Here is a 282,502-nt window from a genome sequence, read left to right as displayed (position 1 = left end):
GGTTCCTCTTGATATCTGCATCTGAATCACAAACAGACAAGGTGGAACAGATGGGACAGGGCTGGGGAGGCACTCATTTCAAACCAAAGCTTCGAAGTAAAACTCATCAAGCTGTTCAAAAGCACGTGAACTACAGCATCAGCTTCTACCAGTGGCACTGAGCAGCAAGGAGGGGTGCAGGCTAATCAGCCAGCTGTCAGAACTACCAGGGAAAGGCATGGTCGGGTGCTGTGAACAGCCAGCCTGGAGTTTCGGGCAGACAAGTGGCTGCTGGTACAGATCACACACCAAGTCCTAGCAGTAACATGGCCTAAAACAGAACACACACAGGAGCCTGGAGAGCAGGACTACAGGGTTAGCAAGAAGGTTTAGTAGCTCTCTACACACAGTATAGATGCTGGAAGGGATTAGCAATGGAATGCAGAGCCCTTCTCTCTACTTGACTGTAACCTGTAAGATCAGACATTGGCCCTGCCACAGCTTGTCAGTGACTGCACAGCCAGGGCTGGCAGCACTGCCCACACACCCCAGCACCCCTGCAGAGACAGGGCCAGCAGCCATGAGGCCAGCCCTCTGCAGAGGTCACACTCATCCCCTGAGGAGAGAGGGGTCCAAGATAAGGTGCAGGACACTGCAGTCCTGCTCTCTACAGCCCTCAATCAACTCCCAAAGAGCCCTGGGCTGCCCCACAGCTCAGGTACCAGGCAGTACCCAGTGGTGCCTTCACCACTCATCATTCTTTCACTCCAGCAGGTTAAACCTAACAGGGAATCCATCTCAACAGTAGAAAACCCCTATGTCAGGACAATTCCAGTCATACAATGCAGACAAAAGCAGGCAGAAACCTGCTTCAGGGAAGATAAGGCTCCCAGAAAAGGGAAGAAGGTATGCAAGGGGAAAGTACTACAGGGTCAGAACAGACCAAGAGTAGCCAAAGCCATAACCTTCATCCCAGTAGGTGTGCTGTTTTGTACCTCTGGGGAGCTAATGGTCTGCAGTGACCACACCACCCTCAAACAAAAGCCTGTAGCTTCCCCTGCCCCAGTGCCTGGCATGGGGAGGCACAGCTTAGGGTGCCTGCTCCTGTACCCCAAGCAGGCTGACTAACACAAATCTGGAGAGAGCCCACAGGATCCCAGCCAGGCCCCAAATGCACACTGAGACCTAGGGAATCAGAGCCTGAGGGAATCACAGGCTGAGCAAAGAGTGTCTCCCTGCCCCAAGCTTTTCTACAGAGAGCAGGACTGCCCTAGCAACAAAGTGAGCAAGTCCTGCTAATTTACAGACTCACACTACTGGAATTCAGCTTGGACATTTGACCTTCATTGTTTGACATCCATTACTAAAGCAGGCAAAGAAAAGCATCCTAATGTTAAGGAATCCACATATCCACGTCATGCAAACTGAATTCTAGCTGCAGGAAACAGGAAATTCAGGCAAACAGCCTCACGACCTTGTAGGGCACCAGCCAGACACACCCACCATGCTCTGGTGCCTTGTGCTCTGTGCAGGAAGGTGCTGCATGGTCCTAGACTACGATGAACACAAGCAAATGGGGGCACACACAGCACAGAGTGGGCCAGGTGCTATGGGGAGGCAGAGCCAGCACACTCAGGCATTGACATGGTCTCAGAGATGGCAGAGGGAGCCAGATCTGACCCCAGGCTTCCACGGGAGCTAACACTGGGATCCTGACACCGCTCACTTCCCAACATTAACTGCAAACACTCCCCAGATCCTCATTAGCTACCCAAAACACCTCTGCTGCCAATGCTATCAGGTGGGAAAGTACCCAGGAAGTTTGTGAACAGCCCCCAAATCTAAGGACATCACCCCACACCCCATGTGCCAGCTTCAACCAGGATCACAGCCTGGTCTGTGAACACAATAGGACTGACAGGAAAGATCTGAGCACCAGCAAACCCAGCAGGAGCAATGTGCTGGTGCTGAACACCTGACAGGAGAGATCAGCAGCAGCCCAGCTGACTGTTCCCTTGCTAAAGCAAACAGGGAGCACATGAAGGTTATTTAAACACGGCCAGCAGACCAGACCTAGTACTACTGTAAACAATAAAAACACTAAGCTGCGTGTGATCCCAGTGACCAAGACCTCCAACTTGAACAAACTGCCTGTGCCCTGTCTGATCTCACTACTTCTCCCTCCAGAACTTCTTTCTAGAAGGATTCCACTCCAAGTCAAGTCTGAGCAGACCAGGACAGCTGTGCTTCAGATCAAAGCTATGGCATGCCAGCTCTGCCAAGTCAAGCAGGATAATGCTCTCCAAGGCACTTGGGATGGAGACCTGGTCCCACATTGAAGAGGACTCTGCTCTCATTCAGCCCATGCTCAGCCTTCCACATCTACAGAGCTTCACTGTCCTGCGAAGTCCTACCCCAGGCAAGACAGGTCTTCACACAGCAGGCATTTTGATATATCCAAAACGCTGCACAGCAAAATGCCCTGGGGGATGGAGCCCACAGCAGAACTCAGAGGAGTTCACTCTACTCAATCCTGCCACATCATCCTGTCACAGCTCTTCTTTCTGACATCTGGATGATACTGGAACTAAATCCCAGTTCTGAAACCAGGCAGATTTCTAAGAAGTGTGCCCGTGCACACACACACACACCTTGCACACACGCGCGCGTGCCCAGGGAGCACTGCAGGGTACCTGAGAACAAGGAAGCCATTGACACTGAGAGGCCGTTCTTGGACATTTGAATCAGGTTAGATCCATCGTTACCATCTGTATGACACGGTGATGACAAAACAGTTGACTTCAGTGCTTCAGCCAGGCCAGAGAGAAAGGGCATAAAACAAGACAGCACTCACACGAGGAGAGCCCAGAACTGAATTCACACACTCCTCCATGAGCTACAAAACTGAGCTCAAAACCTCACCCTCATGGACTGAAAGGAGAGGTTGCTGTCAATAGTCAGGAGACAAGAAGTTTAAAGCTGAAGACTGGACAACTCCATCTTCTTTTTAAAGTACGAGATGGAGGCACGGCTGTGAAGTAAGTCATCCACTTCAGAGGATGAACAAGGCTCTGAAGGCCAGGGACTTGGGCTGGCCTCCTGTGGGTGATAAGCTCAGCCACCCAAGCTGCCAGGAGCAGAGATTACAGGTATTGCAGGTCGGGATGTGACCAGTACCCACCATCCAAGAGGTAAGTGGTCAGAGCTATGGCTCCTTCTGCCTGGGGAGGAGAAGAGAGGATGGCAGCTCTCCCACCTCTCTAGCTGAGACCACAGCTATGTGTACCAGGCAATGAAATGGAAACCACCTACCAGCCAGAGGCACAGAATGTGACAGGGTTACAGAAGATTTTGAAGCAAAGTCATGCCACCACATGAGGGAAACTGAGTGCTCTGCTTATACTCAGAATTCAGCCATTTGTTTGGGAAAAGCCATCCTGAAGGCCAGAGGGACAGGGCCTTCTTCAGCAGGACTGACCCCAACACAACCACACCAGGAAGTCTGTTTCTGTGAAAGCAGCCAAGACAGCCATTCTCTCCTACCTCGGATCTCATACTCTTCCACATCCTCCGCAGAGCCAGAGTCAGAGAGCCGCATGGAGCCGTGGGAGCTGAACTGGGACCCACTGTCTGTTGCCAGGAGACCTGGGAGAAAGGCACCACAGCCAGGTCACCAGTGGAAGTGCTCCAAAGGGTCACTGACAGCTAGGGGAGATAGGGATAGCCAGGTATGGCCAGGGAAAGGAAGGAGGGAGCTCAAGGATGGAAAACACTACGGGTTCAGAATGAAATGACATTCCATCATTCAGTGCCAGCAGTGTTATCAATGGATGGTAGCTGTCACATTATGGTCTCCAATAGCAGCAGTTTCACAAATCTTGGCACCACCTTGGTAGCAATTTAACTGTTTCCAAGGAACTGGCAGGAAGGCAGGCAGCTATAGGATAGGCAATGGACAGAAAACCCACATCCCACTAGCTGATGAGCCCAAAACCACATCACCCACTGTCTGAGCCCAGCTCCTGGCCTGCAGGGAACAGGTGCCTGGTGCGGATCTGCTGGCGCCGAATGCGAATCTTTTGTTTCAGTTCCTGGATCTCCTTGTCACTGTCTTCTTCCTCCTCCTCCAGCTGCCGGCTCATCATGTTGCATTTCATCAGCTCAATGGCAGCAATCAGCGACTCTGAGATGCTGAAGTGGGCGTTCTCCTGCAAGACCAAAAGCGTTCAAGGCTATGCCTTGGACAAACTAGGAAGACTTGGTAAAATTTTGTTCCCCACCTATGCCAGGAAAGAGCTTAAGGATGATGGCAGAAAGATGTGAATTTCTGTCAAAATATGACTCTTCTATGAGTACCTAGAAAACAAAGCCTTCTTGGGCATCAGAATACTCATGAAATATAAGAGGCATCCTACAAAGAGATGCACTCTGAGGGGTCGGCACACAGCCCTGAGGGGCCCTAACATGTTGCAAAGCTGTCATGTATATGACAGATGGACAGATCCCAACTACCAGACACCACCGAGGAGCTCAGCTCAGCTCAGTTCTGTGCACAGCTCTACAACAGGCAATACCATGGCATTATCCTCCCCATGGCAGGAAGTATCCCTGGACCTGCAGTAAGATGCATTCTCCAATGCACATAGGCTGCTGCTGCTTCCCTCACCTTCTCCAGGTCTGCACAGCTGCCAAAGTCCTGCTCAGAGAGGTAGCTGATGAGGGACTGCCCTTCTGAAGGTCTCCTGAACATCCCTTCCCCCGAGCTCAGGTACTGTCCAGAGTCTAAAAATACAAGAGACACAGGTATGAGGGAAGGATCTGCTATCTCCATGCCACCAAGTCCTGTCAGCACCCTGACAGCATCCCACAAGCAGGTGCCAGCACTTGAGGACACTGCAGCGCATGGAGGAACCTGACCAGGATTGAGTGTCCCCACTGAGGCTGGCTGTACTCACCATACTCCATGTAGAGGGAGCTGGGTGTGCTCAGTTCACTGCTCTGCGTGGAAGCAGAGACTGGCCCTCTCCCTCCACCTGGATCACCATGGGACTCTGGAAGGGAAGATGACACCAGGCACACGTCAGTACGTTAGAGGCGCCCTGCCGCTGCACAGGGTGAAATGAAAGGGGTTTGGCACCACACACACAGGCACAAATGGATGGAAATAAAGAGAGACATCTTCCTGCTCCATGCCACAGCTGAGGGCAAGCCCAGGAGGGGACAAAACTAGAAAGGCATTTCAGGCAGGAGAAGGGGAATGAAGGAGAGAAGATCATGAGTGACATGGAACAGTTACATCCTGAGCCTTCAGCTGTTTACCCCAGAGTAGAGTTGGGGGACACAACAGGCTCCAGCAAGTACCTCTTGCCAGCCCTTTCTTCCTGAGGGCAGAGTTATCCCCCAGAAGAGAGAACAGGATAAACAGGGAAACATGAGCTGCCAAAGGATCTGTGGGGGTCCCTGCCCTGCAAAGCAGCCTGGACACCAGTGCAAGGAGGCATCTGAAGGACGTGCTCCTGCTCCACTGTAAGGCAGACTCCCCACACAGAGCATGGAGCCTGGGTGCAGTGCTCAAGGTGACCTACGGGCTGTGGGCAGGGCTCTGCCCCTCACACGCACTGTGGTGCAACTCCTTGCCAGACTGAGCCAGTGGAGACTGCCAGGAGCTGGCCTGACCGCAGAACAAGAACAGGTGGTGCTCTGCAGAGAGCCATGGCCCCAGGGAGCACCTGGATGGAGTGCCTGGGTGACAGAGGACTGCTGAAGGAGACTGAAAACACCCTGCCTGAGCAGCACAGGAGCATACAGCTCTGGATACAGGGCAGGTGCCAGCTGACAATCCTGAGCATAACAAAAGGGCAACCATGTCCTTTCAACCTTCCACTCACTTTTGTTCTCAGCTTTGTGCCCTAACTCTCATGTGATTGGAGGCTCCTGAGCCAACCAATACCAGTCTCTCCCTGTCAAGGCCATGAAGCAGCAGCCACCAGGATGGAGCCTGGGATCAACCCACCCCACAGGCTGGGAGACAAGAGACTTGTTAGGGTAGGAGACTCTCACAGCTACTCACTGCAGCCTGCCAGGGTGTCCTGCAGCCTGCCAGGGTGTCCTGCAGCCACCTCAATATAGAAACCACCTCATGGGGTTGATGCCTGGGGGTGCCACATACAACAGAGCCTACTGCTGAAAGGTAAAGCAAGGCAGTGCTCAGCAACATCTGTTGGAGCAGGACACAGGGTTGGACAAATCTCTCTGAACACCCATCAGCCCCAGGGAGGAGCCTTTCCAGACACAGAACCCTCAGCACCCAGATGTGAGCTTGACAAACCCAGTGCCACTGTTCATTGAAAACAGCCCATTTTGTTGAGCTGCTGACTTTTTCTGCACGTGGGGCAAAGGGATGGCAGCACTCCAGCATTTCTGCTTGGGGTAAAACCTGCCCTGAGCCCAAAAGAGCATCCAGGAGTCTCAGCTGTGGGTACATACACTGGAAATCAGTCAACATCCAATCTCCCTGTGCCACAGATCCATGAAATAAAAGGAAAAATTAGATGTCCAAGCCCATGCCTGGTTAGCTGCCAGCCCTTATTCACTAGGTAAGAGAGGAAACCTCTCCTGGCTTCCAAGGCAGTGGGTGGAGGGAAGGGCAGGGGATGCAGCTCAGAGACTTGGTGGCCAGCGCTCCCTAACGCCATGCAGGGGAGCTGGAAACACTTGTGGGTCTGGGCCACTGCTTCCACAAACCAAGCTGGGATCTTCAGTCTGGCCACATGCATAAACCAGATCACGCCTCAAAGCATCAGCTGGGACACAGCAAAGATTCTCCTTTTTTTTTTTTTTTTGTTTTCTAAATGAACACTAATGGATTGATGGCAATCCTGAACTTGATGCAATGATCACTAATGAAGGGCTGTTATACTGGCTCCCAAACCTGCCACTGGATCTTCTATTATAATGGTGATATCCCTGAGGCCTCCTGGGCAGACAGAGGAGGAGAAGGGCAGCGTTAAGGGAGAGAAAGGGAGAGAAAACAGAGACAGACTGGTTACTACTCAGCAAGGACCTCAACTCCTTCAATGAAGGTGTAGCATCAGGGCAAACTCTCTCAAACTGGTTGTCCCCTCACACCCCACTCTCTCCATCCCCATGTACTCACTCAAGACCACAGGAGAACCCAGCAGGTTACCAGTGGGCTCACATCCTACCAGTTGGGTGAGCCCAGGCCCCAGTCCCATATCCCAGCCAAGCAAGCCCAGTGGAGAAGAACAGCTGATACCACAGCATTGCTGCCATTTTCTAAGATTTTAGTAAAAGCTGGCAATACCAGTAACAGTCCAGCCCAGGGCATTCTGGGAAGCAAGATGTCATCCCATCATTCCAGTGTAGAGCTGAAAAGCTAAGGGAAAAGACCAACCACTTGCCCACTGTCCCTCTCTCCAACGCGATCCATGGAATCAAGGGGGAGGCCAGCATCAGCCTTCTGGTACCCAGGACTCCCACGCCCAGAAGCCATCCCAGAAAAGCTGTCCCATTACCATGCAACTTCCCAGAAGTCACGTTGGTGTCAGAGTGTGAGCGCACGTGGCTCTTCTTGAGGATGCCCTGTGGAGCTGAGGACTGTCCCTCCGAGAAGCTGGACCGGCGCAACAGACTCAGGCCCCTGCTGCCACCTCCGCTTGCCCCCTGCTCCCCCAGGGATGATACTGAGTCCAGCTTCTGGGAGCTGCTGGAGGAGAAGAGTTTAGAGCTACTGCTCTTGGTGCTGCTGGTGCTGCTGCTGCTGCATGCCCGGCCCCGGCGTCCCAAGTTCCCAATGGCCAGGTACTCCGGTCCATCATTAACGTCACTCTGTGGATCATCCTGACTCCCTGTCCAAGTATCCTCGCTCTGGCTGGTGGTGCTGGAGCTCATCTCGCTGGCAGGAGAGAAGGGGTCTTTGGGTGAGGGGACGTGGAGGTGGGTGGCAGAGCTGGGCTGCTCCAGAGGGGATCTGCTCTCGCTGAAGGAGGAGGACCGGGTGGACGGGCAGTGCTCCTGGGGCTGGCTGGAGTTGGAGCTGCCACAGGAACTCACTGGTCTCCTGTCTGGACAGAGGCAGGAGCATGATTTCACACACTGGCACAAGGATGTCTCCTGTATCCCATGGCTATAAGCTCGTGGCTTATAGCCACGCCAACACGTCCACCCACCACAGGCAAATCCCTCCCTCCCATCATGGGCAGAAATCTTCCACGCCCATCCACACCAACAGACACATAGGCAGATAGAAAAGTTAAGTCTTTTCTGGGCCTACACTAAGCTCCCCAGCCTACTCTTGATACCTGAGAGGCCAGAGGAGGCTGGATGCTGGAGGCTGGAGAAGGACCCAAAGCAGCGCTGCTGAGTACAGGGGGCAGCAGGGACGCACGGGGATGCAGGGAGGGCAGTCAGGCTCTGACTCTTGGTCACTGGAGAAGGATTGTCACTCTTCCTGGTAAGCTGAAGAGAGGTGGCATCATCAATAAATCAGCATCTACGGGGCTACATGTCAAAAGAGCAGCAACAGAAAGGGATCAACCTCCAACTGGTGACCAACCACAAATGATGCGGCAGCCCTGGGAACACAAGGGTGGGGAGGGAAAAGCACTGCAGCACAGAAGGGAAGCAGCTGTTTGCTCACAGCTGCAGGACAGATTCTCATGCCCATTACCAGGCTCTCAGTGAAATGATCCAGGCAGCCCAGCGCTCCTGGCACACGGCTCTTGTGTCCCTCAGCACTGTGATCACACATGTCTCTTGTCCCAGCAGCAGGGTCTGACGCGCACAGGGATGGCAGTGACGTGCCGGCCAGCTGAAAGAACACAGCCCCCATTTAACAAAGCCTCGCTAATTGCTCTCTTTTGGGGACTCTGTGCAAAGAAGGCAGCTGCTGTTTCTGTCCTCTGGAGACAGGGCAGCTGGTGCAGGGCTGCACAGGGGGTCACTGGCATGAGCAGGAGCTGGCACCCAGGTGTCCTGGGGCATTGCCCATCCCCTCGAGAGTGTGACTGTTCCTCATGAATAGGCAGCTCTGTGTGCTGGCTCTGAAGCCTGGGACTATTGGAGAGGGCTTTAAAGGTGCCTCTTACATGGAACTGGTCCTCAGGTCCTTTACTCAAATCCTTGGTGCAAGCCTGAACCAAGGTGCTCCACTACAGGCTCCACACAGCCATTTCCCCCACCCTGACCCCTTACAGGTCACAAAGGCAGGACAAGGACCAGTTCCCCACTCTCCTCCCCTCTTGGAGCAACTTTTACTAGTTCCAAGTTCAGTTGCTTGTCCAAGGGTTCCACATACCCTGAATGTGACCTTGAGGGAGCAGCCACAGCCAGTTGGCATCTGGGGAGAGCCAGATGTAAAATCTGGGACCTCAACTCACCATGGAGGTGTCGATCTGAGCCAGAAGCCTGGGGTTGTTCTGCTCAACAGCTTCCAGGCACTGCAGCATGGCCGTGACGTGGGCGTCACTGAGCAGGAAGGCAGTATCTGGGCAGAAAAAGATGCTGCTCAGGGGAGCCCCTCTCACCCACACAGTTTGACACACCAGCTGCTCACATGCAAACCAATTTTTCTGCTGTCCTCCCTCACTCCCACACAGCTTGGAAATGCCACCAGCTAGATATTTTCCTAGTAAGAAGGAAAAGGCCCATGGCTCCTTACCTGTGTAGAACTTCCTAATGTACTGCCGGTTCCCCAGGAGCGGCCTCAGCTGTGCTGACAGGCAGTGGCACTGCAGGCTGTGCTGCAGCCACAGCTGGGCAATGGCCTGGTCCCCTGGGCCCTCGGGGTCACGCTGGCCGCTCTCCTGCAGGCTGATGAACTGGAAAGGGACAGCAGGCACAGGTTAAGGCAGGCAGAGGCAAGAAGGGGAAAGGGCTTGTTCTACCGTGTGGCTTTGGTCCCCTTGATAACAGCAGCTTTCACATGCCAGTCACTGTCAGCAGGAAAGAGGGCATGTCCCAGCAGCTCCTCAGCCACCAGGGAGACAAAAGCACCAGGCAGGAACAATGCTTCAAAGGTCAGCCAGTGACCAAAGTCCTCTGACAGCCACCAGTACAATGAATTTCTCTTGCACACTCTCCCACCCATGAGCCTTGTCCCTGACCTGGAGCAACCCCACGCTCCCAAATCCAATCTGACCCCAGCGGTGACGGTCATTTTCCTGCTGACACATTAACTGGAAAAGGCTGTGGCAATGCCTCAGCTGCTGCAGATTGCAGAGCTGGACTGGAGTTACACTCCTGTTCCCCCAGCAGCAGGCTGGACACTGGTGTTCCCTTGTCCAAAAGGGGCTGGCACAAATGGCCAGCCCTTTGTGCCCATCCATGGCAGGAACCATGGATGTCAGCACAGGGCAGCTGAGGACCAGGAGTCATATGGCAGTGGCCGGCACAAGTCAGGAATAGGAGAATAAATGCATGATGGAGATAAAACCCAGAAACAGGACAGCCCAGACCCTTAGAGATCTGCACAGACAAATGAATTGCCCCAGTGCACACACAAGCACTGCTTGTGCCGGTTCTCTTGGTGATGCCTGCTGCACCCAGCCCAGCAGCACTGGAAACTGGCCTAGGAGAAATAAGTAGCCAATTGTCTCAGCCCAAGCCACACTGAGTTCCCAGGACACAGCTTGTACCCAAAACCACGGCTGTGTGAGCCTCCACAAGCCATGGAGCTTTACTCACAGCAGCCCAGGCAGCACTGTCCCACGGGTGAGATTCCAGCCCAGCTGCCCTCTCCCCTCCCAGTGGGCACACAAGGCCACCCCAGCAGAACCCACCTTCTCCAGGTGATGAGCAGAGCCCGGACTCAGCCAGCGAATGTCCTTCACAAACTGCCAGTAATCCTTCTGTCTGCAGCACACCTGCCCAGGACAGGACAGTCAGGTGTCACCTCCCAAGTGCCAGTTAAATCAGCACATTCCTGTTAGTCCCTTGCTGACACAGGCCATGCTGTTTGCCTCAGCTTTATTCAGACAGTAAAGGGTTTTCTTAGTTATTCTTCCCCTTAGAGAGGAACTGCAACAGAGTTTCTGTTTTCCTCTCCACCCTATTGGTTGTAAGCACAGACCCAAAAAGTGTCTCTTCACCAAAAAGCTAATTATTTTTACTTCCATCCCTATTTCCTCTTTCACAAGTGACAGGGGAATGGCTTCTGTTTTGGTGGTTTATTTGGTTTGGTGGGGGAGTAGTTTGTTTTATAAGACTAGAAAACTAACATGGCAATTTTAGTTTTCTAGACTGAATTTTATTTTCTGGACAAACAAAATTAATTCAGAAGTTTAAAAACCTCTTACCCTAGTTTTCTTAATGTGTACATATGGATTTTTTCACCTTTTTTTTTTTTTTTTTTAATTCCCAACTGCAGGCAAAAAAGTTGCCAAGAAAATAAAAAGTAAATGGAAATGTTTTGCTGGAGCAGCTATGAGCCAACTGCTGTTAGGAAGCTGTATTTTTATGGGCCTCCTTTTGCAACTCCTATAGCTTGACTGGTGTCACACATGCCTGATCAGAGGAGACATTCCTGAGTAGAAGAGCTGTCTTTGCCTACAGTAAAAGCACTGAGGAAGGTAACACACCATCCTGCTTTGCAGGTCTGGCATGAACTGCTACCAACAGACAGACTAGTGTAAATCATTTAAACCTCACTTCCTGAAGCCTGTGAATAGCAGGTCTGTCAGAAGGGAGCACTGCACTCCTCACATGGACAAGGTAGCTCCTCTCTCTGTCCATCTCCCAGGGCAGGTCCCTGGTCCATGCAGATGGGACTAACAGGAACAGAGCAGCACCTCAGCTAATGCTGTCTGCAAACTTAATAAACCCAGGGAGCAAAGCTCCCTGTTCAGACAACCTGCCACTCTGGCTCTTCCTGGAAGTTTTTCAGCTTGGGTGCAGCACTGCATAGGTGCAGTTTTCCTGATCTGGGACCCAGCTGGCCCATGCAAGCTGCCTGGGGCTCCTCTGTGCTGTTCCCTTCTCTCTGGGTGGCAGAGCCACTGATGGGAAGTCCCCAGGGAAGCCCTACAGCCTTGTTCAGCTTTTCACTGTAAATAAATTGTTCTGGTAATTGCAAGCTGAAGGGGAGATCTTTAAGCCTCTGCACACAAGTGGGAAAGAGAAATTCTTCCAGGCAGCCATGCAAGGGGGGAAGGCTGGGTGAGCAACTGCAGGCACAACAAGAGCCTGGAAAGAGTGATCCCATTCACGCAGAGCGCGGGTTTGGCTGCCAGCTCCTGTTACTAACACAGCTAAGCAGAAACAGTGAAGATGCAAGGTTTCTCTTGCCAGCCCTCGCTGGGGACTTGTCCAAGTGCAGATGATACGGGGCTGACTCACTGCAAATGCAATTTAATCACTTGGCTGCAGCAGAAAGAAAAGAGAGAGGGGGTGGCCTTAGCACAGGGGCCACAAGTACTTAGAAAAACCATACTGAAAGCAGATGAGATAGAAAGAACGTGCACCCAGGTCCCTCTGACAACCACAGCATTCACCAGGCAAGCTCAGCCCCTGCTTGGATCACTGCCCAGCCTGTTACAAGCACTGAGCCCACTCTGCTATGAGCACAGAAGTGAGCTGCAGCACCTGCCTGCTCACAGGCATTGAGGCTGTGACAGACAGACAGACAGTCGTGCTGGCAGGACAGAGTCATACCTTGTCATGGATGAGCCCATGGTAGAGGATGCTATGCATGTCTCTACAGAGCCGCTCCAAGCCTCCATACTTGGACCAGACATTTGGGTTGCTGATGGACACCAAACCTTCCACTGTGGTCTTCAAGTTGCCAAGGAGCTTCCAGTGTTCTTTCCTGCACAGGAACACAGCAAGATATATCAGAGATACAGCAAGAGGAACTTCACAGTAGGAACATGGTATTGCACTCTCTCGAAGGAAACTCTGATCAGGCTGAAACCTTTGGTGGTCCAGAAACTTGCAAAGGTGAGCTGAAGTACTTAGTGCATCCCTGTGGCCTCCCATACGTGGTTTGTGGACAACAGGCCATATTGCAATGATTCTCCTGATGAGTGGTAGCCACGGCCAGGAGACAGACAGAACAGACTGATGGCTCCTGCAATGCACCACGTGCCCAGTCTGGGCCAAAAATACTGGAGATTGACTTTCTAGCAGGCTCTTGCTTCACTGATGTGTTCTCTCTAAGAGAGCAGCAGCCCCCCAGGAGCACAGCAGCTGTATGGAAGGGTGTGAGGGCCACCACACTGAGCAAACCCTGTGTTTACAGGGCAGCACTTCCTGAGCAATGCACATCACAGAGAGCTCCAGTCCTGTCAGGATGCAGAGGTGCTCCTCTCCCAGGGAGGTGACACTTCATCTGCATCTCCAGCTGTGCAGCCGCTCTCTTGGCCCTGACCTGCTGTAGGCACAACCTGCAAAAACATTATCATTTATGGGCAGAGATTAGCAAACTTCTGGTGAGCTCTAGAGTATGCACAACACTTCATCAGTATCATCCCCCTTGGCTGCCCTGCATACAGCAAGAAATCACCATCATCTACCACAAAGCAGGAGCAATGGTGTACAGAGGCAACATCATTTGACTATGGAAAAGCAGCTGTGGGGAAGGAAGCTTTGGGTGACTGAGGTTCTCACTCAAGCTGCTTGACAATGTTGCCAGATGAACAGCAGCTGTCAAAAACACATATTCAAATAGGAGCCACTCTCTCAGAAGAACAGGAATGTTTCAAGGTACAGTTAGGAGTGTAAATACCAAAAAAAAAAAAAAAAAAAACCCACAAAAAAAAACACACACACAAAAAAAAAGTTGGTGCAAGGTTTGTAACTAAAGCACCCTGACACCTTAGCATGAAGGTTCAAGTTTTCAACTGGCAAGAAACAAGATGGTGCTTCAGAAGTTAGTCCCTCCCACAGCCAAAACCAAACTGAATTTCCAAAACACAAGGGGAAAAAGAAGGAAAACAAATAAATAACATTATTTAAAACTGCTCTAATTTTCATCCCTTGGGGATCAAAGTGTGGGCTGCATACTCCTGGTAATTAAAACAAAGCTTTTCTCACCAATATTCTCTTTTTGAGACTTGTTCACTACTGCCAAACTGATTAGTTGTACAAGCAGATTAATTAATCATTAATTATTGGCTCTACCTCATGCTGCCCATTCACTTCACTTCCTCATGAGGGAAACATCATCACTTCCAGTGCCCACCTAAGCTTAAACCAGACAGAAGCCAGCCCATCCCACCAGCAAAGCCTGTCACCCTGACAGCACCAGAGCTCTAAACCAGCCCTGCAGCACACGTGGCAGCATGTGTACGTTCATGTTGTACTTAAACTAATAGGCATGGGGCTTTATCTCAGAAGAGACTGAAGAAAAATGCACAGATGTAAATCAAAGGCAGCTTCCTGAAGGAGATACAGCTTGGGAAGACACAAAAAAATGATCCAGCTCTACTGAATTTGTGGGCTTTTCCCATCCCTGCCCTGGGCAATGCAGATGTTCTTTGGCTGTGGATGCCCAGAGAGGAACCAGCAGTCCCTGGTCAAAGAGCACCTGCAGCCACTGAGCTCAGAACATCAGCAGCTCCTCCCTAAGGTATTTCTAACACTCAGAGTTAGGAAATGCAAGTGAAAGCTCAGCCACGCCACTGATATTCCAGTCAGTGAGTCAGGGGAACTCCCTCCCATGTTATTTCATGCTATAAAAAGGAGGTGATGCACACAAGGATGTGAGGATAGCACATGCAGGGATGTGCCTTTCCAAATGAATGGTCAATCTCATTAAAGGACTTGTGCATCTCAAGAGGCAGAAACCAGGATCCATGGCTCTTTCCTAGCATGGGGAAACTAAGGGCAAGCAATCCTTGAACAAAATAATCTTAGAATGTTAAAACATTGAACACAGCACACAGAGAATAAGCCACATAATTAAAGCACCTTTGCAGAAGTGATCTTGAACCCACCAAAAGTGAATTAAATCCTGGTAGGACAGTAAGTATCCTATGGGACTTGTTGGCCCAAAGCAGTTCACAAGCTGGACACACAAGACCTTTCTGATACCCAAACCCCAGCTGTTTCTGGGCTGGAACATGCTGAAAAGCACACAGAGATACCAAGGCTGGAGACATGAGGACCCATATAGCTGGCTGCAGGTGGCAGGGAAATTGAGAGAGCACAGCTAACCACATTTCAGCTTTGACTGGACTCTGGGGCAACCCTGAATTAGCAGCAGGGTTTGCTCCCCTCCCACTGAGAGAGCCTTGGCTTCAGATGCCAGGAGGGATGGAGAAAGCCCAAGTTCCCTTTTCTTCTGGTGTTCAGAGCATTACCAGGAAATCTGCTTTTTTTTCTGAGTAAGGAGAGTTCTCCTTTGCTAGTGCTATAGAAAGCCTGGCATGGGGTAAGGCCAATTCATACTACATCATGAGAACACCCCAACTTACAACAAGGGCAAAGTCAGTAATATCCCAGAGGGCACAGAACAAGACCAGAGCTTCCCCTGCAAGAACCACATATTCTGCTCTCGTGATCCAGCAGAGCTTGGTCCCCCCAGCCAGAAGGGCCAAGGGTACTTGCAGGGCCCATGGAGCAGCAGTGAGATCTCAGCTACATCCCTCTCCTCCCTCAGAGACAACCTCTGATCCAGCCTCCAATTTTAACCACCAGCTCCACAAACACGGCACTGGGTCTCCTGTCTTCACCACAACAAACTCCATCTTCAAGTACAGCAACATCAACCTGCCATTGGGAACTGTCCCAAACATAACTGAGCCCTTTGCACTGGAGGGATAAAACACAGAATACAGCCTTGTAGCAAAAAATGGCTTAATGCTGCCACTGCTGACACCAGGGAGTGCTGCTTGCTCTTCCAAGGCTTCCTCAGCCCCTCCATGCCAGCAAGGGTAGGAATTTCTCTTGGTCCAAGTCAGCAAGCGTGACTCACAGCAGAGGCAGGGAGCCATGCTGCTGACTTCTTAGTTTAAAATAAAACCAAACCTTGGTTACTTTCCAAAACAGAATCACACAGGTAGCCAGTGTTCACAAATGAAAAATAAAAACGAAGCTCGTCTTTCTTGCAAACATCATCTGCTGTGTACCTCCTGTGCTCTGCAGGAGGCACCCAGCAATGGCTGCTTGAATCCTGACCTCCACCTGGAAGCCTCTCTTGATCCTCCTTAGCACAATAAAGAGGTTGGGCTGAGGATGCTGAGGTTATAGAGGGACTTCTGACAAATCTCCAAGGACACTCATTGCTGTGCTGGCTGTCAGTTCCTCCTGCAGACTCCCTGGAAGCTGCCCTGCGCAGAGCCCGCTCCCGCCTCGCTGTCCCCACATCTCCCAGACAACCGGCAGCCCCTTCCCTGGACTCCCCCGCCTGCTCCTCCGCAGGCTCGGCACTGCTGGGAAAAGGGATTAAAGAAAGCAGGCTTCGTGCAATTCATCTGCAGTCGCGGGGAGTGGCTGACAGGCGGAGGAAGGCAGAAGAAAGAGCTCTGCCAGCCCAGCAGGGACGGGCAGGAATAGCTGAGCGGGCTGGCTGGACAAGGGACACGCAGGGTAACTCGCATCCGTGCTAAAAGCTGGCACTGATAGAAAATGGGGGCACAACCACAAAAGGTGCCCCCAGTAAACAGCCCAAAGGAGCCGCTGCTGACGCATTCTTGCTCTGCACTGGCAAAGGATGAGGGACGAAATTAGGGATTAAAGGTGTTTTTAAACGTTCCCATGGCAGACAGCTCACCTGCTCATCCGGCTAAGTCTCTCATAAGCAGATGACCACAACCTGTGGACCCAGGGTACTGTCCACTGGCATTCAATCTGCACAGGACCTGCCTGTGACAAGCATGCAGGCAGCCAGAGGCAGTGACAGGCAGAGCAGATCCTCACAGCAGCCCACTCCCCTGAGAGCAGCTGCTCACATCCCTCCACTGCTCACAGCACACGTTCCCTTTAGGAACCCTCTCCTCTGGCCCTGCTGTCCCTGAGGGTCTTCCTGGTGCCAGAGACAAAGGTGGCAGCTCTTTGGTAACCTGCCCAGCTGACCACTGGCCCATCTGCTCCCCCTAGGAGTGCTGTGTCCCCTCACCACCCCCAGAGCCCTGCTCTCTGCCCAGCAGGACCGCACTAACCCTCCTGCCTCCAAGGACAATGTCCTCCCTGGACAGCGGCATGACAGCCCTGCCACTTGATGCATTCAGACCTGCTGCTAGGAGGAAAAATCCAGCACAAGATCCTCATTTTCCTCTCCTGTGCTGGCTCAAGGATGGACTTCAGCAAAATAACTTTTGCTTCTGCATTTTCTGTAATCCACAGGAAGATGGATCCAGTGATCTCTGTCTATTCCCTATTGGTAACTGCCACAATCCAGTGTGAAATGGCACCTCATGGGAATAAAAATGCTAACCATATCACACAAAGGACAAGGCAGTGTAAGATCCATGCTGGATCCTCCCCAAGGCATCAGTGCCAGCCAGGAGAACAAGCAGGCTCCTGCGTGTGCCAGCACCAGTGGGGGATGATGCCCTCCTTGTCCCTGGGGGAATGCTGGGGGTGGCACCACCCCAGCCCTATTAGTCACACGATGGCAGAGTCTGGTAGTGCAGGACTTGTGCTTGCAAAGGCAAGAAAATGCACAAAGATGAGCCTGGAAAGACAACACAGCGAATGCAGTCAATTCCTTTTACCTTTTGGAACCTGCTGAGTTTGGAACATTAGTAAAGAGGGAGAACAGCTCGAACTGTGCAGCTCAGAAGGCACCCCAAACCTGTGCTATAGCTTTAAAAGCACCAGTAGCATTTTCCCAGCTGATATGGCAAGCAGGAATAGAGTGACTGGCTGAGCCCCTTAGATAAGGAATGCTTCTCTCCCGTATCAAGTTTCAGCTGCTCCTTCTTCCCCAGCCAACACCGCCAATTTCCATCCAACATTCACCCTGTGCTGTGAGTGCCAGGGCAAAACCAATGCACCTGTAAAAACCTGAAGTAAATAGGACTCTCCATCAAAACACCTCCAGTAAACAGCCTCTGCTGCTCATAAATACCAACAAAAAAAAACAGGCCTGAAGCACACATGAAGACCAGACAGCCGAGGTCACCATGCTCACCACCAGCCATGTGCAGGTGCAGGGCCTCGCCTTCAGGAATAAAGAGATAAATAAAGAAATTTCTGTTCAGCGCCGAAGAGGGGATGCAGACGACTGCCAGGAAGGAAGGACAGGAGGTAGGATGCCGGAGCAGCAAGCTGCAGAGCCACCTGAAGGGCGGCAGCTCGGCGTTAGGGCGGGGTGTTTCACCCTTCAGCTCAAGGCGTGTGAAGCACAGAGCTGGCAGCTGCCGTGCTGGCCATGGCTGATGGGGGACAGAGTGGGGACAGAGCACCAGGTACTGAGGTGCCACATCCGTGGCCGTCACTGCCCCTGCAGTGGCCAAGACTCCTTCCCACGGCAGCGAGCAGCGCGATGTGTGGCCTCGGGTGGGTGACGGCTCTGACAGCCCGGCGCACTGTGCTCCCTCCCGCGAGGGACCGAGCCGGGGGCAGTGTCACGCTCCGCTCTGCAAGCAGCGATCCCACTCACGAGGAGTCCGTTCATTCCCTGCTCGCCCCCAGGTACCCCACGCAGGACGGGAGCTCTCCGGGAGCATCCCCTGCGCATCCCGACTGCTGCCACGCGCCTGCCGCCACTGCCGCCGCCCGCCCTCCCGCACGCACATCCCACACACACTTACACACACACACACACGGGTGCGGCCCCCCACGCGTGCACGCACAGCACCGGGCCGCCCCCGGGCGCACCCCCGCTGCCACACCCGGGTCCGTGTCCGTGTCCCGCCTCCAACGGGCGCCCCCGCGGGCCGTGCCCCCGGGCCCCCCGCACCCACCCGGCCCTCCCGCGCGTGTCCCGCCGCGCGCGGCCCCACCTGCTCTCCGCGTGCCCCGCGTGGGGCCCGATCTCCATCCCGGGCGCGCGCGGCCCCGCCGCCGCCGCCACCGCGACACCGTCACGCGGGAGGGGCGAGCGCCCGCCACGCCCCGCCGCACCCACGGACTACAGCTCCCGGCGCGCACCGCGGTCCCCCGGAGCAGCCGGCTACGCGGCGGACTACAGCTCCCAGCGTGCACCGCGGCGCTCGGGCGCCATGACGGGCTGTCCGCTGCAGTTTTTTCCCCAGCCCCGAGTTCAAAGCGCTGGGAAAAAGCACAATGATTGCTGAAATAACCCTCGCCAAATCCTGCCTTGGACGGGATGAGGGAGACGCGATGGCAAGGGAAAAAAAACCAAGCAAACAACGTGTCCCAGAGGGACAGCTCACGCACTGATCACGCCTGCAGAGACAAACGGAGAGAGGGCCCTGCTCTACCGCCCACTGTGAGGAGGGTGTGAAAAATACAGCAGAGCAAGATGTGCCTTCCGCCAAAGGCCGTCAAATGAAACTTCAAATGGGAAAAAGTGATGCTGCTTTCGACTGAGAACAGTCAATGACAAATTATTGTCAGAAATAAAACCTAGATACGTCTCTGGAGTTGTGTGATGCCTCTGAAACCAAAGCCAGGCATTTGTAAAATGGAAATTCTCTATAACTGTTACTTGAAATGATAACTGTATGCTGCATACATGAGAAAGCACCCCTTGACGTTACATTTTCTCTGTGGTTTATTTTATCAGTACAGTATTTCTGCAGCACAGGGGAGTCCAAGGTTCTGTGCTGCTGTTCTTGATAATAATAATAATGTATTTTTCAGAACGTGCTTAATGAAGAGACCAGGACTCCTCATGCATCATAATTGTATACAAGTGTGGAACAACAACTTGTGTCCAGTCATCAGGCAGAAATTCCTCTCGTAGAGCCCTGCACTGATTGAAACCACTGCCTGTGCATGGCACGTGAGGTCTCAGGCTGTGCTGACTCTCACAGTGAACATATTGGAGGAAATCAAGTCATCCGGACTATTGTGATTGTTAGACGATCATGCCTGGTGAAATGGAGCAAGCAGATAAAACTAACAGATCTAATTTAGTTCTTTGTAGCTCTCAGTGCCACGTGGAAGCTTTGTCCCTTGGCTGGACGCTGACACACTCCCAACAGCCACACAGCAAACCAAGAGCTGATGTTTGCATGGTTGCCTTTGTGATCCCCAGCCATTTTGAACAGAGAAAATACTCTTCAGGATCACAGCTTGTGCCTGGTTTTCTGTTGTGCTGAGCAGCAGACAGCTGGCATCCTGTTTGTATAATAAACACAACTCATGGATATTGTAAAATCTGGATTTTGTCCTATTTCCACTTATCATGAGCACAGGTAGCATCTGCCACCTTTGCAGTTCATGTGTTTGTTTGGGATAAACAGAGCATTTGTTTATTGGTGTGACACAGTCCCCAGATGGAGCTGGACCCTACAGCCTCATGGGAATTTGACTTAATGCTTTTTCAAAAATACATCTTTTGGCACCTCTATTTTTAGTAGTTCGTGCTAATCTGTCAATAGCATATTTGCTTTAGAAATGTAGCCTGATTATAAGAACCTCCTACTCGTCATCAATCACTTGTCATCCAATCTCACCTGAAGGAAAATGTTATCAAAAGTTTTTTTAATATGTGGGTCCAAAACTCCGTGTCTGAACTTCTGCTGCCGATGGAGAACACAGAGGAGAAATCAGGGTGGAACTGTCAGCCTCCAGCTGTGGTCACGAGTTTCTCCTGCCTGAAGGGAAAATCTCTCACTAGCTGGAGGTGTCCTGTGACAGTAACTGAGCCATTCTCTTCTACACAATAGGAAGCAGCAAGAGGAACATTCAGAAACACATTTTTTGCCTTATTTAAAAAGAGATGGATAAAGAGTGTAAATGGAGAGAGCAAGGCCTGGTCAACAGTCTGTAGTACAGGACACAGCTGAGGACAGAAAGCCTAAACCCACTGCTCTTATTCTTGCCTTACACTCCTAGAAAGCTCTGCCATTCTTAAACCCTGCACAGTATTTCAGTGCAGGCAGCTCCCAGCACAGCAGCACAGAGCTGTGACAGGGATCACAGGCACCAGAGCTCGATTGAGGTCAGGTTCTCGGGATTTTGCCCTCGCCACAGAGTGTTTACTTTAGCAAATGCACATATGGATTATGTGGGCAAGGAAAGAAATGTGGGAGTGTTCCTGCTGGGAGAAGGCGTGTGCAAGGTCATGTGTGGAAATAATTATCCCTACCCCAGGGCATTTGCAATACGGTCCCTGCAGGGTCGGTGTGGAGCTCCCCCTCTGGAGGCAGGCAGGCAGACCCTAAAACAAGCTGTCCTTTGGTCATGTCACCTTTAGGGCGGCAGCCTCAGCACAGCTCCCAGAGAAAACTTGGTAATGCAAGGTGACCCTTGTGAGCAGGAGAAATAGATGTGGGTTTTCCTTTCAGCATTTACTGCCCAGCTTCTGCAGAAAGTTCGTCCTCTGAGATCACCTTGTCAGTCCATCTGCTCCTTCCTTTTCTGTCTCTGGAACTCAGTGACCAATTTCGACCAACCACGAGCAAGATGTGGAGATTCCAGAGATAATTACTATCCCTTAATTGTAATAGAGTGTCAAGTGAATAAAGTGCCAAAGTATAAAAAAGCCCTTTTACATGTAACTTGTTTAGCACAGCCAGCTGCCCACTAGGCACACATGTAGGTACTGCTGACCCACCAATACCACACTCCAAAGAATGCAAATATACAGGGAGCAGGGAAAGGCTTTGCTAGATTCCTTGTTAATAAAAACAATTTCTCTTCTGAATTTCTCAATCACATGATTCTGACCAAAAACTAGCAAAGATAACAACTCTGAAAAGAACCCAAAGAGAAAAAATATGGACACGTTGTTCTGGGTTTAAGTAGTAATTTTAAGCTTTGCATGGTATTTTGAAATAAGAACCTAGTTTGAACTCTGCTGTTTGACATTTGGAAACATAATTGTGCTCAAAACCACCGTGCATTGGTTTTGTTGTTCACAGAACAGATTATTTCAATGGCATGAGGGTCACAGGCAAAGGCACCTCATAATCAACTTCTCAGCTGAACACCCTTCCCTGTTCTGGAACACAGACTGGCTGGATTGGAGGGGACATTTAGAGGTCATGTGGACTGACCTTTCCTGACGTGAGCAGGGACATTTTCAACTAGATCAGGCTGCTCAGAGCCCCATCCACCCTGACCTTGAGTGTTTGCAGAGATAGGGCACCCTCCACCTCCCTGGGCAATCTCATTATAAAAAAAAATTCCTCCTTATATCCAGCCTAAATTGACCCTCTTTCGGGTTAAAGCCATCACCCCTTGTCCTATTGCAACAAACCCTGCTGAAAAATCTATCCCCATCTTTCCGAGAGGCCCCTTCAAGTACTGGAAGTCTGTAATAAGATCTCCCGGAGCCTTCTCTTCTCCAGGCTGAAAACCCCCAAATCTTCCAGCCTCTAGGAGAGCTGCTCCATGCTTCCAACCACCGCTGTGACCCCTCTCAGCACCCAGCAGGTCTGCAGCCAGCCCGGGACTCTGTCCCTACAGCACAGCTGCCGTGTCCCCCGGCCCCTGCACCCTGCCGCCAGCTCTGCTTCCCAGCGCCCCCCGCCACTGCCCGGGCCCAGGATGCGCCCCTCACTCCTCCCAAGGACACTGTCCCCGAGAAGCCGCTTCTGGAAGCGGCCGCCAGCACCCAACGGGACCCGCGCCCCCGGCATCGCCCCCCGACATCGCTCCCCGGGCCATCATCGCCCCCCAGGCATCGCTCCCGGGCCATCATCGCCCCCCGGGCATCGCTCCACGGGCATCGCTCCCCGGCATCATCGCCCCCCGGGCATCATCGCCCCCCCGGCATCATCGCCCCCCGGCATCGCCCCCCGCCCGCTGTACCTGCTCCTCCCGGCCGCCAGGAGGCGCCGTGCCAGAGGGGCGCTGCGCCGCTCCCCGGCGCGGGCGGCTGTGCGCTGGGCTGGGCGGAGCTGTTGCGCATGCGCGGGCCCGACTGGGGGCGGTTCGGTCTGAGGGAGGCGGCCATGAACGCGTTCGGGGCTGCGGCACCGTTCCCGGGCTCCTCGGCCGCGGCGGGGGCCCGGCACGGCGGCGGCGAGAGCGTGGAGAAGATCGACATGTCCCTGGGTGAGAAGCGGGACCGGGGCGGCCGCTGTAGCCGACAGGGCGAGGGGCTCGGGATAAACCAAGTGCCGGGGACGGGGAGGGGCGGAACGAACCAACCGGGCTGTGCCGGGCACCGGCGCGGGCGGAACCAACGAGGGCGGGGGGGTGGGGAGGGGAAAGGACGGGACCCTCCCACGGCGAGAGCGCAGGAGGGGCTCGGGTGGCGCCCGGGGCTGGGCACGGGGGCGAGTCCCGGCCGTGCCACCGGGACCAGCGGCGCCCGGGGTCGCGGTCCTTGGCGGGGAAGAGCCGGGACCCCTTTGTGTCGCTTGGTGGTGTGAGCAGGCCGCAGAGCGGGGCACTTTTGGCCCAGTGAGGGCCTCAGTGCTCGGGCCTTGGGCTGGGCGGCCTCGGGGAGCGTCCCAGGGCCTCGCCTGGCGCTCGCAGCTACAGGGATGGGTGAGGTTTGGTGGTCTCTCAGCTGGCCTGGCCTTTTTATTCTTCCCAGGTTTGGAAGTCGGCAGTGGCAAGTTTCCCGTGTCTCTTTGCTGTATCAGACCGGCCACGCCGAGCGTGACGTCACCTCTACCACGCAGTTTGCTGTGACAATGTGCCCGTGTCCCCTGCCCGCCTGTGCGGGGGGTGTGTGTGTGTGTGTGTGTGTGTTAGGAAGTTCACAGGCTCATTACAAACCTGCAGAGCTGTGTCTCTCCAGCGTGTGAGAAACAGACATCCACGCTGTAGCTACTTCAGGGAGGTATCTCAGAGAAGTTCTGTTCTGGTACTGTGTACTGAGCTGTTCGTGGGCTGCATCTTCCAGTTTACTTTTATTAGGATAAAAAAAAAAATTAATTGTTTTGTACATTCCAATACTGCTTTGTGATACTACCAGAGCATGATAGATTGGTGCTATCAGGAGACTTTCTTCAAAAAGCAAAAGATTCATAGTGTGAACTGAAATTGTTAATAGTGGACTTGGTCTCTTTGTGGGCCATCATAAAATAAGAGGATATGTACAATTTTCCCCTCTGTAAATAATTCAGTGGAGTTCTTTGGGCAGTGGAGATAACTTGTGAGATGATGTCTAGAGTTTGAATGTAGAGTGGTGCTACAGCATTCATAGAAGGCTAAATCTGTTTTTACCCATTGCACACAATCTTTGTTTTTTGCCAATTGAGTTATTGCTCCTGACTTGTTGTGTTTTCATATATTCTAATGTTTCCTGGCTGAGTTAACCTTTCAGCCAGTCATTGCTGCATGTCCTGGCCATGAACTAACAGCAGACTGCAAAGGACTGTTGCAGTGTCATGAGGATGTTGTTTTAAAGTGGTGTTGTGAAGCGGGTGCTTCTTTGGGTGCATGAGAACCTTGTCACCCCAGCTGCTGTCCCCAGGTGAAAGCTCTGTGTCAGGTGTGACCAAAGAGAAGACGCAGTCCCACCTCTCGTGTGATATCAAAGAAACTGACATGAGCCTAATCTAGGAAGTCTTAAGACTGAGATCATGATGTTGAGTAAATTCTCATATAGTAATAAAGATTAAACATGTTTTGGTTGTGTTATGTGCAGCTGAGCTTCCAGTTGGATACTGCTCCCAGATAACTCTGCTGTTCTAGCTGTACTTGTGGTCTCTGATGTCATGCAAGATAGAAAACTGCTTCAGTGTGGCTCCTCTAACAAATGCATGAAGTCCCAAATGTCCTTCATTTACCCAAATGAGAGAATAGCTGAAATTTAAGTTCTTTTGTTTAAAAAGTTGTAGCCTTGTGTGCAGCAACTTGAAAAAAATTGATTTAAGATGAAGCAGATGAACTGTGAAGCATGAATCCATGTTTGAAGTGGCTTTGGTTTTCTTTGTGTATAAAAGGATAGTTTGGAATCCTTGTTCCAGGGACAACCCCTTTGGTAAAGAAGATTGTGTAGATATCAGACCCTGAGTGACCTGTGTCAGTATTCTTGTCCTCGTAGATTTTTGCAGCAAAGTGAATCAATTTTCTCTTAGCTTCCTTTTGACAGGATGCAAACCATTGGGTAATAGTGTTGTGATTTTTGTTGTTTATGCTTTTACACTGTTTTCTCTGTTCTACCCCTTATGAGTCCATTTGAACTCAGCCACAAACACAGTAACCCCATTTCCATCTTTCCTTGACTGAAAAAAGTGTCCACCTATTTGGGGAGGCTCCCTATTAAAACATGACATTTTTTATGAGTTGTGTTCTCAAGATAAAGATGCAGTAAACACAGTTTGACAGTTTCCTTTGAGGTGTTCTTGTAAACAAGCTGGCAGTCAGATAAAAGCTGCCACACCTCTTGCTTTACTCTTCTCTCCTGAGCTGGCTCCCAGGTCAGTGAAGGAAATCAAGCTGGTGTAGCATAATCTGCACTGGACAGATCTGCTGTTTGCTTTTCATCAGCTTGTTTCTTACACATATTTTTGAAATGATTAATAACTTGTCTGGGATTGTTTCCCTGGACAATAGATAAGGTGATTGCTTTGGATTGTAGATTCCTGGGGAGAGATGTCTTCCTTGCCTTTTTCCCCATCATTGCAGTCCTGGTGAACATCTGAAGATAACTGATGGCTTGAGTTGTGTCTGTGTGATCTTTCTTAAGTAGCTTAGGATGAAAGAACTAAGGCTGGAATTGACATTTTATCTGGTCTCTGAAAAGTCTGGGCATGAGATTGGACTTTCATTTCTTTAACAGTGCACAAAAACTAGTGGAGTAATTCAGATTAAAATTTAATGCCGGGCTGAATGCCATGATCTTACACGTGTCTCACATTTTCTGGATGTATGAAACTGCTTCCCTTTGCTGGGGGATTGTATTATAAAGTAACTTCTGTAAGACATAACAGGGACTGGATGTTTATAGTGATAATGTTCCTGGAACCTTAACTTGTATGTGCTGCCTTTGCAGGATTGACTGGTCTGTCTCCTGTGACTCCAGGCTGTATTCAGTATGACAAATTTAATACAGTATGCCAATTTTTCTTTTTTCTTTTTGTAGATGATATAATCAAACTGAACAAGAAAGAAGAGAGAAAGCAATATTCTCCCAAAATAAAAAGAGGGCTTCAGCAGAATCGAGCTCAACAGTTCAGTTCACAAGGCTCCAAGTGGGGAATGCAACAGCAGAAAGGTGTGTGTGCCAAACATAATACAGATTCCACATTATCTTTCTTGAGCTGAAAGGTGGAATAATGAAATGTGTGGAATGACGTGGTCAGTTCACTTGTCTTTCAAATAGTGTCTTTTGATTATAATTCGGGGGTATTTTTAATCTATTTGTACTTGGTTTTGTTTCTGATTCAGTGTGAGAAAGTAATTGACATATTTGGCCACCAGGAAGCTTAGATTCTTGAAGGACTGTCTTTGACTCAAGGAAGAATTGGCTTGCTTTCTGATTCTTCACATTAATTTTAATTTTGGAAATTGTGATGATACCTTGCCCCTTCTCAGAGATGGACAGGACAAGTGCTTATGCCAAAGCCTTTGTAATTGGAGATGTGGAGGCCTTGCAGAGCTCAGAGCTTTGTGCAAAAGAAAAGCATATTCATATTTGCTGGGTGGAATTCTCTTTACAGGCCTCCCCAAAGTATCTGTTACTATAGACTGTGGTCCTGGCTCAGGAATATTTAAATGGACAATGCACAGTGTGAGTTGGCTTTTCTTGTAAGAGCTTGAGATGCAGAGGAAGTACTGTGTCAGCCTTCTTAAACCAGTGTTCTTACAGTGGAATACAAAAAGGGGAAAGAGTCATATAGGCAGGGAGTGAGGAGAGGAAAAGTGCACAATAACAGCTTTGCTGTAGGTTCCCCTGAGTAACTCATGGTTTTTTTGATAAACAGGAAAAGTTTTTAAATTATTCCCAGGCTTTAGTTCAGTACATAGATAGCTCTATGTACTCGTGCTTGAAGTGCAGACTGGTTTTGCTTGCAGTTAGTTTTGAAAAGTATCTATTTAGTACAGGATGATCAAAATGTGGAAGAACACTGTCTGATAAGAAAGCTTACCACCATGAGCTAATTAGGTGTTTAGGTTAAAACATGTAATTTCTTATTTAGTAGCATTCCTTTAAAACAAAGACACTTCTGTCTGGTGTACTCACGATGATCCCTGTGTTATCTTTGTCTTGCTTAGTGTTTGCTGCAGCAGCAGCTCCTCCTTTGTGTCTTAGACACAAATGTCTTTAAGGATCAGTGGAATGTTGTGTTACTCAGGGCTCAGAGGAGTTTTGGTTTCTGTGTAGACCCATGCAACTGTGTTACTTGTACATCTCTAATAAATTGGTGACAGGGCTGGAGAAAAATTTACATCTCTCAGCCCAAGTGTGAGGATTTGTGTGGGTGAAGAGTAAGTGAATTTAAGTTGTAGATTATCAAACATGTAGGCTCTGTTTATAACTGCAGTTGTCAAGTGCAATTGTTTATCATCAAAAGACCAGAAAAGAAACAAGTATTAGCTTTTAGAATTTTAGGAGAAGCTTGATCTGTAAACTTGAAGCTCTAAATACTGCTGTCTTAGGCAGTTACTTTTCTCTGCTGGAACCTCTCCGGCTTCTCTGCCCATGTTCTGGGAAAAAGCAAACAGTTTCTTTGCAAAATTGCCAGATTCATGACATCTTGAAACATTGAATAGTTTCAGCTGCTTCTCCCTATATAGCTTGGCACGTTTTCTCACAGTGAAAACAAATCTCTTCTATTGTTTTTAAGCAGGTGTCATTAAATAGTTCTTGTGAGCATTCTAGTTATTACTAGCTTAGCAGTAGATTTATTGCTACTCTGTTGCTATTGAAGTTATTCTGATAAGTAGCAAAGCCACTGTGGACAAGTGCAGAAACCACAAATGATCAGCAGTGTTCAGTTCCTTGTGGTTTTAGAAGTGGCTACCAAACTTTCTGGAAAGAAGCGAGGAGCCTGAGCTGGATTCTATTCAGCTTTTGGGGTTAAAAGCAGAGAGATGAGCATTGTTCATTTGAATAAAAGTTGTCCTTGGTGATACACAGAATGCAACTGCACAAAGCCCTGTGCAGCCTGAGCTAACTAGGAGGTTTTCAATTATTTGAGCAGGGGTTGGTTTATAGAGCTTGTGAGGTCCCTTTCAGCCTGAGCAACCCTGTTTCTCTGCTGTTCTCTTGGAAAAGGAGAGCATTTGCTAATCAGCCACAAAATGTGTGTACACAGCAGTTCTCCATGGCAAATTGATCTGAGCTGGATTCTGACCAGTGGCTTACCTCATGTCATGGCTCCTGTCTCATGAGAAAGCACAGATTTATTGTCAATGCTGTTAAGTCAGATTGTTAAAACTGAATGTGTCTGTTGCTGGAGAGCTGACTCCTCAGTCTGAAATCTGTTTTGCAGTGTGAGGTTCTAGAGGCAAGGGTGCTTGGGGACAAAACTGGAGCATGGTTGTATTCACAGCATGAAGCTAAATGACTCCAGACTAGGTTAATCAATCCCTGGTAACTGGAGATACTGCAGACCTCAGACTTACTAAAAGCCTTTTATATTCAAAAGCTGCTTTCAGTCCTCAGTTTGGCTGCACTGCCATGCAGACTTCTAATTGAAAACACTTCAAATGTTTTATAATTCATGTGCTGTTTAATATGCTTTTGAGGGCCAATTGCTATGTTCTTTCCTTCTAAGTCATGTCTTGGGAACCACTGATTTAAATAAATAATCTTTGAAGCTGTTTTGGGTTTTTTTCCTTTTAAATTAAACTAGTAATTTGAAATTTGCTGAATGGATAGGAAGCTGAGGGAGTGTGGTTTGGTTTTATATTGTTCAGTACTTGATGAAGTTCCATTTCAGAGTATTTTGGTAGTTTTCTGTGCTAGAAGACTCTTAAGTTCTCCCTGCAGACATTTCAAATAAGAAATTTTCAGCAAAAATTAGTGCAATGAATTACAGTAAAACTGTGCTCTGTACGAGAAGCAGATCATTGCTCTGCTGGGGCTTGGGCCAGACCTGCTAAACTGAGTGACCAAATTGCCTTCAAGTGTAGTGGTGGCCTCTGCTCTAAGGCTTGAAGTGTGCAGCCAAATAACTTGTGCTGCCTGCAAGGCATCCTAAAGCATTAATCTTTTCCTTTCAGGAAGAATTGTTGAGCTTTCTGTGCTCCTTGCAGGTTATGGTAAGAACCGTTTGGCACGCAGAAAGAAGATAGCAGGGAAGAAGCGTTCTTATGGAGTCATAACTGGCCTGGCAGCCAGGAAAGCTGTGGGTTCACACAAAGGAGTCAGTCCTCTGAACAGGCAGCCCCTGAGTGAGAAGGTAATTAATCAGTGCAACCCTGGTGATTCGTGTCAGAACAGGTTAAAAAAATGACACATGAGTGCTTCAGAGCGGTGCTGCTGAAATACAAAATGGAGACAAATGGTAAAAGCTTGTATCAAATTGGGAATGTGTTGCCCGAGTTCTTGTTTGTTTTGAGTGGGCTGGATAATGACTAGGTGTGAAAATAGTTTCTAACGCTTAATTGGGTTACAAGTCATGAGAGTTGAAGTACAGAAGTATATTCTGTGTGAGTATGGAGGGAGTTACTGTATTTTTACAAGGAAAATTGGTTTTCTTGCAGACAAATGGTTCAGCCAACCTGCAGGTGCTAAGCATGTGCTGTTAGAAAATTGGAAGTTTTTGCAGAATACTAAACTCCATCAATAGGCTCCCTTCTCTGCACTACTCCAGTGCCTTGTTGCCTGCTTCATCTCATTCAGTATTGTAAAATAGGATTTGCCTTTGGATTTCTGAAGAAGACTAATTTTAAGACATGTGCAGCATGGATTTTTGTCAGTTGAGGGAGATATGTTAATGAAAAAATAACTGCTACGGTATATTGCTTTTTGTTTTCTCCTGAGGATGTGGAGAATATAGAATTCATGAAATTGTAGAAGGTGTTTTCAAATTACAGTAGATTGTGAAAGGTAGGCAAAGCCAAGTGTATTCTAATCACAGTTTGTAAATGGAAACTGAAATAAAAATGTTGGTGTGTGTACAGCATACATTATGCTGAATATGTTTATTGTTTTTTAAGAATGCACAGCGGAATTATCCGGTCTTGAAAAGGAAGACAAACCTGCAGAGACAATCTGAAATGCAGAGAAAACAAGCTCCTGCCCTCAGGAGGCCTGCCCTGCTAAACAGGAGGTAAATTACCAAGCCTGCTTTCTGAACACTACTTGGCAACTTGCCACAGTGAATCTTGTTTGACAGGACTGAGGCTAAGAGAGACAGTAGGTACTGGCAGTAGCAATATGGTCAAAACCACCTTGTGTGTGAAGTTGTACAAATCTGGAATCCAATAATTGACAAACATGGTCTCAAGACAAAGCCATATGTTTGTTATGATGTAGAGCACTCAGGAGTGCCTCTATTTTTGAGCATCTGGTATTTTGCCTTCAGTTAAATCACAGGCAGCCTACATTTGAGCAGCCTGATCTTGTGGAAGGTGCCCCTGCCCATGACAGGGGGGTTGAATCTCGGGTTCTTTGAGGTTCCTTCCAGCCCAAAGCATTCTGTGGTTTATGATTCTGTATGGAAATGACCGCTGTGGATTTTGATGGCTCAGAAGTGTTTTAGCCATGGTTTAGTGAACTTTCTAAATGCCTTTGTGGAAGCTGGTGCCATCTGCAGCTTCAGGAAAGCCATTGCATGTTTTATTTGTGCTGGAATTAACATGTGTTATAAACTGCAACCAAAATGGTCTCCATGATAAAAGGTTTCACTCTGTGACTATACCATGAAAACTGTAAACAAACTTTCTTTATACATACTGATTTTAATTTTTTTTTCCATCTAACCAACTTTTAACGTGCTGGAGGATACTGATCAAAGTGAAAAGCAGAATTAATGACCATATTGTCCTGTGATGTATGAACATTTGGTTTCTATGTACCAACAGTGATTTCCCCATTTATGAATAATGTGTTTCATTCCTAGTCAGTGGGGAGCTTATCCCAGCTGAAGCATTCAGCCACAAAGAGAGGCAGCACTACAGATGTTTTGGACACTTATGGATGTTTTGGACACTTTTTTGACTCTCATAGTAGTGTCTCTAAGATGTTCCTTGTGGAGCCTCTTATAACTATATTTTTAATAAATCTTACAGGAATAACATGCCATCTACGTTTGTCAGAATTGGAAACAAACTAAATCAGCAGAAAGATACTCGTCAAGCAACTTTCCTGTTTAGAAGGGGCCTGAAGGTAAATACAAATTTTGAAAAGAACAAGGCAGTTGGGCTATAGATTCTAAGCTAACCTGAAACACTGATATTATTGAATCAACTTCAAATGTCAGATCTGAGTAGAAACCTCAGGTTTCCAGAAACTGTGAATTAGCCACAGGTTCTTTTAGGGAAGTGCACTTGTTCTCTTCAGTTACTGTAATCCATTGAGTCTTGCTTCACATTCCAATGTAATGAAGCAGTTCTGAGGGGCATGGAACTTGTCAGTGTTTGAGGGTAGTTGCAAGGTATTAATTTTTCCTTTCAAAAGTTAATGTTAGAAAGCTTTGTCCAGCTTTTAGAAGTTGCTTTCAGGTGAATAATAGAGCAGAAACACATTTTATAATCTGATTATGGTTTGGTTTGCTTTTTTAGTTATTTTGGGGTTATTTATTTCAGTTATTTTAGTTACTTAAGGATTTTTTAGTTATTTTTAGTAGGATGGAGAGATTAGAGAGTGCACAGTGAATGAAAAGTGGTGGGTTTGGTTTTTATTTGTGCCCTCATTCTACATCTGCCATCATTGTGGCTGTAAGTAGCTGTTGACTTCCTTCCAGATGGTTTGCAAAATTACAGACAGGATCAGGAACTAGACAGACTTTTCTTGCTAGTGTAGTAACATTTTGACGTGTCTTACGCTGACATAGTCCTCCAAAATGTTGCCACTACTCTATTGGCAGTTTTATTTAACTCATTTTGTGTTCTTAAAGTAATTTCTTTGCAATGTCTTATGAAATTAATAGGACTCTTATCTTTGAAGTCTCTCTGAAACTACAAATCTGTTTGTGCAGAGTGTACAAACAACTTTAAACTTCTGTTTTTGAACTTCTGTATTTCCAGCTGCTACAATAGGAATTGAAACAATATTCAAATCTGGTGTCTGTACTGGTGTGTTTTCAGGTGCAGGCCCAAGTGCAGTCAACAGATGATCTTGATAATCAGACAGGAAAGAGAACTCGCCAGTAAGTATCTAATTTGGAAATCTTCAGCTTTGTAGCATGTAGGATTCTCATTTTAGCTCAGACTTCCTGGATATGATAATAGAAGGGGGGTGGTTTTTTTTCCCCTCTAGGCATATCAACTACAGTGACAGTGATCCTCCCCCTATTCTCAGTTATTTCCTAAATTATCTTCTAATTTAACCAGGAGGAGTTGGTTTGCATAAGACATTTGCAGGAATGAGGGGGAAGATGGTAAGAGGATCAGGCTAATCTCTAGTCCTCTTGAATACTGCATAGACTAGCAGAAACATTCAAATGTCAGTGTTATCTTGAGCTCTTGTTGTAATTTTCCTTTTATTTAATATGCATATTAAATAAAGCAGTTTAGAAATGAAAAAGGCAGAGCCCAAGGAGGCCACTGGGCTCTTCCCCCATATACTCTTCCCATACCATTCTGTGCCTGCTGGGATCTTTGCAGGGTGTTTCTTGGGAACACAAAAGGCTGAGGAAAGCAGCAGGTGCCACAATGCAGTCTATCAGCTCTTGAATTTGCTGTGTGGGCCAGTTTGGCCCCATGTGTGGCAAGAAAACTGAATGTTTTAAAGAAGTGAGCTCTTGAGTCAGTGCTGTAGTTCTGGTGCACCTCAACAGCATGTGATTCAGTGCTCTCCTGAATAGGTGTAGGTCATGTAAAAGGTGCAAGAATGGATAGCCAAGTGTCAATAGCATGTGATCTGTGTACTGGCCAACGTTCCAAAAGCTTGCACGTTCTTTGGTGGCCAGTATCTTGAACATACCTTTAAAGATACCCTGACTGAAATCTCTGCACAATTTTTGTGATTTTGTGTTTTCAAACTAGATGGCGAACTTCTACCACAAGTGGAGGGATCCTAACCGTGTCCATTGACAACCCAGGAGCAATCACAAGCCCAGTGTGAGTTTTCAATTAAGTTCTGAAATGTTCTGAACATAAATGAAATTGCTGCTTTGAACCATATAATGCATTCCTTGCAGGTAATGTTTTGGGTGATCTCAAAGTCATAGCTTCTTGTGAAGGCTTTTAAGTCTGGCCCCTTTCTGAGTGTTTCTGAGCAGTGTTTGAATGATATCACAGCTGGATCTCACAATGTCAGCTCCCAGTTAGGAGCTTGATGTGATGTATAGAGTGGGTGAGTGATGGGCTGGTAGATTTTCACTTTGTCCTTCCAAATCAGGCCATGTCACAGCTGTTCTTCACCTCTGAGTGGAAATGAATGAGCACCTACTTGATGAGTGATGGTAACAGTTACTCCCTGATTCATAAAAATACTGCTGGACTTGTCCTTAAAGAGAGCATTGCTGTATTTGTGTTTGGGAAGTTGGTGGTACTGTTGTTTATAGGTGGTATATTTTAAAAATGTCTTGGTTAGCATTTTCTTGGTAGCGTTTTATCAATAAGGAAGACTGTACCAATTTTTATTTTTTGTACTTATATGATAAATTAACCACAAATTACAAGTCTGTTAATAAAATTGCAGATGAAAAATAAGTTGGTTTCCTGCTGGGACTCTTTGTGTCTGATAACCATAACAAATGGTCCCTTTTTTAGTTTTGCCTGACTTGCCTTCTTGAATTTTTGCCCTCCAGCTTTTCAGCCAGCCTGGTCAAATGATTTGATGAAAAATTCATACCTCTATCAGCATTAAGGCTTTCTTGCATAAAACACATGTTCATCATGTCCTTTTTAACATTCTTCTTTCACAGTTCCCAGAAATTACGATTAACTCGTAGTCCTGTGCCACCGTTTCTGATGAAGAGGGACCAGTCTGAAGAGAAGAAGATTCCAAAAGGGGTTCCATTGCAGTTTGATATAAATAGTGTTGGAAAACAGGTAAATGCAATTTTCCTCTCATAACTGTGGAAGTAGTTTCGAGACCAATAAAAGCCAGTGAGACACTTTGCTCCTAGACTCCCAAGTGACAGAAAGGGAGAACTAGTGACTACTTCTTGTTTCCACTTCCAGTCTTTCCGCTAACTCGCCATGAAACTTCAAGCAAGTAGCTAAACTCACTGTTCCTGTTCTTCTAGTTCGTGCCTTGCATGCCCACATGATTTAAATAGATTTAAAATGTTGAATATTTCTAAAAGGCTTCTGGTGCTCCTGCTGTGCTTGCATCACCAACTGTGAATAATTCAGGGATGAGCTGCTTCAGCTGTGTGACCTGCCTGGAACCCTGGCAGCCAAATTTATAAGGCAACTTTTGCTGTCCGTCTAGGAAAAAAAAAATTAAACGTGAGCATGTAAAGGCTTGAAAGATGAGCAATTTTTCACAAGTTTCATGAAGACAGGTGATTTGGTGCAGCAGTCCTAATGCTGTCACTGAAGGAATTCTTACAGGGTGACAGAGTTAGACGCTGTTCTTGTAATCAGCTCCTTAGTGCCAGTTGTAGAAATCGGCATGGAGTCAAGGCACTGATCTGCATTTGTTCCATCCAGGAATAAGAACTATGTCAGAAAGTCTACTACTGTAGTGTAAAATCAATTGAACTTCTGGATTAGGCTCCAGGTTGCTGCCTTAGCTGAGTGAACTGGAAAGCAACCTGCATTAAAATGGTGAAAATGTTGCATTTGTTGAAGTTGCAGAGAATCTATGTGGGGAAATGTGTACTGGAAATTCTGGTTGTCAGTCTGTTTGTCCTCAGTTTAACTTAGAATATTTTGGGTAGACTTTGAGTATTGACATTATATACCATGTGTTCTTAATGAATTCTGAAAATGCAAGCTCTTGATGTGTAATCCAATCTGACTTCTAAACGGTGTGGGAAGTGACAAAAAATCCAAGTGAGGCAGCTAAGGAGTCAAGTGATGATACAGACTGAAGAAAAAACTGTTCTGTCTCCATTACTTTGAATTAATCCAACACCTTTAAAGTTTTGGTTAAATTACTTTCTTTTTCAGACAGGGATGACGTTGAACGAGCGCTTTGGGATCCTGAAGGAGCAGAGGACAGCACTGTCTCAGAACAAAGGAAGCCGTTTTGTAACAGTGGGCTAACCTCGCAGATGAACTTGGGCACTGAGCCCACCTATCTAAGCCCCTGAAATGAAAGTGGGCAGAAGAATACAGCATATGTCACTAGAATTCTCCAGACATCTTGCTAAGATGGTGGCAGAGCTATCTCTCTTTATTACTTTTACTTGGAATGGTAAAAGACTTCATGCCCTGAGGGAGAAAAAGCGGAAATTGATCTGATGTAGCGGCACCATCACCTGGTTGAAAAAGATTCTGTTGCCCAGCTGAGTTCTTTGACCCCTCTGTTATGGTAAAGATTGTTTAAGTGTTTAATTACAAACCCCATTTTAGGGTTTTTTTAGGGACTGCCTTTGAGCTCTCTTTCAGAGACCAGTTTAGCACAGAGCCTCAGTCCGTGGATACTTTGGTAGCGATGTAGCGGCATTTTTCATGGGAGCATTGGTTCTGTACTTCTTTGTGCTTTTAAAAAGTTCCATTTTTTTTCTTTTCTTGAAAACTGTTTTGCATCCTCACATTCACAAATAAAGCTGTTAGCTGAGACCCAAAACTTGTAACTGGGATGGAGACTATTCTACTCTTATCCTTAAAAGTGGTCCAGATCATATACCATATTGGAGGAATACTGCACAGGCAGTGTGAGAGTCCTTTATATTCCAAATAGCTCAGCTTCATCATCCTCCTCTGTAAATGGAGTTGATCAGTCTCTTTTTCTTCTGAAACTTTTTATTTCTTTTTTGAAAGGTTTTTCAGAAACTTAATGCAATAACTTCATGTTTTGGAATAATATGATAGGAAAAAATACAGCCTTCCTTCAGAAGGAAGTCAGCAGTATGGTAGAGTTTCTTGCCCTCCCAGATACAGGATTCTCATCCTGCATGCCTTGCCCCTAGAGGGTTTTCTCTAACTCTTAAAAATAGCTGGAGGCAAGCAATCTTGTGGCACTTGTTTTTTTTATACCAAAGAGAGGCAAGATGTGAAGCTGATCCAAAGTGGTCAGACATCTGGAAATTGTTTGAAACTGAGGAACACTTCTGGAGGAAAACCCTCACTTTGCCAGCATGTGTAAGGCATTAGGCAGGAACATGTAGCCACCTGCTACATCAGAATCTGCAGGACAGTAACAACTGGGGCATCCTCAATCTATATTTATGTAATCCCTGAAACTGAGGCACCTCTTCAGAATTGCTTCCAGACCAGGCATTGATGATCTTGGCACTGCTCTTTGGTGAGGAGGGTTAGGTACAGTCAGGTGCAAGAGTGGCTGGCTTGCTGCATCCAGGAATGTTTATGGTGTTTGAAGCAGGTTTAACTCATTTTCATATTCTTGAAGAATTTATATTTGACAGAGTTGGTTTCCTTGCATTTTTATTTCAAATTCCGAGTTAACTAGCATATACTGGCAACTTAACCTTGAAGAGCACTTGACAGCAGAAGGGCTTTTTTGGTTTTTTGGTATTGTTTTGAAGTCAGAGTGCACTCTGATGCTAAATAGGACTTAAACCCTTATTTTTAATGTTGAAAAATATACACCTTAGCAGAGGCAAACTAAATGTAATGGTGTTAAGGTTTCTTTCTCAATTACTAGTAGGATTTTTTTTTTTAAATAAATGTCCCACTGTTAGAATTTGAGTAGGTAAAGAGTAGTCAGTCATCCTGTTTCAGTGTATACGTTTTCCATGTGCCAGGATGCAACAAAAAAATTCTTTTGCATCAGCCTAGATGCAAAACATTGATGCAGTGCATCAAAAGTGCTAGTTTGTATTTAATGAGAAGATGCTTTACACTGTACTTTTTGGTATTTTTTGGAGAAGTTATTACATTTGATCTATTCTGAAGCTGTTAATTTTTTTTTAATAAAAAGTTACAGGTTTCATATTGTCTTGGTCCTGTTATAACCACCTGGGCAATATACTGGTGATGTGAATTTTCTGATGGCCTGCAAGGGGTTCTTATTGATCAAATTCTTATTAAACATTTTGAAAAACACGGCAGAAAGCAACCTAACTTAAAAGAGAGGGTTCACACTCCTTGCCCAGCTTAATACTCTGACAAGAGAGCACTTCTTGGAGTGGCACTGTGGAGGCTCACTTGCATTTGAATGTGTCAGCTGCTAATTAATATTTCAGTAGCACTTCCTAATTCAGTGACTCGGTGTGGTGAGAGCAGCAGACGTGTCAGCGCAGGCACCGATTGTTGCTGTGACATATCTTGATAGCGAGAATCGCTGTCATCAACACCTTGTGCTGCTTCCTGCCCGTGTGGGAGTGCTGTGCCAGCAGGAGGCACAAAGCGCTGGAAATGCTCTTAATGGTCAGTGTAAATGTATTTGACAAGGTGTTAAATATTGTGGTTGTCTTGCTACTTGATTATTGACAGTATTCGTTCTTCATTATCAGCTCACGTGTGCTGGCTGCAGCATCCATCAGGTGGGTTCAGTGGAAGCATCAGGGCAAGATGGCATTTACTAAGATGTAGCAAAGGGTGTGGCCTTCTAATGTAATCAATCCTTAAGTTAAAAAGCGTGAAGCAGTTGTTGGATTTCCCCCTTAGCGGAGATCTGTGCGCTCTGCCCTGTTTGCTGCTGGAACGGGCCCGACACCCAGCAGCTGTGAGCGATGCTCACCCAGAAACCATCCTGTGACATACCACCGTTGGCGGGAAAACTGTAACTTTTAACAGTTCCAGCAGGTGTCCAGGCGTGTCCGGGGCGGGGATCCCCTTGCGCGCCGGCCGAGCCGAGCCGAGGCGGGCGGGAAGATCCGGCCCCGCGGCGAGGCTGGCCCGGCCCGGACGGACGGACGGACGCGGTGTCCGCGCGGTCCCGGGGCCGCCGGGCGGCGGCCGCGCATGCGCCCCTGCCGCGCGCTCTGGCATGCGCCGTCCGGCCGGGCTGTGGCGGGGAAATGGCGGCGCCGGAGGGCGGCTCTGCCGCGATGCCCGCGGCTTGTCCCGCTCCGCCTGGTCCCTCGGCTCCCGGCTCCTGGAGCCGCTCCTTGGACCGAGCCCTGGAAGAAGCGGCGGTCAGCGGGACCCTCAGTTTGAGCGGCAGGAAGCTCCGGGACTATCCGCGGGCCAGCGCCGCCAACCACGATCTCAGCGACACCACCCAGGCTGGTGAGGGACCGGGCGTGAGGGGGGCGAGGCAGCGGGGAATGGGAGCGGGGGCTCTCGGGGGGTCTGGGCATCCTGGCTGCCCTAGCAGCCCCTCGCTCAGCACTGAGTCTGAGGTGATCAATTTGCTGTCTCTTCGTTAAATTGAAGCTGGTTTCGCCTCCTCCCTTCGCTCTCCGCTCTTCCTCTCCTCGGCTCTCGAGGCAGGATGGAGGAGCTGTGGCAGGGTTCTTCCTTTGCCTGTCTGATGAGATCTCTCCCATTTGTAGGGGTTTTTTTCTTTATCATCTCTGCTGTAAAACGTTTCCCTTATGGGGAACTGTTTTAAAGGGCGTTGTGAGGTTTTCCTCAGTATTGCTGCTCGCTGCTGTAGTTTTAGCTAGTGTTCTTCTTACTCTGATACATCTGTACGTGAATGTGTGTATATACACATACGTGTGCACCCTCACAATCTCTCATCTTGTCCTGCTGACACGGGAAACCAACTTTCCAAGAAGGGCTGTCAGGTGTGTGTATGCTAAAGAAACTGGTTTTTATAAGCTCTGTAAGCTCTCATGTTTCTTTTATTGTAACTTTAAACAGCCATAAGAAGATATGAAAGATACCATTAATATATTCACAGCCTTTTCTTTTTTTCTCCTGTATAACATGGATTTAAGGATATTAAAGATTGTTAGTTACTTTACAAGGTACAGTAAGCCTTAGGGCTTTTGTCCTCTCTATTCCTTAAATGTATTCATGAGAATAGACTTAAAAATGTATGCTTTGACTGTAAGTACCGTGATCACAAGTGGAAACACATCTGTGTTTGCATATTACTGTACTAACTAGAGAGGTGAGACTTGGGAAATGAGAGTTTGTGCAGATGTAGAAATCTTCTTAATGCATGATGTAGATCAGATTTAGTTTATTTTGATTGTGCAGTTGTATAAGTGAAGTCAAAGTAACTTTAAAAGGTGTCAGCATGCCATCTGAAGCTTTGAAATCTTCTTTAGTGTTATTGTAGCTTAAAAGCTTAGAAGTAAGCTTCCAATATCACTTTTTTTCAAGTTGTCATGTTTGTTTGTAAGTGTGCTGGTTGCACTGTCGTTAAGTAATTCAAAATGGAAGATTCTTTAAAATTGTCTTGCCTTCATACTCTGTCCTGTCACATCCTACTTATGCAAAAATCTGTCACTGACAAAAGGAACTCTCATGAAAAGTCAAGCAGACCTTGAGGCGACACTGGTTTGCTTGTCTTGAACACATCTACACATAGAAAACACTTCTTGTTGGAACATAAAATTTTGGGGTGTTTTTTGTTTCTTTTGTACAAGTGCAGTTGCACAATGACTGTGTAGTGGATTAGTCTGTAAGCAAAGGCAGCATACACGTTTGTGAGGGGTTTGGGCTTTTTGTTTATAACACTATTCATTTACTGTACTCTTAAACAATTTGTGGGAATTCTTGTTCCCACCAAGGTTCCCATCTATTGTGATGAATATTTGCATTGTGGTTGTTCAAGAAGCATTAAATGCTAATAAGCAGCAGTGCATGGCATACACTTTTGTGCATTTATCATCACAATGAACCTCAGAAAAAAGCTAGAACCGTTCTTAAGTTGTAAAAAACAAAGTTTATTGAGTGTGTGTGGGGACACGTTCTGTTTAAATTCTCTGTTTTGAAGGCTGCTGTGAATAACTTCATTTTGTGCTTTTTTTTTTAGCATGGTCTGTTCTGTGACTTGTTTTTGTTTTTAGTAACTCTGAGCAGAATTCTGTTAATGGGAGGAGACTTAAAATTCTTTTGTATGGGACTAGTGGCAAATAATGTTACAATGTATTTGTGTGTTAGGTGTTATAAACACTGAAAGTCAACACTTTAAACAACACCCCACACTTGGAAGACTCCCAAGAGCCTTCCTACATGCTGTGCCACAGACTCCAAGCACATGAGGTGCTGCGTCTCTGTGTTTCATAAAAATGACTGGAATTGCTCCCAAAGTACAAATTAGTAACAAAACTGAAGGTGAAACAACGATGTGCAAACCTTCCTCCTCATGTGGCTGAGTAGACACCTCTGGTGTGAGTCACGGACTGATGCAGCTCATTCCCATTGTTGTAGCAATGAAAGTAACTGCATGTCAGTGGAACCGCATGGATGCTTACGAGGTGGGAGTGAATCACATCCGTCATTAAGGTAACTACCCTGCCGAGAAAGCAGGATCTCGGTGCCCCCAGCCCCGACAGAGCCCCTGGCCTTGCCTGGAAGCTGCTCTGAACGCAGGGGTCAGCAGCAACAGGGTGTCAGAGATCAGAGGTTTGATCAAGTTCAGCTGGGTGCTCTGTGCGGATTTTGAGGTTGATGGTGGGTGATGTCAGCCATAAGGTGCATTTCCAGATGTTAAATCAATGGGAAGATCACATTTTTTTTGGACCATGTGTGGGTTCAGATTTGACTAATACTAACCCTGATGCTCAAGCTGTAATAGCTTCTAGGTACCATTCTTAACCACTCCCTAAACTGTCACCAGAGCAGCAAAACCAGGTCATGTTTGCTGCACTTTATTTTTTAACTTTATAATACAGTATTTCTTGTAGGTGGAAAAATTAAGTTCCTCATTAATAATTTTCTTCAGTCCATAAACTTGTCACTGAAAAGTGGATTTTCTAGTCCTGTGAGAGCCTTGGCTGCTTCTGGGCACTGCTGTCCTCCAGATGATGGAAACCCACGTGTGACTTTTTAAACCAAGATCAATGCTCAAGGTTACTCTCAGAACTGAGCATATAACTTCAGCAGGCAGTAAAGCAGTAGTGAGTTTCTAGTTGTTTTGTACTTTGACTGGAGTTAAGATCACCTTTAAAATCCAGCTGAAGATGGAATAGTCTGGACAGCTTTGGCATGGATTAGCAGGAAGGCAGCTCTGCAGTGTGTGATGCAGTCACCCGTCTCATGTTCTCATATGTGAGGGATGTGCAAGAAATGCAGAGTAGTAATAACTATAATAACTTAGGTACTGAAAGAGTATCTCATTCCTTTGTGTTCCTCCCTTACATCTTAATTGGACTTTTAGGAAGTGAGCAGGTTTACAAAGCTCATTGATGATGAAGAATGAGCAAGCTTCTTCATTACCAAATGAAGGATATGCTTTCATACTTTTTATTTTTGTTTTCTTTCATACTTTCATTTGATGTTCATTATCTCTCCCCATTTTATCTGAGTTACAGCACATTTGTTCATTCCACTCATGTTCTTGACCACGGAATAGGGAAAAGAGGGGCTATAAACCACCTGAGTTAAATGTGAAAAGAAGCACAGTTGCATTTTGCCAGCATTAATGTAGATTCTGATGTCATTATTTGACAGCTTTCCCAGTGGCCTAAAGCATACATTGAGCAGAAAAGTTATTTGTCAAACCCTCCATGACAGCTGTAATTACTTAAACCACTCACTGTCTCAATTTTTAAAGGAGAAGATGGGAATATGTGGGTTTATGCAATAAAAGAAATGTCTGTTGTATGGAAATTGAGTAAGATAATTACATGCAGCTCACTATGTCTCGTTTCTGGAATATATTAGTAGTAAAAAAGGATAGAAGGACTCTGAACAGGAAGAATAAAATGGTCTGCTGTGCCTTTTCAATGGCTTTGCCAGTAAGGCATCTCTGGAGTTTTATTCTTACTAATTCTCAATAGAAATGGTAAAATCTGGCCATAGTGTCAGTAAATTTTCTATATGCCAAGTGCTTGCATGCATCTAGAAGGGCTGCAGTGAGTATGTGAGTGTTCTGCACTAAAGGGTCTCACTGGTGTTTTTCATTCCTGCTAGAAGTTCAGTTGATACTGCCTAATGAAATGTAAAATGGCTTGAGAAGCACAGCATGGCTCAGACAGCACTGGCCCTGTCAGCCAAACATTTGTTCTTAAAGCCACAATGGCACAGTCAAAACCAGCCTAAAAGTATTTTTTTTAAATCTTTTTGGGTTACTGTATTTTGAATGTAAATTCATTGTTATCTTTAAGGTAACTTGGAAGGAATTTGGGATTATTGTTTGTTCAAATCTCAGACTATTTGCCACTGGAGTTTAGAGTTTTAATACTTAGATCATCTACAATTTTAATATTAAAACCCAAAACCTAATATGTCAGTAGGGTCATTCAGATTCTTGTGATTGTATTTGTGTCCTTGTCTCTACCCTTACCAAAACCCAAAGAGAAATGCCCTGTCCAGAAGTTCTAGTAGCTGCAGGAGTGGGAAGGAGAGAGGATCACAACCCTTCCCCTGACTTTGGACAGTAATCCAGCTTGTTCCATTCAGCTGCATTTTTTGATCTTAGCTCCTACTTGTGTCAGTCCTTGTTTAATTTGATTATTGCTCCCTTTTGGTTTTGTTCTTGTCATGTTTCTGTTATTTCTCATGTGGTCTGTGTATAAATACTGGCAATTCTTGACCTAATGGAGTTGTGTGAGAGTGGTGCTTTGGTAAATTGCTAAATTGAGTCAGTTCTCTGGCTTTTTTTTTTGGATGTGATGGGTTTGGATGGAGACCTGAGGACTGCGGTAATGCTCAACTGCTCTTTGCACACAGGAAGTCTTTTTGCCTCACGTTTTATGGCAACTGGGAAAATGCAATCTGAGCTTGTAGCTTCTAATCCTTGTGGCAATAAAAGTAATATGTGATATTCAGAATGCCTTTGTTCAGTGAGTTTATCTCTTAAAACAAACAATTAAGTCCTACCATTAAATTTTACTACCAGTGAGTTCTTGTAAGTGGTGTTCAGTGCTATTGCATGTGTTTCTAGTTACTTCCCTAGTCTTCCCCTTCCTTGACTCCATCATGATCAGATTTAATTTTTTTAATACTGTCCTGACTGCATATGCCCTTGTGGTTATATTTTTGGAGGTAACTGTAGCTACATAAAATTAAAGAGGGTAGGGATTCATAGTTGACTATATTGAGCCCTCTAGTCACATGAAGTACAAATTAGAATGTAGGGAAAAAAGAATTTGTCTGTGTTTCTTTCACAATGTTTCCAGCTGTGTTCTCCTGTGGTTGTACCTGTGTTTGGAGGTAGAAAATTTATCCTGGCTAAATACTCCCAGAAGGCCATCATAAATACACAGCCTAAGGTGATCCAAGTTCTGTGCTGATGCCAAAATGGGAAGAAGTTACGTCTTCATCTCCTGCTACACAGTCAACACCAGCAATCCCAGTGCCTTCATCTGACTGAAAATCCAGCCAACAGCTACGTGTATCACATCCTGGGACAGCTCACAGGGTTTCACGTGCATCTGAATGGCAGCAAAAGGAAAGGATGGAAGCACTGCATGGATCACGGGAGTGAGGATCTGTTTTGCACATGTGTAAGCTTAAATTGACTCGCACCAGTTATGAAACCACACCTTAGCTCTGTTTTGTAACCTTTTACCACTGACCTCCTGTAAATTTGCTAATCATTTTCTGTCAAACACTCTGCTGCCCTTTGACTCAATGAGCGTAATAATTTTTTATTCTACAATATGGCTTATAGAGTTGAATTTCATTGAGTGGAACTTTACTGCTGATAGGTTTGGCTCTTGTGCATCAGCTTGGCAAAATACATTGTTTTATACTGATGGTTCAAGTTTAGAATGCAGAAGATGTAATTAGTTTGTTCAGCAGAAGAACCAGCAGTAAAGAATTAGTTACAACAAACACTGCAAATTATGTAGCATGTGTTAAAAATAAAATTACATGGTAGCTAACAGAAAGGCTATAACTCAATTCAAGGATTCTTCTCTCTGTAATAACTAATCAGGCTTGGATCTCATGGTTTCTGATGTTGGCCAAACAGCTTGAATGAATTGCAGTTGTGTATTCCTCTGAAGCCATGGGCTGTGCAGGGTGCTTCTTCATCTGCTGTGGCCCCCTCTCCGAAGTGGAGGGGTGGAAATCCATTCATGTTAGAAATGTCATGTGGTTTGATTTATCAGTGCATCAGAGTTAAGAGTATTGCTTTAATTCCCTGAATTACAGATACTTACCTTAGAGAAGGGGTACAACATTGTGGGCTTTTCTTTACAGGACTGTTGTGCCTAAGTTAGTGCTTCTGTATATGTGCAGGAAGAGGGTTTAATGTTCCAGCTTCAAGTCCCCAAAACTGTCCCAACAGTCCTTGGCTTCAGCCTCACTTACAATTCCACACTACAGACTGCTGCTTCCACTGACAGCCCACGTGTCTGTCTGGAGTGAGGAGTCTTTGTTCTCTTCTAGCTGATAATGTTACTGATTTGAAAGTTAAAGTATTTACACTCTTAGCCTTCTCCCAGTGAGCTTCAGGCACTCCAAAAGGAGAATATACTGAAACCCCCCAACTTGCTGTGCAGCCCAGGTGTTGGCTGCTGGAACATATGGTTTGTAACCATGATGTGCTCTGTGCAGAGGGCAGGAGGATTAGGGAGCATCTATTCAGTTCCACCCACCACCCCCACATTGTTCAGTGACCCATGTGAATTTTAGTCTCTTTATTCAGCTTACTGTTGAAACTTAGCTTTGAATACAGAAACGTGTTATTGTTGCCTTGGGCTTTTGGGTAGTGCTCCAGACTATTGAAAAGTTTTCAAACACTATTTTTCATGTAATCTCTGTGCAGTGAAGCATGGTAATGTTACTGCATTTTATTACATGTATGAAGCTTGGAATGGTACAAAGTTTGAAAGCATCTGTTGATTTGGAGTACCAAAATTTTAAATACTTAGTGACTGAACTTACAGGCATTATTTTTAAGTGTAGCTTTTAATAAGTTCAGAAACCTTGGTGACTCCTTAGAAATACTGGGAATCAAGCCCAACAACTAGAAAAAATGTGATTAATTATTTTTGAAAGATTAGTTTAGAAAATTTGCTTAGTAGTATGAAGGAAATATATGGCACTGACAGTATGCAATCTATTTTTCCAAAGCAGTGTTCACTGCTTTCAGGTTAACCATCCCTTTTTCTTTGTGTAATTCCATGGGTTTTTTCCCCTCATGGTTTTTCAACAACACTCTTTTATAAGACTTTGACTGTGATCAGTCCTGATTCTTACAGTAATTTCATCTTGTCTGAAAAAGTCGATTTGAACAGAAAAAAATTGGAAGAAGAATGAAAAGTGGTATGTGGTTTTTAAGTAAAGACATGGGGATAGTAGATATGCACAGGAAATGAGCAATTAAAGTTCTGTGGGCACCTCTGATGATAGACTTCATCATCCTTGTGCTTGATTGAGCCATGTTATCTAAGTTTTTAACAGAGTTTTCTCTTTCCAAAATGTCAGTATGTTTTCCAGGTTGCTTTCCTGATGCTGAATTCTAAATTGCATCAGAGATGCAGTCTGAATTCTCTAGGATGGTCAAGTGGAATAAAGCTGGCATCTGTGTGACTCCTCAGGACAGTTCAAACCTTTACGTTCCTCTTAGGTGAGCCAGCAAGATAGCAGGAGGTTGTCATTGCCTGGAGCCTGTTTGTAGGGGGGGATGCTGTACTTCCAGGTTGTACAGATGTTTGAGGGCAGAGCTGATGGTTTCATCAGATCGTAGGTTCTGTGTTTGGGTGTTCTGGAGGTGATTATGCTCACCAGGTGATTATGTTCTACTCAGGTTCCTCCCTGTGTTCATGCCGTGTGTCTTGTTCCCAGCAATGTTTGTCATCTCAGTTCTGTCCCTTCTGCCCACATTTTTTTCATCTCCTTTATCCTAACTTCCATGTCTTAACACTTTCTTCTTTTCTAGTTAATCTTGCCTGTCTCAAACACCTCTTGTCACCAGCTCCAGTCTTCTCATTTGATAGGAAATACCTTTTAAATCAAATCAGAAGATTAATTTTAGGATGCTGATGAGACAAGTAATAATTTGAACATGCTTAACTCATGATTGCTATTACTTATGTCACATATATTACCCTTTAGTTCAGTCATAGACCAAGGCTTCTACTGGTCTTCGAGCTGGTGTCAGTCGCACTGTTCTCAGGGACTGAGAGTCATTGAGCACAATAATAGCAGGACAATCAGGATAATTAGGAGCTTGTCATTACACTGGTCCCAAGCTCAGCTATGGAATAAATGTTTTTGTAGAGGGCCACGACTGAATGTGGTTGTGAGCCATAAAATATCTGCTATTTCCTTTCATTCTGCTGGCTTGCAAAGGACTGGAGAGATTTGTGCTTAGCAAGGTAGAAAATTATCTTTGTAACCCATCTATGCTAAAACAGCAGTCATCCAATGGAGCTGTAAACTTACTGCAAATACTCAGATGTTAAATATTCATGGCTCTGTCCTGCTGGGTGCAAATTGTGTCACATCATTCAGGGATGGCTGTATGTCAGAAGATTGTTATAATTGCCATTAAAAGTTAGTGTGGAAATCCCAGGAGCTTCACTGTTGGTAAGAGTTCTCAAACTTTCACTGGTGATTAGCTCAGAACTGGTGTTGTCCTTCTGAGCATGATGAAGGAAATCACACACACACATTTCTAGTGCTCGTGATTTGGCTGTGAATTATGTAACTGAGTAATACAGATGTGATATTTTAAACATCTGTCATCTCTGTTTTCACAAATACAGTAAAGTGAGAAATGCATCTGTTAGGTTCTTTTATCAGCATCATTGCACTGCAGTTTCTGTTCACAGCCCTTGTATTGCCCTGTAGTGGTTAAGAAATAAGTGTGGAAATTCCATTTGAAAAACATGTTATCAGTTTGAAACCAGACTGCTTAAGTAGCTTTCCACATATAGATAAAATTAAATACTATTCAGTTCATATTCCTTTCACTTAAAACACATTTTTCTTCTTTGGATGCATAAAACAAAAGGTAAAACTACAGATTTTCATTAATAATGCAGTTGTTCCAGTGCTGCCAGATTTGCAGTGTATAAATAGAAGAAAAACTTTTTAACAGTTTTAATAATGACTGTAATTGTTTCTGTCTAATTTGATTTTCAGACTGAAATGTGATTTTTTTTTTTAACTAACTTTGGCTGTATTCTTGCCATATGATACAGTTCTTTTCATTTCTTAACCATGCTGAAAATGATATAAATAGAAGGGTTTTTAGAAGCATGCATTGCAAGCTGTATGAGGGGATTCTGGGATAACTCAAATGAGGTGCAGTTCCTTCTGTTTTGGGGATGGGGTTTCCTCTCCTGGTGAATGTCTGCAGCACATGTCCCTAGGGCTCTCTCAGTATAGGAAGGAGAAATGTGTCTGGTACCTGACAATTGTTAGGGATAGCAAAAGCAAACAAACAAACACAAAGACCTGAGCAGAGCCCTGAGATTTCTGTTCTCCAGGCTGTGGGCTGCCTGCCACTTCACCCTTGGAGAAGCACTTTGTACTTCTGTTTTCCTCAGCTGGAGGTGTCTCAGTCTGCTGAGCACTAGTGTCTGGTTTTTAATCATATCAGAAGAAAGTGTGTTCATATTTACAGTATGCTTTTTAGATTTGCCTGTTCTATTTCTATTCTGATCTGGACCCTAAAGAAATCCTCCTATCACTGCATTTCCCAACTCTTTGTATCTTGCTTTCTCTAGTTCATGTGGCACCTTGTGCTTCCTTCCTGTGTGCCCCACAACATCCTTATGTCAGAGGCATTTAGAGAAGAACTTGTTTGCTGTATTGTTTTACTTCTCAGGCAAAAGCATGTCATTTTAAAGCTGGAAAGCATTTGTGCTCCATGAAGAGAGGAGCTAAAAAGAAATTATAAGACATCCATCTGATGTGGAGGACTTTTTTAAATTTCATTTCAAGTTTTGTATGGCATGTAAGTGAATTCATTGAAACAGGTTTTTCATATGCCTTTGTATCTTATTTCCATGCCAGATGATTTGAAGTTCTGTGACTACATTAAATAACATCATAAAATTGCATGTTGTGCAGAAGAGTCATTTTGAGTGTAATGTTGATATTCATTTTTAAAGGCAATGTCAAACTCCGGTGGCAAACTGATTACCAAAGTTTTTTGTCAGTTTATGGCAGCTTATGATCCTGCCACTCTTGCTGTCTTACTCTGTACCAGTGAAATGCAGTACTCTCCATTTCTGTTACTCAGTATTTCTTGTCACAGTTACAGCAGTTGTTTCTTGCTTCGCTGTAGGCGCTGTTTTAAATAAAAAATTCTTGTTTGTTGCATACTATCACAAGAAATGCAAACTAAAATATTTTTATTTTCAAATATAGGTTGAGGTGAGACTTTTCACATTTCTCATTCTTTCTTTATAGTGGCCAGGGAGTTTTACTTCTGTTAGAAATACAGATGGATTTCTGTGCCTCTGATGATCTCAGGATAGATTTTCTTGATCATATTGTGCTTACAGTAATTAACTCAACATTATTTTCAGGGCAAGAGAAGTACTCTGTACTGCCACTATTGTTAGTGCTTTATCATATGGGGTTTTTTAATGTAACTGCAAATATCCTGCTTGACTCAAATTTTCATACCCTTATTTCTTTTTCTTTTTTTTTTTTTTTTTGCTTATCACTTCCATATTTATCCTAAAGTTAGATGAATCTTTAAATACTGTACTATTTTTATTATATTGTTCAAATATTGCATATCAGGGCCTATTCTTTTCAGTGTATAATCAGCCCTTCCAGTTTGCTGTGTGTGGTTCAATGGCTTATTTGCTATTCAGTAAATATCAAATCTGTAGTTTCTTTGCTGCATCAAATCCCTTCTCTCTTATCTCCCCACAGCCTCTGTAGACTTTAAGAAATTGTTAAAGCCAAATTATTTGCATTAATATATTGACTAAAATCCAGGGAGTGATTTTTGCATTGGGACTGTTTTCTGATGTTTGGGGTTAGATTACTTTGGGATTTTTTTGCAGTCTCTGACTCTTCATTTGCCTCGTGTTCACCCGAATTGGAGGCTATTGGCCCTCTTTGTACCTGTTATCCTAATGAGGTTTTGGGAAAAGTAAGTGGATTGAATAAATATCAAATGTATGTTTTAACAATGCTCATAATTTTTGATAGGAAAAAATAATAGATGGATCCAAAGGTTTGCACATGAACTTACAATCTGGCAATAGTTTTAGCTCAATTTTCAAAGTTTTTATGTGTTTTGCTTTAAATTGATGTTTCTAAAAGTTGATTTTTTTTAGTTGGGTAATTCCTTTTGTACTTGAAGGAACTTTATCTAAGGGGCTGGGGGGATGAGTTCATTTACTGCACACTTCCCCTCACTGCTAACTTTGTGAAGCAGTCTTGGAAAATGAAACCCTGTTCTGCTGGAAGTCAGTCAAGTATTTCAGGAGCAGCGGGCAGAAGGCAGTGTCGTGTTGCCGAGGAGCAGTGAATGCTCTCACACATCTCGAGTGTCTGCCTGTGAGGGGTGAGGCACTTTCTCTGTTACTTGGAGATTTTTCCACTTCAAATTCTTACGTGCTTTCAAATGAACACTTTTTAAATTACAGTTTTATATACATGAACAGCTAAAAATACCAGCAGTTGAAACAGTCATTATGAAATAGAATAATAGAGATCTCTGGAAGTGGAATTCTCATCGTTGTTGTGCAGTGTGGGCAGTGGCTGCACAGCTTCTCTTCTGTGGCTCAGTGTTTGTCAAGAATTCTCCTAGCAAGGCAAAAAGCTTTCATTTTCCTCAGTTTGCACTGAGCTGGTATAGATAAAAGTTGTCACACGCAGAAAACTGTTTCACTGAAGGACCTGGAGGGATAGAATCAACCAGCCAAAAATTTTCAAAGTGATTACTGTAGTTTGATATTAATTTTCATGACAGTTTCTTAAGAGCAATGTTTACTGTTAAACCTCAACTTAAGCATTTCCCTGAAGAGGAATTGGTTTGGCTTGGATTTGAAAAAAAATAAATTCATTTGTGGTCAGATGAGTTTGGATTTTGTTTTCTAAAATGTGATTGCTTCCAGCATTCATAACGTTAATTTCATTTTGTGAAAGAAGGGCATACAATTCGCCTCAAATACTAACTGGAGAATGTAGCAATCATTTTGATAGCCTTGCTACTAGTTTCTAGCATAGGGTGTTTTTTTTTTTTTTTAAGAAAGTGAAGATGAATGAAATGGTGACCTCCAGTCCTATAGCCCTTGATCCCTGGTAATGTCTCCATGGTGTGTTCTTGACTGAAGGTGACTTTTATGGCTTCCAGATTAAAAATGTATTTCATATTTTAAACATATATTTTGGCAATTGCTGCCATTTGTCTCCTCATTTGGCTGTTCCCTCTGATAAGGGATATTTTCCATGCCTATCCTATACTGTTGTTTTATTCCTTGACACTAAAATGGCTTGTACTGCACAGATGACTTTGTAAGACTCCAGCTCTCCTTCTAGAATTCTGGCAATAAGTGTCCTATTGAAATTGAAACACTGCTTGTGTAAAGCGTAACAGGCTTTTTTTGTTAGGGATGATGTCAGCATGAGAGATGGCCTCAAGGAGCCATTAAAAGAACATAAGACTTTTGACTGTTGGACTTTATTGACTTTTCTCCTCAGTAAAATACATTTCTGCAGAAGACAGATCAGTGTCTGCAGTGGTATGAGATGTATTTGTTGACTTTGCTGTGCAGTCTGATGAAGCTGTATCTCAGTGCCATAAATACAGAGGCACTCTATTAAGAGTGTCAAAGAAATGCAGTAATAAGAGGCATAAAATTTTATAGAAATGCTTGCCTTTCTCTGAAAGTAGCTGGCCTTTTTATGTGATATTACTCACTTTGCTTTTTAGGACCTTTGAATTTTCAGTTCTGGTTTGTTTCTAACTCTTCCCTTAAGACATTTTTCAATGTATTCACAGCTAGCATTTTTTTTTCTTTATTATCTGTCCATCTATTGCAGACTTTGTTCTGTCATTCTGTTTAAACTGTTGTGGAAAAAAAGGACTATAGGAATACATTTTGAACTGACAGTGAAATATATAGGGGGAATATGCAGAATCAATGTGACAATAGGTAAATAGCAGCTGTTATATTAGCTGACATATTTATATGTGAAAATGCTTGTAGATGGAGAATTTTATGTCCAGTATTAAGATGAATTGAAGCTTTTAGTAAAATAAATAGATTAGTGGTTCAGCCCTTGCTCTGGAGGTGGCAGCCTGCACTGTGTCCTATAGTGAACTTTATTTTTGAATACAACTTGCCATGATGTGAGGACAAGCATAATAACATTAGCAAACTTTTAATTAAAAACAAGATAAAAAATAAGTATTAAGTGACTTGACTTTCAAATTCAACATTTCAACTCGAGCCTGCAAAAGAATGTCTTCAGCCAAACTTTTTTACAGCCCTTTGCCATATTTGCTCCTGTTTCTGCCCAGCAGCTCAACTCCCCTCTGCACAACAAACCAGATCACTGAGAACAAGTTGCTGTAAGTTATGAACTGACAGCCAGGTTAGTTCTGCCCCTGTGGACATGACAAGTTATACTCAAGTCTTGAGCCATCAGTTGTCTTGAAGTGTTCATGGGAAAGTGAAGAGATGTCAAAGAAAATGAGGAATTGTTTCCTGATTGGGAGAGTCCATAGAAGGGAGGCATGTTGATGTTTTTGGTAGGAGTATGTTCATATACTGGTATTTATTCTCCATAGTCCTGCGTGTGAGAACTGAGAAAAGCAGATGTCCTAGATAAAAACAGATGATGAAGAAATACAGAAGAGGTAAATTTTGGTTTTTGTATGCTGGGAATCAAAGCAGCAAATCTGAACCATGTAATGATTTTAAGTGATTGTGTTGCAGTGAGACATTTACAAAACAAGATTAGTCTCCTTTGTTTTAGCCAAGACGGTTGCATAATGCTACAAGAACTTGGAATGCTTAAGTAATGAAGACTTTGATCTGATTCAATTCAAAGTAATGTCAACTTAGAAAATCCTGATGAAAGATTTTCTTTCAGAAGTTGTTTTCTTACTTCTCCTTTTCTCAATTCCTTGTTAAGGCAAGACTTCAACTTATTTGGCAATGTGCTGATAACAGCTAATTTAAGGAAACTGTGCTGCCAAAGGAAGTCACTGCCCTCATATATCCACTAGAGAGACAGTTCATGTAAGTCCTCCCCAAGTTAGCTTCAGGCAAATTTTGCAAGAGTAGTTTTAACAGCTTCAAAAATCATGTGAGCTAACTTGATGGTTTTTCTGCCTGATGTGAATTGGGAAATGCTCACACAAGCATTGCAGAATTAGTAGCTTACAGCAAAGGGCTGGTAGGGAGGACCCAAGAGAGGGGATAATTTTAAACTAGTAAAGTTGGATCCCAGAGGGTGGGGATCTCCAAGGCTTTCAGATGTCATTAAACTGTCTTTGTTATACTGTATAAAAGACTAGACATGAGGGTTTCATGCTATGATTTGACTTTTTTGTTTTTCTTTTTTAGTTTTAAATCAACAAGGAGTAGGTTTGGGGCAAACCCAAACAGGTTCTTCTAAACCAGTTTTATCAATGGGAGGGTGTAGGCTGCTATACCAGCTTTGTAGGTGTAGTCCAAAGGCTGCTTTTCTTGGAGATAAATACTGTGTCTATGTATGTTCTGCATAAAAAAGCAGAGGGGCCTGCACTGCAGCTGGACAACGAGGAGTGAGCTTCCCTGATTGAACTGGCCCTGGAGAGCTGGAGACTCCAGTTCATTCACTCAGTGATAGATCTTTTGCAAAGTTGCTTCTCCAACTTCCAATTAGTTTTAGAGCTGTTTGAAAGAGAAGCATGATTATGCTGTTGGGTGAGTGCCAAGTTTAGTGAGGAAAGGGAATGAAATTGCTAGAAGAGAGAAGACTGGGGGGCTGTCAGTGGGAAGTTGGAAGCAGAGCACATGTAAAAACTTCTTTAACCGCAAACCGCATGTGAGGGGGTTAGAATTAATTCTGGTATTCAGACATGGATAAACAGTTGCACTTTGCATCATCTCTGCTGCAGCAGTACATGAGTTGCAGTTTGTATTCTGTCTGTAATCTGTCCTGTTGTTTACTGGCAGTCATAAGGCCCAGCTGGCAGGTCACCTGACTTCCTTCTGCCTCCCTTTTAAAGCTACTGAAAATCTGTCCCTGCTCATCTGAAAAGTGGTTTCATCTCACTCTCAAAGTGTTTGCTTGGCTCCACTGTGTGCCATCCTTAAAATACCATGGTGTGTACACAAGGACTTAGCATGCTTTGTACTGAGGTACGTGTCCATAATGAGCAAAACTTGGGTATAAATCCCTGATCACATTCCTGTATTTGCTACTCTGAAAAGACCCATTTTGTTAGAAATGTTTGTGAGTTAAGGAATCAAAAAAAAAAAAAAAAAAAAAAGGGCTGTTTCGTGGTTGTTGTTATTAACCAGGTAGTCCAAATCCCAGGTATTGCCAGAAGTCCTGATGTTCTTCAATACTCATAAAGCCACACTGTCATCCTCTCCCTTGTGTTGATGTTAGAGATTACTCAACTGCAGCAGGAACTGGATCATGCCTCAGAAGGGCTGAAGACTATTTGTGGCTTTGGTTTTATTCAGGATTTGTTCTCATTAATGAAACACAACTGGCAGTGTGGCTGCACAGGCAGGAGTGCTGGTGCAAGGGAGAGGATGGGAACACGTGGCCAGTAAGGAGTTGCTCCGTGGCTTCAAGTGGCTCACTGTGAAGGCAGGGTCTGCATTGAATAATGAATAAACAATAGCTGACATAACAGTTTGATCCATTCAGGCTACAGATTTTTCTGCTCTAGAGCCAATTAGAGGAAAAGCAAATGGAGTTGTTGGAATATGAAACTTTTCAGTTCCTGCAGGGGCTGGAGCTTGTCACTCTTGCTTGCCCTCCAGTAGACACACAAGAACAACTATGTAATGGTGTTCTATAGTTGTCACTGTTTGGGGTTTTTTTTGTTTGTTTTAATAAACAAACAATATTTTTCCTTGCAAAAGGAAAATGAAATCATTTTGCAGAGGAAGTGGCATTGTATTTGAAGTTGTTACTCTTGTTAGGATGTTTATTCTCTTCTAGCAGTACTCAGGTGGTTCTGCTCTAGCGAGACATCATGCTTTCCTTGGAAATGTGCTTTATTTTCACTGGTCATACAGCAGCTTACATTAAGGGCAGGACTGTAATAATACGTGTTTGTGTTTAGTCAGTGTTTTTTTATGGTGGCACCTGTGAGGTTTTCCTTCATATCTAAAAGAGAAAGCTAAACTACAGCAAATATGCATTAAAATCATGTGAAGAGAAAAAAAAGGAAGGCGAATAGGACTTGGTGTTTAGAATCTTCTGTTTTCCTCTTTGATCCCAGGTATGATTGAGTTTTCTTACTTAGTATAATTAAAGTTCTTACAGATATCTGTATAGAGATTCTTCTAGTCTTAAGAGCAAATGGTGAATGTTGTAGAGACTAGGCCAGGTAAGAGGGTTGTACTTGCTTAATTTTTTTTTTTTCAATATGATGTGTTTTAACAGAAAAGAGTTGCTAAAAAAGCCTAGTGTAGTCCAAGTAACTTGGAAGCCAGATTCTGCAAATCTCCCTTGTGTGACTGTTCTTAAAAGCTTCTGAATTAGAAAACAAAAAAGCCAGCCAGGTTTCATCAGTAATCTGGGTGTTGAAGTGAAAAAAAAGGTAAAGGCTTTGGCCATAGTTCTCACTTCATTAAACTTGCTTCAAGCAGGGGATTTTGTGGGAGTTCTTCAGAGAAGTGAGGGGTTTTCTTGTTTTTTAAAAGCTTTGGCAAGAAGCTTTGTTATTTGTATTGAACATTCCAAAATAAAACTGTGGCCAGAGGAAATAGCATCTGTGAAACTTTGATTCACACATGTGAAACTTGACAATGATTTGGCAGTGATTTGAAGCAGGTTTTATAAAAGACAGTTAAGCAGCCTTGGTTAAAAGCTATGAACCTTGTCCTCAGCACTCAGGCCAATCCAGAGGGCCCATTTCAGTGTGATGTGTAATCTTCTATTTGCATTTCATGTTATGCAGTGAGCTCTCAGGTTGGTGGAGCAAGTTTTGATGGTCATTCTTCATTCCAAGTGTAGCACCACCAAGTCAACATTTGGAAGAAACCACTAACCTTTGCTTTGTTTCTGGAACTGCTGAAATCACAGCCTGTGCATGGTGCCAAAAGCAGCAGGTTGGAGATTCTCAGTTACAAACTGTGGAAATGGTTAAAGTGCAGTTTAATGCTGCTGGTGCTGTTGCTAAGCAGGAATGTGATCATGCATATCAAGCATGGATCTGCTGAGAATTGAAATGTGATAAGTGTATCAAGGATGGATCACGTCTGAACTTAATCTTCCTTCATGAAATGCTGGAAATTGAAACTGGAAATTCCATGTTTTATTAGAGGGCTACAGAAATAATGCAGGTGAAAACGGTCTTTGTTCTGTGGCTGCTCTGGCTTGGACAGTGGGGCTGCTCTTGACAGTTTACCTGGGGAAAACACAGAAGGAACAAATGCATTTTGGTTCAGTAAATCCCACCTTACCTTAATTAGTTTACATGAAGGGTATCTTGATGTCTGGGGAAATAATTAGGAAAAGTTCAGGTTTGACAGGGCTGGCAGGTAGAAGGTGAGTCAGGAGATGACATTTTTGAGGTTTGTTTTAAATTAGGGTATGGCAGAAGTGGTGGCCTTCACAGCAGGCAGGAAGAGGTAAAGTCATCCCTCCTGTGTCAGGAAATCCTCCAGGTATGAAATGAAGCTTGAAGGATGCCAACATTTTCAGTGTTTAGAAAGAAAAACTCCCAGTAACTGAGTGCAGGGACCAACATCATCAGAAGTATATCACAGAGGTATTCTTTTAGGATGATTTCTGGTTTTCTTGTGCCAGAAGTCAGTACCATAATACCAGTAGCTCATCTGCCTGGGGCTATGCTTTCATGATGTTAATTTTCTCTTAGTAGCTTTATGGGAGTGTTTCCTAAAAGTCAGCAGAATCACAAGGATTGTTGCTCTTAGGTTATCAAGTTCTGAAGTGTTTGAGAAATGAAAAAAAAAAATTCATAAAACCAGGATAAAGATGCATTTATGTGGCTAAGAGAATGAGTGACAAGCTGAAGGTGGAGCTGAGGTTTGTATAACAATGTGCGTCAAATCCATTTGGAATGTTGTTGTTTTAATAGAGTTGATTCTAAATGTCAGCATTGAGCAATCAGATGGCATCAAGTTCCTCTAAAGATGGTTTTAGTGACATTATCTGAGAGGTGGCTGTGCCTAAGCAGTCACTTTCCAGGGAGCAGTAGCTGTAAATGAGCTGTTCTAGTGAGTTGCTTTCCATATCATCAAGACTACATCACCCAATTCTAGGATATTCTCCAGTGCAATGGTGGTTTTATTGTTATCAGTGTGAAAGTGTGGAGTTTGCTTCTGGTCTTTAAGTTGTGTATGTGGGAGGGGAAAAAAAAAAAAAAAAAAAAAAAAAAAAAAAAAAAAGGCTGTTTACACACTTCCGGATTCTGGTACTTCTTCTTAAACAGCTGCACCTTCTCCTAAAGCAGTTAGTGCTGCCTTTTGCCTTCTGTGGCTGTATTGGCTGTCAGCCTCCTGGTCCTTGATTGGCTGCTTTAATTATTCATAAGAAAATATATTTTCCTCTGTCAGCTGCAAGCTCATGTGTCTTAGATTTGTCTGTTATTAAAGAAAACCATGAATGTGCTTTCAAGCTACAACACATGTCTCATAGTTTTGGGGAAAAAAACCATTTGCTTGCCATAAAAATGAAGTAATTCTAGCCGAGGGCAGTCTGTAGCCACCAGTGTCACCACTGAGATTCAGATCAATTCACAGATACCAGGGTTGTTGCATCACTGCAGCAAGTTCATGGCTGACATCACACAGCTGCAGAGGGACTGTTCTGGAGCCATGTTACATCATGGGGGGGAGCCCACAGCTGACAGTGCCACAATCTCTCATCCATTGTTGCCAGCAGGTGTTGTGGTGGTTGCAGACGTTTGGTTTTGAATAGACAGCCAAAATCTGGGCTTTGCTGCTTTAAATTTAAAAAAATAAAAATTGAAACTATGTGGGGAGCATGTGCAGGTCTCTGATGACAAAAGGCAGATTTTTATTAACAAAATTTTGTATCAAAGCCCAGGTCTGTAGTGTCTGCCTTTGTCGTAGTTAATTGGAATGAGAGCAGAAGCTGTATTCCATCACAACAGGATTAATGGACTGATCCCATCAGCATCTCATGATGAGCTGGAATTCACCACCACCCACTGGTCTGAGTGCCAGCAGCAGTTGAGCTGCAGCTCCCTCTCTTTGTAGTGTAGGTAGTGGGTATCCCATACGTTGAACAATGCATCTTTGTGCATCACTGATTGTGCTTTGGAGACAAAATTTGTGTTACAGCTGAAGTCAAAAATGCGTGAACACAGACCTGCTAATGTTTGATGTTAGAGGAACATCCTTCTTTGAGCAGGAGGAGATGGCATATAGTGCCAAATGATGCAATTTGAAGCACAGTGTATCTCTAGTCACATTTAACATTGGATTTGCTGGCTTTCTCCACAGAATCCTAATTAAGATGGAAAAGGTCAGTGATCTGACTCTGCTCTGTGATTTCATTTTGTATCTGTACTGTTGGCTTTTTTATCTTTCACGAAGAGCTTAGTTCCAAAGAATGCTTCCTCTTTGCCAAAATTCCACATGATCTTGCCTTCAAGGAAACACATCCATTTTTAGTAAACTAGGAGAGCCTTTTCTTTTTTTTTAAAGAAGATTTCTGGTAACAGTGATTTTAACCCATGAAATTTAAATGAAATACCTTAGTTTTTTCCGTTACCTCACTTACACTTTCTCTTTTGAGAAAAACACCAGCTAGAGCTGTGCTGCTGGGCAGCAAATATGTGAATATATAACCAGTCACTGGAATGCTTTTGTTATCTTCTGGGTTTTGTTATAACTGTGCCTCTCTTTCAGCTGTTTTGAGGAAGGTGATGGGCAGAGGATGGAATTGCTGAATTGTTTATGCAGTGACTGCTGTACTCTGCCCTATTTCTGATCACATTTAGGGTCTCCTTTTCTGGCATGGGAGAGGATTCCAGAGAAATTGAACAAAATAAAAAATGTCACTGAATCTTAGGAATGCTGTATTCTGCACTTTAGGAAATTTAAATACTTACTGAAGGTTTGGGGGGGACAAAGCAAGGATTGCAAATAAGCAAAAACAGTTCTTGAATTTGCAGATTCAGAATTCACACTGTATTTTGTCATATGTTGCTTCTGTCTAATTCTCTACTCAGTTCTCAACTCTTGTTTTAGCTTAGTTGTTATTTTCCTACTGCTTGCCTGTTTTTATGGTCCTGGCCAACCCTCCCTCTTGGCTCCCCCCTTTGGGCACATGAAATCACAGATGCTGTGTACAAGACAGCATTCTTATGGCCATCATGAATAAAAATGCTCTAAACTTATTAACCAAACTTGTAACTGGTTAGACCCATTTTTGAATGATTTAAGAGACTATACTGCAGCATCAAAATTCAGCTGATTTAATCTGTTTCCCACTGAATGTCTACTGCTAAATAGAAATGCCAAGTTTTAAAAATCACTGTAGATTGAGAGAAGTCTGGAAAAACCTATTCATTGGTGCTAACTAGCTTTGGTGTCTCTTTCCTATCACACTCTGAGCTCATTTGTTGCTTAAAAAAATGTATTTTCATTTCTTCATGCCGGGTGTTATTTTTGCAGGGAGTTGTTTCTGTAGCAATACTAAATCATAGTTCAGAGCATGTGAAGTTCTTGACTAATTCATGCCTTTTGGTCTGCACAATATGTAAAAAATAGTTTTTAGATGTTCTTTGGTAAGGTAAAGTGAAACAAAAAGCAAATGAGAATTCTCATATTTGTGGTTAAACCCTTTCCAAAACAGAGTAGAAAGAAACTTTTTGTCACTTTTCTGCCAGAAAATAGGGCTCACTACTTGTGATGCCTGTTTCTCTATTAAAATGGGTAGAATTCAGACTGCCTTTGGCAGCACAGCTGTGTGAAAGAGGGATAAAGCTGTGAGCTGAAGGATGCTGCTATGTCGTGAGAGAAGTGGTGGAATTCAGAAACTTTTACACCTTATATCTAAACCAGTGTTGTAATAATTTTTCAAATAGATGGTTAAACATCCAGTCAGTGTGAGAAATAAGTATTTTTTCTAAATTACTCTTGCTTGTTTCTTGTCTTCTCTGAAATAATTTGCATTTTTCTCTCTTTATTGCATGGTAACATACAATTGTATTGTGAAACCTCGTACCAAGTTGTGTGGATGGTAAATAATTCCAATGTGGCTAGCTGCACTTGATAGAAATATTTCAGGATACATGACTTATGTTGGGACAGTATGATTGAAAACCTCTCTTCTCCTGTTTTACAACAGTGTTGGCACACAGAGATCCCGCTAGGAATGTCACAATTTTGGGCACCATTGTAGCACAGCACTAAAACTCTCCTTTAAATCTGCTGCAGCTTTACAACTTGGAGGGGAGGGCTGGAGTCTGCTGTCATTTTCACTAAATCCTTAATTATAATTGAACTATAGAAGTAAAGCAGAAGGGACCTTAGGACATACTAGAGCTCTCTGGGAGATAGCTAGTGCAAAATTAGCATCCATTGCATCAATTCTTAGAAGTGTATGCTGTGTTCTGCAGGATATATACAATTACTCTGTTGACTCCTTTGTCACCTACAGATTCTTAAGCAGGTTGTGATCAGTCCAATTAATTTGCTGCTTCCACTTAAGCTGCAGTTCAGTGAGTGCTTTAAAATGCCAAGAATAGACTCTTCCACCAAAGTAGGGATTCTTCTGCCTGCACCAACATTTTTCCCTGGATCTGGCATAGGGTTTGTGGGAGAGGTGATCAGAAAACCATTCTATTTCTGGTCAGTCTCTCTCACACTCTGGCAATGAAAAGCACCTGGGACAAGCTGTAGAGGTAGGAAAATTCTGCTTTGACAGCAGCAGGTAGCAGGATCCCTCACAATGATATTTCTTTGCGTTGATGCATTTATCTGATGTTTTATCTGGATTAGCAGATGGTCAGATCAGGATGTTTATAGAGCCTTAGCAATCTGTAAGTGCGTTTTTCTTCACTCTTGGAAGAAAAGGGAAAAATGTTTTCTTTTTCACAAAAAGAAAAGTAGGGCAAAGATCTCAAACTGCTTTCTGTCATAAAATAATGAAACTATTCTAGATATGCAGTGCAAACTTATTGCTGACTTCTGTAATTTTGTAGTTTTAACTCCCACTATTAGCGCTGTTGGAAACATTCATTTAAAATGTTGATTTTTCAAAATCAGGTTTGGACAAGTTGAAGCTGAGGTCATGTTTGAGCCTGATACCAGCTGGAAAGAAGCACTTGGTGTTTGTGTATTGGGGGGCGGGGATAATTTTTAATTTATTTTTAAAATTTTTTATTGGTGAACAGACAAGGGGTTTTGTTATGTTCCCCATTAACTTTTTGTATTGGTGGATTTGAAGTTTCCATGACTTTCATGCTTTCTTACCTGTGTGCACTCTGCTGAACTTTATATCCATCACAGCTCCTGCTGCAGTCAGCTTTTGTCATACCTGGAGGTTGGGTAATGCTTCTATCAGAACTCAGAGCCTGGCGTGTCAGGAAGTGGGGACTGGAGGTGTGTGTCTCTGGGAACTGCCCTTTGGAATTTATAAGCAGCAGCTTTCCTTGACCTTTAAAGAAAAAAGAGCCTTTTGCCACTACCTTATGACAGTGCAGCTTGTGGAGGAGAGTAATGCCCATGGATATTTTGTGCCCATAGACTGCTGATTGGAACTGTCCAAGGAAAAGTATATTAAACTTCTTTAACCAAAACAGCCTTGCCAAGCAAGGAACTTAGTGAAGTTCTAAGGCAGCTTTACTGAATCTTTCTTTTTCCCTCCCTTCAGACTTGTCACGGAACAGACTGTCGGAGCTTCCAGCAGAAGCCTGCCACTTTGTCTCCCTCGAGACTCTTAATCTGTACCAGAACTGCATTCGATATATCCCAGAGGCTGTTTCGAACTTACAGTCACTAACATTTCTAAATATCAGGTAACAGTTGTCTTACCAATTTTGCTTTAGCATGAGGAAAGCTTTTGCACTCAGCCCAAACATACTCGCTCCTTTGTGGCAGAGCATGGCCACTTACCAGAGCACCTGAAAGGGCGCCTCACATTGCTCCACACTGAGTTCAAAAGCCTCTGATCAGCCTTGATACTTGATATTCAGAGTTTGTTCACACATAACTAGATAAAACAAGTAATGAAGAACAGCCTCATGGAACCACTTTTATAGTAATTACATTACAACTGATTTGGTCACCTAAATGGAGTGTGCTTTTTGTATGTGTCTTTCATTGCATGAATATTTCTCATTAGACTTCTGATTATTTTGTTTTCTTTCTGTCCAAAAGTCGAAACCAGCTTTCAACATTGCCAGTACACCTCTGTAGGTTACCACTAAAAGTTTTGATAGCAAGTAATAATAAGCTGGTTTCAATACCTGAAGAAATTGGACAGCTCAGACAGCTGACAGAGCTTGTGAGTATACAATTGATTTCCAACTACTACTGTTCTGCTCTTGGCCTAATCTCTGTCTGCCACAGTGTTTCTAACTGTATTTACTTTTGTATGGAGGTGTTAGAAAAGGGTTTAAATACTCAGGGATTTTAGAAGAATTTTATGTGAGGGAAAGATGCACTGGAGAGCACATGATCCATGTCAATTCATATGTCTTCCCTATTCTAGAAAGGAAGGCCTGGTAGAATTAGAGTTCTTGCTATGTTTATTTCTGACAGAAAGCTTTTATGTAGTAAATTTGCTGTCTGATATACTATGGAATAATTTTAAATACATTTCTACATCTGAATGCTTAGTCTATTAAAGCTTTTATTTCCCTTTGTGTTTAAAATGAGAACAATGCTTCATGTCAGCAGTGAGATTGAATGAATATACAGATCTGAGGTGTTCTATAAATAGAGCCTGTCTATAAACCTGTCTTTTTTTCTCAGTCCCTAAATACACCTGCATATTTTAGTCAACAGAGACTTAGACAGTGATAACTCATTCTTTGCTCTCCTTTGTAGGATGTGAGCTGTAATGAGATACAGACAATACCTCCACAGATTGGCAATTTGGAGTCCTTGCGAGACCTAAATGTCAGAAGAAATAATTTGGTGCGTTTACCTGAAGGTGAGAAAATGGCTGTCCACTATAACAGCAGAAACACTTCTCTGTTTTCAGTCCCTTTTTCTTCCTCTGAGAGCTAGAAGCAGCATGCTTTAGGCTGAAAAGTATGTGTTTATGTGAAACACATATTTTTGTACCCTTGCTTTTTCTTGCCCTCTTTTAATCTTCTAAATTGTATGTTTGTTTTCTGTCTCCAGAGCTTGCTGAGTTGCCTTTGATTCGATTAGATTTCTCCTGCAATAAAATAACAACAATACCAGTTTGTTATAGGAACCTCAGACATCTTCAGACCATCATGTTAGAAAACAACCCTCTCCAGTCCCCCCCTGCACAGGTAAACTGCAGCTACAAAATCAGATGCCTAGTTCAGCTAACAAGGACAGAACTAAGTTATAAATTGAAGGATTATATTACATACTTGTTATTTAAGAACAAGAGAACTTTAAATACATTCTATTGTATACAAGTGTTAAATATGTAGCACAGCTTGAAAAATCCCTTTTCTTCTTCTTGTATTAATAGTTTCTGCTGTGGAATAGTACAACAAATTTCACTAATGTTGGCTTGAATATTTCTGTTTTCAGCATAGGAGAGAGGAAACTCTGTTAGGCAGGACTAATTTTCTGTCAGTCAAATGTCAAAATTTTGACTGAGGCCTCAGTGCTGCAGTTTGCTGATCCACTTTGCAGCAGAGTACTCAAATTGCCTTTTGAACTAGAAACTGCAATATTGTTAATGACTGATTTGATTTTCAGTGTGGGTGTGCGAGCCCCTAAGTATTACAAGTTCTACTGTGAGCTGCTGCATCAGAGTGAAGAGGGGCACTTGCTGAAACTTGTAGTTTCAGTAGGGTTTTGCTTTTTTGCTGAGGGGCACTTGTAGTTTCAGTAGGGTTTTGCTTTCCTTGTGAAAGCAGAGACAGCTGTTACTGCCTTCATTGACTATAAATTTGAGCTGGCTTTGGCACTCTGCCACTGCCATTCAAATATGGGCATGGGTGGGATGCATCTGTTCTGATGCCAAGAGTATAAATTCTAGTACTTATAAATGCTCATGTCTTGTTTGCATGATGAAATTTCAGCATCCAGCTGACAGAATTGCCTGCAGACCAGGTGTACTTGGAGGACAGTTTCCATTTGTCTACTACAGGCATCCCATGATGCTCCACTATAGCTGTTCCTCTAAAATGCTGTGATATTAGAATAAAAGATACATTGGTTGATGTAAATGTGCTCATTTGTTATTATTCTCAGCTGCATCTTGAATGTCTGTAGTGTACTTTGAAAATATATTGTCAAATGATACTGACTTGATTTTTTTAAATTATTTTTTTAAAGATATGTATAAAAGGAAAAATTCATATATTTAAATACCTGAACATAGAAGCATGCAAGATAGCTCCAGACTTGCCTGATTATGATAGGAGACCCATGGGATTTGGATCATGGTAAGTTTTGCACAAGCCACATTCCCAGTTTTAATGGCATTCAGGAAAATTTTGTCAGTCCACCTTGACTTTATAAAAAAATAAAAAACAGATCAAGGATTCTTCTTTGGCAAGTGCATTAAGGAGGCTTTGAAAAATATTGTTTATGGTATTTCATGGTGCACTCTAGTAAGGTACCAGTGTGTGAGAAGTGGTTCACTGTGAGAAGTGGTTCAAGAGATCAGCTGGGCAGTGTCAGAGCTGATATGCAGTAAATAGAGATTAATAATAAACAATACAGGGGGTATGGTCCCGTGTTGTTAACATCTATGTTCAGTTTACAAGATCTTAATATTTTCCACAGACTTACTGAATAATATCCCAGCTGTGATTTTTAACCTTTTGTACAGAATTTTGTAACGGCTGTGCTCAAACCGCAGGTGTAAATGCTGATCTCCACCCTGTCAGTAAACTGTTATTTCTGGCAAGCTTTAACTTGGCACTGCTGCTTGGCATTGTAACACAAATATTGGAACAGTCAGCCATATCAGCTGCTAAATTAAGATGTCTAGCAAAAAGCAGGAGTTAAGATTTATTTCTGTTATGTGATACAGAAGAAAGGGAGTCAGTGAAGTATGAAACTGAACATATATAAAAATTACTTCAGTCATCTTTGAAGGTAGTAATAATGTGTGGAAGAGTAAGGTGCTGAAGGATGTACTACTGCCTTAGCAGCAATAAAACACAAATCAGGGGGTTTCACAATAAATCATCATGGGTCAGATTTATGAAGAAGAATTTCCATGAGGGACTGACAGACTGATTCCTCATCAGCACTGAATGTCGTAAGTTACTGTTCTAGATGAGGTCAGCATATGAGCATGCCAAGGGTTAATCAGTTTCCAGTACAAGGTGGTACATCTGGTTTCTGCATAATACTGAGGATACTGTCCTTTTCCTGGAAGGAAAAGGCTCTAAATGAGAAAATGTTTAGGTCTGTTTAGCTCTAACATAAGTTTGTTAATTTTTAAGAGAAATTCAAAATCAAGTGGGCTGTATGTTTTTCTGGTTAGTTGTTGTCTGTAGTTGTATATTGCTTTGGAAATTTTCATAAATTGCTTTTGTGAAATGAGAAGAATTAATGTATTTTAATCATAGCTTGAAATTGTCAATGTAAAAACAAGGGCAGAACTAGTTGAGGATGCATTCTCTAGAATTTTTACCAGACTCAGCAGTATGAAATGAGCTTCAACTGGCTTTGCCTTAGCTGTGTTTCTGTACCAAAGAGAAGATAAGAGTTGGTGGTAGAATTATTTGTTATTACTGTGCTGTTTAGGGCATTTAGTGTTGGAGGTAATACCTTCCATCTTCATGTAGCTATGGAAGAACTGTTGGTGAGCAGAGCACATATTAGAAGAAAATTGTGGAATGATCCTGTGAAAGAGAGAATCCTGAGTTAGTATATTTTATGTAATTTGAGATGAAAGAAATAAAATCCTTCAGCTGTCATACAGTTAATATTTCCAGGCAAGGCACAAGAGTTTTGTGTTTGTTATCTTCAAAGGTGACCATTAGAAATATGGTATCAGTCAGTCCATCTAGACTTGTTGCTGGTTTATCTGATCACCTTGGTGTAATGCCATGCAGGTTGAGTGGTAGAAACTCTTAAAGTTCAGGGACATTTGTTTCATGCTGTCAGTTCCATTGCTTCAAACATTTTTAATAGCAAGGCTGTTGGTACTGCTAATAAAACAAGATTCTCTGAAACATCATGGAAGTAAGTGGGTTGGAGGTTCTAGCATGGCTAATTGCTTGTTTTAGCCTTGTCAAATTATATCAAACTGTTTAACCAGAGTGAATCCCTGTATGCTTCAGTCCTTTTCTAAACATAAGCTATGTGAAATTTATCTTGTAGCAAGTTTTGTTCAGCTGCAACAAGCTAGTCTCATTTGCAGCAGTGAAACTCAGAGCAGCTCGGGTTGGTGCTGGAGGGAATGAGATTGAGAGGAGGCAGAGCAGTTAAAGCTGTGTAGCAGTTGCTGGCACATTGGCAAAGTCTGGAGCTAGAAGGTTTAAAATACCAAATACTCATGGATGGACCAGTGTAGTGAATATTTTGGGACTTGGGCAACTGTTCTTGCTTACAGGGGGTAAAGATACAGGTTTTAGTGTGGCATGGAAATGGCAGCAAGTACTGTCTTTCATTGTTGGTCTTAGCAGGCATTTGGCTTCTCATCCTTTGATTTCAAGCCTTACACAGCTTCCTGTAAGCTGTAGTTGCCCCAGAATGCTCTGATCTGTCCAAATGCCTAATGGTTGTTCCTTGTGGCTTGTTGGTCAGGGAGGAATAAAAATCTTACGTCTCAGCTGATTTTAGGATGGCCGCTGTATGATTATAAATGTGTAAGGTGTGTAGCATTGGATAGGTGGGTTTAGTTGTGAGAGCTGGGAAGACAGATAGTGGCTTTCTTGTTAAAAAGGAGAAGTCCTGGACACAGTGTTTATGTATTTTTGAGCTTCCAGCTAACTTTAGTGTTAGATGTCAAGCTTTTCAAATTCTCCAGTTGAAAAGGGAGGCTAAGAGAAAATTTGTATCAAAACACTTCCTCATTTTTGAGCTCCTTAATTTGCAGTAACTGTTCAATTTACAACAGGGTGCTCAGGAGATGCTGAAAATATTGATTAATTTAAAATGGAATTCTACTGCAGATGGATTTTTCTTTGACCCCTGTTTTAAAAATATATGTAAGTTCTATGAACTGTTAGTATAACCATGGTTCTATTGTCAGTTATTCAAATTAGTAGCTCTTTAACTACATTAGGTGACTTTATACTCATTCTTTTTTCTTCCCACCGAGAAGAAGGGAGTCAGTTTTTTCTTTGGCTTTTTTTCTTTCTGATGGTTTATTACCCAGATCATCTTTCTGCTCAAATACAGAGCTGTAAAAGTGGAACTCCTCTGAGTTAATCAAAACTCCATGCAGATGCAAGAGTTTGTCTTTTAGTCTACATCTGCACAGAAGCAGATGCATAGCTTAATGTGTCTCATCTGTAGCCTCCATCCCTCCTGGTACTTCTTTGCTATTTCATGTCTATCTGAAAACTAAACCAGGCCTTGAGAGTAGTCTGTCAGTCTTCTATTAAGATAATAACATTAATACTAATACTAATAATAATGGTAATAATTTGAAAAGAAGTATTTCCTGAAAGTGGAATTTCAGAGGGAGCAGCAACTTGACAGCAATGCTAGTGAGAAAATGACCTGCAATTTAGTTAAGATGGGGTGAAGCAATTAGCTTCCTGAAATTCATTCTTCCTTGTGCATTATGTAGTAATTACTGCTGCAGTTCTCCCTGGGGCATCGAGTGCCAATAGGACAGTTGAGCCATTGTGAAATGCCATCTGCAGTGGATCAGACAAGTCCCATTGTCTCTTTTACTGTAGCTATCTGCAGCAGTTGCCAGAGTTGACATCTGTGATGGCTGTACTGCTGAATTACGTAGTTTCTAAGCCCAGAAATGTAAAGAACTGTATGCCTGTTTGGTTATATGTATTGTAACACTGGGCACATGTCTAATGCTTTTGTCTAGACATGTCCTTGACAAAGCTCTGTAAATGAAAATTGTGCTTCTACAGTTATTACATTATGATGTGTCTGAAACACTGTTCAGCTTACTGCAGTTTTTAATGTAATCATGACACAAGACATTTATGTAATACATGCTACGTACTTTTGAGTAGAAATAGTATATTCTGTATCTTTAGAGATTTTGTACATATTTATGCTTATTTATGTAAAAGTTTGTTTGACATTGGTTTTCAACCAAAAGATATGAGTAGTAGAAAATGAAAGTTTGACTTGCTAAGCAGAGATATATGAGACCAGTTTGCTTTGTCATAATTTCTCTTTGGGAAATGTTTGAAGAGTGGATCTATGCTTTGAATCAGCTTAGCTCTGAAGGCCAGGCAGTGGCAGGTGACAGCTGACTGACAAGGATGGTGAGCTGTCAGCACGTGTCTCCTGCTCTGTTGTAGCGAGTGCAGTGTGAGGTTTTCAGACATGCTGAGCTTGTGAACAAGCTGCAGGTGTGCTTGGTGGCTTATTCTGCTGTTGTTCTGCAATGGCTGAGAGGCTTTTGGTGGTTTTTATATCACAGTAACTCAAACTGTGTGTTTGACAGCCATGAGGAGCTCTATTCCAGTCGTCCATACGGAGCACTCGATTCTGGCTTCAATAGTGTGGACAGCGGAGACAAAAGATGGTCAGGGAATGAAGTAAGTGTTGCAGCTTTATTTTTGCTGAGTGCAGGATTGTACAGTAAAGATAACTAAATGTATGCATCTGGAAGCACATTCCATAGGTAACGTGTGTGCTGGTGTGCAAATTGCCTTGAGCCAATATTACTTGTTTTATTGGAGAAAAAGCAAGGTTAATTTTAAATGGGACAGACCCCAGGCTGGAAGTATTAACAGAAACGTATAAAACAGTGCATGAGAGGTTAATTTACTGGAGCATAAAAAATGAGAAAAATAACGTTCCTCGTTTTAAAAGCTTTGTAACAGTATCAAATTACAATGCTGAGTCAACTGTAATTATTCATGAAAAGTTGATTCAGTAAAATAAATCTGAACATGAAAATTCAGCTTTGGAAATCAGCTGCAAATTTGCCTTCTTCCTTTGTTTAAAACGCTAAAATCTGTTTGCTATTTACAAGCAGGAAAATAGTATCTATTAGCAAAAAGATTGTCAATTATTATTGCCAGGAAGAAGTTCCCTTTTCCTCTTGGAGCAACTAGAAAATAGCCAAGACCTAAAGTCACAATGAGCTATACTCCACACTTTGACTCCTAGCTTGATTTTAGAGAAGGTGCTAGGATTTTCCATCCGGGGATATTTTCAGTCATGTGCAGGTACTGCAATCAAAACTGTAGGCAGCTGATTTCTAAAGAATGCTCAACTATATGTTTTTTAAAAACAATACATTATAGCTTTCTTTTGCTTTAAATTAGTGTTTCGTGGCTGTAAAACAGGGCTATTGAAGTACAAATCAAGAAGTAGTAGATTACAAAATTAGGGTTCTGAAGAACAATGTTTCCAGATTTCACTGTTTGTTTTCCAAAGCCAACAGATGAGTTCTCAGATCTCCCATTACGGGTGGCAGAGTTCACCAAAGAGCAGAGACTGAGAAGAGAGAGTCAGTACCAAGAAAACAGAGGGAGTGCAGTTGTAATTAATGGTGGAGGTAAGTAGTGACCTTTGGCTAACTGTATTTATTGTCATCATTATTAAAGTTCCAGAATTTTTCCTATAGATAGTAGCTTGTTTAAAGAGGAAAAAAAAAACCCAGAAAGATCTAGGTGGAATTACAAAAACTGCATTGTGAAAACTGTAAAAATACTGTTGTTTTAAGGATGTTAAAGGCAAAATCAAATAGCAGCAGAACTGGTATTTTCTTGAAAACTTTTGTCAGCTTTTGCCTATGTCCTATGTTAAAGTCTCAACTGCTTCAAAAGGTATTTTGGAATATTGAATTTCAGTGCATGGAGTTCTGCTCTTTGAGCTTCTGGGGGAAATTTACTGCAGTAGTAAATTGTCAGTACCCTGTGCCGACTGCTGTCAGAACAGGATGAGCAATTTTGTCAGGGAATTTTATATTTCCAGCTGGTGTCTCATTCCAGTTTTAGATATTAATCCAAACTTTAACATCATCCAGGAGGGGCTGGTGGTTGTGAGTAGCAGTGCTTTGTTGTGCTTTCTCATTTGGTGTTGTGCAGTCTCACTGGATCCCCTTCATAGTTGTTCAAGAGGTGATCATGCTTTCCATGTTTCTTGATCTCCAGTCCTCTTCATTTTAACTTCCAGAAATCTGCTTTTACCAGTGTCTCCTTTTGTTTATATGCCTTAATTTTAGCAGTATTTCAGGTTTGTTTTTTCAATCATTCCTTCTTCTCCATTGCTCTGCAGTACTTATTATTAGATCTTATTTGCATATACTTTGATTCTTCTTCTTTGTCAGCTGCTCCCTGTTTTTCATTTTCCCTGATGGCTACAGTTCATTTTTTCTAAGTGTTGCTCTTCACAGTTACATCTAACGACCTATGCCCAGCTCCCAGTTTTTCTTCTCTCTTCCCTCCTCTTCCCATCTTTATATTTTGCCATCTTCTTTTCTTGGTCTTAGTCTTTTGTGCCACAATTTTTTGTTTTCTTTGTCACCTTCTAGAAATATCTGAAACTTTTTAGTTAACTCACACTCTTTCACACATTAATGGGGAAAAAATTCAGTTCAAACAGTTAAATTCTGGCAGTTAGAAGAGTTGAAGACATGGTGACATGGGGAGTGTTGGGCCTTCTTAATAACAGATAGTGCTGCCAGCTCTGCCTCCAAAACTGACTTTATTTTGTTCTTTGGCTTTTGCACACCAGGGATTTCAAAAAGCCTAGCAGACTTTTAAGCTGGAGCACAATCAGTTCATGAGTAGGTGTATCTGCGAGGGGCACAAACCATAGCATGTGGCTGTCAGAGATCCAGATGCATTGCAGTTTTGTGTTCTTAACACAGCTACTAAAATCTTTCACCTTCTTCTGTATTATTGTTGTTATTATCATCATCATTATTTAGTAAGCAAGCCTGGAAAGAAGAGAAATTGGGGGTTTTTGGGTTTTTTTTTTAAGATTTGAAACTGAGATGGAAATGTAATGAAGCCACAGTATATAGGAATGTAGTTTTGGATGATTGTAGTAGCAGAGGGGGTGGCTTTGGCAGTAACAGTTGCTAGATTGTGTGGTGAGGCAAAGAGAAGTCTGTTTTAGACAAGCAGGAAAGGGGCGGGGGAGTAAAGAAGAATGTCTGCAAGAGTCTGGAGCAAGTTTGGGGAGAGTTTTAAGAAAAAAGAAAGCTCTAGTGCTCTGAAAGGGAACTCATGCTTTCCTCTGCATCCCCAGTGTAATATTTTTCACCAGGGGCATTTGCTCAGTGTCATGACTCTCAGAATCCCTGAGCAGAATGTGGAAGAGCAGTGACAAGTGAAAAAATTGCCCTACATAGTATCTCCCACACAAAGAAAAATCAATACCAGCCAAACTGTGCTGTTTCTTGCTGTCATTTCAGTGATTCCTAATTTTTTTCCATTCTTCTTTTAAAATAAAATTGCAGGTGCCTTATATTGTTTTAGAGGAATTTTGTTGTTTTCTGTAGTGTTATTCATTATTTCCACGTACACTTCTTATATTTATTGTATTTGCATCCAGATAACTTAGACATGCTGCTCTCTATTTTGTTGTAGTAGTAACACTAGTAGAAGGATGTGTTATGTGCATTCTGATTTTTCTGACAGAGAACCAAGAGGAATTATTCCAGAATATACACAGGTCATTGTACAGTCTTGATATTAGCTGGAATACTTTGATATATAGTTTTCTGTTTTGAAAAGGAAATCACAGTATTTACTTTTTCAGTCACTGCTGAAGTATTTGCAGCCAGCGGTATAAAACTACCTCCTTGATACACGTTCCTTGTTGCTTTATAAAAGGCATAAATTTTACAATTATTTCAAAATTTGTTGATGTAATGCTAGTGGTCCTGACAAAATCCAGAAGCTTTCAGGCTGAGCTTTCCCAGATGGCAGAAAAAGCAGGACCTTAGCTCCTGACCGTGCTGCACCGTTGGGTTTTGTCCTCTCTCATGGGTTATCTAATTGTGGGTGTTTTCTCTGTGTGTGTTTGTCAAGTGGAACACGATCTCGATCAGATCGACTACATTGACAGCTGTGCCACGGAGGAGGAGGAGGAGGAGGTGAGGCAGCACAAGTGCCAGGACTCAGACAGCCTCAGCTCCCAGTTCATGGCGTACATCGACCAGCGGCGCATCTCCAGCGAGGTGGTGCTTCTCCTTGTGTTCATTCCGTTCACACGCCCCAGCAAAGCCCTTGGGAAAACTCTTGCCTGTTAAGTCGTTTGGATGTTACACTTCTGGAGAGAGTCCTGTAGAAACAGATTTTTAGCCACCTCATGTTTCTTTCTGTGTTCTGTCAGTCTTTATTAATGCCTATGTACACAGTTACACAGGTCAGTGGCTCACTGTACAGACTACGTGAATAACTTGTCTGAAAAAATCTTTGTGGCTGCTCTGCTTCAACAGTAACTGTGGTGCTGTGATTCAGATGTGTCCTTTCAAAGTTCTGTGTGTTTTGAAGCAGAAGGATATTTTCTATTTGAAGAAAGAAAAAAAAAAAAGTGGATCTTCAGCTTTTATGTAGGAACTTGGTCCCTATCTTGTGAACTTTATATTATTGTGTTTTAAATCAGTCACACAAATATGAGTGATGCATTCATTTTGCAAAGCTCAGAAATTCAATATCAGATCACAGAAGCTGAAGCACAGACAGAAGAGCAAAACTTTTCTAAGTCAACTGTAGGCAATGCAACCCAAGGACTCCTTGCTGTAGATAGGGAAAAGGCATTGGTCAGCATCACAGCAGCTATTCCTTGGGGTCTATCTAGACATAAATATTAAATTGCTTTTAGCAGAAGGAGTAGTTTCTCTAAAAAGACCATCCGAAATACTCTACTGTAGGAAGGCTGACTACAATATAGCAGCATGCATGCAGGCTTAAGTGAAAATTGGCAAAATCTTGAAAAGTTTCTGTTTTCTTTTGTTAATGGGTGTCAGTGGAAGTTTTTAAATAACATCAAAGGCAATATGTCTCTGTTCCCAATAGGATAAATTATTTCATTGCTCAAATTAAACCAAAAGTGGTCTTATTAATCCCATGTTTTGCTTTCTTAGTCCTTCTGGGACGTGTCTTTAGAATGCCATAACAGACCTTTATTCTGTATTTTTGAGAATCCAGTCTTCACTGCTCTACACTTGTAGAGTGTATTTACATTTCAACACAAATTTTATACCTACATGAACTTCTCTGCATGATTCTTAATAGAGGTTTTAAATGTCTAAAATTATCAGCATGCATATTTAATCTTGAAACTATTATTTATTTACATTGGAGAAAAAAGAGTGAACTTGCTTGGTTGGAAATGAACATCCCTGACCTGTGTTTTGGGCTTCGTTGTCAGGTGTTTTAAATACCAGTGGTTACAGATGGAGCTCTACAAAGAGATTGTTTGGCATTAATGTACAGTTTTCTGAATAAATTGCTAGCTTAGTCTTTTGGTTTTTTTGCTTAGAGCTCACCAGTAAAGCCTGTATCCATCAGAGAATTTCAGAGAACGGAGGATACAAGACGACATTTACATCAAAACAGGTAAGAATTATTATGGCAACAACAATTTTATCCAAAATTTCATGATGAATGCAGAGCATGTATCTACTGAACATTTTTAGAAAATGGCATTGTTTCCCAGAAGTGTGTATGGCACTTTTCTGATAAGTTATTGCTCCGATTTTTGGAAAATGGCATTGTTTCCTGTTGCTTTCCCAGAAGTGTGTGTGGCACTTTTCTGATAAGTTATTGCTCCAGATTAGGAATTGGAATTCTAATAATGGCAGTGAGCAAAAGGCATAATTGTTCTATGCCAATACTTGACTTAAAATCAGTTGGTTAAAGAAATCTGCATAATTAAAGTGCATGTTTTTAAACTGATTTAATATCTGCTTTTTGTGATTTAATTTGTGCTTTGATTGAATGGCTGATTTAAGCTGTAGTACATAGAGGACAAAAGGGATAAAGGCACTTGCAGGAGGGATAGAGATACTATGGAGTATTTGATGTGCCATGAGGACACATTCTTCGTTGACTCCTGCTGGTTTTGGTTTTGTTGGTATTATAATTATCTCCCAATTATTGGAATGGGAGATTCATTTATTTTTAAAAGTACCTTTCTGGGCCATAATCATGAGCCTACATCAGCAGAAGGGATAGAACAGGAATCAATTCTGAAAACAAGTTGCTTAATTTGATGAAGTATGCCCATGCTCTTTAATGATTACTTTAATGATTATTGGAGAGAGTGCTTATCTGTAAAATAAAGGTCAGAATTGGACAGAGTATCTATGAGGGGTGGTTAGGTTTCTAAAAAGAACTTTGGATGTCTAGTTAAAAAAATAAGCAAATAAAAGATAAAAAAGAAGCAAATTCTTGCAAATGAAAATTGCTAGAACCTTTCTTATACTATTGAAGCATTTCACTATTCTGGGGAGTGACAGTGAATTTGCAGGGACCCCACAGAAAACCAGCCCAGTTGTACTTGGAATGTTTGGGGGTGGGGGGGGAGTGGTGGAAAAGACAACTGCTAGTCCTAAGTATGTCATTACTTATGCTGTCAGTAGAAACCAATTTTTAATGGATTCTAAAATGGTATTGAAAGACAAATGAAACCAAGATTAGTGTATAAATTTTTCCAGAGTTTTGGCAACATTTTAATAGGCATTCTGAAATGTGCAGAAAATGTGCAGATACAGTAGCTGTACTGATACAAGGGGGGTAGCTATTTCAGCATATGCCAGCAGTCCTCATCCTGTCCACAAGTCAGGTATAAAGTGATATAGCAATTCTGCCATGCTCTCCCCCAAAAAGGGGAGTGCTCTTGGTTTGAAAATTAGATTTTTTGCTTTTTTGCTTACTTATTTTTTTATTTGAACATTTGTGGTCAACATGGAAATAATTAAACTTTAGAAACACTGATTTCTGTGATAAATCTGCAGGAAATAGGAGAAGGCTGGTTAGCTGGGGAGAGCTGCTGTTTGCATAGACAGATGTTAATGATAAAGGAAGTTGTAGCTCAGTAAGCTATCCAGTGATTTCAAAATTTAACTTGAGGATAGCAGCAGGTCTCCATGCAGAAGCAGTTAATCAGCAGTCTGAATGAATTGTAGCTTACTGTGCTGCAGCAGAGTGAAATTAAGGCACTAAAACGAGATCATGTTGTTATTGCCTTCAAAATCGTGTAAAAACAGCCATATGACCATGAGTAATTTTTTGTATTTTGAGTTTGTATTAGTCAAATATTTTATTTTGTGGCAACCACAAGCTGTAAAGTGCTTCCACAGTAATTCTGTGCAAATGCCTTGGCAGCCAGCCTCTTCTTTTTCTTTTTTTTTTTCTTTTGCATGCTGGAGCCATTAAAACTCTGAAAGTTGGATGTAACACAGACTTCATCTCAAGAGTACTTATATTAGTTGATTCAATTAAACAAATACAGTTTATGCCTCTGGACAGACTGTGGTGCATTCCTGATGCAACAAAGCTGTGTGTACTCTGCTCTGAACACACTCCTTGGCACTGAGCTGAACCCAGTCCTGTCTGTTCAAAACAGCTCTAAGTAATGGGTTTGTCATGTGCTTCAGTGCTAATTAAAGTAACAGAAGAGACCTGTAACATCTGGGTCTTCCACATCTCATCTCTGTGAGGAAAAGGCCCTAAGTGTGCACCCAGCCAGCTGGACTGACATTTTTTGGAAATGCATGGTGAAGTGTGTCTGTGTTCCATGGCTGCCCCAGGAGCGAAGGTCGCAGAGTTTAGGCTGTCAAGAGTAAGCTCCTTGATTTCCATCAACTTTGTTTCTAGGCAGCAACATGTCAGGGTACATGCTGTAGGCTGTGGACCTTGGGAATTGTTTCAGTGCTAACAGCTGCCTCCTGGCAAGGAACTGACTGCAAAATTTCTCTCTTACTGTTGATATGATGGATATGAGCCAGATGGGTTCTTGTTTACCTTGTGACTTTGAGGGCTTGGGTCACTGGCAGTCACCTGATTGGTGAGGTGAGCAGATTTGTGCTGAAAATACCAAAGGGTCCCGATGTTTAAAATAATTCTGCTCTTTTCAGAGCAGAATAAGGCCTGCAATAACCCAAATATTGTCTTAAAAGAGAGAATCCATCTTTGTGTATTATGAAATCATTGTTAATTCAGCAAGTTACGTGAAATTATAGACTGCAGTTGTGATCTGACTTGGTATCACAATGTGATTTCTTTAGTCCAAATTTCACTTTTGTGATTATCTGAAGCTAATTGTTTGGACATTTCTCTCACAAAAACAATTGTAACCTAGAGTAGAACTAATCTGACAGTAGTCTATATGCATCAGTGGCCAAATCCCCTTCCACCTGATGTCTTACCTGCAGGGATACAGATGAATTACGAAGACCTGAAACTCTAAATTTGATGCAGGACAGAGAGCATCAAGTACTAAGGAGTTATGTGGACAGGACAGAGAGGTAGGGAAAAAGAAATTGAGTGTTTCTGCTGATTTATTTTATTATTTTCCTCTCCTTCAAATAACCATACTTTGCAGTTGTTCCTCTAAATGAGGACCATGTGATTGTTACTCTTGGATCATGGTTTCGTTACTCTTAGAGAATGCATATAAAGTACTGAGTATCTCAATGTAGTAGACCAAGTGTAAGACCCCACTGGTACATCTTGTGCTGTAAAAAAATGTTATTGCAATTCAGGAGAAGAAATGGAAATGACTCACAAAATCTGTCATTCACAGTGTTAAATCATCATCACAGCTGTTAGTAGACAGTTACTCTTCTGATTTCATCAGCTACTTGTGTGTCACTGACAATTCATGTATGCAAAATTTTTGGATTTAAGATTAAAAGTCTACTCACTCTCTGTTTTTGCATTTGTCAGACCCCTGCCTGACTCACCTTATTTTCTCTCGCTATCAAGTCACCACACCCAGGTAACACATAGAATTCGAATTTGAATGAGTTTGATGTAAAACCAAGCTGATGTCACCCACAAGACGTGGGCTGTTCTCCATAGCCCAGGTGCAGCTCTGGCTTCACAGCTGATGGCCTGTTTGGTTGCAGGTGCCCGGCGCAGACTCGGAGCTGCACCGCCGGCACATCGAGCGCACCCGCCGGGAGGCCCAGCTGGCAGCCCTTCAGTACGAGGAGGAGAGGATGAGGACTAAGCAGATTCAGAGAGAAGCTGTCCTGGACTTTGTTAAGGTGCCTCCTTTCAGTACCTACTTCATACTTTATCTTTTCTAAATCCCTTAATTATAACTAATTGCCATGCTAATTACTGCTTGTATGTTACGCTTCTGGCACTTTATAAAGAATTTGGACAAATACCATTTAAATCCATTAAGTGTTGGTGCTGTAGCTTAACACAGGCAAAGCTAGAACTGGGGAGAAAGATGGAAAATTTACCCAAAATGTGATTGTTGCAAAGAATTCTGATTTTTGCATATTTCACCTCATACTTTCAATTTTCATTTGCATAGATGTCACGGGATTGATTGGTTTAAGAAAAAAGAGGCCTTTATCTGAGAAGGAATAGAGGCAGTTTAATTTTGAAGACAAATTTGTCAGGGAGAAAATAATCATACACACAAAAATATAATGCTGCCTGATCTATGGTGCTATTTTGTGATAATAAAATAAGTTAGTTCTGGGTAAAGCATGGGTACAGACCTATAGTACATCAGGCACTCACTCTGAACACTGTGTCTTCACTGTTTCTATCTCTGCACTCATGTCTTCTTAACATACCAATTTATTTATATGATAGCTGATTTAAATTTGTTTTACTGTTTGTTGCTCTGGTCACTTACCTGAATATTACCATCTCAAATTTAAGAAATGTTAAAGTTAATATTTATTTTGGGTTTAGAGTTGTCTGCAGAAAGGCAAAGCATGGTTTATTGCTTATATTTAATATATAAAGTTAGTTTAGAAAAAGGGTGTTCTTAGCTGCCTGTAACTAGGCTTTTCTTTAGCAACAACTATTCTTAGGCCCCTGGCATTATTTTGTGCTAAAGCTGCTTATTAAAAATTCAGCTCAGTCTTTTAGTTAAAGATTAAACTTAAAGGATGCATGTTGTTCATTGATGAATCTCCTGGTTTTTAGTTTGGGTTTGATTTTTGGGTATTTTTCTTCTGTTTCCTTTGTTGTTCATGACCACTTTATTCTCAGCAGTTAAATTCCTCCCCTGAGTTGTATTTTGGGTTTACTATGCATCTTTCATATCCATAATTTTAATTTTTTGTTTGTTTGAATGTGAAATAAAGACTGATTTTTTACTATCAGGGAAGTTTCAGCTCAGTGAACCCAGTGCATGTTCTATTTAAAAAATTGAGACCTGTTTTCAAACACTTTTAAGTTATGCTGCTTTGTTGTGAGCTTTTCTTTCTCTGTGGTATTATTTTAAGTTTTGTTTTTTCTTTTTCTGTGTAGCAAAAAGCCTCCTTAAGTCCTCAGAAACAAAGTCCAATGGATAGTGAGGTAAGAGTCCAATAAGAGCATTAGTAGGGATGTCAGCACTTAAATTCCTAGCTCTCTGTCAGAGTTATTTTGCTCATTGTGGAAAATACCTCAAAACTGGGTTATAGCATAGCTTTTTCACATATTTTTAAGCCTTGGGTTGGTTTTTTTAATGTATTTTCTTGTGTTCGTGTAGTTTGCCTGTCCAAGTGTGTTGTTTTATTGTTTTTTGTATGTTTTCCTATGTTCTCTGCAGAAAATACATTTCTTATTCTATTCTAACCTGCTCCTTGTGAGCACTGCAGTTTATATTCTAACAGGAGTGTTCAGTCAAGTTACAGTGTTACAATCATCCTTCACAAATCAGTTTTCTCACAGTTTTCTGTTATTAGATCACCAGTTGTCCCAGAAATATTAAGCTTTAGAATTCTGAGGGTTGTCAGAAAAATGAATAATTTTTTTAAAGTTTTTTTTCTACTATAGTTTTGCAGTAATGTAGTATTTATAATGAAAACTAGGTAGTGTTAATCAGGTCAAAACTTTTAATATTATAACAAATATGACCGTTCTTTAGCAGCATTTTCCAACTAACTCTTTTTGTTAGAAAATTACCAAAACATGGGGTAATTGAAATAGTTTTTTTGCTGTTTTTTTTTTCTTAATGTTTTTCTGTTCTTAATTTATTCTTTTAAAAGGCCCTTTGTTCTACCAGAGTCAGCACTGTGAATGCATAGTGTTCTGTATTTGCTTGACACAACACAGAAAGCAGAATAATTGATTCCTTAAGTAATACAACTGCACTGTAATTCCTGGGTCGTGAGGCTGTGTATTCCTACAGAGTTACAGACACTTCATGGATTGTTTTAAAGAGCCTCACAGTGCTATAAGCAAGCAGTACATGTTCCAAAATGTCTGTCTGTTCACATACCGTGTGTTTCTGACATTGTGTGTGTTTCTGACGTTGCTCCATCTCTCCCACCTCCCAGTGTCCCTTTCCATCCAGAAGGTCTCAGCATACTGATGATAGTGCCTTGTTAGTGGTAAGATCCTGCACGTAATGGCCTTTTTCTGTGGCAGATTCTAGAGCATAGAAATGACAACATGTTATGATTGTCTCAGATTAGACCAACTGTTTTAGAGCTAATCTAAATAGCATAAAACATGACCATCTCCTTTGAAAAGTAGCTTAGCTGTGGAGTATGATGTTATGAATATGTTGACACTTTTGCTGTCATACATTTGCCAATAATACCATGATGTTTTGCACAAAATAATTAAAGCTTATATTTTGTTTGAGAGGAGAAGAAAATTACTGATAGTAAAGAACAGTTTCTAAAATGAAAAATTCACCTCTAACTGTTCTAGTTTGATTTCTTCTCCATTTAGCTTGCTTCCTAATTGATGTGCTCTTCAGTGTCAAGGAAGCGATTTTACTGCTTAGTACAGCCTTCTGCTTTAACTTGTCTGTGTCCTGCACGTGGGGGTTAGAAATACTTGGCACAAGAAAAAAGTGTTCTATTTATGAATGCTACAAATCATTAAATACTCCTCATACAGTTTTATTGTTTATTAGTGCAAATGTCTTAAAAATAATCTATTTTAAACACTTATCAAAAATAAAAATAAGTGTGCACATATTTCATGTTTTATGCTATTTCTTCCTTTGTGGCATCTAAACAATGTAGCATAACTAAAAAATCTAATTAATATCATAATCCATGTCTAGAAAATTTAAAATACACCTGATTTGTCTGCTGTTGCATGACTGCATGCCTAGAATTTATTTTCTTGATTTATGTGCTTCCATTATCTGCCTAAATTTTCTGTAGGCAGTGCTCTTGGTTAGAGTGTCTCTCTCCTGAATGTGGTTAAGGTATTTACTGTATCTTCGTTCAGACTTTTTGGGTTTTCTGCTTTTGTAAGACTACCACTTTTTGGGTGAGAAAGAAAGCTTAAAATGTTAGACAGAAATTTAATTATCATGTGGCTAGAGAAATCACTATCAATGAGCATATTAAAATGTGCTTTCATAGTTAGGTCCTAAAAAGCAGGAGAACAGTGGTAGTTTGGATTGAGATGATTCTCTGTTGTCAGTGATTTTGTCTTTGGAACATATTTGAAGACACCTGTAGGAACCCGATTTCTATTTGATTTTGTGATCACATGACTTTTGTTGTAAACCAAGATACAGAATTTTCTGAGACTACATTGAAACTGGCTTCCATTGTTATTGGTTTCCTTTCTTCTCTTTAACCAAGTTGCATCCTTTTACTTCACAAAAAGAGTGACCAGGCTGGTAAGGAAGGACTGAAAGCTGTATTTTCTCTGTTCATTTTTCTTTTGGTTCCTCACATTTTTCAGCAGCACTAAATTATAATAGTGTCTGAAATGCTGATGTGTCTGATCTGTAGCTCTCTTCTGTTGTGGAAATCCATGCTCTGCCTAATGGTCACATATGCCAGGGCAGCTGTTTCTGGCTATTACTATAACTGAAACATTAGGCCCATACTGGCTCATGAATTTATACCATCTTTTGTTTACACAAATGTATTTTATATGGTAAAAACTTGTTCAACATCAAGGAAATGGTCGTCAGTTTGCATTTTAAAAATATAAGAGTTCGCATTGCTTTTACCTTTTCATACTCTATTGTATTTCATTTGACATTTTCCCTATCCTTATGGGTTTGAAATTTAGCTAGGTCTAATTTCTGATGACATAAGGACAAGCTTTTAAAAGTACTAAATCTAATAAGTAGTTAGAAAGCAAGTAAAAAGCAAATAAAATAGAGCTTTTATTTTACTACTTTGCTCATCTGGCATTGTTACTGCTTTAACAAAAAATTTCAGTTGTGAATCTCCTTTTTAAAATCTTTGGTATTTCTTTTGGTCATCTTGTTGCTGTTGTTAATCACTAATTAAAATTAAAATGTGTTCATGTTGCACAGGTTACTCTGACCATTTCCTTCTGTTTATAAACAATGTCAGGACAGTTGGTTTGAAGTCCCAGAATGATTGCCCATACCTTCTGTGAATGTTAATATTTCCCTTTAGCTGTAGTTCCTCCTGCACCCCTGTGATTTGGAGTCTGGCTGTAGAACTTCATTACACACTGTGGTGGATTTCTTTGGGTCAGCCTGTGATAGATAACCAGACTAAAATGTTGTTGAAGAAATGTAATCACTGGCCTCTCTGAAAAAATAAAAGTTTTATGTTAGTCAGAAGCTCTTGCTGTTCTGACAAAGATCGTTCCATCTCTTACAACGGAGATTACTTTTAGAGCTGGTATCAAGCTTTCAGACTTGACTAATGACTTGGCTTCAGCCTTCATTGCTTCTAAATCTCATTTTTCTCTAAATAGGTTCTTGTTTTCTCTTACACTGTCTCTTACAACATTGGTAGTGTCGAAGGGGGAAAAAAACCCCAAAACATCCTCTCTAACTGCTGCTCAATTTCTCTGTTGTGAAGCCCACAAGGTACTTCAGAAGCATCAGGCAGCTGCTGTGACCTCATTCCTCTCACAACCTTTGTGTCATTGCTGCCTTATGTTCCCTTCCTTGTGTTGTTTTCTTGTTGTGGTCTCAAATGCGACCTGAGTCTGTCATATTACTGTTAGCACATAAATTTCTGAAACATTTGAAGTTAAGACTTTGTTTAAGTTAAGCACCAGAGTGTTACAAATAATAATGGTATGGATAAAGTAAGCAGGACTTGGCTTATGCAGACTTGTACCCTGGAGTTTTCTGTCAGACCGTTGGCATTTGTTTGTGTATTCAAATGTTTAATAACCAAATTCTCTTAAAATATCCTTATTTGGCTCATGCAGAGTTCTGGTTGGGCTCTCCTTTGGCACTCCCTGTATCTGCAGTTGTTTCTGGCACAGGGAAATTTTTGTGACTTCAGTGCTAGACCTAAAGACTGCGTGCAGCATGTGCAGAGGGTGGTGTAAGTCTGAGCTGCAGCATCCTGGCTCCTTCAGTGTTGTGGCTGCCTTTTCTCACAGTCGTTCTTTGCATCACTTCTTCCTTTCTTCCCTCTCTTTCCTTACTGTCCCTGACAGAATGGCTTTGAGCCTCTCTCTGTGTTTGAGATTGACAATAACACCAATACCATTAAAAGGAGGCCAGGCACTCGCAAGCAGGTGAAGAGCATGCGGTGTGTGGTGTTGTGATTGTCCCTCCCTGTGCTGTGCTGTGTCCCCTTCCCTGTGCCCGCTGCTGGGTGCATAGTGTTAGTCTGTGTCGAGCGTGCCCTGCTCTTTTCATTCAGGAATAAGCAGATACAATGATGTTACAGAGCATCTAGTTCTGGCTGATTTTAATGTTCTCATGTGCTAGCTAATGCGTTGTCGAAGTGAAGTGATATTTGAAACTCTTAAAAAATAAAAATTTAAAAACCACCATTTTGGTTCTGCCCTGCTCTGGAGCAAGAGGCAATCTTGAGGACTAGCTGTAAGTCTGTACAGGACCTAAAAACATTTGTGTTTAAGGCTTGCCCTGAGTGTAAACCTCCCCTTCTGGTCCTTCTGGCTCTGCTGTCCTGAAGTGGCAGAAAAGTTGCAAATGTTTTGAAAACTAACTCCCAAATATTTTGAAAACTAACTCTTTCAGTACCTGTAGAGTTTCTAGGTGTCATTTGATGCTCTTTCCTGTGCTGAACTGTAACTTTGCTATTTGAATGCTGTTTCAGAAAGCATAGGGAGCCATTCAGTCCTCAAATGTTAAAGTTCTGATGGTGCTTTCAGTGAGACATAGGATTTGGCCTTCTTGATCCACCTGTCAGTGGCAGATGGGCACAACTACAGCCCCTGTTCTATAAACAGGAAAAGTTATTTATTTGGCTGGTTTTGATATTGGTCATAATTGAAATGGGACTGCACTTTATTTGTGGCAACACTGTAAATCCTGACACTGACATCTTCCACAAGAGTGAGATTCTACCCACAGAATCTCATCTACTTTGTGTGTAATCACAAGGACCAGTCGTTAGTGTTTGTGGCAGGTACAAAGTGTGTATTACTGAGCCTCTTGTACTTGGGTTTCCCTGGTTTTTCAGACATGCATAACATCCTCAAAACACTAAAAAGAGAGCTATTTATTTTTAATGATGGCCTAGAATGGACTGTTGTAGGGTAAAATTTCTTTTTGTCTGATGGCATAGGTGTTACTAAAGAAGTTTTTGCCTCACTTGATGTCCTTAATTCTGTTTTTAATGTTACTGTATTATATGTAAAAGAAGTACTGTACCTCCCAGAAAGTTCAGGAGGGTAGGAAGTAACTAACTAAACTATAGTTCAGCAAGTGTTGCTTGATGTGTTGCTTGTTGAGTGTTTCTAAGAATGTGATTGTGATCACCTCTTCATTTTTACTTCCACCTTTGTGTACGACCTGTCAGCTACTCACTAACTCTGCTACTGCCTTCTCTTTCTTTCTGCATTCAGTCACTCTCAGGGTTGAACCAAGAAAGCTGTGCTACTACCCTGCCTAGTGCCTCTGCCTTCAGTCCTGTCAAGGTATCTCTTGCTATTATCATTCACCACTAGAGCCAACAAAAAAATCTCGGATCCACACATCAGTTTAAACAGGTGTTAGTCTGTCAGCATCTAATCAAAAGTTCAGGTAGGGTATGAACCTGGTTCACCTGATTAAACTGTAGTATGTATTACCTCATCTTAGCTTTAGGCTGTGTCTGCAGGAGGCCTGATCTGTAAAACATGGTAACTAGTCTCTGCTCAAGGGGTTCTTGGTTGTCTTTGATGTTGCTTTTTCTGTCCAAGATCATTTACTCTTGATCAAGTTGAGTTCATCAAAAGTACACTTGTATTCTTTGCCTGTTTCTTTTCTGTGGAAGCTGCTGTGCTGAATTCATTCCTCACAAGAATCCATTAGTCTGTGTAAGCACTGTGATGAAACCACAGTGTGTTTCACTGGGGACAGATGTTCAGTAAGTAGCAGTTCTGCTTTAGCAAAGGTGTCAAAGAGGAGTATCCTTGTCAGGGCTGCTGACATTGCCAGTTCTGCATGTTGCTTAATACCTGGTTTTTGCTGTCCCCTTTGCAAAGTGTACCTCTCAGTTTGGGTTGGAAGGAAGAGTTAACAATGATCTGTCATTGCATAGTCAGTGCTGTTTCATCATTATTTTTCCTAAGGAAAAAGAGCAGTTGTGTCATTTCTGTAAAAGAAAAAAACTTAGTCTCTGCAGAGATAAGACTTGGGAAACAACATACAGTGGTTTTTCTTATTTCTGGTTATTTTTCTGAAACACATTTAGATGGATGGAGCTTTTCTTAAAACACAGCAAATTAAAATGTAGTCAAAGCTTTTCCAGGTTAGGACCATTCATACTCTTCTGCTTTTTTGTTCACAGAGTGATGACAGATCTACCATCTCCCCTGGCTCACCTACCGCTCAGACAGGTAACAGGGACAGGAAAAAATTTCTGAAAAATAAGATTAAAATGCCTGCTTGCTTATTTGTCCTATGAAGAAAGGGGAGCATCTGTTCCCACCTCTGTCTGTGGCACTGCTGTGTTAGAGAATTTACCCAGTTACTTGGGTCCCCTTAGAAAAACACAAGGGAAGAGACAAAAGGGATGAACCGTGTCCCTAGGCAGGGCACAGGGTTTGGCTGGTTTGGGCCTTCATAGAGGCTTTGGCACACAGATGCATTCAGCAAGAGTCAGAACAGTTGCTGGAATTGGTATGTGGAATGTGCTTTGCATGCAAGTGTCCTTGGAAGTGCCTTTTCCTGCTCTGCTTTTATCATGCATGGCTATAATTTATTTTGTCATCATTACATTAAATTTTTTTGTTTGTTCTTTTTAATTACCACATTGCTGTACCCATTTCCTATTTAAATGCTAACCATTTCCTTCTTCCTCCTTCCTTTCCTGTGCCTTTCCACATTTGTTTAGTCCACCTTTCCCCTCCATATCCTGGCCATGCAGCCCCGCCTTCCTATAGAAACCCTTCCCAGCGACCTGAGAGTTTCCTTTTCCGAACAGCTGTCAGGGATGGAGCCAAGAAAGGTAGGTTATATAGCTCAGAAATCAGCTGGTTTTGCTACCTTATATTGACATCTGCATTACCTGGGGTTTGCAGTGTTTAGTTACTTCAGGTCTTTATCATCAAACTACTTTCAGAATTCCATTTGTAGAGAGATGACGTCAGATATGTTGTGAACAAACAAGAGTTTTATTTGGAGCTGCCCAATATTCTTTTGTCATACCTGTACAAGTGTGAGAATTTGCTCATCTTGGTCTGGACTTACACCTTTGCTGCACAAACCTTCAACAACTTGATAATTCTTGCATTGCCCAGTAGCCTGTAACAGAATTGCAGTTTCTGGAGAAAGACAGAACCGTTTCAACATACTGCATGTGGCAGAACTTTGTCGTCATTTGTGCACGACTCTTATCCAACAGAAAGATCAGAATCTAAACAGTAAGGGAATTGTGTTGACATCTCATTTAGGTTGGTAGACCATTAGTTTGATCAATAATCAAAGGTAAGAAAGAGATCTGTGAAAAGGAATGTCATGTTCCCATTCTAGAACTTTGTGTGCAGTAGCAAACAACACAAAGCCAAACTGTGCTTAGTTATTTTCTTTCCTTCATGCTGCTGTTTTAGCTGTTGCTTCATCCTCTACCTGTGCCTTGTCTCCTGCTAATGATTCTGCAGACCCTCGAGTGAGACAAAACTCCAAGCAGCGGGAGGAGGAGCTGGAGCTGATCGAGCAGCTGCGCAAGGTCAGTGCTGCCAGGAGCCAGAACGTGAACCTAGCAGGAAATGCGCTTTGTGACCCTGCTAAATCTGCCTCTGTCTTACGGGACAGTTCACTGAACCAGTATGGGGCACAGTTGACCAAAATGAAATGTGTGGTACAGTCTATGCACTTCTTTCAGATGGGTGCAGTGGTGTTCACTTGGTTGTTTGTGGTAGGTAAAGTCAGCTTCAAATTCTGTGTAATAAACTATGTCAAGTCCTGCTCTTAAATGTCCAGTGAGCTCTGATTTTATGTGTGCTTCCCTTCTTCCTTATCAGCTTTCACACTTGTAAGGAGCTCCCTGGAAAGTTGCCTTTACTGTCTCCTTTTAATGTCTTTTTTTAAATTCTTTTTTGCTATAAAGCTGACAGATGAGCAGATGGAGTGCAGAGACTGCTGCCAGTCATGCTGCCATCATGGTTTCCTCATGTGCTCTAGATCTGTCTGTTGATTCTTGCCTTATCCTTAGTTAAGTGCAGAACACTTGAGCTACAAATGTTTCTAATATTTATGCGTTTTGTCTGCCCAGGGGCACCACACTCCTGGTTTGTGCCCAGGTACAATGACAATAAACAGGAATATTGGAAATGCCACATGGCATTAAGGTACTGCTCTGCTTTGCCCTAGACTTGTTTCTGCAGAGCATGAAGGGATTTCTTGAGGTGCTGTAATTAGTAGTTTAATTTTCCCAATAAATAGGAATATACTTACTGAAGCTAATCTTAAAAGCCATAAGCATCCCAGATAGAGAAAATTTCCTCTGTTTGGGGGGAAGTTTTGGACTAAGGACAGTCTCCTTTCTTTAAAGCAGAAAAGTAACTACCTTAGATAAAACCTGGTGGTGTTTGCAGACCCTCTCTTATGTTATCTCACATTGCTTTCTGTGTAGTCTGTCTCTTGTTCTGCTCCCCAGGTAAACTTAATTTTTTCTAATACTTAAATTTTGTACAGTATTATAAGTTGATGATATTCACACAGCATTTTAAACGAGTTTGAAAGTCTAAGTTGAATTTTTATTCATTCTCTTAAACAAATGCTAACTACCTTTTTAAAGGACTGCTTATACCAAATAGTTCAGTTCTTATTTTAAAGGCAAAAATATTGTTTTGACTTTTGTTAATTGTGTTGTCCTTCAACCCACAAGGACAATTATTTTCACTTCCCTTGGCAGAACCATTCTCTGAGAATACGTACAGTTATAATACTGTTCCTAGAGCCTGATTTCCATTATTGGTTAGTAATGGTTGTATTAGTCTGCCGTGCTGTACAATAAAAGCCGTTCTTCGTTGAACTCAGTTGCTCCCAGACTGTGGCCAGCCCTGGCCACAGTAATGCGCAGGGCTTTCCTTGGGCTTGTTCAGCAGGCTGGTTGGCAATGCCGTGAGGACAGACAGAGCTGTAATGCAGGAGCTGTGCCTCGTACGAGCTGTGCAGCGGGAGGAGCGCAGCTCTGAGCTGCCCGCGTGTCCCCGTTGGTTTCCCACAGAACATCGAGTCGCGGCTGAAGGTGTCACTGCCCAGCGACCTCGGCGCGGCTCTCACCGACGGCGTCGTCCTGTGCCACCTGGCCAACCACGTGCGGCCCCGCTCTGTCCCCAGCATCCACGTGCCCTCGCCTGCCGTTGTAAGTGTGCAACAGTGACACTACTTTATATGGCTGTCCAAAGTGATATCCTACAAAGTCCTGTAATCCAGACAGACACTAAACTCAGCATTCTTCACAGTGAATGTACGTGACAAAAAATAATAATCTGTGCCGTTGAAAAAAGGTCTGTAGTGTCACTGAGTAAAATTCTGTTTGGGTTTGTTTCATGTGAAGGAAGTTACTTCTAACAGCTTGTAAGCAAATGTTTCATGTGCTCCCTAAACACATTAACTTCAAAACTAGTAAAATATGAGACAGTTCAGCATGAAAACTAAAACAGGATATTTTAAAAGATCAAAATGACTGAGAAGTTCAGGAAACATAGTAGGGAATTAGAGCAAGTACGATTCCACTACACAAGACAGTGAAACCAGGCAGAGACCAAGTTGAGTCCTGTGTCCACAGCACTACAAATTCCTCTGCTTAGGAATTTTAGGAGAACACAGTCAAGATACTTGGAGAGCAGCATCTCCTGGAGCAAAATGAATCCTGTCATACCTTTGTGATAACAGGAAAAAAAGGTGGCTGTGTCAGGGGACTGTTGAGAGCAGGGAAGTATTGCAGTCTATTTTGTAGGGAAAGCACAGAATTAGAGAAAGGTCAAAATCTGTGACATACCATATTTATCCAGTTTGTGGAAGTCAGAAAGTTCAGTGAAAATATTTAGGATCAGCTACTTGAAAGTAACATGGACAGGCAGATTGCTTGTTGTGCACCTTTAAATTGTATGAATAAGGAAAAAAACCCAGAGATTGTTCCTTGGGGAAGAAGTTGAAACATGCATGTACTCTTCACTTGTCCTTCTTTCGGAGCGAGTCTTCATGTTGATTGGAATCTGAAGTGGCACTTCCAGGGCTGCCAAGTGTGTCATTGTGTCCCTGGGACTCAATGTGACCAGGCAGATGGCCCCGTTATTTTGAGAATGACTGAACTGGACACACCAACATTTTAGGCAGATTATGGGATCATTCCAAGCAAAGGCAGGGAGCCACTGCTCAGGAGACTTGCATCAGTGAGATCTTTTCAATGGCCTGGTTTGATGTGCAACTGAATGTTCTGTGTTAGGAATTAAATTGTGGCTTTGTCATGTGAATCCCAAGGAAGAGGCAGCCTGGAGTCGCGTGGCTCCAGGAGCAGAAGAGGCATCACGTCATGCCCCAGGCACAGTGTGATCTTTGTACTCCTCTGGGAGAAAGGAGCCAGTGCTGGCCTTTAACCTGCTTCCTTGGTGGGGAACACAGCACATGAAGGGGACAGAAGAAACCCCATCACTTACAGAAGTGTTGAGCACCTGGAGGCTGCTGCCTGCTGCTCCAAAGCATCTTCATAGGAGCAGGGAACTTGAACCAGTGTCTGGTTCAAGTGTCTCTTGAACCAGAAGAGAATAAGCTCTGAGAGCAGGAACAAGACAGAGCCTGTGCTGTGGTATGTCTGAAGAGGTGTGAAAACTGACTGCAGAAAAAAACCTCAGTTGAAAAAATGCCAGAGAGTGCAATTCAAACAGGGAACAGTTTAATTACTTAAACACATCTACAAGAGTCTGACAAGCAGCAAGCTTCACTTCCAATTTTCTGACATTATTTTTTTTATTTCATCTAGCCTTTATTTTTTTACCTCTTTGTTAATTGAAGTATGGTTTGATATTTATATAGTTTTGCATTATAGTAATCTAAAACAGACTCTAGATTGCTTTATGTCCTGAAATTGCTCTGAAATCACAGTATGGAAGCTATGGATGTGCATTTCATCAAAAGACATTTTTTAAATTATTATACTATAGTCACTAAAAGTGTTAGCCAGTTTTTTATCACACTGTGTATATAAATACCGTAGTGCTTGGAATTGTCCTTTTTTTAAAATCATCCAGCATTCATAACTTAGCTTTTCATAAAACAGCTTTGAAAACTGGGATGGTTTTCTAAGAAAAGCAAACTTCAGCAAAGCCTGCTTTGAATTAGACGAGCTTATGTCAGCGCAGTGTTTTTGGCAAAGAGATTTATTAAGAGTTTTATTTAAATAAAATTTAAAATCTTTTAAAACCTTGCCAGTTAAGAACACTGTATGCCTTTGCTTCCTTGCAGCCTAAACTTACTATGGCAAAATGCAGACGAAACGTGGAGAATTTCTTGGAAGCTTGCAGAAGGATTGGAGTGCCTCAGGTATGTATTTCTGATGTCCTGATATAATGTTTCAGATGCAGTTTTGCCTGGTGCTTCAGAAAATAAAACGTTATTTGGAATATCAGATTAAAACAAAATGTAAAAGTTTAAAAGATTCAGGTATAAGCTGTCCTGCAGTATAGATCAGACTTACCTTGCATGGTCTTCCAGAGCAAAATTAAGCCAGGTACAGTTTATCAGAGTGTAGTACATAGATTTTATATTTCAGTATAGATTCACTTAAATACTGTACATCAAATTCATAGTAGCTGATGGACTTTGAGTCTGCCTTTAAAACTGGCAGGTTCTATAAAACCAGTTGCCTTTTCTCAGTATTAGGTATGTGACAGCTTAAAAGTGGGATAAAACCTGGATGATGGTTTGCATGTTTTATTTTTTATCCCAAAGCTTTTCATGTTCCTTCCCAATAATTCTCTTACATAAATGTCTTTACTGTCTTACCAACAAGTCACAGAATTATTGGCCTTTCTCTGATGGTAACTCTCCTTGCATAGTTCCTACTTCTTTTGTTATGTACCAATGGTAGAAGTCTGTCTTCCTTGTCCCCTTTTGAAACTTGTAAGATCTAGGAAATGGACACATGATAAATAGTCCATTTTAACCTGTTGGTCCCAGTTACCCTGTTTATGCTATCCTGTCCTTTGCACTTTGTCTTATTCAGCAGCTCTCTCAGTACAAATAGTTTTAATATATTATATTTTTCCTAATTTCCCTTCCAGTGCACTAATTGATTTGGGTTTTTACATTGCTGAGCATTGGTGTTTCTGTTGTAGGTGCTGGTTTCTTTTGTATTCTGAGAGGGAGAAGTAGACCCCATGACTCATTTCCCAACTACATCTAAAGGCAGTTCTTGAGTCAGTCATGCAGGAATTTCTGGTGTTTTCAGATCACTTGCAGACATTTGAGCCACTGGGATTTTAAGATGACTTATTTATTGAGCTGCCTGGCAGTTTCACATGGCTCAGTGGTGAATTGTGTTAGAAGGAGCTAGGGAGTTGTAAGTGATCCTTAATGCTGGGAGATCCTGCACTGCTTTGTCCCCTAAAAACCTTTGGACTTTCAGTCCCAGCAGAACTGCACAATATAAATTCATCTGGGGCATTGTGCAATTCCATCCCAGCCCTTCCCTATTTATAGCTCCCTCAAGTATGAAGATACAATTTTTATGGGATTGCAGTACAAAGAAGATCACTGGAATGACCCACAATCAAAACCAAGCAAACAAAAAGGCCGATCAAGGAAAAGTCCCCTGTAAACCCAAGCTGCTCCATCTGCTACCCCTGCCGTGTAGGGCCCTCCTGTTCTTCTCATATATCTTGTTTTAATGTGAAAGAGTTCAAGGGGGTTCTCTCTGTGAAAACTTAGTAAAATACCCCCCTCCAAACTCCAAAGCTGCTCTCACATGTCTGCATTACATCTCTGCTGAGATGTGAACATAAGATACCTGCATGTAAGAATGGCATGGCAGCCTGGTGTGTTTTTCTTGAAAAGTTGCCTGCAGGTTTTTCATTTCATTTCCATTCTAATTACAAAAATAATAGGCTTTCTGAAAGCATGGATCCATGTAGGAATACTTGCCTTTTAAGGGGAAGGCTACTTTCAGAAAGGGCTAATTACAGGCACCACAGCAGAGCAGCAATTTCCATAGGACTTTGGTGGTTTTAAAGCCCTTGGATCAAAGGAAGCCCTCAGCTGAACAGGTTGATCCATGCATCTAGATTTCACTGATTATTAGCAGTTACCTGTGGGAAAGGGAGACGAGAGACACACAATGGGAATAGTTACAGAACTCTTAAACTCTAATTAGTAATAGATATTTCTGCAGGATGCTGCATTCAAGCATCAGTTACACATAAATTATTCCTTGTCCTGCTGTTTTCATTAAGTTACATGTGGAGGCTGAACTTTGGTGAGTACTCAATGCCAGCAGCATCTCAGATACCTGTAACCTCTTCACTTCCAGAGAACAATGGGTTTCACTAAGGCTTGTGTAAACTGCTGCTTTTAACAACAAGGAATAATTACATGTTGGAGCTGGAGAGGTGACAGGCTCCTCACTGAACACTAAACACTGACATTGAGTTCTTTGCAACGGGAGTCTTGCAGATTTCTATGTGAGAATTAACCAGCTGTGATGTGCTTCTCAAATGTGTAGGTTGTATCTGAGATGTCTGATAACTGCTTGGTGGATGTTGCTATGGCTAACTGACTGACCTTTTTTTTCTGTCTGTTTTCCCTTCCTGCTCACACACTCTGGACAGGACAATCTTTGTTCCCCTTCTGACATTCTCCAGCTAAACCTCAGCGTTAAAAGAACAGTTGAGACTCTTCTTTCCCTGGGGACAGATTCAGAAGAATCCAGTCTTGTGTCCCTTTCCGTTCAGCTCTGGGGCTTTGTGGTGTTTTACTGTACTCTAATGCTAACGCTCTGTATGTTCTATCGCTGGGTCTTTTTCCTCTAGTGATGATAGTGGTGCTGCTTCCTCCCTCCATCACTCCAGTGCTTGGGAACAGATTCTGGGCTTTGCCAAGACTGTGTGTATGAAGTGCTTTGTTTCCCATGGATGGGACAGAGGTGACAAAACAATGTACAAACACGTTGGTGCACCCACACCACCATCCATGACCCAATTCCCATTTGTATTTGCTGTGCCACGCTGAGCAGATGAAATGCTTTCCAAGGGAGGAGGTGCTGTCCCTGGGCTCAGGTCAGGACACGTGGTGCTTGCTGTAGTCTGCTGACCAGGGTGCAGTGAAAACTGCAGTGTCAGTTTGTGCCTCTGTTCCCCCGTCTGTGTAATGGGAAATGCAACCACTTTGGTAAATTGCTTGAGGATTATCTGATGAAAAATGTTAAACTATGTGAAGTATTTTTTTTAATGTCAATGTTCTTGATGTGATCTCACAGTCTTAGGAGACATGGTCTGGTGTCATCCACAGAACTCTTTCTAACTGGTTTTTTTACCCCCAGTTCTTTATCCTGCTTCTAAGAGCATTTGATTTCTCAAATTTATAGACTGCTGTATTACTTTGAGTCAGGATTTTCAAAACTGTCAATGAATCCTGAGCTATTTGAACATTATAACAGTTCAAGCAGAAAAATTTTAGGGAAATTAAGCTCTTTAACAGCTTTAAGAGAAAAGTTTTCTGTCAGAGAAAGAAAAATCTTTATGATCCTGTCAGGTGCTATGGAATGTCATAGTGTTTTACTGTGATCTGGGTAAGACTTACCAAAAACATGTTGAATTGTCCCTTGGTCTTGGGCACTCCAACCCAAGCTCGTTCCATGCTTATTGCCTTCTTCCTCTTATCCTGTCATTTTCAGAAACACTTGTATCATGCAATTGCACAAACATAAGGCCCAGCTGCACAAGCACTCTTCACTGTTTTACAAAACTCAGGTAGTCTTCCATAAAGCTTCACAGCCTTTCCCTCCCCAGGGAAAGCATCCTGGTGCTTTAATGCTTTAATGTCTCAGGGACACCTCAGAACTTCAGGGCACTGCCCAGGTGTGTCAGACCGTGTCTCCTCAGAGTGGAGATCCATTCAGGGAGCTCTGCTCAGAGACCAGTGACAGGTAAGTGTTCAGGAAATGGCTGTTCCAAATCTGTCTTCAATAAATTTCTGTTATATCTGCAAGTGCAGTAAATGGCTTGGAAGCCCAGTGCAAGTGGTGTTGGTATTCCAGCCATATCCTGAAACGCCTCTGAAGCACAGTTTAAGGTACACAGGAGTTCAGTTGCAAATGTGGTCACTACCAGTAAAAATGTGTTATGTGTATGTGGGTCTCACAAGCTCTTGTACCATGAAGTGAGTTTTTATCAAAGGAGCAAGTAAAAGCTGCTGCCTTCTGTCCAAGTCACACAAAGAGTTACGTCCAAGCCAAACATCACGGAGTAAAGAAGGGACTTCTGACAGGGGGAGATTGTTTTATTTTTAAGTAAGCTATTTTTGCACTGCTTACTGGTATGAACTAAAATGAACTCAGTTCTTGTGTTTTTTAACTTCTAATGAACACTGTGATAAAAGCTGCAAGGGGTTTTACACTAACAGTGCCTTCCAGTTTTTAAATTTTGTCATTACTGTCTGTGATATGGAGTCATTCCAAAGCTTTTCCCCCCTTATCTGTTTGCATACATAAGAAAAAGATAAGGCATATTTACTCAAGTTTACAAGTATTTTCTCAAAAAGCACACTTTTTTCAAAGTAATATACATTTGCTGGAATTAAAATGTATTTTAGCCTGAGCATATGGCTTTCTATGAGAATTGCAGTCAGGGCTCACTTGTTTTCTCTCTGCTCGGAGCTTTGAGGGAGGAGTGTTGGCTGCCACTGTTTGTGCTGAAGGATTTCTTTAACCTCAAAAATCAGGAAAGACTCAAGGAGTGGAGAAATGCCAGTTGATGTGGAAATGACACATACTATAGTCTCTGTAGCTCTATAGGAAGGACACACTTGGTTATTTTCTGCGGATACAGAGAACTGTTGGACAAGTATCCTGACTGTTGTGGAGTGAGGATGGCCAGGAGGTGCCAAGGACTTCTGTAGGATGAGGCTTTAAATACATCTTAGACTGAGAATAGCACAACTGTTAATAAACACTTTGAAACCTCTTTTTGCATGTTGTGTGTTACTGTTACTCCTCAGGATGATTTTGGGGGCTGCCCGCTAAGCGGGGCACTTCGGGGAGGTGAGTGAGTGGTAGTGACTCCTTCCCTGCCCCCCAGCAGGGCTTCCCTCACGGCTGTAGCTGAACAGGCTTGTCCCAGGAGGACTCTCTCCAAAAGGTGTGATTTGGGAAGGAAGCTGTGGCCCCTCTCCTGCTCTGTGTTGCAGCACGTTGATCGTATTGAAGCAAACCCCCTCACGTTCATCTGCTCTGGTTCCATACACTGCTGCCATCTCGGTGTGGGCAGAGAGGGAGGACAAATTGCTATTCCCCTTTTCTCCCACAATCCTTTTTCAAATTCTTATTTATAGAGTTTACTATTAAAAGAACACAAGAGATTAGCCCAAGGCCATCTTTCTTGAGTAGTCAAGGTCATGGTTCCTTTGTCACAAGCAGAAATCTCTTGTCCTACCCCTATGTGTGTGTGCTGCCTGTCCATAACATTTCATATTTCAGTCACCTTTTGCTTAATTTTTTTTTTCTTTTCAGTTGAGTGGTTTTCATCCATTTTGTTTTTGTCTTTGTTTTGTTCCCCATTCAGGAGCAATTATGTTTGCCTCTGCATATTTTAGAAGAGAAGGGTTTGACACAGGTAGCTGTGACTGTCCAGGCGCTCCTGGAGCTGGCACCCCCAAAGCAGCAGCCACTTCACCACTTGTCTGCTGTGTAAAGACCTCCGGGACCTTTTGGGTTACCTTGGCTAAGCAGAAGGACCTGAAGACTTTACTGCCCATGCAGTGCATCCAAACACACAGAGCTCTGTTCTAAGGAAATGAGTTTCCGTGATTCCTGACAGGAATGTTTTACTTCATTTCTCCATTTTTTGGAGATAACAGCAGTTTCCAGGAACATTTTTATTACCAATATTTTTGCCCCTTATTTAAAAAAATGAGAATTCATTGGGAGGAGGGCAGGGAATTCTAGTGGCTGGCTGTTGGAGCCAGCTGTAGAAATGGACCTTGCAGGATGAAGAAATGGGTTTAGAGTCTGGAAAGCAATTCCTAGGTCAATTTGTAAAAAATAAAAAAAAGGGTGTTGCTGCAGTGGGCACACAGGGAATCGAATTACTTTCCTTACCCACGGGGTGCAAAGAAATGGAGTTTCTTTGCCTCCAAAGAATGGCTATTTCTGTTATAATATTTTTTAAATTGCATCACACAATCTTAACCTGCAGTGTTTGATAACGGTCGAACTTCACACAGCTGTCACTTGCCTTGTCAGGTCCTCATCACTAAAAGTTGAAGAAAAAAAAACCACTTTTTTTTTCCCCCAATGGAAAAATTACTGCATGTTTTCTCTGCCAGAAACACTTTAGTAAAAGATACTAAGTCAGATCTGTTCAAATGGGATTAATCCCATCAGTATTCTTGCTGGGTTCACTTTCTGTTTGGGTTTTAACATGTCTTTATCTGAATACTTTTCTAACAGCAGTGGAGGGAGATTGCCCCTGTCCTCACATCCCCTGCCGGTGGTTTTGTGGGATCACCAGAATCCTGTGCATCTCCCCGCAGTGGGAGCAGTGCCAGCCTGCCCTGCTGGTCATTAGAAGTCCTCCCAGCTAACACATCTGTGAGGGGCTGAAGCATCCCCTGCAGGCACAGAACGATCGCGTTGAGAGCACGGTTCCCAAGTTCCCCAGGTGGGCTGGGTGTTGGCAGAGCAGCACCTGGGCTAAGGCAGCTCTGAAGGGTTAGAGAAGGCTTTCAGTAATGCCCTTTATTGGTTGGAGTTTATGTAGAGAGATGTGCTGGTTTTACAGAACTGCTCTTGATTCCTCTTCCCATAATGTAATAATGGAAATTCACAGTACAGAAGTAGGAGAGGCAGCTGACAAATTTTGCATTTTCCTGGAAAGCTGATGTGCAAAATAAAGACAGGTCTGTATGCCCTGGTCCTACTGACAAGGCCAAGCTTGCTACCAGATCAGTTACCAATTCTTTTTTTCCTCCTGCACAAAAAGGCCTCACAGAATCCAGTTTCCACCCATGTGGTTCCTTTGTTGAGTGTTGCCCAATTCAAAGCATCCCTGAACATTGTGCTACTAATAGATGGTACATGTTCTGAAAGCAACTCCAGGCACAAGGACTGGTCTTAGCTGTATTTCCCCCTTTTGATTTGCAGTTCTGTAGTTTTGTTTCCCTTTTTTTTTTTTTTTTTTTTTTTTTTTTTCCTTTTTTTTTTTGTAGTTTTGTTTCTTTTTTTTTTTTTTTTTTTTTTTTTTCTCCATGTATTTCTTTCAAGGGCCATTGTGGTGATTGTGGAATCCCCTATTTCTCGTAATTATTCCAGTTGCTTCTTATTTGCATTGGTTGGTCACATTTCAAGTGAAGAACACCTGGGAGGTGTTTAAGAGTGCCCAGCTGCAAAGCAAAGCCTCCTCATGCTGGGCAAATGCAGTGCCCTGAGCCCTGCAGGGAATGGAGGTGCCAGGAGCTCCCAGTACCCACAGGAAGAGCAGCTTTCTCTGCAGGCATTCTCACCCCCTTGTGTAGTTTTTGTGTTTCACTTGATGCCATTGGTGAGGAGCACTGGTCATTCCCACGGGGTTACACGGAGCTGTCTGAAGTGTCTGCTGCAGTTTGCCAGGGGGAAGATGCTGCCACTCACAGGCAGCACCACAGACACAGGGTGTTCCTGGTGTGTTTGTCTGCGTGTCATTTGAGAGAGAGGGAGGCACTGACTTCATCTTGGTGTCCAACATGAGGTCACCTGTTGTTACAGGGACAGTTGCACTTACCAGCACACCCATCATGGGCTATTTAAATACCCCTGTTTGAAGAAAACCATTCCCTTCATGGAGTTGTGAGGGTGTGGTGCTTGCTCCAGCACTTAAGGAAAATGAAACTTAACAGTATTCAGGTTGGTGGGAATTTTGTCATTTAATTAACAGTAGTTTTTAATGGGGTGGGGGCTTGAGTCTGGCCTGCAAGAAAGAGCCATTTCTGTTGCCATGTGTGGCTCACAACCTGAGCGGCTCGTGGCCACCTGTGGCTGGAGGCCAGGCAGGCAAAAGGTCCCTGGCACCAGGTACTTTGTTGTGAGCAACATTCACTCTGGAGTTTCAGTGCAGGTAATTGTGTTAGTTTGACATTTGTAATCTTAGGTTTTCAGGCTGGCAAGCACTAAATGTTGTCCAGATGCTTAGGACAAAAATCCAACCCTGAAGTTTCATCATGCGGTTTATTTAATGTGTTATACCAAACCCACTTCAGTTCTCTCTTGCAGAATGGGTTGGGATTTTTCAGTGTAGTTATGTGCAATTTTTGTTGTATCTCATGAAGAGTATTTGAAAGAAAACACATATAAAGTTCTATTCTGTGTGTTAACGCAAAGAAGAGATGCTCTTTCCTGTCCAGGGCGTTTGTGCTGGAGGATGTGGGAAAGATCCCCCTCAGTGCTCCCTGCTGCTGGTGTTCCTACCTGAGTCCATGGTGTCACACTCCATCCCCACACCTGGCGAGCCCTGAGCAGTGTCTGAGGCTCTGCCAGGGCACACACTCCAGGTGGAGCAGCCCAGGCACTCGGGAACCCCTAATGGCACTGGGGGTTCCCCTTTGCAGGAGAGGCTTTTGTGAAGGCCCTGTTCCCTGCTTAAATCCACCAGGGACAGCTCCTCACAGTGCCAGGGCACCTCTGTTGTTCTTGGTAGCAGCAGGATGGCAAATGTTATTCTTACCCCTTTATGACTATAAATGGTTCTTTGAAAAACTGTTTTAGAAAGAGAGGACTTGTAAGGTGATTTTGGACATTGTGATGTTCTACAAAGTGATCTAATTTTGTTATTTCTGAAAACAGTGTAAACGTGTAAGTAATAGAGTAAAGGATTTTAAAGCTTCATCCCATGCTGTATGTCTGTAAATACATTCCATAATTTCTGTTACATATAAATGTGTCTGAATATTGTATATTTTAAATGGCCTGTATTCTGCCAGTAGTGTGAACTTCTAGCACATTGATAATATAAAAGGAAACCATGGGTATTTGAAATAAAGTTCTAAAACTTACATGAATTGCAGTATTTCTTTCTGCTGTTTTTCTGTTGCACCAACGAACATCACGTCCTCTGTGTCAGGTGTTTATTCCCCTTCCACATCATCGCAGTTCACATTTGATGGACCTGCTTTGATTTTCTACTTTTCATAGTTAACCAGGACAGGAAAATCACAGTATTTTTACAGATATTTTGCAGCCACATCAGAAGCTTTTTCTTGGGTATTTTTAACCTTCCCAAAGACTGATTTTTTACAGAATCCTTTGCTCATCTCTCAACAGCCCCTTGTTTTTTGCTTCTCTACATAAATGATACATTCTGGGTTTGGGGTTTCCTGCTGCCAGTCCCATTGCTCCTTGTTCTCATCCTTTGCTTTTGGCCTGTCTTGGGTTTGAAGTGTAAAACTCTCACCCCTCCTTCCTGACCCTGTTGCTTTTGAAAAGTTTATTCTTAGCCAGAATGTTTAGTCCTCTTTTCATCTCTCCTCATCACTACTTTTATATTTTTTAAAATATAAAAATGCAAAGCCTAGAAATTGCCAGAGATCCACAAACCCTCCCTGCTTTTGTTACCCTGTGATGCTCTTCCCTGCTCACCAGGCTGCTCCAGCATCCTTGTCTGACCCGGTTGCTCTGTCAGCCACTGGGGACAGCTCCATTCCTGCCTCTCTCAAGGCTGCCCATCTCTCTTAAGGTATTTATTTCTCCCCCTCAGTCTAAAGCTTCCTCCTAACCAGTTGCTTCCCAATCTCCAGCTTTTATTCTGCATTTAATTCCCAGGAAAACACCCTCCAAAGGGCATATGATTTCCCTGCAGAAAATTCCATGGATGTACGTTTTGATCCCATCTCTCCACAGCAGGAAAAATGGAGCAGTACCAACTGTGGCACAGTTCCTCAGAAGTGCTGGGTTTGGGACTCAGCTCCCAGCCCTGGATGTGCCAGCCTGTTTGCTTGGCAGCTGCACAGCCCAGACACAAACTGCTGCGTTTTCTGGGCAGTGAGGGGAGGCTCACACAGAGAGCAGCACCTGAGATGAGCTGGTGCAGCCAAGGAGGGGCTGGATGGGTGGCACTGTGGCCACAGTCCCCAGCCCAGGCTGTGTGGCAGGTCACAGAGTTCACTTGGGTTACACACCTGTGCCCCTGTCACTACCCCGCAGTGGCCTCATGTGGGAAACTGAGGTTCAGAACCCCAACTTCATGGGAAAACCCTGTTCCACTGTTGCCTCTTTGTTTCTGTTTCCAGAGCTACTTCACTTTCTGAGAAGCAAGTGCAGCCCAGCATCAGATTTCAGTTGTTTGGTTGCATTAATCAAGTGTGCCTGGAGTTTGACAGCAGAGATCTGCTGCCCTCCATGTTATCCTGCTTTTCCTTAGCTCAAAGCCTCTGGAGAGTTTTGAGATCAACTTCATTCCTTCCACCCAGGCAGGTCACCTGTTGACACCCTCATCACATACAATACAACCCAAGTCTGTGGTGAAATGTACAGAGTCAGCAGCACTGAAAAGGAAGAGTTAAAATTAGGAACTTAAGTCCTGGGTTTGCACTGAGGCACCTCCTGCAGTGGGGTGTAAGCACAGTCCTGGCTCTTCCTGCCAGCACCAAACTGCTCTTAGCACTGCATGGGGAGCGTGGGAAGCGAGGGCATTTGTTCAGTACCAGTGCTGGAATGGGAATTTGTTCAGGTTTCAAGCAAGCATCCATGCTCCAGCAGGAACACCAGCACTTCTAATGCAGTTTGTCTGGAGCATCTGCAACTTCAGCACTCCCCTGACAACCAAGTCTGCCTGATAAGGCACCAGCGCCTTCTGTTCAGAGTTTTGAGCCACAGGCTCTCTGCTCATGGTTTCAGCCATCTCACCTGAACTTCAGAGCTTTTGGCCCAGTTCAGGTTGGACACGAGGCTTGGATGCAGCCAGCACGGGCTGGTCACAAAGAGCAGAGCAGACTGTGCTTTGAGATCATCTCCCACGTGGGAGAGTCAGAAACCAGGCAGCTCAGCCACAGGGCTTTGTGCACAGACTGCCTGTGGACTGACGGTGCTGTCAGGAGCAGGGATTCCCTTTGGGTTAAAAGCAGCTCTGCTCCCTGCCTTCAGCCCTGTCCCACTGTGCAGTGGCACTGGCCAGGGTGGTGGGGACAGCTGTGACAGACCAGCTCCTGCAGGCAGCACGGCTGGCTGCCTTTTCCCTTTGTTCTCCCCTTGGTCAGAAGGTATATGGAGATGTTCTGTCTGTGTGCTGACACTGTGCAGGACTGTGGGAATGGAAACCTGCGTGCTCTGCCTGCACTTGTGTTTATACTGCAGACTTGCCCTTGTTCTCCCTGCTGATCTGATGCCAGTGCTGGAGGCATGGAGAGCACAGAGGGAGCCCAGCTGGGCTGCCTTAGCCTCCCTGCCTGACACAGAACCACCACCAGCGCTCTGGAGGCAGCAGAGGAGGCTCTGGGTGCAGAGCATCCCATGCTGGTGAGTTACTGGGCTGGTAACAGGATTACCTCCACTGTCTTGTTTCCCTAAAGCTCTTTGCAGGGGATATAGTGTTTCTCACTGCTTTGATGCAAATCCCCTTTCTGCTGGGAAAAAAGGCTGTACAAGGGCAGCTTTAAGATCTTCAGTGCAGCTTCAACAGAACTGTGTCTGCAGGAACTGTGTTCTCCAGAATTGCCCAAGCTCCGTTACGTGGTTTATTTTGTCCTGTCACACATACCACAGTGCCTGCCCAGCAGCACTCCTAGAGCACATCTGTGGCCACTTTGTTTACTTATTTCTTTGCTCTAGATTTTTCCTTGCCTGTATCCTTTTCTGCTGACAGTTCCTTCCAATATTTCTCAAGCTCCTGGTAGGGGCCAAGGAATCTGCGGACCATTGTACCTTTCCACCAGGCCTGCACCTGGAAGTGAGAGAGAGAGAGGCCTTAGAGGAAATCGCTTGCTGGGGTACCTGGTACAGCTCAATGCCTGGAAGAGTCCTCCCTGTGCTCTCCAGCCACAGAAGGGAACCTCCAGCCCATGCAGCAGCCTTTGGGGCTGTGCTGGTTGTGCCAAAGGCATCCGTAGCTGGGCTGAGGGCACCTGTTGCTGTTGGCAAGGGAAAAGCAGGGGCACTGCCCCGTGACCCTCCCTGTATCACCTGTGCAGTGATATTTGCAGGAGACTGGCTGCTCCCCTTGCATTTCCCATCTCAAACCTGCAGCCAGCTGCTGGCTCTGAGTATGCCCCAGCAGGAGGAACAGGCTTTGTCCTTTGCTTGTGCCACACACCAGCCAGCTTTCTGCCTGGACAAAGCCTGTGGCACAGATTGTGAACTCCCAGCTGCTGCTGGGGCAGCACAGCCTCAGCTTTGCTCCCCTTTACCTTCACAGCACTCTTCAGCTCCAGGGCTTCCTGCTCTCTTTGTTTCCTCTTGGTCTCCTTGTCTGTCCGGTCAATGATGATGGTTGTCTGGAATGTCAGGCACTGCAAGAAAGCACAGGCATGGCAAAAGCCATGACAAACACATCCCCTAAACTGCAAGGCCAGCCTTCAGGGCTCACTGTGCCCAGCCATTTGCCAGGGCAGGGCACACCTGGACCCTGGTGCAAGGATTCCTTCCCTCTGCTGCCCACACGTCTCATTCTTGTTACACACTTCCCACAGCCCTGCCAGGACTGCTCAGGCCCATGGGTTGTGGTGTCCCTCTGCACCAGGGAGCTCCAGGGCAGCCCAGGGATAATGTGTGAGTGGGGGCTTTCCTCCCCACCTCTACTATTTGATCTTTTCTAAATCCAGATGGCAAATGTTGCTCATTACCACCATCAGTCTTCAGGCACTTGGAGCTGCTGCCAAAGTGAAACCTCTCACGGCCTGGATGTAATTAACCCCCTGATCCTGTGCTGTAAAATGGCTGGCTGATGGCTTCCCAGGCAGCAGCTGCTGGTGGGGAGGACACTTGGTCCCCCAGGCCAAACAGCAGATGATGTACAAACACACTTGGGAGACTGAGATGGCAGTGTACAGAGTGAAAAATGAGCCCACAAGCAGGGAAACATCCAGCTCCATCCCATCATTTCGAAGCCACGGAGGGTAAGGAATGTTTACAAGTAAATTCCTTCTGGTTTTAAAGCACACATTTTTCTAGATGCTTTTCTCTGTTCTGTGCTGCTCTTCTGCTGTGATCAGAGCTCAGCAGTTAACCAAGAACCCAGTGGGGCAGGAATGGTTCTACCCAGAATCAGCTCCCTGATCACAGAGCCCTGTGCAGCTGGGAATGTGTGTCTGCAGGAAGGGATGAGCTTCCAGTCTCAGCCTGTCTTATCTTGATCTTCCTCGGAGGAGCAGATTTGTTCAGACTCAGGCAGCAAAGTAAGGTGAGGCATACTGATGGGATGGGACAGTACTTCTGCCCCTCACAAAGGCTGTCAGTAGCTCTCTCATTACTTGCTGGTATTTGAAAATAGCTATAGGGGAAACATCATCATCCCTCCTTGATGTCACAGGTGGCAAATAGAAAATGACATCTCAGCCACTGTCTTCCCAAGACAAGTGCTATAATCACAGCCTATGCCTCCAAATTACTGATTTTTTCCTGTGGTCCTGGTTCCTTATCCAAATGAGTGTAGGAAAAAGCCCAATCAGTTTTGCATGGCTGACTATTGAGATGCTGATGTCTTACCTCCTTGGCAAATCTCTGCATCGTTTCCAAGTTCTCTGCCTTTAATGCTCTTAGATCATCCAGTTCTTCGTCTTTTGCAGTAGTGTCTTTTTTATACTTCTCTATCCAGGATTCCAGCCTCTCTTTCACCTTCTGCATGGGGAGAGAGTGGTGCTCAGCAGGGTGCAGAGGGCACAGGTGAGAGGTTTGCTACTATTACGTGGTCTGCTTTCAGGATGGGTATGAGAGTCCTGTAAACTGTGCATGGTCAGTGTTTCCTTCTCATCTTGAAAGCATCAAACCCCTAAGACTACTCACAAATTACTGCAGGGCAGTAATTTTGTGCAGTCAGTTCTGATCAAGCAAGTGACAGCCAGAAGCCATTCTTTGTGTGTATACAGAAGGAGGGGGGGTTAAAAAGCACAGTTTGTCAGTGGGAGAGCTTTTATCCTCTGCCTGACTCCCTACCCACTTTCTGCATTTAGCTCAGCACACCAGGAATAAGGTCCCAGGGGACAGCACTTCACACTATTTCAGCTTGTGAACTTGGCTTTGTGTTCATGAATAGGGCAGGTGTTTCTGAAACACTCACCCAGATGACTTCCTCCTATTCACCAATAACTTCTCCATAGCAACCACCGTGATTGCTTCTATGGAAAAATAATCTGAGGAAAAGCATCAATCTCATTACAGCATCACAGCTGGACACAAGGGGGATGGAGGGCATGGCCATGCTCCTGTCTGCGGGCCCCTGCAAACCACCAGCTGCTGTCTGAGCACTGCGGGGCTGCTGCCGGAGGTCAGCCAGGCTCAGCACGTGCTTGGGCAGTCCCCTCGCTGGGAGCATTGATCACACAGAGCTCTGGGGCACAGGGCACGCTGTTCAACTGCTCACAAGATACAGCACTGGTTTGCACTCAAATTACATTTTTAAAAACCTGTTATCTCCTATTAAATTCTGTACTGGCCGTGACCTCAGGTACCCTGCAGCAGTCCAGGTTTTCTTCCCGACACAACATTTATGAGAGGCTTTGCAGCATTAGCTACTGTGAAGTTATTCACTGTTAATGATAGGAATGCTCTGAACCTCTGAATCAAAACCACAAGGGCATTCATGCTGCTGAAAATGTGTACAACAGTTGTGGGTTAGCAATGATCCAACCCCAGTTCTTCCTCAGATAAGGCTGGACTGACATTTTGGCCGGCTGGACTGGCAGTTTTTGTCATTCCCTCCTCAGTGTCCGTCCCCTCTGCGCAGCCCTTGGGTCTCTGAAGCTGGTGCCCTTACTTTGGGCTCTTCACTGGGGTGCTGGGAGCCCCAGCAACTGCCAAGTAGGGTCTAATAAAATTCCAATGAGCCAAATGCAACTATCTGAGAGAGGAAAAATCTGTAACACCTGAATAAACAGTGCAATTCACTACATGAACCCTAATTTTAAGGAAATATATCTGTATGTAGGAAATCCCAAGCCTTGGAGAGCTGGGTTAATTAAGATTTGAGGACAAGTAATCACTCAAACTGCAGCGGTCATGAACCTGGTACATTTGATGGAACAATAACTGTTTTCCTTTGGGCACTAATTGATGATATGGTGTTTATAGGTTGCTATTTTAATCATTAGCTGACAGTCACACATACCTGATACTCTTGCATGAGGAAATTTTCAGTCTCCGTGTGAAGCTGAATCTCCTCATCAATTTTGCTCTTCAAATTCTGTGATCAGAGCAGACAGAACACGTGTGAGGCAGTGTTGGTGTGTATGTGTGCACACACTGCTGCTGAAAGCTGAGTAAAAGTGCTGGAGCTATGTGTAGTCAGACATTTTTTCAGTGATAAAATCAGCCAAGGCAGTCCTTGCTCCTGGGCCATCCATGAAAAAGGGACAATTAGATCAGACCTTGATCAGTCATAAAAAGATGCTTGCAAAAGCAGAACAGTTTTCTAGTCCAGATCACCTTATGGCCACACAAGCAGCTCTATCTGTGTATCTGCTGGGGGCACTGCTGGGAGCTCAGGTTGCTAATACCTTTGTAACCACCCCTTTGGATATACTTCTGGGTCTGGTTTTCTGGCCATGGCATTGCTTTAAGCCTTCTCTGTCTCCTAAAGCCATGCCATCCTTGTTGTTGCTCTTTGCAGCATTATACAGAAAAACAACAGAAGACATAAAGGTGTCTAGCCCCAGTGAGTTTCCTGATCCAGTTCAAACAGCAGTGCTGGTGACTATAATGGAGAACAGAGACGGATCTTCCCTTATTAGATGGAGATGCCTTTCAGTATGGGCCATGGGGAAGGGCTTACCTGGATTTCCTTCTCCAGGGCATTCTCTGCACTGCTGCACTTTTTCTGGGTTAGTTGGATCTGGAGATCTGTGTTTTTCTTCATGTAGTAGCTCTCTGTGTTCACTTTGGCTGTGGTCTCTTGAAGCTTATCTTGGAGGCGATCAATAACATCATCTCGGCTCTAGTGGAGACAAAAGCAGCACAAAAGGAGGCCTGGAGACTGAGGTCAGCTCACCTTTCTTCACCTTTCCACTCCCTGATAAGGTCAGAAGAGACAAAGCTACAGGCTCCACTTTCTCTGAATGTTGCTCCATTTCAAGGAGCATTTCAAAGGTTAGTTTGATCTGTAACCCATATGGACAGCAATAAACCCATCAGCAAGGAGTGATTGCCTTTGGAGAGGACAGATGAGGAAGAGTGGGAGAAGAAGGCAAGCCTGCTCTTTGGTCAAGAAATGGATTCAGTCATGCTTAGAATAAATATGAAAAAAACCCAAAGAATTTTAACCAATTAAAGTTAGGCTTTACTTTTACTAACACTTTGCATTAGACTATCTCAGTGAGTGAGCATCTGTAAAAGGAGGATAATGTCTCAGCCCCAAAAAAGCCAAGGTTTGTTATCCTAAAGTATACTCTATTCCTTGGATTTTTTTTTTTTTCTAGTTATACAGCAACTGTATAAACACAGCCTTAGGAAGAAGTGCAAATCTAATGCTGACTTGCTCATATTTTCAAACAGTTCTTTCTTGAAATCTTACTGGGCAGATGGTGCCCACTTCATTATGAAAACACACACCCAGGGCAAGGAAGCAGTGTGAAAGAAAAAGCTGGCTACGAGGTCCCAGCCTCTCCCCATGCCTTGCTCTGCAATGGAGCTGAGCTTTCCTGAGGCAGAAAGCTCAGTTTTCTGTTCCCTAGAGCTCTCCCATAGGCCAGAATCCTGAGTGGTTTGTCCAGCTTTTGGAGCATGCTCAGAAAGCAAAGTGCATTTGCTTGATTTGGGATTGCTGTTTTGTTTACTCCTTTTTAATTAATTTATTTGAATAGCAGATAAAGGTTCATTACCCTGTGGTTGGAACTTGGGACAAATGCCTGTAAAATGAACTTTTTTATGAGTTAAAAAGGCCATCAAAGCTTCCTGTGTAATTATGCAAGATCAATGTGAATGCACCTAACTGCTCCATTACAGCCTTTCTCTTTGCTTCCCTGCCATGCTGTGGTGGGTTTGATATTCATCAGCCAAACCTCCACAGCTGAAGATGAAGATGAAATACCAAAGTGCTGACATTTTTTGAAGCCCACATATCTTGCCTCTGAAGCACCTCACATTCCTTAGCTGTGTAAACATGGAAAAATGCCACAGGAAGAAGCCAGCTCAATAGTGCTGTGTTTGAAAGCCCTTGCAGCATGACTCATTTGGAAAAGGTCTCCTAATAAGAAGAGTTTGGAACAGTTAAAAGGAAAGTCCTTCCTTCTGCACCCCTTGTCATACATAGGAAGAGTAGAGTACATTTATGAGGCTCAGGATAATTGAGGCCTTGGCTGATGCTGTTTTGTGGGTTCAAAGGTGTTCACATTTTTGAATGTTTCAAACACCAGATACTATTTTTATGGCCATATCATCATATGACTGCGGACAGCTACAGACATGAGCTGTTTGTGCCTCATTGAGGTTTTTGGTCACGGCCTTTATTTTCCATGGCATGGAATTTTGGTGGCCATTGGGAGGAGTTCTGTTCCTGGTCAGTAGACAGGGGATGTGAGTGTACCACTCTGTATTGAGATTGTCTTCCTGGGTCATAGTGGAATTGTGTCTAAACTGAAGAACAAGCAGAGAGACTGAGGAGGTGCTAATTTAAAAAAAGCAAACCCACAACTTTTTGTGGCGCTGAGGCTCAGGGAAGTCAAACACTGCTGATGTCAGTGTGTTAACTACTATGTGCTCAAGATCTGCAAACTGGCCAGAAAATAAGGGTTCAGCCTAAGTTACAAAGTACTCAGAGAGTTGGGGCAGAGCATGAACTTCTCACCAGGTTATTTTCTTTTTCATTTCACATTTTATTAAAGAAAAAAGTGCTTTTGATTCTTGTGCCCCAGGCCTCAGCCGGGATGGGGGCCCATCTGCTTTGTTGTTTTCTCTGGTGAATGGCAAGTCTGTGGTTTGGATTTGGTCTGCAGTGTTGTAAAACATACTGGTTAGAGGTGGGGAGTCTGGGGGCTTGGTTACACAATCCAAAGCAGACAGGAAGTGAAAGGCAAAACCCACTGGTGGTTTACAGCAGCATCTGCCTGGCCAAGGAATGTCGGCTGCAGGCGTGAGGGCAGCTCCTGCTGCAGGACCTGCAGAGCTGGGGCACGTTTGGGATGTAGCTGAAGGTAGTAAATGCAGCAGTAAATGCCCAGAAGGGGTACCATCTGCAGAATGTGCTGTTCCCTGAACTTCAGGGACAATAACTGGGAAAATGAGTTAGTATTTATTCATGCTGGTTTATCATAGCAAAGGTCCACGCCAGGACACGGAATGCTTTCATAGCTGATGCAGTAAATCTCTGGGCTGCTTATTTGGGATGACTTCAGCGTTGAATCTGCCAAACCAAATTGTCCCTCGTGTCCAAAACTATCAGAAAACTGGCAGAGACCAAGATCAAAACCCAGGAAAATAATTGTCAGGAGCCAGTCTGCTTCACAAGCAGGTAAACAAGCTGATTTTCTCTGATCTCTCAGCTCACAGACATCAGCTCAGGGGCCTGTCTGCTGTCACCTGGTGCCACTGGAGTCACCCCCACAGATGCTATTTGGCTGCAAAAGCAGCTGCACTTAGCTGGAAACCTAATCCACAGTCCTGTGTTTTCATTTGCTTTGATTTATCTCTCTTGTAAGTGCCACCAAGATCTCCCAGATCTTCCACAGCAATTAGTGTTTACAGTCATAAAATACAGCTGGTTACAAAAATAGCCCACAGGAGTAAACAGTCTGAGGAATTCTCCAGCAGTCCAGTGCTGCCCATTTGGCAGGGGAAGGAGTGCTGTGCTCTGTGCTGACAGAGGCCCTGCTCTGCCTCGCTCCCACACCCAGTGCTCAGAGCTCAAGGCTCTTCCTGGCAGCTGTGGCATCTCAGGTGGCAGGGCCTGGAGATGTGCTTGGATCCACACACCTGCTGCAGCCTGGGCTCGCTCTCCTGACACCGCAACAGGCAGCCCTGCAGGCACTTCAATAGGGCTTTGCCTGCATCACTGTCCCAGCTCCAGAACACCCTCAGGGAATGTCTGTGCCCAAGGGACAGCAGGGCTGGCTGTCACCTGGCACGGACAGAAGGCTTCTGCAGCCCTTGGCCAGCTCAGCACCAATGCCAGCAGCTCCAGGAGAGCCCCAGGAGGGGCAGTTAGCTGGTAGAGGGAGCTGACCTGTTGGCAGCAGCACTCCTGTGGAAAACCCTCCCCCTCTGGAGCCACCTTTGGATCTAGTGCACCAGCTCCAGGTCCTGCAGTGCTCCTTGGGGCTCTGCCAGCAGTAAAGCTCAGGACCATCACAAAACTTGTGCCTTCTGCTGTAATTATCCTGTGCATATCTCCAGTAGAAATATGCACCAGTGGGTGTGTATATGTGTTTAAAACATTCCACAGAATACTCTGTTGATGCATTTGTCCTCCTGGGAGAGGAAAAGGGAAGAAACATAATGGGTTTTAATCTTACTACTAAAAGCATGACTGAGTGATGTCCTGATACAGTAGATCTGGGTGTGTTATGAGAACTGACAAAGAATTAAAGTTAGAGATGTGTTCTCACTGGCACTGTGGTGCAGTGGCTTGGATTTCTGTCTGTTTAGTAGGTGTAACATTGCTGCTTGTTATAAAATGACACCACTACCTGCACACATGTATGACATGAGTACACCACAAAACCTACAGGACATAAAAAGTCTTTGAATGAGGAACAATGCAGGAATGCTAAATTTTACATTCCTAAATTTTTATCTTAAACTGCATAATCCTATATTATTTTAATATGTTTCAAAACCTGCACAGGCTGCTGTTACTTGTCCAGGAAACCAGAGACAGTGAGTATTTTTATAGAAACTAGGAAAATTAACACTGCAGCAGCAAACAGACCCCCTGCAGCCAAACCTGAGCTACCAGTGCTGCTCCTGCACAGAGAGGTAAGAGCAAAACCAGATGTACCATTTCAGCTCCTTTAGAGACATCAGTGCTTTCCAAGAGAAAACAAAATAAAGAAGAACATTTAGCATTTGATTTGTGTCCCATTAGAATGAAAATGAGCTAAGCAGGCTAATACACTATTAATTAGCATCTTATTAAGAGGTAGAAAGGCTGAAAATACAAATCCACAGCAGCATGAGTGAGACAAAGGCCGTGTTTTTCTGGTTCCAGGATTAGATTTGCACTCGCTTTTATTTTCTCAGCCATGTAGGCTTTTGTCTACAGGTCTGTGCATTATTATTGTTGTTCAAAGTACTCCAAAGCCAGGGAAGCTGTATTTTTATTTTTAATTAATTGGCAAGGTGACAAATCATGCAAGTGTCTGAAAAACTGCCTACAGGAAAATCCCATATGAAGCAAATAGAAATTATTCTCCCTTGGGAGACACAGTGAGACACCATTATTTTTGGCACAGGAGGAAAGCAGTACTTTAAAGTAGTCTTGCTTTGATTTATCAAAGCTGAAACTATAAGGAAGCTCAGAAAAGGACTTTTAAGCTTGAAATATTTTTTAAAAATCCCAGATGAGTGCAAATCCCACTTGATGAGGCAAAACCCAAGAACTGAATTAGCACTGACAGGACAAAAAGAAGACATGCCCCCCCACCTCAGCACAGTAGCTACACACATTTTTATGACTGCAGGAGGTAGGAGAGGTGCAGGGCAGCACACAGAGAAGTGGCCCCCTGACTGTGGAGTGCCAGGACATTGCTGCTGGTACAAGACAGGATGATTACACCCCCTGGGAAGGCATTAAACCAGGACAGGGTACATATATTGTATGCACAGACATGGCAAGGTTTGAAGAGCGCTACACAGATGGAGAACTACCTCTTAACATTCACCAGCCTGGGGAGTGGGAGAGCAGGAACCTCCCAGGAGCCATCAGAGTCTGACTGAGAAGGGACAGTGTGAGAAGCAAATAGGTCCCCCTGTATTTACAATTAAACATTCCACTGTGTATGCATCCAGGCTGCCAACACAAAACCTTTGTGTTCTACAAACCAAACTTCACCAGCATGTCTGGAGCTTAAAATTCCTCTCCTATAGTAGTCAACTATATCCTGGCTTGATTACTCTCCACACTTTTGTCCAAAGACAAAAACTCAGTGACACCAATTCTTTCCTCAGATGTCCTTGCTGTCCTCTTGCTCACTACTGAACCGAGTGTCAGATTCTTGTTCCTTCCCCCAGCCCTGTACAGCTCTGCCCCAGCTTGCCTTCTGCTTGTTTGCTATCACACATCTCCTGCCTCAGCAGGGCCAGGCTACATTTCCATGTTGAATGAGCATTCAGTCTGAGCTGCCTGGTGAGCATCAAAGTGACCAGTGATAAGCCACTCAATTGATCTGCACTTGTGTAGCAAGCCTGATCTTTCCAGAATGCCCCATATTTACTGTGCATGCACACACCCTTTGCATGATGCAGACAGAAGGGCTGAAGCTTTCCAGAAAGATTAAGTTGACAGCATATGTGCAATAACATTGATCTGCCCTTGTGTAGGCATGTTTAGGATTTTCTGATGTCTGGAAGCCTAGAAAAATAGATTAATAGAATGACACTTTCCCCAGATGAAAATGTAGGTAGAAAAACAGCCTGTCCCTATGGTAAGAGTCTGTCTTTCTCACTCCCTTTGGCACACTTCCTTCTGTGCCAAATGATCTGTCATGAGTGAGTATGACAGAGCCTTAGATACTGTTATCTGCAGATAACCTCTTTCTTACTGATTGCAGGTATCTGTGCTTTGTCACTCCCAGCAGAGTTTTTGGGATATTCTAACTTGACCACGGTCTCTCATTATTATGAGCATTTTGAGCTCTCATTTGAAAACCATCAAACACTACTCTTGAAGTCATTAGTGGGCTTATTCCAAATACAAATCTTTATTGTAATTATTCTGCTTCTGCATTCCTAAGTGGTGGCTCACTGTATATGGCCATGGCCTCCCTGAGAGCTGGGCAGCAGAGGCCAGCTTCCTAACAGGCTTCCCCCTGGCAAGATGCCCAGTGCTAAGTGCTCTCACCTGAAGGTCTTGACCAGTTTGTTTCTTGACATCTTGCAGCTGTTTCTGGAGTGCCTTTATCTCCTTCTTTCCTTTTTCCTCCCTGAGGTGGGAAAACACAATCACTTGAGTATATTAAGAAAGACAAGAGCTGTTTACCTAGAAGGGGAACTTCCTTCTCCTGATACACAGGAGAATAAGATAAACAGAGACTTCTCACCAAAACTACTGACTTGGTCAGTAAATCCTGAAAGAAGAGGTACACAGACTGAGCAAGGCAGATGGGAACAAAAGGGAAAACAAGTCAAAAAAAAACAGGGGATGCTCTTATTGAAGCCTGGAATGGATTTGAGGATGATGCAATTATTATAGTGGAGACAGAAGATACCTGTCATTGAGTCACAGTTTCTACATTTAGGCAAAAATGCCTGAGATTCTATGCAGAAGCAAGCCTGAGCAGCAAAGAGTGCCAAATTGTGTTATTATGTGTATGAGAATGTTGTTTCTTTCATATCAAACCTCAAATCTTTTAAAGAACACTGCCCCAGGTTCTGAGATCCATGAAGGGATCTGAGTGGAGACCAAAAGCTAGAGAAGTGTTCATCTGTCTAAAACAAAAGAGATGCAGTAAATATTCTAGGTATTATTATCTTATTTCACTCAGAGTGCTTCTGTAAGATTTTATGCTTATGATTAGTTTTAAAACCAGTAAATACTACAATTGGTCCCTGAAACTTTGTGTCCTATTCCAACCTTACAATCACACATGCATTTCATTTTCAGACTCCTTATCTCGGTGACTGATGAACAAAAGCTCCTGATAAGGAGTCTCCCATCATCTCACTGCAGATGGCTTTCAGAACAGTATTTACACAAAACCAGGCAAGTATTTATTATCTTGAAAGACAGATCAAGTTCATTCCGTTAAAAGAATGTATAGTACAACATGGCTGGATATGATTGACAGGAGGGGATAAGAAGTATTACATCCCTTCTGATTATAATTTGTCTGCTCTTTTCTACATTTCAGTATTGGATAGTTACTCCACAGCCAATTGCTAATCTCATTCTTGCTTTCTGTCCCTTCTATGGACAAACAATAAATCCCTTGGTTTTAGGCAGTGGAAGTGGAAGAGTTGGGTTTCATGCTTGAGTCACACATTGCACTGAAGCTGAGGATTTGCCCTGGAAGCAGATCCCTGAGTCACCATAAGAGCAGTTCCAGTAGGTTGGACTCCTGACAAATCATGACTGAGAGCAGCTTTGCTGTGCACCCTCAATGATGGGCCCGAGCTGCTACACTGAGGTAGCTTTAAAGTGGTCAAATATTTGTCTGATGACTGCAATTCTCTCTGACAGTTTTGGGATTGAATCAGAGGTTTGCATGCTAAAAAAAAAAAAAAAAAAAAAAAAAAAAAAAAGTTTGAGCTGGGAAATCACCAGTTTGAGCTGAGGTTGTAGCAAATGTGTACCCTGGAAGATTTGGGACAGAAGAGAATCACAGTGCAGTGGCTGGTGGATTAGCCTTAAATAAGACACCTCTGTCACCATCTGTGCTAACCCCTCACTGCTGCTGGGAAAAGGGAAAAGGGAGCTTATTAGCATAAACGTCAGAGCAGATTCTCCTGGGCATCAGACAGCCTAAAGGCCATATGTTGCTGGCCCTGATTGGAACAGATTCTCTGCTGCTCTGGCTTTCACTGGGGACAGAAGTTAAAGATCAAGGAGCTCCTGCATCACATTATGTTTTAATTGAAATGAGGCATTTGCACTAATTCAGCCACTGGTGTCCACCGTGGTCAAAGCTCAGGCAATTCCTAGCTCAGTTCAGTATCAGACCCATCCACTGATTCTTTCCAAAGGGGAAAACTTGCAGTTTGCAAAGCAAACAGAATAATTCAAGTTTTAAAAGGTAACCCTTCTGTATTTTAGTTTTATTGGGTTTTATTTCCTTTTCAGCATGTACTGAATGGGAATGGCTTTCAGCATTTAAACAGGGAAGAACTGAACACAACACTGACCTGATGAGGATGTCATAAAACTTGCCCTTTTTTGCCTTCTCTCTCTCATTAGCATCTGTTAGGCTACTAAATGTTCCCAATTCCTCCATCTTTTTAATAGTGACTGTAATTACATCACTTGCATACTGCCTGCCAGGAAGAAAAGGAACACAACAATACTTTACAGGTGCTGGTAGTACAGTGTTTGGTACTTTTATCCATTACTGTTTACAGTAAAATGTAGGGAAATAAAAGATCCCTTTTCTGGTCTTATGTCCTATCAAACCCAGGAGTGCCTCTCCCATGGTATCTGTTTATTGTACATCTGGAGAACTCAGTATTAGGAGCTGCTTGAAGTTTATAATTGAAAATGCTGCCCTGCATGCTACTCTGGGAAATTGCAAAGAGGCACAAACATGTTCATGCTGTGCCAGACTGTTGCCATTAAGAAGGCTGCTGGCCTGCAGTAGTGGTCTTGGAAAATGAGACCTGGCCATGCAATGGGCCATGCAATAAACTGGCTTCTCCAGTTTATTGAATGTCATGATCCATGTGGCTTTTACATTTTAGCTGCATTTTCCTCATTTGTGTTAGAATCCTCCTTAAACCCATTGTTGAAATGACATTAAATGACAGAAGCCAGGATGCAGAAAAATGCATACTGAGCATTCAGCTCCATAATCTCTTTAAACCAAAGGCTGCTGCTATTTCTGCAAATCAGGGCACTGGTTTAGATGCAGGAATAAAGTTTGTTTTAAAAGAGAAGGAAAATCTTTAGTCTTTACATACATTACCTTTCCTATAATGGCTGTAACTGCCACAGAAGCTCTGTGTGCTCTGCAGAATGACTGAGTTCAAAAACAAGGCTCAGATCTCCCTTTGCATGTGGGATCAGCTAGAGGAACCTGACTCCAGGTACCAGATCATGAGCACTGATTAGTGCCTGCCATGATTTCAACCCAGGCAACCATTATCAGTGGGGTGATGTTTTACAGCTCCATTCAAAATAAACTGCTGGTCATTAGCAGAAGCAAGCAAAGGCTGGAACTAAATGGTATATGAAGGATACTACTCCTATCCCTAGAGGAACTCCTTTCAGACAGAGACTGATGTACTCTGGCAGTGGGAGAGCAAGGAATTTGTATTTTTGCTTTCAAGAGATAGACTGAGAACTTTACAGCTCTGAGCATCCCTCACAGGTGCTTCACTCACCTGTCAGCATAAATTTTTTTGAGCTTCTCCAGAGCCCGAGTGATGTGTTTCTTGGGGCTTTTGGAAGAATGCTGGGTGCTTTTCTGATCTTCAGTTTTCCCCTGCTGCTGCTCATGTTCGGTGTTTTTTGTGGAGGTAACTGTTTCCCCACTCTTTGCTGATGTAAGCTCTGGGAAGTTAATACCCAGCTCCTCCTGAATCATTTCTTTTGTTTGCTGGATGGAAATGAAAGAGGATAAGGGAAATAAGAGAATAAGGGAAGAGGGAAAAGGTAATAAGAGAGACCTGCTTGCAAATTGCACAGCAGAACTAAACCCTCTGCAACATTATGTGATAGGAAGGAAAATCAGTAATTAACTAGAATGAAGCTATACTGAGAACAGCTGCATGTTACATTTTGCAAAGAGTGGAAGATCAGAAACATTTATGTTGGTTAGTTTTGAGCACACAGGGTAGCTCACTGAAGTTTATGGGCTCAGAAGTCCTAAAATGACTGGACTAGAAAAGGCCTAAAAAGGTGAATTCATCCACTCCAAGAGATGTTCAGACTGTTCTTAATCTGACATGTTCTTAATGGCCTCCAGCACTGGAGACTACACATCCTCCTGTCAATGCCAGCACATCACAATTTTCTTTACCATAAGAAAAGTTTTTTCTCCTCAGCAGTATTTGAGATCCTGGCTTGTTGTCCTAGTCTCTAGGCACAGAGAACAAATCCTTCCCTCCTTTTTTGCAGCAGTTTTTACAAACTGGAAGACTGTTAGCCTGTTTCTCCTCCTCCTTCTCTCCATCTTAGACATTTCCCACTGCCTGTCATCACAACCTTTCCCTACAATATAATTGTAACTAGAGTTGGGTGGAAATATCTGCAATAGACTTTCTGTCTGCTATCTGCTTAGCAGGTTTTTTGAGAGAGTAACAGCAGAGGAAATATAACATGAATTCAGTGGATAAATTCAAAATATTGGCAAATCTCTCCTTCGTGGAAAGGTATCTTGTGATTGAGTACAATTTCATTAAAAAAGGAAAAGCCCACAAAAATGCAAAAGCACACTATAAAATCAGCTAAGCTCTTGCTTCTAGGAAATTCTCTGCCTTATGTGTTATGGATAAAATGCAGGTGTATACACTGGGACATTAAAAGAGAACATTTTCTTGCTTGCCTACCAGCATTCTGTGGCTGAACACTTCATAACAGCACTGCTGACTGCAGCTAACACAGTCTCTGCCAGCCCCATCCCTGTCCACAGCTGCCTGCTCCCCAGCCCGGCTGCTTGGGGAAGCAGACAGAGAACTCACTGTGATGAAACATTTTCCAGCGAAAAGGAAAAAAAAAAAAAAAAAAAAGTTATTTTTAGCAGCACTAGTTCTCAGTCCAGATCCTTCCACAACCACACACACATTTGTGCCAGCAGAGCAGAGAAAACAAGTGGTCAGGGGAGCAGCTGTGGATGCCAGGAGTACTTCCAAAAAGTTACTTGTCAGGCAAATCAAGCAAGGCTCTGTCAGAGGTCGGAGGTGCTGCTGCAGTCTGAGAGGGCACTGCAAGGGACTGCTTCATGCTGAGTGGTTTGGACAGCTCTGGGATGGGATGGATCAGCCTCTGGCAGTGCCTGACTCATCTGTGACTAGAGAAGGAGGCTAAGTGACTATGTGCTTAATTTTTGGACTGTTAAATTTACATTAAATGAATCATATACAAAACATATACTGTCCAATGAAAATTGCATTGTTAATTAGTTTAAAAAGGCCTTAAATAGCTGGTTGGTGACAACTGTACTTCAGAAAGAACTAATTTTGCAAACAAACTGCTTTAATATAATGTAGGTTTTATGAATGTTCTGATATATTTTTTTAATGTCTGGGAAAGTTCAAGACAGGCAATAACTGGGTTGTCTGTAAACAGTAGGTACTTACACACTAATAATCAACAAATAACTACGTAAAAGCAAGAAGTTTGTATACTGCATGTGTTACCATCTGTGTAGTCTCCTAATTGCTTGTCTGTTGCCCAAAATTCAGCAAATAGAAAGGCTGCCTCCCTCTGGGGCGTGCACTGTGTGAAGAAACATGCAAGAGCATCCAATCTGGAACATCAGTGAGGTGCTGGCCAACACTGTGATTAATCCTCTCAAAATGTCATCAACTGAAATTTAGATGTCAGTCTTTGAAGATGCCATTGATTTGTCTGCCTGATAGAACTCCAGGGTACTTTGCAAATACAGATCTTCTACAAATACAATGAAAACAGCCAAATGTAAACTGAGAAACAGGGAGGAGTAGCAAATTACAGAGCACCAAATTTAGCAAGTAGCTTCCCTAAGCCATTTTCTTGTTTCTAAATTGTTTCCTCCTCAAATTGTTTTGACATCTTTAAGAACACAAGCAGGGTTTGTAACCTGTGAGAAAATTGTGTTCTAAGAAGTGACTTGGTGAAAATGAGCATCTGTGATTGAAGAGAAAGGCAAAGGTATTTTCTCTGTAATTTACGTGTGCCTTCAGTAGATCTATCAAGCTCAGTCTGTGTGTCTGAAGAGGACAACTCCTGCTGTCCCAGAGATATGAGATAAGCTCTTTGTGTTTTGCTGCTGGCACATAAGAGAGGGAGAAGCATCCTCTGGGAGCAGTGGAGGCCGGCTCCCAGGAGTCTTTCAGGGGAGCAGTGCCCTCTATGGCACAGTCTCAGCATCGTTCCCGCCCGGAATTTCACTCTAACTCCAGCTGCTGCTGCGGCTTTGCCCTGGGTTTTTTGAAAAGGTAATATGGAAAGAAAGCACGTAAAAAAATTTGATTTAACTTCCTCTGGCATTCTTAAGACAGACTGAATATCATTAGATGTCAAAACTCAGATCCCGGTTTTTATTTCCATCCTGGCTGTGAACTTTTTTCTTGAGTTCATCTTAAAAGGTTTCCAGCCTGCTAGAACTGGAAAGAGCCTGCTGTGTCACTTATAGACCACAGTACTTAGAGCCATTTGCCCCTCAGGATGGTCCCATCCTGATTCCTATGTCTAACAGCTACCAGAAATGTCAGAACACCTTCCTCCACAGCAACAAACCCCTGCCTGAGCATTAGGGATTCTCTGTTCTCCATATCTCTGCCCAACCATCTTAGCTATGATTCCAATTAGAAATCAACTAGTAATTAATGATCACTGAGAAAGGGTAGTTACTACTATATTTTGAAGTGCATCTTTCTTAATGCATTGTGGGAACAAAAGGATCTTTGGCATGGACCTGGAGAGGAATAGAATTAACCTGGTTTTGAGTACTTTGAAATAACCTATACGTTTCTACTTTTAAAATAGCTCTGTATCTACAGAAGAAACTACAAATGTTTTGCTTCCTTTTCCCCAATTCTTTGCTCGTTGTCTAACCACTGAAATTTTAAAATTATAATCTTAGGAACCTCATCTTGGATCAGAAGAGTCCTCTGCACAAATTCTTGACCAACATTTCTCAGTGATGATGCAATAAAAATATTTAAATTAGGTCACTTTTATTGTGTTTCTTCACCCAAGAGTCACAGAATGACAGAAAATATATTTAACTTTTAAAAAATGCTGGTAAAAGATATAAAACCAAGACAAAGACAAAAAAATTATATACATCTTTTTAAGCAGTGGCACATACATGGTTGATGTCTGTCTTGTCCTTATGTGGAACTGGCATGATATATCCAAGAATTGTAAGTTGATCCACACAGCTCTCCAGCACAGCACTAAACATCAGAGCTTCCAGATGAGTGATTTTTTCCATTTGTTTAGTCTCTGTGTTCTTGCTAGGAGGAACAAAGATAAAAGATACCAATCAGAAAAATGCTGTGATGCTAGTAATGTCAGTAACAGTAGTTTAAACTAAAGGTAGACCCAAAATAGCCTTCTTTGCAGCCTTACATATACTTCCCTGGCTTTGTTTATAACTTTCCATACACTGTTTATAAGAGGAGCTGTGCTCTGCTAATGGCTGCATTCAGGGACAGTGGGAATGTTTAGCTTTCACAACACAAAGAGGTCCTGGTCCCTCCTACAGCAGGTCTGGGCAGAAAGGCTGAGAAGGGGATGGGCATGGAGGGCACAGACTGGGTGAGGTGCCTCATTACTCAGGTCAGGGGGGAGCAGTGCTTCATAGAGGACTTTGGGAAAGGACAGAAGAAAGGTGCTTTTCTAAAAGAAAAAAATAAATCCACATCCTATAAAGGATGTGAGGGTGAACCTTCATGCTCTAAACATTCCTCAGTATTACTGTGTAACCTTCACACTTCTATGTTCCCAGTCCCCTCTCAGCAGGAGCTGTTACCATCTTAACATGCTGAAAGTTAAACAAGAACCAATGCCAGGACTGAGTAAACAATCTTTAACTTTCTGTTTATTTTATTTTAACTTGCAATTCAAACATGAAACTGCTCTGACATACACTTAAGCACCCCTTTGCCTTGCCTACAGATAGAATATTGTAAAAGCATATATAATGAAAAGTGAAAATTCACTATTAATCAAAAAATACCTAAGAAAACACCTGCACAACAGTGGGAAAATTCTCTGAGAATTGTAATGTTTTGATATGCCATTGGACAATCCCTCCAAAGCCTCTACATACAAACCAGGTATTTCTTGTACAACACATAGCACAGCTGCAGTCTGAGATGGCTGAGATCCTGAGTGTCATTGCAATGGAAGTAACAACAGCCATCAACAAAATCTTCATTTGGCTGCTCTACCTACAGCTGGATTTGTGCCATCTGTAAAACCCTTGCATAAACATATCCTAAGCCTGCAAAATATTACAGCCCAACCATTAAGCATGCCAAGGAAACACATCAGGCAGTCCCTGTAGCACAGGACATGGCCATATTCCATGAAAATTAAAGAGGTTTTGATGCAGCTTTGCTCTGCATCACTGGAAATCAGTGATATTTAATAAACAAGTGTTTAAAAAGATTCATACTTGCTATGAATCTCTGCAGCAGTTATCATTTGTCCTCCTCCTTTTTTGTTGGTTTTTTTTTGAAGAAAATATGTAATTTACAGGTGGACCACGAAGTTAATTTCACTTGGCAGAAAAGAAGAGCCACTCTTCAGTTCAGGTTTATTTGATGTCTGTTGGTACAGAACAGGTAAAACAAACAAAAGATTCAAACTCAAAACAAACTCAGATTTCACACACTTATTTCCTGATGTCCCTGTCTGTTGCAGGAAGTTGTTTAATGCAACACATGTTGAAATGTGCTGGAAGAGGACACGGCTCTCCCTGGGGATGAGATTAGTAAGTGTGCACAGGGATTGCTCTCAGTCCATGGATTGCTCTCTAAATCCATAGCAAGGGCAGATTCCAGGGACAGACAGAGGTATTTAAGTTAAAGGATAATACTGCTCTGGGTAGAAGGAGAGTAAATTCCCCCAAGCCAGGCACTTTTGATAAGGTTTCTAACTCCTGAATGGATGAAGATACAAACAGCCTTTCAGCCAAGGTAATGGTAGAGGCACCCTGATTTATTTCAAGAAGCTTCTTTAAATCATAGCAGGAAAAGGTAACACAAAGTAGTGACTCTGAATATTTCAATATGTTCACTGTACTTGTATTGTTTGTACCCACTTACATCTAATTTCTCTGAGCAGGGCTTTTGATGGTCACCTAGGACAAAGAAGGAAGTGATTTTATCCCTTTGCTTCTGAGATTTTTTTCATCTCTTTTATCTTAATTATAAAAAAAAATGTATCAACTTGAGATAGGAATCTGATAAAAGAGTCAACAAAAAAAAAAGGCAAATGATCTGTATAATACATTAAACCCATCACTTTTCTTGTCAACCTTGGAATCAATTACAGAAGTGGAGATGCAGTATTTTTACCTCAAGAAAGTCAGGCAATATTTTTCAATGTTTTACTCATTTTTATCTTTTTCAGAAATCCATGATCCATATTTTGAGTCTAAACAACCTAAGAATAATCTATTACATTTGGAGTCATAATGCTAAAAATATGGTGAAAAAAGATGTGTTGGGAGATAGCTGTGACAGATGATTACAGCAGCATTTTTGGAAGAAAAAATAACACATGCAGCTCTTACAGGAAAAAGGGACTTATTTAGAAACAAAGGAGGATGCAGCAGCTTTTCCTCTTTTCCATCAGCAGCTTCTGACCAGGAGAGAATTAACTCAGGATATTAATATGTTTAAGACAGCTGGCAGCTGGAATGTTTCTCTAAAGGCTTTGCTGCTTTGCTCCTCCTGTGTATCTTCCCTTACATCCAGATCCTTGCTCAGCAGATCCATGTGCCAAGCCAGTATGTTAAGCTGGACTTGAGAAGGAAACCACTGTGTGGGGCATTAGCAAACCCTACAGATATGAGCTGCTTGCTCTGGATTTTAGTGTCAACACTAAATTGGCATCCACTGGCATCACCCTGCATTGCTGTGTTTGCTGAATCCCTCATTCAACTCTATTAATATTTTTTTTTTAAGTATTCCCCCGTGAGTTTTGGATGACATTCTTTCCCTGCTGATATAAAGGGAAAGAAAAACATATCAAGTAATAATTTTTAAAGCAACTGTATAAAAGGTCTGGCCTCCTGTTCCTTTGGGGATTGCAACTCCCTGTGCTGTGTGAGAGTCCTGAATGTACATTTCTCCCACCCTGCTGCCTGATAAAGGAAAACACATTCAAGAGCAGCATTTTGTGCAACATTTCTTGTAGTCAAGAGAAGACACTCCAGTGAATCCCAGTGAGCAAATGCATAGCTGAGAATGTCACATCTCCTTGAGATCTCTTTGGCAAATGACTGGCAAAGAGAGGTTCTGAACATCCAGAGGAGCAGCAGCTGAGCCAGAAACCACAAGTAACTTCATTTAAGTAACAAGTAACTGTGCCAACGACAGGTCTCTTGGAAAGCAAAATAGGTGTGGCCTTACCTTACACAGCTCTGCCTCCTGCCAGAAATATCAGGACAGCAAGATGCTCTTTTTGGAAAAAAAATAAGGGGGGGAGGAAGGGCAAGGAAAGGAGAGGAAATAGAGAGGAAGGGAAAGAAAGGGATGGAAAGAGAAGGAAAGGGAAAGGGAGAGGGAAAGGGATCATCAAGGTTCCTCATGATTTCCCTTCACCTTCCTTCCCTTGAATCACTTCAAGTGCTCTGAAAATGCACCTGAATTTCTGGCAGCGTGAGGGAAGTGACAGAAATCGGGAGTGAACAACCCTGACGTGAGCAAATGGGTAAGTACACGCTTCCAGACCTTATTTAGGAAAATAAAGGAATGTGAGACTTGGTAAGAGGGATTTCAGAGTCGAAATATGTTTTCTGCCTCCAAGGCGATATCAGAAGTAAAATAAATGTCGAGATGATTCACTGGCTCAGGGTGAGAACATCGGACGACGGGCAGGGCCCGGAGCCCGCCCCGAACACCAAGGGCCGCTCTCTCCCCCGCGCTGCCTCTCTTCGGGCCCCTCGGCTCGTTCCACCGCCGCGGCCCGTTTTCAATCGCCCTGCCAAGACCGGCCCGCGCTCCCCTCAGCCTCTCACCGGGATCTGCCCTCATTTCCCCCGCTCCCGGTCCCGCCCTCACCGGGATGCGCCGCCCGTCTCCATGGCAACCACCACGCTTGGGGGCCTCGCGGGGCTGCCCGGCGGGTGCCTGAGCAGCGGGGCTGGGGCCGCCCCTCCCGGGATTTCTCTTGCCGGGATCGTCCCCGGAGCACGCGGGCACGGGACACGGGACACGGGACGGGCGGTGCCTTCCTCAACTCCGTGCTGCTCACTCCGGCAGCGCTCGGGCCGCCCGCTCGGGTCCTGGCGGCGCGTTTCCCGGCAGGCCGCGCGGGGCGGGTCTCTTTCGCCGCCATCTTGGGGCGCTGCGGGTGAGGCGGAGCGGGGCCGCGGGCCGGGAGCGGGGCCGGGGGGCGCTGCCCCCGCTGTGGGGCCGCCGGCGGGCGCGGGGCTCCCGGGGCGCGGCGAATGGCGCGGTCCGGGGCGGGAACAAGGCGAGATGGCGCCGATGCGCGGCGGATGGTCCCAGTCGCGGGTTGGGGCCTTCGCCTGGAGCGGGGCTGAGGCGGCTGCTCTGGGGGGGAGCGGAGGCTCCCGGAGCTCTGGGTGGCTCCCGGGCAGCCCCCGGGTGTTTGGGGTCCCGCTCGCCGGGCCGGATGGAGGTGCTGGCCCGAGGCTCATGGCTGTGTGTCGTTTCCAGGCCTGCCGGGACCGGGTCTGCGGGAGGACACCATGACCGGGAGGTGAGTGAGTGCCCGAGTAGCCCTCGGCTCGGGGCTGCTGAGCGGCTCCCGAGAGCGTTTGAGTGAGCGGTGTGCTCTGCCCCGTGTCCTGCTGGGCCCTGCTCAGCGCCCGCAGCTCTGTGTCCCTGTTGTGAAGTCTCTGAGCTGCTTGGAGTTGCTGTTACGATGTGCCACGCTGTGCCTGGCCTGTCGGTGAATATCGCTGTGAAAGTTATGGGTTTGTTAATCTCCAGCGTTCGGTGGAGTTTTGGCGTAGAATGTTTACTTGAGTAAAGGGAGCAACTGTTTTTCCCATGGGTAAATTTTCTATTGTGACACCGAATTTTCTTGAAGGATGGGATTGATTTCTAACGTGATTCTGTTATGATGACTTTAGTGGGCAGTGCCTGAAGAATTGTTGGGGAGTTTGTGCAGCGTCTGTGTCCAGGGGATGTCAGGCTGTTGCTCAGGCTTTAACTCCTTTGAGGGTACAAATCGGGGGCAGCTCACGCCTTCTGTAGCAGTTACTGAACGCAGGTGGTGTGTAGGAACAAAGCAATGTTTACTCATCAGTGTTAGTAGACATTTGGAAACAGTATCTGCCAATGCTGAAGCATTTGAAATTTAGTATGAAGCCAGTATTGTAGCGCCAGGACTTTATGACAAGCAGAAAATACAGTGTTCTCATAAACACTTCATGTTCCACATGCTCAGCTTTCATTGAATGTAAGTATTCGCAGTGATTTGTAAACGTCAGCTGTTTGCTGATTTCTGCCGGTGTGGAATTAGTCTCTGCTGAAACAGCCTGTGATTTGTTTTTATTTTTGTTACTTTGGAGTGAATTGTAATTTGCAGATGTTCTCCATGTCTTTAGGCTGTGGTGCAAGGCCATTTTTGCTGGCTACAAACGTGGCCTCCGAAACCAGCGGGAGCACACGGCCCTGCTGAAAATTGAAGGTGTTTATGCCCGTCAGGAGACAGACTTCTACCTGGGCAAGAGGTGTGCCTATGTGTACAAAGCTAAAAAGTAAGTAATGTTTTATTCTTGTGCTGAATTAGCCAAGTCCTGTATTGGTTTTGTAAATGCTAGGAGATAATGGTATTATATGATGTGTTAGAGAGCAAGTGGGATGAGAAAGAAGTTTTGCCTAAGATTGACAAAAACTGAAGGTGGGTTGATGGAGTAAATCGAGGTGGGTGAATTTGTGTTTAATACTTTGAACTGTTGAGTTACTTAAACAGTAAAGTGATTCTGTGAAGCCTGGATGAATTTGTATTCTGACTTTCATGTGCCCATGTCACTTCTGCTCTGCTGCCATTGGTAGACACCTTGGGAACAGCTGCTTATTATTTCCACTTCCTTTTTTTTCTTGAGTGCCTTTCGTGTGCCCATGTCTGTCACCTCTGCTCTGCTGCCATTGGTAGATACCTTGGGAACAGCTGCTTATTATTTCCACTTCCTTTTTTTTCTTGAGTGCTGTTAGAGTTCAGAATTACCTTGAATAAAATTGATCAGACTGGTAACTTGACCACCATCATTTCCAGCATGGCACATGGCTCCTCATTTAAGGCACTTTCTGCCGTCTATACCAATGGCCTGTTCTTCTCCTGCCTTCAGTGTGTCTGGAGAAATAACATGTTAGCAATTTTTAACAATTTTTAAGTTTCATCCTATTAGCAAAAGTGTTTTTCCAAATTTTTGAGCTTTGTAAGCTGTTAATAGTTGTCTGGTGGAACTTCTGATAAATTACAAGCTGTAATTACGCCTTTGAAAGGTACAGTGAAAATCCCAGGCAGGAAAGTTTCACAAGTAAATAAAAGTGTAGCCGTTGCTCTAGTTAAAGATGGCTAAATTACTGAGGTGCCTTAGAGAGACCACATTGTCACTGCTGGTGACAGCAGAGGTGTGACTGCCCTGCTGAGCTGTTCTTTGCCTCCTTTTCCCCAGCAACACGGTAACCCCCGGAGGCAAACCCAACAGGACGCGCGTGATCTGGGGCAAGGTGACGCGCGCCCACGGCAACAGCGGCATGGTGCGTGCCAAGTTCCGCTCCAACCTTCCTGCCAAGGCCATTGGACACAGAATCCGGGTGGTAAGTGGATGTGGTTTAGCAGCAAGATACTCGTTGGCAGTTTTTGGGGTGCCTTTTAATTCCACATAGTATGGGGCAACATTGGAACTCTGGTTTTGTTCTGTTGCTGTTGGGTGTTCATCGTGGCTCAGTGACTGTTTTGGAGGCTAGAGCGGCTTTTTCCTGGCTTCCTGTGCTGAGGGGGTTTGTCTCTTTGTCAGGGCTTTGTGTGCTTGCTCAGGTTGTCTGGAAAGGCTCTTCAAGTTCCAGGACTCAGCTTCTTTCTAAAGCTGCCTTGATTTCTTTTCCACCAATCTGTTCTGTATATTTTTGCACCCTTCTACTCCTCTACCTGTTTGATTTTTCTCTTACCTGTCAAATGTTTTAACTGAGGCAGTGCTGTCCTGTCATAGCCACTCCCACCTGTTCCCATTGTTGGCATTTTAGCCACAGGGCTTCAGTGGGACTGTCCTTTTAGGTGTGTCACCCAGAGTTGTGATGTAATATTTTCATAGTGATGTTGTCAAAAGGAGTACGAGGGGTGCAGTCCTTCCTTTCTTTCTCCTTCTCCGGTGCCTTAGAAAAAGCACAGTAGGAGCAGCACAGATAATTCCTGAAATCCAGAGCCATGGGAACTCCTGCTGGTGCACAGGAGGGCTGGCTGCCACAGTCTGTGCCATCAGCAAAGTGCTCCTGCGAGTCGTTCTGACACTCTTCTGTATAAACTGGGATTGCTTTTATAGCAGTTGAAGAGATTCATGGTCTAGATTGTAACTGCAGAACTTGTGTTTAAATACAAGATTTCTAACGTGATTCTGTCTGGTTTTGTGTTTTACAGATGCTGTATCCATCTAGGATCTAAATTTTTATTCAAAATAAAATGGAGAATCTGTTTAACTTTTGTATATTTCTGGTTTTATTGCCTCCACCAATTTTGGGAGACCTCTTTCTCAGTAGTGTATCAGAGTTGACAGCACAGATGAAGACACTAAATCCTGGCATCTGCAAATCCTCTCTCAACATCTCACAGTAGTAGTTCTGGTAGAATCCCTGATCATGAGCCCACATGTTCCTGGGCAGCACATGTGCCTGTAGTGTCTGCTTTGTGTAAATAATGTAAACACATTTTCATTGCATGGCTCTGTGGTGCCCAAATGTTAACGCTGTTTTCTTGGCCAACCTTATCCCAGCATGTCATGTGGGGCAGTGAGCATCTTCTCAGCACTTCTGTAGTTCTTTTAGTTTTGCTGAACAATAAGGTGGTGAAAAATGAATTTAGAGTCATGAAGTGCAAGGCTCAGTTTCTTATCTCTGAAAATCCCCCCAAAATACTGGGTAGTTGAAAGGGAGCTTTGAGGCAGGTACAGGTTGTCATGGTTGCTGCTGATGTCACAGTCCCAAAATGACCTGTGCATACCCTCTGAGAGCAGTTCCACGTACACCAAGTAGTTCCATCATTTTCAATGCATCCCTAGTCGGTCAGGCAGGTGAGTCTGTTGGCTCAACCACACTTTGAGCCCACTCCAGTGCAGTCCCTCCTTCCCAGGGCATGAGAGCTTCCTTCTCCCTGCCTGGCCCTGCTGCCAGTGTGTGTCATGGAGCCCTCTGAGCTGTTGGCTTTGCAGATCTCCTGCAGTGGGCTGGTATTTCACAGCTAATCCTCTTCCTTCTGAAAGAGGTGGAGTAGTTGTGTGTGCAGAATACATTATTGGGTAAATCAAAATTTTACTTGAACCAACTACTCAGCTCTGATCTAGAAATTATTTTGCTGGACTTAAAAAGACCTAAGCCTGCTGCCAATGCTGTCCTTCACAGCAGGAGAGCCTTTGCTATGGAAAACTGCATTTTTTCAACATACATAGAGAAAATTGCAGCATATGTGATATTTGGCAAGGCCAGGTAGGGCTTTTAGTCTTCCACTAAACTACTAGTAGGTTGGACCTGTTGGTTTCAAAGAAGGATGAATGGGATTTCCAGGTTTAAGCATTACAGAGGAAGGAGGAGGAAATGTAATGAGCAAAGTGAGCTGTAACAACAGGTTTGTAGGCTTGTGCTCGCTATCATATAGTTGGGTTTTGCTGATGAGAAGGTAGCTAAGTCCTGAGTTTGATACAAGATACCCAAAAACACATAGCCATCCCTTCTCTTTCCCTGGTCACTTCTTTCTATTGTACCAGACTGCCAAGGTACAAAGCCTTTTCCTGGGAGGTCCAACCCCAAAAATCACATAGACAATGCAATTTGTGAATCTTTGCATCAAAACTGCTATTTTCACATTCATTTGGTCCCACCCAGCCCAGCATTGGCTGCTCAGAGCAGCAGTGTTGCCTGTTTTGAGCCTGTGGCGTGCAATTGCCTTTGCTACTTCCACTCCTTTCCCCAGCAGCACAGTAAACAGACGTGTGACAGGAAGCTATGGCATCAAAGGAGCCGGCCTCTTTGGTGGACAGAACCACCTGGGATTTCCTCAACCTGCTGGACATGCTGGGGAGCCGGAACGGACGGGTAGGGGTGATGGAGGTGGACCATGCTGAGTCAAGAGCTCCCTCATTGCTGGTGGATTTTACCCGGGACCTGTGTGGCACAGGGGACATCAAGCACAAACCACAGCAGGCAGAGAATGAGGGAAAGGAGGAGGAAGACCTGGTTCCCCCACATCTGATTTTTATGCTATGGCAAGCCAGTGTGTTGAAAAGGCTCATGCAGTGGGATCACCTGGAGGAAGCTGTCCGGGATGTGAGGAGCCTCCTCCCCTGCCTGCCGCATGTGCTGGTGCTTGTGATGATCCGCCCTGACTCCCAGGAGCAGCTGGACCAGGCGGTGAGAGCGCTGAGGAGAATGCAGTGTGTGCTGGATGGGGCCCTGCAACTGACTGTAGAGACTGCAATTTACAGCCCAGGCCAGCCAGGAGGTGTCCTGGAGGCAAAGAGAGCTGCCTGTAGGGCACTGAGAGAAGCCTTGAACTGCCATGAAGGTAACTGGGTAACACAGCTAGACACGGGGGTGAGGGACACAAAAACAAGCTCAGGGCAGAGCCTGAGGGACAGTGTAGATGGAAGTGGTGCTTGTTGACTGGATTCAGATGCAAGAGGGAAGACAAGCTGGACCTTGCAGGCAATGAGAGCCAGAAATGAGAATGAGGGTTTACATGCTGGGATGGGGATGGACTATGTGTCCAAGCTAAGTGTTTCCTCTTCCAAGTCAGATAGTGTTGGGTCTACCTTGCCCCAAAACACACATGGCAGTGGAAATGCTGCTCACTGTAAGAGCTGCAGTTCTGACTCCCTGCTGGAGCTTTCTGTGATGATGTTAACTGCTCCACAGCCTCTAACTAACTAACCCTGAGTTCATCGGAGGGATGTGCCAACCTTTTTTGGGTGGTCATAGGCCTTAGCTTTGCAAGGATGGTGTCAGATGTTCTTTATCATTTGTGTTTCTTCCCCTAGAAGTCGACTCCCAGGAGCCATTTGTTATTTCACTCCCAGAGCTCAGATACTGCCGAGTTCTGCCTGAACGTAGGCAAGAGAAAGTATCAAAGACAGATGGAGAATGAATTCCTTGGGCAGCCAAATCTGTCAGGTTGGTTTTAGCACTGTCCTGCTGGATGTCCCTTTGCAGAACACTTCCTTCCTGCTGACTTGTTTGTCTGCCTAGACCTTCTGTATGGATGAGATTCGGTGCATGGCTGCTGCCAGAAGGGGACAGTGCGCCCTCAGCATTGCACTGTCCTTGCCAAAAGCTCAGAGTTCCTTGCTGCATTGGCTGAACAATCTGCCCCGGGACATTTTTTATCAAAACTCACTGGGTTTGTGCTTTGCATTAAATGCCTTGCTTGATTATCAAAATATCCCTAGGAAACCTGTCCCTAAGGAAACTGTCAGCAGAAAGGGAATCAGAGCAGGCCAGAAGCCTCTAAATTTTAAACTGTCCCAAAACTGAAATAGTGAGAGAAACTCAAGACTAAGACCTCAGACTGTGTTTTCACAGGAGAACCTGGGTGCAGGAATCTTTGGTACATGGTTCTCATCAGGAACAAAGTTCCTGAAACTCTCCAGGGTTCTCTGTAGCAAGGAGTTGACCTTACATACAAGCGGGTACACATCCAGCAGATTGAGTTTCTGGGATGGGTAATTTTGGATGGGAGGGACTGTGGGAGCAGTGGAATATTTTTAAATCCAATTACCCACTTAATAGCTGAACTCATTTCCCATCCTCTCTGGGCATGGCAAAGCACTATAGGTAGCTGCACTTTTTTGCATTAGGAGTTTATATGTATTTTTTCTCTGGTGTTTTTTGTAGATCTTTTGTCATCCTAAGATCTTCATTATCATCAAAAAAAGGATTAAACACCTGATATTTATCTCATTTCTCTGTGTCTGTGTGTATCTATAAGCTTCAAAGCTTTTATCTAAGACTGCAAAACTTGCTGAAGCTGCAGGTTTGTGCAGTATGGTACAGAAGGGGGGGATTTGAGGGCAGTGCAGATCCTGTAACCCAATGTTTGTCAGAGAAAGGATTCTTCAGGTTATTTTTCAAATTCAGATTCTTTCTAGATCCTTAAGGATGTGGCTTTATGAGGCAAAACAACCTTGCTATAAGTGTTTGGGTAGTGCTGGTGCTTGGCAGACTTTTGGAATGAGGTGACCCAGTTGTTCTGTTGTGGAAGAGACTTTCCATGAGCATTTCCACAAGATGAATTCTGCTTTTCATTACGGAGGACTGGTTTTTGGTCAAGCTAATGAAGAAATAGTTCCCTTGAGTCAAAGCAAGACATGTACATGTTCAGGCTGTTCGTGAGTAAAGAAAGTTTGGCTTTAAAAGATCAGCATATTAGGACACCTTTAAAGCAAGAAGTCACAACGAGGTCCTGCATCTCTATTATTTCCTGTAGCATCTGAAACACACAGATAAACCACCCAAATCCAGGCATAGTCCATGCAGCTCTCAAGTTTTTCCTCTGGCAGCATGTGTGTACTTTGTCCAGGCACTTCTGTGCAGGCTGATGTGGGGCACTGTCAAGATGAAAGGGGGAAAAATCTCTGAGATGTGGCTGAAATCCTGACCTGAGCTTGGGAGCACAGGAATGCCCTGCAAGGGCAAGTGATAGAGCCACAGGAATGTGTGGATGGGACAACAAGGAGTGGTCACCCGCAGAGCTGAGGAGGACAGGAGGCAGAAGGCCATCCATGGGTGCTCTCAAGCTGCACCCTTGCTGCAGTCTCCACCTAATCCTGGGTGGATACAGAGAAATCTTAGATTGAAGAAGAGAAGGGCCTTCTTAGAGAAGGACCCCTTTGTGGCCTCTTTCAGGGCTGGCAAACCAGGCAGATCCACACTGACCTGCTCTGCTCATTCCAGTAACTCAAGGGATGCTATGGATCTGCCCTTTGCCTTATAAAAGGAAGCAGTTCTGAGAACCTGGGAGCCTGGCCATGCCAACAAGGGGCTTTGTGAGAAGGGAGTAGGAGAATGCACAAGGCGGGGCTAGGGAGGCAGGAGGGACTGTGTTTCCCAGCTATTGCCCCCCATCTTGGTGAGGTCTGAGGTGATTTTTAAGAGGTGCTGCAAAAGGTAAGTGCAGAAAAGCTGGACTGTTGGTGTTGAAGGCATGTGTGTACTGGAAAATAATGGAGACTCGTGGCTGTGAACAGGTACTCTTGGGTCCTGTTTTCAAACCAAAGGCAAGGATCCAGCTGAGGACAGCCAGAAAAAAGACCAGAAGAGGCAGCTTGGTCCTTGGGTCTGATTTCATATTCATTGCCACTTCTTTAACATCTTCCAGTGGAGGATTCAAGAGTGGAATAGGCTGATAGGCTGGCTCCATCTGTCTCTAAGAGGGCAGGGAAGGACATCCCTCTTATTGTGTGACCTGGACTGACCAACACTTTGGGCTCTCTGCACATGGCCCTGTGCCAGGTTTCCATCCTCCTCTTCAGCCATACCTTCCTCTGCCCCTCTGCCATCCAGACAGGGATGGTGACTCATGGAAACATGAGGAAACAGGACAACTGCAGAGATGGGCAACTTTTAGACGGAACAGAATTTTGGAGAAAAGAGACAAGAAAAAATTTTGAGGTTCCCCATCAGGAAGCCAGGCTGTGTCCCAGAAGTGGAGTGCCAGGGACTTCCCAACTTTATTTGCTTATGGTGTGTAACCTCCCCGAAGTGGAGCCCAGAGGGCTGTGATGACTTGGATGGATCCAGGCCAGGGCTGAGCTGGCACAGGCTGCCTTGGGACCAAAAGTGGGGCTGCCTCAGCTGGCCCTGGAGGTGGCTGGATCTGGGGCAAGGGGACCTGGGTCAGAACAGTGTGACCATCCAGTTTGGATTTGGTTGTGACTGAACTCATCACAGAAAGAGTTCGTGTCTGGTTTGATACAAAGTTCAAGCTCCAGTGGGTGAAAACTGGGAAGGTGTTTGGCTTCAGGGGCCAGAAAGATTGAGAGGATGTTGGGGAAGGTCAGTGGAGGAAACAGGAAGAGCCATGGAGGAGTGAACAGGAGGGAGGCTAGAAGGGAATCAGTGAGACTGGGATGTTGGGGGCAGGAGTGGGGTTTGGGGTATTTTCTTCTCACACAATTACCTCCTCTGCTACTTCTTTGGGCAACTCAAGGAGTCACCATGGGTGAAGAGCTCAGTGAGTGCTGGTGCCCTTCAGCAACGCCCTGGAAACAGCTGGTAGTGCTACACAGGTAAAGCACATGCTTTCCAGCATCTAGTAAGGATGTGTTTTTCAAAGTAATAATTGAAGCAAGTTTGGAGAACAAATCAGTGGAAGGGCAAATATACAAAGGTTTGCTGAAGCTCAGCTTGTCTGCAGCCAGTTCCAGCTCCTAGCTGGCTCAGAGGCTTTTCCAAGTTCCCTGTGAGCACCAAAGCTACTGAAAGGATGAATTTAAGGAGCTGGGCTGGGTCATCAGACATCGGGCTCAGAACAGCTCCTACAGTTTCCTTCTTGCTCATTCAGTCTCTCTGCTCTTCTATCACCAAAACTGGCACAAGAATCCTTTATCCCTGTCCTCTTTTTACTCTCTTCAGAAGAAAGGTTAATCTTGGTAAATGCAGGCTCTAATGCAGTGGACCTTTTTTTGTTGTTTAGGCTTCAAGGCATTACTAATACACATACCAAATTTGTTTCTTTGAATAAAGCATCTTCACTCCTCTTTTGAAGTCAAAAATGAATAGATGCTTTGTCTGCTCTGGACAGCTAAAGCATATGTAAGAGATGTGATGACCCTCACTTAGGCTGTCTATAGTGATTCTCTACAACTCTGACTGTCAGATGGATGTTTGGTGGAGTGTCAGGTCTTCTAAATACATCTGAGTTCTTGCTCAGCCCCTGACAGGGCTCTGAAGACATTTTGTGGAGGACTACAAATGCTGCTGAGCTCATGACTGCCTCTGAACTGTTTGAGTTGTACCTCTTTAAGTAACACAAAGGGAGTTGTATGTGTTAGATCTTACCCCTGTTAATGAGTAAAGAAATGTAAACAAGGTTGTTTGGGTATTGTGGGTGACATTCACCTTTCCAACCAGCCTTTGCTGGCAGTGTTACACGTGTACCCAAAATAAACTAAAGAATTGCAGTGGCCATGAAGAACAGCTCTACGTGGTCCCAAATATTAGTTTTTAGTGGCTGTGCTGGCAGTCTGAACATCGAGGCCACTGCAGAGAAGTAGCCAGTGGTGTACCTGAGTTAGGAAGAAAACTCCAATTTTCTCTATACCTTCTCTGCAAGAATTATCTTCATAAATCTGGGGAAATGCCAGATAGAAAGCCAGCTTCCTGATGCCTGAGGCATCTTGGCATCTCTAGGCAAGTCACTGGCATAGTGCTGCTCTGGAAGAGCTCTGTGAGAGCCATGCTGTACATCAGTCAGGCATGTACTGATGTACCATGGTACTTTTAACCAGTACCACCACACCACAGGCTGTGCTGGCAGCTCATGAGGAGCGTAAACACTGTGGATCTCATGGCAGTTTTCCAGAGAGATGAGGGTTTCTGGGGACTAGCACATGTTCCTGTCCCCTCCTGCTGCTAACACAACTCATGATGCTGATTATACCCTGGATTTTTGTCCATAGGACCACGAACAGGCTTCTGAACAGATGAGAAAAAAAATCCTTGTATTTACAAAATCTGGGCAACACTAAGGCCAGACTTGGCTACTGAATTATGTCTGAATTTGTAGCCCTCCCATGTTGACAGCTACTCTCAGGGCTACCACACTGCCATGGGGCATGGGCTCTTGAAGGCCCTGATCTTTGGAAGAGGAGCCTAATCTTTCTGTTTTACCTTCCTCTTTTTGCCCTGACCCATTTGCTTATCAACACTTGTCCATGAGTAAATTACTTTTGCTAGGACCCAGGGCAGAAAGCCTCTCTTGAAGCCCTCATCCATGATACTAGCCTGGGGCAGTGTTTGCTAAGCCTGCCATACTGGGGGAAATATTTTCCTTGGATTAAAATTGGTGCCACACTGTAACCTTCCCAAGCTGCCACACCGCTGTTGTGCCTGGGGATCAGCCTGTGGCACATCCCTTCTAGTGTGGCTGCTGATCTGCTGGGCTTTGGGGGCACATGGCCATGAGGATGGGCAGGCAGCAGGCACAATGGCTCAGCCACATTTGTGGCTGAGTGTATCCGAACACACATGTTGGGAATCACCGATCCAGGACAGACATGTGGATTTTGGTTCTGCTTTCATACCCAGTACACTCAGAGACTCCTCCACTCCCACAAGAGATGGTTTGGCTCCAAAAATCCTCAGAGAGCAATTGGCCAAGGTGAATCTGACCGTTTACACCTTTGAGCTGTTTATCCCTTCCCAGGTGCTTGTGATAAGACATTACTGGTTTGGAGGAGCCTGTTCTGATATGGCATAGAGGAAGTACTTACTGCATGCCATGGATTGGAACTTCCCCATGCAAGTGTCTGGGCACAATGGCTTTCATTCACTGTTGGCTGGCAGAGATATGTGTAGCAAGTGCCAGCACTGAAGCCCTGACTAAAACTACACACATATCCCTGGAAACTTGATGTGCTTTGATGGGATGTGGTGATGTTGATGCTTGTGGGCCTGTGACTGCAGGCTGTGTTTTGCATGGAGGTGGCAGAGGGCAAGTCAAAGGGCACTGGCTTGGGAAGGGACTAAGAGATGCAGCATGTGGTGTGGGGACTGCAGCTCAGGTATGCACTTGTGACTAGTGGGGTGGGTATGTCCTTTGAGGGTGTAATTGTTTCCCAAAGAGGAATCACTACCAGGGGTGGCTATAGCCTGGCCAGGCTGTGCAGCAGCATAATGCACATGATGCCAGAGAGGCCACTCTTTTGCTGCTCTGGGGTTTGAGATGCCACACCATAGGGGACACCTTGGGGACGCACGATCAGCTGCTCCTCTGTCATAACCTCGTGTGTGTCCCACTTTGCAGCCACCACGGCATCTCCTCATCCCCCTCTCACCTTCTGAGCCCCTCCACAGCGCAGTTTTTTGCCTGAATTTTATCAGCTCCTCATTGGCAAGAAGACCAGCCTGTGCGAGGGCTCTGAGTCTGATCGTGTGGCAGATCCGGGGGCTCTTTACCAGCCTCTCTGCTGTGCCCACCCGGCAGCAGGCAGGGGCCGTTCACCCCGCGGGATTGTGCGGGTCCGGGACGGGGCTGGAAGCGGGGGGGATCCTTGATACCCTCTCGCCCCGCTGCCCCGGAGTGTTGCTCTGCGCGGGGCCGGGGCTGGTGCAGAGTGGCGGGGCGGGTGCGGGCCAGTGGGCGGTGCGGAGCCGGGGCCGGGGAACATGCGGATGCGGACCGGACAAGGAGCACGGCGGGGGATGGCGGCGGCGGACCTGCAGGAGCTACGGGCGCTGGTGGAGCGGGCGGGCGGCCGACGGGCAGTAGTGCTGGTGGCCGAGGTGGCGGAGGGGGCCCCGGCGGCGCCCGCGCTGGCCGCCTTCGCCCGCGACCTCCTGGACGACGAGGCGCCGCGTCGCGTCTCGGGACCGCGGTTCTCCTACTCGCCTGCGGGAGGTGGTGCGGGACGTGCGCGGCCGCCTGCCCGCGGGGCCGCCGCCCGCCGTCGTGGGCGTCCTGCTGCCCGGCGGGGACGGAGAGGACGCGGCGGTGCTGGACGCGGCGCTGCGGCGGCACTTCCCGGCGCCCGGCACCGTGCAGGCGGCTCGGTACAGCCCGGGCAGCCCCGGCGACTGCCGTGCCGCCGCCTGCCGCGCCCTGCGGGCTGCCCTGCAGCACCCCGCAGGTACCAGGGTTGGGGAACCCCTTCCTTCCTCCCCCCACCCTCCCTCCCTCATCCGGGGCCGGGTTTTTACAGTGGGATTTGCTCCGTTTTCGTGTGGGATCTTCCCCTTCTCAGTGAGATCTACCCCATCCTAATGGCTTCTGATCTCTCCTCATGGGATCTCCCCTACAATGGGGTCAGGCTTTTCCCATTAGGATCTGACAATTCCCGATGGGAGCTTCTCCTGACCCAGTGGGATCTGACTTTTCCCATTGGGATTGGACCACTCACTACTGATGGGATCTTTACACACGCACAATCCGATCTGCCTTTTCCCAATGAAACCTCTGTCATGCTGGTGGAATCACAGCCTTTCCAATGCGAACTGCCTCTTTCTGGTGAGGTTCCCAGACCTGTCAGTCAGAGCAGACAAACTTCCCAGCAGTTTGGGAAACACTAGAGTAGCTCATGGATAACAGGGATATGGCAGCTGACAGCCATGACATGGTGGCCTCCCATGCTTTTTGGATGTGTGTTCTTGGGGGAAGCAGGACTGGGATGTGGCCTGTGCCGTAGGGTGCAGGCAGGACCTGACCTTCCTGCAGGAGGAGGATGTTTGTGCTGATTTTGCATAATGAATAAGTAACAAAAGCAAGTAGTTGTTTGTGTGTAAAATGGCATGTCACTGTGAGGATGGCAGGATGAAAGCTGGGTGTCAGCCAGGCCTGAGGAACAACATTTGCCCTGGGGTGAAAGGGGAGTTGCGTTTGTGTGTCAATGTGGGGTGCTGGGCAGCTGGGCAGGCTCTGCTCTCACAGCTGCCACATAAAACACTTTAATCTTTGGCACTGTTTGTCTTGGGCTGTTTCCCTTTCCTCCTCCCTTCTTTCATTTTTTCCCACTTTTACCTTGCTCCCCAGCATTTCCAGGGACTTGGGTGTTTTGCTGTCTTGCTGGCTTTATCTCAAAGGGATCATGCCACTTGCCTTCAGCACCACAGGGTTGACAGGGTCTCCTGAGATCTCTGGGACATGAGGATGATTGGCTGCAGTTCAGGTGCTTCTTTCTATCAGCTCAGCCCAGAATCCTGGACCTGAATGCTGAGGAGCTTTGAGGTGGCTGGTGGTGAGGGCACAGGGCTGTCTTCTGCCACCTCTCTACTGAGGCACACACAATCCTCTTTCCAGCTTCTCTCCTTCACATGCTTCTGTCTTCCTCACACTGTTCCTGCTGCAAGAGTTTCTGGTGTGCTCCCAGACACCTATGAATCCTCCAGTTCTCGTCACAGCAGTCTGGTGGGAGAGCAGCTGCAGAGGCAGAATATCATCCCTGCATACCTTTTTCTGCCTTGGCACTTTGCTGGTGCTTGGCTCAGTATATGTATTTTTGTGGCTGGCTGTGGAGAATGCGAAGCAGGAGGAGCTGGATTGGGTATTATAGCTTGCTTGTGTGTGCTCACTCATTTCTGATGCTCTGCCTGGTGCTCTGAGTCATGTAAGTGTCCCAGTGCGTGTAATGAGGACACTCATCACCTTCAGGGTTCAACCTTAGGCAGGGACAGCTCCTTTCCATGCTCCTGTGAGCTTTGCCTTCCAAAATCTCCACCTGGACAGAGGGATCCCAAGCATAGCTGTGCCTCCAAAGAGCAGTTGAACACTTCAGGCAGTGCACCCTAGGCAGTGCACTGGAGTTTTTTGTTTGTTGACTGCCAGAAAGACACTGAGCCCTTTAGTGTCGCAATGGCTTGATAAAGTGAAGGACACTGAAGTGGTTTATCATTTGTTATCTGAATAGGACGTGAAAGGCTGGATGATATTTCAATGGGGATACTGAACTGCTGCTGTTGGAGACCATAAAAAATTTTGCTGCTGTAGTATTTTACAGGCTGCTGTAGTGTTTTACTAAAATGGCTGGAAAGTCTGTAGTAACTTTGCTGCCTTCTAGAATAATTACCATACATTGACCACATGCTCTCTGCAATTTTCAAGCAGTTACAGCTGCCGTTTTCAGTGTGCTGCTGCAAGACCCCGTGTCCAGCAGGTCTCCGTGGGAGGGAGGAATTGCTTAATACAGCAGGGAGCAGTAAACAGGCTGATGTGGTAGATGCTGTGTGACAATGCAAAAGGAAAACTTCCTTCTGTGACTGTGTCAGTCCCCAGCCTCGCCACGTGTGCCAGCTGAGCTCCTGACAGGTTTCTTGCTCACTCTCAGCTGCCACATCCATGTTGGTTTTGCCAGTGAGGTGGCAAAGTAAAAACTGACACCAGGGACAAATTTCCAGGGTAGCAGAGAGGTTTCAGCCAAAAATAAGGACTGCCAGGAGTTGCTCTGTGCTTTCCAGTGGTGCGTTTTGTGGAATGGATCTGGATTTGTTTCCAGGCTCATGGAGGGAGAGGTGAAGAAGAAGCAGGGCTGACCTGCTACCAGTCTGAACTCATCTTCTCTGGTTTATTCAGAAGACATGAAAGACAGGGAGAGGTGGAGGTTGCCATCCTTTCTGCAGTGCATTTCTTGGAACCAGAGGAGCTGGAGAAAAGATTACAAAGCAAAAGCTGAAAACAACATTCATGAAGGTATGCCCAGCTCCCTCCCTTGTACTCTGTTGTGATTGTCAGAAGTTCCTCATGATTCCCTGGTGGTTCTGGTGCCCAAGCCCCTTGCTGGTAGCCTCTTCCAGCTACTTCCACCTCTGCAGTTGACCTTGCTTCCCTGGCTGTGGAACCAAACCTGAAGACAACCAGCACGTGTCTGCTTTGTTGCCATTTCCTTGTTTTCTGACCTTTTAGTTGTCTAAACAAAATCACACTGAGTCTGGTGCCCAAATACATCCCTGGAAGCACTGCTGAACTCAGCTGCATTTTGTTTGAATGTCTGAAAGCAGAACTACTCTCTGTCTAATCAAAGAATTGGAAGCACCCTGATAGTATGTGACGTTTTCTTCAAACATGGGTGGAAGCAGCGTTCCCAAAACATTTGTTTTTGGGGCTGGCAGAGAGAAGGGAGAGGGCAGTAAGCCATGGGCTCCCTGATTCTAAAGGAAATTGTTCAGGTAACACATAGCATAGCATTCAGCCTTTGTGCATGGTTGGCACTTTGGCTTGTACTTCCCAGCAGTGACTTTCTTTTTGCAGGAGTGCCTCAAGGCTTGTGGTGTGGAGATCCAGGTTGTACTATGAAGCACAAAGAGGAGGGAAACCTCCTTCACTGTAACAAGAAAGACTAGACTAGACTAAACTAGACTAGAATAGAATAGAATGTTATATTTTCACTTGAAAGGGACCTACAATAATCATCTAACCTAACTGCCTGACCACTTCAGGGCTGACCAGATTTTAAAGGATGTTATTAAGGGCCTTGTCCAAATGCCTCTTAAATATAAAAAATACTTAAAGAGCATAAAAGTCAGACAAAACAACTGAAATGAATGCCCAATTTATGCAGCTTTGAGACATGTGAGACATATGAGGCTTGTGAGACCCACTCTCCATGTCAGAAAATGGAAGTGCCTGATCTTGCTGTCAGTGCCAGGCAGACAATACACTGTGGCCATGCAATTTGTTTGGAGATTGCTGAGACTCCAGGAGGCCAGGAGCTAGGTCCTGTGCTCCTTTGCTCTATTTGCTGAAGCAATGTTGAGTTTGTAAACAAAATGAAAATGAGTTTCGAAAAAAAAGTCAGCTGTGCTTAGGTTGTGACTATGTATCAATTGCTTCAGCCCATGGCTTGTTTTTTTTTTTTTCATCTTAATCTGCATTTCCTGGGAAGAGGGGTTTTCCATTCAGGTCTGCCTTGACCTCTCTCTGCTCCCTGCAGATGGCCTGCAAGACCCTGAGGAAGAAGTGGCTCTGGCCAGCCTTTCCCCCAATGGAAACTGTGAAGAAGCTGCTGGAGGCACAGGCACCTAGAGCTGCTGGGCATCCAACACAGTCCACATGCCACACCTGCCCAGTGGATTTGGAGCAACAATAGGAAGAGGAGCTGGTGCAGGCCCTCTCCTCCAAGGACCCACAGCTCCAGGGAAAAGCTGCTTGGCTGAACTCATCAGGGTTTTTTTAGCTGCCACCAGCACTGAGGGTCTGTGCCAGAGAGCCATTCCCTGCTGCCCTGGGGAGCTGCAGCGGGACACTGGGCTTCTGAGAAGCCCTTAGGGGATGTACCTCACATCCTGGGCAATATGACGTTGGGACTTTGAGTGTGAAATGCAGCCACCTGTTTGAAGAATGAGAAATGTTTTCTGATTCTGAGCAAAGTTCCCTGCTGAGGTTGCTGGGGCTGGCCTCCCTGGCAGACTGATTCTGCTGCCTTGTTTTCCTGCTTTATTGGTGCTTGGAAGTTCCCACCCTCTTTGTGACCAAAAACCAAACCAAACCAGAACAAAACAAAACAAAACACACAATCCCCCCCAGCCAAGTAACAGAGTGGCTTGGAGACTGCAGTGGGACTAAATGTGAGCTCTGGGAACTACCAGCTACTGAGAAGGCTTGAATGTAACAGTGTAACATGAAGAATGCAGTAACAGCCCAGCTTGAGTGGCAAGAACAACATGAAAGATACTGATAGTACTGATAGGCATGTAGATCAGAGTGGGGTTTGGGAGCAGGATCTGTCCCTCTGGCTTGTCCTGGTGCTCACAGGCTAACTGAGGGATGCCTGGGTTGGAGGGTTGGCAGGTGGGCACTAAGGTGCTAGGTGGGGCTACAGGAGAGGGTCATCTTACCTGGGATATCTCCACAAGCATGGTGCCACATCTGGGAGGTGGCCTGCAGCACAAGAGGGGGTTTCATTAATAAACATAAACATATAAAAAGTATCTATTTAAGTAGATCTAAAGGGTTGCCTGTAGCCTGTGGGGAAACACAACTAACTAGAAATCCTTGGTTTACAAGGACTATTACTAATGTTAAGAATATCTTTTAAATTCTTTACGCAACATAAAAGAGGTCTTGTTGGTTTTTGTTGGTTTTTTTTGGGGTTTTTTTTTTTTTTTGGGTTTTTTTTTGGTTTCTTTTTGAGCACAAGCTTGGGACTGTCTTTCCTTTAGGAGTTTCCCCCAGCTCAGATAAGAAATTTCAACCTGCCTACCTCTACTTTGGATTAGTTGCCAAAGTGCATCCTCTGTGCATGTCTGTCCTCTCTCTGTCTCCTTTTTCCCCACTGGCACAGAAGTGCCTGGAGTCCTGCCAGCTCTGGCCAGCACTCTACCCCAGCAGCTTGCCTTTGGCATCCCTCTAGCTCTTACCTGGAGCAGGGAATGCTGCTCTGCAGAGAGGGCACTGAGCTGTCCCACTCTCCTCCAGCCTCCAGAATTTCTGTGCTTATGACCTGTGGAAAATACAAATGTGACTTGGTGTGGGTGGCTGCGTTACCGGCCCCAGATTTCAGCACTGCACACTCAGTGCATCTTGGTGAGATCAAGGTTCCCCCCTGCTCCATCCCTGCTCAGCCCAGGTGGCTGTGCAGCTCTGTATTTCCCAGTAAAGCCCTTGGTTATGTGGGCCGAGCAGGACTCACCAGTAGGAATCTTCATTTTCTTGCAGCATTTAGCCTTTGCTGCTAAGCATTCTCCAGTGAAGAGGTGGTCCAAGAGCAGAGACTGGCACAAAACTCCCTTAGTGCTGCAAATCCACTGGAATTATTTACTGCTAATTTTTAGGTGAATCATGCAAGTTTACCCCTGGAAGAGACTGGTGGAAGTGGATGAACTGCCTGGGCCTTATGGGGTGTGAGCAAGAATACATTTGACCAAAAGTATTGTTTTTTCTTTGACTGAGGAATAAAAGTGACTTGAATAACATTTTTTTTTAGCTTTTCTCTTTTCACTATCTGTGCACTTGGAGGTGTAAGCAGATAGTTTTACATGTTTCATTGATTGAATAATTTAAGGGCACTATCACGTGCTTGTTGAATAAAGACACTTAATTTCCAAATTGGAATGTGCTTATTTGCTTGCCATGGTGTTATGCTTGATGTATAGCTTAACTGATTTATCTTGGCTTGAAAAAACTGGATATTGGAATGGAATGGAAGTGACCCCAGTGTCTGAAATGCAGAAAGCAGAAGTGAGTGCAGCCCAGGTGGGGCAATGGAGAAGGCAGGACATCTTCCCAGCTGCCCAAGAGTGGAGCAGCCCCTCTTGGCATTGCGGGTAGGGCTCTGATAAGCTTTCATTAGTAACTTTCATTAATAACTTTCAGTAACTGATACCATTATGCACCCTCGAGGAATTCAAGCCCTTCATAGGGTATTTCTTCCTATTCAGTAGCAACAAGGAGAAATGAATGCTGCCGAGGTCTGGGCACTTTGGTCTCTTGTGTAGCGCCGCTGCTCCTGAGCTGGACTTTCCCTGGTACAAATCCACCAGCCTGGGTATCCCATCTGTCTTGTGCCGCATGTGTTAAACCCATGGGATAAAATCGCTGATCCTTGCACTGCCATGGGACACGCTGCGGGCGGCCTGCCCGGGCGGGGGAAGCAGCCGCTTCTCTGGGCACGGCACAAAGGCGGGCACCGGGGGGTCACTCGTGGGGAGCTCACAGCTCGGGTCCCGCTCGCGCAGGCGGCGGTGTGGGCGGTGTGGGCTCTGCGGGGCCCCGTGGGGAGCCCGTGGGGAGCCCCGGGAGGCGCGCGGCGCTGCCGGGGCGCCCGTGAGGGGCGGCCGACGGTACAAGGCCCCCGTCGGCAGGGCTGCCCCTCTCCTGCCTGCCTGTTTCTCCGCCGTCCCGCGCAGGCGATCACACGGGCACCTCTCCCGGGCGCAGCGCGGAGCCGCCGGAAGAGGCCCTTGGCTGCACTTCCGGGCCGGGCAGCGGCGGCGGAACTGCGGTTGGGCCGGACCGGACCGGACCGGACCCGACCCCTGTGGACCCTTCGGACCTCCCCGACCCCTCCTCCGAGGGCAGCCGGGCGGCACCATGATCACCTCGGCCGGTGAGGCAGCGGCGCGGGGCGGCGTTGTCCGCCGGGGTTTCGCTGAGTCAGGGCCGTGACTGAGCACCGCCGCGGCTCCGCGGGGCCGCCCGTCACGGGGCTCCCCCGCCCCGGGCACCCCCGGGCGGCAGAGAGAGGCCACCCCGGTGCCCGGCGGTCCGGCACGAGCGGCTCTCGAAGGCCGGTGCCGCGTCCGTGTCCTGCCGGTGTCTCCCGGGGGCTCCGGCGGCGGTGCGGGGCTCCCGCGGTGCGAGGGGCGCGCTCGAGGGAGCGGCGCGTTATCGGTGTGAAAGCGGAGGGCACTCGGGAGGTGCAGCAGGGAGCCGAGAGGGGCAGAAGGAAGGAGTTTGGAGTTCAGGAGCGCAAATGCCTTGCGGAGGAAAGGGCGGTGTGAGGAGCGCGGGAGGCGCTGGGGGTTACGCGGTGTTTGTGCACCTTTTGAGCGCTTGATAGTGTAGAAAAATAGAGGAATTATTTCCAGAAATACTCAGGCCGGAGGTTAACATGCGGCTGGTTGTGGCTTGGCGAGAAAAACAGTGCAGAGCGTGACAGTGTCCAGGGAGCTTTCTCTTCCTGTACCCTTTGGTTTAAGTCTTTATTTTAATTGAGGAAAAGTAGGAATTAATTTTAGAGGCATTTAAAAATGTAAAAATGATATGTGGGAGCGGGTATGTAGGTGGTGTGTAGGAGTGAGATTGCATTCTCCTGACAGATCAGGTAAATGCAGGAACTTATTTAAAATAATAATGAAATCCCAAAGCAAACATGTGGTGCAGAGATGCAGGAAACAGCTGGAAGGAGCTGGAAGTGAGATGGCTGCTGAATCTTCCTTCTTTGCCCAAGAGTGGTGTTCCTTCAATTCCTGTTACTGATGGATGTGTGTCTGACCTGGCCTTTAGGAACAGAACCTGATAATGGAGGATCTGCAGCTTCATTAGGCAAAGGAATAAATGTGTGAGAAAACTTTCCAGATCATCAAACCTCATTCTTTGAGGCTTCCCTAAAGTTTGGTGTTACTCTTCCTGTTAGCATGTGACAGGAAGATCAGAAGATTCCCTTCTTGCTGGCAGCTGCCCTGCAGGCTGCCCTTCCCAGGTGTCTGTAGACCAAGGAGTGGAAGCCTCCAGCCACCCTGGCTGCCCGAGCTCCCTGCTCCCAGCACCCTGCTTTGCTCGTGCCTCAGTCGTGGTGCCCAGCACTGAGCACAGCCTCTGGCCACTGGGTGCCAAGGGTTTGCTCGTGCCTCTGTCGTGCTGCCCAGCACTGAGCACAGCCTCTGGCCACTGGGAGCCAAGGCATGCCAAGGGAAGGGAAGGTGTCTCATGGAGCTGCCAAGAACTGCTCTCACTTACACAGCTGTGTGAGGTTTGGCTTCTCTGCCTCCCACTGCAGCTAAATGATATTATTGATCATATTTTTTCTTAACCCTCTGTACTGTTCAGATTCAATATTTGTACATTTTGGTTTGGACCTGCTCCTTTAGATTTGTCAAGATCTTTTGGAAGCCCAGTTCAGCCCTCCCAAGGCTTGCTGGCCTTTCCAGTTTCTGGTGTTTTTTTCAGGTTTAAAGAAGCTGTACAACAGATTAAAGATTTAAAGCAGTGAATTTTGTTGGACTTTGATCAGATCATATTCCAACTGCCTCTTTGCAGTCTGGCAATGAAACCACCTATCCCTGTTCTTCAGATGAGCTCCTGTGAACCTCTCAGTCATGTCAGTTAAACAGTGTTTCTGTAACTGTACAAATGTTCTGGGACAAGATCAGCAGTCAAAAGCATAAAGCTGTGAGGTACATCTCATCTCATCCATGAGGCCAGTTTCCTTGGCATGGAAAAACTGTGTTCCCCTAGGAAGGATCACCTTTTGTAAATAATGTAACTTTTCAGTTATAATTTCTGAACTATTTTATGTTATATTTAATACAAACTTGAATCTTACCTTTGAAGTTTTGTACTGAAGACTTAAAATCAGTATTCCAGAGCCAGCCTTCCTTCCTGTTCTGTTGGTTTTAAACTAAATGACAAGCTTACTTTTGATAGAGAGAAACCAAAAGTAACTATGATTTTGTTTTGCAGCTGGAATTATCTCTCTTCTGGATGAAGAAGAGCCACAGCTCAAGGTAAGCTCTTACATATGAGAGCAAATAAAAGCAAATGCATTATGTGGAGAGTTTAAAATCAAAAAAGAGTAGATCTCAGTAATTTATGGTGGGCACCAAATTGAATCTAGCCTGAAAGCTAAAAGAAAGGGCTTAAATAAGTGATTACAGATTGAAGACTTCCTTTTTTTGAGCATGGATCAAACAGGAGCTTCAAATGCAAAAATCTGTATTCATGAAAGCTCCCATCCTGCTGGTGGTAATGGGGCTTTGTTACTTAAAATTGTTCCAGAGGCTGCATTTTTACTATGTAAAATTCAAAGCTGAAGAACAGCTCAGGTTTTTAGAATAATTTAACCAATGTAGAACAAAATCACAGTTACAGTTTTCACTTGGAAAAAAAAATCACAGTAATAATACAAGAAGAAGAAAACAGCAACAGAAACTTTCCAGGCCACAGAACACCAACACTGAGAGTTGGTGGTGTGTTGATGGAACGTGCACTTTTCAATATTTGTAATTCCCTAATTGTTCTTCTTGGATACACATATGGGTAGTAATGGATCTGAATGATCCCTGATTTTGCTGTGAGCTCATTACAAGTGGGCTGATTGTGGTTTGTTTATCATCTGAAGTACTGTGTCCATATAGATAAATAGAGTTGGCTGCTGTAGGCCACAGGTTGATTCCATGTGCTACACAAAGGTTGTCACAATTTCATCTGTCAGACACATCAGCCAGTCATTCATCAGAGAGAGGCCATGGAAAGGAATGCTAGAGTTGTCCTACCTATGAAGTGAACAGCTCTTTGTTTGCAAAGGACTTGCAAAGATTAGTGAATGCTTGCAAAGATCTTTTAAAATAGAATTTCCTGTTGAAATGGGTCAGTGTTCATGATATTCATCCTAGAATGTACTATATTTTTACTGGGGAAAGGTGGTAAATGCATTTTTAATATAATATAACTTTACCTTTTTTGGTTTTTTTAGGAGTTTGCTCTTCACAAGTTGAATGCTGTTGTCAATGACTTCTGGGCAGAAATCTCTGAGTCAGTGGACAAAATGTAAGAGAAGACACTTAATACTGCTTAAAAAGAACAGGGATATGGGGCATGAAGTGGATGTAGTTCTGGTTTCTTGACAATGGTTAATACAGCATGTAGCTCCATAGTTCCTAGAGATCTCTAATGTGTGGGGTTGGAGCTGTGGTCCCAAAGATTCAAGTTCAGTCAAGCTTGTTCTTGAGTCACGTGGCCTTGACAAGATCTGAGCACGCAGAGCTGATGCTCTTCTCTCCCTCCTCTGCAGTGAAGTTCTCTATGAAGACGAAGGCTTTCGGAGCCGCCAGTTTGCTGCTCTGGTTGCTTCTAAAGTTTTTTACCACCTGGGAGCCTTTGAGGAATCCCTGAACTATGCCCTGGGAGCTGGTGACCTCTTCAATGTCAACGACAACTCGGAATACGTGGAGACGATCATCGGTAAAGAGCTGTTGCTGCAAAGGAAAAGCTCTTGTGTTGTCAAAGCTGCTGTAACGTTGAAATTTTACTTGGTTCAGCTTTTTTCTCTGTATTCTTCTTGCTCATTTAAACTGATGCTGCAGCTAATTTTACCCAGTTTATTTGTACTTTCTTATATTTTGGGATTCTGTAATGGAACTGACTTTGCAGTTCTGGAGTTCTTTTCCCATTCTTAACTCTTATTCTGTAGTGAATTCCTAATAAGATTGCTTTGATTGTTTATTGTCCTTTCTCTCATTTGTGTGCTGATGTTATTATCCATTTCAGCATGACTTTGGAAATAATTGACTGGTAAGTGTAGCTGCACATGTAATTGAGAGGGACAGTTGTGTTTATCCGCCTACAACAAGATGGCAAGTCAGCAGTTGACTGCAGGTATAATTTGAATGCATTTTAAAAATCTCATCTGCTGCAGTCACTTGCTTTTTACAAGATATGATGGAGCTGGGCTGGCTTTCAGTCCCCCCAACTGCTGTTTGCAGTGGAGCTGGGAAGTCTCCTACTGCTGTTTTCTCATTTATTTAACATGACACTTGAGAAAAGATAATATCATAGGTTTAATTTTTAAAATACCTACTTGTTTTCAGCACTAAAATCAGAGTTTGTTAGGAGATAAGTGTTTTCCACTATTATCTGTATATGACTACACAAATGTGCAATTTCCCATACTTTACTTGCTGGTAGAACATGTTCATGCACGTGCTGGTCTCTTCACCTGTACAAAACTGCAAAAATCTGGGAACTTGACTTTTCCCCCCATATCTGTTCATTATCTCTTCAGCGAAATGTATCGACCACTATACCAAGCAGTGTGTGGAGAATGCAGAGCTGCCAGAAGGGGAGAAGAAACCCGTGGATGAGAGGCTGGAAGGGATAGTGAACAAAATGTTCCAGCGGTGCTTGGATGACCACAAGTACAAGCAGGCCATTGGCATCGCTCTGGAGACACGCAGGCTGGACATCTTTGAGAAAACCATCCTTGAGTCGGTATGTGCAAGAGACAGGAGGTGCCTGTAGCTAGGCTTTTCCAGGTATGGACCCAGAAGTCAAGTGCAAGATCCATGTTGCTGTGGAACTTGCCCTGTTTTGTATGAGCAGAACAAAAGATAAAACTCAGGGGTTTTCAGTTTAGCATGTTCATAGAAAGCAGAGCCACTCGGGACTTGGTCAAGTATAGAAGGATCCCCCCCTACCTTTAGGAAATCCTTGAGCCACAAGTTGATGGGAAAATATTCCCAGGAGGCTTGGCTATGTGCCCTCTTCTTAAGGTATTCCCTGTCAGCTACTGGCAGAGATCCAATACTGGTATAATGTAAGAACAGCCCTTTTATTTAGTTGTCTATCAACTGCTGTAATTCACTGTGGGAAGGGATCCTTAGAGCTGAGTAAGTGATTTACTCATGTCAAACAAAAGAAGAAACTCCAGTAGGTGGGTGAGCTGCTCTAATTTTTGGTGACTGTGTGCAGTCTTGGCCTGCTGTGACTCCAAAATGCTGCACCTTGGCTTTAAAGTCTTTCACTGAGGGTTTAAGGTAAGTCTTGTTGCTGTTGGAGGCAGTAAGAGAAGCAGGCCTGTAGTCATCTGCAGCAGCTCAGCAGTTGTATGCAATTTTGTTATGCTGTAGTATCTCAGTCATATCCCAGACACATAGCTTGAATCCTTTTATATTACTGCTTTTCAGTTTACAACTTTTATGTAAGTTTAGATGTTTCCCATTTCTGTGTATGAGTGATAATCATAAGGTATCCATCTTGCTTTCATTGTTCTCTTTGTTGTCCTATGCATTTAATAGCCTGCCCATTATAAATCCCTCATTTTGAATTACCTTTCTGAGGTCTAGTAACCAAATCATTTTCTCAGACTTGATCTTTTCTTGGTGCGTGGTTTGTTTTGCTGACATTTTATGCTGGTGCAATGAATTTCACCAGATTCAAAACTGATTGTTTGAACAAGAAGGATGAAGGGAAAATAGATATTGTACTTTTAAGTTAATATTTTGCATGTTTTAGCTTCTGAATTAAATGCTGGTCCTGCATGATTTTAATGGTGTTTTTTCTTTAAACTGCAATACACCTGTATATAAGCTTTTCTGAAAATAGGTAAGGAAACTGTGAAGATTTATATGCACATTTGGTCTGCTTTATAAAATAGAAAAAGGGTAGCTTTATTTTCCTCTCTAAATCCTGCTTGTCAGTCTGATGTTTGATATCCCTGAATTTTATTTCAGAATGATGTTCCTGGGATGCTGGCCTACAGCTTGAAGCTCTGTATGTCTTTAATGCAGAATAAACAGTTTCGTAACAAAGTCTTGAGAGTTCTAGTTAAAATCTACATGAATCTGGAGAAACCAGACTTCATCAATGTGTGCCAGGTAAACTTTTCAAAGTCATCTTTAAAGATAATAAAAAGTTGCACTTCTTTGGGTATATTTGGCGTGACATCTACCTGTTCTCTGTCTTTTGTTCAGTTAAATGAAATATATTTTCCTGGTTGCGTGCTTCCAACATATATCAGAGTGAGACCAACTTGAAAAAGAGATGTAAAGATTGCATATTTGGTCAATTTATAGAGAAAGAAATCCGTTCAAAGGCAGTTTGAGGACACAGACAACTCTGACAGAATATTTTAAGCCTATGTAGGGAGTATCAGATGGTAGGTTCACAGCTTGGAATTTTACTTATTCCTCACAAGAACATTACCAGTGCTTTGTTTTTTGGTAAGCCATTGTCTGAAAATGTTTAGACAACCAGTTGTGAAGTTACTCAGATGTTCTCAGATCTTTCCAGTCTTGGTATGCCATGTGACTCAGTGTTACGCCTGTTTCATTTCAGCTGAGACATCCCTACAGAATGACTGATGCTTCTTCAATGTGCTTTTGAATTTCTGTGTCTAGTAGGACAAGTCTTGGTTTTCTATGAAAACCCTTCTGAGTTTTCTATTGTCTTTGATAAAAGAGAAAAAATTTCTCTCTTTGAAGTGGGTGTTCTATGGAGCAGCAGATGAGAGCATTGGAATGTGGCCTTGGGTAGTGTTGCTTTCTCATTCTGAGGTATCTAATGTCTTCTCCTATTTTTTTTTTTTGTTCTTCCCCTTCTCCTGCTCAGTGCCTGATATTCCTGGATGACCCACAGGCTGTGAGTGACATCTTGGAAAAATTGGTGAAGGATGATAACCTTCTCATGGCCTACCAAATTTGCTTTGACCTGTATGAAAGTGCGAGCCAGCAGTTCCTGTCTTCTGTCATCCAGAATCTGCGCACGGTTGGAACTCCCATTGCCTCCGTGCCTGGATCCACCAACACAGGCACTGTCCCTGGGTCGGAGAAGGACAGGTGGGGAGATTGACTTGAGAGGTGCTGGAGTCCTGTAGCTCCAGTCCTGCTCTAAGGGGGCCTCATATTCCATGTGTGGATGCTTTTTACAAGCTATCAAGTTACTCCCCTTTACTTAAGTATAGGCAAGACATGCTATTTGCTCAAAACAAAATTGTGTATTACCAAAATCCACTTGTTTTTAAGGGGATTTTTCTTTGCAGTTGAGACAAGCACAGAGCAGTTATACTGGGGTTCAGCTAATGAGCAGTAATTCATTAAGCTACAGCATGAGTTGCTTGGGAATGCTGAACCTATGTGGTCTTGGCAGCAACTTGCAGAGCTAAGGAAGGAGGGAGTTCAGGGAAAAAGCTCATCACAGCAATGTGCAAGTTTGGTTTCACATAAAAGCTTATGGGAAGAGTGAGCTCAGATGGCACTGTGGTGTCAACAGACCCTTTTGTACTTGCAGTTCAGAAGAGCTGTTTCACATCTACTTTTGAGTTTTTAAGAACATGTTCAGTGGTCAGTATCATAAATCTTAACTGCAGGAAGCTGCTGTGAAGAAAAATCCAAGTTGGCACTAACCATTCTGTCATCTGTATTTCTTCTTTTGGTGACTTACAGGAGAACTGGCCAATCTGTGCTAAGGTTGCTGCCCAGCTCAGGGGCAGCATGGAGGAAGTTTGTTCTCCATCTGTTGTGTAATCACAGAATCAATAGAATGCTTATTGGTACTTTCACCAGAGCTCTCATGTCTGTGCACAACCTGCTCCCAGCACCCTTTGATAGTGTGTGGTGGAGAATCCTACCTAGATCCAGGCTGACTGAACATAGTGGAGCTGAGTATTTATACTTTTGAATCAGTGACACAGGCATGGCAAGCATTTTCCTCTTCCTCTCTTCTTTTCCAGTGAAATAAAAGGAAAGACACAGAGTAATTTATGTCAGCCTGTGAAGCATTAGGACAAGGTGCTAACAACAGCTTAATGTGTTTCATTTCTGTGTCAACACTCTAGGATCCATGCTGATAGTGACAAGCACAAGGCTTCCAGGGGAGGATATAATTATCCTTGATGCCTTGTTTGTTAACCTTGTTTTCTCACCTGTGTCTGTGCTTCCCTACAAGCATCTTTATTTTTGTTGTCTCTGTAGGTGGAATAAGAGAGTAGGGTTTTCCAGGCCTTTGCCTTCAAGTTCCCTAAAAATTGAGTGGAGGGGCAGTTTTCTGTGCAGCAGTAAGCTCCAGATAGTCAGCCCTTGTTCTGTCAAAGTCCTCTTTTCTAGTCACCATCTCCAAATCCCAGGTTACTCCTTCAGGACAATGTTCAGCCATAATTACAGTTCCTGACTTGTTGCAAGTGATGCATTTTTCATTTTTATTTTATTTCAGTGATGCTATGGAAGCAGAAGAGAAACCAGGAAGCACTTGTGCAGCAGGGAGATCTGCAGAAATTGTGAGTGCTATTTCTGAAACAGACCTTACTTAGTTTTTCTTATGTGTTCTCTTTGGATGTCTAGGATTTCTAAATTGGTTTGGCTAATAAAGAATGGAATCCCTTTTCTGTGTGCTTGGAGACAAGGTGACAGATGATCTCTGAGGGCCAAAAATCTGACTTAATGTCCAGCAGTTCAGATACTGAAAGCTGTGTGAGAGTGGGAAATGGTCAGAGTTCAGTAGGAATTACTGAGTTCTGAAAAATGAGACGGAAAGATCTGGTTCATGTATTTGCTTTTTGATATTGAAACAATTAACTCATCTCAAAAGAAAGGGCCTGAAATTTAACTGCTGCTGAAAACCTCTCCCCTGTTTCAAAAACCCAACTGTAGTTCTGGTTGGATAGAGCTGATGCTGTTCTGCAGGAGTGGCAGGAAGGGATGCTGATGTAACATCGTTTCTTTTCCATGAGGGAGTAAAGTTACCTCGGGCCTACATGGTGTTGCTGGGGCAGTTGGTTGGAATCTTCTTGTTTAGTTTCTTTTGTCAAGTATTGGAGAAAGTGAGTTCACTTCTAACATGCACATACAGTTGCATTTCAGCATGTAGAATAGTTAATGCAGTTTAGGTATTTCCAATGCTGCCGAGAAGGAGTGTTACCAGAGGGGAAGGTAAAAACCAAGACAAGTTGTTTTTTGCTTTTCTTCTTTTTCCCCATGGTAAATGTTTGCAAACAAAACTTGGGAATCTTTGAAAGATTCTTGTAGATCACTTAAAAATTAATTAAGGGCAAACCAGAAGTGTTTTCTTCAAGTTCTGTTTCACACAGAAAACAAAATGGATTGAGTTTCTTGCCCCAGCAAGGAGCCTTGACAGTGCTTTTGTATGGGAAAGGTGTCTTGAATTGGCACAATCAGCAAAGCCAATGCAGCAGAAACTAAGTACACCAAAACAATCTGTGTGGCCAGAAATGTTCTTTAGCTTAATCTTCCACAATTCAGAATGCTGACTACAAAGAAATAATTGAGGGAATTAATTTAAGGGCTGAACTACTGATGCTTGACTGGTCTGTGACCAGCTAACAATGTCAGGACAAAGAGCTGCACTGTACTTTTCACCCTGCTCAGAATGAACTTCAGTTTCTACAGTTCCATTTTCAGCTGTTCCATCAGGAGGAAGGAGACTTTTCTCAAAGATCTCTTGAGGATGAATGTATTAGTTTCCTAGTTCTACTAGCTGTTGTTCTAAATAAAGCTTGTAGCTCACAAGAATGGTGCTGCAGCTCAGCACAGACTCATGCAAAGTATTGTAGCTTTGTTGCCCTTTCTATGAATGCTTCCATGGAAATACAGGTTCATTTATGAAAGGGTTTGCCTCTGGCAGGAGACTTACTGTCTCTGTAATGCCAAAGAGCAGCTTGCAGAATGTCAGATGTCTCCCATATTCTTTTACTTTCAATGAATGAATACATTTCTTTTTGAAGAGTCTCTTCTCCACCTGCACTGCTGTGCACAAAATATTTGATTTCTAGGAGGTTTGGGCTTGTGCACCAAGGACAGAAACAATGTCTTTTTAGTCCTAAAGCCTGATAGGTTTTGGAATATGGTGATGGGAACATACCAGAGTGGTTCCTCATGAACTGTACTTTAGTAGAGTCATAGTTGGGTTCTCATGGAATTTTTTGTTTTTCCTTTTTGCTTGTATGTGAAGAACCCAGAGCCTAAGGACCAGATTTCAAAAATGATTAAAATTTTAAGTGGGGAAATGGCCATCGAGTTACATCTGCAGTTTTTAATACGAAACAACAATACAGATCTCATGATCCTCAAAAACACAAAGGTAAGAGACTTTGTTAAATATGGTTGTCTTGGATTTATCTGATTCATCCTGTGTTGCTTTTGATCATTCTGCTATTGTTTTTAATGATAGCCTGCTATTAGCATGTTGATATTTTAATTAGTTTTTTAAAATTGGTTATAGAAACTCATATTTTTCTCACTTTTTTTTTTTTTTTTTTTTTTGGTGGTTTTTTTTTTTTCATCTGTTCAGTAAGATGGGCAAAATTTTCCCTCCAGATCTATGTCAGATCCATTGCAAATGCTGCTGGTTGGGAAGGGAGGAGTCAGCCAGGACTATAGGTTACAGTATGTTGGTATCTTGGTTGAGATGTTAGGTAAGCCCTTCAGCTTGGCAAGGATATCCTGGTATGTAGGAAAAAAATCAATATTTCCGTGTGGGAGACAAAACCAATCAGATAATGTAATGTAGACAGAGTTAGTGAGTGGAGTAACTGGTTTTGTTTTGGAAGGTGTTACTCAAGGGTGGGCAAATGAAAACTTACAGGTAAACTAGACTCTTAAATACTGACTAGAATCTGTAGGAGAAGTTTTTTATTTGTGAAATAAGATGCACATTGTCAGTAGAAGTAGTAGGGGCTGCTTGTTAGTGGGTTCATCTATTTCAGATGACATTTCAAATGTATTGGAAAATCTTTTCCATCTGCTGGTGAAGTGTTCAGGATTCTGCAGCAGAGTTCTGGGAACAGCCTGGGAACGTCAGCAGCGCTCACTGTGAGTGCCCAGTTCTGGGAAGCAGAGCAGGGTGGTTCTCCAGTTAAGTGGCAATTTGAATAATCACATCTCTGAAAGAAACTCACATAAAGGATCATTTTGTATAGGAAAGATGACTAGAGGATATGATAGAGTGTATTAGCAATCTATTAGCTGATTACAGGGAAATTGCTGGTTAAATTGAGGATCATTACAGTCCATTTTTCTACTGTACTGGCAAGCTTGTTAGGTGACCTTGGGCAGATCTTTTGCTGAGTGATGCTACTGGTTGTTCTTGTTCTTTCAGGATGCAGTAAGGAATTCTGTGTGTCATACTGCAACGGTTATTGCAAACTCCTTTATGCACTGTGGGACAACCAGTGACCAGTTCCTTAGGTAAATCTATGCCAAAGAAGCTGCAATGTAATCTAGAGGTGTTTGAACAACATTGTTGCCCTCCTTAACTTGTTACATCCAGAGTGGTAACTGTAGAACTCTAATGGTGTTGGAGAATCGTTTCCTTTTCTCTGTTCTCCCAAACTGGCTTTGTTTAACTGCTAACTGTATGAGCAACTTGGAGGGTGAAAGTCTGGAATTTCTCTTCTCTTTGTTTACCAGTCAGAGTTTCTGAAATGTATCTTCTTATGGTGGAGACTGACAGTACTGGATGACTCTTGTAGGGGAAATGCAAGGGCTGACCTTACAAGGGACTTCAGGAAAGCTGCAGAAACACTGCTAAAGTTTCTCCCAGAGAATTGGTGGGCTGCATATTGAGCAGTTCTCTATCTTTCACTGATATCACCCATGTCTGGAAGCTTGCCTACAACCAGGCAAAAATGAGGACTGTTGAAGGGGAGAGACAAATGTAAACGGGAAATGTGGTTAGCTGCCTTCCCTTCTGGAGCTGCTATTTAGTTTGAAAGCAGTCTTCAGTGCTCTTAAACCCTGCTTGCAGGATTTGGAACAGACTGTATGAGAAACTTTGTATAACCTTTCTCTTTTCATCTTCTAGAGACAATTTGGAGTGGCTGGCCAGGGCCACTAACTGGGCTAAGTTTACTGCTACTGCCAGCTTGGGTGTTATACACAAGGTAACACTGCATTCATTTCCATCTGCTCAGTATAAATGCTTGACTTGTGAACACTGCAAATGTGGAAACAGGGATTCTGAACGGTGCCTGCACTCCAGTGTACCTGGCACAGCTGTAACATATTTTGTATCTTTGCACTAAAAAAGCTGTGCTTATATTATTTCATCTGACATCCAATATAATTTATGGTATGTTTGCTGAGAATCAAAAAGTTGCTGAGATAACATAGCTCAAGGAGAGAGTATTTTTTCTAACTCTTCTCTTCCTTTGTGAATTGAACAGATTTAATAGTTTCTAGATGTTAAAATTGCAGGTGGTTCTTAAGTTATTTTGGGACATACCAAAGTTCCTTACTGTAGTAAGTTTGAACACTGAAATGTGTGGCACTGAAATACTGATTTTAGTGGAGAAAGTAATGGCTATAACACGTGTTTAAATATTACTTTGCTGTTTTTTCACATTTCACTTCCCACTGTCTTCCCTTCCTGCTGGACACTGGACATCCAGGGTCATGAGAAAGAAGCATTACAGCTAATGGCAACCTACCTGCCCAAGGACACCTCTCCAGGGTCAGCCTACCAGGAGGGAGGAGGCCTCTACGCCTTGGGTCTCATCCATGCCAACCACGGCGGGGACATCATTGACTACTTGCTGAACCAGCTGAAGAATGCCAGTAATGATGTGTGTACTGGGCTCTGCAACGAGCCTTTGTTTTGTTGGGAATATGCAGGAGGGTGCTGGCTGGTTTGGTAGTGGGGGGTAGAGGTAATAATGCAGCAGTGTGGTACTTAAACCTCCTCTGGGTCTTAAAGATTGGTTAAAGGTTGGTTTAAACAACCTGTTGTTTAAGGTTTAGGTAGAATTTTTAGGAAATTCTTACGTACTTGACAGTGACTGTAGCTTCATGATATTTATTACTTGTTATGTCTGCTTTGTTTTGCTAGTGGACCTGCAGCATTCAGGTGCTGTTATTGTTATAGCTTGGTTGTCAAGGAAATAAGCCACAAAATGTTTCTGCTGACATGACCTGTAGTTTTAATGCATCTTGCACAACAAGAAGTGTTTTACTTCTGTGCTTAGTGTTTGTAGACCTCTACAAAATATCTTTTTTTAAGTTGGGAATAGATCATTGTCTCAGCATGTTGCCTCTTTCTCCTTGTTGAATGTAATTACTTTTCTTTTAAATTCCATGAACAGATCCTACTAGTCTTACTGCAAATATATCCATTGTTAGAATAAAAGAGGTTATATACTTTTTTAAGTGGGTATCTTTTTACCTTTTTATTTAAAAACTGTTGGTAGGTAGTGTTTTACACGTGGCACAGATTTATGGTTTTACATAAATCATTCAGTGGGGGAAAAGATTTTGAAGTTACTAGAAAGTCTTCTGTGCTATGTGTTAAGCTTCTATTACATTCTGTTTAAAGGCTTTTGAACTGTTTTTCTTCTATTTTTTTGCCTCTTTCATTGGACCTGCTGCCTGAGACCATGAAAGTGGTATTTCTAGCAGGTTAAGAGATCATTTTGGGTTGGTTTGGGGCTAAAATGTTGCAGGTTTATATTGATGGAAAGATGTCTACTTCAGCTGAAGCCATACTGTTCCCTGCTTTCTGACTGAACTTGCGTGTGCTTCTCTAGATTGTGCGACATGGTGGCAGCCTGGGCCTGGGGCTGGCTGCCATGGGGACAGCACGTCAAGATGTGTACGATCTGCTGAAAACAAATCTATACCAGGATGATGCAGTGACAGGTAAATGTTCTGCTTTCAAAGCAAATAACCATCTGAGGCCTTATCAGGCACCTGGGGGTTTTTGGTATTGTTTTTTCCCCCAGGTTTTCCGTTAGCAGCATAGATTGTTTCTAGCTGTGTTTTACTTACTGACCTTTTCCTGATCATTATGGTTCTTTAGTTATGTGTCAGTAATGTTCAGAGATCCTGTCATGACTGGTACTGTGGCAAGTTTTGATAAGACAGGCTAGGTCTTTAAACAGCCCCTTTTTTGCTGTGTTCTTTTCTTTGTCATATGCTTTTTCTTTAGTGTGGCTGTTCTCCAGAGCCATGTCCTTTTTTGAGCTGAGAGATAGGCTCGGAGAAGCTTGTGGGAGTTACTGCTGCATTGGTGGGGCTCATGAGAAAATGATCTCAGCAGCTCTTGGCCCAAGGAGGGGATAATTGAACTTGGTAGAGAAAAATATTAAATTGTGGTTACAAACACATTTTGCCATGAATAATGGAATTGTTAGGCATGGTGATGCCCAGAAGTGATCTATTGGCCTACAACTGGTGTGTTCCTTTAGATACAGTATTTATTACTTTTGGGAACAGAGTTGACTTTTTTGCTTCTCTCTGCATTTCAGGTGAGGCAGCTGGCCTGGCACTGGGGTTGGTTATGTTGGGATCTAAAAATGCCCAGGCTATTGAGGACATGGTTGGCTATGCACAGGAAACCCAGCATGAAAAGATCCTGCGAGGCCTTGCAGTTGGAATTGCTCTGGTCATGTATGGGAGGATGGAGGAGGCAGATGCTCTCATTGAGAGTCTCTGCAGAGATAAGGTAAATTGAGCTGTGACTTAATCCCTGACTCTTGTGTTGCATGGGTGACCTCCTGTCTGTTTGTGAATCTCCAGCTGTGGTGGGTTGACTCTTTTGAGCCAGAGCAGTTCTTATTTAGGTCTGTAGGTTTCACAAGTTGCTGCACTCTGATCAAAGATACACAACTAAGCAGTGTTGTTCTTGTATTTCTTTAGCCTTATACTTGGTCTTCATAGTCATGTGAGCAGCAACAAGGAGTAGATCAGGGTGTAGAGGTTAAAAACAGATGAGACTTGCTGTAGGTGAGTCATCTCAAGGCTCTGGTAGTGATCATTGCAGATAGCAAGTAAGAAGCAGAATGACACCTCTGCCCTAGACTCTTGGTCACCCTGCAGCATAGCAGGCTCTCTTTCCCCCTGAACTTGGTAATGACAACCCTGCTTTGGTGATTGTCCTGTTACTTGCCCCAGAGAAACAATTAACAATGAGGCTGACCTGTGACCTGTTTGCACGTTTAAGACACAAGAGTGGAGCAGGTTTAAAGTTAGAATTACTAAGTCACTGTTGGATGGATGTGAATTATTGATGCTTTCTCTTCCAGGATCCAATTCTCCGTCGTTCTGGCATGTACACTGTGGCTATGGCATACTGTGGCTCAGGGAACAACAAGGCTATCAGGCGCCTGCTGCACGTGGCTGTAAGTACTGTGGCCTTAGGGGCACATAGGAGCAAATTTGTGGTCAGGAAGCAAGCACATTGCTTTGTCAGGCTTTGTGTGTGCAGTGTTAATATTCTGGTCCAAATCAGAGATTGTGAAGTGATCAAAGCTTTACTTAGTATTACGAGCAGAACTAACGGGGCCTTCTGACATTAGGGTAAGTAGACTTTCAGGCTTTCAACGTAGTATCACAGAAAAGGAACCTATTAAAAATTGATACGTGAACCTAAACTATCCAGCTAGTAGGTTTGGAGTGAATAATCGATGTAATGATGGGCTGGAGAAAAAAATAAATTAAGCTCTAAAGGATGAGGTCTGTCTGTTCTTTAATCATCTTGCAGTTGGTGTGCAAACACGGGTGAGGCTGTTTGGGCTAAGGCTGAACATGATTTTAACTAACTTTCTCTATAATCCTGTCTTCTTGATTAACTGACATCTGGCCTGAAACATGGTATTTAAGTGTTTTAACTGTATTCTGAATATCCTGTTTCTCCTTTTTTAGGTGAGTGATGTGAATGATGACGTGAGGCGGGCAGCTGTGGAGTCACTTGGTTTCATTCTGTTCAGGTAAAGTGTCTTCCTTGGTCACTCCTGCAGCCTTCAATTTAGTGTCTGTTACTTTTTCAAAAAAGGAGTATGCTACTGCTTTCACAAAGTGACTCAACTGCTAATTGAAGGAACTCTGAAAAGTTAGAAAACTGAGAGATTGGTTTAGGATTAGAAGCCCTCCTTAATTTCAAATGTTCAGCAGATGCTTAATGAGTCTTTCTGTAGGTTTCTGGACTGTGGCTTAATTGTCTGAACAGAACTAGATGAAGTTGACAAATAGAATGAAAAATTAATATTTGCAGGAATGACAGTTAATTAAAAATTAAATATACTGTGCTTGTGCCAAGCCTCTTAAGGGCAGCAGTACTCAAATATATCTGCCTAATGGCTATCTAAAATGTTGTGACTTTGATTAAGAAAAAAAAACCAGAAGGACGACCTTGAAATAGTCTTTGTTTTTTAAGTATCCACTGTTAAACTCTGGAAAGTTCCTGGGCTTACATTGTAACATGATGCCATCACAAAATTGTCACAATGTTTCTTCTGGTTGTCTAAAGTGAAACCTGTTGCTGAAATGGTATTTTGTAGTGCTCTAAGGTCCCTTGGCTAAGGGGTGGTTGGGGAATTAGAAGGCTCCCCAAGGACTGCACCTGCATCTGTTAATGCAATAATCTGTGTCATCTGAGCACTGAGCAAAACTGCAGCCTTTGAGTGTGGCTGAGAGGAGTTGGTGCATACTTGGGTCCATAACTGTAATTTAAAAATCATTCTTCACACCTTCTTTTGGGTTGGTAGCTGTCCTTAAAAGCAGGATGAGAGGTTCTTAAATATGGGGTTAAAACTTGGGTTACTGATGTGAGCAGTCAGCTTTTCTGTACCAACTTGTTCCCTGCATGGTAGTGACTGCACTGTTCTGCTCTATCTGAAGGTTAATTGAATATGGTTTGCTAAGAGGACAGATTCTCTCAGTGGGCAGCAGGTGTCTCTCAGGTGCTTCTGCTCTGTTACTTTCAAGCAACACAGCTTGTTCCTTGCTGCTTAGGGTTCTCTGCCTCTCCTGAAGCCAAGGGGTCTGTTTAGCTGACTGCTGTATCTGTGTACAGAACAAAAATTCCATGCATACCTTCCATAGTTTCAGGCATCTTTTTTCAAAACAGGTTGTGACAAAGCCCTTTTGAGCTCAGATTTCAGTGTAATTTTTCTTTTCAACAAATGCAAAACACAATTGGACATGGATAGCTCTTACCAAAATTAGAAACCTTCAAGGCTCTGAGCTAAACTATTTACCATGTGCTGGCATCTTGCTGGAACAACATAGTTCAGGGCCTGTTCTCTCCATATCCAGCAATGAGGAAATGAGTGACACCATCTGTGACTCTTTCACCTGCTGTACAGTGGTTAAGATGTTATCCTGCCTCTTCCCCTCCCTTTCTGGAGACTTGCAGTCCAGAACCTACTTGTGCAATGAGGAGGAGCATTTCCTTGTAAATTCTAGTGTCCATCTTTCTTGCTAGTCATGGACTAATGCTTTTTAGCTGATTACCATTAGCTCCTGGAGGCAAAAGGTTTGTGTTAGGCTGTGGTATTTGCCAACACTTTTCACTTGATAACTAGTTGTGTGCTCTGGCCCAGCTCAACAATGCCAGTGTATAGAGACATAAAGACCAAGTGAGTGTGAGTTTGTCAGATTTCATACCTAGAATGACATTTCTTTCTTAAGACTGTTGTTTGTTGAAGTCTAACTGGATTTACTTGCAAAGGCCACTAACACAGCATCGAATACTGGCAAGAATCAGTGATTTGTCACCTGCTGGGTATACAGAGCTTCTGAATGAAGTGTTTTGTGGTGGGAGGTGATCAGGTCTGAGACACAGTGGGCTAAATCCCAGAAATTAGTCTCATTTTAAGTGAAGGAAACATGACTGAAGGTCCTATGAAAAGAGTTCTTATTGAATTCTTTGTATATGGTTCCAGAAGGGAAACTGTGAAGTCAGGATTGAAGTAAGAGAATACATTTGTTTAATGCAGTCTACATCTTTCTTGGGGAGTTCATGGCATTCATGAGGTTGAGTATGCTGGAGGTGTGAGTTTGTCTGCTGGACTGTACACTTATGTGGCCTCAGAATTGTGCTTCTGTCTGTACCTCCTATAGGAATAGTAAAATCCATATAAGGCTGGAGGTTACACAGTCAGAGGATGATAATTTCCTTAAAAGCACCATTGCTTCAGCATGACAGAACTACAGCCCACAAACTCACATTGTGTCATAAATATCCAGTTTGTTTTCTCCTGGTGTTATAACTATCTATGAATAAATGTTCTTCCTCTTGGATTTGAACTAAAAGTGTTGTAAACATCACAAAACTGCTAATTTTAGGTAATGCATCTGCATAGCAGAACATTCTGTAAGGCTTTGCTGTCCTTGTTTTCCTCTGAGTCTTCCTTGCTATCACATGTGTACAACCCTACATACACTCACTCAAGAGCCCATCTTGACTTTTATTGTTGGTAATGAAAACAGCACAACATTGAAGTAAAATGTGATAGAACATAAGGTAATAAAACATGACATTTAATTTTTAGTGCAACAAGGTTTTGCTTGAACTTGAAGATTACTTCTTTTATATTTTTTTAAGCATGGTAATTTCATTAGGCTTTTGTATTACTGGAAAAATATACAAAAGTATGTATGTGGCTTTTTTCATTATTCAGAATTCATGAATCAAGGTTTAAGTAGAATATTCTAGTCTAGGCTCTTAAGTTTTTCCTGAGAATTGCAAGATTAGAAAAGATTACAATCCCTGGAAGGATTGGGGAAGCAGGGGTTAGTGCTGCTGTTACATTTTCACTCTGGGATGTTGGATGCACACTTGTCTGGCTGTGGGAGTGTCTGCAGTCACCCAGGTGAGCAAAGCAGTATCAATCACACTGCTTGAATGCAGAATATATTGCAGTGCAGGTCCTATTCCTTGTCTGACTCTTGGGCTCCCCAAAGCTTTCCAGGGGACCCTGTGTGTAGAATTTAACCTTTACCAGCAGCATCACTGCTGTTAATTCTGGTTTTGCTGACTGTTTAGATGCAGTCCATAGGTTTAGGCTGGGGATGGAAAGCACAGCTTGCTGGCTGTAGGACTTGGTGTGGCTTTTCTCCCTTCTTGGCTTAGTCCCATACAAAAATTAGGCACTAGTTATGTATTTTGAAGGAGTTAATTTTCATGCCACTATATTAAATTATCAGGTGCAGGGGAATTGTTTCAAAACTGCCTCATCTTTTCTTCCTTTTGCCATCTAAAAAAACCAGTCAAAATTGCATGGAGCAAAAACCTGAGACTTTACATCTTCTCTCTTTTTGAAAATGGCCACCTCTTACAGGAGGCACTTCTAAGTGAAATGTTATTGTAAAGTGATACAGAGGCACTAAGAAAGCTTTGGATGTTTGGAGCTTGCAGTGTGGATGCAGGGCTGAACAAGAAGCTGTGTTGTGAAATAGGAAGAAGAGAAATGATGTATTGACTTGGCTACTGTAAGGTGTCTCTGTTTTCCCAGTCCTGTTCCTTTTGCTGGTGATCAGAGATAGCAAACTTACCTAATTGTTGATGTTTATATACTGGTGGTTCTTTCTGCTGAAATGGTTTATGAAATATTTATGGTTGTTGGAAACAGCATTTAAATTGCCTGTGATTTTCGGTCAGCTTTTAACAATTATGATGCAATGGAAAACATGATCAATTTAAAGTGGTTTGCTTTTTAAAAATGGAAAGACTTATTTTTATCACAATTTTTACCACTTTAGATCACGAATTGATCTTTGTTGGTATTGCAGAGTGAGATGTGATTGGATTATGTAGTCAGCCTTATTTTTACATTGTTAGAGCAGTGCTGCAGAATATCTAAACACTTTATATACGAAATGAGGAGGTAGATGTTTTATGGATAGAACAAATCTGATTGGCAGAGAGCTTCAATGTGGGATGGAGCAGTGCTTGCAAGCATGAACTCAAAACATTTAATGCTCTCATAGCAGTTGTTAAATCCAGGGGAATGAGAGTCATGGGGAAGGATGCTGCTGTTGTCTTCAAGCAATACTGTTGGGAAAAGGCTGAGGGCAGGAGAGGGAACAATGCAGCCTCTAGAGAGTCCCAAAAGGAAGATGTAGTCTCAGATAAGTGTAGGCTACCCAAACATGAAGAACTCTGGATGGCTTCTGTTCAATTTTTAATTTCAGGATGATGCCAGTGAAATAGTAATGTTTCCTGCTTTTGTATGCTTTGTGTTTACATAGCCTTTGGTATTTCAAGGCTGTATATTTGTTATAAGGCAAACAGATCAGATACTTGGATTTTATTCCAGGAAGACTGGGACAGTTTGTTTTCTTTATATCTTCTAACCTACCTTTCAGTAGGTTAGACAGTCACTCTAATGTGATCTGCACCAGTGACTTTTTCAGTGTTTTAACTGTGAAGAGGAATTTAGTGAAATGTAGCTGCTTGGTAATTCTTGCATAGGAAAGATTAAAAGGGTTTTGTTTACAATCCAGCACATTTTATCTTGTCATTTTCAGTCTTCCTTGTAGAGGAGAATGAAGGTCCCTTTCATAGAAGCAGTAGCAGAAATCTTACTATAATCAGAAGAAGCTTAGACTTTCACTGAAGTTGTGCAGGGTTTAATGAATTTGAAAATGAGTTGCCATTACTTGTGTAGAGCATTTGTAAAGAGGATCCTTTAGAGAATAAAAAGCGCTTTAATTTTTAAGAGTGTGATGTTTTTCAGAGGTTGGAAAGGTTCTCAATACCTGGATGCAAGGAATTGTAGCTGTGGCTTGACAAATAGGGTTGACATGAATTATTAAACATAAGAGTAAAAATGGGCACTTCTAGCAAGCCATCTTTCCTATTTTTGTACCTAGCTTCCCACTGTAAAATAAAATGGCTTCCTCTCCTCTGCAGGGCAGAAGTCTTCCTTTTCCACTGGAAAAAACATTGTTTTTCATGGGAATGGACACTGATAGTAAACACCATGTTATTATTATGCCAAGGCAAAATTATGCACGTCTCCTGACTGTTGTTTTTGCCATGTTAATGGTTGTCTAGAGAGCCAAAGGGGAAGTGAAACAAAGGAGGGCTTCTGAGCAGTTGTACATGGGCATCTTTATCAATATGAAGAAAAAAGTCTAACGCTTCATGGTAATATTAAGTCAGTGCTGAGAACTGGCCAGAACTCTGGGACTCTTGGCTCCAGCTAGCAAGGTAAAAAGCCAACAGAATTCTGGCAATATTTTGCCTCTCTGGGTTCCAATGTCCCAGGTTGTTCAGCATGCCTTTGCCATGTTTACTCTGCTTACACTGCTTTTCTTTTTAAGTCTGATGTAACGTACAGCAGCCTAGAAAAAGATTTAGGGGAGTTATGTTTTTGTTTTCTTTTACCAGCTTGCAGTGATGGGGATGTTTCCACAATATGGTAACAGTGTAGAAAAGCAGGACTTTCTGTGAAACATTGTAAAAAAATCCTATGTGCCTCTTGTGTGCAGGTGATACAGCACCAGCTTGTAGGATCAGCCTCTTCTCAGTGCCTTCTGCTTTACACTTGATTTTAACTGTATTTGCATTTGAAAATTGATGCTAGTATGGTCTAGTGTGATGTAGTCAGGAAGAGTTTTTTACTTGTGGGATATAAGATAAATAATACTTTTTTCTAGCTGCTTGTAAGTTTCCTGGTAGCTAAAGGCCTGCAGCTTCTAGATGGTTCAGGACCGACTTCACAAAATACATTTTATGCCACATCACTATAGCTGGGATTAGCTGAATTTCTTGCTTCTCTGTTTCTGAGTGAATTAAAGGTAGGGATATTTTTTGGTTAATTTCTGTTTCGTGTGTATTTTGTGGCTTTTTTGTTTAGTTTTTTTGTAAAGTGATCCCTTTATTTGCATTTCAAGACACTTATTCTGTTAGGCTTCAAACTCAATTATTTTCCTCTCTGCAAGTCTGCTGAGTCCTTATGTGTATATCTATGCTGTAATTTTTAATTAGCTAGGCAGACAGAATATTGAATGTCTCCTAATGTATTTTAAATAATTAGACAAAAAAACAACCACCATACTTGTCCATTGTTCTTTGAAAGTGTTCTTCCTATAGTGCTTGGATGTTGCAGACCAGTTTTGACTTTTGTCTTGCTTTTTGGAAGTTTAAAAAGAAATTAAATATGCCAGATAAAGGTCTTTGTGATAATGAGAAAAATTGAACTCGGTATCTCTAAGTTATTCTTTTATGGACTTTATTATTTTGTTATTTTATTGCCTCTATACGATAATAACTTGGAGCTGTTCTTGTATTGAGACTGTAGAGCTGACCAGGTGGCTGATTCGCTGTGGGTCAGATTTTGAAAGAACTGGCAGCATTTTGCTCCAGAGAAAGGAATCCCTTTTTTCATTTGTGTGTGTTAAGGGGAAAGTGCATGACCCTTCCTTCTATAGAAATGTCTTTTGTTCTACAGCCAAATGACTGCAAAGCTTTATCAGTTATTATCCTGCTATCTTTATGAAAAAAGCTGTAAAATATTATAATGCTATGAAAATACTCTCACTTTGCAGACAGCATATAAAAATATGTTTTATGAATTGGTGTTATCTAAAGACAATACTCATGGATGTAGTCCTGAGCCTCCTGTTGTGCTTGTTGATGCCACAAGAGCAGTGTTGTCTGTAGTTACCATACAACAAACTGGTGCTTTCTTACAGGAGCTTGCAGTGACTCTTCCATCATGTCTTACTAATGAAGGTGATGTCTTTGTTCAAAGCTGTTCCTGTAGATACCGTTGCTAAAACAAGAACTCTGCAGTCCATTATATTGTTTTATTTCATAGTTCTGCATCTTCATCTTTTTTTCTTGCCCTGTCCTGCTTTCCAAGGCTGTTACCTGAATTCTCAGCTTGTTTGCTTTGCAAGTGGACAAGCTCTGAGCAATATCTTCTTGCACTTAGCATGTGAAGTGGAATGTTTTCCACTTGGAAAGTGGAAGCATGGAGTGATGTGTTTCTGTCTGTGGAGAAATTTTCTTTCCCTGTAGACTGGATTTTTTATTAATCACTAGTCCTTTAGATTGAGGTTTGTTGTTACTGAACTCAGTAACCAGAACTTGCTGAGCTTCTGTTTACAGTTACTAAAATTGAGAAACCTGTATACTGGCTTGAGAAAATACATCTCTGTTGGGTGAGACTTTTTTAAGGATGATTTCCTGTTGGTGGAGGTCTAAGCACTGATTGCAAAGAGGCCTTGGAATCTTTCTCTGTGGGACATTTAGGGCAAATTACTGCTTCTGTAAGACAGATTGCAGACCTGACAGCTATACAAGAACAGGGTCAGACAGAAAAGAGCTGAGTTACTTCTCAGTTTTAGTATGTGCTGTGAGCCAGCTGTGATGTTTCTGCTGGAAAAGGAAAATATAAGTTGCTGCTCAAAGTAGGTGATTGCTGCCTGCTATATGAGCATTTTTTTGTTTAATTAACATGGATTTATTTAAGTATCGAGAGAGTTTTCAAAGATGACTGCTTCTTGCTTTCTGACTGCTGGGCAATAGCCCCTCAGGAATGGTGTTTGCCTTTTGGTGTTACTGCTCATGAAAGTGTCTTTTACAGCTATCACAGTCCATCCATTCTGGCTCTTAACTACAGAATACTCTTAAACAAATTTTGATTAAGTGAAGAGGAAGGAGAGCAGTTAGAATTTACTCTGATTTAAGTGACTGGTGATTATCACCAAAATTGGGAAGAAGAAGACAACTTACTGCAAGTACTCCAGATGTATTTTTAATGCTTTTGCCTGAAAATCTCTGGCAGTTTTTACAGTAGGTTTTGTTTTGAACTTGCATATGTTTTAAATTAAATATATATAAATAAATGTTGGAGGGACATGTTAACTTTAGTACTTTCTGTTCTGCAGATGAAAAAAGCCTAAGCCTTTTGCTGTACATAATTTTAGTGTAACCAAAGAATGCTGAAAATATTAAAAATGAAAACAAAGCCCGAGCTGAAAATTTTACTGTAAATGGAAACTATGGAAAAATTGGTGAGCTGGCTGCTTGATGTAAAAACTCCAGTACTTTGGGGAAATCAGATTTCTTTTCCCAAAGAGTCTGGAGCTGTCAGAAGTTTCTGATTTCCCAAATTACAGACTCTGGCAGCTTTTATGGATTGTGAAGACCAATTATTTCTGTTAATTCTGTGTTTATACTAAAGTCTTGAACATGTTTGAGAGAGTGCAAATTGGGACCTGTAGTTGGCCATTAGTCCAATTAAATAAATTTGAGCTCAGCTAAACTGTGAATATGTGAGGTGTAGCCAGTACTGTTGTCTCTGCTGTCTCTTAAATATTTGCTCTTATTTTCTTGTGAAGTAGCTGTTCTGTCTGTGATTTCTCTACTTCCTGTGAACTACATTGGATGAGGGGAGGCTTTCACTGAAGTTTCCATGGTCATTAAAAAGGAAGCTTGTTCATATAAATTACAGGGATGTTCCAGGCATTGTGTATCCTGTTTTTCTTATGATCATTGATTGCGTGTTGTGTTATTTTGATTAAATAATTTGGTTTTTTTAATATGCAAAGAAAAAAGGGCAGTTTTTGGTGAATAATCTGGCATCACTGAGCTTGTGCATATGTAATGGAGATGAAATTCAAGTGGGTGAAATTCTGCCCATCTGTACAGTAAAGGGATAATTTCCATACATGGAATTTTTGATAATGCTTTATGGAATGGGCTTGTACATTGGTCTCTAGAGTGAGTGATTCTGCTTGTGTTTTACACACCCTTAGAGAGCAAGGAAAGCTCCTATGTGGATACTCAGTCTCAGCAGAGGAATGTATCTGTAGGAGGGAACACAGTGAGCTTGTGTGCTGATCTGTTTACAGACATTTAAATTGAAACCAGTGAGCTTGTATCCCTCTGCTACTTCCATTGTAGAGCCTACAAAGTTTTGTCTTGTTGCCAGAGCAAATGTTAGAGTAGTGTTTGTACAGAAATGCTTTTCTTATAAAGATGTGCTTTGAAGAGACTGAAGGTGATGAGAACTGAAGTCAGATACTTAAACTGATTTAGCTTTTATTTATTTCCCTCTTCCTTAGGCTACAGTTCTGCATGAGTCATTTGTCATGGAATGAAGTTGTGGTTGCCACCATGGGGTTGGGCTTAAAGTAGAGGAGACTTTGAAGGAGAGAAATTAATATAAATTTATAAGATATTGCTTGCATAAATAACAGAAAACAATAGTATTTATACCCTCTTACAGTGCAGTTATCTAGAATAATACATACAGTAATGCTGCAGGGACATGGCTGCCATTCCACTATACATAGCTGACTTGTTCTTCTGTTTTATCAACCTCATTCTCGGTGAGCAGCAACGTATCCAGCAGAATGGCCGATGATGCTTGGATGGGTGAGCTCCTCAGCCTCATTGGGCTCTGGTACATAATGGGGTTAATCCCATTTCTCATCCCATTCATGACAAAGAGCTTGGAATTTTCTGCTACAGAGCTTCTGAAAGAGATCCTGCTGGAGCGCTGCCGAAGGGCCTTGATAGGCTTTGTGGTCCGATAGTTGCAAGTGATGTACCTGCTGAAAGCCTCCCTAAATGTTTTGTTGAAGAGTGTATACACAAGAGGGTTCACTCCTGAGGATACATACCCTATCCAAACAAATATCTCCAAAAGCTTTTGAAAAACCTCCTCATTGCAGGAGTTGCACAGAACCGAGCTGATGTTTGTTATGAAGAATGGGCACCACATCAGCAAGAAAAGAAAAAACACAATCCCCAGAACTTTTGACGCCCTTTGTTCATTGGTTATTGTTTGCATGGACTTCCTCCCAATCGTGGATGCCCTGCAGATAGGCATGTCACTGGACAAAGTCTGGTCCTTTCTGGAGCCATTTAGCATGGCCACCTTTTCTGGTGAGGAGGCAGGTGTTGTGTCACGCTGAAAGACTGTGGACACTGTTGACCAGGTGAAGCGCTGAGGCGGCTTGTTGATCAAGTAGGCCTTTTTGCGCAGCACTTGGATTGTCAGTAAATAAGTGACGATCATGATAGCCAGGGGAATGAAGAAGGAAGCCACTGATCCGTACAGAATAAAGTCATGAAAACGATCAGGCATCAGGAGACACGTGATGTTTGTAGAGTTGCCATTTCCATCCTCAATGCCTCTGATAGGGACTGGAATTGCAATGCCTGTAGGAGAAAAAAGAAGTGCTTTAGCAGAGGTTAATCACTTGCAATCGTTTCACTGGGCCTGAAGCCTCGGGGTTTCTAAAGAAAGGTAATTCCTGAGCTCTGGAGCAGGCAGGGGAACACAACGTGAAGTGTGGAAAGCATCACGTGGGTAATTGGGCAAATGGTACTTTGTAAGACTTGGCAGGCTGAGCTTTAACAGAGTGCCCTTTCTAAGGAGATTGGGCCTAACTCGTAGTGATTGAGGAAGCAGTATAAAGTTGCCAACTTTTCAAGTGTAAAACACATGAATTGCTTTGACTCTGGTTATTAGAATTAGTATGGCTTTTCCTCCAGTGAAATATGTTTCCCTAAGGCCATCTCCCCCTTTTTTTTTTCTCTTCCCCAGGGTAACCTTTGCACTTTTTGAAGGGCAGTTTTGTAAACACATAAATCGTGTCTTTCCGTCTTCTGTTAACCACATCAAGTGACTAGGCACAGACAGCTGATTTTTTTCACTCTGCTCAACTCTTTCATATATACAAGTAGCTAAATAGTTGCCAGAATTATGCAGTGTGTGTTTGAGATGGATTTGTTGTTTAAAGTCTCCTGCATATTTAGGAGTGTTTAAATGAGGCTGGCTAGCTCTGTAATTCACCACTCGTTTTAAAAAAATGTTAACAGTCCTGTCTTTTAAATGAATTTTTTATAACCACTAAATTACAGTCAGCACTTCATTTGCCAGCAGTCTGACATTACAACAAAAACAACAGGTTCCTTGCTGTCTGGTGAAGGTGATTTGTGCAGTTTTCTGATACCACTTAATGAGATATAGGGATTTACTGTATTCCTCTGCTACTCTGCTTACTGAAGTTGGTTTAAAGCAACAAGAGCAAAATGGTTTACCCTTCAGCAACTTGATCCCTTTCTTAATTAGAAGCACACCTTCAGATACAACAAGCATATAAAATGAAGATTGAACCAAATTAACCTTTGATTTGGAGAACCTGGCTCAGCTGCAGAGTAGTTTTATGTTAGATAAAAAGAAATTGAAAAGTACAGTGCTGTTTAATGGCAATAAATCACACATTAAAAGGTCACCTTGTGGCTGTCTTGTCATGCTAAGTTTGTTTCTTTTCTGGGGGGGGATGGCTTGGTGATAGACTAGAGATAGCATCTTTTCTCCTATCATTACAGCTCTTCCAGAATTTTTTTCAACTCAGAAATTTGGGGGTTTGCCTTAGCCAAGAAGGTGGCTGTATCCATTCTCCTATGCATCACTGGCCTTAATAATGCAGAATAATTTTGTTTGGTCTATCACATAGTGCATACAGCACTAAGGCTGTCTGGAGTATGTATTAAATTATTTGAATTAAATATTTTCACTTCCTTAGCTCATTTAACAGATTCATTTTTTAAGCATTAAAGACAGATGATGTGCTACGTGCACGTCACAGAGACACTGATATAGAAGTTTGTATGTTGGTATAAACGTCTTCACATAAACTGTTCAGGGTTTGTTGTTTTGATTGTTTGGGGGTTTTTTGTTAGACATTAACCTTTCTATATGCTGTGTCAGCCTTCAGTGTTAGCCTGGATGTTATCAGCCACTGATTTAGATCTTTGCTATAAATAATTAACCCTTTTGTACTTCCTTTATGCAGAATTTTACCAACATCTAATCAAGGCTTAAAGTTGTGTTTGGGACAAAATGTAGCACCACAGGAACATGAAATCTTGCTTTCCCAGGAGGCATACTATGCATGCAGATACTGTTTTCTGATTTTTGAACTTTTAGGACCATGAAGAAGAGTGATGATTAATACTCTGACTCAATTCTTGGTCTTTCTGGTGAGCCTAATAAGGAGCAGTGGTTCAGGCAGATTTTTATGATGTAGCTGTGTATGATCCAAGAGGTGAACTTCGACCAGCCTGAGTGTTATGGTCCTCCAGTCAATAGTACTTGGCCAAATTTTCCATTTCCCCCACATTTCAGCTATTGTTTTGGACATGAAAAGCTCCTGTGTTCCATTTCTGGTCTCCAGTCTCACATACCTATTGAAATGAGCCAAACCACGATGATTTTGATGATTGTTGTAGCCCATGAATTGTACTGGCTGGCCTGGATTGGTTTTTTTATTGCAATGTAGCGGTCCAGGGAGATGGCACAGAGGTGCATGATGGAAGCTGTGGAAAAGAGGACATCAAGGAACAGCCAGATAGGACACAAGGCAGTTGGTAAAGGCCAGGTATTGTCTGAAAGAGAACAAAAAACTCATTAGAATCTAAGCTTTTTGAGAACTTTCAGTGTGTCATTTTCCTGTGGCATCAATATTTTTGAGAAGTTCATAGTACTACAGGAACTGAGCTTTGTCACTGCCTCAAATGGGTTCTGTCTTATATTTTAATTAGCTCCTAAGTGGCATGGTTGCTGCCATCATGTTCATCAGGCTACTTGTGTGCTATAAACCTTTCCCTGTCTTTTTGTCCTTTTGTGGTAAGGACTCTAGATTAAAAAGTTTATTAAAAATGGACCATGACTGTTTGGTTCTTGTGAGCCTACTGTTAAATGATTCAGCTGTTTCTGCTTGATAGTCTTGTGATTCAAGGTTATATTAAATGGAGGAGATAAGTCATAACCTAAGTATTAGTTAGTCATTGTAGAACCGCTGTTGGATCTTAGGAGTGATATTGAAGAATCTTGTCCACACATCTTTAAAATGAGTTTGCTGTGTCACTTGGCCATATACACTTGAACAGTAATGTGACAGAGTTAGAGTTGTTCTATGTCAGTAATGATTTTATAAAAATTTAACAGTTTTGTGCATGTCCTTTTTTTTTTTTTTTGTTTCCCCAAGAGCCATGGCTTGGATTTTAAGTCTGACATTCTGTTTCTTAGAGTCTGTCCTTAATATTAATCTTTATAGCAAACATAGGGTCTGTCAACTGCACTGGCCAAGAGAAAGGTTTAGTAGTGTTCAGAATTCCAAAAGGCTAATATTTGTGAGACCTGTGTCTCCCCTATCAATGTCTGCAATACCAAATGAATGTTAATGGATCTCTGATTATTTTTTAGCTGGTCTATTTTCACTCAGAAGTAGCTTCTATTGCAATCCAGTGCAAGCAGTGTTCAGTTTGAGGTGCACTTTTAGTATTGTGTATCTATAAGGATGTTCTGGAGTCCCAGGGGAGAATGTGTGAACAAGAAAGATTTTTCTGTTTCTCATGGTAGAAGTTAATCTACTAAATGTATTTTCCTCCCTTATAAACTTCAGCTGTACTCAGTCAGTAAGTACATTATTAGTATTGCCAGGGAAATCAGTTATTTGTTTAATGACGATTAGGGGGGAAAAGAATAATAAATCAGATTGGTTTTAATAAATCACTTCTAATAAATCAGATTGGTTTTAATTTCCTTGATCAGCATAAATAGACCTATGTGCTGAGAACGCCAAATGAGCTGGACTTTTGTAATGTTCAGTCTTATCAGTGTACTAACATTGCAGTCATTTGAGATTAAAACATTTTTTCGTAACATGACTGATAGATGGAGACGATAACGGTGATGCTTTGACTTGAAATATAAACTCCAGTGGGTGGAAAATTTTATGGAGACAAACATAGCAACATAGTACTTGTCAGCACTCTTACCTATGCTGGGAAACCTTCTGTGTTAAACAAGGAATGGAGGGATGGAGCCCTGAACTGAACCTCAGCCATCCCCAAAGCAGAGGACTCCAGGTGAGGATGGCGTAGGCAGTGAGGCAGAAGGGGAAGAGGCAGTCTGCTTTCAATTTATTAACCAGATAATTTTATTATCTACCATAATTATTTCCTAAAATGGATTCTATCATTGAAATTATGCTTCAAAAAACTTAGTCTGTCAGACAGGTATGAGAAAGTTGTAATTAATAAATTATGAAACATTTACTCATCTTTAATTTTCATGCCTAGACTTTTAGCTGGCAGTAAGGTATGGTGTATTTCTGAAACAGATTTCCTTTCAAAAGAAAAACCAAAATGTATTGTGGCTCATATAATCAGCTGTAATTTAAAATAACCCAATTAAAAGGAGTAACTGATTTGATGGGCTTGAAATGTTTTTGCTCACTCCAGAAAATTGACAGCCTCTTTTGACTTTGTGATAAAGGATTAGTTCAGAAAAAACATGAACAATAGAAAGTGTGTTCTACAACTTGAAGGATAGCAGATGACACAGCTGGATTTCAAGTGAACAGCTAATACTTCTTTTGGATAGTACTTGCATGCCATTCCCTGGATTATAACTGCTTTGGTTCTGGAGAATCCCAGTGTAAGAACTATCTCCTTTTTTAGTTAATTGACTGTTTGCAGAAGAAAATATTTTGCAACAAAAGGCCCTTTTACTTCTTTGAAATAAAGATACATTTAAACAGGGATCTGATACAAAATAATCTTGTACATTTTTGACTTGTAAGAGCTTTTGTTAGTTGACAAGTGCAACTGAACAGAGAAAGATTTCTATTTTCTTTATTTTTGTCTATTTTTGTACTGGGTGCAGAAGGCAGTAGGTTATCACATTCATGATTATAGCATTATGTTCTGCTCTGTTTGTATGTATGAGATGCTGGTTTTTGTCCAAACAAAATCAAAGTAAACTTTAAATGCTGTAACTGGTAAGAATTGAAGATGATGGTTATTATTTAAATGAAACAAATATCATGGATCTGATACTTTGAAGTCCAGAAGAGTCACACAATTATCTAGGATTCATTCTGTGATGTATATTGCTGTAACGTATTTTGATTTGTAGGTTACACCTACAAATCAAAGCTAGAAGCTTTGTGCCCATTGTTAGAGGCAATGCTCTGGACTGAGTTCTTGTGCTTTTCTGGTGATGGTGGTGCTGTCTATCACTGTTGGCCTAGTTTATTCATTTAGAATTAAGGAAATAATGGAATATTAATTTCCTTTCATGGATCAGAAAGCATCTCTGACCCTTGAACGTGATGATGACCTGCTTGGTTGCTGTCCTGCTTTATAATTCAGAATGTAAAATGTCCTGCCAAGTAGTGATACAAAGACATTAGCAGGTCATGCTCAGTTTGGACTATTCTGATTCTCCTACTATAGATCTACATTATGGAAGCAGACCAGAGCATTTACAGGGCAGAGATTCTCCACTCCCATTTTTCTTGGGAGCTAATAGGGATTGGATTTTTTGAATTTTTTTTTTAAATGCCTTGGTTACCCGACAAAGATACCTGCCTGAAAATTTGACTGGTTTCTCCAGCTGTCAGGTGGTATCAGTTAAAAAGAAATTCCTTCTTCCTACAAATTGCCTCAGATCCTCCCAGCATTGCAGCAGTGCTGCTGTTGAGGATTTTGCTTATTTTGAGTCAAAATAAGACCGAATACATGCTTTAAGATTTGTCTTGCACCTTTGGAGTAGTAAAATGAGCTTTTACCGCAACTGTCTACCCTTGATTAATCTTTATTTAAGAAAAGCTTTATTTATAGGAAATACCTTAGAAATGTGTAATCCTTAAAACAAAGTACAGTATAGAAGAGCTGCTCTTGCTGTAAGCCAAAATATTTTCAGAAAGCTTGAGAGAAAGCACAGCTTGTGTACATGTATAAGTATGATTGAGAGAAGTCTTTAAATAGACTTGGAAACCATTTTTTCTTCTGTCCTAAGGGCTGCAGAAATGTGTTACCTGTAAAGGGCCTTGTGGCTGTTATATAATGATACTTTTGCTGAGATGGCAATGGATATTTTCAGTCACCATCTCCTTTAAGCCTAAGCTTCAAGCTGCCCACTGGTGTGTGTGTGTGTAGCTGCATGTGCTTTGTGTTCATGTGCTTGGCTCCATGGGCTGCCAAGGCCTGCTGTCTCCAGGCTGTTCTCTAGGATTTTTAATCAAAGTATTTTTTTCAATTAGACTTACTTTCTGATAAACCCTTGATATCTTTAGATTTGAGATTGTGGAGAGTAGTCCCTGATTAAAGTTTTCTCTGGCAGTTTGCACAAGCAAGAAGGGAAAATTTGTTGTGGTTATCATCAGTAATGGGGGAAGATTAGGACTGGTTGCTTGTGATAGATTAAAATAATGGTTTGCAACCTAGGATAATCAGCATTGCTTTCTGATTTTAAGTGGATGATTATCAGGAGAAGAGAATGTATTGTAAAAGATGGTACATGTGTTGTCTTCAAGTAGCCCATTGCCACCAGGCGGTGGACATCAGACTTCTTCCTGCTGCAGGCTTTGTAAATGGGAATATCTCTCAAGTTTGTTTGCTAATTTCACTATTCAATTTCAGTAGTTCTGAATGTTAGAAATTTGGGTAACTGTTTTGAAAGCTAGATTTCAGAGTATGCAGTTATCTCCTAGTGGGCCCTCATTTTTTTTTTAAGAAATGAGAAATATTTAGCAAGCTGTAAAAGCTATGAAATGTTTATGTGTTCTGACATTCACACTCCTAAATTAAAATTGCTGTGTATGCTTGTAGCCGAGTACATTTTGGTTGCTCTGCTGAGAATAAATAATGTGCTGCTCATGGCATTACACCTGCAAGTGAGTTTACAGATTAATTTATTTACTTATTTTTAAAAGGGGCAGCTCTTTATTACAGATACAGTCAGTTTCTGAAGATTTTTTGGTGAATGTTTTCTCAGGGTGTGGAGCCAATGCCTGTAGCAGATTTTGATTTTGAACACCCTGTGACACATTAGTTTGTACAGTCAGGATCTTAATGTGACTGCACTTCAGTTCACACCTTTTCCTTCAAATCTTCTCCACATAATTAGATATCAATCCCAAATCGGAAGCATAATATTTGTACTCTGTATCTAGAAGCTGCACCCAGCTCTTTCATTATTATGGAAACATTCCTGTGTGGAGGTGCCAGGAGGCTGGATTCAGTCTGCTGTCTGGCTGTCAAAGACTTCTTTGTTCACACAGTTGTCTGGCTAATGTAGCTTCAAGATTTAGACTTGTTATGTATTTAATGTCTGTTCTGTCTCCATTCCAGTAACTCCTCATGTTTTGCTCATGCTTTGAACTTCTATAAACACCTCAGCATCTTCTCCCACTTGGTGAAGAGGCAAAGCAGTTTTTCTGGTTGGCTGCCAAAGAGAGACTTGTGTGCAAGAAATTTCAGTTTTAACCGCTGTTGTGTGGAAGGCGGGTTGTGGTCTTAATTAATTGTAATTGATTTTACTACTTTCTGGTAAATTTCCTGCACCATGAAAGACATTTTTGTTTGACTTTTGAATTGAGATTCCTAGCATGCTTTAAACTGTTGTAACCAGGGTTTAGCAGTGGATTAATTGAGAGATTAAAGAGCAATAGAGTCCTTATGAAGTTATAAAGGAAATATTTGTTAGTCTAGCAGAATGAAAATAATAATAAAATCCAAAACAAGAAAACTCCACCACTACCAAAAACCTACTCCACAAAATCCAGGATTTGCCTTCCCTTTATGTTGATTGCTAGTAAACACTAGTACTTTTTATGGCTAGTGGCTTTATTGTTAGTAGTGAGACCTGTGGCAGGCACTAAGCAGTTACAGCATCCATGTGCAAGTATGGAAATGCATATCTGCTTCTTGCCTCCCACTCACCTGCACATACATGACATACCAAGGTTTTCTATAAGTGACTGGGTTTTTTGAGTTAGAAATCACAGTCTCAGTTACATACATTGTTTTCTTTTAGAAACGATTGCTTTGGAAAAAAAAAATTGCTATTCTATGATCTCAGCGCTGAATTCTGGCCTCCTGTTCACAATTCTGTTTAGGGAGAAGGAGTCTGTAACACACAGAAATTCTCAAGGCATTTAATGAATGAATAAACACATTTGTTAATAAAGTGATACCAGTTTTCTGTACAGAAACTACTGATGGCCTTTCTGAAATACAGTTTGATTGTGTTTGCTTGTTGCTCAGGCAACTCTTAGAGTCTAGCCTAGGAAAAATGAACTCCTGCAGCCTTTCTTAGGACCCAGTGTACCTTGAAGGTAATGATATAAATCATTAAGTTTCTTGAAAAACCTGTCTCATTGATTTTTTTTTCCATTTATGATATCAAAATAAACAATTTAAAATGTATTCTTAAAGAAAATTTAGCCGTAAAAGAGAGAGACTTTGCCATGGAGTTGCCTGCAATTAGTTGTCAGAAGCAGTATCTGAAATAAAGCTGGAGCTGAGAGGCTGTGGAAAAATCATGCTTGTTCTGTAAGGACTAACAAGAAAGAAAATGTCACATCCAATGTTTGTTCAAGTGAAAAAGACCTATTTTATTTCATATGAATCAGACGAAATGACAAATACGTATCTCAAACATTAGGTACATGGACTGAGGCTTCCTTGAATTGACAGATGATTTACTTGTGATGTCTTATGAACCTGTGGCTTTCCTCAGAGTGGGAGGAGATCAGTTTCTCTGAAACCACTGCTGATAAAGTTTGTTGTCACTGATAGTGCTAGGGACTGACTCTGATTGACCATATAAATATATGACTGCTTGTGGAGTTAATACTCTGGTAAAATCACGTGCATTACTCATAGGAAGTTCAAAACCTGTTCAGTGTACTAAACAGATACCTAGCCTTGGTTTCAAATTTTTTAAGGGAATACTGCCTGCAGTTAGTGTAATATAATACAACAAATACCAGCATTGTGCTGATGTTGTTAAAAATTATATTACACTGTACAAAAATTCCCTGTGCTTCAGCTCACATTTGAATATTTTTAAGTCTTGGATGATTTTTGAATGGTTTGTTTCAAAGGAAAAAATATCCACATAGATGTGCTTCCCATAAGACAACATTAGGTTGTATTAAGGTGAGAGGGAGAGAAGATTTAGCAGCCATCATCCAAGTGATTTTTAAAATTGTAATGCTGGACAGCAAACAACTTTTCTGTTTCAGTTAGACCTCCCAGAATTGTACCCCATATACAAACCTGATGAAACAAACATACTGCACTTACCAAATAATACTATGAGAAGGGCAATTGGCATCACAAACAGACCCACGAGCAAATCTGCCACCGCCAAGGACGTTAGAAAGTAGTTGGTAGCATATTGCAGCTTCTTCTCCAGGGACACAGCCAGAATGACAAGTATGTTCCCCCCAATAGTGGGGATTATCAGCAGGAGGATCAGCAATGCTGCCCAGTGCACTTTGTTTCCTTGTTCCTCACTTGGGAAGTCCTGCTTAGGTGCTCCTGTTACTGAGAGAGGCGACAAAGATCCATTGCCAGCTCCAGATCCGTTCAAGGAGTGTAAAGGATGGGACATGTTTGTGTGCAGAGGAATGTCTTCAGGGGCTGTCTTTTGTGCAGGAGCTGCGTACGGTGTAAGAGTTCTCTGTTGCTCTCTGGTCCAGGATGGTCCTGAAGATGGGCCAGCATGGTCAGTATAGTGAACTGGTCATCTGCTACTTCGAGATCCTGTAACCATGGCCGAGCTGGTATCCAATTTTTTTATTCTATGCCTTGCTGGGCGCAAAAGAGTTTTAAAAATGCAAGTCCTGCCTTGTGTCCATCTCTGGTTGGTAGGGTTCAGGGGTCTGGTCTCCCCTTTGTAGCGATGTTCAGATTTCAGAAGATTAAAAGGCAAAAATCAGTAGCTGTCAAAAATAAGCAGTGATTAGCTTCCTTTTTTTTTTCTTTTCCTGCCGCAGTAAAGAGTGATAGATGAATCTGAATGCAAAACAATTCCCTTTAGGTGCAGTCTATGTAGATTTGCTCCTTCTGAGTACAAACTGATGCAGAGGCAGATGCTCGAGTTGTGTATGTGCAACTCCTCCTCTCCCGAGTGTCTAGTCTCCAGCAGCATGTGCGTAGGCAGACAGCAGTTCCCATATTTCCCCTTATTAAGAATCCTATTTCTCCTTAGAGGGTAACCCCAAAAATATCTTCAGAAATTATGTATGAGGTTTCCGTTTTAATCTCAGCACTTCCTAATTTATCAGGTGAGGGTCAGGAAGCTGCAGACAATAAAACACTGCTGACAGTCTCAAGGGGACCATAGAGATTTATCGAACTGAGACATCTAAATTTACTCATTACTTGAAAGGGTCAGGGTGAGTAAAACTCCTGTTTTTGTAATGTGAGCAAGGCTTTTATTAAGCACAGCCCTTTCTCTTCCTCTGTATTTCTCTGTCAACTCTGCTAAAGACTGAAGGCTTGCATTTCCCCCTTCAAACAGGGACTCAAACAGCTGTCCCGACATTAAGCTGAACAAATGCTCAGTTACCGAGAAGATTTGATGTGTTGCAGTTTTCAGGTGAAGAAAGCCTTACCTCTTTCTCTTGCATTTTAGTAGAGCTCACTTTGCATCCAGGAGGATCCTTTATAATTTTCTTTTTCGTCGTATGGTGGAAGTTGAGATTTTTCACTGCTTTCTGGAAAACAAGTTGCTCATTTGCTTTTGGCTTTTATAATATTTCTCAAGCTTGTCTCTTTGTGTGCTTTTTTGTAAGCGCATTTCTTCTATCACGAAGATTAAGAATTTCTATTTTGGGAAAACTGTATTTCTTCTCATCCAGGTATTTTCTCCAACTCTGAAATGGAGGAGAAGAATAATTCTTACCACACGTTAAAAAGGATAGAAATAAGGCTGTGTTCGCTTTTGCTGTCCTTTAATTTCCATTCTTTGTTGATTCTGCTTAGATGATCAGCAGAGTCTGTGTGCAGTTCTCTCTTTGTTCACGAGCAAAGCTCACAGTTCGCTGCTACCCTTGTTCCTTGATTGACTCCTTCCAGTGTATCCAGCTCCGGTGTTTGGAAAACAGGGAAGGGAGTGGGTGGGGGGTTTGGCTGGAAATGAGACAGAGAGGGTTAATTGATTCACTGCTCCAGAACTACCATGTGTGCTCCCTGGAGCTGTATCAGGATGTGCAGGTCCTGGAAATGACTGTTCACACTATAACATTCTGTCTCTGTGCACCGCAGCGTGTCTGTCTGTCTGTCTGCTGCTCACTCTCTGGGCTCTCTCGCTCCCTTGCTTTCTGGATGGAAGCACAGTTAACCCTAAAAAGTTCTGCAGCCCTGTAAACACTCCGGGTTTTTTCTTGCCTAACTTTATGAAAGTATTGTCTAGCACACTTACTTTAAGTGTGCGCTGTTACTTTAAAACTTTTCTTCTGCAGCTGCTTTTTATTATCCTGGGTGTTCTTTTTTGCTACCTTCCAACTTTCAGTCAGATGTGTGTATAGCCTCAGCGTCATCTTATAGTTCTGCATTAAAATGGAAATAGAGTTCACTTCCAAGGACATTAGCTGCAAAATTGTGTAATAAGTCCTTGAGTAAAGGCCAGAAGAGACCATGAGATCATGGTTTGACTCTCTGTATGACACCAGCCATTACATTCCATGAATTGCTAGTGGAATAGGCTTACCAGCCTTGAGCTGGAAATCAGGTCCTCAGTGAACTGTGCATCAATTTATATTTCTTTAAAAAAGAAAAAAATTCTGTCTCTGGAATGCAGGTAATGTGAGGTCAAAAAGAGGAGGCTGCTGTCAGAAATTCTAACAGAAATACTTAGTATATTCAGATCATACAATAGAATTTTCAGTAACTTCCACATGTTCCTTACTTTTCCTGTTTAAATGAAGCTGTCAATAAGATTCCAATGTAAATGAATACATACCATGTATTCATTTACATTGGAGGGTTGATTTTTTTATTAATCAGAAAAGTATATATTACAGAAATAAAGATTGATCCAGCTATGGTAATACTGTTTCCTTATCTGGCCACCTCCCTATCGTCACCACTGACAGTACTGAGAGAGCAGAGCACATGAAAACATATAAAAAGTGGAAATTAAGACAGGACAATACCTTATTTGGCTAATGGGCATTTGGATTCAGTTTTTCTTAAGCTCCACTACGTCTAATCAACTTCTGGTTTATATTTTGTAAATCTTGAAGTATATCCTGACATTAATCTAGCTGTACTTGAAGTTTTTACTGCAGATTGTTCTGATGAAAGCTAATGAATACATTTATATCTAATTCAAAAGGAAATTATTCTTAAAATACAGATAAAACCAATTATCTTAGGAACTTGCGGAAGATGATACAAGTTTAGTGGTAGATTGGCTTGCAAGCATTTTTACCTCTTTGGTGCATTGTTTAATTTCAGAGAGATGAAAAACATGCCTGCCCTTTATGATGTTTTCTGAACTTTACCAGGTTTGGATCAATTGAGAAACACATCCTGCTCTCTATCTATTCCAGACCTGCAGCAGGTTCTTCACTGGATCTTCTGGCCAGGCTTTTTGTGCAGCCACTGTCCAGATGTGTTAATGATAGTAAACCTTAATTCTTGCTAGACCCCACTCCTGGTCCACTTTAAACTGAATATTTGAACCATAAATAGATACTATTTTTATTTCCCATCCCTTGCTGTTACTTCTGTTTTCAAACTGCCAGTGTGTTTGTAGAGTCATGTCCCCATCAGATCTGAGCTGTCCCTGGTGACTGCTATTCAGTCAGTACGTATCATGCAATTCACTTGCTGTGCTGTACATGAGATAGTTGCAGGAAATTCCTGGTTTGGGAATAGCTGGGATCATTTTTGTCCAGAGAGAGACAGAATGTTTAGTCTACACTGAATATATTTGTTTGTTGCATTTTTCTCTGCAGGTTTTCTGTTTTCTATACATTTCCCTTTCTGTTGCACATCCACTCCTTCAGAAATGACCACAAACTGTGCAGTTAATATCTGCATTTCTCCTTTGTTAAATCATTCATGGATGAAATTAAACTTCTGTTAAGCTTTTGTTTTTTTTAATTGCTACTGCACCAATAAAACAACTTGTGGAAATAGTTCTGTATAAAATGATTAATTAATGACCAATTGTTTACAAAAGTTATAAATATTTCGAATCTTTTGAAATATGACTGGGGACACTTAATGAGGAAGATTAGAAGATATATTTGACATTGTTCTTCAGTTCTCTGATGTTTCATTTTTCAATGAGTTGTATAGTCCTTAAATATATAGACTAAAATACAAGTGCATGTTAATGATGCTTCAGATGCTTCCATTTTAGTCTCAGTTGTGAGACCAGTGTGATGGTTTTTTCAGTATTCTGTATCTTTACTTACTGATTCTACCATATATTTATATATATGTAATTTCATGTTTAAAAATTGCTGAAATATAAAGAAAAATTACAGTAATGCATTAACCTTGAAGATGTGCAGCTTACAGGATTGGAGATAAGCTACTCAAGGATGTGGTTTTAACTGGTCTGTGATCCAAGACACTTGAAGTGGAATGTGCTCCATGATATGGCAGTCTGAGCTTTTAGTTTATCTTGTTGCAGGCCTCCTGGGGACAAAAGATTCCAGTGGATTGTTAAGAGCCAGTGTAGCTAACTGTGATCCTCAACTTTCAGTAGCCCAGTAGGGCTCTTGAAGGCAAAGCCTAATGAGAACTATGAGATCTGCAGATGTTGCAATTGTAAAGACTTTCAGAATAAAACCAGTTTAGGTCAACACCAAAAGGAATCTGACCACCTTCTGTGTACAGCTGACTTGGGCAGGTTTTTTTCATTTTAGTCAGTGTTAACAATCAACATCCTGGTTTTCATTCTGTTCATTTTTGCGCTGGAGGCTTAAGAAAAGTTTTCTTTCATCTCTCTTTGGAAGTAATGAAGAATTCAAACTTATCTTTGGTTTCTCAGAAATTCTAGGCTACTTATAAGCTAAGTATCAGCTTTTTATGGAGAGAATATGACATTTGTATATACATATACATATATATATGCAAGAAATAACAGCCCCAGAAAGAAGTTCAGAGTTGAGGCTAAGGCAGTTGGGCTGGAGTCAGGCAGCTCCTCTGTGTTTTCACTGGTTCCAGTTTCTGAGGAGATTCAAAATCCATAGTGCAGGGTGTTTGTTTCTTGCAGAGGTTTCAAGAGCAGCCAGTTGGTGAGTAAAACTAATAAAATGCCAGCTGTTAGGTTTTGCTGAGAATCTCTTACTGCTGTCTTGGTGCATCTTTATTTTTTTTATGATTTTGTTTGACTTCTGAAACAAACCAAACTGGGGAAGAAGTCCTTCATCTGCAGCCCATTTATCACGACAGTAAAACTGATCCTGATGTAGGGTGGAAACAAAACTGTAGCTGACTACACTGTTGAAATCCCATGGAAGAAACTTCTTGAGTTTTTTGGCTTCTTTACTCATTTCATTTTCTGGTAACAGAACAAAGTTGAAGCTAGTTATGATGTTGGGTTTTTTTGTGTACAGGTCTGGGTTCACTGACGTCTGTGGTTTCATGGCTTATGTAGGAGCAGCTGAGCAATTTTCAGATAAAATGAAGGAAATAATTGGGCCATTTTTTGTCATCATTTTGCTGTTGTAGTAAAGTGTAATTGCAAAAGCACACTGCTTGAGTAAAACCAGTGTTAGGAAAAAAGGAAGGAACCAGTGCATTAAAGATAATTTGGTTTTCAAAAATAGATATTGCCTTTCTAAGATACACAGTCCAGTTTTGAGACATGCCTTAGGCTTTAATGTAGGAATTTTAAGATGAAATTACTGGACTGTGTTATAGGAAGGTCATGCTAGAGGACTATGGTACATTGCTTCTGTCCTCAAAATATATTAAATCTACTCCAGGCTTAGAATTTTTACTGTGACTTTAAAGAGGAGAGAAAAAATTTGTGTCTGGAGATAAAATGTCTGCCCACTGAATCTCCAAATGTTATTCTGGTATTTCATGTGATGTTATTTTCTGTGTTTAACTGGCAGTAATGACAGATATCTGCATTAGGACTGAGTAGGAGTAGCGTGTTGCTGAGTGTGAGTTGTGACAAACCATTTCTCTTTTTTAGGAGTGTTATTAAGATTTCTCACACTCTTATTTATTATTTCTCTCCATCTCCCACCAGAGGTCTCTGCTCTGTAACCGCATTGATTCAGCCATCAGCAGTCAGCAGAGTGGTGGTCTCCAACAGGGAGCCAGAAGGGTGGACTTGGTTTGGGAGCCTGTGGGGGGCTTGGTACCAGTGAAGCAGAAACCTCCTCCATCAGCAGGGGTCTGTCCCTCTTCCCTCTGGATTGTGCTGAATGTCACGTCAGCAGCTCGAGGGGCTGTGCTCTCAGTGAAGGGCCAGGGCAAGGAGAACATGGTCATGTTTTAAACACAGTTCCCAACTGGATTACCAGATGGAAGTAATATCCGTGGGAGCACAGTTGCAGCCTGGGACTGCATATGAGGGCTTTTAAACTTTTCTTTTGATCACTTGATAGAATTGTTTTGGATTTTATACATTTTATGGGGCGTGGGTTAGGGTTTATATGGGCTAACCTTTGGCAACACTGTGTAGGACTTTGTAATTACAAATATCTCAGCACTAAAGGAGTAAACAAATGTTGCTGCTTAAGCATTGATGCCAACAGTGCTCTTGAGCACTGAGGTCCTGTTCCTCCAATACACACTTTTGCAAGACTCTTGCCCACTTTTTGATCTGCCTTCTAGATCTCTGTTAAGTAAGACAACATTTTTTAAGAAGATTAAGGTTTTGAGAAAACTGAGGAAAGTGGTGGGACCCATTCAGTTGCTGCAACTCCCAAAGTGGATTTATGGAAGACCTCCTGTCAAAATGTTTGACCGTTTTATAGATAGATTTGAGATAAAAGTATTTCAAATAATGGCCACAAATAAATTAGGTCTGGCCAAGAATTCAAAAACAATTAGTGTACATTAATCCTGATTTCATAATAAAAACTGTGTTAGAACTTCTGAGCCTGCAGACAAAAATATGTGTCCAAGTTAATGATTCTATAAAATCCAGTTTTCTGAACAGGAATTTAATGATTAATGCTTCAGAGTGCATAATCACATCTTTGCCAGAAAGTGTTTTTCTCTTCTTTGGCTCACAATCTGCCTGTTTAAATTATCTGAAGTAAGGCAAACACAAAGGTGCTGAGGGTCTTTGTGCAAGAGCTGAAGTCTTCTGTGCAGCTGAATGCTTGGCCTCATTTATTGTAGGATATGTGTCTCCTGGTCTCCACATCAGCACATTTTTAAAAAAACATTGTCTAAGCTGTTATTTGAGCAAGAGACTGATAAGTATTTTTAAATGTGTCTTTTAGTCTGTTGCAGCTTGGTGTTTCCTTCTCTCTTGTGGTTTGTTGTTTTGTTTTTTTTTTGTTTTGTTTTGGTTTGGTTTGGTTTTTGTTTGTTTGTTTGGTTTTTTTTTTAATTTTGTTGGGGTTTTTTTTGGTTTTTTTTTGCTGCTGTTGAAGGCCAGGGGGGTTCTAAGGTGATGTTGGTAGGTGGGATTCTTTCCCCATGTGGATGCTTTGGGAAGACTCAGATGGAAGTGGTGGGTGGGGGAAGATGTGGGTGCTTGCTGCCATTACTGCTGAGGCATGTCCTCATGAGCAGCCTCTGAAGCCTGGGTGCCTTTGGGCCCCTTGAGCAGTTCTGGAGGAGGACTGGAGCCTGTGTGGTGGTGCTGCCTGTCAGATCAGCTGGAATAGAGAGAGGAGTGGAAAGAGGAGTTCAGGACTAGTTGTCAGAGGAGACCATGGAAAGTGTTGAAATGGGAATAGCTAGAGTAGAAATTAATTGATTATGTGTGTGGAGTATCACTGAAGTACGAGTGTGTCATTATATGAACATGTCTTCTGTCCCCTGTCACAATGAAAGAAGAGAACTAACTAGATTATTGCTCAAAGTCCTTTTCAGTACTGTTTTCTATGATTCAGCTATTCATTTAAATAAAACCCATGCTGGAGTATATTCTATAGTAGTTTTTCTCTCTCTTGAGTTGTTGAATGCATTGCCAGACAATGATTTTACATGATGCCATAATTCCTGTGTACAAACAGGTACTGCTGCCACTTTCCACCCTCCATCTTTCAGTGTAGCAAATGTAAGAAAGGAAGCTAAAAGTAACGTGCTCTTGCCTTCTTCCTAGGTACATTTTAGTCTGAAATCAGTTTACAGCAGAAGTAAATGGCTTGCAAGACTGCTTATAGGATTGTGAATGTGACAATTAAAATTCTAGTCTGGGCTGCAAGACACAGTGAGATAGCATGAAGAGCCAGATGATGTTCACTCTATAAACAGATATAATGAAATCACTTACGATTTATAGTTCTACATCTTCTTCATGAGCATTTACCTACCAACTGCATTCCTGCATTGATTGCTCTTCTGTTCATCGTGCCATGAGACTCAGTATGCTGAAACTGGCAGTATTTGATATTATGGGCTGGTTTGTGTGGCATTAAAATTAAACCAGGGATAAATATGACCATGAAGACAGGAAGGAAATCAACATATTAACACCTGTGAGTTCTGCACTGTTTCAGAAATACTCAATACTTACAAATCTGTTTGCATGAGCAACGTATGCTTCTGGCTGTGGGAAATTAAGGCTCTTTCATCTTCCAGCACTGGGCTGGAAGTTTTGTTGCTGTAATGACCATCAGGACACTGGTTTCCACCTGGGGAGGCATAGAGCATATATACTCATTTCAGATCTCATAAAAGGCAGCAACAGTCCCAGCATGACACTGTAAGGAGGCAGCAGTAGACATTGCTCATAAACTGATTGGAAGTGTGTGTTGTATCAGCATTTCCTCCTGTGCTGTGATTTACAGCAGTAGGTGGGGGTGAGGAGGAGTTGGCAGAAGCCATGATTGCCAAAGGGAGTTTGGGACCCACCAGCCTTGAAGGTTGATTGAATGCTGGAGGGGAGTTTTGTATTTACTGATGGGAAATTTAATACTGTGTGTCTCGTGGAGGGTAAACCTCTGCTAATGGAAAGCCTGTCAAAAAGGCATGATTTCTAGAGATAAAGACTTCAGCCTCAATAGATGCATCATTCTGCTGGGTGATCTTTTAAAGGCAGAAAATAAGCACTAAGGAAGGCTTCAGTAGTGGGAACTGTGTGTGATTATCTGCAGTGATAGGGAAATTTATTAAAGTGTTTATTAATCTGTTCTCTTAGCCCATTTGTTCCTCCCCTCTGGTTAAGTTTTCAGAAATGAAAAAACATACAGTGTGGAAGAACAATTTCAAATTTTCAGGTATGAACAGAATGAAGCACAATTTTGAAGCACAATACCATATTTTGAAGAACACTAATAATAAACAATATTCTGGTTTTGCCTTTCCCTAGGACTCCAGAGCAGTGTCCGAGCGTGGTTTCTTTGCTGTCAGAGAGCTACAATCCCCACGTGCGTTATGGGGCTGCCATGGCTTTGGGGATCTGCTGTGCAGGCACTGGAAACAAGGTGAGGGCCACAAAGAAGCATCTGTGGCCAAGACTGTTCCTGCTCCCTCCTGCAACAGACATTGTGTGCAGACATCACACATGCAGATGGGTTTCTCACACATGTCCATTACCAGCCAGCTGGAGTACAGCACTACTTTAAATTCTTTAATTTTTCTGGGCATAGAGTTTCTTTTCATGCTTGTACAGAATGGGAAAGTGAGAATGTTTTTATACATTACTGCCACATTCTTGGAATTTTGTCTTCAAAACTTTTCTTAGAGTTTTCTTGCTGTCAAGTTGCCACTGAATTTTAAATGTATCTTCAGTACTCCAAAATCAATACTCCTTTGCCCTTGGATTGCCAGTGGCAGGAAAACAGCAGATGTTTTGGTTAACTTCTAGCTCTTTTCATCTTTCCTGTAATACACAGTTCATGGAAGATCCATGTAGGAAAGCCAAGTGCAATGAAATTTAATTAAATATATTGTAGTTTCAGGAGTGTAATTAACAACCAGTACAATTTTGTTGTATTCTCACTTTATAAGTATCAGTGAGGGTCAATTCTCATGGATGGTAACAGACCATTTATAGTAGGATTCCCACTTCTGAGGGAAGTGAGCATTCATTGGAACAAGCAGCAAGTAAACTTGGGAATAAGCTCCCTCTGCTTCTCCCACATGTGTATAATCTGTAGTGGTACAGAATTGCAGTTTCAGAACAGGTGCACAAAGTCATATGTCATGCTTCTGAGTGTTTGATAAATCTCTTGCTTATCTGTCTCATCTCTTCCTGTATTAAACATTTGGTCTGTGGCTCTTGCGTGAGCGCTCCCGAGTGTCGCTTGTGCTGCCAAAAGCACAGAATGCTGACGTGCACTGCCTGCCATCTTTAGTAGCTAAAGCATGCAGATTTGAAAACAGATCTGAGAGTCCTATTTTTACCCAGGTCGTTTTATTCTCAAATGGAAGGTGGAATCAAGGAGTTAGTTATTTTTAACCTGCTGCATCTGACAAGTTAATTTAAGTGGAAATGCTTTTAGTCGCAAGAATGAGTCTTGTTTTATTTCCAGATACATTGTATGATGACCTAAACCATCTGATTACACAGAGACATGTCTTCCACAGCTTCTATTAGTAGGTTTTGAAGGCCCAAATAGATTCAATTTTGGAGATCAGAAAGTTCAGTTTTTGTCATAGTGGGTGTTTCATCCATGGTACTGAATGCTTGCCAAAGAGTGAATGAGTCACCTTCAGGTGAAGAAGTACAGCCTCCAGCATAGCTCAGATGGCAAAAGCAGTCTTACTGAAGGCATGATGTTATTTTAGAAGTGGTTCTTTGAAATAATGTGCTGTATAAAATTAACTTGTTTTTAAAAGCCTCACCTAATGGAAGTAACACCAAGAGGGGTCTGAACGGGGAATCTCTTGCACTCGGCACTCAGCTGCATTTGCTCATATCCTCAGTTTAAGTATGGACAGAAGGGCACTCTGAACAAGAGATTATTTAAAAGATGCTAAATGCTACAGGTTCTAACAATAAAGTGTAAAGCCAAGAATTTGGAATCTAATGTGACGAATGCATCTGTTGCTTATACTTGTTGTTTAGATGTTTACCTTATACCTGTTGTATACCTGTTGTTTCTGCAGGTAGATCTTGTTCTATCCATCCACCGCTTGTTTTTAGTGTTTCTTTTCTTTTTCTTCACAATTTTTAGATTAAAATCTACAGAAATACAGATTTCTGCTTCATTTGCCAAGAACAGGCAAAACATTTTTTAAAGTATATCTGATAGCATCAATCTGATAACCTTCCAGTGGAGAATTGAATCCTGGCATTCTAAAAATAGTAGTATTAACTCGATGACTCTGTATTTCTTCATTCCTTTTAGGAAGCAATCAATTTGCTTGAGCCAATGACAAACGATCCTGTGAACTATGTGCGTCAAGGAGCTCTCATTGCATCTGCCCTTATCATGATCCAGCAGACTGAGATCACCTGCCCAAAGGTAGCGTGTCACACCTCACGTACCTCACGTACCTCACGTGCCTCTTAGGTGGGAAATTGTCTTGGATGCCAAATCTTTAGTGCCTGGCACTGCATGTAAGCATTAGCAAGAGACTGCACATGTCTTGTAAAGAGCCAGAGCTGAATGTACATTGGGAAGCTGCTGCTTGGATTAGAGCATGTGCTCTGAATGATGGGAACATGCCTGATGGATGGCAGCATTCTAACCCTGGGCACTACAAGAATAAATGCTCTTCCTTAAAAGCTCTCAAAACATCTTGTAATGATAGAAAAGTGACTGTAAAGACATTGGTTTTGATGATAGTAAGCTTAATTTTGGATGTGGTCACCATGCAGAGAGGTTCTGTTACAGCAATGTTTCCTTTGTAGTTCAGGTGAAACAACTTCAGAACATTCAGAATTGGCTTAGTGAGTTTATAGCAAATACTCTGTATTTTAATGGAGTTTTCTGCTCATGAGGCGAAAAGGTTGCATATGCTGTGTTTAGCTGTTAAAAGTGGGTTCCCTGTGAGTGTGTGACAGGTGATGATATGCAAACATTTGTACAGACTAAAAGTCCACATTGGAGAAGCTCTGAGGTTCCACATTTCACCTGCTCTGCTGAGTACTGAGGCAGAACAGTAGCTGGTACTTTGCTACTCATCTGCTGCATATTGGTTGCTTTTATTGATGTCATTTTAGAAATTGAACTGTGATAAAAACAGACACCTTTTTACTGCATTTGGATGAGGAGAAGGAAAAAGCCTCTGTCCAGTGGAAAATTTTACTTGGGAAAGTCAGAGAAGAAGATCCACAAATGCAGGTGTTTGGGTATTTCTAAGTCACGGAACATGAAAATTTGCTGGCAGACAGTTTGTTCTTTCGAATTATTTAAAAAGAAAGAAAGAAAGAAAAATGTTAGTTTTCACTCAGCAGAAACTGAAATGTTGTTTATATTATCAGAACTGTAGTTCAAGTGAATAAGCCAATAGTAGTTCACTTGAATAAGCCAATGGAGAACACTAGACTACTGTTGGATCCCCTTGTCTTCCAAGATACAAAGTTTCTGTAATGTGAAGTTGAATTATCTCTCTATGGAAAGAAATTAATTGTTGTTTTTATTTTTCATTCCTTGGTCAGGTGATTGGAATGCCAGGCCTCTATAGGAGATCAGGTTTAATCATTCTGTGTTGCTCTAGCACTGGACAAATTATATAGCTGTCCTGTGCCTCAGTTTCCCAGCAGAAAGAATTAAGGATTTATATATTAAAAGACATTATGAGGATTGATTCATTTTAGTTTGCAAAGCACTCTAATCCTCTTGGGATGGGAATTGCAGTCTGCTCTGAATTTAGCCATCCTAAAACAAGAATCACTTGCTGAGTCTGCCTGTTGGAGTTTCTGGCTTTTTGAGATGATAGGTGAAAGACTCTGTTTGTCCTAAAGAAAAATGTGGGTAGGAAAATAGCTAGTGAAAACACAGATTATTTGAGGTGTGTAATAAGGCAGATCTCTTTTCCCAAAGAGGCCTTGACTTCCAAGTCATGTGTGATACTTCTGCTTGATAAAAGGGTGGTTGAAATAGTTGGCCAGCAAATACAGGATGAGATGTATAGTTTGGGAGTCAGTGGCTTGTTTAAAAATGGGGCCAGAAACTGAAAGAGCTTAATGCCAAATTGTTGCCTGATACAGATACAGAAGGCAATTAATTGTCTAATCATAGAAGTATTACAGATATTAAAAAACAAACAGAAACAAAATTCCAGATAAAAAAAATAAAAAATACCTGAAATATTCTGCCAGTTCAGGAACTAAACACAGAATACACACATTTTGCTTTTTATATGTATCCCAAAAGTTGGTTATAACCATTATTGTTTCTTGCTCAAAAGTAAAAGAAATATTTTGAGGGATGTGCTTCCAATTAATTTATTTATTATCCATGGGAAACTTTTTTTGGAGCACTCTGCCAATATGAAAAAAAAAAAAATTACTCAACTCTGATGTGAAGGGATGGAGTTCTTCAGAAAAGGAGCCATTTTTAGATTGCCAGGACATATTTTGATCTGATTAGATTCCTGAGTGACATGCTGGACACCATGTGCCAAAGGGTCTGACTTGATGGATGTGGGTATTTGCATTGCTGAACAAGCACCTAGGAAGGGCAGTGTGGTGATTTTTGTATCCCACAAGCTGTACAGTCTTGATGAGGTTACAGAGAAGCTAAATTTTATATATCATCATCTCACTGCTTCTAAATACTGGGTGATGCTTTGCATGTGAGAGGTGGTGATGTTAAAAAAGACTGTGTCATAGAGCCTGGCCAGCTTCCTGTCATTGCTGCTCAGTTTTGTCTCTTCTGGGGTTTTATATATTTTTTTAGTTAACTTATTATTAGTGAGCTTCGGGTTAGAAATACTTTCAATTCTCTGCTGATTATTTGGGGAAGATGGTAGCAAATAATCTTCCTTAAATAGTTCAGGATTTTTTTGGGAATAAAATGCTGTCAGTTTTGAGAGCTGAGCATTGCAACACCGAAATGCCAGGAATAAACAGAGATTTAAGAATCAAAGTATTTTGGTTTTAAAAAAAGCCATTTTTATTGTGAGAAAAGGTAGATGTATGCCTTTGAATTAATTTCATTGTGATCTTCCCTTTGTGTTTGTCCTCCTCTTTGTTGTGCTCAATCTTTGTTTAAATTAATAATTCAAAGAATTTAAATTTAAATAAAGAGTTTAAATAAAGGAATGTGAAATAAAGAATTGTAATTACATTACCTCCTTCAACTTGAAAGTTACTTAAGGGCCAAAAAGGGATATCAGGTGTTGAGCAAAGGTGGTTTGATCTCTTTGGAGTTGAAACAATTCCTCCATGTGCAGCCAACATGATTTTTCCTGACCTCTGTTGATATATTTAAGAATCATATTAGTACCAGATATAAAATATTAACAAGTTTATTTTGTGAAATTGAATCCTAAATTACAGATGTGATGAGACCATCACAACAGATATCAATGACAACTTCAGGATATGTTAGTGACCTGCAGGGCAATTAAGTCAGCAGGTTTGGAGACAAACTACGTGTCAAACTACTTGAAAAAGTAAATTCAATTCCTGGTTTTGTGTTAGGATAGTCATCTTGGCAAAATTAGAAAATAATAAACAAGGTCAAGCCTTTTCCTCCATTCTCCTTCAGTCATAATGGCCTGTTGTCTTTAAGATGTGAAGACACCAGGACCAGATTGCTGTTGGGATTTTTTTTCCCCCATTTAGATGAAATGCTAGGTCTTGCTAGAGTGCAAGAATGATTTTGCAATATTCTGGTAGCACATTTACTTTATGAAAGCCCTCTACTATAAGATGCTTCTGCACACTCCTTCAAGAGGGCAAGTGTATGCAGAATAACTTAATCTTTTGAAGAAGATAAATACAACATGCAAACAGTTTAAAACCTATTTTTTTAGATTTTATTAATGCTTTTGTTCATAAGAGCTTGCATTTGCCAGAAGCATGGTGCAAATCACCTGCCAATATTTCATGTAATTAACTATTTATAAAATCTTGTTCTTGATAATCTCTTGGGCTTCATGTGCTTGAATATTGACTTGTGGAGGGAGAAGTGGTAAATAGCCTGATAAATGACAGCCCTTGGTGGTAGGAAGTGGTGCTGTATCATTCTCTTATCTCAAAGTCTCTGTTGTTCCTCACAAATGGCTCCATTTGAACTCAGTGCCATGCCATTTTGGCCAGCACTAGTTATCAGAATGGGGTGTGTGTTTTGTTAGAAAGATAAAATGAGTCATTGTCTATATGTTAGTGCTCATCCTGGAAGCTGCCCAGATAAATTTCTAGGTAGCATTTCCAAGTGCTATAGAATTTTTAAATGCTTGAAGATTTCAAGGGAGAAACAAAGCTTGTGGGTTTCATAGCATATTAAATAAATGTGCACAGTAGTTTGGGTTTGCTTCTTGCTGTGGTTTGAAGGAAAAATAACTTTACTAGACAAACTCTGGCAGGTTTTGCTTTGACAGCTTAAGAAATGGCTGGCTGTTGACATCTTGCTCCATTTTGGAGGAGGTGAGTGCCCCAGCACCTTTTCCCAAGAGCTGGAGCATTGGCTCCATGAGAGGTTAATTCCTTCCTGAACTGCTGCAGCCAGAGCTGCCAAAGCAGGCTTTCCCCTGCAGCAAGGAATGTTTTCAGCTGGGACCTGATCCAGTCAAAATTCCCATTCCTGTGAAGCATTTGCTTTATAGGAACAGCCTGAACAAGCATGTGGACCTATTATGCCTTTGAATGTTGAGACCTTTGGTCTCAATCCTTGGTCTGGGTTGGCTTGGCCCCTAAGTCTGAGCAGGATAGTCTCTCACCCTTTCATAGAACAATTTTGCTTCCATTGACTTTAAACTCTGGAAAGGGCACACTTACTTAGTGAATTTTCCAGGCCTGGCAGTGATCCTTGGCTCACAATGCACAGGTATGCAGAACTTAGATGCTCTTGAGATGGAATTACATATTTTGTATTTTTAGAATAGGTGGCATAAGGAGTGTTTCTTACTGCAGCTGTTCAGTGCTTGTTCATTGAATGCCTGCTCTCAGCTGATCTGTTGTAACCTGTCCCTGCCACCTGGAGAGGTGGCAGTCGATGTGCTCAGGTAGAGCGGCCAGCTTTCTGTCCTTGGTCCCTTGTCAGAGTGTCAGACACCTTTCTGCCCTGCACAGGGTCCTGGTGCCAAAGCTGGCAGGTTCCTGGTGGGCTTGTTGCCTGTGTGTTCTGTTCATGTGCCCTGGACTAATGTGCACGTGAGTAGGAGCTGAGGAAGGTGTATTAGGGAAGGGGTGCTCTCAGGGGCAGTGCACCATGACCACCCCTTCTCACCTTCCCAAGTGAGGTGTTCCTCTGTTCCAAGGCTGCTCTGGCAGTTCAGACACCAGTGTGAACATCACCAGTTCTGCCTTCTCATTCCACCCAGGGTTTAGTTCTCTGAAGATTTGATTACAGTGTAAATTCTGAATTACAGTCCACCAAATGAGCTTTGTAACATATGTGTGTTTTCATAAGTATTTCAAACCCAGAAGCTAAGCCCAGAGTCAAGGGAACGATGTGCTCTAAACAGAGGCACTGGAATTCTGCTGCTTTGCTCAACAGACAAATAGTTTCACTTGTTACTTCCGTTTCCCAGTGTGTCTGTTCCAAATAATACCTGAAGGCTTAGGTTCACCTGGTCTCCATGTGGCTGCCTTTGAGGCCCCGTTCCAGGCTGCAAATGCAAACTAAGGTGTTTTTCCAGTGACAAAGAGGTCAGATATAAGAAGCAAACCATTTACATTGAACATGTAAACCTCAGTGTAAGCTTTTATAAATAAAAATCGTGAGAGCTTGAAAAAACTTAAATGGAGTGAAGCAAGAGCAGAGTTTGGTCTGTATACCCAGAATAAACCCTGCATTGTGTGTGCAGTATCTCCCTGCCACACATCTGTCTGTGTGGCTGCCCTGATAATTTATGTTGCTCCTTTTTCTTAGTTTTAATAATTGCAAAGTCACCTTCTTTGGGGGACTAATAACTAAAAACATTTTGATGCAAAAGGAATTGGTGAGTACAAAACTAATATTAGCACACAAATTGTTAGACTTTGGCAGAAAAATGGAAATAGCTCCTGTTTTCCCCTGACAGTTGTAATAAATGCATCCTGCTCTTCCAGAGAATTGTTGTTTTGTTCAGCTTTGCTGCTGTTTAAAAGTGTTTGGTTGCTCTGGTGCTTCATGGTAGTGAGACTGTCCCTTGGTGGGAAACAGTCATTTTAATGCAGTCCTGTTTAGCAGGACGTGACTTGCTTGTATGAATGTTAATGTCTTCTGGTATCACAAAGTGGCTTAATCAGGCCAGATGCCATCAGTGCTGAATGAGTTGAGGTGACAAGTAGTATCACTGGGTTACTGGCTGAAAGAGTGAAAGCAGGGAAGATGTCACCTAGAGAGTGTCTGTTCATTTAGGTGACGATGATGCATCATAGGGGCATTATCGGTACAGCAGAAATATTGTTCTGAATAAGGGAATAAATTGGGGGCTTTCAGCACTAAGAAATGGAGAAAATTTATTCAAGTGCAGCATCAGTCACATAAGAACATAGAATAGTTCTTCCTACAAACTCATCAATTGGTCTTTTATTCCAGTGACGCCGTAGAGAATCTCAGGGTATTCCTATAAGGTTTGCAAAATGTGATTTGGAAATACACGTCCATCCTGAATATTTTAAAATCAGTACATGGATATCTTCAAGTGAGGAAAATCTCTGTAATTAATTATTAATGGAGTGACTTGTAATACCAGTGATTAAAGCTGTTGAAAATGCAAATGTCATTGTAAGGTGCAGAAATTGAAGATGCTTCCACTAAAGATGGACTATTTGACTCATGCAGTCAGTTTTACAATCTCTCTCTCCTTTTTTTTCCTTTTTATTATTTTTAACCAGGTCAGCCAGTTCAGGCAGCTCTATTCCAAAGTGATCAATGATAAGCATGATGATGTTATGGCAAAGTTTGGAGCAATCCTGGCACAAGGCATTTTGGATGCAGGTAATTCCTCAGACATTTAAAGCTGCTAAAATTTCTTAAACTTGTTTGCTTGCAATCACTGTAACAGAAATTTTCATTTGGGAGACGAGGTGCTGGTTTTATGCCTGTCATGTCATAGTAGCAAGAAATCTCAGTTTTCAAGAAATTTTAGCTAATTAAAGAAATAAACCCTGTTTTGTAGTTTCAGCTTGTAGCAGCATGTTTCTGCTAGGACAGACTCAGCCCAGTCATTGGGGCGGAATTTTTGTCCAGAAGTCTGGACCAATACAATATTTTTTCTCTAAGTCTGTTCAGTCACCCTGAATGTTGGTTTGTTATAGCATGGTAGGGTGCTTCTTTATTTTTCTAAATCATCACCTGCTCCAGAAATTCAGAAATTATGTGGTATCCAGTCCTCATATTTTTCTTTTTCTGTTAAAACTTTACATAACTAGTTTTTAAAATCATATACAAGTTTATATATACATCTTTAATAACTAGGTTTTGCTACTTTCATGATTATTAAAAGAGGTTGCACAAAGAAGGAAGCACAGTTAACTGCATCAATGTTTTTTCAGAAGACCCAGTTAGTTTCACAGACTACTGCTACCTTTTTCTAGCAAAGAAAACATCCTTTCATGAATGTTAATGACTAAATGTTGAGTCAGGAATAGAATTCTCCAAAGCCATCAGCATTTCACAAGGGCTGAGTTGCAAGGCCTATTAAGGACAGTTTCTGTAAGCAAAGAGGACAGACAATGTTTTGAATTTTTCCTTCTGCTGAGGTAGCATTTGTACAGTGCTGTGTCTCCATTTGTACAGCGCTTGCTTCTTTTGCAAGTTTCCAACCACAATTTCTCCCATCTGGTCTCTTGTGTGAGGCTTTCTCTTGCCATGCATGTCCTTATCCCCTGTAATAGCAGAAACAAGCTGGATTTTCCTGTGCTGTTGAGATCCAGATTAGTCCTGAAGTCCACAAGCAAAGGAGTCTCAGAATTTATCTGAGCTGGCTCAGGCACAGCACCCTGCAGTGTGGGTACAGTGTCTGTGTGAATCTCTGCATCTCCAGGCTGTGCCATGGGGGAGAAGAACGTGGTGCTGCCTGACCTGTCTGCATGGAAACAGGTTTAAAAAGCTTCCCTGCTGGCCATGTCAGGCTGCTCTGTCACAGAGGACCAGGCCTGCTCAGTAACAGGCACCACCTTCATGTCTCCTGAGTGCCCCTCCTGGAGCTCAGGCTGAGCAATGTTCTTGGCACGAGACTCTCAGAATAATTTTGGTTGTTCCCATGCTCACATGGTTGCTGGGAAGCCAGGGACTAGCTGGCTCTGGGATTTTTCTCTAAGCAGTACAGACCTGTTTTGAATTCTGACCCTTAAGATTAAATCATAAAAATACAACTAAAACCTTATTTGCTTCCTGTGTCACTCATGTATTGTATAATGATTTGGAAACCAGAAATTCCCTATTGTAATAAACTTTATGGGAATTTGTGACAACTTTAACCTCTTTTTCTTGCTGAGAGACTCAGGGAAGGCTGTGAACTCCTTTTCTTAACCTATTGCCACTTTCACTAGAGCCTCCTAAAAGAACAAATTCTTTTTATCCTTCCTATACAACTGGAAGTGCTTATCTGAAACAATGAGTTATAGAATTTAATTATTACCAGGAAGAAAATGTTCTTTGTGTTGTCTGCCACAGCTGTGGCAATTGAATTTAATTTTTGCTGTGTCTTTTTTTGTGGGGTGAGGGGAAAAGCCCACTTCTCTTCCAATGACAGGGTTTGATTAGAAGTGCAAGATTTGCAGTGTATGCCTGGGAAATCATGAGCTGGAGGTGGGATTTTTGCTCTGACAATGAGGCAGCCATTTAGGCTAGTAGTTTAATGGAAGGAGTGGGGTACCGTGGGAGCACTGAAGTGGAAATGAGGAATTTGGTCTTTGCCGTTGCTGGGGCATTGAAGAATTTGGTCATTGTCATTGCTGGGGCATTGATAAGCCCCAGCAGTAACATTTTTCTTTAATAAAATAAGAAAAAAGTAGACACTAAATTTGACTTAGTGCTTGGGGTTTTTCCCCAAACACCCCCTTGCCCCAGTAGCAGTGTGAATTTTGGGAGATGGACCTTATAGTACAAGGATCCCTGAAATTTTTTCTTTAGTGTTTTTTCAATTTTTTTCCAGGCATCATGTTACAGCTTTTATTCATCCAGCCAAAGATCTGGAATGTGTTCCCTTCCAGGCAGTCAGAGCTGCTATTTAATCATGAAGATAAATCACAATTGTGCAGTATTATGTCACCCCACCTTTCCTGCTCCCTGCAAATCCTGGGAGCAAGGGTGGACTGTTTGTGGGTATAAAACAGCAGAAAAAAGCAGCATGACAGCATCTTTTGCATACTAAATCTGTTGCTCATTCAGGAAATTCCAGAGATTGGATAATTCTAAGTTTTATCTGAATTATAGGTTAAAATTCTGAAAATTAAAGTGCAAAAGTTTGATAAAGTCCAATTAAGCTGCTTGTGCAACATTCACTGGGCTGCTTGATTCAGAATATCTGCTGATAACCAGGGCCTGGTCCTTACACAGTGATGCAGTAAAATAAAGTTCAAAATGAAGATGGGGGAGAAGACCAGAAATGAGTGTGCTCTGCTTGACATGTTTAAGGATAGCACAAGACCTCAGGCAGTCCCCCACAGTGCTGTGGCAAATTCAGATGAAAGGGCAAGAGATTGCTATCAGAGAAAATACTAAGCAGCAGAGCAGACCTAGCAGTAGAAAAAGACAAGACCATATCTTAATCTTTCTTCAAAGATGGAGCAGGAAGGAGTTTTCCTGTCAAACAGCAGGAGATCTATTGCTACCACAAAAGGAAAAGGAAGGAGATAGAATGTAGGCAGAGCATCCTACAGGAGGGCATTAAAATGTCCCACCTTGCACTGCCTCTGCTGGGACTAACCCTGACTGATGCCCACGATGACAGTACTGCTTCAGTCAGGGTTTTCATTTGTTTTGGCAGCAGAAGAGAATTCTGTTTGTCTTTAAAACTCAGACAGCTCCATTGCTGTCTGGCCCTGCCTGAGGTGGCTGTTTGTGTGAGCCTGGGAAAAGCTACTCCAGTTTGGGATTTTCAGCTGCAAAGTGGCCTGACAGTGGGTGTTTGTGTTCTAACAAAGTTAACCTCCCTGCACCGGGTCTTGTCAGCAGTAATGGACTTGCCTGGTGCCCTCTTCAACTCAATGCACTGTGTTTATCAGCAGACAGAAGATCAGATTAACACTTTCTCACTCTGTCTGCAAGTCTAGTCTTTCAATTTTGTTTCTAGCTGGATGTTTCTGCACTACATCAACATATGGAGTTGTTTGGGTCTCTGCTTTGCAAGTACAAATCTAAGACTTGGTTGTCTGGCAGAGATGTAATTTTTCTGCAAAGGCTGCAGGAGCTTGTCTCTGTGCAGCTTAGATTGATAATGTCTAGAAACAACTTCTGAAGTTGCTGCTGTTTACATTTTTTTTTTCTACTGAGATGGTGTGGGATAAAAACCTAGGCATATTTCTTCTGAATAACTGATAGTTCAGGAAGGCAGTCGCAGAAAGAAAAACTTCTCTATGCTCAGCTGTATCTGTTCTGTGTTCCTCCTGAGCCTTGTCTTGTGGATCATTTATATGCTGTGTTTTAAAGCTGTTTATGGCAAAAGTTTGCCTTTTTCTCTCCCTCTCACTGCCTGTACTTTTGTCTAACCTGTATCCTGGCAAAATGAGCGTGGAAGAAGGGCTGTATTCCCTGATTGTTTGGGTACTTCAGAGCAGGGTGGTCACTGTTCTGTACATCTGTTTTACTGAGTAAGCTGAACTCACAATAAAGGAGGGAGGTGTGTTCCAGAGGAGGAAACTGGCAGCACTGTGGCCTGTGCAGGCCTTTGACAGCAGCTGTTTGACATTCATTGCTCAGGTGTCTTTGTGGAGTACCCAGGAATTAATAATTCACTGACTTTTGTGATTCCTTACAGGGGGCCATAATGTAACCATTTCACTGCAGTCGAGGACAGGACATACGCACATGCCTTCTGTGGTGGGGGTTTTGGTCTTCACCCAGTTCTGGTTCTGGTTCCCTCTGTCACACTTTTTGTCACTGGCGTTCACCCCAACCTGTGTCATTGGCCTTAACAAGGATCTTAAGGTATGTACTGAGAAGAGAGAAGAGACTGAAAAGTTGCTTGGAATATTAGAGTGGTTTGCAATGCGTGTTCATGGATTTGTTGGTTTTCTTTGCATGTTTCTGACTTGTTTGTGCCAGAAAAGGTACTAACTGGAAGAAATCTGAAAAACAGGCTTAAATTGCAGAGCTGCTGGTGGGAATGGGAACAGGAAAAATGTAGAGAGCAGACACTGACCTCTTTGCTTCAAAGTAGCTTAAAAAGAAAGGAACTCTATTTAGAGTATTTTGGCAGAGGCCACCCCATTATCACTCCTAAAGGTCAGGGTTATTTTTTTTAAAAGTGTGTTGCCCCCCTGGCCTCCCAGATAAATTATGTGATGTTCTCCCCTAGGAAAGCTAGCAGTGGGAAAAGAGGATTTGTTTGGATTCCTTGGGGACTAAACATTAAACTGAGCAGCCATGGGTACTGCACTTTTCTTGTGCATCTGTTCTTCCAGCTGTCAGCTGTGGTACAGCCCCTGTAAGCTGTGTACCATGCTGGGCCTCCTGTGCTGAAGAACTAAGCTAGGAAGTTCCACAAAAAAGCTTCTGCATGTGGCAGCATGGGGGTGTTTAAGAACTTGGATTGGCTATCAAAAGATGCTTTCTATCCTTGCTTAAGTAGCCAAGAGTAAGAGAATGTGTGTCACTGGTAACTCAGCCCCAAATGTGCAGTCCTTTGGCAGAAGGGAATGTCAGTGCTTGGTTTGCCCTCGCGTGCATTGACAGAGCAGATCTTCACTTAGATCTTAAACCAGTTTTGTGTTAATACACACAAACACAGCAACAACATCAAAACCACAAAAGCTTTGAAGCAATGAAAACAAAGCATGGTGTGAATAGGATAGAGTGTATGGAGAGGGCTAGGAGAGCTTGCCAGAGTCAAATTATAGAATAATTAAATAACATTGTTCTAGTTGAACCACTGCCACTGATAACAGTTTCTCAGCTTCCGGAGAGGGAGAAAGGGAAGCTTGTATTCTTTAGAGGATCTGTGTTTGTCTCTGCTGGAAGGAAAATGAAGCTAAAGTAATTATTCTGCTGTGGATTTTTCCCCTTGCTTTTCTAGTTTCTAACATTGTTTTAAACTCTTTGTCTTAGATGCCAAAAGTCCAGTACAAGTCCAACTGTAAGCCGTCCACATTTGCCTACCCCCCACCTCTTGAGGTACCAAAGGAAAAGGAGAAAGAAAAGGTATTTGAGCTGGCTTTCTATGTAAAGACTAACCTCTTCTCCCTCCTAGTATAAACATTGACTTTGGTGTTACTATTAGGCAATCTAAAAAGCAAAGGAAAAATTAGCAGGTGCTGTAGTCTCTGAAGGAGAATTCTAGGTAAATTTTCCTGCTGTGCCTGGGACTGTTGATGATTGTGGCATACAAGTGCTTTGCTACTGAACTGCTGCAACCTCCCTTGCCTGAAGTGGTCTAGCAGAAGTATTGAATAAAAAACCTGCTTTCCATGCCCTACTGACTTGGATATGCAGCACCCAGCACAGCAGGGTCCTTTTCTGTTACTTGAGCTCCAAAATGCTGCTCCAGTGCAAACGTTGAGAATATTAGGTGAGACACTTCTCAAATAGTCCCATATGGAAGGAGTAGTGGGCCCATGTGCTAGAATAATAGCTGTCAGCTCCATGGATGGCAAAAAGGTGAGTGTGGCACTGAGAATATCTTGGTATTGAAAAGGAGAAGATGAGACCTGTGGGGTCACAAGTGGGACAGTAGTGGAAGCAATTTTTCTCCTGGCACAGGATGGTAAAAGCTGTTGAACAGAGTACAGCAGCAGGCAGAGCAGCCCTCAGGGAGCAATTGTGGAGCAATGGAAACCTCAAGCACGTCAAGCTGATGAATGACATGGTGTGAAAACTGTAAAACATCTTACCAGAATTGACTGCTAGACAGGACAGATTTCCAGGCCACCGAGGAGTCCAGAAATTAACTCTGATGAAAGGCAAACTCACTGCTTGTAGCTGTTTTCTTGCCTTTGAATAGGATGTGAATTGGACAAATCTTTTCTCTTTAAACTTCCCTGGCCAAAAGTTAAAATGTGCCAAGAGCCTACATTTATTCTCACCAGCAATGTGACAAATGCTGTTGCTCCCTGACCCTCTCAGAAAGTTTCTGCCATTTGTTCCCAAAAGACTCCAGCCTGGTGGGCTGAAACTCAGTATACTGTGTTGGGTCACACTGAATGCCTCATCTGTTGCCATATCCAGGTTTCCACTGCTGTGTTGTCCATCACTGCAAAAGCCAAGAAGAAGGAAAAGGAAAAGGAGAAAGAGAAGAAGGAAGAGGAAAAGATGGAAGTGGTGGGTGCACACATTGAAACTTAAATGTCTTCTCTCCCCCCCACCCTTATAAATGTGGAATGTGTGTCATGAAAGTTGACATCCACTTATCTCTGTCCTCTTGCAACCTGTGTTATGAGCAAAGCACTGACACACATTGCTGCAGACACTGGTTAGCACCTTTAGTCTGTGTGTGTGCACTGTTAAAAGCAAGAGATGCTGTTAATTCTGAATCTGTTATTTTTGATAAATAAATCTTCCTCAGTGTTGTTAAGTACCTGACTTCCTTAAAGGCAAAAGCTTGTTTTTACAGGTTTTTGTACCTTTAACTGCATGAACCTTTTGAGTATTATTTCATTACCTAGACGTTTTAGACCCTTATCCAAGTAATTTTCTTACTAATGCAAAAAAGGCTTAGTAATTTAATTTCCTTGGGACCTCTGACCTTTTATAAATAAGTGTTGTAGCAGTTGCTTGATAGTGTCTTATTCACCTTGAGAGCACTGAAGAGTTTAAACATTCTGGTTTTCACATGCTTAACCTCCTATTCTGAAATGTTCACCTTTTTGTCAGCAGTCTCTTACGTGCTTTGCCCATCTATCAAAATGCCAAACATTTATCCACACCCAGCTCAGAACCAGCTGAGGTTTGAGCACAGGTTCCATATGCTGCTCAGTAGTTATGGTGATTGCTTTGGTCCTCTGATGATTTCTTCCAGCTCATAGACCTGACACTGGAAGCTGTCATCCTCATCTGTGAGTAATGTGTCATCCTGGAGCAAGCTGAGTAATGAAGAAATTAATTTTTGGTGGTTGCTGTAATTTGGAAAACATATGGCAGCTAAAATTCTTGTAGCACTGACAAAAGTACTTTCTTTTGTGCCTTGCTCATAAATGGAAATATTCCAAGAACAACTGTAAGCTGAAAGTGCATTGTGGACCCATAGAATTCTTTAAGTTTGAAAGACCTCTAAGTCCAACTTTACCCCAGAAATGACAAGGTTACCACCAAACCATGTCCCCAAGAGTCATATCTACACATCTTTTAAATACCACCAGAGATGGTGACTCCACCGCTCCCTTGGGCAGCCTCTTCAAGCGCTTGACAACCTTTTTGAAGAAGAAATTTTTATTAATATCCAACCTAAACCTCCCCTGGCACAACCTGAAGTAATTTCTTCTTGTCCTGTGTCTTGTTACCTGCGAGAATGACCCCCTGTCAGGGAGTTGTAGAGAGTGATAAGTCCCCATTGAGCCTTCTTTTCTTCAGGATGAGCCCCGCCAGCTCCCTCAGCTGTTCCTCACAGGACTTCTGCTCCAGACCCTTCCCCAGTTCTGTTGGACATGCTCCAGCACCTCAATGTCTGTCTTGTAGGGAGGGGCCCAAAACTGAGCACAGGGTTCAAGGTGTGACCTCACCAGTCCCAAGTACAGGGGACAGTCACTGCCCTGGTCCTGCTGTCCACACTACTGCTGACACAAGCCACAATGCCACTGACTTTCTTGGCCACCTGAGCACATGCTGCCTCATGCTCAGCCACTGTCAACCAGCACCCACAGGTGCTTTCCCTTTTGGCCTCTTTAATTTAAATTTTAGTCTAACAAACCCCATACATGTGGCATAAGATCAAATGTCTGTATGTAAAATAACCTTCCCAGACCTACGTAGGTGTGGCCACGTTGTAGGCACTGAATGTCATGCAGCTGGCCCAGAAAATTCATCATCTCATGCATGCAAGGTATAATCTCTGCGTTTGGGTTTTGTTCTCCTTTGTCAAGTTTCCTTGTCACCAAACATTGTATTTTCTTTGAGTTGTTCTTACGGTTCTATATAGTAAGCAAAATGTGCTGAATAGATGCATGTTTCTTCTAAAATTCTAAATTTCTTCTACAACCTACATTTAAGTGCAGGTGTTGAGAGGAAGCAATATATTAGAAGGGGTTCACATGTTGTGTCCATGTGTGTGGCCAGAATTTTGAAGTTTATTTGGCTGAATCGAGCAGAAAAGCAAGGACAGTAAACAGGGAGCTTGCTGCCACCTGCTGTGTTTGAGTTGAGTGTTCTGCCATTATCCTAATGTTTCAGAGGTATCATTGCTTTCCTGTTTCCCTCTTATGTCTGTTATATGACTAGTAATCCACAGCTTCCAAGGGATCTGCACAGCAAAGAGCTGTGTGCCAGAGAAAGTCCTGTCTGCTGCTACAGGACGTGCCATGCATTCACTGGTGTTTCTGATAGTTTCCTATTGGTTGTTCCCATCTTTTCTGCTTTTTTTTTTTTTTGCTACTCAAATGTTTCTGAGCAAGAGGGGAAAAATGACCAAACTTTTGAAGTATGTAAAGAATACTGGTTTTTTTCCTTCTGCTTTTCTCTCTAGCTGCTGAGTCATTGATAAGGGAGGGATTCACTGTAATTCCCTAGCGAGTTGCTGAGGTCGAGTCATTTTGGGTGAGCTGCTGTCACTGCCAGTACTGTGAAATGTCAGTGACAGCTTCACAGCTGCAAAAATACAAGGGCAGCTTTTGAAAATTTTCATGTGCTCAGTAATAATATTAAAGAATATTCAATTGTGAGAAAAAGTGATGACTGAATTTACAGAAAAGGCAGGAGAAAGGGAAAGCAGAGGTTAAACTGTTCCACTGCTACCTCTCGCTGAACTTGCTTTCATCTGCAGCTGAGAGTGAGGCATTGCCCTGTCAAGAGCACTTAGATCCATGCTGGCATTTTCTGTGCCAGCTGATAGATAAATATTACCATGTTCCTCAGCAAAAGAATGGTTTCTCACCACACTGTGGAATTGCTGCCTGACTGTACCTTACCTTGCTAAACTGTGAAAGGTTAGAGGTTACTGCTGAAATCAGGTTGATCTCTTCTCCCTCCACAGGATGAGAATGAAAAGAAGGATGAAAAAGAAAAGAAAAAAGAGCCTGAACCAAACTTCCAGCTTTTGGACAACCCAGCCAGAGTCATGCCTGCTCAGCTCAAAGTTCTCACTATGACAGAGAGCTGCCGGTACCAGCCTTTCAAACCAGTAAGTGTCACCTTCCCAGTCCATGTGCTTGGTGAGCATTCCCAGTGCTGGGCTTGTGTGTAAGGCCCAGAAGTTCTGTGTGTACATGAGAACTCACAGCCGGTGCAGCACTGGAATGTGTTGCAGAGATTTGCAGCTTTGCTGCTGTCATATTTCCTTTTTTAATGTCCCTCTCTGCAAATGGTCACAGGCAGTTCTAGTTGGGGGAAAGTCAGAGCTGCTGCAAACCTTTTCACTGTGCTAATGCTGCTTTATTTTTTCTTCTTCTTGTACCTGTGTCAAATGTCCAGCATGAAAATAAATCAGACATATTCTGTGTATTAATGACATTGCTGGAAACATAAAGACTGAACCATGATCTTTAAAATAGGCTGAGAAGTTGTCTAGGTTCAATGTCAAAGCAGTGAAATACATTAGGACTTGTGCTGGAGCTTTATTACCCTGCAGTGGGATTTATACCTACATGGAGGGCTTTTTTCATTGAACATACTTCCTATTGATTTACATCTGGCTTTAGAAAAGTTCCTTCAGCTCCTGTAAACATAGAGAAGAGAGAGCATGTGATTGTCAGATGGAGAATGAAGAAGGCCCTTTAGCACTCAGCCCAAGGGGTAACTAACTTCTCTGTGAGATGCTCAGATATATTGCAAATCTGATAAGCTGGCTCCTGAATGCTAAATCTCCTGAGTCAAAGTCTTCTGCCCTTTATTTTTATTCAAGAAATAACATGCTTGACTTAACCCCATTTCCAGGATTACGCATGGGAAAATGGTGTTCAGTAGTAGTAATACTTTTTCCTGGAAAATAGTGATGTTTTTAATAAAAGGATTTCCTGGAATTCCATCAGCACATTGGAATTCTCTGTTTGCTGTTCCCTTTTGAAACATGTTCTTGAGCAAAGCAGTGGAAGGGTTTTTTAGTTTCAACCCTTTAAAACAAGGTGACCCAACTGCTGTTTGGATTGGGAAGATCTGCTGTGTGTTCCAATAAGTGTCCACTAACTGAAATGTGTCTGTTTGCTTCAATTTCAAAAGAAGCAGAGTCCTTGGTGGGGGAGCTGTTTCCTGCCTTAAAGCCCCATAAATTGGTTTTGAAGAGAACAGAACAGTGCAGTTTTTGCTGGGATTAGGGTGTGTAACCAAGGAGCCTTTTGGAATGGAGCCGTTCTGGACCTTTGCTCTGCTTTGGGGATTGCCAGAGTAAAAGACCTCTTTGAAATGCTGTTTATAGCCCAGAATCCTGCTGTGGCCAAAGCCCTGATCCCAGCCAGCCGTGACACAGCACTGCCTCTTTGCACCTTGTGTTTCACTCCCAGAGGTGCTGCCAGCATGTTTGTTGTGATCTTTGTAATTAATTCCCCTTTGTTTTTGTGGGGTTCTGCTAATAGGATTCCTCACTCTGTGGAAACTAGTGATCAGATTAGTCTCTGTTTCAGAGAATCTCCTGGGACACAGCTACACAGAGAGTCTCACTAAGTATTGTAAACCTGAAAATATGAGCCTTATAAAGCTATTACGGTTCAGTTAGTTTTCATGTGGAAAGCCCCAGCCTGGGAATGGGGTAAAGCTTTGAATTCAGATGTCACTTCTATTGAACCGAGACCTAGATAGAAGAAATATAAAAAGTAGCCTGGATAGACTCTGCCTGTTCCATGACCTTACCAGGCAGAGATCCAGGTGAGTGTCAGATGCTTTGCTCTCCTCTTTGAAACTCACTCCTGCTGAGGAGTCTCTCATTGCCTAGGATAGACTCTGTGGCCACAAACACTCCACCATGAGGCAGAGGCAAGCAGTTCTAAATGCTCATGGCACTTGTTTTGCAGCTTTCCATTGGAGGCATCATCATCCTGAAGGATACCAGTGAGGATATGGAGGAGCTGGTTGAACCTGTGGCAGCTCATGGTCCGAAGATTGAGGAAGAAGAGCAAGAACCTGAACCTCCAGAGCCCTTTGAGTACATTGATGATTAAGGCCTGAGGTACAGTGTAGTGTGCAGAGTCGCCTTTTTCAATCCCAGTGGAGGAAAAGCCTCTTTGTACCAACTGAAGCAGTTGCCAGAACTCAGCACTCTTGGTTTAGCTCTTTGACAGCTTCTGTGGCAGATTTAGAAAAAAGCTCTGTCCTAATTTTAAGAGTTTGGCAGCTTAGAAGTCCACAAGGTTCATTCTTTTTGGTCAGGCCTGACCCTGTTGTACTGGATCTGCTCTCTAATCTGGCAGGCTTAACTGCTCTTGAGTAGAGCCTGGCTGGGCAGAGAGCAGTGCAGGGGTCACAGGGACTAGTCAGCTCCTGAAAGATGGTCCCAGAGGGGCAAGTAGTTTACATAACAAAGCTGTCATCTACTTGACCTCAGGGTGCCAGGATTTGTCAAAACAGAACTACTGTTCTGCTTCCTGGAGTTGCCTTGTCTTCCCAGCAGTTCTTAGCAGAATTTAAAGGCACTTCAGTCATGGCCTCTGTATGCTAGTAGTAGATCTGTTTCAGACAATAAATGGTGCAGTTCTCATGTTCCTTGGTTAAACTGCCTGAATGGATGTGCAGGTTTCTCACTGAGAGGCAGAAATCCAGTTGCTTTATTTCCAAATATGGGCTGGCATGTCTCAGGACTCCCACGAACAGAGATTATGGTCTTGAATTGGTGGATGGGCAGGAAAACAAACTCCTTGCTAAAATCTACAAATGTTGTGTCAGTGACAGGCTCGGGTGAGTGTGTGGGGTCAACCAGATGAAGCCTTAATTAAATGCATTTGATTTTCTGGTTTCTCTCTCTCCCTCCTCCAGGGTCATGTCATCTGAAGAAGACACTATGCTTGATATCAGAAAGACAGGCATGAAGACCTTCCTATTGAGATCTGATGTTCAGTGCATGCAGCCCCAATCTGAGCTGAGCTGAAGCTGATAGTCTGTGTTTTATGGCTGAAGAACAGATATATGCTATTTAGTGTACTCTTTCACAAAACCTTGTTTTCAAATAAATATATTAAAAACTCTTGACATAAAACTGGCTTAAAAAAAAAAAGAAGCTAACAACTTTTGCTCTCCCCAAATGTTAAAAACTAAACTCAAGTTGTGGATCCTTGTCCAGCAGAGCTTGATTGACTCCTCCTCTGTACAATCATTGGGATCTGTGCACACCTCTGCACTTGTTGAGGCTGAGCAGGGTCTCAACTACAGCCTGGCCCAGCCATAGCACTGATGCCACAGAAGGCAGGTCTCTGCTTGCCAGCAGCTGCACTGATGAGGTCTGCTTCCAAATTCCCTCTGTGATCTTCCCCCTCACTTATCCTGGTATTCATGTGATGGTGTGGGGCTGACAAAAGGGCTCTGGGTGTTAATGATAGGGAAACAGGGGCATGTTTCTCCTTGTTTCACAGAAACCATTTTCTTTTGTGTGTGTGCTTTCACTGCTTTCACCAAATATGTGCAAAATAGCTGATATGAGCAGGTTACATTGCAGGCCTAGATGGAGTGGACCAGGCATGTAACTTGTCACACTGATGTGTATCATTAGCTAAGGGGAAATTTTAGTCAGGGATATGGAATGAGGAACAGTCAGAAGGAAGGAATGGTCCTCCACCATTCACTATCCAGCTGGCCCTTCACCTTTAGGGCTGTAACACTTCAAAGGGTGTCTCAGCAGCAAGCCAGAGACTACAGCCCTGGTCTGCTGCCAGCAAATGCTGGGTGAAGCTCCATCGTTGGAAACAGCACATAAGTGCAATGAAGTTTTTATTGTATCTGTGTGTAGGGAGAGTATTTTATCCATGTGAACATACCACCAGCTCATGTGCATTGGTAATAATGGAAGATCTTGCATGTAGTGCTTGGGAGCTTCTTCGGCAGATGGTTTATTTTTTTGAATGCTACTACAGCAATGGGATAGTCTGCCTTTGTCCTCTGCGAAGCTAAGGACTACTGAGCAGAGGTGTGGGACTGAACACCAGTTTTGAGTCCTCGGCTTCAGGCAGAAGTCCCTCAAGTTGAAATGTCTCAGGTTACTGGTTAGAGCTTGCAGTTCTCAGCATTATCCAGATCTGTTCTCCAATGGAGTGGAACCAAGAATGAACCTGAAATGGCTACAGACAGTGTTATTGTCAAACAAAGAGGGAACCACTGCTCCAATCCCATGGTCAAAGACCTGGTATTGTGGTGCAAGAAACAGAAGTGGACAAATCTACTTGGTGAGTCTTCTGGTGCTGCAATTCCTTCCCTTTGAATGGATACCTGTATCCTTTACTCCAGCTTGTTCTTATAATGCCAACCAATAATGGTGTGTGGTGTTTCTTCGGGTAATTTGTGTAGTAATGCCTTGTGTTGTAAAATACTGTGGAAAGACTGGGAGGAGAAGACCCCTCATTCCAGGCTGTTCAGCAGCCTGACAGAGGCCAGATATTGCTAGAGTATTCCTAAAGTCCAAGTAGAAATGCTGGAAACAGCTGGCTCAGAAGGACCTAAAGTCCTGCATTGGCGCTTTGGCCAAGCTGTGAACACTGCTGCTTTTCATGGGACTTTTGGCTACACTTTTCTAATTGCAACAGATTTTTCAGGGTAATCAAAACATACCCGATGCTTGCTGCAGCTCCTCAGTGAGGCTATGTAAATCTGTATGTGCAGAGCAGCTCCCACCAAGCCACAGGGTACAGCCTGGGGCACCATGGAGGACTCCTCATTCTTGTGCTACATTAATCTCTTGTGCCTGTAAGATCCCTACTGCCTCTGGCAGTGATGTTTCCCTAGAGCTCCCTTAGCACAAGCAAATGTAAAACTTCAGTCCCAAACTGATTTCTGAGCTGCTATTCTGGGGCTACAAGGTAAGGTTACACACACAGATTTTTAGAGGAGATTTTGGTGACTGGAAGAAAAGGGCCATGTGTGCCAGGCTGGAGACACCTGGAGGGCACTGGGAATTGGCCTGTCCTCACTTCCCTGTCTTGCCACTCATTGTGGGTTTTTTCTCTTGACTGTGAAAAGGATTGAGAACACTCATAGAAAAGCATCCACTGTTTTGGCTTTCTCCCCCAAATGCTGTTTTCTCCACCTGGGACAGGAAGATGCTGATCTGTGTCTCATGAGACACGTGTGTAGCTGAGGCTGATTCCTCACAGGACAGTGCTCAAAAGACTCCAGACAGGACTAGAAATGTTCCTACAGAGTGCTTTTGAAAGTTTGTGTTACAAAACATGTCCAGACTGTAGAATGATCCTATACATGCAATTTTATTTTTTTTTTTTAATCTCTACATAATTCCTTAATTTACTAATCAGTCTGCTGAGGGTGCTGCTCTGTGACCACTTGAGGTCACTTAGTGCTTGAATGAGGTGCTGAGCTTTGCTCAATTTCCAGGATGCCAGCCTGTGAGTGTTAGAAGAGGCTTACAGAGCCCTAAAAGGGTTCTAGTAAACCTCTAGGAAGAGTCTAGGGATGTTTTGGAGATACAAGAGGAGACCTCCAGAAAGACTAGAAAAACATCCATTAAATGGCCAGGAAATGTCCAGAAGTCTTCTGGAAAGGTGCTAGAAAACCTCTGAGAAGGCTCTGGAAACCTGTGTGATCACTTTATCTCAGTCAAATTAATCCAGTAACAGCGGGACTGGCTCAGTGCTTTGAATAATGCCATTTGTTTCAGTGACTCATTAGTGCTGAGGAAGTGCTGCTCTCCTGGGCCTGTCTGGGGATGCTGCAGAGGGACCCACCCTGATTGTTTGTCAGGGGCTAATTGGACCTAAATACTCCTGACTTTGCCAGAGGGAGAGGCGGGGGTGACAGGAAGCTTCTACCCCTCCTGACTAATGGGTTTTCATCTCAATTAACCCTTGTGCAAATTAAATAACTTCTAAAGCATGCTGCTCTGACAGATCCCAGAGTCCCTCCAGGAGGCCGTGAACATTTCCTTAGCCTCCCTTTTCCCCTCCTTAACTCGGGTGCAAGCCCCCTGCTTGGCACCATGCTGGGTCTGAAGTGGCTATGGACATGTTGGAGGTAAAGCTCCCAAGGCAAGAGGTCTTCAAGGAGGGGCCTGAGAGCCCTAAGCCCCCCAGCATTGCTATTCTTCCCCTGCAGGCATTCAGTGGCCTCATCCTCTCACCTCTCCCCATCACCCTCCTTATCTCTCCCCTTCCTCCCAGGGCCAGGCAAAGCTTTTCCTCCTTGCCTTTCAGAGTGAAGGGTGGACACTGCTGATAATGATGATGATGTTGGCCATTTATCTCCTGCATCCTGGCGGCTGAAGCACCCTCCACCCTCACCCCTGCCAGATGCCAGCCAGCCCCAGGCTCTCCCCGTGCTTGCTGCTCTTGGCATTGGTGACGGGTTGGGTTTTCAGCCCAGCTCTGGGGCCACCGTGAGCCTGCAGCAGTGGCAGGATGGAAGAGTTGGTAATCATGGACATTTCAGGACTCTGCAAGGCTTGTATGGTTTGCTTGTAACCTCTGATGGGTCTGAAGGCCTTTAACCAAGGGTGCTGATCTATGCCCAGGGTGGTTTTATGTGGAAGCAATGGTCTTTGATCTCTCAGTGAAAGTAACTGCTTGGGCAGACCTGGTTCAATGTGTTTCTCCAGCACTTGTGGGATTAGCCTGGCCCATGCTCTGTGTCTTGGGAGGAGATGCTGTCCCAGCCTCTGGAACTGGCTTGACTTGGCTTCTGAAATCCTGTTCTGTGTGGGCAAATGTTCCAGCTCGCAGTAGCCTGGATCTGGAGTTTTGTTTTGAGCTCCATACTTCAGTTCCTGGCATTGGTTGCACAGCTGAAGCTCTGGGTTTCGCTTAGAGGAAATACCTGTGCAGGTGCTCAGGTGAGCCATCAGTGTCTCTGCCACTGGAGAATCACCCACAGAGAGGTGACTCAGGACCATAATCCCAGACATCTCTGCGTAGTGCACTTATTCTGGTGGGCCCTGCTGCCTGACAGGATTTGGTTCAGCAATGTGTATGTCTGGGATTTTTTTTTGTGTTTGCAGAGCATGAGCAGAAAATGGGCACAGGAGGGTCTACACAGTAAAGGGTCCAGGTGCAGCAGGTCCTGGGGAGCAGGGCAGAGTGCGTGGGGGGACACCCTGGGCTCACTGCCCACGGCCTTGGGGCAGGCTTGGCCAAGGGGAAGGACAGTGGTTTGGTGGCAACAGCATCCTTGGCCAAGGATATAAATAGCTGCTCTGGTGACCCAGGGAAGAATGGCTGCACAGGCAAGGTTAATTGTCAGCAGAAATTATGGGGACATTGTTCCTCCCAAGATAACCTGCAAGGGATGAAGCGTGGAACAAATTTTTCCCCTTCAGAGTAAAGGAAGAAGGGCCTGAAATATTGGTGCAGTGTCTTTGTTCTCAGTTTTAGGGTGGCTCTCCCATTTCATTGTTTTTTTCCATTCTGTGTCAATGAGAACCGAAATGGATTAACTTTTTGTCTCCCCACCATGCCCTCCCAGAGGAGGAACTGAGATAGCTCCTGCAGGGCTGGGCAAATTCTCTGTTTAATTTAACCTCACATCAAGATCTTTTTTATTTTTAGCTTAAGCATGAAAGCTGGTGTTCAGGGGTGGGCAAGAAGCAGCTGAAAATAATTTGCTGGAAACATCTGCATTGGACAGCAGAGTTCATGGGCTCCTTCAGTGAAGAAAGCTTATGCTTGTTTCTCTCGCAGGCCTGGAGGTTCTGCAGTTTCCTCCTGAGTGGCTGGAGAGGCGGCCATTGGTCTGGCTGGTGGCAGCACCAAAGCTGTGCTGCTGTGATGAGGGCAGTGAGGCTCGCTGGGACTGGGGATGTTTCTCCTGATGGTGAAGCTCTCTGTTCTGCTATTTCCGTGCACCCACAGAAAAGTTCATTAGCACTGTTAATTGAAAAGGGGAAAAGACTCGATAGGGGGCTTGGCCAATCCTCCCCTTTGCTTTGGCGGGGCTTCCATCAGGCAAGGACTTGTTGGACAGTGCGGCCCTGGCACGGCTCATCCCACCGTGCCAAGGCCGGGCTCCAGCCTCCTCCCGCCCCGCTCGCTCCCTGCAAAGCTCTGCCCTCCTCGCCCGACATCTCTTTCAAAAGAAACTTCCAAGCGGGAAGGCTTTTCCCTGCCTAGGGCGGAGCGGTGGCACGAGAGCCCCGGCCGAGGCCGTTCATCATTTCAGAACCCGAACCGACCCCGCAGCCGCCTCAGGCCGCGGCACCCGCCGCTGCAGCTCCGCCCGCCGCGCCACAGGCGGCGCTGTCCGCCCCGCCGCCGCGGGCACGGCCCCGCCGCGTGACGCGCCGGTCCCGGGTGGCGATTGGCTGAGAGCGGTCACGTGCGCAGGACGCGAGGCGGGGGCGGGGCCGCGGTTGCCAGGGCGACACCGGCGGCGGCTGAGGGGAGATTGGGACAGGTGGGAATGGGGGACAGGGGGAATGGGGGACAAGAGGGATTGGGACACCTGAGAATGGGGACAGGAGGGATTGGGACACCTGGGAATGGGGGATAGGGGGAGTGGGACTGGTGGGAATGGGCGACGGGGCGGTTGGGGGACAGGTGGGAATGGGGGACGGGGGCATTGGGACACCTGGGAATGAGGGACGGGGAGGAATTGGACGCGTGGGAATGAGGGACGGGGAATGGGGGGCAGGGGGGCCTGGGGCGGGTGGGAGTGGGGGATAGGGGGGATTGGGACAAGGCAGAATGTGGAGCAGGAGGGAATGGGACAGGAAGGATGTGAGGCAGTGGGATGTGGTGCAGGTGAGAGTGGGGCAGGTAGACCGTGTGTGCCTGTGTGTGTCTGTGAGTCTGTCTGTCTGTCTGTCTGTGTCTCTCCTCGTACCCTGTGGAGATGCTGTGGCTGAAGGGCTGTGCTGCGTGAGCCCTGTGCTCTGCACTAACACCCCCTTCTTTATCATTTTCAGGCTTTATCAGCGATGAGAAGTAGCAGCAGCCCTTAGCAATGGGTGATGTTTTAGCATATGAAGCTGAGTTGCTTGGACTAGTGAAAGAGGTTAGTTTTCTCTCTTTATTTCTTTTTTTTTTTTTTTTTTGATGATTCTTGCGAGGCAAGATTTCTCAGAGTTTGCATTCAGAGCCAGGCATTGGTAACTGAAGCCTGAATTCTGGAGTTATTTATCTGGCTAAGTGTTGCTACACTCTGAAATTGTGCTGACTCCTGTCATGCTCTGTCAGTTCAAAAGGCTCAATGTCCATTAAATGCCAGCAGTAAATTTTCTTCTTTGGTCGAATGAAATTAGTGGCTAAACCAAGAGGCATCATTCTTTCAGAGATGATGTACTCAGTTGTCTCTAGGATGCAGGAGGAAATGGAGAAATGGTATTTTCCTACCACGAGGTATCAGTTCTTGATTTATCACTTTGCAGTCTTTGACATTTGTGAACCATCCTGCAGAGAAACTTTGGCATTTCATGGGCCATTCATTGAAGCATTAATCACCTAAAAAGAGGATTCATCACTTACTGAAGCATTAATCATCTAACAAATATTGTTCCTCTATGTTTTTATCTCGCAGTATTTGGATTTTGCTGGATTTCAAGAAACAGTGAAAGTATTTAAAAAGGAATGTAAAATAAAAGGGAAGCCACTACCTAAACCAGCAGATGTTTCCTCAGAAGATTCATTGCCTGTTCAGGTAATGCATCATTTGAACTTACTTTGAGTAATAATGAAAACAGAGGTCACTAACCACCCTGTGAGTTATTGCAACAGTGAATTGTCTGAACAGATTCTTGATTATTTGAAGAAATCCCCTGGCAGTCTTCTTCCAGCACAGGAACCTTCAAGTTTGGGGTTGGGGTTATTTTTCTTTCAGAACTGCAGTCATTTTGAACTCAAGGCACTAGTTTTGATTTATACTACTTTTTTACTGATATGCTTAAAATGTGGACTTTGCTTCTTGTATTGATGGTTGATTCAGGCTCTCAAAGATATTAAAGATTTGTGAAGAAAGAACATTTGGGTGGTCATTGAATGGTGGGACATTTGTGAATAAAACTTTTAATTGGAAGTGTGTTCAGATGGCACTGGAATTCTTCATTCACTAACCTACTGCTGAGAAGATGTGGCTCTTCTGTGTTTGGGGTTTCACTTGATGCTTATCCCTTTCACAGGAAGAAATGCTTACAGCATTTGAAGATGGTGATCAGAAAGTTTTCTTCCAGCTCTGGGAGGAGCATATTTTGTCTTCAGTCCATGACAGTGATCCAGTTGCTCAGAACCTGGAGTTCTATCTCCACATCTACTTTGCCACCTTCCTCTTGAAACAAACTATGGGAAAGCCTGTAAGTTTAGTTCACAATTGAAACCTCAGATTGCTGTTGTTTGTTTTACTTCATTTATTTGTCTTTACTGTGGATGAGGATGGGATATTTTCTAAGAATCATTCCAAAAGTATGTATCCAGTCTTGGCCACAGTCTGCATTTTAGTTCAGCCAGATCCTTTGTATTGTGGAGTACAGAGGTGGAAGTTGGAGCTGTCCTTGTCCCAAAGTTCCTGAAGTATTTCAACTCAGAAAATACCAAAATGGCAATATTTTCACACTTGTAATTGTAGATCATAGCAGATTCTTAGAACATTTATTTTTTGCTTGGAGTTTGCACTGAAATTGTGAGTTGAAATACACTAATTTCTGATTAAATGGCAAAGCTCAGTTTTGGCCAGCTCAATATATCATGCTGAGAACTATAAATCCCAAGATGTTTTAAAACAAAATCTCTGTTACATGGGACTTTCATGATGAAGAGACATTTAAGAAGCCTGGACTCAGCCAGATCAGCCAGGGCTTAATAGCTCCTGGCCTTTACCTGTCAGCTGCTACAGGAGTATTTGGATGCCTGCAGTCTGTTTTCCAGCCTCTAAGGAGCTTTTGTTCTGTTCTGTGTGCCAGCTCCACTTCCCACTGCTGTGCAAGTGGATTTTTTTGTTTCTGCACTTACCACTGAAATAAAGCATGTCCAAAGTATGTGTTTTCTCTCTGCCCTGAGTGTAGCAATGGCATTTTTCTTTAAAAATCTAGCCTGAAGTGAACAGGAATAATTTACATGCAGAAGGCAATTCCCTATCTCTTCTTTCTTTGGACCTGGTTGAGAGAAACAACAGCATTGGTTTACATTTTCCTTTATGACTGGTGAAAACATACAGTATGTTCTCCAGTTAAATAAATACTGGTTTTTAGATAACAAATATACTGGAATTTCAAATCTGGGTCTCTTCTTTTATTTGCCAGCTTTACAGTACATTCAGAATGTCAATTTTCTAAATTAAATCTGCTGCTTTATTTCCTAGGACAAGGCCGAACTTGACGAAAGGATTTCTTATTTCAAGGCATACCTGGAAACAAAAGGAGCTGCACTGAGCCAGACCACAGAGTTTCTTCCCTTCTATGCTTTGCCCTTTGTTCCAAACCCCATGGTACATCCTTCATTTAAAGAACTTTTCCAGGTAAGTATCTGTGTGGCAGAGATTGTTTTGTGGTGACTGACACTCACATACCTACACAAATTGTTTGTAAAGTGTGTGTAGTATTTTTTAGAGTTATTTGCTCTGAATGCTTCCCTGACCATGTGGACAGTTGTGCTGGCCTGGCTGAGCAGCTGTGGGCAGCCACTCTGGTGCAAGGAGATGTCTTCAGCCTGCATTGCTGCCACACTGCTTTTGATACCAAATCAAAGCTTAAGTGATACTTGCCTTTCGGCTGGCTTTGGGTGTACCAGCTGATGAGGAGCTCCAGTTTAACACCAAAAAAAGGCATATGCTGCCATTTTCCTTTGGGACTAGCTATAAATAATGAGATAGACTGGTTGACCTCAGAGATGGAATATGACTACTCTTTTTTAATTATACTTAGCAGCATTTTTTTAATGTGTTATCTAAGACAAGATCCTCAGGTTTATTCTGAGTAACCCACTGTCCAAGCTCTTAGTCCACACTCACTCATATTTTCTTGTGGGAATTGTTCAACTCATTCCATGTTAGTGTTGAAACACGGATTGTTTTATGTTTGAGAAAGAGCAGCAGTGAGTCACTAGTTTACAAAGCAGAGTTCTTATGGCATATATTTTTCTCAGGCATCTGATGCTTTATATAGCTGGAGTTCCTGTCAGTTTGTGTAATGCATCTTAAAAAATCATATGCACTCCTCTCTGCAGGAGACAAGGTTCCTTTGGTAATATACAGCGTGCTGTGGTACACCACTGTCTGGATACTGAGTTGGTAAATGCAACAAGTAAATTTTGTACACTCTCCAGCATGGTGAAATAAGGGCAAATCTGAGCTGTGAGAACAGCTTGCAACATACATGTATACAGCAGTAAATTTAGGGAGCTCCTGGTACTTTTTGGAAGACAGAACTTTTTTTTCATTGGCTGACTTTTCCTCAAGCAGAAGCCAGCTTCACTGAAGGCTTGAAATAGAAGACATGAGGTGTAGTTTGACTTTTTCCCTTAACTGTTATTTTCTTGTGCTGTGAGACACTACGTCAGGCAGGGGACAGCTAATGCTCTTGGTCTGTTCTGCTGGTCTGTTTTTCCTGCATTGGCTGTTTCTCTCCAAATCCTTATTTTAGAAACATTGTACCCACCAGTGTCATGTCATGATGCTTGCAGTAGTTATTGACAAAACTTGGAATTCCCAGATCTTTTTAGGAGCAAAGGATGAAAACTGAGCAGTGCAAAATTACAAATTTTGTACTCTATTTAATACATGTGAAAATAATTTTTTCTCAAGTTGCTTGTCTTTAAAGGTGCTTTTATTTTCAGGGCAGTTGTTGTGTGTGTATATAAGCCACCAACACTATGTGACAGTTTTGTACTTGAAATAAAGATGCTTTATGTTTGTAGAACTCCTATCTAGGAATAATGCTGAACTCCCCTCTGACTTCTGTATGCTTTCATGGGGAGTGAGCAAACAAATTCACATCAGTAACAGTGAAGGGAAAATCTTTTAAATCCAGTGCTGGCTGCCTTGTTTACTAGTGGGAAGTTGCTGTGATCCAAGCAGTGCTTTCTGCAGAGTGTACATATTTGGTGAACAACTGTCATTATTTGTTTTTCTTTTCAAGGATTCTTGGACACTGGATTTAAGGACAAGATTGGAAACGTTCCTGTCTCTGGCTCTTAAAGCCAGACAGACTCCTCGGCTTCTCACTATATTTGTATCCTTCTAAGAAAACACTTTACAGATAATTAGAAATACTGTAAAGAGGCAGTATAATTTATTGCAAGAGTATGCTGCTAAGATTTATTGCAGAATTGCAGTAACTTTGCAGTTCAGTGTTTTTATGACATGAAACATTATTTATATTCCACATTCAAAAATAAACTTTTGAAAAAGTCATATAAAGACCATGTACAGATCCATATGAACCTACATGCTTATCATGTGATCATTCTTTGTTTCCATCTATAAATACAGGATACCCAAAGGCACCAACCTGACCTGACTTCTTTCTTAGCATTTCTAAAGCTTTTAGTCTTAGGGACTAGCTGAAAATTTTCCAGGGCTTTTAAGGGTTCTAGAAATTATTTGGTCACTCGAAGGTCAGCAAAAGATCTCAAGTCCCTAGGCAATGTTGTGAATCGAGCACTTAGGAGATTTTTATGTATTTATTGTTGATTTATGTATTCTGTAGAGCATCAGGCACTTGCTGTTTGCTGGGATAGTAGGAATATCTGACTTGGTTGAGATTCTCATTCTGAGTCTCTGGAACAAACACTGAAAATGTGCACATTTTCCTGATCTGCTTTTACTCGTGCAACAGAAGGAGAGTGGACAGTGCAACAAAGGTAAATACTGGGCTGTGGTAAGGATGTCCTGTAAAATTGTCAGGGGCTGTGAAGGTAGTGGGAGGTTTACCTGCAGGGGTGGGGAAGCCAGTGATGCATAGCAGAAAGTCCTTGGAAATCCAGACCCCAGCTTTGGTGATAGCTGTTGATAGCTTTTTGAGCTCAGGAAGGTTCATGCAGTCAATGAATATGGGTTAGAAGTGGGAAGGGACCTAGTAGTGGGATTTGTGTTAAACATCTATTTTGTTCTGAAACATGGTAAAAACCAGTGGAGAGCTCCATACAAAGTGCATACCAGCTTTCCTTTTCTAGTTTTTTTTCCAGGTTTTATGTCTCATTCAGTTGTTCTGATGACTGTTTGATGATCTTAGACAAGGTTGATTTTTTGTTCCTATTTACTCATTTTGTTTAAATAGTACCTCCTAAAATAGTGCATATTAGTATATCCTGAATAAGAATGTGTTCATTTAAGTGTGACTGGCTGATGTGCTGATGTGTTACGTTTTGAGGTAAGCTGCTTATACACACTTCAATGTATGTGTGTGACTTGTGGCCCTTTAGAAATAATAATTTCAGCACAGAATCCTGTTAGATGCTGGTAACACTTGAAACATGTGCCTTTTAAAAATCAGTTAAATAAATAGAACTTAGGCTTCCAACTACTTTTCATTGATTTTTTCACTTGACTGTCTGTATATACTTTCTAGTTAGGGATTTATATGAGACCAGTTGGATTCTTAAAATTACTTTTCCTCTTGAGTTATTTTATCTGTATGTTTATCCTGAGGATTTACTTTTTGTAGATTGAATTAGGCAGATAGTTAGGTATTCTCTCAGTGTGAGTTCCCTGTGTTTTCTTTGTTCTTTTGTGCTTTGTGTTCTATCATGAGACTTTCACTGAATAATAGAAAGGTCTCTTGGATTTTTATTTTCCAGAAGTTACACTTTTTCCCTGTGGAGGACTTTCCTGAAGGCAATAGTCCCATGCTCTTATTGAAAGGAAATAACTGTGCAATTGTACCTGACTTATTTGGGGCCTAATTAGTTTTAATTTGGGCAGGTTCTGTGCTTTGTGCAGGGACTGTCATGGAATTAAATTCATGCAGGTCAGCCTGAATTTGCAGATCTGGTATATGCCTTGGAGGTTGAGTCAGTTTGGATTTTTCATAAAGGTTATTTGAGGACTGTCTCATATGAAGGTTTTGGATCCAAGAGGTTATTTTTGCAGTATCCTGCTCACATCAAATGGGATCCACAGCACTTACTTTAGCTGCTGGAGAATATTTACTTTATCAGTGAAGGGGAGATGCAAAGGAAATTTATAGGTAACACATGAATGAAAGCAGTATGGCAGAGCCCTGAAAACACCTTTTGTAAATAGTTGCCAGTCATCAGTCTGACATGCTGAAGTACTTCAAGTTTGGGTGGGGTGGTGTAAATGCTTTTGAGGGTGTCCTGGAGTGTTCAGTATGTTTGCCTGCCTTGCCTGCCTTACCTGCTACAGTTTGGGTTCTTATCCATTTGCTAAAAAATTTCAGTTCCTGTATGACTTCCAAAGCTATTTGTGTGGCAGCTGTGCTTAACTTACAGTTCTCCCATATGTTTTCAGTTTGGCTGGAAAGGAAAAAATTGCAGAATGGTTGGCATCTTGCACAGAGAGCCTCAGACCTTCTTTGTGTCCTCTCTGCTAACAGGAACTGAGGGAATGAAGTATTTGGAAATGTGTTCAGCTGCTGTTGCCTTCACTGCCTCATTACAAATCAGTGGATGAGTTCTCAGCCACTCTTCCACTGTTTTGGGAAGGGGGAGAGTGGTGGAAGTGTGTCAGGCTCCTGCACTAGAGAAGGTGGAGTGTGATCTGATCTACTTGTCTAGAGATTTGCTAAAGTCTGGCTATTTTCGTGTAAAAATGTCAGTTTAGAATATGGGTAGTAATTTTTAAGCAAGAAGGAGACTCCTGCTTCTCCTGAGAGCAAGGTTTGGTGTCCAACAGCAGCTCCTGAGGCCTGCAGCTTCTCTGCTCAGAGCTCTGCTTCACTGTGTGCAGGAGCTCAGCTGGCTGGATCAGTGCTTCTGGACAAGTATGTGAAGGTGGGCTGAGATTAGAAAGAGACAGAGCAAGCACAAGTTCAGGAAACAAGTGTTTCAGGTGTAGGTAAGTTGTAAAGGAATCTCTCACTTAGAGAGAAAAGGTTCTCATGGAATTAAGTGCATATGTGTAACTCTTTGGCTGCTTGTAGGAACTGGAGTTAGAAGACTTGACAATTACACACATGAGAGAGCAAGCAAGAATTCTGGTAGAAACATGCAGTAGTTCAGATGATACCCAGTGCCAGCATCTTCATTTGGCAGAGTCACAAGCTTTACTGTGTCTTGTATCTTCCAACACCAGGAAGTTAGTCTTCTGTATTTTTCCCTCTTTACATCAGCATATGAATAATGTTTCTGGTAGGTGTTTGGTCCAGAGCTTTCTTTCCTCCTTGATAAGCTTATCACATGTACAAAGCATTTGTCAGTGCTGGGAGTTGTGTCTGGGAAAGAGAGAAGCCACAGTGTTACTCTGATTCCTGTAATAGTGCAGTTTGATCACTGCTGCAAGATGACATAAATGTCAGCTGAAATTCCTCTGAAAGGTACCATTTCCTTTTACCAAATCTGGACTGGGATGGTAATGATTTAACCTTTTAAACAAGGAAATTAATACTAATTTTTACCTGGGATGGTGGCTCCCTGGTTTGTCTAAATGAATGCTGTTAAAGGGATATGGCAGGAATGCAGTGAGGGAATGGGGCAGCACAGGACCAGCTCTTCCAGCAGCTGTCTGAACTTGGAACAACTGTTTGCCTGTGATGAGAGATTCCTGCTCTTTCAGCAGGAGAAGCTTTCATGAGACTTCCCCCTTTTCAGTAAAATTACTTAGGTGTGAGAAGATAGTGATACAAAATTGCAAGATATGCCAAGACTTTGTGATTCCTTTCTGACACCCTTTTCTCAGTTTATTATTGAAAATCCCTGGTTTTAACAGCCAAGAGGCAAAATTGGACCCTGTTTCTGAATTTCCAAGACTAGTGTTCATGAGCTGCGTTGAGTTTTGGTTATGTAGTTTTTTCCTGCTGACTGCAGTTGGAAGACATATTTTCATCACTGGAAATTCTATCCACTGGGCTATGAAAAGTAAGCAAACTCTGAGAAGGTTTATGCTTTGTGATTTGGTACTTCCAACTTTTCTCTGAGTGAAAGTCACGCTCTAGATATGTCCACTGGAAATTTATTCACAGTTAAATAAAAATATATTCCCATTTGCTCATCTAGGCAGCAGAATAAAGTGCTGGAGTAGCTAGTTTTGTGCTGTGGTTGCTCTCAGAATCTTTTTTTAGTTTAGAAAAATACTCTTGTTTTGAAGCTGTATCATATTAAAGCTGTTGTAGCAGTTTAACAGTAATAGCTGTGAAATAAAAACAAAATCAAAGTTGAATTATTATCATCAAGGCTGAATAATTTGATTGTCTTTGGAAGTCATCTTAACTCCACTGATTTTTAAGTTAATATTGATTGAGATTAGTGTAACAGCTTACAGAATTGTAAAAAGCTTAGCAGCTTCATCAGGATTGCTTAATGTTACTGTTACAGTGGTGTTTTGGTTATTGGTCTGGGTTTTTTTTAAGTGCATTTTGCTGGGCTTGAACAGGTTCTGTGGCTTATCGTTTATCAGTGAAATAAACCGTGTCATATTGGGCTGTTTAGAACACTTTACTTAAACCCAGAAAGATTTTCAGTCTGTGAGAGGGAATCCTACTTTTGTCTGAAACTCCACAGTCAAGCTGGTTCCTTCCCACTGTTTAACAAAACCTCCTATGGTAAATATTGTGTCTGTTTGCAGATGGGCCCGATGCCACTTTCACAGCACTAAGGCAGTACTGATTTTCAGCAAACTAATTTAAAACATAATGTTCTAACAAAATACACGACATCAGCTGTAACAATAGAATTATTGTGCCTCCCTTCACAGTTTTGTCTGGTCACAGAATTCTGCACTGTGGACCACAGCTCCAGGTTCAGTGCCCAGTTCCATGCAGAACATTGGCTTGGCTAGATCTGAGACTGGGGTGGAGTACACAGATTCTGGTACTCAGTTTGCTTTTGTCTCAAAAGTAATTGAACCCAAAGGAACAAAATGTATCAGAAATGTAACTTTTTAATTATTCAGATAGAAATGAATGACAAATTTGAGTTATTTTCAGAAACTGAGAACATCAAAAGTGAGTGACAGAGTTTACCATTAAGCACTAAGTAATGGATAATCTTCTTCACAAATATATTCAGTGATGTTTACTGCCTTATAGTTGTAATGCTACTGTAACTGTGAAGCAGTTGCTTCTTTGGACAATTAAGGCTTAATAAATATTCGTAGGTGTTGCAATGAAATGGAATCTTCCTAGAGGCATGAAATTATCCTTGTAGGCAAATTCCACACCTCAGAAATTGAGGCTGTCCCTTCAGAGCAGCAAAAATTCTTGTGGGTTCTTTTGTCCTTTTGTTTGAATAGGTGATGCTATTAATTTTTTTATTGTTCTCTTGACAGAAATGATTCAACATCTTCATCAGCAGTTAGTGAAGCGTGAGCACAGGTACATGACCAACCTGAAACGATTGCGCAAGTTGCAGATGGACTACCGTGGTCTCCTTGAAGTCACTGCAGAGCTGGTGGATTCTTTGGAGGCCACAGTCACTGGCAAGATGGTAAGAGATGACCCAGATGTGCACTTGCTTCCACACCCCCAGAAAATGGAGACCAAAGGGTGAATTAAGCTTCATAGTTACGAGCACTTCTGTTAGAGCTGTGGCTCTTTACTGATGAAACACAGCACTTTGGATGAGCTGTTCTCCCATTGCCCTGGTGAAGGAGCATAAAATAAGTACAAAAAGTGGGTTGAATTTTGCTGGCTCAAAAATCTTGAAAAAATTATCACCAGCTCAGAAGACATCACAGATCTCTTGTGCAAATCCCCTTTTGAGCTTTGGCAGCAGCAGTTATTTGAGGGCACTTTGGTGATTACTAATTGCAGTCCAGCCCATCAACAACTGTATTTAAAATTTCAGTCTGTTTTGAATTCCACAGCAGTGGAAATAATCTTCTTATCCAAAATTTTGGTAAGGAAAAGCTTTGCTCTGTTCTGCTAAACTGGACTTGTTAATTTAATTGATAAATGGAACAGGGAGATAGGAGTGAATGAGTTATTCATGATGTGAAATGAGCCACGTGTATGTAAGTGGAGGAGGTACAATTTTCTTAGGAGTATTTTTTATATGAAGTTGATTGTCTTTTTCATGTGTTGTGCTCCTCTGGGAGCTTAAGTTCTGTGTAACCTGAAGGCTGTTATGGCAGATTTTAGTGGCCTCTAGGTGCTTTTAAAGGAACTGTGAATTGTTAGCAGGGAGAATGACCTGGCATTTCCTGTGCTGCCTGCTGAAGAGTCAATATGTACCTTCGTCCTGTCATCAGCACGAACACCATGTGGTTGGTTACTCTGCTCTGGGATTACTGTTCACTATTACTGCAGGGAAGAATTTGTTTTTGGGTGGATTATGCTTTACAGCAGATTGGGGATGGTATCTGCTCAACAATAAAATCACAGTCATTCATTTGTTGCCTCCCGTTTCACACCTCCGTGCTCTCCAGGCGATATCCAATTACCCTGTGTGGTCGGGAGCCGGACCCTGCTTCTCTTTGGTTGCGGATGGTGTTCAGTTTCCTTTGCGAGCCTTGTGCCTGGCACTCGTTTGGTGCTTCCCAAGGTGTCCAGCTGAGGGTGCTCTTCCGTTAGGGATCCTGGATTCTGTCATTGCCGATCCAAAGTGGAGTTGAGTACTGAATAAAGTGATAGTGAAGTTACCACGTTCTGAATTTGAAGGGGTTCATTGTCCTGCGGAAGGTCTGGGAATATCGAAAGTGTCCCCAGTTGCACTTCTATAATACAGAAGCATTATCTCAGTCCTCTTACCTCTCTTCTGGGGAAGGTAATAACTCTCCTGAAATTAAGCTGTTCTGTTGAAATGTAGATTTCCCAAAATGAAAACACTAAACCCACTGAGATATTTTGCATTGAAAAACAAAGTTTTGGACTGTGTAATTCATATTTATTCTCTCTGCTGTACAAGGCAGTTGTGTAAGTTCTACTCTTTAGGTAAACAACACGTCAGCATTGTTTCAAGCTCAAAACTGCTTCATTTTTTAGTTTGATTTGATTTTTAACCTTTTGATTCACAAAAATCTATTTGCAAATAGAGGTGTGACAAAATCTGTTTTTTTCTAGACTCTCTGAAAGTGTTAAGCACTAGTCTGGTGAATAGCATAACAATTCCCAGATGGAGAGACTTTACAGTTTTTTAAACTTTCTGTACAGGATAGTAGTTGTGTGTAGATGTTGTGCTTGTGTCAGTGAGCCTCAGGTGTGTGATTTCTTACTCTTTAAAAAACCCAAAGAAACAGCCTTTAATACAGAAATGCTTGTCTGGTAGAAAGTGTAAGTTTTATGTAATCCTGTTCTCATTTTGTTTCCTAATTTTTAGATTACACCAGAGTATATTCAAAGTGTTTGTGCTTGCTTGTTTAACAATCATTTGAAACAAACTGTAACACACAACATTGACTTCACAAGGCCTGGAACTGTAAGTATAAATGTTTGGGATTTTTACAGTAACTGTCTTAAAAGACAATACTACTTAAGCTACATATAGAACAGTAAATGTTCTCTAATGGGAAAGACAAAACATAATGTGTTCAACCTCGTATAAGAATATGGCAATACATTGTTTTGTTGATCTCAGATGCTGGTCAATGACCTGGTTGTATATTTATAGCTGTGTAAGTATGGTTAATTCTGTTATTGTGAGGACAGTAAAATTTGTGTCTGTTAAAATACTAACAAAATGCTTTAAATAAGCATTAATCATAAAAGTGCATAAAAACATTTTACTAAGAAAATATTGTGTACCACTGTTCTACAAGGACAAGCCAAAATCATGAACTGTGCTTTTTGTTTTTGCCATGGCAGGCATTCATGTGTACTTAACTTTGTAGCACGAGAACTTAGTGAAGTGTCAAAGGAAAAGCAGAAGAAAATAAAATTCCTGCTTCTTATTAAAAACCTGCCAAGGTTTTTAATAACAGTGATGCTATGGGTACATTTTGTTCTTCTTGAAAATTTGCTAGAGTAAGATAAGGAGGTAATACAAATGCTTCCTTTTCTTTTTTATGTGCTAATATTTTCAGAGATAAGTATTATTCCTCATTGCTCTTCAGGCTATTTTAAATGCCCGCACTTTCCAGTTAATGGTCAGAACTCCTTTCTCTGACCTACCATGAGTTCAGGAGGTGCACTCCTATGCAGCCTGCAAAAGCTGCTATTTCAGGGTTTCAGGAAGGAACCAGCATCTGTTTGTCTGCTACCTCAATATTAGCTTCTGTCTGCTGCTCCCCTCTCCTCAGATTTCTATCATATCCATAATTTATCTCACCTCCCGTCCTCTAATGTCCCTCCTCCCACCCCATCTTTCTTCTAACCAACAACTTTCAGAGGTCTTTCCTCTTACTTTGTCAGTGCCTTTTTGAGATAATACTTTAGGTACCTCAGTGGTCTTCTGTATTTTTGCCATCTGATATTGAAGTTATGTGTGCTTCTCCTTCCCTTTCTGAGATCACCCATTCTGTACAGCCACATGCCCTCTTCTGTCTGTTCCTGCTTTCTGCTTGCATCAAGACTTCTCTTTTTCTCCTGTGCTTTCAAGGTGCTACATTTGCCCACGGTTTTGCTTATTATTTCTATTATTTTCATCATACATTGATCCTCCAGTCTCTTGAACCCTTTTAGGAAAGGGGCAGAGGGAAGAGTGTCATCCTTATGCAAGGTTCTGATTTCTCCTTCCCTAAAAGTGTCTCTAAAAGCATTTCTGCTCCAAAAGTGCCTTTGCCACTAGACTTATGGCACTATGGCCACTTTGACACAGTCTCCAGCTATGCAGATAGGTTAGAGAAAGAGAATATGTTGGTGGTGGATTTTTTTCCCTGCTGGAAGTAAATTTTTGTCTCCTTTAACTAGTTTAACCCGAGCAAAGCTGTGTTCCCCTGGCACAGTTGTATCTATTTTTATACTAGGCTTTTTCCACATATACTAGCAGAGCTATTTCTGTGTGACTTTGTGGCTCATTTATCCAGACTATTTGAGGTAGTTGCTGTGACAGCCAAGCTCTCTAGTGAAGGACCAGTCCAGTTATAGCCCTGAGAGTGTTTAGATTAAGGGTTTCTAGACTGGTTTAGGTCACGCCTTGACACTGAGGTTCTAGCAGCTACTGTGGTTGAGCTCTCATGTTGTTTCTATAAGCAGATGCACACAGGCTCTCTGAGGCATTAGCCAAGTTTTGGAGGGCTAATCACAGTCTTTGCATATAGACATTAAATGCATCATAATAAGGTTCCCTCATCTTATAATTTTGTCCCCTCTTGATCATATTTTCTTGTTTACTTCCCAAGTAAAGAGTTCTGGTTTTATACATGAATAGCAAACGTGTAGAAACACAAATAAATGTTAGAAGAAAAAATAGATTTTGTCTTATGAAAAGAAAAATGAGATTCCTTTCTCATCCCAGAATATTTCTAGCCACTCCCTGGCTTTGTTGATGCAGGAAGCCAGATGAGATGAACTAAATTCTGACTATTTGCCATTAGGCCACTCAGGCATGCCATTACTTTTTCTTCAAGGATTCAAGTGCTTCATTGTTATACACTCAGATGTTATTGTTCTACCCTTAAGTGGTTTCAGGTTTTTGCATGAGTTTTGGAATAAAGCTGGAGGCACCATGACCCAGACTAAGTAGTAGCACGAGTTCACAGCATCTGTGCTGGATTTCTCTTGGAAGATTCATTCACTTTTTGCCCATAACTACTTAGAGGCACTAGAGTGTGGTCTTTCCAGCTACTCCATTTCACAAACCTCCTGCTGTAAGGGGCAACCAGCTGCATAATTACAGAGAGAAGAGACTAGCAGAGGGGCAGCTACTTCGTTCATCCTTACCTTACCATCATCTTACCTCATTCTGTAGGCAAGACAAGTGAGAGGCTTAAAAAAACAGTCATTGTCTAAAGAGTTTTATCAGCAATTAAATATGGTGGTTTGTCGGTTGTTAGGGTTTTTTTTCCCCACTTCACCTTGACTGTTCAGGATGATCCTATCTCACTGACATCACCAATGTCAGGACAAGACCCTGAAATAAATTGGTTCTGCTGGATCAATATCTCTAAATAAATGAGCAGAAAAAGGAATCATTAGCAAGGAGATGACTTTTTTTTGGTACTGTCACACAGCCTTAAGTTTCCACCACTGTTATTTACGTATGGGTATGAGTGGACATGCATTACATAGTTTGGAAAGAGGAAGTGCTTGAGTTCACAGCCAGTCCAGGTTTTGGGTCAGGTTCTGAGAGCAGAAAATGCTAAAACTGCATCAATCTCTGAGATCTGTACTTGAGCTTTAGAGTATATTTTGTTAAATCAGCCACACTGGTAGTTTTTAGTTACACTGGGAAGGAGGATTATATGAGTACTGTAAGCAAAATGAAGTATTGTCCAAGGAAATTAAGGAGTATACTTTGGGTTATAACCTTGGTAGCATTATTTGTATGCAAAGTTGATTTTGTTCCCAGTGCATTGTCCTCAACTTTTAATGTTGAAGAAAGTCATATTGTGTAGTAGAAAGCTGTCAGGTCTCAGGCTTTTAAATTACAATAAAGGTGGCCTGTATCAGTTGTTAATATGCAAACATCAGCTTCCTGGCTTGGCCCCCACCATGGCTGAAGGCCTGTCCTTTCAAACTGGAAGAAATTTGTGTCAGGAGAACAAACTCCACAGGCAAGTCTTACTGAGTCAGCTTTAAGACCTGAGGCAATGACAGTCAAAAGAGTTTTCCATTGTAATCATACCCTGGAATCTTACTTAGCAAGGCCTTCTGGTGTCAGCTCTGTGTTCTCTCGTGAGCTGGATTGGATCTCATTCTTTTGCAGAACAGCTCCATGTCTCTTGCCAGCTCTGTGACTTCCTGGGTCAGCTCCTGAGCCTGATCTACATCCATTAACAGGATGCATCTGCTGCGTGCAGTGGGAGAGAGGTCACACTACTGTGTTACAGCTGGGAGACCTTTCCAAGGCCTCTGAAGCCCTGTTTTACCCTAAGGTTTTTCTCTTAGCTGCAGTTGAATGTTATCTCCACCTTCCATCATGTCATTTGACATGTGTTGTCCTGAATTGGGAGATAAGAAACCTGAGAGAATTGTCAGAGCAGAAGGTGGGGATTTAAGACAAGAAGGCCAGAACAGCAGGTCTGACAAGCTGAAGAAATGAAGAAAACATTTATTTGAGGAGTTAATAGATTCCTGACTTTTTAGTGTTCCTTTGTATGGGGAACTGATGTGGGTAATGGTAAATTTGAAAAGTATACTTTCAAGTACAGCAATTTATTACAGGACTATCACAGTTCCTTATATTTTTAACACTCTTAAGTCAAATTTTAATTTTTTTTTACCATTTTCCTTTTCTAGTCTTGATTTGTCTGGTGGATAAGAAGCAGGGGTTGTAGTTTTTGATGCCTGCAGTTTTCTGTTCAATACTCATCATGAAGCCAAGACGATTCTGGCTTTTTATCACAAACACAGTACATTCACACTCCACCAAAAGTAGCACAGGCTCAAGTCTGAAACCCAAAACCAGGTTTTTTTTTGATTGAAATAATCTGTACACCTTCCTGGAGTATTTTGGATTAGGGATAAGGTAATAAGGTTCTCTAAGTTTTGGATTACAGGCAAAACAGGAACTGCTTCTTCAGATGTGCACTTTCTGCCAATAGTAGAGATGGGTGTAAGCCACTGGAGAATCTTTCTGTGACCTGAAAGCTGTAAAATTGTTTGCATGTATTCACCTGTGTCATGGAATAGAATAAATGCCCATTATGTTTTTGCTGCTATTCATTCTGATCATATTTACCTGTAGCTACAATTAGGTGAATTAATATCCCTTGCAAGTTTTGGGTCTCTTTTGATACCACTCTTGAAGCTGTGGAAAAGTAGTGGGGTGGGTTTTTTAAGTTCTGTCACTGGACAAAATTACTAGCTCCTCTGGAAAGTTAAACTGTCACTTACAAACTGTGAACAAGAAAGATTTTTCTTTTTTATTATTTTTGGGAGTTGTTATAGTTGTAATGACTACTATGGGCTCCTATTTTTCTTGTACTCTTTGGGTGTTTTTCCTCAAACATGGTTTTTACTGCAACTGTGCACTTGCCATCAAGCTGTAATGGTTGGTGGCAAGTATTCTGTTTCTTACTTATGAAATGTCTGCACCAGCAGACCACATGAAACCTAGGATGAGGGTAACAGAAGGTTTTTATTTTGTTTTTTTTAATCACTCTTTAAACCACTCAGGGTGGATTCACCAGGCATTATTATGCAGATGTTTGCTCTTTCATTTAAAAATAAAGTGCACATTGCAGCAAACAGCATCTACTCTAAGTGAGCTTTTCTTTGGATGGCACAATCAGTTTTCTGCATCTCTATCCATGGGATTATTTTATATGTTCTCATTTATGTATGGAAAAGAAGAAACAAGCCTACCTCTTCATGTAGGCAAGGAGAAGTTAATTTTTTCCTGCTGATGCAGTATGTAATGACCTTTTCACAAGTTGCTGCAAGTTTTTCTGTTTACATGAACTCTTTAAGGGTAAGGTATTGCCTTCAGTAGGGGTTTCCACAAACTTTTCCTGTTACTGTCCTCAAATCATAGAATTAGCCCCGTTTGGAAGGAACTTTGAAAGGTTGTCTCATCCGACCTTTTGTGATTTCCTTTAATGTTAAAACTTTATTTTAATGTCATCTTTTGTCTTGATGCCTCCTACATCCATTTTCACTGGCTCAGGTTGTGCATGTGTTGAATTGTCTCTCATCATGATGCAGTTTATCTCCTGGTTTCTTTTGCTCACTTATTGGTCTCTATTGATGTCATCCTTTGTCTTAAATTTAATTTTAAATTGTCTTTGTCAGGAATTGTCTGTATGTGTCTATAGCACCATGAAAGTTAAAGTAATTTTTCACATCTGGGAATTCTAAGTATCATGATAATAAAAAGAAGAATGTCAGATTTTTAAAATTGGTTAAAGAATAAAAATAACTTTATTTTCTGCTCACAGTGAAGTGACAAGTTTCTTATGTCTTCTGTGCAAGGCTGTATATGTCTGTTAAAGAGCAGCCTGCTAAATAGGGTGTTTATGTGCTTATTCATCTGTACAAATATGTCCTCTAAAGTAAGTACTGGCAGGTTTGCACAAAAAGGCAAATAATTTATGTTGGTCTTATTTCATTGTGTTGAACTGTGTACTTTTATTTTTAATTAAGACTGTTCTTTTTAGATACAAAGCTGTTCCAAGTATTTTAGTCTACTTAAGGAGAACATGGCATATTTTGTACTAAACTACTCAAACGTGAATTAGCACCATTCTTTATTTTAGTAACTACATACTAGGTTTCCCTCCAGAGACTTTCTTAGTTTATCCCTGGAACCTTTTGGGATGAAGAATTGATAACATTGCTGAAACACCTTCAGTTGTCTCTCTGTCTTTGTTATGTGCTGGTCAGAAATTCCAGTCAAAGCAAGCGTGCAGAATAGTGGCAGGTGCTTTCTCAGGAGCTGAGGTCTTCAGATCCAGGCCATGTTCAGGGTTTCTCTCTTGGCTGCCCAGTGGAGTGAGCAGCACAGGTCATATATTCCTGTCAATTTGTTAGTGCTTTCTGTGTAGCTGTTCTGACTCTGACAGTGTGGAACAATGTGCAGACTGTGTTTGCCAGGTATTGAGAGGAGAACTTCCAAATATATCATAGATGAGACACAGCAATTGCAGTTCTAAGACATAAAAGTATGAGGATTGGGAGAACATGTTTATACTTTTCAAAGCTAATAGTCTGTTAATTTTGAATTTCTATTGTTTTTTAGGTTTTGTTGAACTATGCATTTCTCTGTGATTTATTTCTGTTAACTTTTTTTTTTTTTAATCTTCTTTATTTTAATGTGTGTCTGTTTGCCTATAAAGGGATATTACTCTATGAGCCCTTGTGATGACGGATATGTAAGTGTCTATCTTTATTTCCTTTCACGTTGCCTGCTCAAGTCTCTCACAGTCTGCATTTCTCTTTATTTCACAATGTGCAGCAATTTTCCCTGCATTTTAACTTGTCATGACACTAACTGTGTGGTTTATGAAGAGTCAGAAAATGTACAGGGCTTGGAAATTCTGCATGGGGAATGGAATAGATGTTCTGGGTAACCTTATGGCTTCATAATGCACGTAACACAGCATGTCAACATAAGAGCAGCTTTGTCCACAACTTTCACATGAAACTTAGCTTCTTACAGCATGCAGAAAGCAGTTGTTTCTTCCATGGGATCATGTGTGTATAGTATACATTCTCTGTGAAGTGTGCCAAAACCAGCTGACCCCCACAACACCTTTGACAAAGCAAATAAATATTACTGCCCAAGATAATTCAGCAAGCTGATTCATGCCCTTCACAGGGGTGTTGTATTCTGCATATTTGTATTTTTTGTTTCTAAAGTCAAACTTCCTTTTGGTAGTAAAGATTATGAAATTCTTTCACACAGTTAAAATGATCCTCTTTCGCTGAAAACACAAAATTATATTCTCTGTACTGCCTGTGACTTCTGTAATCCAGATGGAAGTTTGTATTCTGGCAATACTACAAGTACACCATAAGTATCTAATTTTGCCCATAGTCAGTGCATTCTTTGTGAAGAAAGGAAATAAGTCTTCTTCTGAGTAACTCAGTATGTAATCAATTCATAAAAGTGATTGACACCAATCTGAAAAATGCCAGTCAATTAAAAATAATGCATATTTATATTTTTATCACTTTCTTTAGGTAAAACAAGATTTTGCTTTCAAGAAAAGCTGCCCAAATTTCAAACATATATATCACCTGGAATTAAAGTAAACCCTTGTGGGCATTCAACTTTCCACTTAGAACAACATTTTATTTGGAGAAATAGTCATAGAAATATTGAATGCAATGGACTATTCCTTACATACTTAATTGATAAGTTATCTTGATGTAGAGAGCACGACCCACATCCACCTATGGTGAAAGATCACCTGTATCAATCAACCTGTTCCCATTGGTGACATGAATGTTCATAATGGACACTTTTTGCTTGAAGTTAAGCATTTTGTTCCTTCATATAATGCTCTGTTTTGAGATTGAGAAAGGTTGATGACAGATGAGCAATTATGAATCAAATTATTTTTGCTAAAGAAAAACTTTGTCCTTATCCAGATTAGTATAAAGCATTAATTAAATGTAACTTTATACAATGTAGAATGTAATAGCTTACTGTGCAGAGTTGTTTATAAAATTTTTGCAAAGTTGTCTGACTCTGATTCTGAGACATTTCTTGAATATATGGGTAGCTTTCAGCTCCCCTCACTGTTTATGTATAGTATTTTATACTTCTTTCTAACATTTGTGTTGTCATTACGTTATCACACAGTATTACTGTGTGACTTTTTAATGTGCACATCAGATGTCTTAGAGAACCTGTTTTATATCACCAGTGGTAAGTTTTCATAAAAGCATATCTCTATTATAAATAGGGGAAAAAAATTAAAAACATTTGTAGACCTTCTTATGAAATAATACTTTGCATAGCCCCAGTAGACCTGCCAGGTTACACAAGCTCAGGGTCTAATCCCTCACAGGCTGCATGGAGCAGTCTTCTTGTTATTAGTATGTAACAAATGAACTCAACATAGATTTGTGAGTTCCAATGATTTGTGGAAATCTGCTCAAATTTTGGTTTTACTCTTCACATATTCATCACGTATCTTTGATTATTAATTCTGAATCTGCATTGAGTTTACACTGAATTCTTACAGCACATTTTCAGAGTGGGAACTGAGAACAGAATTTGACTTTCAGCTTTGCCTTCAGCATATTATGAATATATACATCAAACAGCAAAGGGGACATGGCTTGAATATAGGGCTGCAGTATTTGATAAAATCAGTTGTGGTTTTGGCTTGCACATCAAGTGCATCTGCTTTCTTTTATAAATACTGATTTTTTTTTTTCCCTTTGAACTTCTTTGTTTTATTCCATGCTGTTCATATTCATGCCTGTCTTTGTTCAAAAATAAAGGGATGCCATCTGTGGCTAATGTGCATCGTGACAGAATTATTTGACTTAATGTGGCTCCTGGTTTGGCTTTGGCAAGAACCAACACAAACATAAGTCATACCCCTGATCCTACCAGAATGAGCTATGCTTGGGCTGTTTTTTCTTGTCTTTCTTTCCTTAAGACACTGAGCTTCTGCATGTCTTTTTGTTATGACAAATGATCCTCTCTCAAGATAGGTTTTGCATGAAATGTATTTTTTTCAAGATGAAGTCTGAGTGTTGGGACATAGGAACGTGCTTGCCACAGGTTCTTCACACTCTGCCTTTCCTTGGCAATCTAAGGTATCCTGTCACTCAAAAGGTTGAAATTATGGCTAGCTTGTTCCAGGATAGACTGGGGAAAGGGCCTGGGAGAAAATGCTGAGGAAATAAATCTTGTAATCTAAGAAAAATGAGAAGAGGAGCTACTAAATAATTTCTATTTATGATGATTGTCATATAAACATTGAATTGCTTAATAGCAAGATAATACTTTTTAGATCTTGCACTCTGCCATTCATTGGTAGATCTCAAAACCCAGCTTGTTCAAGAGATTGATGCCTGTATCTGCTTTTCAGATGAGAAAAATTGAGGTCCAGAGACATGAAATGATGTGTTTGGATTCTGTCTGCAGTTGGTGGCTGAATCAGGACTAGAAGTGTATCTCCTGAGCCAATGCCTTACTCAGCATGCCACAGATGCAGATTAGCTTACTTATGACTAATTGCAATCATGCAGATGAAAAGGAAGAAAGGAAACCTCTGCCTCTAACATGCTTGCATTCTTTCTGCTTATCAGTGGTGCTGGCCATAGTCAGATTGAGAAATGACAGTGCCCTGAAGAGCAAACTAGCCCCCCAAAACTTTCTACATTCCTGTAAGACTTTGATAATTGAACCTGATGTACTATGAACTTTTTCCTTATTGCTTTCCCAGAAACACCAAAAGCCTGAAAGAACTTCCTTCCTCCTGTGCAGGTTCTAAACCGATAAACTGTCTCTGATCAGCAAAGTGAGCAGAAGTTTTTCCAGCTCAGTGGTTCTGCCCTCAGAGCCCCAGTGCAGGGCCTGCCTCACTCTCTGGTGCCTTTTTGGTGTAGGAAGAATACAGAAGGAAACCATACTAAATACCTTGCTGTGCTCCATCTGCTGGCTTAAAAAGTAATTTGGGAATTAATAGGACCTTGTCCCATTTGATCTGTTTTTCCAGTTGAAGTTTCTGTAGTTTGAAATTTCATAAAAGCTTGCAAAATCCTACACTTGCCGAAAAGTTTTATTTGTGTAGAAGAGCGATATGTGCATCTTAACCAGTTATCCTTTGGTTAGATTTTGGTTGGAGCACGTTTTTCTTTCTAAGACACCAAAGAAGTGCATTAAAAAAAAACTTTATTGAGAAGCAGAGAATTTTTATATACATCTGTATAGCCCTAGTGCCCTGCTCTGTTTCTTTACACATCGCTATTCTCTGTTTGGCCTTCCATCTCCAAGGGCTCTGCAATCTTTTTTGCATTCAAGTGCTATGGTCACTTTCTTCCATTTCCTCTAATGGACAGAGGAGAAAGGTGCTGACAGAGGCAACGAAAGTGATTTGTGATTTAATTTCACATGCAGCTACAAGGTTTTAGGTTTTGACTGGGAAAACAGTTTTGTTTAAATAAAATTAACTTTTTATACATATTGAAAATGCTAAGGAAAATGAACAAGGGCAAAACAGTCTAGGGGCTGAGATGATACTTAGAAAGAATTTTGTATTGTGTAAGATAAGCTATCATGTGAGAGCTGCTGGTCCAGTTTACTTTTGAGGTGTATGACCTGTTTATTGTATATAAGTTATTCATTGACATGATATAAAATACTTTCCAATGTGCACATAAGCTTATTTCACATATAATAGAGCAGTTCCTTGTATTACAAGGATATCCACAAGGTTGTTTTCAGGAATATGTCAGTTGGTGTAATTCAATATTCTCTATGGTATTTCATGCTTTTTGTCTCCTAAATCCCACCATTTTAAATCTGACAATAGACATTGATTATATAGTTCCCATTGAAAGAGGCTCAGTTAGGAGAGAAGACCAGTTTTACAGGCATAAGTGGTAATCAGAGATTTTCAGCAGAGAGATCAACACAAAGAGGTGACATTGAATATTCTGCAAATACAGCATGTAGTTGACATCAGAATGCATGACATGAAGCACTTTTATGCCAGAATTGCTGCTTCTTTGCTTACCTACAATGATACTCACTGAGGCAGACAACTTTCATGTGGAACTTTTATGTGGTGTTGATGTTCCTTGTTGTGCAGTGGTGCCTGCAAGGCACTGTGTCACCCTGCAGAGAAGAAATATCCAGGATTTAATTATAATATCCTAGGCAGAACCACTAAGAAATGGCACACTATTTTATATTGGTTTTATCCATACCAGAATACGTAGTCTTATCTTTACATATTAGTAATTATATATAGGGGTATATTTTGGTAGCAGCAGGCACTTGATAACATTAGTGTTGGAGCAAAGAATTACAATATATTTATGTGCAGGAATGCATGCTGGGTCTCCAATGAAATATTATTGCAATTTTAAAGGTATGAAAATTTATTAAGTCAGTGAATGTGCTTAGCAAGTTCTTCATCTTCCTCAGCGGGCTCAGATAGTAGTTTCTATTCATTTATTATTATTATTATTTTAAATGCTTCAAGCATAGGTAATTTGTGGACTGTGTGGGTGAGGATAATATAGCCAGATCATAACAAAAGAGATTTTGACCTGTAAAACATTTTAAGGGAAAAGAAAGATAAACACTGAAGTGCTCTTTCTTTAGCTGTGCTTCTGGTTTACAGCACAGGTTTTTATAGGAAAAGAACTGCAGAATCTTAGTGAAAGAATTCACTTTGGACCTCATTAATAACATTATGTGAAATTTGGACTTACATGCTTTAATTTCCTTTTTTCTTTCTTTTTGTTATTCAGGCTTCCACACTGTTAAGGGCATCTTTATCCTCTATGTAAGTATTTGTTGCTGAGCTTCATTTCTGTCTGTAGAGAAGAGGAGGGGTTTGTAAAGTACACACTGCCAGTTGTCTGCAGATGGGACCCACTCCTCCTCTGTGCTTCCTCTGACCTCAGTGAGCATTGATGCAAATATTCTGTGATCTGTGTTCTTCTGCTGAGCAGCTTCAATAATGTTCTAATTTCAGCACAATGTTGTTGATCCAGTAAATCTGCCATTCCACACATGTGAGGCTGTTGCTGTATTTTTAGTGTTTCCACATATTTCAGTCCTGTTGTTCTAACTGGTTTGATTCTTGCAAATCCAGGAAAAGGGGGAGTCACTAATATGGATTTTTGGGTTCCTTTAATTTTTTTGTGTCGGACTTAATAAATTTGGGCTTATAATACTGAATAGAAGTTATATATTCAAGGTGAAGTTTTATTAAATTTTTGAGACACTTTTAATCCTGTTGTTTACAAGATAATGAATGGGGCAATTATACATAGGACATAAAATTTGTTTTGAAAAGTGGTAGGATGGGAAGACAGTAAAACATTTTAGTGATTTATAATTAAATATTAATATTAAAACATTGACTGAAAGCAATTTTCTTAAGGGAAACTTCTGTTGCAGTGTTAAATTTCAAAATAGCAAGATAGTATTGATGCACAGAATTGTGGTCCTGTATTAAGTCGCATGTGAAGTCAGCATACTCCAGGCTGTAAAAATCCATTCAGCCCACACCACCTCTGCTACAGAGACGGCATTTCTGTGTACATAAGGGCTTGGAGGTGGAGATGGAGCTGCAGCTTTTTGCTGCATCTGTTTCTAACTGTGTCAAGAGCCATGAGCTGCTGCCCTCATGCCCTTGTGGTCCAGTAGGGGAGGAGAAAAATGGATGTTACTGTACTGTTTTGTGTCAGTAAAAATCTCAGCTCATCAACTGTCTTGTCAGTTTACTGTCTGCAAATTATGATAAGGTAAGCAAGCTGCATGCATAAGTAAGAAATAACCCCAAATTTAACAAGTCTGTTGTTCTAATACTATAATGGTAACAAAAGTAATAAAAGTGTGAAAATGTGGAAGTTCTTTTCCTGAAGCAGACTTCCTGTTTTGGCTCTTCTCACCTCAGTAACATCAGCTGCACTGAACGAGGAGAGAGAGTTTTGATGAGTGTCTTTTCCTTTAGGAAGGTGCAGGATGTGCCATTGCTGCCCTCTCTGGATTATGAGAAGCTGAAGAAAGATTTGATTACAGGAAGTGATCGTCTCAAGGCCCTCTTACTGCAGGCTCTGCGCTGGGTAAGGACAGGGAAGCATCCACAACTGAGATCCCTTTTGCAAACAAGATCTGGTGATGAGTTCAACGTGATGGGCAAATTCCTGTTGGTGAAGCTTCCTAAGGCTGATGAGATGATGAAGGCACCCCAGACAGGAGGTGTCTATTTGTAGCATAGCAGTGTCCTTTTCATCAGAGGAGAGACATTACAATTGCAATTACATGAGCAATTCCCAGATTTCTGCGATATTCAGTGGAAATAATTTCCGATGTGCTTTCAAATAAATTGTTGTGTTAGGCAGTTCCCTTTTCCACATATCCTTTTGGTTTTTAAATATATAAATACTGCTGTATCTAAGACATACCTGAGTCTAATCACCAGTTTTGCTTTATAATCAAGGTATTTTACAGGAATCTACCTTTTGGTTGACTCGGGTCATGTAATGACATTTCAGAAAAATTACAGGTGACAACAGGAAGTTACATTTTCCTGCTGAAAAGGAAGCTGGTGTGTTCAAAATGACAGTCATGAAAGATAATAGTGGAATTCTGATCAAGTTTCAGTGTCTGTTTTCACATAAAAACAATCTGTTTGTTCTGACAAAAAGTACTTCTAGCCCAATGCTCTGTCTCAGATGTTTAAGAATAGCACCGCATATGTAACCGTTAGAGGAGCTTTTTTAACTTTATGGGAAGTAATTCTGTATCCTTCCTGTATGGACAGTGATGAGAGGACCCAAGTAACAGTTTTGTAGTGGATCACACAGCTGAGGTCAGGTCAGTTCATTTCATCTCTTTCCCTTAGGTCACTGAGGTTGAATTACTGCTCCCCATGAAAGGGGTTCTCAGCTATCAGCACCTTTAAAATCTCCAGGGGTCATCAATCCATAGTTTCGGCTTTTTGTGGTTTTTTTTTTTTTTACTTACTTGTTTATGTTGTTATTTATTTTAGCGTTTGACAACATCATATCCTGGAGAACAGAGAGACACTATCATGCAAGCCTACATCAGTAATGACCTCCTAGATTGCCACAGCAGCTGTCAGGTCAGCCAAAACTGAGTTGTCAGTTGTCCAGCTTCTGTGTGATATTGCTCATTTATGTCTATGAAGTGCTGATCATGAAATTTTATTGCTCTCTGGAAGAGGAGAAGAAAAAAAGGTAGTAGTGCCAAAACTGGGTGATACATTTAGCTTCTGCATCCCAGTCTTTAAATGTTGATGGCAAAGCTTTGCATTACAAGAGCTCTTAATGTAAACATGGTTCTTGTAGACAAATGGAAGTTTATCACCTCCCTGTGCTTCACTTGTGTCAGTTGAACTGAAGCCTGAGCCCTTTAAGTCTTGCTTATCAGATGCTGTGTCTCTTTTTGAGTGATTGTGTATTGTTAAATAATACACTCAATTCATTTCACTGATCTAAGATAAGAACTAAATTAGGACTTCAGTCCCAGTGCCGCTGTGGAATGTGTCATTGTGCACCTGCAATGATCAACTGTGTTTCTGTGAATTTAAGGTGGATTGGCACCTTTCTTTAGAAAGGGGAATTGCTGGTGTGTTGATTTTGAAAAGTTGTTTCAGTCCCTGATAACTCAATACTGCTGCTAAGAAAAGCACAACTTTTTTCATTGACTGTAGTGATTTCTATGCATAATTGAGTTTCTCAGGGGTTTGAGGCACTTGAGCCTGCTTGGTTTGTTGTGGCTTTATTGTCTTTGCAACAGTCTCTTGTATCACTAGGAAACGTAAAGGATTATTAAATCAACCATCAGTTTTTCTTCCTCTAAATTTCTATAAGAGGGAAGTTATATGTAAAGCCTGAAATAAAACAGATAAGAAATCATTTCAATGTGGTGGTGTTGGTAAGTTACTGAGCTGCTTCCCATGCTCTTCATTGTCAAAGAAAAGCATTCCTATTCAGGTAATATTACTGCACTTAAGTTTGTCAACAAAGCTAAGTTGTTTGGTTTGTGGGGTTTTTTTTGTCACTGACTATATATTCATTTTAGGTACCATCTTTAACTGGACTGTTTTGGCTCAATATAACTTCCACTCTAACCACAGTTTAATGGTGTTTTAAGAGACTCAGATGAGAAGCTCTAATTTGCCTATTTGTTCATTTTCCATCTCTCCTTCAGCCCCCTGCCAATAAAAAAAAATTGTACATCATATTGACAAATCACTATGCATCCAAAGGGTTTGTGTTTTTTCTGTGTAAGTTTAATGGAGTTTTTAAAACATTATAGAAGAATAACTTTTGTGATTTATTAACATCTGCTTTCTTTTTCAGAGAAGTGTCCTCCAATTATTATATTCTAAGAGTGAGGTAGTCAGACAGTATATGGCAAGGCTCATCAATGCTTTTGCTTCACTGATAGAAGGTAAAAGATTCACTGCAAAAAATAAGATAGCATTTACATATAATGCTGTCTTATTGGTGCTTCACAAGTGCATGTCACTGCATGTGGAAATTCAGAGCCTTATTTGCACCCTTTTTCTAGTGATTCACTATCTTTTGTAGCATGCATTCAAAACTGCTTTTCAGTATCTGGAAAGTTTTCATTTTGACACTGTCTATTCAGTATTTCTGACTTGTTCTGATGATTTGTGATCTGTGTGGGAACTTGCTCAGATACTGCCTTTAATATAGTCTTCAGTTTCTCCATGAGGGTTATAGACAAAACTCCCCATTAATTAGGTTTCCTGTGGGCAGTCCTGCTACCAGGTTGTGCAGTAGTAACTACTGTGGCTCCTGCATTTTCATGGTCCTCACCTGAATAAATCTTTGTGCATCACTGCTAACAATCCAGATGCATATATATCCAGCTTTCTATCTCTGCCTGTCCCAAATTAGCTCTTGGTTTGCTGCTATTTTTGGAGCTAAGTATACCAGGTGCTGAAATCTCATTTGAAGTCAGTAGCAGGAGGGCACCTCACTTTCCCAAGCTCCTTGGACATTTCTGTTCTTTTTCTTGATTGTACAAAACTGCTAGGTCAGAAAGCATGTACTGAAAGTAGATTCTGTGTGGTACTGATTTGGCAAGTGTGGACCTCTAATACCCCAAGTGTCTGGGTTGATTGCCACTGGTCTGCTACACAACTTTGTGCAGGTTTGTTTGGATCTTGGCACAAGTTTGTGGCTTGTCAAGAGGAAACTGAGGTCAGTCCTGCTTACTTTTCCAAAGAGAGGAAGGTTTTCTGTCTTAGCTGCTATCTCAGCATCTGTTCTTTCATCACTTTTTGCACCAGGTCGTGCCTACCTTTCTCAGAACCTAACATTGCTGCAAATGCTGGAGGACAGGCTGAAAGCTGAAGACAAGGATTCCCTTACATGGGAGAATGTTCTGGGGGCTCTGCAGAAATTCAGCCTCAGGTGATGAAAGCACAGCGTGTGGTGGTGACAGCAGGGGAGGAAATGCAGGCTAGTTAGGCTCTGTTCAGGGAGGAAAGAGGAGCACTTGATTTTCCCATAACAATCATCAGAACCCTTGATGGCTGATGAAAGCAATGTCATTTATTATGGAGGAGAATTCAGTTTTGCTGACTGAATTAACCTGACTTCCTACCAGCTGTCAAGACCCAAGTAAATGTACATCTCCTGCCACAGCCTTTGTGTGCTTTGTATGTGTTCCTTAACTGAAGAAAGTGAAAATCTTCATGCAGAAAGCTCTGACGATCCTACATGGAAAAAAAAAGAGTTGTGATACATTCCAAAGCATAAGGTTTTCATTATCCTTTCTGCAAACATTTTTCAGGGATTTCATCTTTATCCTGTTGACCCCCTTTCCTGGAGCTGTCTATGCACAGGCTGTCTTGTTTCTTCCTTTTGCATTAGCAGTCTGACTCAAGCACCCACCACAAAAGAAATACGCAAAAGCAGTAAAGGGCATGCTCTGTTTATCAAGTAAATATGATCTGAGGAACTCTGTTTTCACAGCAGTCAGGAAGAATACTGAAAATTTGGAAGTGTTTTATTTTCTAAAAAGTAACAATCTTATCGAAGGTTAATTCCAGATACTTGACATGAGGGAAACTTTTTTAATATGTGGTCAGATGCTCCCTTGTTTTGCTTAGTCCATGCCATAGACCTGCTGCAATATCCAGCACTAAGAAACATATGAGCTTTCAGGACCAAAGCCAGGAAAGCACCTGCTTTGATCTTTGCAGTTTAAATACAATACCTCTTGGAAATAATGTTATGAAAAATTCTGTTCTTCAGTAAGACTTTTCTACCAGCATATACTTCTTTTGTATTGTAGAGTTTTTATTGTAGATCACAGTTGGCCAGCTGGCACTTTATTCACCATAGTCTTTGAGGGCAACTACAAACTGAATTAAAAGAGCATGAGATTTAAGAATCTCTAGACAGAAGTGCAAGTAGATTCAAGCAAAAAACCTCATTTGTCAAACTGGCAGTACAAAAGTGCTACAGTGCTATGGCTACCTATGACAGAAGAAGTAATTAATTTGTTTTATGGATCTGTTGTGTGTAGCTGGCTTTTAAAACCAATTTAAAAAGACAATTGAAAATGCCATTTTAGCTGGAGTAAGAAGCCCTAGAAAACAATGAAGAAATTTACCTCAGCAGTTCACAGGTTTAAAAAGAACAAAATAAAACAAAAGACAAAACCTCCTGATCTGTCCAACAATGTTTTAGTCCTCTAACCATATGGGAATCTGCATCTTCAATTTCTTCGGGCTTTGTTAATTATTTAGTTTAATGATTCTGCCAAAACAGGTAGATTAGGAATTTTTTTTTCAGCAGGTTAGTGTATTTTTAATGTACTTGTACTGGCTATAAATGTATATGAAAGCTATTTATGTTGTGATCTGACATTTGTGATTTGTGATCTGATTTTATTTTTTTAATCCTAGGCGCACACTGCAGTCAGCAATGATCAAAGATGGGCTCATTTTCTGGCTGGTTGATGTTCTCATAGACCCAGATTGCCTGTCTGATTACAACCTGGAGTATTGTGCTGCCTTGCTCATGAATCTTTGTCTAAGGAGTGCAGGTGTCTTACATTTTGAATTACAGCCTTATTTCAGGAAATAGATAGGAAAGATTGTGAAACTTTTTTTCCTGTTTTACCTGGATTCTTTCAAGTGACTGCAGTCAGCAGCAGGAACCACAACCAGGGATATTTGAGTGTTATAACCAATGCTTTTGAGCACATCTCTTTTCCCAAGAATTCCAGTTATGGAAATTCTAAAGAATTAAGCAATGGCACCCTATAAGATTTGATTATTTTTGATATTAGTATGTGAAGGCTGCCATTGCTACGTTCAGGCCCACTCTTCAAAGTACACTTTGTGTCCACTTACAGACTCTGTGTAAGAGATTTCTTTGTAAACAGAAAGAACTGGGTTGAGGAGTAAGAGTGAGGAGCTTAACCTTCACCTTGCTTTCACTTCTACAAAGCAGAGATTCCCCCCAAGAAAATAAGATCCTGTCTGTGTCCAAGAGACTTAAAAAGAACATAAATTAAATTTCCTTTTAAAATGGAAAGTAAGGTAAGGGTGAAAAATTCTCTGCTTCTTGTAAGCAAAAAATTGCCTTTGTTAAATTTTTAAATCCCCTTTTTTGTTGCATCCTGTCCAAGACTACAACTGCATAAATCCAGAGTAACTTCACTGATTTCAACTCAGTTATGCTGAACAGCATTTGTCAGGAACAAGAAACAGTATTGCTCTGTGCAAACTATATTTAATACTGATTCTAAAAAGTAAGAAAGAAACTTGCTTTGATCTATTCTGTTTTTCAAGCATATTTATGTGTTCTGCTTTTGCAGGGAAGAAGATATGTGCAAGTATCCCAAACCCCATGCTCAGAGTTCTTTCTGGTCTTCTTGACCACGAGAATCCTAAGGTATTTGTATATCAAACTTTGGGTTAATGAAAAGGTGGAAAGAAAAATTTAAAAAAGAAGAAAGAAAAAGTTGTAAAAAGTAAATTGGTTTTGTTTCCTTTATTAGATCCTCATTAATTAAATTGCATGAATTTTGCTTAAAATTCACAAATGCATATATTTTATTTTGTTGAGCAGAGGTCTTTCTAGACAAAAGCATTTCTTGCTTTAACAAACATTGGCAGCTAAAAATGATAGCTTTGGATGTAGTTACCATGCAGTCCATGTGCTTTGATTGCAGTTTCTGATGCTGCTTAAATGTCAGGCACCAAATCACCTCAAGCTTGACTGTTCATGAGATGAACAATGTGTGATGTAAACCCATTATGCAAACCCATTATGCAAACCATCAGATGCAGGGGAACACATTTGCTGTAGTTTTAAGGAATATAGGAAATCTCCTATATATACTAATATACTATAAGAAAGTAGTAGACTTGTGACATTCATGAAGCTGCTTTGGCTTTATCATCCTGCCTGAGGCTACAGTGCTTGAAGCCTGTCTTGAGTTCATGCTGGCAGGGACTTTTCCCTGTTCTTTGTCCTGTTTATTGTACTGCTATTAGTGTTTGTCAGAAATTGACCTTTTTTTGCTTTTCTCTCTTTCTTTTCCTTTTTATTTAATTTTATTTATGGCTAGGTCAGTTTGTAAGAATACATTATCAGAAGCAGGGGGGCTGTTTGGGAAATTGGCATGCAGCATACTGGTTTAGATCAACCATATCACAGTATATTTGCATCCTAAAAGTTCTCTGCTTCCCATGTGGGAATTTTTGCTAGTCCAGTCTAGCCTGGTTAAACTCTTTGAAGTATAGTTATTTTATACTTTCACTCTTACATTTTGATAGTCAGCTGGGAGGAATGTAAGAGTTTTTCTTCATGGTATTACTATGTATTCCTCTTAGGTCCAGTCATATGTGAATGGAGTGCTGTACAGTATTCTGGCCATCCCTTCTGTCCGAGAAGAAGCCAAAGAAATGGTAAGAAGTGCTGCTTTGCAGGGCATGAAAATCATCACCTCTGCCAGAGATGGCCCAGACAGGGACCTGCTGAGCAGGGCACAGCAGGGCTGTGTGGTGGCAGCCAGGGCATTTTGAGAAGGGAACCCACAAAAGGCCCTTCCCCTTTAATCCTCAGGGAAGTATGAATGTATTTCTCAAACACTTCTGCCATGTTTCCAGCTCTTTTTCCCAGGAGTGGAGCCCCAGTAGTGTGAAGGATTCTGTCTGAATTATAAATGAAAGGTGTTATTTTAGAAATGTGTCCTTGTAGTATTTTGTAGACTCCTTGTGGCCTCCTGGATGCTTTTGTCTCACCTGCTACTTCTTCCTCTTATTCTACACCAGTGAGTAGCCACTAAAAGGAGTTCTTTCCTGCTTTTCTTTCTGCCTGGTATAGACATGGTTATTTGGGGAAGGAGCAGGAGGAAGGTTTCAGAATAGGAACTGATTTCCTGTGAAAGTTAGTCTAATGGTGATGACTGTGTTTCAACTTCTGTGTTTGAGGATGCTGCTCCTGAGATAGCAGCATGTCTTTGCATCTTAAGAACTAACCCAGAGAGTTATGGAGACATAATTGTTGCAGATGTTCTACCTCACAGAGCACAGAGGATTGGAAGTGATCATAAATGCTCAAAGACACAACATCAAGGCTATAGAGCCATAAAGAGAGAGACCAGGTTTAAAGTCAAAGCTGGTTCTGCTTTCTGCTTTCTTTCTCTGAACACTGTTGTCTCTGTGGATGCAAATTTTATCCTATTCTGATGACTACTGTGTACTGAATTCAGAAGGCAAAAGCAACAGATCTATTGTAAAAATTTGTTGTTCATCATGGACATGTCTCTGTTTAAGCCTTGAAGCAATCTAGAGAGCGTATTTCTTTTGTCTGTGTAACACTTGGAGCTGGACACTGTGGTTTGCTTCACACTGCCTCTGTTTTCCCTGACCAAAAAAAAAAAAAAAGATATTTTAGCTAAGAGATCTGTGTCACTGTGGTGACATGAAACACTGATCTACCAATGTTTTCTGCTACATCCAGGGAATGGAAGAAATTCTGCGCTGCTTTATCAAGGAAAGAAATGAAGAGATGGTTCGACAGATGGAATTTGTTATCAAGCAACTCAATTCAGGTCAGAACACAGGCAGCTATCACAGTTTTAAATCTTTCACAAAAGCCATAAAAAAGCTCATGGTTTTACTGGGCATTGGAACCATCAAAGAATGACAATGGTGTGATGGTCTGAGAGAGGGTGAATAATGAATGTCAGGATTTGAAAGTAACGTATTTTAAAATTTCCTTTATGTTGTAGTAATAAAGAAGAAATAAAAGGCTCAGTAAGACACAATTCCAAAGTTTTGGGATCATAAATAAAATTACCTTGCCTGTTATCTTTCATGCCAGTGGTCTGATGGTAATGAGAGACTGCTGCCAACTGGAAAAATGCAGTAGAAATTTATAAAATAGGATTTAGGGACTAGGTCTGTTTGTGCTCATCTGTTGCTCTGTTGAGGTGTAGCTTTATGTGAAATGGCTCATCCTGAATTGGGAGCAGAGACCATCCTTCTTGGAGAGGATGTTTATGGGTCATCAGAGTTGTAGATGCCATTAATGTAGACTGAGAAGGTGGAATATTTATTCAATTATCTGTTGCCTGTGACTGAAAGGAAGACTGAAGAAAGAGAAAGCAAATAAAGAAAAGGAGATTAGTTCTGGTTGCATCTTTCTGTACAATAAGCATAGAAAAAGTTGAACTGCTCTGTTTGGCTTTTGGAAAGAGAACACAACCTATCTTTTTTTTCTTTTCTTTTTTCTTTTTTTTTCTTTTCTTTTTTTTTTTTGTTCTTTTACAAGCTAGAACTTTTACAAGTTCTAGCTTGTAAAAGAACAAATAAAGAATTTAAGCACTGTATTGTCACTATACAATATTTGTTCATCAAGGTTATAGAACCACTCCTTTTCTACCTGAAAATGGCATTTTTAAGAGCTTTTATCAGAGTCATTGATGAGTACAAGTTGTGTTTTATGATTTCCAGTATAAGCCTGGCCACTCTTTTCCTGAGAAAATAATTTTGTCCAAAACTTACAGTAAGTATTCTGCATGAGTATTAACTTTTTATATACAAAACCAGTTTAATATTAAAGTATTTGTAGGGAGAAATAGAGTTTCTTAATAAAAAAAAATTGAAAAATAGACAAACTTGCAAGTGCACACACTTTCATACAAGTCTTGTCTGTAAATACAGGGAGATGTCACCATGGACATGAGAAAGTAACTTTTATGAGAAAGTAACTATTCCAGAGTGTTTCTATTTCTGCCATTTTCCAAAATATTAATTGATTTCAGTGTTTTAGTAGAATGCTTATTAGGATCAAATTATTCCAATAGTTGTCCTGAAAAGGACATGTCTATATGTGAAGCTGGTTAAATCTTGCTCCTGTAAAACTGAGGTAATAATGAGATCCTGTTAAGTTGTACATGTGTAACTTAACTAACACCATTTTGTTTTGCTTCTTTCTAGAAGAGCCATTCAATGATAGTATTGTGTCTGATGATGATGAGGAAGAGGAGTATGAGGAAGTAAGTAAAGGCTTTCTGGCACCTTTTAGAAAAATCCTTAACCTTCTAGAAAGAAAATATTTGTGTCAATAAACCAGATGTTAGTTTTCTAGTTTTGCTTTTGGTTTTCACATTTACTTAATTACTCTTGCACTAACAAGAAAATTGGATCTGTTTCCATACCTTTTCTTCATTTGAATTCCTACTCTTTTATTTTAGCAACTCACCACCTCTGTGATAATTAAAGGATTGTAGCTTGACATGAGTGAAGAGAACAGGTTGTCACTTTTTCTTAAGGTATCATTATCTATTCAGGGTGTGACTTTATTTGCTGTTTAAAAACTTTGAAATATATTTAGTAAATTGCTGGAATGTAAGAAAGAGAAACAGTTATTACAAATAAGGAATAAGTCCCATGAGAAAATAAAATAAGCATGAGAAACTACTATGTCATAGTAAATATAAGCTGATTAGCTTTGTATTTCCTTTTCTGCTAATAAATGCATTCTGCACCAGTATTTTAACATCTTTTGAGAAGCTGTCTTCATAGAGCCATGGGTGTAGACAACACAACATACTGGATCACCTAAATTAACAACCAAAGCAAGATGTAAATCATGTGAGGGAAATGTTATACCCAGTCTTCACTGGTGGTGTTGCCATTTCTGCATTGCCCTAAGTGCACAGCAGAGGCTTGAAAATACAGTGTCAGCAGTTATGTGGGAGTTTTATCTTGAGGAAATCTACCCCACTGCATTTTTATTGAGAAGCCTTGCTTGTGAAATTTAAAACAGCTATAGAAGATGTCCTGGAAACAGTATTTGTGCATACTTAGGTGTATGTATGTGTGCAAATACATCATAGCACGTGTTTGGCCCTGAAGAAGTCAGTGACATGGAGAGTGAGTGAACTGCAAAATGTTCTTGTATTAGAAGTGTTACTGCAGAACAGATTCACTGCATACCATGCTTTTAGACTAAAAACAAGTTTTTGGTCCTGAACCAACAAAGAATAAGACAGGTAAAACTTAGTTGTGTCCACATTTTAGTAGCTCATTGCACATTAATGGGAATGACAGTGACTAGGGAAAACCAAGTCTAAAATTTTTCCTATTACTGCAGCATGACAGAATGCATTTTCTAGTGCACATTGACCTTTTACTGTTTTGAGAGCACATAAAAAATGCAAATATCCTGACTGCAACAGGTGTGGTGTGCTCTCAGCTGCTGTGGGCTGCAGCATCATGCAGGATCCAGCCTTTGCCTGGCAGTGTCCAGGGAAGCCTTGCACTGGTTGCATTATTTAGCCACTTTTTGTTTTGTTTTGTGTATACCTTTTGTGCTATGGCACAATAGGTGGTGAGCTAGTAATCCCTTTGCCTAAAGTTAGAGCTATGTGGAAATTCTCAGTTTAGAGCTAGAAAATAAGTTTGATGTAACAATCAACTCTCCTCTTTTTATTCTAAGGGGAGAGTTCGCAGGGAGTTGTAAGGGAATCCAGTAAACTTTTTTTTGTCTTGTAGGATTAGATTATTGTAATTGTTTCACCTCCTGCCATCCTGAAGTCTGTTTTTTATAATCTTTCCACTCCTCCAATGAAAATCAAGGCTTTTGGTGCAAGATGGGCTTCATGGAGATTAATCATTAAAAGTTCCCTTTGCTTAAAATGCTGCTTAACACCTTTTAACTGATGCTTCAAGGCTTTGAGTGTCGCGGGTGTGTGGTGAGAATCCAAGGTCATTATACCTTTGCTTGAACTTCAGTATTTTAAAGGATACTGTGTTTTGTTGTGAAAACACATGGATAAGGAGCTCCTTCCTGAAAGGTGTGACATTGAATTGCATGATAATGTTCAACATGTCCATCACTTTACCTGTTCCTGGGAAAGAAAGGAAGGTGAATTCTCCTGTTCTACCCCCTAGATGAGTTGCTGCTGCTTACAATCCCAGCAAAGGCTCTAGGTCAAATCCTTTTGAAATGTATTTTTGCCACTGGACCATCATGTGATAAAATGGACTTCTGGCATTTCTTATTATTTGACTCAAAAAATAACAGTAGGCTTTTGTGTCCAATTCCAGTTTTTCATTTGCTTTGCCATTTTATTAAAAAGAAAAGCCAAATTGTAACATTAATTGAAACACATTCTGAATCCTTATTACTGGTGGGAACTGTAATTCTGTTCTGCTACAAGGACATCTGGTTTCTTAGTCCCTCAGTTTAGAAAATATAGTTTACAAATCTCATGGCAGTAATGCATAATGCCATTACTTTGTTAAATAAACAAAGATTTGTTGACTCACTACCTCAATCCTTGGAACTCTTTTGTATTTTGGAATTGCAGTGAGTTATTGTTCTCAATGGTGTTCTGTGATAACATCTGATGTTGTGATCTGGCAACAGAAAGTTTTGGAAAATCTTATCAAAAGTCTTGCTTTTATGTAACTTTTAAACTACTACAGACTGAATACATTTCAGGATATGTCCATATATTGCCAATTTTGCCAATTTAGTGACATGCTTTCAGACTGCTTACTGATGTTGTTCAATACCTTTATTTATACCTTTACAACTTAAGAAACAACAAAAAGACTCTCATGCAGCCTTAATTTGCAGCTTTTGCTCCAGCTTTAATTGTTTACAAGAGCATGCAAATGTTCCCTGTGCTGTTACTATTACCTTTCATAGGGGTTTTTTGCTTTTATCTGTGTTTAATTTAGAGTTGATGAATTCTCTCCTGGCTTTGAGCAGATCTTGTGGTAATGACTACTTTCTCCTAAACACTGTGGCCAAGATGCAGTTGAGCCTGTTAGAGGAAAATTCTGGGATTTCAGAAATTTAAGGTTCGGTACTGTGTAATGCTGGAGTATATAACCATATAAAAAATGTCTGGGTGTGTGCTGTTATTCAGAAATAAATTGGCTTTTGTGTTTGTCTGGTAAGCTTTAAATTAACTAGTGTTGAGCTTAGGATACACTGGCTCCTGGAGTACATACCCAGCCTTGAGATGTCAGCCTTCTGGGGTTGACACCCACGGTCACAGCGTGTATTTCCTGGTGCTCAATATTCTCTTGACTGGTCTGTTAAATACTAACTTAATTCATCTTCAATATTTGACCTTTGCTTTTGTTTTTTTATTTGACTTGGACCATCTTGAAAAGCTGCTTGTTAAAGAGAATATGTGATATTGTAGCTCTGACTCCCAAGTCTGGTTACAAGCTGGAGCTGTGTGAGGTGACTGTACAGTGACGGTTTATCAGACACCCTCTGATCCGCTGTCACTCAGCACCTGGCAATGAAATCAGAGAGCTGCCGTGTGAAAATCCACTTCAGCCACAGAGTACATCAAAAGAAAGGGCTTAATCACAGGGCTTCCAGCCATTGCATTAACGGGCTTGGCTTCCAACATCTGCTGCAGCCTGTGAGCAGTGGGGAACAGGGCACCAATTGTGTTATTTCCGCAGTGGAGTGATGGCACCTGGGCAAAGTCCTTATTTTGTACAAGGAGGCAGAGGGGGGACACTTTCAGCCTCGGTTACCTGGCAGGTTAAATAATGTCAGGGAGTACGACTGGCTGCATTAACAAACCTTGTAAAAAAAAATCCCCCCAACCTATTTATAGAGCTTATCTTTGCAACTTCCACCCCCAGTAAAAATACACTATATTGTGGACTTTGAAGTGTGGTTTCTTGGTGGAGGTGGGGGGTGGGTGATTGTTTTTTGCTTGATACAGATGATTGTTGCCTAGTCTACAAGTGTTTATCCTTTTGCCATCATCTGTGTTATGTTTCACACATACCCAGCTTTCCAGGTAATTAGGAGCTGATTGTGACTATTTAAAACTGAGTCTAAATCTCACAAAAGCAAAACTGCTTTTCATTTTCGTTTTGCTCTGGAGTTCATCAGAGTCCAGTGGACATTGTTTTTAATGGAGTTTATGCCAGACTCTCTACATAACTATGCAATAGTTTTAGAATGATTCCTTTACTTTTTCTCTTTTACTGTTTTTGACTGTCATTTTCATTTACTGTCACAACAGGTTTCAAAAGCAAAGAACATTTTCTTCATCTGGATTGGGTCTGTCTTAGGACCAGCTTTTTGTTTTGTTGGTTTTTTTGTTTTTTTTTTTAATTACCAGCTTTAAAGCTTCCTTGCACACCTGAGTTTCTTGTTGCCTTGCAGGAGGACAATGACATCCTGGAGCCTGATCTGGACAAAGATGAGGTTTTGCTGCCTCAGCTGGGGGAGCTTTCAGGAGAGAAGCTGCTAACAACTGAGTACTTGGGAGTGAGTACCACTCCTTAGAATCTTAAAATAAATTAATTTTCTGGGTTAAGTGTTTCATTTCAGTAGTTTCACCACTTTATTCAATTTGCTGCTTGAAGAGGCAGGTGCTATCTGCAGAGCAGTCTGGATCTTTCACAGTGTGTGTATGAGCTGCTGCTCAGGAGAAGCAGAACCAGTGTGAGAAAGGAGCTACCCTTTCACAGAGGGTGGTCAGGCTGTGGCTTAATAATAAGCTACAGGCAGCCTTAGGGTTCTAGTGCTACACCAGTGACTCTGAGCACACAAAGCAAAGTACTGAGCAGGTTAATAACTGGAACATTCTGCTGGTCTGAAATTATTTTAGAAAAAAAAAGTTGAAAAGTCAACTGCTCCTGCAGGCGTTGTGCCGGATCAAGTATTGTCTGCCTTACTTCAAGCAGCAAAAAGCTATTAAGTAAAAAAGCATAAAGTTTGTATGAATGCCATTTAGTCTGCTGTGACTAATTTGAGATATTCAAAGGGCTGGAGCCCCTCTCCTGTGAAAACAGGCTTAGAGAGTGGCATTATTCAGCCTGGACAAGAGAAGGCTCGAGGGAGACCTTATTGTGGGCTTTCAGTCCTAATAGGGTCTACAAGAAAGCTGGAGAGGAGCTTTTTCACAAGATCATGTAGTGATAGGACAAGGGAGAATGGCTTCAAACTGAAAGAGAGTAGGTTAGATTAGATACAAGGAAAAAATTTCTCCCTGTGAGGATGGTGAGGCTCTGGCACTGGTTGCCCAGAGAAGCTGTGGCAGCCCCATCCCTGGAAGTGTTTGTGGCCAGGTTGGATAAGGCTTGAGCAATCTGAAAGGTGTCCCATGGCAGGGAGGATGGAACTGGATGGTCTTTGTGAACCTTTCCAACCCAATCCAATCCTTCTGGATTTGAGAGTGCAGAATCTTGATGATGGAAAAGTGACCTGAGAGGAGATGTCGTGAAAGAGCCTTCAGTGATTCCAGGCAGTTTTACCCAGTGACACCATTTAATTTCTCCTTCAGTGTTTCTATAGAATTTTCTCTATGGCTTCAAATAACTGTTTTTCCACTGCATTATTTTTTTTTTCTTCATTTTCTGTGTATCAGATAATGACTCACACTCCAAAAACTAAGAAGAAGCAATTTGCTAGTGTCCAACAGAGTATAGATAAGCCTCTCCAGAGACCTGTGACACCAGGTTATCACAGAACTGCATATCTAACGTAAGTCCAAACAAATGAGACCAAGTTGGATTTTTTAAGCTCTTTTAAAAAGCATAACAAAGAAAAGAAGCCCATAACAATGCCTAATAGCTAAACCTTCTCTATCTAAAAGTGCATTGCCATTGTCATTCATTGTGGATAATTTAAAAAAAAAGAGCAGAACATTGCAGGCAGAGAAAAGTCCACTGCCTATGGTCACATTCTGAAAATATATAGTTGAATATATATACTGATCAGGTTGATTTAAATTTGCATTATATCCCACATGTTCTTGCATCTTCTTGTGAAATATTCCATTGGAAAGTTGCACCAAACATCTACAATGCCTGGGATCTTCCACTTCACAAGGAAGAAAGTGTATTTGCTCTGGGGAGGTTTGTTAGAGGACAGATGAAAAAGAAAATGGATAGGATAAAAATCTTGTTATGTTGTGTTTCCCTGCTTTGGAAGAAGTACATTTTCCATCAGAAGTATGTATGGCACTTTACCCTTGGTGTGATTTGGGTCAGAGTAGAAGGCTTACTATAAATGGAATAAAGGAGTCCTGCCATGTAGAGCTTCTTGAATAGTCTCTGCCTTCTGTTAGAACAAGTATATCTTAATTTCTGAGATGAGATTTGTCCTGTTCACTGTCCTGACTGAGGAAGTAAAATACCAATGAGACCCCAAATTTAAATGATTTTTTAAATTTCAGTTGCATAATTGTGGATTTGATCAAGTCTAGATAGCTGTGATGTTTATTTTGATGATTTAATGTTTTCACTTCTGTGGCTACTTAATCTGAGACCCTACAAGACTAACAAAGTATGATGAGAGTACTCATGACTCCCAGGATTGGTATGGGTGTGTTAAAATGAGTGGGTAACCTGAAACATGACAATGTAATGAAATTACAGGTGGTTCTTCGAACACATCAGTCCTGAGGATTGTCCATGTTGTCCCTCTGCTACTCTTTGCTTTTCTGTTCATATTTTCTATTTCTTAAAGTACTTTCCCTACTCATTTTAGTGTGGAAAGTGGGTACAGAAGACAGTGAGGACTGATGAAGTTGCACAGGTGCAGGTGACTCTGTGTGAAGTCTGTTGTTTTGGACAAGGAGTGGTCACAGCTTTATCTTGCCTCCCACTGTCTCATGTTGGAATTAGCATTCCTACAAGCAGGTGGCCTGACTGGGAGCCCTCCTGAGTTATCCAAATATACCTTTTTGGCAGGGGTACCATTCTTATGGGATTATATGTATTAGGTTACCAGGGCCTTGGAACAGACAAGAGTAACATACCAGATCTGGGCACGGACAAAACCCCAGAAGACATTTATTTTTTAAAAAAGCAAGGTGAAGGAAACACTTCCAAAGCAGAAGAATTTTTGGCTATCCCATGGCAGAATTTGCCTTAAAATCTTAATTTTTCTTCTGAATACAGGCCTGGACAAAATGGCATTTGTTTGAACATGGCCCTACTTTGTCTGCCTGGTTAATCTATGCCTAAATATACATATACTGGTTATCTATGCCTAAATGTACATTGCCACTTTACTGTGGAGTCAGTGTTAGAGTTCAAGGTCCCACTTGCCCTGCACAGTATTTTACCCATGGTGGGCTTGGAGACCTGGACTGATTCTGTGGAATTGGCTGTTAGGGCAGTGTCACAGTCCAGTTTTTAAAGTTACTCGAAATTCCTCTGCCCAAATTAATATGCTAACAAGACCATTTGCCAAAGTCAATATTGTGCATTTTATTTGAATAAATATGAGAGAGGGAGAAGAAGGAAGAGAAAGAAACAGAAAAGAGGTGGGGGTACAGAGAGTGACAGAGACAGATGAAAGAAAGTCTCACCACTCTGTGGATCCCAAGGATGTTCCGTTGATCCTCTCCAGCTCTGGTCTTCTTGGTGGTGAGGGTGCCCCAAAAAGCGCAGAATGCAGTGGATGAGGACATGCTCAGGCCAGGTGGGAATGCCCAGGTGCCTCCCCTGGGGGGGCAGTTTGGCACAGTCTCTTGCAGCAGGCTCTGCGGCTGCTGCATCACTGCCTCACGTGCAGTCCTGAGGTGCAAGGCCTTAGGAATGAGTCTGAGGAATGCTTTGGGGGTCTTTGATGGATTATGACACTCTCTCAGCTTCCTCCCACATCAGTATCCCATGGATGTGACCTGTGGGGTTGGGGGTTGCACAGCTGGGCCAGTTTGTGTAAGGGAGGATGGGTGTTCAGTGCCTCTGACCAGAGGCTACACCCAAAACCGCCTCCCCTCCTCTTTTCAGGGGGAGTCTGTGTAAACCTGGCCTCTCTGGGCTGTGGTCTCCCTCACCCCAAACCCAGCCAGGGATGATTCTCTCTGCATTTGGCATTCTTGTGGATGCATTCCTTTCTCTCTTGTTTGCTTCTCCCTAGACCTGAGATGATTGAACATAAAATGTCCCCTTTATCTTATCTAGGTGGCTTAACTTGCAATTCAAAGTTCCAGCCAGGCATCTTCAAGGAGGGGTGCTTCGTGTTTGTAACTTCTTTATTCTGTTTTTGCTATAATGGGCAAAGCTCCTTCCTAGCAATGTTTAAGGCCTGAACCATTTCAGTCCCTGTCAGGCAGTCTTACAGCCTATTTAGAAAGTATATTTTCAGGAATAAATCATCATTATCACTAAGTGTCTAAGCATGACATTCTTGCTTTATAAGTGGAGAGAAAACCAAGCTTGTGAAAATGAAATTACTTTCCTCTGGGAAGTCAAAAAAATGGTGTCAAACCCATGGGAGTGGATTTTATTTCCCGGTGTCGTACTGCACTGCAATTTTTGCATCAGAAATAATCTCTGGAAGTGATTGCTGCCTCTCTTTAGCACCATCTACCCAGGCAGGGTGTTTACTTAAGTGTCCCAGGATCCTGGAATGACGTGACTCTTGTATTTGGCACAACTTGAATCTTCTCAGTTGTGCAGCTTGTGCCTCTGCAAGACGGCTTCAGGTCACTGCTGGATACAAATTAAAAACACATTTCTGTCACGCTGGTTCTGGTAGCTCTTGGTCAGAGAGAAGTGTTAGTTTGATGGTGTGAAGCAGCCTTCACAGACTGCCTTGCTATGCAAACTACAGAGGAGAAATGTAAACAGCAGAAATCTAGCACTGTGAAAATTAATTTCCCTCCTGCTCTGCCCAAATGGTAGAAATACTGTGAGTGTTTGATGCTCCCATGTTTTAAGCAGGAAACAAGCAGTACCACCCTGAATGAGAAGTTTGTCCTTTGTACCTAACTAATTTGTGTGCAGGAAACTGCAGTGAATAGATGAAGACATTCTCAGACTACATTTTGCAGCAGAAAAGGACAAGCTTTCATGCTTTTATGCTGTTCTAATTTCAGTACAAATTCATTTACTAAAATAAGGAAATACTCGCTTGGAAATTATTGCAGGAGGAAAACAATAAAAACTTAGCTGCCTTAATTTGCAAGCAATATCTGAACTGGATGTATTTTGTAGTTTAAATAAATTTAGTGGCTTGTATCATGTGAAATCTCATGAAAAATGTTAGACACTTCTGCCCTGGGTACAGTTTGCCTACTGGATACAATCCAGGACAGTTCATCTGAATTATCTGAAGTCTTGTGTTCAACAGAGTGGTTAAACTACATTAAAAATTTCTGTAAATGCTTCCATTCAAAATTGAAGTGAATATAACTTGTTTGAAGTTCTTCATGTGAGACTCAATGTAATATATTCCATTTAAAAACATCATGAAAGAGGAAGCAGTTGAGGAGATACTATAACGTGCCTCTTTGAGTTGTTGGTTCATACCTCCAAAAGGGAGGGGGGTGAAGATCTTTAGTGCTGAATAGAAGTATTCACACAGAAAATTAATGCAGAATAGCCACTGCACATGAAGCAGCCATTTCATGCTAATTTTTCTATGACTTCCCAGTGCAGACAAGGCTCTAGTTACTTCAGATGAATTGTCATGGGATCCCTGTATGGACAAGCTCTTGCTGTATGGAGCTGAGGGAGTCAGGAAATACTGGAAAGCTGCCTTCTTTTTCTTTTTTTCATTTTTCCCTCCTTCTCTAAAGATTCACTGGCTGAGATCACTCAAAGGGGCCTGAACTACTTAATATTCTGCTAGCTATTTCCTTAGAAACTGATTTAGCTGTGAAATCATTAACTGCCTCCTTGGACTGCATCCTTTTTACTAGAAATGTAGTTTAGTTACCTTTACCTGATATTGGGCAGGGAAACTTTTCATGTCTGCCAACTTCTTTTCACACACCTTTCACACCCTCTCACTTGTGCTGTGTTTTATGGCTTACTAGTAAGCAATTGTGTCCCTGTTCTGTCCTTCAGCTGCTTCAGTTTCCCATTGATCCCCTTCATTGTGAAATGAAGAGTTCTATTTGTTATCTACTTTAGGTCTGTTGCATATTGCTTTTTAAAATGAAATCCTTGTAATGTTCAGAAGCAAATCTTAAATCCTTGAAAAAGCTAAGTATTGAAGACCTCTCAGGCCCGTTTCAATCTTTAAGTGTCATGGTGGTATTTTTGAGTCTTCAGACTGCAGGGGGTTTTGGTTTTCTTTCCTCGTCTCTTTTATTGCAGTAGGAAAAAACGTCAATTTCAAATATGTTTAATGTCAGCTGGTTTGGGGGAGCTACAGTCAAGCAGTTCAATTGCATCCTTAGTACTGGTTCTAAATATGAAATATAAAATAATTTCAATGTGTACTATGTCATTACAGGCAATTAGAAGAAATTCGAATTTACTCTGATTAAACTTTTTATACTGTAAGCATTCACCCTGCATTCTCCTTTCTCCTCCAGGCCAGAAAACAGTACCAGTTCCTGTCACGATAGGGATGAGAAGCTGCAGTCTCCAGCGAGCGGTCCTTCCTCCGCCTGTGGTGGGAGACAGTCCAGCATTTCTGACTTCTGCATTTCCCCCTCATGTAAGGATGGCCTGTGGGTGCTCTTCTTAACTGCTGACATCTTCCTTGACTGGGGCAGGGTTAGGGGGCCTGGACTGTGTGTTGTAGACTGGGGATTCTTTTAGTGTAGTGTGGGAACAGAACTGTGTTTATAGAGCCTGGGTCAGTCTGCAGGACCTTGGGGCACGCAGCACGCTTCAGCTCCAGCTGAATGAAAGGCCACAGAAGGTAACGTGTGCCCAGCAGACACCAATGGTCTCACTTGCCTCGCTCCATCTTGATTCCTGTGGGAGTGCCAAGCATCAAACCCTGGGCTTCCAGTGTGTGAAGGATACTCTGCAATGCCCCCTGCCCAGGGAAGGAGCTGCAGGCAGAGACAGTGCACTTCCCAACAGCCAAAGCCCCTGGCTTGATCAAATATCCCTTGTTTGGAGCTAAATGAATCACTGTCTGCTGGCACCTGCAGGCTCTGTTGGCTGTATCTCAGTGTTAGAGCTGAAGGCAGCTGCAGTTATCTGCTGAGATTTGCAACTGCATTCAGACCATCCAGGGCTGTGGAGGATGGGCAGCCTGGTGCTGTGTGGCTGCATTGTGGGTGATGCTGCTAAAGATTCTGTCCTTGCAGCTTCAGCTGAAATTAATGCAAACTCAGCTGGGCCTGAGAGCTCAGAAACATGTGATGGAATTTAAAAGGTTATAACCTTCTGAAATACTCAGTTGCTGAACTTCTGATGTCCATGAGATCCTGGAACTTTCGATGTTGGAGTTTCAACCTTCCTGCAGGGATTAATTAACATTTGCAATTACAGATCTAAGGCAAAATGTTCAGCAGTTATAGATAAAGGATCTTGCAGCATATCCGGGACAGAATTATTAATAAGTTCAGGCAAAGTGTGCTTTTTCTTTTCTGAAAAATATGCTTTGAAGCAGTAAAGGGATAGCATACTTTTTACTTTCTCTTCTATTTTTTTAAATTTCCTAAAGGAAATGAAAAGGATTCTGAGAAAAGTAACCGAGGTCTTGCAGACAGGAATTCACTTGCGTAATGCCTAGAGCTGATAAGTGTAGCATGCAGACAGGAGCAGGAGAAGCAGGGGTGCAGGGCAGGAGCAGGAGAAGCTCCTGCCCACGATGGGCACTTGGGTTCTTGCTGTTGTGTAGCAATGGGAGCTGCTGCTCTCCACTTCTCCACTGTGCACCTTGAGTACAGCTCAGGGAGTTTGGCTGACCAAGGGCAGCAACTCACACCAGCAAAGGTTGTAAACCAAGTAAAAGCATCCTGACTTGGCAGTTTCCCTGCAGAGAAAGAAAAAAAAAGAATGGATTTTTACATACCTGTGCTTCGTAAAGAAAATTAAGCCAAGTAGTTATCAAGGATGTTCCTATTTGGTGTTTTAAAGTGTAACTGGGTGCAATTCCTAAGGCATTTTGCAGCCATCCAGAGCCCAAGTGAACAGATTTTGATGTCTTTCCAGTGAGATGCGTGCACTCAGCTCTGTCACTTTTGCTGTGCTGCTGATGCTGTGTGATTGTTTTGTAGAGATTGTGAAGACATTTAAACAGTCAGCCTGAGTCAGTCAGCAAAGTAAACGTTGTTAGTTTTTGATGAATATTGATTTAAAACCTTCATGCTGAAGATACTTCTGCCAGCTTAAAGGCTTCATTTTGTTAGAACTTTGCTTGTAGCCTCTGTTTAAAACATTCTGTTAGCTGCTTTCAGTCAAAATTATATGCAGGTGGCTACTAATAACACTACTAGATTGTATTCTTTTTCTATAGAAAAACCTTTGAGATCAGAGTATACAACATATTGCTAGTTTATATGCATTATACATGTAAAAAGACAAATAATTTTTGTGTCTGACAGAGGAAATTTTTCCAGGCATTAATCCAGGCTATGAAATAGTGTTGAGCTACTTGAAAGATGGCCTGAGGTTTGTTTTGGTTTTTGCAAGTAGCAGTGACATATGTGCTTGTCTTTCTTGTCTTTTGGAATTTAGAAATGAGGTGGAAGAGAAGAGAAAAGAGAGACTGCACTGCTGGACCTCCTGGTTGTTATGTCAGTGACAGGACTTTATTCTGCAGGATTAGAATTGAGCTGGGTCTTTGAACATCTCCACTTTTCCAAAAGTCAATGGGGATTGTAATATTTAAATTTAAAAGGCTTTAATTTAAGACAATGGAAAATAACCCTTTCTCTTCTGTTGCCTTCTAAGATGCAGCAGGGAACAGAAATGTGTAAAAATAATGGTACTGCTCCTAGAGGCTTTCATGATGTTCTGCCAGACATCTCTGCTGTGCAATAAATATGCTGTTTATTAACTTCTGATCTTGGTCTGATGGTCATTCTGCAGTACCAAGAGCCTGCTTATTTCAGAATATTTGTTTCCCAGCATCACATGAGTACCTTGGGACTCAGTTTCATGCAGCCAAGTCATGAAATGAATAGTAAGAGACAGAGAGTGAAAAAAACAGAATAAAAGCTTCATGTGAACAATTAGCCTCCTCAAGGGGCTATCTCAAGGAGGCTAAGTTTAGCCTCAAGGAACCTTGATCCTCTTTTGTTTTCCAGAAACGAGTGCAGTTCTTAATGTCCTTCTGGAAATATTTGGTTGTTCTTGAATTGGTCTGATTTTGTCGGAGTCCATCCTCTCCCCCTTTATCCTTTGGTTAAGAATCGATAATTCTTGCTCTCTTTTATTTTTTGTCTCCTGTGGGCAGAAAACTTGTGGACCAAAGATGAACCCTGGTCATCCTCCTACACTTAGTATGCTGAATGCCAGACAGAACATGTGCTGGGCAGCAAAATGCCTGTCTGAGAGCGACCTGATCTGCATTCTTATCAGCATGAGAGCAAACCAGGACAGCAGCCTGTCCTGAGCATGGCAGGATTGGAGCTAGGGATTTTCCCTAAGCTGTCATTGAACTTGCACATCTTGATAGCCTTGTGGTTCTAAGCAAACTGAGTGTCCTTCACTTCCCCATTAGTGTAAGGCAGAAATTGAGTCTGACAGAAGTGTGAAACATTTCTTTTTGTCTGCAGTGGCCCTGTTACGGTGGATATGTGTGGGGGGTTGTGTTCCTGTGGCTGTAATGAGATATTGGACATAGCTGATGTGTGTTAACTGCAGGTCTGCATGCTCCTATCCCATTGCAAGTGCACAGTGTAGCCAGTTTTTTTTTCCAACTGCATAAGGGCTTAAATTATCACACTTGCAGCTGTTTTGCTCAGGTGATGAGCCCTAATACACTCTGCCACACAAACTCAGTAGCCTGCCAAAATCTCAAGGTTTCCTTCATACAGCAGGAGCTGTGACTTGATTGTATTTCTAATAAAACTGTAAGGAGACAACTCCTCACTAAACTGTGGTGTTTTTTTTTAAAGCAGCAGTTGAAATGAAGTCGTCTGAAGTATTTGCATCAGGTCATAGAATGGACCAACACATCCCAGCTGGTGATACCTTATCTTCTCAATCTGCTGACTTCACTGAGAACAAAGGAAATGGTCAATCACACAGGTATGATCTATCCAGAGAATACCTAAAATTGTGAGAGGAGTCTGACAGGATTTACCAGCTAATTCCATGCTGCTGTAAAGACAATCTGTGAAGTTAGTCGTGTGATGCAGTCTGGCCTGAGACAGCTGTGGTGGTGCTTGCCAAACAAAATACCCTTTGCTGTGCCAGAGGCAGCTGTTCAATTTCTAAGCATCTGGTTCAGAATGAGAGAAGTCTCAAGCAAGACATTATTAATGAACTTCACATGTATGCTCAATGCAGCCTTCTGAAAATAAAACTTCCTTATTGCTTCCTTAGATGACTCAACACTAGCCCAGGAAAAAAAAATTTATTAGTAAAGAAATAGGTAGGACTGTGGGAACAGGACAGGAATTAACATGCAGAAGGAAGAAAAATGAAGCATTTAAGTGGGTTAAGAGTGCTTAAACATGCTGAGTTGCTAGCACTGCTGACCAGAGTCCTTCATTTATCCACTAGATGGGTATAGCAAAGGAGGCAAAGTTATGAGATCACCCAGCAATGGGTTTCAACTCTTCCTTGAAATTATTCCTGTAAAATGAAAGGTCTTGCTCTCCTTATCCTGCTTATCCTGTTCACCTTAGGCCCTCTGTGAAGCCTTTGTCATGTGTACAACTGTGATGTTATATCTTGGATGAGAACAAGGAATTAATTAGCAATTGGACTAAAGTCTACCAAAGTTTTCAGGGCCTGCATGTGTCCTTCAGACATTAACAGCTTTTTCCTATAGCTAATTAGATTGGACCAAGTTTTAAACAGTGTAGACAAATTTTGAAAGCAAATATGTTCCAGAACTAAAACACAGAATGGGTGGAAATGTGTTAAAGGAAAGCTTTTACAAGCTCTTTATGCACCTGATTTTTCAGAAGTGCTTGGTTATTTGTGTCAATTACAGCTCTAGCACTTCTGAAAGATTCCTTGTCTAGAACTTTGATTCCTTCATGCCTACAAATGCCAGTGTGTGGGTTTGGGTTTTCTGGGGGGGCTGGTGTGGCTTTGGCTGTTTGGTTGAGTTTTTTTCCCCAGTTGCAGTTCCCATGGTGAGATCTGAGAAATTATACATTGTCAACAAACTGTCACTGGTTTCAGCTGAAGTGATTAGTAGTCATACCTCTGGGCCAGCATTACTGGTTTTATTTCTGCTGTCTGTTGTAACAGTAGCTAAGCACATCATAGACATACAAATAGACCATAGAAATTTATGGCCAAATTATTTGCTTTGTGGTGGAGATAGGGATATTTGTTTTTAGGCTTTGCTTCCAGGAAGCAAGTAAAATTGGCAGCATCTTGTCCCCCTATTATTAAAAAGGTGTGTTCCCAGTAATTTTTAATATTTGTTCACAAACATATGTCTAAATCTCAGGATGGAATTTATAGAGTGAAGGCACAGGTGCAGGATCCTGCAGAGGAAGATCATATCTTTTCACCCTGTGTTTCCTCAGCATGCATGCAGTAATTTGGATTTCCAAACACAGCCTTGAGTTACAGATACAGGAATGCAGCCATTCGCAGTCAAAGAGAGCACAGGGTTTTCTGTGTCAAGGGTCTTTTGTTAATATGTTGGTGTTGCAATACCTAGACCTGCCTTTTCCTTCTTTCACTCCTGGATGCAGGCTATAATTTGTTTGCAAAACAAACAGACTAATAAATCAATTCTTTGCTCATAGTTTTGTCTACTGTAAGACTTGCCTCCTTCCTGGGGGCAAATACCAAGACCTTCCTAGAAGAGGTCTTGAGAAAAGAGAAAAAGAGAGCTGAGCTGGGCTGTGGAATTGGTCACTTCTCTTTCCCCTCTTCCTTAGCAGTATATATTGAGAACTTAACTGCGCAGAGATGAAAGGATGCAAAATCAACTGTAGAGAAGAGTGAGCCCTTAGTAGTGACATTTCTGCTGCAGATGTTTTATTTCCACAGGAACAAATGATTGTTCCAACTGATGCAAGTCAGAGAGAGTTAAATGACAAAAGCAATAGCAATAACAATGACACTGCTATATGAAGATAAAGATGTTTAAATGTCTCTGTGGTCCACGCCTTGAGGTTTTATCTAACCAGTCTTATTTTTGGTGTTGTTTTACCAATCTGTTTCTGCTGCCATCTGCCACCTGCTCCTTTGAAGCTGAGACAAGTATTAACACTTGTAATAGTCGTAGGTAGAGGGCTGCAGGGACGGTTCTTAGCAGAGCAGTTAGCACATCTCTGCCCTTAACAGTTAGCACATACATATGCAAAATACAGACAATAATGCTATTTAAAATACAAAAGGAACACTTGCTCAAATCTCCCTGCAAGGTGAAGCAGGGCTGTGGAAGGGCTAAGCTGTACTGACTCAGCAGCATTCCCAGGGAAGGAGGGGAGATTAAATATCTTGAAAATCCTCCTAATCACTCCTTCTGATGGTCACAAAGGGTTCTTTTGATGGAGCTAATAACGCGGGGACTTTCTATTTCGAATCGCCTGATTTTTAGACGGCACCTTTCGATGTCCTGCCTTTGGCTCTTTTATTTCCCTTTTTAAACAAGATGAAGTTTTCATGCAGCTGTTACTTTAGTTTAACCTTTTCTCCTTTTAAGAGAAAATCGACTCACTAATGCAAACATTAATTTAGATTCAGAATTATTTTAGAGACTTGCTATTTCCTGGTAGACTCCATTTTTTTAACTGGGAAAAACTGTATTTATGCGGGGGGCAAGGAAGGACAGTGTAACCTCACACAGTTATTGACTAAATTTTAAAGAATGGTGTTTTTGCAGCACCTGCTTTATGTTCTCAGTGTGATCAAGGAGCCTGTGTGTTTAGGGAATTTATTTTAGAGATGCCATCACAGCTTTTTGCTCTCTTGACAAAGCCTTCAGGGAGTTCTACAAATCTTATCTCAGACAGGAGCCAGGGAGGCTGCCTGTGTCTGCCAAGATTGACCTGTACCTGGAAGAAATTGTGGTGTCTGTGCCCTAAAAGGGTGTGTTCCTGTGCTATAGCAGACCTGTGTATATTTTACACCCCAGAGCGAGTCACTGGATGTGATAAACACAGCAGAAAACAAGCTGAAGCTCGGTTACTGCTTTGCAGGGAATTGAAGTGCCCCTGTTCAGTCCTGTTGTGCAGAGTGAGGTTTGGGCAGGCCGGACAGGTGAAGAGCCAGGGTGGAGGCTGTGCAGAGAGCCCAGGGCCCAGGCAGCGCCTCTGGTGCCGTGCTCCTTTCCATTTGCAGCCTCCCTGAGGTTTGAGCACCTGCCAGGCTGTCACAGCTCGTACTTCAGGTTTCACTTGGTTGCAGACTGACTATGCATACGTGTTTCTCCATGGATTGCTTACCCTTTCCCTCTCCTCCTCCAGTGACTTTGCCCTAGCCTTCACCAGCAAACCTAAGATCCCTCGCACTCCTGACGGCCAGAGCAGCAGTCCTAGGAAGGGAAAGGTCCCAGCCATTGCCCCCCAGTTCTCTCAGTCTGGACCCCAACAATCAAGCCATCCAAGCCCCTCAGGATCTACAAGGAGTAGACAGAGTAAGTGGAAAATGTCATTGTTCTGTTTGTCATTCCTTGGGTGGGAAAGGAGGGAGCTTTGTAGAAACTCTTCAGGAATGAAGTAGTAGGCTGCAAATGTGCCAGGAGTATATGACATTGTGCTTGTCATCTGCAGGATGTGCAACCATGTAATTATATCCTGCTGAACACTTGCTCCTATTTCCAGGCTGTCTTGTGAGCAGTTAAAAGACATGCTTTTTCCTGTCTCTGGGTGGAGAAAAGTGACCCAAATTCCCAGAAGTTTTTGGGGAAGCTTATGAGTCTCAGATTAGACCTTCTCTAGATGTCATAAAAGTTTTTCCTTTTCTTTAGACACTTGTTCATCCCACTGTGTAGCTTGAAGTCAGATCTTTGAGTGTGTCTACACTGCAGCTGAATGTAGAGCAGATGTCAGGCAGCTCAGGTGGTGGCTCAGGGCAGCTTGGTAAGCAGGGAGCCAAGCACACTGTCTCCTTTCTGCTGGAGACTGGTACTCAAGAGCCACGTGGCCATGCTGTGGCCTGCAGAAGTTTATAAAAAGAATTTAATCTGTGGGTGGTTCAGAAGAAAGGATGGCTTTGACTTGAGGATGGAGGAAAATGATGGGCACTTGCTTTGAGCCAGGCAACACAGGCTCAATACAGAGGAAAAATTGATCTTGGATGCTCACACATCAGTAAACATGTGTGGTGTGTCAGCTGTGGAGTTTTTTGGGGTGGAGGGTGAAGAAAGGTGCATTCTTCAGTAATGAACAAACTTTTTCTCAGGCTTGTGGACAGGAAAAGCTGAATTCAAATACAACTCTGTGTCCATCATCAGTGAAAATGGCAGGAGAATGGCCTCATAACAAGTTGAGTGATGATTATTTGATCACAATGCAACATTAGCTCTATTCTTTAGCTGTAACTGTTACCTTGAAACATTTGACAAAAACATAGTAAGTCAATACCTTCCCAAGAAACTGGAAATGTGTGTATATCATTAGCTACTCATTACAGAGTCAGAAAATGAAATGAAGATAATTTGAATAACCCAGTAAACGAGCTGGAAAGAGCATTCTGAGCCTTCTGTGTTGCTCATTCATTGTTCCACACAGTTGCACATGCAGAGAAGTGGTGTGGTTTCGTTCAGGGAGTACAGGTGAGGCATTGGAAGGGAATGTTCCTGGTGGCAAAAGGAGGTTTTGACCTGGAGGCTCCTTGCTTCAACACTCCTGTGCTGAGGTAATGCAGCTCTTTCAGCTTTACCTTTGCTGCATGTGCCCCGAGGTTTACCTCTGACATGAGTGCTCTCTGTTTCCTGTGACAGCAGCACTGTTCTGCCCTGACTGGAACTGGTGTTAACACCCAAGAGTCTGTCCCTGGTTCCTGTTTCAGTTCATTTCCAAAAGCATTGCCCCATTGAAAAGAAGCCCTAGTGAAGGAAGGAAGAGTACAGAGTGTGTGTGTGTGTGTGCACAAAAAATCTGCCTGTTCTAGTTTCTCCAGGGCAGCTTTACACTCCTGGGGAGAGTGTCCTGGGAAAGATGTGACAGCAGTGTTGCTTTCAGGAGGCTCTGGAGCAAAATCCTTTTCCAGTGGCACAGTGTGAAAAGTATTTTATTTTTAAATTGCTCTAAAGTAGATCACTTGGGGTTCTCTGTGGATTCAGTATATGTGATCTGTTAGTCCAGATACTTGAGCTCTTCCAACTCTATTGTTTTATTTGTTTTACACTATACTTCTTCTCTTTGCTGGGAATGTATGCTGAATGTATAACAGGCATCCCAACTTGCTATGGTCCATTTACCATTTCTCCCAATTTTTTGCTTGGGAATCCAGGTTATCATTTTCTGTCTGTCCACATGTGCCACGAGACAGTGTCAGCAATTAAATGTTAAGCTCTTCTTGCTAAAAATAGCAAATAAATTATTTTGCAAACAACTAATCTTCCACTCACTCTGTGTACATGTATCCAGCCTTCTTGTCTGCTGTCACAGAGCACCAATTAGTTCTTGTCCATCCTGCAGGGACTTTCACACAGGTCTTTATAGGTGGGAAAAGTTACATGAAAGTTGTAAGGACTTTTAAAAGACTAAAAAGGGTTTTAAGCACCTGAAACTTGAGGTTCTCAAGGGTAATTCTCAACTGTTACTTAAAAATGCAGGGAAGAGGTCTGAAGCAAGTGATCCCCTAATATTTCCCTGGTAAAGCTCTGTGCTTACTGCTCCTTTAATTTCCTAGCTGACTCATCTGTAGGTCAAAAATGGTATCAGATGCACAGATACCAGCAATCAGTAGATTCCAGCAGCTGCTGCCTCCCATTTGCCCATTTGCCTGCAGCATAGGTATGTAGGATTTTACATTTCAAGAGACTGTTCCAGTGGAAGACTAATTTTTGGATTTCTTAGTATTTCTGAAGAAATGCAAGTTTTTATAGCTGATGGACATGATGAGAAAAAGATTACTTTCTGATTTTACTTGCTGCATTCACTTATTTTAGAGGCACATTTTTAGTTTGATTTTAGTATTTATTACAGGTGTATTTTCTGGAAGCAAGTTGATTTTATGTAAACCTACCTGAACTAGCTGGACTGCTCCTCTTGGAGCATGGAGTGTGTGGAATGCCTGAGGAATGCAGAGGAAGCCCAGGTACTCAGCGCAGCTACAGGCCTGGGGCCAGATTCCTGCCTGAGATGCAGCCCCTGCTGTTAGCTGAACTCTACAGCAAAAGCAAGCTCCTCCAAATAAAATCAGCCATGCTAGGATCCTCTGTGATTTCCACTTCCAAGCTGGCACAGGGATGACACTGGCAGCATGGCTGGAAAATAGAGCTCCACAGGGAGCACAGGCACCTCCAAATTTAGACCTTTTCAACTGTGCTCCATGTGGACATGGTTGTGTGGTTTAATCCACTCTGATCCTTATTCTCTGTCTGTTCCAGGCAACTCTGCATGGGTGTGCTGAAGCTGTTTGCAGTGTACCAAGTTCTGCCTCAGGCACTTTGCAGCTAGGGCAGGACAAAAATCTCTGCCAGAAGAATGGGGAATGTTTTTTGTCAGGAGTGCAGCTGGGCCCTGGTGATGCCCTTTCAGTTCTTTCAATATCCCCTGAAAAGGGGTTGCCATAAATGCATTTTGCAGTTTTGAGTGGCAGCATCAGGAGTTAAAGTGCCTTTCTGCATGTTTTTTGTGATGTTTGTGTCCCGGTACAAGTTGAACAAGCATTGCCCTCAGGCAGCTTCTGTCTTGTAAACAAATCCTGCTTTCAGCTGACAGACCCTTTCTCGATGTTTTTCTGCAGGCAGCCAGTCCTACAGGAAGTGAGAACAGTTCCTTTCCTCGAGAATCACCTGTCACATTGCTGAAGGACAGAGCCAGCTTCCTGTAATGAGCTTTACTGGTGACCTGCAGAGGAGAGTGAGGTTGTTGACACTGCAGGCCTTGCACAGGGATTGGGGATTATCTGATGGGATGTGTCTGTGGCCTCTAAAACCGGCTAAGACAAGGGCCTTCTTATTAGAGTTCGAGGTCTCAGCAGCAGCCCAGGACTGACATGGGAGATGGATATTTTCTGATAGTTTACTCTAAAGTGACATTGCCACCTTGAGAAGAAACTCTTGCTCTCTGCCTTCTGTGTCGGTGTAAATGACCTTTGGAAACAGAATGTAGGCTCAGCACAGGAGTTTTACCAAGAAACTGTATTTTTTATTTATTGCCTGCTAAAGCAGCCTGCCAATTGCTTTTTTAGAATTCTGCCTGTGTGACTGGGTTGGGAGGTATCTGTGTTCAAAGGATCTGCATGAAGAGGGACACTGTCTGCCACATGTGCAGAGCCTTCCAGCCCAGAGCAGTCCTGTGTGGGGTGAGATCTTCCTGACCCTGAAGAGGAGGTATTTTATCAACTCCTGGTTGACCTGTAGCACATGAAAAACACTGTTACAGTGCCCAAGGCAGCATCCATGCTCCCCTCTGAGGTCTTTATCTGCAGCAATTACTCCTATTACTTCTTTCTGCATTTTTTTGTTAATTCTACTGTTTAACATCTGTGGAATTAAAAATCTTTTTTTTTTTTTTTTTCCGGGAATGAAGAGCTTTGCTTCTTCATTCATAGAAGAAACCATGAGAATGTGAACAGATCAGAAGCAACTTTCTCTTTACATGTAACTGTGCTCTTTGGTGTTTGTTGTTTTTTTTTATGTTCTTCATTTCAGAGCAATGACTCTTTATGTCTTTATGGAATTCGTGCTGGTCTTTGGTGCATGTGAAGTGCTGGCTAGGCAAGAGAGATCAGGAATCCTTCCACTAAATTTAAAGCAGTAGTTAGTTCTGCCAGTGAATTACAAAGCTAGTGCTGTTTGTTGTTCTTTCTCTCACCAGTAACAGTGACCAGGAAACACTGAAGTCTTCACTGGGGGTTGGCTTTTCAGTAACACCCCTTCATGTGACAGCTGCTAGGACACATAAATGCAGTTTACATTGGGATTTGGCTGCTGCTGAGGCAGAGATGTACAAAAAGCTGACAGTGTATTTGCCATAGTCCGACTTCAGAAACAAATGTTTGAATGAGTATGAAAATGGGGAAGGTAAGGCTTTGGTTTTGGAGAGCAAACAGGTGGAACACAGCCTGAAAGGTAAAGCAACTGCTGTAGTGACAGTGCCTTCCCCTAAAGTAAAGAGTTGTAAAGCCATTTCTGTAGAGCCAGAAGAAAGCTTTGTGCTTCTGACAAGATGTAGAATTGGGCCTCTTGCTCTGTGGTGGCAGCTCAAGAGCCAAGGCCCCTGATGTTGTTGCTTCAGACCCACTGAGATCAGTGATGCTGTGTCAAATGTTGGCAGAAAGGGCTCCCACACAAGTTCAGGAAACCCCTTGGGATAGAGTTTAAATGAGAATGGGGGTGTTTTGTAGGAGTCAAGACCTCCTGTAGCTTAAAATCCAGTGAATTAATGTGGAAGTTACCATTTACTACTCAGTAACACGGACCTAACACCAAGCAGGCAGAGTATTGGGTGTTGCTTTAGCTCCCAAACTACCCAGCACATGAAGTGACTACAGACACTTGCTGGCCTCTGTCACACAGATCCCCATGCCAGACAAAGGAGTCACAGAAAATCTCTGACTTGTGCTCAGATTCATCTGCCTCCTCTCAGAGCTGATAAACACAGCTAATGGGAAAATGTCCTCTGATTCCCAAAAAGGCAGTAATGGAAAACAGCCATAAAAGTTCACCTCGTGGCTTTCCAGGGTAGGCAGAATTTCCTCTGAAATTCTGGGTTTTTTCCAGCACTGTAACATCAACAGCCAGTTGTGAATGAAGTGCTAAGCAGTTCATTTGCATACATGAATAACAGAATGCTCCAGTAGCTGAGTTTTATTTATCTTACAGCTGTGCTGTGTTTCATGTTGGATCTATGCTATGTTCATGCTGGATCTGATTGTGTAAGATGGAGAGCAGCTTTTGAAAAGTGTTGAGAGCAGACTAATTTTTTTTTTTTTTTTGGATGGGGAACAACCCCAAAACCTCACTGATTTTATGAGTTGAGGTAAAACTTCACCACCCCTTGCCAGACACCCCAAGGTGGTTGGTAGGTGTGGCAGCTGCTCCAGCAGATCAAGATTCATGAAAACCTAAAATGCATTTTGCTGAGTTGGACTGAAAGGAACCAACTGCGTGTGCTTGTGTGTTTCTTGCTCAGGCCTGTTGCAATGCAGAACTCTATATGTGTATTTTCCCATGTTCTCTTAGCTGTGTATGGAGTTTGAAATCCAAGACTATTTTTATATTAATGCATGAGAATCCTAATTTTCCAAATACCTGAGAGAAACTATTGGTGTGCTTAGAAATAAGTTATCAGCTGAACAGTGATTTGAGAGGCTGAGGAAGTAACATGTCCTCCTTTCCTCTGTCTTCACAAAAAAGCCTCTGTGATGGCAGTCAGGAGATTTGAAGCCAATAAAAAAACGTCAATTCTGCCTTTGTTCATGGGTCTCCACTCTTTGGGGTGGAAGGGTCCCTGAATGGGGGTCAGTAGCACACACATAGCAAATTCAGCACCTCACTCTGAAAAGTTGTTGGGTGTCTTCTGCATGTGCCACAAAGAGGAGGCTGCTAGATTCAACACCCTCCTGGGGAACTCATAACAGGAGCAGTGGAAATTGCTGTCCGGTGGGAGGGGTGTGATTGCACTTAGAGTGGCTGTAATTTCTTCAACAAAGAGCCAATAAAATTGTTGCAAACGATAGATACACGGATCTGCAAGGAAAGTTTTTCCGGGACCAAAGTCCTAAGTGGTGCTACCGTGTGTTTTGGATGTAACTGCTGTACATTCAGTGTCATTTTGTTTATGCAGAGTGCTATTTGAGTCTGTGTAAGCCTACTGAAGTTTGCATAGAGGGCTCATTCTGTATGAGTGCTTTAAAATTATCTTTCCATGACTAAATAAAAATGCTCCTAAAGGGTTTTTTTTTTTCTTCTTTGTCTTTCTGATATATTTGGTTTGGGGGTCATGCAACTTTTTTGTATTAATTTCTTCACATTTCACTCTGGTTTATTATTGACAAATTCTGTCCCCAGCAGTTTTTATCTCCATCTAAGTGGGAAACACAGCTCCCTTCAGTTCAGCCTGGCCTGCCTCTGCACAGGTAATGGTGTTTACTCAGAAGTGTTGCAAAGCAGGCGTGAACCACTCATTGTTTGTGGTCTCTCATGAGAAGAGCCCAGGCATGTGGGATGCCACCAGGTACACTGGGTTGGTGTCAGAAGTGTTATTTGTTGTACAATTTAAGTGTGTAAGGGAAGACCAGCAAGGCAGTTTTCTGGAGGGAAAATATTGCTGTGATTGGGAGGGACAGTGGTTGTTTGGTTTGGCTTTGAGTTGTCCCTTTAAACAAAGTTTCATTAAAAGAAAGTTTCACTAATCTTTATAAGTGATGGTGGAGATGGCAGTGCAGAGGTAAGGAGCTCTGCATGGTGTTCATGCACATCTCGGTGTGGTGGTAGCCAAAAAGCAAACACGCTGCCTTCCTTGCAGGTGTTTATCAGACTTGCTCTTTAGCTAGGGGCTGAATTTATCTTTGAGACAGAACCTCCTGGACCATCCTCACACTTGCTTGCAGTCTGACTGAGTATTGGAACAAGCACTTTCCCAGGAGAGGAAATGTGGGGGAGTTGGGGGGTGCTCCTTGCTTGGATCCAAGGAAGGAGCGTGTGAGCCCTGCCAGGCACCCCGGACCCCTCCTGTGCTCTGTGGGCCCCTGAGCCCGGGGAGGTGTGTGGGCATGGCAAGCAGAGAGGATATATATAATTACAGCCTTGCAAACCTCCTCTGATCCTGTGGGAACCCAGTGCCAAAATACCTCTGTGACTGAGCCACGTGGACTTCTCTGGGCTAGGCTGCACTTTGCCAACCTATTCATAGAAATTGTGAAAGGAGGGAGACTCTTGGGAGTTCATTGACAGGTGAGAAATAGCAAGATGTTTCAAGACAAACACAACAGACTAAGACCAGACTGTTCTGGCCAAGCTGTGGCAATCTGCTGCTAATGGATTTCAAAAAGAAACCAACTTCTGGGTGCAGAACGTCATTCTCCTACTATGTTATCAGACCTGTAATTCTCTAGCCTGACATCTTGTCAGGAGTTGGGATCCAACATTTCAAAGCAGGTTTCCTCCCATCTCCAGGCTGCTTTCTGCCCCGCAGTGACATTGTATTCAGTAACAGCATCATGATCCAAATTTCCATTTTTTGAGGACCTGGTGCTCTCCGAGCAGCAGGCTCAGTGGCACACCCTGGGACATCTAATAACTTTCTGGAACATGTCCTCCTTTCTGTACAAGTTCTGTCAGCAGTCCTTGGCATATGGTCCAAGTTTCCAAGAAACTAGGGCAGTAATTGATGGCAGTGAAAGTGAGAATGCTTCACATAAGCACTAAGAAATCCAGGTGACAACTTTAATGGTTTGTTCTTATCTTCTTCAAGTGCTATTCTGATATCATTTTAAGGCAACAGATTTGGGAGTGTCAATTATTTTGTTCACTCTGCATGCGAGTGACCTAGGACTGCTTTTAATTTCAAAAATTGTTTTCAATATGCCTTGCTGGCTTTCATCTTAAAAGACTTTTAAAGTGTTACTTCATTTTATTTGTTTTTCCTTTAATAATGCTGAGAGCTAATTCTTCTGAATAACCAAATGAACAGGACAAATAAAAAGGAGCAGATACCTGAAACAATGAGGTTTATTCTGTAGATGTTTAAGGTGCCTTTTATATTGGGCTGTAACTGACAGTTACAAATGCTGAGGCCATTTGACAATCAGACCAGACCACCGGCAGAGGGATTTTAGGAGTTCAAGGACACCTCCTTCTACTGATCTCAAGGAAAAACTCTGGCCTTTGTAGATCCAGATTTAGTTCTCCTCCTCTGAAGAGTGAAAAAATCAAGCTGGAGTGAGGATGGGATGAAAGAGCTGGAAATAGCAGCTGTGTGCCAAGTGATAGAGTTCCTCATTTGGGCTGCCGTGTGCCGGCCGGTGTCCGAGCCCTTGCCTGGATCCGGCTGACTGTTGGCAGAGCTTGAATCCTTCCTGAGAACAAATCACTTTATTGTTCCTGTCTGCTCATGCACTGCCTTTTGGGAGCGTGGTTCAGTTGTTGCGAGAAGCAGAACCATTAGCACCAAATGAATTCTTTGTCAAGCAGCACAGTCTCCCTGAAATTTTTACTCTTTTCTCCAGCAGATTTCCCCCAGGATCAAATTTGCAGTATTGTAGGGGACTGGCTCCTGGTAAGCAGATGACTTTTTTTGTTAATTCTGCAGATCATGGCCCACCATGATTTTCCATGAATCTGGCTCCTTTCTATTTCTTCCTCATCCAAGTGAGCAGCTGGGCAGTGAAATGTGACAGCTCTGGGACTTGAGGAAAACAGTTCTGTTTCAATTAAGCCTCTTCCACCCTCAGGGCCTGTGGAAACTGGGCTGTTGGAAACAGCTGGAATTTCCACCCTGACTAACTGTACCAAAAGCTCCATGCCAGCATTGCAGAAAGGTGGGTGTGAGCCACTGTGAACTTCCACAAATCTCAGACCACGCTGGGGCTCCAAGGTTCTCTGAAACCTCATTTACAGCACCTAAAGCAGTGTCAGCAGTTGTGTCACTGCTCAAGTCACCCAGAAATGGCAGCAGTGAGACCCAATTTCATCTCGAGTGATTTGGCTCCTGGGTCATGTCCATGAACCAAGAGACCAAGACTTCTTAACCAAAACCAATGCAGGTGATCTGACACCTTTCTGGTGACAGTAACACATTTGTCTCTGGAAAGCCCAATCTGAAAAAGAGATTTCCTTGCTCTATATCTCATTGTTTCATTATTTGTTCCTAGTGAGATGGAAACATCTCCTGTGTTTCAACCCAGTCCAGCTTCCCCCAAGCAGCTCTGAGGAGGCAGCTACTTTTCCACAAGCACTTGCTCCTTGCTGGCAGCTGGGGATTGTTTAAACTCTTGCACAAAGCTGTTAAGTTTTGTTCAGGTGCTTAAAATAAGTTTCAGAGGGAACCTCAGTACATTCATAAAAATCCGTCCCTTTATCCTGCAGCAGTGGCCTCTCTGAAGAGTGTCCTTGTCCTTTCCTGTCTCTGCTTCCTTCCCTCTCTCTGACTTTTTGTTTTGTTTGAAGTGCCTTATTTTTTCCTGCAATGGGAATTATTCCATGGAGCTGGGTCATGTTCATGCATTACAGAGGCAAAGGAGGCTTTGAAAGATGCTTGTCACAAGCTGGAATTCTGTGAAAACTGGCTGGGTGTTTGTTTGGTGCTTACTGGTTGTAGCCCCTTAGTCTGTGCCACAGCTTCTTCCTCCAAACAGACCTGATCCCAAAAAGGTCCCAAATTAGAGCCTCTGGTATTAGCAGGAATTCCCTTCCTTTTGTGCTGGGCCTGATTAAAATCTCTGGTTACCTTTACGTCAGTACTTTATGCAAAGCCATTTCCTAGTAAGGAAAGTTGAGGGCTACTCAGCCCTGAAGTGTTACCTGTCCAGAGGTGAGACCTCTGGTCTTCCTTAGACACCCCTCACACCATTGCTGGGCAGTAGGATGGGACAGTGTGATGACAGATGAGATGGCATATTTTGCTTCTTTCTCCCAGCACAGACAGCTGTCCTGGGCAGAGAAGTAAACTCTCAAGCTGCCTTATCTTCTGCAAAGCTGACTGGTCCTGCAGCTTGGCACAGGTTCTGGTGTGACCCACGTGCTGCCTTGAATTAATTTTCTCTGGGCTATGAATGTGGTTTGTACCAGGAATACCCTGTCCTTGCTAGAAAATCAGCTCCTGGGGAAATATGTTCTTGCTTAGGCATGTGGGAGATGATGGAGGGGGTTTTATCAGCACAACCTTTGGGGTGTGTGGTGAGTTAACCCTGGGGGGCAGCTCAGCCCCACACAGCCCTCATCTGCTCCCCCCGCCAAGAACAATGGGGGACAGAAGCAGAAAGTGCAAAAGTGAGAAAATCTGTGGACTGAGATAAAGATAGTTCAATAGGTACAGCAAAAGCTGCGTGCACCAGCAAAGTAAAATAAGGAATTCATGCCTGCTTCCCACGGGCAGACAGGTGTTCAGCCATTTCTGGGAAAGCCAGGACAGTCACTCCATCATGCATAACACTTATTTGGGAAGACAGACGTTGTAACTCCTTCTTTCTCCCAGATTTTATTGCTGAGCACTTTGGCACCTGGTCTGGGCTGTCCCTTTGATCAGCTGGGGTCTGTGCTCTGTCCCCTCCCATTGTCTTGTGCCCCCCAGCCTGCTCACTGGTGGGGCAGCGTGGGAAACAGAGCTGGCCTTGTGCTGTGTAAGCAACAGCTCAAACACCCCTGCCTTATCAGCACTGCTTTGCTCCCAGATCCAAAACACAGCACACAGCAGCTACTAGAGAGAGAAGGAGCTCTGTCCTGGCCCAGGCAGGGCAGGGGGGTCTTCTTCTTGTGCTTGGCATGGGACTGGCCACAGCATGTGAGGGGTGGAAGCACAGCACAGCTCAGGAGAGGCAAAAGCTCCTCTGAGCCCAGCTGGGCACCAGAGGAACTGGGTGGGTGGGAGCAGGGGCTGGTGTGGGGCTGGCACCCACTTACTGGACACAGACCAGTCAGAGAGTAGAAACTGGGTTTTCCTGAACACTTCTGGGGAGATCTGAGGCAATGTGGCATACAACCCTGAGAGGAGACTCTTGGTCATCTGCTCCATCTCCAGGGAGCTGCTGGCAGGGGCCTTTAAACCCCCAGCTGAAGAGCATGGAAGAAATCAACACTGCACTGGGAGCTGGTGCTAGCTTTTCACCACTTCAGGAAAGGCTCATGCTACTGCAGCAGCTCTTCCAGGTCAGGCTGTCACTGCCTGACTGTGCCAGAGCTGTTGCAGGCTCCTTTTCAGCCCTATGGATCAGGATATCAGTTTTTTAGTCACTAAGAGCTTTTCTTCTGTGCCTCATCATGAACTGATGCAATAGATCTGTAACTGCCCCAGACAGCTGCTGCTGTGCCTGGCTTTCTGTGCAGACCTGGGTTCTGAAACAAAAGGATGGGGAAAGAAAAGGAGCTAAACCTCTGGTTTGCTAAAGTAGCACCAAGTCAACAAGGCGTCTGCATTTCAGCCTGGATTATTATTTAGAGCCATTTGTATTCAGGATTCTCTTCCAGCAGCTCAAACCTGGAGTTTGACCTGCGTTCAGGTGTGTATATACCAATTAGTTTGTATCAGGTTTAACCATGGAGAAGGTCATACAATAGGCTTGGTGCAGGAAAGGCTGAATCGATATGAAATTGAGGTTGTGCCTGTAAAGATTCCGGGATGGAAACGTTACCACCACCACACCTACTTTCAGAACTTGCACATCACAAAGAAGTTGAGGAATACCTTTTGTGGTGGGTGGTTGTCTCAAATGCAAATGTAATAGTTTAAAAGTGTCCCCTTATTTTAACTCCTTCGAGCAAGAGAGAGCTTTGCAGCTGCCTCGGGGGAGATGGGGAGATTGCAAGGGAAAAGCAGGGGAGATATGGGGCTTCCCCCTGAGCCTCCAGGAGTGTGGGCAGCAGGGCTGGGAGGCTGCTGGGCACCAGCACCCCAAAAAGGTAGAGGGTGGATTTTAGGAAGGGTCCTATTTTAATCCTTATTGTTTATCTGGGGGTCCCATTGCATGTTGGTAGGGGTGATTCTTGTGATCCCTTAGTCCTGTCTCCTGTGTTCTTGCAGCAAAGTGAAATTATTGGGGCAGAATGAGGGTGCAAGAACTGCTCTGTGCATAGGGAGGGTGCAGCTGGGGGAACAGCAGCAGTGTTGTGCTTATGGGGGCTGCTGAGATTGTCTGGAGACTTAAAATGTCAACATGATCAGTACTAGCTTATTCTTATTTTCTTTTCCAGGCACTGTTTGAAGCTAACATGCATGACCCTGAGAGTGAGAAATAGATGGTGTTTGTCTGGACAGCCACATCTCTCCCACTGGTGTGGTTCAGGAGATGAGCTCCTACACACTATTAACTTCACGGTGAAATTGAAACAGTTTTGATCCTGCTTCTACACAAACTTAGTCCATGCTCTGCCCACATCAGCTAAAAGCTGTTACGTGGGATCTGACTTTTCCTCCACATCCACTGAATATGCAACCCCCACCAAAGGCCAAAGTTTGGGGCTGTGCACGCCCAGCCCAGGTTTTGCTTTGCTCTCCACCCCCAGTTAATGGGGTGCAAAGTACCAGTGCTACACATCTCCTTGTGCTCTAAGCCTAAATTTTACTTTTTCCTGTTGCATTGTTTTGCGTAGGCAGCGTCTGGTCAGGTTTCTGTTGCATCAGTGAGTTTGCCAGTATTGGGTTTTGCTCAGACAATGTGTTCTGCCACGAAGGAGCAGGTTCGAGCAGGTTAGAGCTGTCCAGCCTGGCCGTGCAGGAACCAGTGACGAATAAAGCTCCATAAATACGTTATTCTGCCTCTCCCCTTCCTCCACACATATATCAATTGTTTCTGCAGATTATTGAGAAAAGAACCTCTGTGTTTCCTTGGGTGTGAAATGTGTTGGTTCTCCCTTTGCAAGCAGTGGAGATAATGCTGCTGGCAGAGCTGCAGCTCGGCCCGAGGCTCTGCTGCTGGATGGGTGATGCCAAGGCCAGCAGGAGCACTGGAGATGTTTGTGTCAGCCCTGTGAGCAGATTGCTCTCCAGGGACCCACCTGGGATTTGGGACCAGCCCAAAACAGAGCTGCCTGCAGGGGCAGGGCTCCCCCCTTCCCTGCTGACCCAGGGAAGTGCCCTGCAGGGCTTGGTGTGGGAATTGCTCACTGGCCCTTCCTCCACTTCAGCAGCACTAGGCCTGGGAAATGGGGTCCCTCTGGGCTCTGTATGTATTTAAACCTCATCCATGAACTGTCCCCTGCGGCTGCCACCACCCTCCTTCAGCATCACAATATCTGGCACAGCTACCACTGCCCTGAAAGCTGGGTCTTGTGCTCCCCACACACTCCCTGGGCTGTGCTAAGGGGTCCATAGCATCCATCCCCCTCCTCCTTAACAAAACCAGGCAATGCTGGAAGGATGGCTGAGGAGACAAGGAGAGGAAAGGGTTTCTGCAGCCTGATGCAGCAGCACCTGCTGACTGCTCCAAGGCACTTTGAGTCTGTGGGCTGTGCTCACCACAGCATCATGCACAAGACATGTCCCTCCCCTGGGGCAGCTGCTGCTGGTGCCCACACACACACGGCTTCACCCTCACTGCCAGGAGTGCAGTTTCCAGGTGACCTTTCACAGGTTAAGCACAGCTTGCAAAACCTCATGCCTCTTTCCAGGCTTATAAAACTCATTTATTGTGGTGGTTTCATTTGCAGTTTCATTTCAGGAGCTGAAGAGGGACTTCACTGCTACCGAAACCTGGCAGGTGTCCAGAGGGGAGGGTGGCTGTGATGCACATCTCAGCCCTTCAGCTACCACATTCCTCCCACCAAGATTTTGAGATTTCCCCTCTCTGGCCCTACTCGTGGAAGAGGACAAACAAACCCTCCAAGGAGAAATGCCTGGGCAAGAGCAGAGGTTTATCAGGCAGTCAGCAGCAAACTCCTGGTGGAGATTCCCCTTGAGCCTGTTCAGCTTGCAGTGTAGCACAGGCAGGGTTGCAGGTTTTTCCCATTAACCCTGTTCCCAAGCCCAGAGCTGAGCTTGGTGCGGGTCCAAATGCTCTAGAGGTGTAAATCAGCACAGCTTCAGCTACTCTGGTGCCCCTGCCACACTGCCCATGGAGTGAGGGTGAGTGAGACCCCTTTGTCCCCTTTGTCCCCTTTGTCACATCTGTGCTGAGAGCTGGGGTAAAGGTGATCTCCCTGGACAGACAGAGGAATCTCTTTTGTCAGGTATTTTGGGCATTCTGGCAAACTGAGCAGAAAATGACAGGTGAAAAACACAGCAAGAGGCAGGAAGGAAAGGGGCAGAAGGTACTCGTGCAGTCTCATACCTGGAGGTTGCTGCTGTGCTCGTGCACATCCCCACTGTGTCACCCAGGGTCACAAGAGTTCACCTTGCTCTCTGTGTCCCCTGAGGCATGGACACCCTGCTGGAGAGGCCCTGGCAGCTGAAAAGCCCTGGTGTTAGGCTGTGGCAGGTTGGTAAGGCTCCTTTTGGGGTACACCTGAGCACCACCCTCCCCTACAGCTCCATGCACGGACTTTCCCAGGCTCCAGCACCTCACCCCTGGCCATTAGACACAAGACCCTGGGGAGGGCCAGCGTGTCCCCTTGCACAAGCAGGGCCCGGTGCAGGAGTTGGTGCTGCCCTCAGACACTGTGGCTCCAGCCCTGAGAAAGTGCACGTGGCTTTTCCAGCAGCTCCTCATATGGAGATTCCGCAACGTTTCCAGGAGAGGGGCGGTTGGGATGGTGGTGCCCACCCCCCTGCTAGTTTGGGAGCTGGGCAACAGAGAAGCCCCTTCTCCGGCCCCATCCCCACACAGAGCCCCGCTGTTGGTCAGAGGAAGTTTGGTGAAGGCAGAAAGGAGGAAAAGATTCCTGACAGATTTCATCTGTCCAAGCCAAGAATGGTCACATTAGGAGCTTGTAAACCTTTTTCTTCTGAAATCCATCTATTTATTTTCTTAACTGCTGGCCGTTGCTCAAAGCGACCCGCTCTGCGTGTCCATCCCTTGCGGCCGAGCTCCCGCCTGTGCCTCACGCTGGCCCCGCTCGCCCCGGGCAGGCCTTCGGCCTCCCGGCCATGAAAGCCGCTCTCTCAGGGAGGGCGTGGATGGCTCCCCTTGGCCGGGAGCCTGTGCCGGCAGCGGGCGCTGGGAAGAGTGGGACAGTGTTCGGGGCCAGGGCTGCTGAAAGGGCTCAGTGTGTGCCGAGCGTGAGTCAGCCGGGCCGGAGGGCAGCTGGAGCCGCCAGGAGAGGAGAGCGGCCCGAGCTGCCGCAGGAGGGGCCGGCTGCCCAGGGAAAGGCGGCGAAATGGATCTCATTAGCGTGGAGTGGAGGCAGAAGGGCCCGAGGAAGGAGAGAGGCTGAAGATTTCCAGGGGTGGAGGGATTTGAGGGAGCCTTGCATCTCACCTGGGTGTCTGCGTGCGGTCAGGGATGAGAACGGGAAGGGGGCAGTGGAGGCTGGGTCTGTCTGCACCCATCCCCGGACTTTCATTGACTTTGGGTGTCAAACAAAGCCTGGGGAAGGGCTGGGAAAGCCCCAGAAAGATCCTTGGGGTCCTTGAGATAGGGAGCTGTCTTGTGTCACATTTTGGTGCCCTGAGTACTGGCTGGCAGGGCTGGGGCTCCATCCTGGCCGGTGTAAAACATCCCTGGAGCTGCCGGTTTTCTTTGGCTCAGTTTGGCTGCGCGCTTCCTGCTCTGGCTGACACACACCCAGGCGGCTGCTGGGCTGTGCCAGCACCTTACACATCCCCAGCATCAGCTCCTGGGCCCAGGGATGTCACCTGCAGTGGCAGAGCCAGGAGGTGGCTTGTCACTTCCCGGAGCAGGCAACATTGCTCGTAGCTCTGGGCAGCCCCAAAGGGAGAGTGGCTTCCTGGTGGTCCCAGTTAGGACCTCTGTGCCTGGCTGCATGTGAGATGAGAAGCAGGGAGGGATTTCTGGTTTAGATTAGATGCAAGCATGTATGGGAAGGTCTGGTTTTATCTCAAAAGCAAACAGCTCTGCACATGGTGGTGCTACCACCCTGAGAGGTCCCCCATGATGTATCTGAGGATTAGGCATGTCCTACTGTCTTCCAGAGGTATCATGTGCTCGTGTAAGACACCAGCAAGAGCAGAGTAGAGGCCACTTGGGGTTCAGCTTGCCCCTGTCCTGGAGCCCACAGCTGCTGGGGAGAGCAGCAGGGGAGTACTGGTGTAGAGTGTGCAGGAGGCCCTTGCAGTGGTGGTTGATCAGGAGATGCATCCTAAAGGGATATGCTTTTTAAGGGGATTTAGCTGCCTGGACTGTGAGAGAGTTGAACTTTGATGAAAAGTCAGACTTAGATATTTCCCTTTAGCACAAATAGCCGTGGCCCAAATGGCAGCTGATGGCCCTGGGCAACCTGGCCACATCCCTGTGCCTCCAGACCTGCAGAAAACCACCCTGAGGCTGGGAATAATCCTATCAATTTGCTGGCTGACATTTCAGGGCTAGTTCACCACCACACCTCTGGTTTGTTGATCTGTGCAGCCCCGTCGCTGAACTCTGCAGCCACATGCTCGGTGTTGGCACCAAGAGCTGCTTGTGCCAGGGAGTGTCCCTGCTACCTCACCCCAAGGACTGATGGGCTTCCCATCCTCCTCCTTCAATGATGCCCACTTCTCCATCCTTTCCAGCCTCTCTCTAGTGTTGGGCAGATCCTCAAAGCTTTGGCCCTGCAGGAATGACCTCTTAGGGTGGTGCATTTCTGTCCTGTTGTCACCAGTGGCAGCAGGAGGATGAAGGGAAAGTAAACCACGATGAGGAGCACAGTGTGATGATACAAATGGGCTGGAAGGACCCAGGAGAGCCATCATCCTGTCCTCCACCCTGTGCAGGAACTGTTTTCCCATGGTGAGGCAGGGATCAACCCAGCAGTGGCGTCTGGAGCCTCCCTGCACCAAGACACTGGAAATGCCAGAGCCACGTGAGAAGCGTCAGCCCAAGGGATGGCACGGAGCTGTGGCTGCGCCTGCTGTGAATCAGGGAAGGAGCTGGATCCATGCATTAACTCACTGGCCATCTCAGCTCACAGCATAGAATGACTTCACCGTCGGGTGAACATCCCACCATGGAAACCAAACCTCAGGAATGCGTCTGGGTGTGCCGACTCTCTTCTCCTCTCCAGAGGGCTCTCTTATGTCTCAGCTACTCCCAGGCTAGCAAATTGCTGTTGTCACCTCTCCCACCAGCTCCCTGAGCTGGGCTGGGGAGCAGTGCCCATGCAAGGGCCATCCCCTGTGCCCGGCGGGTCCCTGCCCGGGGTGGCACTGCGGGTGCTGCCCGCCCTTCGTGCGCATGCAGGGAGCTTTGCCATGGCTTCAGTCCAGTAGCCCCAGCCAAAGAGGGGAAGTCTGCACTCCACATGCCCTCCTTCTCCCTCTCTCCGTCTCTTGCTGGAGACAGATCCACCAGTGGCTGCAGCTGAGCCCAGGTTTTGGCGCCAAGCAGCAGCAGAGTGATGATTAATGCTGAGCAGAGCCACAGAGCCAGGGATGTCTGAGTTGTCTCTGCCTCTCTCCTAAACCGATTTGGCCAAAAAAGGCTAATGTGAGCATTTCTGCATCTGCCAGCCTAGGAGGGGGCTCGGCCAGAGCTCAGGGTCTCAGCAGGCATGGATGGGGCTGTATGTTTTTCCACTTGGGCTGGAGAGGGGCCGTGGGCAGGCAGCCGCCGGGCTCAGGTGACTCCTGAGCCGTCCTTTCCATCTGACTCATGGGAGGCGTCGCGAGCGCTCTCCTGCCCAATGGAAAACACGTCTCCTGTCTCCTTGCAGCTCATGGCTCCTGGGCCC

The 282,502-nt window shown here is 42.9% G+C and overlaps 10 protein-coding genes and 1 long non-coding RNA gene across 28 annotated transcripts in view; 7 read left to right on the top strand and 4 right to left on the bottom strand.

The window, feature by feature from the left end:
* Positions 1-22,856, bottom strand: part of RUBCN (rubicon autophagy regulator) — a 29,742-nt gene extending 6,886 nt beyond the window's left edge. Inside the window, exons 1-16 of one of the 3 annotated variants that reach the window (XM_041405659.1) lie at positions 22,828-22,856; positions 18,885-20,187; positions 12,649-12,802; positions 10,779-10,862; positions 9,659-9,818; positions 9,378-9,484; positions 8,669-8,809; positions 8,301-8,457; positions 7,515-8,063; positions 6,911-6,955; positions 4,935-5,030; positions 4,646-4,761; positions 3,986-4,187; positions 3,523-3,624; positions 2,673-2,747; positions 1-21 (exon numbers count right to left, since the gene is read on the bottom strand). The exon at positions 1-21 is cut by the window's left edge and continues 40 nt beyond it. In XM_041405659.1, the coding sequence (XP_041261593.1) occupies positions 1-21; positions 2,673-2,747; positions 3,523-3,624; positions 3,986-4,187; positions 4,646-4,761; positions 4,935-5,030; positions 6,911-6,955; positions 7,515-8,063; positions 8,301-8,457; positions 8,669-8,809; positions 9,378-9,484; positions 9,659-9,818; positions 10,779-10,862; positions 12,649-12,802; positions 18,885-18,922 (2,047 nt within the window). In that variant the 5' untranslated portion in view covers positions 18,923-20,187; positions 22,828-22,856. Of the gene's footprint in view, positions 22-2,672; positions 2,748-3,522; positions 3,625-3,985; positions 4,188-4,645; positions 4,762-4,934; positions 5,031-6,910; positions 6,956-7,514; positions 8,064-8,300; positions 8,458-8,668; positions 8,810-9,377; positions 9,485-9,658; positions 9,819-10,778; positions 10,863-12,648; positions 12,803-18,884; positions 20,188-22,827 lie in introns of those variants that run through there. The other 2 variants (XM_041405656.1, XM_041405658.1) reach the window with 2 other exon arrangements.
* A 52-nt stretch (positions 22,857-22,908) lies between these two features.
* On the top strand, positions 22,909-37,100 carry FYTTD1 (forty-two-three domain containing 1). Of its 3 annotated transcripts, none has more exons than XM_041405878.1 (9): positions 22,909-23,073; positions 26,060-26,191; positions 29,179-29,324; positions 30,085-30,197; positions 31,159-31,255; positions 32,176-32,237; positions 33,076-33,150; positions 33,960-34,086; positions 35,155-37,100. In XM_041405878.1, exons 1-9 carry the CDS (start codon positions 22,926-22,928, stop codon positions 35,248-35,250), a joined length of 996 nt encoding a protein of 331 aa, XP_041261812.1. In that variant the 5' UTR covers positions 22,909-22,925; the 3' UTR covers positions 35,251-37,100. The 3 variants fall into 3 exon arrangements, with proteins under 3 accessions (XP_041261812.1, XP_041261811.1, XP_041261813.1); XM_041405877.1 differs by having other exon boundaries at positions 29,146-29,324; XM_041405879.1 differs by lacking the exon at positions 22,909-23,073 and adding an exon at positions 23,203-23,511 and having other exon boundaries at positions 29,146-29,324.
* Positions 37,101-37,683: 583 nt separating this feature from the next.
* On the top strand, positions 37,684-96,447 carry LRCH3 (leucine rich repeats and calponin homology domain containing 3). Of its 14 annotated transcripts, none has more exons than XM_041405724.1 (23): positions 37,684-38,343; positions 61,150-61,294; positions 61,656-61,782; positions 62,328-62,433; positions 62,628-62,764; positions 63,768-63,877; positions 68,038-68,131; positions 68,979-69,099; positions 71,585-71,649; positions 73,041-73,117; positions 75,937-76,029; positions 76,451-76,502; positions 76,633-76,773; positions 78,005-78,052; positions 79,018-79,071; positions 82,091-82,171; positions 83,471-83,542; positions 84,397-84,445; positions 84,943-85,056; positions 85,658-85,776; positions 87,280-87,417; positions 89,520-89,597; positions 91,880-94,942. In XM_041405724.1, the coding sequence occupies exons 1-23, from the start codon at positions 38,133-38,135 to the stop codon at positions 92,078-92,080; spliced, it is 2,433 nt and encodes an 810-aa protein (XP_041261658.1). In that variant the 5' UTR covers positions 37,684-38,132; the 3' UTR covers positions 92,081-94,942. The 14 variants fall into 14 exon arrangements, with proteins under 14 accessions (XP_041261658.1, XP_041261664.1, XP_041261656.1 ...); XM_041405722.1 differs by having other exon boundaries at positions 37,686-38,343; positions 71,585-71,733; positions 85,709-85,776; XM_041405721.1 differs by having other exon boundaries at positions 37,687-38,343; positions 71,585-71,733.
* A 4,589-nt stretch (positions 96,448-101,036) lies between these two features.
* Positions 101,037-122,207, bottom strand: IQCG (IQ motif containing G). Its single transcript, XM_041405983.1, has 10 exons — positions 122,185-122,207; positions 118,257-118,404; positions 114,625-114,839; positions 113,434-113,562; positions 111,434-111,515; positions 105,215-105,376; positions 104,552-104,626; positions 102,934-103,065; positions 101,637-101,738; positions 101,037-101,173 (listed from the first exon to the last, which is right to left on the bottom strand). Exons 1-10 carry the CDS (start codon positions 122,205-122,207, stop codon positions 101,045-101,047), a joined length of 1,197 nt encoding a protein of 398 aa, XP_041261917.1. The 3' UTR covers positions 101,037-101,044.
* A 158-nt stretch (positions 122,208-122,365) lies between these two features.
* On the top strand, positions 122,366-125,796 carry RPL35A (ribosomal protein L35a). Its single transcript, XM_041405973.1, has 5 exons — positions 122,366-122,476; positions 122,806-122,848; positions 123,702-123,854; positions 124,776-124,920; positions 125,738-125,796. The coding sequence occupies exons 2-5, from the start codon at positions 122,838-122,840 to the stop codon at positions 125,759-125,761; spliced, it is 333 nt and encodes a 110-aa protein (XP_041261907.1). The 5' UTR covers positions 122,366-122,476; positions 122,806-122,837; the 3' UTR covers positions 125,762-125,796.
* Positions 125,797-126,841: 1,045 nt separating this feature from the next.
* Positions 126,842-129,264, top strand: LOC121336638. The gene is made up of 3 exons (XM_041405971.1): positions 126,842-127,873; positions 128,346-128,478; positions 129,199-129,264. The coding sequence occupies exons 1-2, from the start codon at positions 127,315-127,317 to the stop codon at positions 128,450-128,452; spliced, it is 666 nt and encodes a 221-aa protein (XP_041261905.1). The 5' UTR covers positions 126,842-127,314; the 3' UTR covers positions 128,453-128,478; positions 129,199-129,264.
* A 5,463-nt stretch (positions 129,265-134,727) lies between these two features.
* On the top strand, positions 134,728-139,036 carry CUNH2orf72 (chromosome unknown C2orf72 homolog). Its single transcript, XM_041405972.1, is given in 4 exon segments — positions 134,728-134,882; positions 134,884-135,152; positions 137,588-137,704; positions 138,945-139,036. Coding segments are annotated over 4 exon segments (633 nt in total).
* An 813-nt stretch (positions 139,037-139,849) lies between these two features.
* Positions 139,850-141,786, bottom strand: LOC121336493. Its single transcript, XR_005952778.1, has 3 exons — positions 140,643-141,786; positions 140,371-140,453; positions 139,850-139,891 (listed from the first exon to the last, which is right to left on the bottom strand). It is a non-coding gene; the product is annotated as an uncharacterized LOC121336493 (long non-coding RNA).
* Positions 141,787-141,933: 147 nt separating this feature from the next.
* On the top strand, positions 141,934-207,357 carry PSMD1 (proteasome 26S subunit, non-ATPase 1). Its single transcript, XM_041405685.1, has 25 exons — positions 141,934-142,058; positions 144,134-144,177; positions 145,146-145,219; positions 145,464-145,633; positions 146,454-146,659; positions 147,901-148,044; positions 148,778-149,004; positions 150,377-150,440; positions 152,132-152,260; positions 153,278-153,366; positions 153,983-154,061; positions 154,569-154,742; positions 155,700-155,811; positions 156,420-156,616; positions 157,197-157,292; positions 157,816-157,880; positions 186,195-186,309; positions 188,179-188,295; positions 194,769-194,871; positions 198,857-199,026; positions 200,146-200,238; positions 201,262-201,354; positions 204,218-204,364; positions 206,187-206,341; positions 207,145-207,357. The coding sequence occupies exons 1-24, from the start codon at positions 142,043-142,045 to the stop codon at positions 206,331-206,333; spliced, it is 2,871 nt and encodes a 956-aa protein (XP_041261619.1). The 5' UTR covers positions 141,934-142,042; the 3' UTR covers positions 206,334-206,341; positions 207,145-207,357.
* Positions 166,948-178,022, bottom strand: HTR2B (5-hydroxytryptamine receptor 2B). The gene is made up of 3 exons (XM_041405687.1): positions 177,026-178,022; positions 170,111-170,311; positions 166,948-168,076 (listed from the first exon to the last, which is right to left on the bottom strand). Exons 1-3 carry the CDS (start codon positions 177,333-177,335, stop codon positions 167,196-167,198), a joined length of 1,392 nt encoding a protein of 463 aa, XP_041261621.1. The 5' UTR covers positions 177,336-178,022; the 3' UTR covers positions 166,948-167,195.
* Positions 207,358-211,891: 4,534 nt separating the features above from the next.
* Positions 211,892-268,865, top strand: ARMC9 (armadillo repeat containing 9). The gene is made up of 26 exons (XM_041405686.1): positions 211,892-212,712; positions 213,224-213,312; positions 213,835-213,954; positions 214,433-214,603; positions 215,608-215,763; positions 217,382-217,474; positions 218,081-218,105; positions 222,688-222,845; positions 224,676-224,774; positions 231,232-231,267; positions 236,339-236,373; positions 237,550-237,661; positions 238,591-238,683; positions 239,927-240,017; positions 240,886-241,009; positions 242,512-242,651; positions 243,429-243,505; positions 244,450-244,524; positions 245,582-245,672; positions 247,063-247,121; positions 251,279-251,383; positions 252,486-252,601; positions 257,397-257,521; positions 260,889-261,018; positions 264,372-264,541; positions 267,823-268,865. Exons 2-26 carry the CDS (start codon positions 213,262-213,264, stop codon positions 267,843-267,845), a joined length of 2,475 nt encoding a protein of 824 aa, XP_041261620.1. The 5' UTR covers positions 211,892-212,712; positions 213,224-213,261; the 3' UTR covers positions 267,846-268,865.
* Positions 268,866-282,502: the final 13,637 nt, after the last annotated feature.

The sequence above is a fragment of the Onychostruthus taczanowskii genome, unplaced genomic scaffold (genome assembly GCF_017590055.1).
Source record: "Onychostruthus taczanowskii isolate IOZ18803 unplaced genomic scaffold, ASM1759005v1 scaffold24, whole genome shotgun sequence".
Taxonomy (NCBI): domain Eukaryota; kingdom Metazoa; phylum Chordata; class Aves; order Passeriformes; family Passeridae; genus Onychostruthus; species Onychostruthus taczanowskii.
Note: the sequence above shows the minus strand (reverse complement) of the source record. Positions and strands in the feature narration are given on the sequence as shown.

Excerpts from the sequence above, each read along its gene's own strand:
- FYTTD1 (XM_041405877.1), top strand. The coding sequence starts at position 22,926 with ATGCGCGGGCCCGACTGGGGGCGGTTCGGTCTGAGGGAGGCGGCCATG. Across the intron at positions 26,192-29,145 it reads GGGAATGCAACAGCAGAAAG|GAAGAATTGTTGAGCTTTCT; the intron begins GTGTGTGTGCCA and ends TTTTCCTTTCAG. Across the intron at positions 34,087-35,154 it reads TAAATAGTGTTGGAAAACAG|ACAGGGATGACGTTGAACGA; the intron begins GTAAATGCAATT and ends TTTCTTTTTCAG.
- LRCH3 (XM_041405721.1), top strand. The coding sequence starts at position 38,133 with ATGGCGGCGCCGGAGGGCGGCTCTGCCGCGATGCCCGCGGCTTGTCCC. Across the intron at positions 61,295-61,655 it reads CTAACATTTCTAAATATCAG|TCGAAACCAGCTTTCAACAT; the intron begins GTAACAGTTGTC and ends TCTGTCCAAAAG. Across the intron at positions 85,057-85,657 it reads CAGGGATGGAGCCAAGAAAG|CTGTTGCTTCATCCTCTACC; the intron begins GTAGGTTATATA and ends CTGCTGTTTTAG.
- IQCG (XM_041405983.1), bottom strand. The coding sequence starts at position 122,207 with ATGGAGACGGGCGGCGCATCCCG. Across the intron at positions 104,627-105,214 it reads CCCTGGAGAAGGAAATCCAG|AATTTGAAGAGCAAAATTGA; the intron begins GTAAGCCCTTCC and ends CTCTGATCACAG. Across the intron at positions 101,174-101,636 it reads AGCTGAAGAGTGCTGTGAAG|GTGCAGGCCTGGTGGAAAGG; the intron begins GTAAAGGGGAGC and ends TCTCACTTCCAG.
- RPL35A (XM_041405973.1), top strand. Across the intron at positions 123,855-124,775 it reads TATGTGTACAAAGCTAAAAA|CAACACGGTAACCCCCGGAG; the intron begins GTAAGTAATGTT and ends CCTTTTCCCCAG. Across the intron at positions 124,921-125,737 it reads TTGGACACAGAATCCGGGTG|ATGCTGTATCCATCTAGGAT; the intron begins GTAAGTGGATGT and ends TGTGTTTTACAG.
- LOC121336638 (XM_041405971.1), top strand. The coding sequence starts at position 127,315 with ATGGCATCAAAGGAGCCGGCCTCTTTGGTGGACAGAACCACCTGGGAT. Across the intron at positions 127,874-128,345 it reads AGCCTTGAACTGCCATGAAG|AAGTCGACTCCCAGGAGCCA; the intron begins GTAACTGGGTAA and ends TTCTTCCCCTAG.
- PSMD1 (XM_041405685.1), top strand. Across the intron at positions 157,293-157,815 it reads GGCGCCTGCTGCACGTGGCT|GTGAGTGATGTGAATGATGA; the intron begins GTAAGTACTGTG and ends CTCCTTTTTTAG. Across the intron at positions 201,355-204,217 it reads AAGAGGAAAAGATGGAAGTG|GATGAGAATGAAAAGAAGGA; the intron begins GTGGGTGCACAC and ends CTCCCTCCACAG.
- HTR2B (XM_041405687.1), bottom strand. The coding sequence starts at position 177,335 with ATGTCCCATCCTTTACACTCCTTGAACGGATCTGGAGCTGGCAATGGA. Across the intron at positions 170,312-177,025 it reads CCTTCTCATAGTATTATTTG|ACAATACCTGGCCTTTACCA; the intron begins GTAAGTGCAGTA and ends GTTCTCTTTCAG. Across the intron at positions 168,077-170,110 it reads GGTTTGGCTCATTTCAATAG|GCATTGCAATTCCAGTCCCT; the intron begins GTATGTGAGACT and ends TTTCTCCTACAG.
- ARMC9 (XM_041405686.1), top strand. The coding sequence starts at position 213,262 with ATGGGTGATGTTTTAGCATATGAAGCTGAGTTGCTTGGACTAGTGAAA. Across the intron at positions 236,374-237,549 it reads AGGGCATCTTTATCCTCTAT|GAAGGTGCAGGATGTGCCAT; the intron begins GTAAGTATTTGT and ends CTTTTCCTTTAG. Across the intron at positions 261,019-264,371 it reads GGAAATGGTCAATCACACAG|TGACTTTGCCCTAGCCTTCA; the intron begins GTATGATCTATC and ends CTCCTCCTCCAG.